At 36.1% G+C, this 288,358-nt stretch overlaps 1 protein-coding gene across 1 annotated transcript; it reads right to left on the bottom strand.

The window, feature by feature from the left end:
• Nucleotides 1-67,821: 67,821 nt before the first annotated feature.
• Nubpl (NUBP iron-sulfur cluster assembly factor, mitochondrial) lies at nt 67,822-285,331 on the bottom strand. The gene is made up of 11 exons (XM_027929568.2): nt 285,204-285,331; nt 284,490-284,637; nt 280,748-280,782; nt 236,660-236,750; nt 198,891-198,930; nt 198,710-198,800; nt 119,000-119,093; nt 104,511-104,596; nt 80,451-80,571; nt 78,156-78,238; nt 67,822-69,534 (listed from the first exon to the last, which is right to left on the bottom strand). The coding sequence occupies exons 1-11, from the start codon at nt 285,309-285,311 to the stop codon at nt 69,472-69,474; spliced, it is 960 nt and encodes a 319-aa protein (XP_027785369.1). The 5' UTR covers nt 285,312-285,331; the 3' UTR covers nt 67,822-69,471.
• Nucleotides 285,332-288,358: the final 3,027 nt, after the last annotated feature.

The raw sequence follows: 288,358 nt of genomic DNA, 5'->3' as shown, positions 1-288,358 counted from the left end.
CAGGGTGAACCAGGCTGAGTTGTTTGACCCTCCTAAGTGGCAGAGCACACCTCTAATAGGTAGGGTAACATGAGGTTAGTCTGAGTCTTAAGAAAGGGCTAAATATGGTGCCTGGGCCATTAGAACCCAGTAAATAATAGCTGCAGAGAAAAGAGAATAGCACAAATAGAATCTAAGTGAGTCGGGCTGACATATTATCTGTCACCATGGTTGTTCTCTTTTATATGTCCACAAAAAGGAAAAAAAGTGCAGTACACCTAAGCCCTCAGATTTCTGACTGCAAGAACAAGGCATAGAACCCATAGCCTTCTCTGGAATGGAAAATGAACTTTGTGGAAGGGAGTCATGTTCCAGATATAAATGAAGCCAGACCTGATACATGAGAGAAGGTGACCTGTGGAGTTGGTGAATCTCTTCTTATCACTTCTAAAGGTAAGAGCTGCCTCTAACAGGTCTTGATGCAAAGCTGTTCAAGGTTTAGAACTCTAGGCAAATTCCTGGCCCAAAGGGGTCAAAATGAGTGTCCACTGTGTTCTATTTTAGCCTGGAGGTAGAATCAGTGTCACACTAACAGTGACTGGGAAAAGTTAAGGTTAACAAATCAGACATAGCTCTAGTTTGTGTGCTTACATCTTGATATAAACCTAGCTTCACCTTATAATAACATTTACTAATTATGCTCAGGGAAGGAATGTGGAATAGCAGAAGAATATAGAATATAGGCTCTGGAATAGAACATATTCTGGAACTGTCCATTGCTCTTGTGAGATCTTTGGACAACCAACATAATCTCTTTGTCCTTCAGTTTTCTCATACGTTAAGATGCTATGAAGGGCCAGCACAATACCTGCCACCCAGTTGGTACCTAAGAAGCATTCATTTCTTCTTCCCATTGTGTCCACATTTGTCATATCAATAAACAGCTCTATTTTTTTTTTAGTGGAAAAGGAGGATTATTCTTGCTTGACTCAGTATCCAACACTGATAGGAAGTTGAGCTGCTCAGACCAACACCAAGAAATTGACAGCACTATCCATTCAGCATTGACACACCTGAATCACAGACACAGTGTCTGCAAGGAAATTACCTCTGGAACTCTAATTTCCCAAAACGGAACCTACAGTAACAGAAGAGACAGTTGTATTTAGAGCAAGAGACAAGGGCCTTATCCCATTTCTGCAACATACTAGTTTTTTAGCCTTAGGCAAGCCACTTCGCATTTAACCTAAGCCTTTGGTTCCAAATCTATAAAAGGAGGGCTTTGACTAGACAACATCCAAAGTTGTTTCTCAAAATCCCATGTTTCTATAGTTTGATTCCTGCTGTTTCTTAAAATGTGTGACTATGTTCTACTCCAAAGTCACAGGCCCCTGTTCCATGTCTTTCACCTTCGTTCAAGCCATGATTTGTTCCCTGCATTGGTGACTCCATATAAACAGCAATTACACAAACAGAACGTAAGTGAGCCAGGCTGCCAGCTGTCACTGCTGTGCCTTCTGCTCACTCTGGAGATCAGCTGAGGCTGCCTGAGCTGGGAATAAATGGATCTGCCATGAAGACAGGATTTTACTGTGAAAATGAGTTTTGTGATGAGTCTAAAGCAGCAAAAACACTCTGAAGACTGCTTCACACCTAAATGATGCCACATGAATTAAAAAAACACAAAGCACAACCTTTGATACCTCTTTGAGTTTTAGAATCCTGTGGCTGATAAAAATGTTACTAAATTCTCCAACTGAACCCTTCTACAGCCAGAAACATGTTTGGTCAGAATGCAAAATAAAATGGGGGCATGTGCCCATTGTAGCACCTATACTAAAATCAGTGAGGCCAGGGCTTTGTTTTTATAGAATGTTGATGTCACACAGAACTAAGCATTTGATTCATCATATTAGACACTAAGCAGACTGGAAAGCTCATGGAAGGCAGAGATGATATCTAGTACAGTGCCTGGTATACGACAGGTACCTGCTAGGGCTTTGAAAACCAAATATAACATGTTGGGTGGCTTAAACAGAAATTCATCTTATAGAAAAAGAGTTTGGAGACTTTAAGTCTGAGACCAAGATGGCAGACTGATTTCTTTGAGTTCTCTTTCCCTGTCTTGTAGATGACCATCTTCTCTTGTGTCTTCACATGGTCTTCTCTCTATATGCATCTGTCCATATCTCTTCTTCTTATAAGAATATCAGTTATCACAGAATTAGGGTCCATTCTAAGGATATCATTTTAACTAATTTCCCCTTTAAAGATCCTGTCTCCAAATATAGTCATCTCTTGAAATACTGTGGGGTAGGAGTTCAACATATTAATTGGGGAAGGGAGAACACAATTCAGCTTTTATTGAATAAGTGTTATATGAATAAGTGGAAGAAGTATGGGCAGATGAATAAATGGATGGATGGAGGAATGGATGGATGAACAACCAAGTAATCAGCAAAGGCTTGGTGAAATGAGTGAATTTACACAATCACTTGTGGAAACTGGGTTTTGCTGTTGTACCATTACACAGGTTTTAAATTATGTATAATAATCGAGCCTTATGAGACATTGAAAATTTTATTTAAAAATATTGCTCACCAAATATTATCACCAATTATTACTCACCAGCTTCTATCAGTTGACAAAAAACAGCCACACCTTGACTTACCAATGCCATTTCCCCTATCCTAATCATCCCCATCTTTAATGACTTCCTGTAGCTGTGAGGAGGTATTTTCCTACAACAAATAACTTTTAACTCTCCCATGAATACCAATACACTTAGAACCTCCACATTAAGAAAACAGAAAAAGAATAGTTAGATCTCTTGTCTGATACTGTTTGTTTGCTTTTAACGGAAACTGGTCAGTACTAGTTTCTAAGTTGTCTTTGCACTTTGATTCCATGCCACAAACTACAGAAATACTCCTATGCATTTGTAGAGAAGAGGGAAAGTATCCATGAGGGACCTCTTAAATCCCCCTTCTGATTCACCTGGTCACTGTAGGTGCTTATTGCATCTTTAATGACATAGAAGTTCACAAGCTAACTCTCTGTCACCAATGTTCTTTCTCTCTTTTCCTACATACCTACAGAATGAACTTGGTCATGCATAAAACTACCAAGCTGGGTGTGCTCAGAGAAGTGCCTGTGCTCCTTTGTCTTGCCCATGGTGTCCTGAGTCATGCTGCTGGCTGTGAGTCTGACTCAGAACTCCTCTAGGGCCCTTCCTATCCTGTCACAATAGGAAGAGATGCTTGAGATTCTGCCGAGCTCTAATGAGTGAACTGTCTGTGGCACCTCTAGAGTGAGACTGATTCGTTAGTGTCAGGACCATGAAGGCGCTCATTCATTCATTCCTCACTTATCCATTCCCTACTGGAAATATAACATAATAGATAAACCAGAGCAGAAGTGTCCCTTGAAGCAAGTGTGGAAATTTTAAAAGTTCCATTATGATTTATACTATTTCTGTGATTAAAAATAATAGCAGAGGGGCTGGGGATGTGGCTCAAGCGGTAGCGCGCTCGCCTGGCATGCGTGCGGCCCGGGTTCGATCCTCAGCACCACATACAAACGAAGATGTTGTGTCTACCTAAAACTAGAAAATAAATATTGAAAAAATTCTCTTAAAAAAAATAAAAAATAAAAAAATAATAGCAGAGAGATAAATGGATCGTGTGAGTTCTGTCTGTATAATAGGTGATTTAGATATTAATATTTAAAGACAATTTTATTGTGGTCCCTTGTCAATGACAATGATTAATTACACTGACTTTGACCTTTGGACAGACTGGCTACTGTAAACTTAGAATCAATCCCAGTGATTGTCTCTCTGCTGCCTTCCCCCGAGGCTCCGGTATGAGTATTTCCATGGATATCACTGGGAAAGATGTTATTTGATGTTATTTAAAGATATTATTTGTTATTTTAGAAACATTCTGAATAGGCCTGTGAATTCCAGGCCCTGCTCATCTGCAAAGTTATTTTCCTATTCCCATTCACCTAGACATTTGTGCCAGGAATTGATCAAGTACATTCATGTGCTATAAAACTTCTTGTCAGGATTTCAAACCAAGTGATTTCTGACCTCTGTCTGCTTCTCTTTTTAAAATGTGTTTTAACTGTCGTGTTTTTTAGACATATTTTATTGTGAACCTTTTTGCAAGTAGGTAGCATGCAAATCAGAGTTGAAGAAAAACCTTCAAACCGGCACAATATTCCCAGAGCATAAAAAGCCCAAGGAGGAGGAGATGAAGGGGAGGCTGAGTCCCCTCAGGCCCACCAGTCCAAGAGCACCTGTCACTCCCACCTTCAGGCACTGTTCTCTACAGGCTGGGATGATTGAAGAACCATCCAGGGTCGGTTAGCAGCCCCCATCTGTCAGAAGCAGAGCATCTAATTCACTCAAGCTTTGCTCTCCTGACAACTTCACATCACGGAAGGACAAGGATGCAGTGAAAAGAGCTGCTGCTTGAACTTGTTTTTGACCAATGAGGGAGAATTCGATGGATGACAGAGAGGAAGTGACTGGCACAGGAGTGAAATACAGACCTTGTCATCATATGATTTGTAAGAGCTAGGAAAGGGAATATGAGCAGTTTGTGTTTCTGAGGCTTAAGGAAAGCAGAACTCCACATGTGCAAAGAAAAGAAGGAGATTCTGTGAACTACGTCTCAGAGAGCAGCATATTATGGAGGTTAAAATCCACTCTCTGGAAGATAGACAGACCTGAGCCAGGCTTTAACTCTGCCCTTAAAGGTGCAAATGTCACCTCCTTGAATCTCAATTTCTTCATCTGTAATCATAAATAAGAACTATCTTACATATTGGTTGTGAGAATTAAATAAGATAATACATAACAAGCCCCTGCCACAGTGCTTGAATCATAGTAAATACTCAATAAAAGTTAACTGTTATTGTTATCATTATTGCATGATTCCTACATGTGAGGCACGAGGTTAGATGCTTTTTTGTTTCCAAAATCAGAGGCTTTCTTCTTTATTCAAGAAGAACTGAGGGCACACAATATTTAATTCTGACCATCCATTCATATAAAATTCTACAGAGGAAGAAGAGAGGGAACTATTCAAAGAAATTAGTTTAACTCCAATGAGTTTATATTTTATCAGGACACAAAAGACAGGAAGGAGGAATTTGCAGCCAAGAGCAGATAAAAAGGAGAGGCCTAAAAAGAAAATAAAAATAAGTTTGGGGCTTGGGATAATGCCCACGTAGAACAACAAGAGCCATCGGGGTATGTTCAGAACAAGGAAAAGGACAAAAGAAGCTCTAGCCTCTTGCTTGGGGCAGATGACACAGTTAAAACAGAATTACTCAGCTCCTACTCTGTTTTCATCTTCTCTATCAAGAATGAACTTGGAGCCAGAAAGAAGAGCAAAAACGGGGCCAATAGGAAATTACAGTCTGAGATAGTGCAGAGATAGGAGGGGAGCACCTGGCTGCTGCACTTGAGTCTCTAGGCTCAGATGAATGATATTTCAGCATGTCTGTACGTGGACCCAAATACTCACTGCAATAGAGATGGTAAAATAAAGCAAAACAAAATAAAAAGTCAGCGCTGGTATGCTAAAAACAAGAATCCATGAGTACAATATCTAATGTTATCTGGAAAAAAAATGGCAATATGATAATATATGAAAGTTTATGAAGCATGGTGGAACTTCCCGTAACTCACAGAGGAACAAATGTCTCAATTTTTATCAGTAGAGACTTTTTGCCAAATTCTAGCACAGATAAAACACCCTGTGTTGACCCAGAAAGATGAATGCTGGTCTGACAAATGTCTCTTCTCTAATGGGATTCCTCAGATGGTAACTTTATTCTGCAGACATAGTCTAGTTAGAAAATGGTAACAAATAAAGCTGCATAATCCCTTGGTGCAGATAGAAAAACACGTGCTCCATGGTAGTCCCATTAGGGGCACTCAGAGTGGCTCAGCTATAATGCTCAAAGAGGACTGGAGAACAGGTTAATAGTAGTCTGCAGAGGGATTTTAATTGCACTTGACTTAGTCTTTAATACCTCGTGATACAAGGGCAGTTGCGACTTGTATGACAAAAGAAGTTTGCTGACATCTGCTGGGAGAAAGATCAGGAGGCAGCTGGGAGGTGGTGGAGGGGCTAAGGCCCCAGGCTTCAGAAGCAGCCTGAATGAATCTTAGCTCTACCACTTACTAGTTGTGATGTTAAAGAAACTACTTAATCTCTCTGACTCAATTTTTCCACCAAGAAAATGGGGATGATAATCTACTTAGTGAGGTAGATCAAGTTAGTATTATAAAACATTTAGTATCTGATTACCAAAGTTGTTATAAATAGGATCCCAACCATCTCCGCACAGCTGAAATGATAGAATCTCATAAAATGAACACTGTAAAGATATTTATTGTAACTCATATTACCTGAAAGGAATACAACCTAAAATTCTGGCCAATAGGGGATGGAATATTATAATTACTCAAATTGTTACAGGCAACAAAAGCAAATATAAATAGGTGGGACTGTATCAAACTAAAAGGCTTCTGCGTAGCAGAGGAAACGATCACCAAAACAAAGAAGCTAACTAAAAATTGGGAGAAAATATTTCCAAACCATATGTTCTATAAGAGGCTGATATTCAAAATAAAGGAACTCATATAATTTAATAGCAAAACAAAACAAAATAAACAACAACACAGCAACCCAATTGAAAAATGAGGGAAGTTGCTAAAGAAGATATAAAAGTGGTCAATAGGTATTAGTGCTGAACACCAATAATCATCAGGGAAATGCAAATCAAAGCCACCATGAGATATCACCTGTTAGGATGACTTCTATTTAAAAAAAAAAAAAAGGCAAGAGATAACCGGTGCTGGTAAGGGGTGGAGGAACAGAACATTTGTGCAATCCTACATTGATGTAAATGGAGATTGGTACAGTTATTGGGAAACCAGTAGGTTCCTTAAGAAGTTTAAAATAGAACTAAATATGACCCAGGAATCCCTCTTTTAGGTATACACCCAGATGAAGTCACTAGCTCATAAAGATTTCTGCATTCTCAAATTCGTTAGGGTATTAGTCACTAGCCCAAATACGGAAACAACTGACGTGTCCATCAACAGATGAGTGGAAGAAGAACTTGTGGCGTGTATTAGCACAACCCAGTATTCTTCAACCTTAAAAAAAGAAACAGCTCTGCCATTTGTGACAACGTGGATTAAAACAATTATAAGTAAAATAAACCAGACACTGAAAAATACTACGTGACCTCACTTATATGTGGAATCTTTTAAAAAATAAAAATTATATATTTATATATACATACATACATAGAAATGGAGTCGAATGGTGCTTCCCAGGGGGCCTAGAGGAGGAAGAATGGGAAGATAAAGTTCAAAGCATACAAAAAGAAACTAAATAAATCAAAATAAAATCATGTTTCAGAAGACTATTTAATGTAGTGAAGAAAATGGATAAGAGTAAGGGAAAGGAGAATATGGAGGCGGAGGTACTATTTGGGGGAAGGTATTTTCCAAGGAAATGGTTATTTTATCAGACTGAAATGAGGGGCTGGGCCTTGGAGTGCTGGGAAGAGCAAAGGCCCATGAGGCTGGAGCAGGTGAACATGAGGGAGAGGGGCAGGCAGTGAGGCCTGACCAGCGGGCAGTGCAGGGCCCTGCAGGCCAGGGCAAGCTCTGGCTAGGGTTTTATTTTATGTGATATGGGAGGCCATGGAGGACTGTGAGCAGGAAAGAGTGATGATGTTAATTACGCTGGCCAATTTTTTTGGAGAATAGACCGTACAGAAGAATAGTCTGTAAGTATGGCAGCAGAGAAACTAATTTTAGGGAATAGTAGTCTAGCAGTTTTGCAATAGTCTAAGAAAGAGAAGATTGTGACTTAGGCAAAGCAGCAGACTCAATGTCTTTTGAATAGGATAATCTTAATTTTATTAAAAAATGAAATACACAAACATATTAGAAAAATAAAAATGAATAATAGTGGTTATCTCTGGATCATGCTATTCGTGGTGACTTTAATTTCCTTCTTTGCACTCTTCTACATTTAAAAAATTTTTCACAACAAACATGAAGTCAAAAGAAAAAAGGATATTTTTTTCAGAAAAGAAGAAATTAAGGACAGGCCAAGAAGTTGTGGAGCAGCAACAGCCTAAGTAAAGAGATGTCAAGGATTTGACTAATAGCAATTTCAACGTCTGTTGACATTGTAAATGAGTAACTGAAAAGTAATGCCTCCTAAGACTTCAGGTAATAGGACATAGCACCCAGTGCGAGGGAGGTGACTGTCTCCTTCTCTGTACTTTAACCTGAGCCCACCTTGTGGAGCATGGGCCATTCTGGGTGTCCCATTTTAAGATCTAACTGAGCTGGAGGAGAACAGTCAGGATTGGGAAGAGGCTTCAAACCACATATTGCAATCATAGGAACAGTCACCCCTTGCTGATTATGTGTCAGGCACTTTAAAAACATGGAGTGGTTAAGATGAGATGCTCATTTGAATAGGAGAACGGTGGCAAATGACCATTTTTCGGAGCACTTGCAGAACCAGCGATCATCGCTTTTTCATACTTTATTGCAACTAGTCCTTAACTATAGCACTCAGATAAGTATCATCTCTGTTCTTGAAAATCAAGTTAGAGAAGCAGCATTGCATCCATGTCATGGAGCCAGAGATCCTAGATTCAAATCCTAGCTGCTACATGACTTCGGGAATTCTCCTAAGCTTTCCCTACAAAAGATATGGTTGTTTTAAGATTAAATTAGATAATGCATTAGAGTTTCTAGAACAGTACTAGACATGTGGTAAGCTCAATAAGCATCAGCTATTATTGTTAAAAATGTGACTACTCATGGCAATGAGTAAGTGGAGGAGCCAGTGAAGAGGAAAAGAATCCAGGGCCCCAGGGCAGTTACTTGTCGAGGGAAGAAGGAAGAGGCTCCTACTGACCTGATGAAGTAGAACCTGATCCAGTAAACGTTAAGTGTAACAAGTGTCTGATAAGATGCAACCTGAAATTAGCTGGGTAATGTCAGTCACTTGTCTACCCATAAGGATACAGATCTTCTTCATTCAGGAGAGTCATTAAGTGGCCACTCTTACTTAAGATGATGTAAGATGTCTGTGCCCTATTGCCTGGAGGGGAGAGCTTAGCAGAACTCGGTGTGGCTTAAGGAAGCCTGACCCTCCAGGACAAGTGAGGTGTTATGCAGAGCTGGTCACTGGTGAATAGGAGGATTACAATCTCCCTGGTGGGTTAGGAAAGATCCCACAAAAATCCCTTTGGAGAAAAGGACACCAGGAATTCCCAAGGGGAAATTCACTAAAAGAAAAGAGATAGTCTGGCCGTTGATCTTGGGTAACTAACGGTGGTGGTGGTGGTGGTGGTGGTGGTGGTGAGAGTGACTGGTTCCAACACAGCCCGTGGCTGAGACAGGAAATCCTTCTGGATGTGGGTATGTTTGAGAACAATGATTGAGCACGAGGAACTGAAATCTTGTCAAAGAGCTGTAATCTTGGAGCCTAAGCACTCAGTACCATGAAGAGAGCCCAGGTCAATAAAAGAATCCCTGGAAAGTAGGGAAAGGCTGCCAGTCTGAGTAGAGCCTGTTTTCAGCATTATCCAGAGCGAGAAGCGGCAATACTGGCGGACCACTCTGACTCCTCTGTCCTTTTCTCTGTTTGAACTTGGTACTAAGACTGGCCCTCTGAACAAAAGAAAGATCAGGGTTTTGGCAATCTCAGCTGTTTAGAAAAGGTGAGAGGTGGTGGAGGCCTTAGGGGCATTTCACTTAAGTATTTCACATGCTACTAATGTGAGTAGGACAATGTTCTGCAACTGATGGGGTGGGGGGAGATACATCTATTATTTCCCCCTTCCCCCAAAGTGGTGGTTAAATGGGTTGTCTCAGTTGGATACGTTTTAATTCCTTGATTTAGCTCAATGCTAAGGATTTCATAAAAGTCAGAATTAATAATCACAGCAGCTAATATTTGTTCAGTGTTTACTATATGCCAGACTCTTTACATGCCTTACTTCATTTATTATCACAAAATCCCATGAATGTGAAAACAATTCAAGAGGCCATGGACAGACAGATACATGAGTAAACAAAATATGGTATGCACATACAATGGAATATTACTCAACCTTAAAAAGGAAGGGAATTCTGACATTGGCTGCAACATAGGTGGGGTTTTTTTTTTTTTTTTTTGTAATGATTTCTTTTTTTTTTTTTAATTGGTTGTTCAAAACATTACAAAGCTCATGACATATCATCTTTCGTACATTTGATGGGTGGGTTTTGAAGACATTATGCTAAGTGAAATAAGTAAATACTTTATGGTTCCATTTATGTGAGGTACACAGAATAGACAAAATAAGAGAGAAAGTAGAATGGTGGATGCCAGGGGCTGGGGGAGGTAGGAATGAGGAGTTAGTGTTTAATGGGTATAGAGTTTCAGTTCTGCAAGATAAAGAGTTGTGGAGAGAGATGCTGATAATGGTTGCACAATATTATGAAATGTATTTAATATCACTAAATTGTACATTTAAATTGATTAAGACAATACATTTTATGTTATATATTTTGCTACAATTTTTAAAAATTGAGGAGAGAAAAAATCCTCCTGAGGTAGGGACTATTTTATCACCATTTTCCAGGTAAGAAAACTGAGGCTGAGAGAAGCTAAAGTCTCTTGTTCAAGGTTGCATAATAGCCATACATGGAACAAGAACTGGATGATATGGCTACCTGGCCACAGAGCTTTTTCTTTCAACCTGTGCACACCTCTGACTCCCTGTACAGATGGAAAGGGAGATGCAATACCACTTGGGGATGCAGTCGATGGGATTAGTTTGATGGGCTGTCAAACCAGAACACCTAGAAAGTCCCTCTCCATGCCACCCCACTGAAATTATACCGTTCCTTCCAACCTGAAGAATTTTTGTGCTTCAGTTAGCTGTGCAGAATTGCTATCAAAATGAACTGTTTATCACACGTGGAAAGCAGGTTTAGCAACTATTACTAAGCCATATAAAGATAACCCACATATTGAGAGGCATTCTAAGGCTGCAGGTCAAATGTTACGACAGTTTTTAAAGGAGTAATATTTGCTCATTCAATAAATATTTGTTACGTGTCTTCTATATGTATGCATTGTTCTAGGTGCTTGGTATAGAGTAGGGCACTAAATGGACAAACATCCTCTACCTTGCCTCCCTATCCCTCTTGGAAGGGAGGCATGAAAATAAACAGTGAACCTAATAACTCAATAAATGATGTATAGGACCTCAGAAGGCAATAAGTACTTGATCACAGCTGTGATTTTAAATTAGATCAGCAGGGGAGACTTCATGGAGAAGGTGACATCTAAGTAAAGACCTGGAAGAGGTGAGGCAGCCAGATCTGTAGGAAGAAAAAGTCAGGTAGAGGAACCAGCCCTGTTGTGTGAAGGCCTGCGTCAAGAGCTGGCGTGGGAGGAGCTGCTGCAGGTAGGTGGGTGTGACTGGGGCAGGGTAAAGGTGCAGGTGAGGGGTAGGAAGTGAGATCCACAAAGTGAGGAAAGGGCCACTGGCTTTTCAGGCCACTGTGAAGACTTTGGCTTTACATGGAGTGAGATGGGAATCCAGGGTAGGATTTTTAAGCAGACAAGTGACACTATCTAACTTACATTGGATAAATTAAAATGCACTGTATATAATACTATCTTCACTTGAAAATCTGCTTTATCACTGAGATCATTGCTCATGAGGAACTGCAGCTTATTCCTAAGTGAACATCAGCTCGACGTGCATGCAGAGAGCCCTGCAGGTCTTGTGATTGGAGTGGAAGGAGGCGTTGGGGGAGTTGAATAAAAATAGTTGTGTCATTTAGTTCAAAGAGCCTCTGGGAGGAATAACTAATAACAATAGCTGTAAAGGTCACTGCAAATATTAAGAGCTATCAAATGCTAACTACTACTTTAAAATAAAAAGCCTGCCATTATTCTTTGGCCCAGGAGTCAGGACCTCTGGCAGCCTGCATGCCTCAGCCAGCCCAGCAAAGCTTTGGTGCCTTTAAAAGGCTTTTCCTTGAGTCTGTGATATCTGAAGGCTGTATCTTCCATCTACAGCTCTGGTGGAAGGAACTGTTTACCATATGTACTCAGCAACAAAACACAAACCTGAGGGCAGGGGTTGATGAGCATTTGTTTTCTGATTTTTGTTGTTGTTGTTGTTTTAATCATTAGTTATTAAGCTGTGTTTATAAGAGTCTCCAAAAAGTATTGAGTGTCCAAACCAACGACATGGATATACATGTAAAAAGCTCTTGCAATGAGTTGTTTACACCAAACCTTCAGGTCATGGAAATTTTGCTCCAGATTTGTTTGTGTGGGAATAGCACTGGAATACTGGCTTGCTGGTGCCAGCTTTGAAACTGACACAATGAATAGCTATTGTTCTGACAGAGTATCCGGCAGCTCGCGTCTGCATACACTGAAGACGACCTTCCTCTTTAGAAATAACTTCCAGTCATTTATATATAATTTTAATTGTTATTGGTGTACCCAGTGTTCTCAGTGGCTGGGGAGGAAGAAGCTGTACAAAGATATTTCAGTTCCTCTCCAAAAGGATTCTACAGCTTTTCTATTTTGGTAAGTCAGGTCACCAATATTACTGCATTGCTAGCATGAGATATGGTCAAAGAGATGCAAAATAAAGTGGGGAGAATGTACAAGGTGTTATTAACCAACCATTAAGTACCAGATTCTAAGCTTTGATATCATTTCATTTCACCATCTTAACCTAGTAAAAATAGATATTGTTCACCATTTTGCAGATGAGGAACTAAGATTTAGATATTAAGTATATTACTTAATATATATCAGACCTGGTATTTGAACCTAATTCTGTTGATTCTAAATCCATGCTTTCCCGCCACACAGACCTGCCCCGGAGAAGACTGACATCTAATGGGTCACAAGACTTATATAGAAAAATCAATTGGAGAAAAACACAAGCGAAACATAATCAAATCAAAAACATAATTAAATCCTTAATTCTTGTAATGAAGGCTCCCGAGTGCAATTCTACAAACAAGTACAGTGCCTACAAAGAGCAAGGCCCTCAGCAAAGTACTTGCAGGGACATTAATGGAATAGAAATGACTAGAGGAAGTAAGAGTTTTCTATCAATGACACATACACCTCAGATGATCTGAGATGACAAAGAGGATAGATATAAGGTGGTGGGTTCAGGATGGCACTGCCCACCTCTTGGCATGCCCTGGACCCAATTCTGTCATTTCCCTGAAGTTCTACTGTCTGAACAATAATAGACTTGGGGTGAGGGATATTGAAAAGTCCTAAGCAACGTCTTAAGACATTAAAGAAAGTGAGAATTAGAGGTCACAAAGACAGCTGTAGTACCCACAGATAACTATGAAAATAAATCTAAAAGATGATTTGTTACCTGCTGATGGAATCTTCGGCTTCTGGGATGGTGGCCCCACTTCTTCTCATCCACTGATATCCACCCTGGGAATGGCGATTGTGTACATAGTAAGCTATAATCTCTCAAATGCTATGCTCTGGCTTGTGGTTCTGAGCTGGACTCTGGCCCACTGGCTCCCTAGCAGGCTCTGCCAAGGAGTGCTAGACAGAGAAGGCAAGGCTGGAGAAGGAAGAAGGGACCTCCTTTTTCCTGTTTGCTTTATAGTTGCTTCTCACTTGTCAGCACCTCCTGAGTCTCACTTCTTCTTCATGGAAAGGGCAGTTCATTTCAGCAGCAGTGGTGGATTCTACTTTGCAGTTTTTCTAATACTCATAGAACCAACCTCATAGTCTGTAGGCCCCCCTGTCCCCCAAAGCTTTTAGGTTTTAATAATTCTGACTTCTTTCCATGTCCTTCTATCCTCAGGACTGGTAGCTGTTTCCCACAGTTACTACTAACTACCATGACATTTAAATGTACTCTTTGTCTTCTCAGTTCTTCAACATCGCGTTAACAACTCCTTATATTAAGTTCTCCCCACTGAAATAATTGATGTGACTTCTGTCTCCTGGTTGATGATCATTTCATTGTTAATTTAAATTAAAATAAATGAGAAAGCTATTTAGTAAATGCTGAAGTGCCATAAAAATGTTTGGAATAAGACTATTTAATTCAGGGCTGAGGTTGTAGCTCAGCACCACATAAAAATAAATAAATAAAATAAAGGCATTGGGTCCAACTACACCTAAAAAAATAAATATTAAAAAAAAAGAATATTTAATTCATTCTCCCAAACCTACATGAGGCTGATGGCCCTAACATGTTAAACTATGTCCCTGACTGCATACAATCCAACTTCCTAGCACCAGTTCCTCCATGACAGTCTCTGCTCGTTTTCCAGATCCACCCTCCTCAACCACGCCTTATCCAAACCCACCATGCTGCTTTTTACCCTCCATTCTTTTGCCTAGGTAGTTTCCACTGCTTAGAATTTATCTGTTAAAGTCCAGCTCAGTTGTCATCTCTTCTAAGAAGTCTTTCCCATACTACGAACAACTATACATACACTCCCTACTCTGTAACCCTTTTGCTGCTAAGTATAAATGTTCCTTCGTAGCTAAGCTAAGTGGCACACACTTGTAATCTCAGTGATTTGGGAGGAAGAGGCAGGAAGATGGCAAGTTCAAGGCCATCCTGGGCAACTTAGCAAGACCCAATCTTAAAATAAAATCTTTAAAAGATAGTGCTGGGGATGTAGCTGAGTGGTAGAAAATCCCCGGGCTCAATTCCTAGAACCATCATAATTAAGGAATTTAAAAAATAAATGAATAAATCAAATATATATATATATATATTCTGTCCTATCAGATCATAAGATTCCCAAGACCAAGGTAGACATCATAGCTATTATTGCTTTAGCATTTGGTGCACTGCTAGGTGCTCGGGAGGTCTTTAATACATGATTCATGACTTAGAATTACCTGGAATTTCTTCATTATCCAAATTTCTTGCTGCTCACTTGAGATATATAATTGAAAGGGAAATAAAACTTCAGAGTTCAGAGAATTTTAAGACTCATTTCTTTCCCTTTTCATTTGAATACACAAAGCTGTTTGTATGCCTTTGCATTAGATTATATTCTTAGGAAGCAAGGACATTATAATTTCCTTAGTGCAGTGCCAAGAAGGGCTGACATCATTCCGAATGCAAAAGCTTCAGATGACAAAGAAGTAAAAATGGCTCTCTAGGACCTTGGCTAAAAGGAAAGTGGTCCCTCTGGCTATGGCAGGCCACTAGAGTGCTGAACAGTCCTATCTCTTTTTCTCTTCTCTTTATTTTTTTAAGAGATGGGGGTCTCACTGTGTTAAGACTGCTCTGGGGCTGGGGATATAGCTCATTTGGTAGAGTGCTTGCTTCACATGCACAAGGCCCTGGGTTCAGTCCCCCTAGCACCACCACCAAAAAAACAAACAAACAAAAAAGACTGGTCCTGAACTCTGGGCTCAAGGGATGTTCCTGCCTCAGGCTCCCAAGTAGGTGGGACTTCAGGTGTGTACCATTGTGCCTAGTTCTGAACAGTATTCTTGAAAGTCCTCTGAAGTCAAATAAGATCTCCTTTTGCAAGAAGTTAAGCCATTTATTTAAGTGGAATCTAGAACTCGGCTCTTTCTTGTTACCAACTGTGGAGATAAACCTGTTACTCCTGGGAGTATAATCCAAGCCTCCGAGTGTGGCCAGGGTCCCCCATGGATGAAGGAATTGGCAACATTCCCAAGTCAACTACATCATCAAGGCAACAGGATTTTTGCTGTCCCACATCTCAGGAGTCATTCCTCCATCTGCTGGCTGGCCACACATATGCTTCCCACTTTGTTGTTCCCTCAAACTGAAGCTGCCAAGGGAATGCATGTGACCACAGGAAACTGTGGGAACCTGGAGGCAAGTAGCGGGCAGCACAAACCCAACTCTGACCAAGGCCACTGTGTACTCCTCATGGTGGAGGTGGGGCTGGAAAAGAACAAGGGCAAAAGAGAAGCACAGTTTCTTGTTGGCCTATAATCTCTCTCTCTTGATCTTTTAATATGTAGATAGTAAGCATCTGTTCTTTCATGAGGAAGGAACAAGAGTCAGTTTGGTCAGAAATAACTGTGACCTCTCTAAAACAGTGGGTTTTTTTTAAGCCACAGATATGTGTTTTCACACTGTAGACATCACAAGGACTAACTGAATCACATGGAGAATAAATGATTATTCTGTTTTACTTCGGAGTAATTACATCTAGTTTCTGTAACCTTATTTTCAGGAATCTCTGCTGAGCAATTGTTCACTTTTTTTGTTATCATTCTACTATTGAAATGGTATAAATGCAATTGATTGTGAAAAATCCACTTTAGAGATGTGGCTTTGTTTTGATATTAAGTCTAACATGGAGAAAGGAGATAGTTAACAGAACAAAACGAAGTATGTTTCCTACTCTGAAGTGATAGATTTAAAGAAACCAAATCTTTAATTGATTCCTTCTTGTAAAGTGTAGAGCATTTCATGTGGGACTTGAACAATTTTGAGAGATTCTAGATGAGAAGGACAATTAGATGGTAGGCCAGGTGTTTTGCTTCCAGATCATTCTCCACCCTCTCTACTTTGAACACTGCCCCAGGAGGCACAGGCCTATTGACTATCAATGGCTCTTGTTCTTTCAGGCTTCCCATTGGGTTCTACTAATGGAAAACTTGAAGAGCTGGCCTTCTGTGAGTTGTACAGGGTTTGTTGGAACCCCTGCCTTCAGAGTTCCTTAGGTTGACTGTCCTTGACTGCAGATCACTTCTATCAAGGCAGCCTTCTCTTTATTGGAGCCACCTTCCTCCATCCACTAGGGTGCAAAGTGAAGGCAGGTTTGCTGCTCCTAGCCCTAGGCTTTACTGCCTGCCCCTGTGATTTCACTCCACCCACACCCACACATGCACATTTGTAAATAGTTCCCTCATCAACAGACACTTATCAGATTATCTTAATTTCAGTGTGCCATCTCTTTCCTGTTAGGTCACTGGGTAATGCTAGACTGCTCCATATTAAGGGGTAGAAACATTCCAGTCTTTTATTGGAAGTCTGCTTTTCAGAAATTTGGTAATATGTTGAGGTGCTCTTCAAATGTTTAATGTAATGCTCTAGCAGTGTTTTGGAGCCCCTGTTTTATCAGGTCCTGTTTTTAGTTGTTGTATTATAGAAAGGTCTAGAGGATTGCAAGAGGTGGGCTAGGGCAGGCAGAGCAGAGAGCACTTGGAGGTGTCAGAATTGTAGCTATTTCCCAACTAACATGGAAGGGGTTAGTGTTTTCATAGCTGGTGCATCTTAGCTGAATGTTAGCCCAAATAATGTGCCTACCTATTTATGTGCACCTTTAGGTTACCACAGAGTTCATTTCTATGGTTACTTAACATATTCTGAAGACACAATTGCAAGCAAAACATTAGCAGGGAACAGATGTTGCCTTGTATGTATGATGAATGAGCAACAAATTTTGCATTCCCTTAACCCCACCCCAAATGAACCAAGAAAGAACCAATTTTAAGCCTCTGGCAGAATGGGTAGTGTATTGACAAGCTCGACATATGAACCAAATTTCAAAGGCTGCCCAGCACTACCAGGCGATTTTTAGAACTGTGACATTTGCATCAAAGATTGTGTCTGTGCTAAGCATTTTGCATCCCTTATGACAGTCCTTTTAATCCCGGACTTTGGTTTCTGAACTTATTTGTTTGAGCATATAAAATAAAGCACTCTTTGATCCTTAGCCACACACAACAAGTTTCTTGATTCTTTTAGAGCTTATCTTCTGTAATATAATTGGTTATTCCTCCTCTGAAACATGATTATTTCACATATTTTTATATTTCCTTCTGCTGCTTCTATGGTGACACCATTTACATATCTCAAGTGGTTAGTCATGAAAGGGGGGCCATATGTTTATAACACATACTATCTGGGTTTTTTAATCCTGTTAGTTTTAACATGGACAATTAAATAAATTCCTCTTTTATTCACTGTGTTGCAATTGCTGAATAAATAAACTATCTTGCTAATAAAGCATCAGATTTAAGAAAATAATATAACTAATGATTTTGCCAGAATTTGAAAAGTGATCTTTAGCTATTCCTATAATAATAAAATGGTTGAATGTGAAAAAATTCCCATCCCCAAAGCTTGCTTTTCAAGAGGAGGACACAACAGGATTAGGACACAGACATGGAAAGTCTGCATATATGTACAAGAAGCTAAGGGATATAGGACAGATTAAGCTACAGAAGAAATCACAAATTATGTGGTGTTGTATATGAGCCAGGCATTTAGTATGAATGACAATGTCAGCTAGAATCTATAATTCATAAATTATACTTCTGTTTAGTCTCCTAGTCACAAGCCTAATTGGTTAAGGAGGATATCCTATCTTGATATGAAGATATGTTCTTCAAAGTTTATTTGTAAAGTATGTTTTCTTGCTATAACATACAAGATTTATGAAATCAAACATTTATTCCTATTAAAGAAAAATACTATGTCATAAGCCTTTAATTAAATGACCACCTCTAGAAACAGAAAGGTAAAAAGAAATACAATTAACTAATTGTGCCAACCATTTCTTCCTGAGGGCATCAGCCAGGACTTCTAGAATTAATTAGAATAATATTAATAAAACAGAATTATCGAGCTCCATTTAATACTTTTCCATCTTATGAAACATTTCCAGAAAAGATGGGTATGTGGTCCAGTTAAGTGAGCAAACAAATTTTTTCCACAGTTCTAAGAATACTTTGTCAAAATTCTCTGATAATTTTAGCAACCCCAGGGTCATTATTAGTCTCCCCTGCCAATATGTTCCAAAACATACCACACAAAAGACCCGAAGGCATGGAAATAAGAAGCAATCTTGGTTTCTTGTTGAAAGTTAGTTGTTCTGGGAATAAAATGTACTATTACCCAAACTCTAAGTGGGAAAACTCAATCAAACTGCAGTAAAAGTATAATGTGAAGCAGGCATAAAGTAAACCCTCCACTTCCAATGCTGCTGACAAGTGGCTGCTAACCACCCACAGAGACAATTACAGAAGCCCCCGCAATTCATTACCCCACTCAAGCAAATTCCCACTTACTACTGAGCAGCAGAAGCTATAAATTTTTCTCTAAATGTGCTGCCATAGCAAATCTATGACCAGAGCTGCCAACATTGCCTCAGCAATAGCGTTGGCTTCCCCATCTGACAGCACTGCAGCCCTGGGGCTGCCTTTCTAAAATAGCCTCAGGAGACTTTAAGAAGCAGACAACAACCGATTCAATATAAAGGCATCAAACCAATTTGTTTTCCAAGTTAAAAAAAAAAAATACTACTGATCTCACAGTCTAAAAAAAAAAATGCAGAGACCGAGCCATCTGGAATCACAGTGTGGCCTGTTTATAATTACAACAGAAGATCTGGGAGGCGCAGAAGTCACAGGGACTTGTGAGGTCTTCTGTGGGATGGTCAACCCCACACTGGGATTGCTTCTGTGACATTTCTGGTAGATGACCCCACTGCCAGGGAGGCTTCCCTAAGATAGCCCATCACTGCTTAAATCAAAGTGACAATTGTTTATGTAAATCTAGAACCTCCATTCCTGTAACACACCTGTTATGATTTAGATATGAGGTATCCCCAAAAGCTCATATGTGATATTGTGCAGGAAAGTTCAGAGGTGAAATGATAGGGTAGGAGAGCCTTAACCTAATCAGCGCATTAATGGACTTGAATGGATTAGTTGGGTGGTAACTATAGGCAACTAGGGTGTGGTTGGAGGAGGTGGGTCGCTGGGGTGTGGCTTTGGGGTTTACATTTTGTCCCTGGCAAGTGGAGCCCTCTCTCTTTCTCTGCTTCCTGCTTCCTTGTTGCCATGCCCTGCACTGCTTTCCTCGTCTCTACACTCTTCCACCATGATGTTCTGCCTCTCCTTGGCCATGTGTAGGGCATGATGTAACGTGGGGCATGTTGTATCAGAAAATAGGAAACTTAACTTGCTGGCTGCTACCCGCTTCCCAGTGCTGGGGCCACATGTGGCTAAGAGAGCACCTAGTGATTAGCCAGAAGGCATTGCCGTGGGTTGTGATGAAGAATTGGACCACCTCTAGGATAGGCTCAGAATACTTCTGCCCTCACAGACAGCTCATGTCTTCCATTACTGCCTGTAGGATGGGTGTAGATGTAAATTCTCCCCACCCTGCTGACCTTTACCCTGTTTGGCTCCTGTACATTATATTAGCTGTGTATGTTTTCTCATAAACAAGATCCTGCTTTGACTGTTCTCCCTGGCGCATCTGATTGTCCTCCTGCAAGGGAGGGCTGGGTGCGGGCGGCGTGCTCCCCCAATCTCTCCCGCAGGTCAGGAGGGAAGGGGGGGGCTAAGAACCCCGACATCCATGGAGCTGGCTATCTATGAACTGAGACTTCTGAAGCCATGAACACTAATTAAACTTTTTGTCCTCTAAAATTGGTCACAGCAGCAAAATAGCTAAGACAACACCGATTCATACTCACTTTTTGTTGTTCTGAAGAAATAGATGAAGGCGAGCCTGCCTCTCTCATACAGCTCTGCATGAAGTTGATGTTCACCAGGTTTTCCTTAAATCTTCTCTCTTCAGTCCATGAACAAGTGCATATTAGCTTCCTGTATCTGGTTAAACACAGGGGATTAAAAAATGAGCATAGTGCAATAGCAGACACACTTCATATATGAGAATCATCATTACATCTATAGTACGAAGTCCCTCAGAAACTGCTTTTTGAAAGTATTTTTTTTTCCTTTTTCCCATAGCAATATAAACTTTTGTCTCAACAAAGTCTTACAAGAAACACAACTGAAAACTGCTCTGGTTAAGCGAGATGCGGAGCTCAGAACCTCATCTGTCAGCTTCCATCTTTTCCCTTTGGAGCCCCCAAAACACCCCATGGAGCCCAGAGCCTTGTGCAACTCAGTGTAAAACCTCATTTTAGAACTTCAGGGGAGGGTGAAAGTAATCTGCTGGTTAGAGGTGGAGTGTTGGGAGTGAAGGAATAAAGAGTAGGTAGTGGAAAACCTCCCTAAGGTAAGCGGCCTTTAAGCTGATCTTGAAGGATGCATAGAATTGGGAAATCAGAGCAAAGCTAAGAAGCTGGCATTTTCATTAGCCCAGAAATCATGGTGTGAACCAAAGCTGGAGAAGAAGACAGTGGATGGAAGGAGGAAGAACTTGAATGCCATGCTGAGGAATGTTGAGAGCCACAGCCAGTAGGAATGGCCCCTGGCATTTTGCCAGAAGTAATGGTTGAGAGGCGAGCCATTAAGATGATGCTGGATTGATTCAATTGTATATTAGACCTTTACTGTCCGGTAATAGGATGGCTCTTGCTGCGTTGGGCGCCCACTACTTTGGAGTTCCCGTTGAGTTCTCCCGGGGTTCAGACAGTGAGTGTGCGCGCAGCCCAGGGGAGGGAGTTCCGGTTGGTGTGTGGTGTTCCTGGAGGAGCCTTCGGGAGAGTTCCCGGGCAGCCTGTGTGGAATGTGCTGGTGGAGTTCAGAAATAAAGTTTGTTCCTGCTTGAGTGGCTCGTGATTTGTGCCCAGCCAGACTGCGGCAGAGGAATCTGAAGTAAAGGAAAATCCATAGGAAGATTTTTAGGCTGGGGAGTGAACACAGATTTATGTTTTAGAAAGATAAGTATGGTGGTGATATGGAGTTTATACCATAGAATGGAATGAAGTAATTGAAGTTAATAATGAAATGATGAGAGCTGCTGAAAGGATATTTTCCAACTTCCTTCTAGCACTCCTTTTTGTGCACGAGGGATGGGACCACTGAGGACTGTATTTCCTAATCTCCTTGCAGCTCCATTTCCCCCAAGGACCTTACCTCTGTCAAACAGAAGCAAAGACTGACCACCATAAGGGAGAGCCCACATGTGCCTGCAGCCATGTTCATACTGATGAACATGATTGTGGAGGCTTTTGGGTTTAGTGGCAATGGTGCCAATGTCTAGCCCCCAACTTCCTGGGTACCATGCTGATGTGGGTCTTGACAGAGGCAGTGTGAACCTCGAATAAAGGATTGCAGTGGCACCTTCCTCATTTTCTGACTTTCTGATCATGCAAAGGCAGCAATCTCTTGGTAGACCAGTTCTGCGTTGTTAATTTGGGAATCATTCCTGGAAACTCAGCCTACATTTCCTCTAACCCTTCCAATAATTTTATAGGAACCTAATCCTTTCCATTCCCAGCCTTTCTTAAAGCTAGCTGAACAGATTGTTAGCTGTAACTAATTCCTAACTGAATCAAAGGAATATTTAACACAGGCTGGAGGTAGTCAGGAAAGGCTTCCAGGAGAAGATAATGCTTGGATGAATCTTAAAGGGGCAGTATAATTCAGACAAGCAGACAACCAGGAAAATACTTTCCAGGCAAAGCCAGGAAGGTGTGGAAGAGAGAGAACTATGTGTTCAGAGAACTACACAGGATTTACAAATGGGGATGCTAGAAGGCGAACGTAGAAGGGCAGTCAGGGACATGTTCACAAGAGCCTTGTGTCAGTCTAAGCAATTTGAGTTTTATTCATAGGAGTAATTGGAAATTGTAAGCAAAGAAGTAATATAAGCATATTTTCATGCTAAAAAGACATCTCTGCAGAAATGTGAAGTATAGATTGGCACAGCTGGAGTGTAAACTTGGGAGACTTCATCAGAAGGGAATGCAATAATTCTGGCAAGAAATACTGAATATTATGAGATTAGCTAAGAGTCAGGAGGAGTGGAGTGGCAGGGGCAGATTTTAGAATAAAGAATAATCTTGAGATTTTAACACCATCTACATACACATCTCTTACAGTGAATGTGCAGCCCTGTGGTTTAGACAGTCAGCTTTGGAACAGTACTGACTGTATTCAATTCTGGCTCTGCCACTTGGTGTGTGATCTCTAGTAAGATATCTCACATGGTGAAGATTAGTAAGCCATTCACAAAATTCTTATTTTCTTCCGAGGTATACAACTAGACTCTCTTTCCTAGCCTCTCCAGAGTTTAGGTGTGACCCCAAGATTGAGTTCTAGCCACTGGAATGTGGGTGGAAATTAGGACTGGCTCATAAAAACTGTACAGGCCTCTGCTAACTCTGCCACCCTGGCTGCTGGCCTGGTATGAATACCCAGGGTAACCTGGGAAGCCACATATTGAAGCACAAAGGCCTCTATCAGTGCATGGAGTGAAAATCCCATCCCATGGTTGCTGCCAAAGCAATTTTACTTGATTAAGAAATAACCTTTACATGACTAAGGAATAATGTTTCTTTTTGTTAATCCAGTGAGATTAACCTAAAACCCTAATATTTTTAACTTCTCTAAACTTTAGTTACCTCTAGTACCTACCTTCATAATGCTGTTAAAAGAGGATTAGAAGAGAATCCATGACTGTAAAGTGTGTTAATGCATAGTGCCTGGCAAATGGTAAGTATGAAATAAAGGTTCGTCATTTATTATTCTATGAAACATTTTGTTAATTTCTCTTGTCTATTATGTTTGGCACAATAGAAAGCTCTTACCCACATTAAAATGCCTACTTCTTATGGTTTGAAATTCCACTCAACCTTTATGTAAATCAATGCTTTCTCTCTTTAGGAGTTCTTTTTCCATATTTAATTATAAAATCAACAAACTCATATGTTCATTACAAAAAAAAATCTATAACAACACGAAACTTATAAAGAACCAAATATTGATCATCTATAATCCTATCACCCAGAGGCAATCACTGCTAGCATTTTGGCATATGCCCTTCCAATTTTTTGATTATTGATATAGGTGTGCATATATGTATGTACATGTATATAACCAAAAAGGGAAAAATACAAAACATATAGTTGCTTTCCTCACCTAACATTTTACCTTGAACAGGTTTCTATGTATTCCGAGATACTTTGATTATTTGATGTGTACATATGGGGGTATAACAACTCATTTAACTATTATATGGGAATGTCAGAATTTATCTAATTATTCCTCTATTGTAGAATATCTATGTTACTTCTACCAGAATGTAAAATTCTAGTACCAAGCCCCTAGCATATAATAATTTGCCCTTTCTGCCTTCATTTTCCTCTACTTGGGCTTCTTGAAAATAGAATTTTTAAAAATAAATTTTGAGCTCTCTAGATTATAAAAGAACTGATATGTATTTCATCAGGATTTATGTTTTATGTGTTCCTTTACTATTTATTTTTTCTTATCATTTTAAAAACAAAAATGCCCCTTTTTGGTCCACAGACCTTATCTCTGAAGCCTTTGTGCTAATGCATTTGTCAGATTGTTTTATGTGCAGAAAGGGAAAACAGGCTATATTTAAATCCTAAAAGATAGAGATAAAAGGAATTCCGAGGGAAGAGAAGGTGGTGGAGAGGAACAGAATATGGAAGTGAAATTACAAATAAAATATCTGCATACCTCAAATTTCCACATTAAGAGGAAGTCTCTGTTTTATTATCCTAACCATCCTTAGTAGATGAGCTATCTATCACATTTCTTCCTTTTAAGATCCATTGGTACAAAAATAATGTGAATCATTAAAAAACTGAGATCTTGCTTGAGTTTTGCTGAGCATATAAGTGACACCAACAAAAGTAAACAATGGCATCAATGAAACATAATCCTTATATTGGTCTCCACTTACCACCGACTGGCGTGGGTCAGTGCCTGTAGATAACTTAATCATGGTTGCCTCTATATGTCTCAGGCACTGAATCAATGCCCACTTTTCAGAGTAAGGAGATACAGTGCCCCTCCACTACAGGTATCTTGGGGAAAGTGGTTGGAACTGCACCAGAATGCAGGTCACAGCCTTCTTTGACAAATTCTACACATTACAATTTTATATTTCCATGTCTGGAGTGGAGCACATGAGTCTGTGACTTGTGCGTACAGTGTCATTATCTAAATATAAATGCTCTTTCAGCTCATTTTCATTTACTTCTGAATTGTTACCTGGTCTCATGGGTGAAGATCTAGGCACAGATATTTATTCCCTTCAGGCTTTTATCAAAGTGTAACATGAAAATGATGGACACATGTTTGCCTTTCTAACTGTCCTGACACAATGGATGGTCACTTTCAATAATATTTTCTTCAAATAAAAAGAGTGACAATATGGGGTACAATTAAGGTCCCAGCAGGAAACAGATGGCATACTCAAATTAGGATAATTCATAGAGAGTTTAATGAAGGGACTGTTTACAGAGGTGTGAGCAGGGTGTAAGGAAATCACAAGCCATAGAATGATACCCCAAGGTTAGTAAACAGCAGGGCAGTGACCAGGTCTCAGCCTTACGGGGCATTACCAGACCCAGAAAAGAATCATATGGAGATGCTGTGTTGATCTACCTCCAAGAGAAGGGCACAGCCAGCCCTGGGACCACCCTAGGGAATAAACACCCTGACCTCACACTCCTGTCTCCCCCATTTCCTGCTGGGATCTACACTGATCTCCCAGCGGGGAGAGTGAGGGAGAGGAGGGGAGGTGGAGAGTGGCTATGGGGAAACACATGGAAGCGAGCTGGCAAAGGGGGAAAGAATAAAGTTCACTTTGGATGTGTCAGATCTGAGAGGCCAATTAGACATCAAAAGGAAGTGTCAGGTGGGCAGCTGAATCTGTGGCCTGAGCTGGAGATGTGTGCTTGGAACTCAGCAGGTTTTGTAAAGCCAAAGTCTGAAGATGATCACAAAGGGTGTGAAGGGGAGAGGTGAGGACAGGGGGCAGAGACCGGAGGATGTCTAAGCTACCAGGCTAGAGAGAAGGGAAAGCTCTGGAATGAGGAACCTAAAGGTCAGGCCAGTGAAGAACAGCACTGCACCAAAGGGAGGGAGGGGACACTGTGTCACTGGTGCACTCTGAGGAAAAATGCGACGTGATGTCACACTATGAAACATGTCACAGCACATTGGGGTGGCGTCATGGGGGCCAAGCTTGACTTCAGTTTAAGTTAGGGAGAATGAGAGCAGAGGAATGGAGACACCATGAGCAACTCTTTTGAGGAGTTCTTGTTTCAAAGAAGAGAAAGCAAATGGGAAGGAACAGCTGGCAGGGGAAGTAGAGTCAGAAAAAGGTTGACTTTCTTTTAGGAAGGGGCAAATAACAGTAGGGTTGTATGAGGTGGAAATAATCCAGGGGAAGAGCAAAAGTGATACTGGAGTCAGTGTCCAGTATAGAGGGGTTAAAAAAAAAAACATGGGAGAGGAGAGAGGGGAGATTATGGCAACGAGGAGCACAGTTCCCTAGATTAGGGGAGAGCTACCACTCAGCTCTAACCCACTGTTGCCAGGTCTTTGGTTTCTCAAGGGAAGCCAGAAATTGCCTTTTTTTTTTTTTAATCAAAAGCATAAAGCCTCCTGATATTTAAATGTTGGCAACTAAGTTAGGAAATTGTTTCTAACTATGAAATCCAAACAAAACTCCTCTGCAGGCTGTCCACTGGCAATCTCCTACATGGCAAAATCTGACCCCTCTCATAGTTAACAGGTGTGGCCTCCTATTGGGGGGATCTCCTGAAGGACGCTGGCTGTTTAATCTCTAAAATCTTTAAACTTGTAAGTGCCCTGTGGTGGTGCTTGGCTAGGGTGGTTAATGATACAGTCATTGTCCCTTTCATAAAGCGCAGCGGAACTGAGGTTGCCAGAGCAGGCCGCACATCCTATACTTAAGTCCTCACAGTTAATACTTAGGCTTCACATGTGCCCTTTACCTCCTCCTGCCTCCTCCTCACTAAGGAAACTGACTATTATCTGCAGGCCAATGCAAATAAAGGTCACCAAGAGACACTTGCAGGCCAAACACCAAATGCTGGCATGCAGTAGAAGGGTTGATTGTTTGAAGGCTTCCAGCTAATAAAGGAAATGCCAATCAAAGGGGGCCTTCGGGCCTGGTCCAAACTCAAATGGAGCCCTAGCTGTCAGCAGGGGCCCCAAACTGGACAGTGCTAGGATTTTCAAGGATGTCCACCACCTGCACAGAAAAACTGCAGAGCCTGTTGACTTGACAGTCCTTCACTGACCTGGGGAAAACACCACGCCGGCAGGCAGGGAGGAAGGAGTGCTGGCTGCCTTCCTCCTGAGGCAGGAGCAGGGAGGGAAGTCATCTTGGGGGGGAATCTTATGTATTTTTATACTTTTGAGACTGGTCTTTATAAAAGGGTTAATCCAGACCTCTCCAATTTTCCCCATGGAATGGTATAAGCATTACAAATGTTCCTCGGATCATAGTGCCGGTTTTCTCCAGTGATGTCTTGCCTTTGCCTGGAGTGTACTATTGTATGCTCAGAAAAGTGACACTTTAAATGATTTCCTCCCATTAAAGAATAAACAATTTAAGCTCTAGGTGGGGGCAGAAACAGCTTTTGATTCTGAAACTTTGTGCTCTCATTCACCCTTTGGTTCAGTTCTATGGAGAGTAATGTACCACATATTCATTCTTTTTTTTTTTAATATTTATTTTTTAGTTTTCGGCAGACACAACATCTTTCTTTGTATGTGGTGCTGAGGATCGAACCCAGCGAGAAAAGAGAAATCACATATTCATTCTTATTGCTAAACTCGAAGGCAGGTCTGTTCCCTTCCATCCTGCTAAAGGCTGTCTGGGGGAATAAGGGAGGGGGAACGGGTCTTAAGCAGACCACAGGGAAGAGAGAGAGTTCTCCCTCAAAAACACCTCAGACGCTGGGTTTGTAACAGAAGGGCAGAGCACATGCTTAGCATGGCTGAGGCATGGGGTTCAATCTCCACCATCAAACAAAGCAAAAATGCAAAAACAAAAATCCTAACAAACTCTTTTCAAAGGTCTCCACCACAAAGGCTAAATTAATTCTCCCTGCTCTAAGTGAGAAGGAAATGGGGTGCAGGGGACATTTCTTAAGAGCGCCTTCTAGAGGAAGACTCTGAGAAGACAGCAGTAGTGGCAAGTGTAGTTTTTCAATCTCTTCAAACACAAACAGAAAAACAGAACAAGACAGCAAAAAGAAAAGCAAATGAACATCTTTTCTAACAAAATTAGACAAATTCCCCTAATTATAAGTGAGGGGAAACAAACACCAATACACACAAGACCTGAATGGTAGTCCATCAGTACAGGAGGGAGAGAAAACAGTGGGGACTCTGATTTATGAACCTGAGAACAAAAAGTGTGCAACACAGTCGGCAGGTATTCACTGGAAAATATGAAGGACTGACTCGAGAACAGCAGTTTAAACTGGAGGTGTCGTGCTCTCAAGTAGCAAGTGAGCAGAGCAAAGGGCCTGCAGTAAGAAGAACTGGAAAGGTCCCGGTGTACTCCCCAATCCCACTTATCAGCACTCCCTTCTAGGACAGGGCCCTGCTGGGAAGAAGCTGCTCAGAGCACAATCAAAATGGAGCAGAACAAAGACAGAGGAAACAAAGTTCAGAACAAAGTGGGGGAGGGAAACAGGCCAAGATAGCTCAGAAAGCAACTGCTCGTATATTTGAACACTACACAAAAACAACAAAAGGGGGAGCTCAGTGAAGTAAGAGAAGCATTCTGAAGTTCAGAAAAGCTAATTTTGCTAAAAATGAGCTATAGAATTGTATCAAACTAAATACCAAATAATAGTATTTATCATAAGTTATAAGGAAAAAGAAAATAAGGACTTGAATAGCATTCCATAGGCAAAGAAAGTATGTTAGGAAGGTATGCCTCAAAAGAACAAATGTTAACTAATCCTTCAAAATGAGTTAAAAGACATTTAGAAAATGTGAAAAAGAAAAACAAATCAAGGGCCGGGGTTGTGGCTCATTGGTAGAGCACTTGCCTAGCATTTGTGAGACACTGGGTTCTATCCTCAGCACCACATAAAAATAAACAAATAAAATAAAGGTGTTGTGTCCATCTATAACTAAAAAAAAGAAAATTAAAAAAAATCAAAATTAGAAAAATTCAGAATGCAAAAGAAAAAAACCAGAAAAGCAAATATTTCAGGAATGATGAATGAACTAGAAGGAACATAAGAGTAAATATATACAATAAATAATGCCTTAACTGAAACAAAATGTGCAAAAGAAAAGCATTTTAAAACTATAAAAATAAATAAAAAGAATTCAAGAGAAATTGAGAAAGATTAAAATACACAAAGGAGTTTGAATAAATTGATAACAAGCATCATTTGTAGAAAAAAAGCCACCAAAGTGGGGGAATAGAACAAATTCTAAAAACTATAATTCACAAAATATTTTTCTAAATTTTAAAACAAAAAGATTTGAAACTACATATTGAAAAACAAATACACCATGTACCTGAACTTATCAACCCAGAATGATTAATACCAAACCTCACTGTAGTAAAAAAACTATGCTGTTAGCAAACAAACAAAATCAGGAAGGGAGGGGAGGGGAAGACAATAGAGGGGCACCTAAGAAAAAGAACAAGAGACTTAGAATAGAATAAATTAGATAGTTGTTAGTTTTTTTTCCACAGTTGCTTTCTGCCAGAAGGAAATGAAGTAATATATTTAAGATACTCAAAGAAAGAATGAGCCAATAATTTTAAATCCAGCAAAACTCACTTTCAGATATAAAAAGAATACACATTTTTAAAAATTTGTTATATATGACAGCAGAATACATTACAATTCATATTATACATATAGAGCACAATTTTTCATATTTCTGGTTGACACAGAGTCACACCATTTGTGTCTTCATACATGTATTTAAGGTAATGATGTCCATTTCATTCCACCGTCTTTCGTACTCCTATGCCCCCTCCTTTTCCCCTCCCTCCCCTTTACCCTATCTAGAGTTCATCTAAACCTCCCATGCCCCCCCACCACCACATTATGAATCAGCATCCTTAAATCAGAGAAAACATTCGGCATTTGGTGACAGGAGTAAAACATCAGGAATGAAGGGTCAGCATGGATCAGCAGAGAAACTTGTCTGGACTTGTTTGGACTTTGCAGTAACTCAGTGACTTTTTAGTGCTGGTCACAAGATGACCAGAGAGTGTGTCTATGTTAGATAAGTGGACGATGTAACCTTTTTGAGTGTGGATGATGTAACCTTCTAAGTTGTAGTCATAGGATGATAAAGTAGTCAGGCAGTATGCTTATGTTAGATAAGTTAGGTATGAACAACTTGTAAAGTATATAAGCGCGGGGGAAACTCCATGTAATTGCTCACAACTAACTCTCGTCGCCTGAGAGTAAGATCGTGCAGTTGTGTGCCAGCCACCTCGTGTATTGCTTTGTGTGGTGTGCGAATAAACCAGCATTTCAAAAGGCAATCGAGTTCGTGCTTGGTGTTCGCGTACGTCGCGGTCCGGGGTCCAGTGCAGATATCCGGAAGGGAACTCCTGGTAACCAGACAAGGCTGAGAAGCTGCTCGTGACATTTGGTTTTTTGGGATTGGCTAACTTCACTTAGTATTATAAGGAATAGACATATTTATCAACAGACTCAAGAGCCTCTCCTGAGGAATAAATAAGGAACAGACTGTTTTAGGGTGACACTGACATGAGCATTACGTGGGCATTAAAAACACACTTGACCTGTGAACTAAGACTCCGTGAGGGCTTGGCAACAGTATACATAAAGTATAGCTATTGAAAAATGGGGCAGAAAGAGTAGATTCAAAATATATGCATGTGTGCATGTATGTGTCTACACACATAAATATTTCACAGCTTTGTTCATGGAAGAGGTTTAGAAATAAACACTAATCTAGTAACAAAGAGCATCCCTATATCGATGTGGTATTAAAATACAAATTCTCATGAAAATACAAATTATATACATGGTAGATTCCAGGAGCGGCACAGGAAGTACACAAGACAAGTCTAGGACATCTTGTCATAAAACAGCAAGGAAGCTATGAACAACACTCAGATCATGTCTAAAGGACTTAGGAGTCACTTTGAAGAGGGTTTCTGCTAGTCATAGATATTAACAGTTTAAGCTACAGTGATGATAATAAATACAAAGTTTTGAAGCCTATTAAACACATTTAAATCCATGAATTCTTAAATGAGTTTTCAAAAAAGGAATTGGTCATCTTTGAGTATCAGAGGGGACTAGTTTATTATCTTAAGAATTATTAAGTAAAGGGAAAGAATCAAGCATTTACCCTTCTTTTTCTACATGAACCACTCCATCAATAAATCAGTAGTAAATTAAGTATCTCTTTATAAATATGTTCCAACTAATAAGTGGGAAAGAAGTGACAGAATAGTACCATTTGCAACCCCAATGAATTCATAGATATAGACATTAAACATCAAAGCTGTTACTGTCATAAAAAGAGAGAGAACCCATGTTCACGTGCCTCCTATGATCTTGACAAATACCACCTAGAGTCTTGCAAAGGGAGTAATCATGGGTCTGATGCACTGTTTGCATCTAGTTGCGAAATAGTCAGGAAATACAGAGGACAGGGAACATGCTGCACTGCACCAAGAGACTGCAATCAGCAAAACCCAGACTTTGAGAAATTCTGAAGGCCAATGGCCTGGATTCTTTTACATAAAGTTTAAAGAAAAGAAAGGGATGGAGAGAAAAATCTATAAAGTAAAAGAAACTTGGGGCTGAGGGTGTAGCTCAGTGATGGAGCACTTGCTACCATATGTAAAGCCCTGGGTTCAATCCCCAGAACCATCAGAGAGAGAGAGAGAGAGAGAGAGAGAGAGAAAGACAGAGACAGAGAAACTGAAAAGGCACAATAAATTTTAAATGTAAGACTAAACTATAATAGTGTTAATTCTGCACATAGAATAACACTGTAAGCAGGCACTAAAGTCATTGTGATAAAGTCAGGACCTGGTTTCTTTTGTTGAGAATAAGGGAATTGTGATTGGAATGGGGCGCATGGAATGGGTGAAAAAGTTCTATTCCTTGACTGCACTATATTTCAAAAATGCTCACATTAAAATAATTCATTGTGTCCTATAGTTGTTCTGTGTTGTTTTCTATACCTGTGCTTTATTTTTTTGATGATGAGGAGGAAGAGAAGGAGGAAGAAGAGGATAAAGCTCCCTAAAGCTTTAAAAAGTATCACATAGACTGCTACTTAATAAAGTAGTACTTTGGCCAGTGCTTGGTCAAATAGTCCTCTTGGAGGAGAGTTAACTTTTATTTATTTATTTATATATTTTTAAATTTTTATTGTTGGTTGTTCAAAACATTACATAGTTCTTGATACATCATATTTCACACTTTGATTCAAGTGGGTTATGAACTCCCATTTTTACCCCGTATACAGATTGCAGAATCACATCAGTTACACATCCATTGATTTACATATTGCCATACTAGTAAGTTTGACACCTAGCAAATAATCAGTCAGAGCTGAGGCACCTCGATTTCCTTTAAAGACAACTAAAACATATAAACAGCACTGTAGAGATGAGGAATACAAGAAACTGTTCTATTTACTCATCAATCATGGGGAAAAGTAAATAATACACTTCCTTGCACCATGGGTTAGGATTTAGTGATTTTAGTTAATTTTAGGATTAACAAAATGAAGGAAACCAGGTGTGGTGGTACATGCTTGTAATCCCAGCTACTTAGGACACTGAGGCAGGAGGATTGAAAGTTCGAGACCAGTGTTGATCAACTTAGCCTTTCTCAAAATAAAGTAAAAAGGGTTGGGGACGTACCTCAGAGGTAGAGCATTTGCCTAGATAATGTAAGGTCATCGGCTGGCTTAATCCCCAGTGCTGGGAGTGGGGAGAAGGAAAGAGGAGAGCAGAATCATCAAATTCAATAACAGGTTGGGCCTCTGAACTCCCACCTGAAAAGGACCTCCCACTTTTGTGGGTGGGAGCAGTCTCTGGTGCAGGCTCAGGAGATGAAAGCAATTCTGCACCAAAGACAATGTTGTCTAACCAGGCAGCATGATTGGCTTTCCCAGGATGCTGGGATGATGGACCAGCACATTCTTTGATTTTCCTCACCCTGTAGGGAAGGAAAATCATTGAACTCTCTTGAGAGAACTATTAATTAATATCCTGGATAATTGCTATTTTTATGTCAGAAGATATGCAAAAATAACTTTAACTGAGACAAGTCAGGAAAGCTCAAGCTAATTTTGCAGACACCTTTAAAAAGGGCTATAAGTGGATGAGGACTAGGGGGTATATGACCTCCTGGAAAAAAAATCAGACCTTGTTCCAGCCCTCATTGTCAAGTCCTCTTTCATCTAGAGCCGTGGTCAGCTCAACTGAGTGTACTGTGCTATGGTTATCTACTTCTTGACAATTTTAATGTCTTTAAAATCTGTAAAAGGAAAGCTTTCTATCCAACGAAACAGAGAATTTCTTATTACAAAAGTCTGTTAACCATCAGAATAGAGTACTAAGGAAAACTCTGCCACAAGAAACTAAAGATCCTTCTATGCAGAATCCCGAAGGTGTGGGAGCAGGGGAACACAGGTCAAGCACATGCCGTGGGTGTCTCCCAGGAGGTGATGATTGCACTGTCCCTTCACTGCCCAGGTGTGCTGGTCATCACAGGACGGCAGGAGAGTAAGATGGTGGGAGTATACATGATTTAAGTTCAAACCCTGATCTTTGTCCCTTTCTAATCTGTCCTTGAGCAATTTAATCCACCTTTCCTCATGTCCATGTCCTTTGTGGGGGCCACCCATGAGCTATATTAAGCATCCTTTCTCAGCCTTGAGCCAAGCGGATGTTGGTCTGGTACTGCACACTGTTTGAGCTGCATGATGCAGGTGGTCCCTACCTTCACTCGGCAAAGAAGTCTGCTTTCTCATAGCTCTGGACTTGGGCGTAACACAGTGGGGCTATGTCAGCCCACCCCCTGCCTTATTTGGTGAAGAACATTCTATGGAAACTCCTTTGTTAATTTCCCTATAAAAGGATTCCTGGTGCTCACTCTCTCTTTCCAGAGTGAAGCTGACCCTTAAGGTCGCAGAGCCATCTGCGGTTTAAAAAGTGCTCTCTGTGTTGTGTGGTTTTTCGCTGCTTTCTTAGCTTAATGTTGCAGCCAGCTCTTTTAAACCCAGTTCATCTCATCTGCACGGATCGTGGTCAAGATGTCCTCACATGTAGAATGAAGGTGTAATCACATCTATTCATTAGATTGTTGTGAAGGCTGAAGCTAATGAGGGATGCAATGGGCAATTTATCTGACATTCCACAAGAAGGCACTAAATGAGATCCATTTCCATCATCATTATTGACCTCACCGTTGCAATTGGAAGGAGTGTTTATTAAGCAACAAGATAACTAGACTAGTGGTTCTCAAAGTATAGTTCCCAAACCAGCAACATCTGCTTCACTTGTGGACTTGCTAGAAATACAAATCTAGCCCCACCCCCACCTTCTAGACCTACTGAATCAGAACCTCTGGAGTGGGACCTAGCAATCTGTGTTTTAAGGAGCCCTCCAGTGATTTCAGACATGTGAGTGTCTGAGACCACTGATACAGAACCATCCTATGTTGAAGCTTCTTGGAAGCTTTAGAAGCCAGAGGCAAGCTTTATTTTTCCAGGAAGCCTTACTAAAAATTTTACTTTTTTTATTGTCTGAGAATAATGAACTTGAAATCTAGCCTTGATTCTATCAGTCATTGATGCTGAAAAGAATTCCTGTCTGGTGCCTCACTACCTTTTAAGTACATTGAGGGCAGAGATTGTGATTTGTCATCTAGGTGTCCCCCAGCATCTCACACATTGTCTGACAGGTGTAGACACTTGATAAATATTCATTGCCTGAACAATGAGTCAAAGTTAGAAGAAAGTCTGCAGATGATTATAGCATTCAATCATCAGATAAATTCACATCGAAGGAAATCTAATTTAGAATTTTGTTTAAATAATACTTTCTGGAACTTAGAAGACACTCATTTCTTGGGTTTAGTAAGCAACTTAAACATATTTTATTAAAAATCTGACTTCCAATTGAAATAGGAAAAAAAGATTAAGAGTGATTTTAAAACCTCAATAACTAAATCCCCAATGAAATTGAATTTGGGACAGTACTCAGTTATCCCTGAGGTTAAAGAGGAAACCAAAAGAAAACAAATGGAAATAAAGGATTTTAGTTATTGTTTTAGCTCCAATTCTGAGGTTAGAACCTAAAAATAGAGTGAAATGGCTTTCTTCCTCAATATATGCAGATATATATTATAGCAGAAACATAAATAATTATATCCCAAAGCATGACAAAATCCAGATTAATCAAAGGAAGTTAAGTAGACTAGACTAAAGATAATTTAGTTAGGCAAGGATATATGAAATTTGTGTTTGTTTTAAGAAGGTTTCAATTAATCCCTATATCTCATTAAACATGCATCCCTGTTCATTAAAGTTTAAAATATTTAGAAAGTACAAAACATATTATTAATTTGAAGCACTACATCTTCATAAAAAATGTATTTTCCTTTAAGAATTAGTGTATAAAAGTAACAACTGTAATTCCAGGAGGTATAAAAAAATAAATGCAGGTTTGGCACTCATCCATACCTATAGATTTTATAGAAAAGAATTAAAAATAATAAAAAAGTTGAAGGCAGTAATGCCAGAATCAACCATATTTATTTTGCTTCTTTTATTTGACCATCTATCAGTGTAAACAGCCTTCCATGAAAACAATTTATTTCATCAATATTTTCAGGAAAACATATTTGGTTTCATTGTAAGATCTGTTGTCAACAACCTTGGAAGTTTGATCTCCTGGCCCTGGAATACCACCTCTCTTGGAAAGTTGAGTTGGAGAATGAATGAAGAGCAGCACCTATGTGGAGCAGCTCCCATACGTTAGAGAGAAAAACAAAACTGGGTGACTGGCAATGATTCCTTGGTACACTTGATGAAATAATGCAGAGTTAACTAATGAATTAATAAGGGTGTTAGATCCATCATTTTTACTTTTGGTTTAGGAATAACAAGAGACTCTCTGGCTCAGGAGCACCATGGCAATAATTTGTTAAGTAGGCTGAGGAAGATAAGGGACATCCCAAAGAGCTTAATTTACTCTCAACGAAAACTTACTGACTCATTTCTTCATTCATTTCTCTTTAATTTGCTCTCAGTTATACCTTTAGATGTTCTTTAGATTTTAAAAGTAGGACAATTGATTTATCCACTTTTCTATGCCTTCGGTTGACTCTTTTGATGACTGAAATCATCCTGTAAAACATTTAGAGGAATTCTGTTCACTTTCCAATCTTCCTGAAATTAATAAAAAATAGTTCAAAAATTTTCCTCATTTTAAATTTCACCATGTCCTCACCCTTTCTTTTTCCACTAAAATGGTTCTTGATACCATATAGCAGTGGTATTAACAACTCTGATAATAGAAAATATTGCAATATTTTTTGTTTTTAAAAAAGTCACCTTGTGCTGGGTGTGGTGACGCATGCCTGTAATCCCAGCAGCTTGGGAGGCTGAGGCAGGAGAATCATGAGTTCAACCTCAGCCTCAAAAGTGAGGCACTGGGCAACTCATTGAGACCCTGTCTCTAAATCAAATACAAAATAGGGCTGGTGATGTGGCTCAGTGGTTGAGTGCCCCTGAGTTCAATTGCCAGTACAAAAGAAAAAAAAAAGTTTTTACCTTATCTGCTGAACCTTTGAAACTAAGAAATTTTGTGTGTGCAAGAAAGAACAAAATGTCTCAGCCTCCACCAGCATGTCAATCACTCTGAAAGCTCTGCCTCCTGGCTGCACACAGAGCTATACACTATCACTCTGATAGGACAGAGGTTGTCAAGGCCTGTTTCAAATACTCAGCATTTAAATCACATGTGTATGCACACACATGCACACCTGGCATGTCCTATCATTAGTTGATAATAGAGCCTTTGTGTGTGTGTGTGTGTGTGTGTGTGTGTGCTGGGGATTGAGTCCAGGGGCACTTTACCACTGAGCTACATTCCCAGCCCTTTTGTGTGTGTGTGGCAGGGCGGGGGGTGCTGGGGATTTAATTCAGGGGCACTTGACCACTAAGCCATATCTCCAACCCTATTTTGTATTTGATTTAGAGACAGGGTCTCACCAAGTTGCTTAGCACCTCACTTTTGCTGAGGCTGGCTTTGAACTCGTGATCCTCCTGCCTCAGCCTCCAGAACCACTGGGATTACAAGTGTGTGCCACCGTGCCCACCTTTTTTGTTTGTTTGTTTTTCTTTTGAGACAGGGTCTCACTAAATTGCTGAGGCTTGCTGTGAACTTGGGATTTTCCTGCTTCAGTGTCCTGAGCTGGTGGGATTGCAGGCATGCACCACCACACCCAGCTCATAAAACAGCCTTTTAAGAGTGGGCCTTTGTGTGGCAAATGAGCCAGGTTTTCAGGATAGAGACACGCTCAGGAGACATCTCAGCTCATGTCTTCTTCCAAGCCTATTTCAGAGGCCAACCAATGTTGCAAATGGCAAATGATAATTCTAGGCCCTTTCAGATGCCTGTGGTATAGTTAGGTACTGTCCTTATTACTCTGTCTCCTCCTTGGCTCACATTTGATGGAGCGATGATTTTATATGCTTAGATTAACCAATGAATAAACAGGTTTTTTAGAAGAATGTTATTTGATAGTTCTGCAGAAAGTGTACACTTGACTATTATAACAATACTTGTTAGTTTGTGATATTAGAGGTATTTTTCCTTCATTATTAGCTCCCCAGCTTCTGAGTCCACTTGGTTTGTGATGAGCTTCTGACCATTAATGGTTAAGCAAAGAGAGCAAGATCTTATATAAAGAGGGTAATAGACTGCTGAAGCTGCCATGAGTTGGGACTTACCTCTGATGTATGTGCATGGTATCCCTGCTGGAACAAGGGTCTTTTCAGTTACATATAACAAATCCTTTCTTAGGGATTAGGTGATTAGCACTGTTCCTTTCATTTCTGTGACCCAGGAGATAAAAAATGAACACACATGATCTTAAGGGAAGGGAATAAGTCAGGCTGTATGTTCTAGGCATAATAATATCCATTCAAGCCAGGCGTGATGGCACATGCCAGCAGCCAGGGAGGCTGAGGCAGGAGGTTTGTGAGCTCAAAGCCAGCCTCAGCAAAAAAAAAAAAAAAAAAAAGCGAGGTGCTAACCAACTCAGTGAGACCCTGTCTCTAAATAAAATACAAAATAGGGCTGGAGATATGGCTCAGTGGTCAAGTACCCTTGAGTTCAATCCCTGGTAACACTGGTAACACTGTTTTTTAATAGGGCCCTGCAAAAAAACCATTCAAGTGGTGACAGTGGTTACATATGTTCCTCAGAGACCTGAGACTTAACATGGTCCAAACCACATAGCATCTTCTTAAAACACCCTGCTCCTCTTCCGATTTCCATTTTCTACATGACTGGTACCATTTGCCGAATCATATCTAGACACCATGTCCTAGGATCTCTAAATCTAATTTAGCTCCCTTATCCTGAGTTGGCGGGTCAGAGGTAGGAGTTGAAGGTGGACATTTAGGAGGTAAGGTGAGTTGAAAGATGAAATAGATGATTCTGGAGGGATCAGCTAGATTCAGGATTCAGGTAGTAATGGCCCCTGCCCTTCAAAGAGACCTCAGTAGTAATCATCAGAGGATGTCAAGAAGTCTACTTGGAGATTTGTAATTGCTACAGACAATGGCTGGCTGCTGAGAGGCTAGTAGTAAGACCTAAAGGGTGTTTGTTGTGTTAGATATGGAGTCCCTGAAGTCTATGGCAGTTCAGAACACTATGTTATCTAGCTGAGCCACAGATACAGAAACTGAATGAGGTCTCCATCCTTGCCACCCTCTACTTTCCTGAGGAAAACAGCCACTAGAACATATGATCTTGAGAAGTGTGAAGGTCAAAGCCAACATGTTGAGATCATACTAAGTCCCTGGTTGAAGAGTTAAGGTGGACAATGGGATATAGAGCTGGATGCAGTGGTGTGCACCTGAAATCCCAGCTACTTGGGAGGCTGAGATCAGGGGTTGCTTGAGCCCAGAATTTGAGAACAGCTTGGGTAACATAGTGAGACTCTGTCTCAAGAAAGAAAGAGAGAAACAAAGGCAGAAAATGGAAGGAAGTCACCAGGAAAGTCAAAACTGAGAAGAAGCTGAGTTACTTGGAAAGGATTTTGAAGACAAGTAGTGTAAATGCCTACTGGACTTTTTTTTTTTTTAAGTCATAGTTGAACACAATACCTTTATTTTATTTATTTATTTTTATGTTGTGCTGAGGATTGAACCCAGTAGGTGAGCCCCCTACTGCTAAGCCACAACCCCATCCCCTACGTACTGAACTTTTTATCAGCTCCCAACATTCTCTCATGTGGGCAAGCCAAGATCATTCAAATGATTAGCACAGGGGCGAAGAGCAGCAGGACAAGCTGGTTCATGCCCAAGACCTTGACTGTCACTGTGCAATAACAAGTAAATTGATCTGGTGAGAGGGAGAGAGACAGAACTCTGAAGAATTGTGTGGGTCTGAAATAACCTTTCTGGGAATGGAGAGGAAGTTGATCAGGGACACAAAAACACTCCCCAACAACCCTGTGATCCAGCTAAAACTGAAGACTATGCATTGGTCGTAGCACCATTACACTTTGACTTAAAGTTTTCTTTAGTATTGAATGGTTTCAGGAAAAGAGGAAACTAATTGCAGTGTTAACAAGGAGAAACCTAAATAAACCTTCTAGCTTCACTTGTTCTGAATTGATCTAAAAACCATGAATTTGGGAATTCATGTGCATAGCTGGGCAATGCATTACTAGTCTCCCACTAGCTTTGCTGTGGGTGACACCTCTGACACATGGTTATGATGATAATTGTTGACTAATTTACTCTTCAGTGATCCTAAGCCTGCTTTTACTGAAAACATTGACTCTTCACTAGGGCCTACAGATGTCTGATGGGCGACTGGAATGGGATGAAAAAGTTTGACGTCTGTTTCCATGTTTTTATTGTTCTCCTTTGTTGCCTTGACTTTGGGGTTAGATTCTACTCAGTTCTATATGTAGACCTGTTGAACATTGGAGATGTGTTTAGTCCAAGGTGATAATATAGGGTTAAGTTGATCTAGACTTGCCTAGTCTTCCTCCCCACCAACCCTTAAGGCTAAAGACACCTACCAGCTACCATGACCAGAAACCATGAAAGGAATAACAACAGGTGGTACCCAAGTTCCTGGAAGATCCCTGTCTATTCCCAGAAAAGACACTGTTAGCCTATCCCTCTACCTTATTATTTCCATCCTATATCTGCAACTCCTCAACCCCATGGAGTCAAGAAGCTGATTTGTGACCAAAACTCCCTCTTCTCCATTCTTTGTCCACCAAATACAGACTTTCTTTCTTGATAACATTTGTCTGTTGAATGTCTCTTGGATTGATTTTTCAAGGGATTAAACCCCCCACCTGGGGTCAGTAATAGTAGGGGTGACACAAGCTTTGGTGTTCACAAAGCAGAGGCAGTGGTTATACAATAAGCTAAGAGAGTGAGAGGGAAGCAAATGAAACCATCCACTGTGTAGGTCTAGGTTGAAAAGGAAGATGCAATGGTTAATCTTATGCATCAATGTGGCTGAAAACATTGCCCAGATACTTTTGGTAAACAAAATTCTTTAAGTTTTTGTGAGAATGATTTTGGAGGAGATTAAATCAGTATATTTTGAGAAAAGTAGATGGCCTGCAATCATGTGGGTGGGCCTTATTCAACCTATTGAAAGGTATAAATAGAAGAGAAGATTGAATTCCCCCAACCAAGAAGGAATTCTGCCAACAGACCGCTTTCACACCTGAACCACAATAGGGGATCCTCCTTGAGTCTCTAACCTTGTCGCCCCCAACTCCCTGCAGATCATAGACTGGCAGCCTCTGTAATCATTTGAGCCAATTCCTTAAAATAAAGCTCTTTTTAGATAGACACACAAGCTATTTATTGTGTTCTCAGGAGAACTCTGACTAATATAGAAGGTAAATCAGGACAGAGGGAAAGAACTGGGTGAAGGGACGTCAAGGTATCAGAGCCCTAAACAGTAAGTTCAGTGAAGGAAACTCTGTTTGGGACTAAGAACGATGGTAAGTCACTGCCTTCAGAGTGAGGAGAGTTTCAGGTTTTGTGCAGAGTGCTTCTGAATAAGAACAGTCAAAGAATAAATGTAAACAATGTGGAACTGAGAGAACTTTGAGGCTTGGGAGCTGGATGGGCTTCATGTGCACAATGAAGGGGTGCCTTCCACTTGAGTATGGGGCCTGGAATGGACAGAGGAGGTGGTGAGCCAGCTTGTCCGTAGACAGGAACCACTGCCTGCTAAAATTCTCCAGTGCCCTTGAGCTCCTTTGTGTAGCAGGAAGGCTCTTCCTGACTCAGCACTTTGCACCTTCCCTGTTCGATGACTCTGCTCAGCCCCAGCCCAGCCTGGCTTCAGCCACACTGACCTTTTCTCAAGAGATCTGGAAGCATACTATGCTCCCGGCCAGCAAGTCTTTGCATATCCCATTCTTCCTGGCTGGCATTCTGCTCCTGGCCCTACCCCTCTCTTTCCATACTGGAGATTTAAAATGAGGTCAAAAAGAATCCTCATTTTGACTACCACTCCTAATAAACCAATGGCTATCTGAGCAATAGTCTCTTAAGGGGGTCAGGAAAATTTCTTCGTATATTCAGTGATGAGTTGAACTTTCAATGGAGCAAATTGTACTTTCCTATGGAACTGCAGATTCTACAAATAGTTTTAAAAGTTTCAGACTGCTCAATCTCAATCACATCCTAGGGTTTGAGCTATCTTGGTTCAGTTCAGGTAGCATCAGATAATTGTATTAATTACTTGCAAAGACTGAGCCCACAGCAGGTAGCAAGGTATGGGTTTGCCTCCAAGTTCTTCATTTTTTGCATATCAAAAATGGCATTTTTTGCATTGCCATCTCTCTGCCAGACTTCCAATTGCAATGTTTAGTGCAAATATATGCTTTTTTGCATTGATTTATCTTACTGTTCTTGATATTCTCCCTACAGCCTCTCTTGAACTTAGTGCTTTATTTAAAAAGTGCTAAATAAAACATGAGTTGGTTTTACCATTTAAAGCATGAGGTAGTGCGATAAATAGATAAGTGGACAGATGGTAATCAATTACACTTGATTCATGGCTTTCCAACTGATACCTGGACCAGAGACTCTGGCAATAAACTTTATGGAATCAAGTTCCTGATTTCTTTTTTGGCCTGAGTAAATTCACCCCTGTGACTCATTTTTTCCCTCCATAAAAATTGTATGGAGGCGAGGAGTCGAGTTAGGAACAATTCCATTACAAGTGGTTACCTTGCGTGTTACTCTTCTTCCCAACCATGGCCCTCAAGTTCTCCCTAGTGATACAGATGACATGACAGTACAGCTCCATCTACGACCAGTCTTTCACAAGTGACCCTTCTCTTTATAATTAAGCAAGCTGAAGCATACAGTGGAAGAAATAAAGTATGATTCCCTTCCTTCTTAAACTAACTACTCTCTTTCTTTAATAAACTTCTTTTTCACTGTGAAATTGAAAACACAGCTTTTTCCTGATGACCAGATGGCCCAGCAAATTTAATCACTTCAAGTACTCCACACTTCCTCTCCACTGCCCTCCATGGTGGGGAAATCAAGAGGCAAACTCCTCATTTCTCCCAGATGCCAACCTCCTTGAAAACTTTCCCCAACACTATTATAAAAACCAGACATGCATGAGCAATGAAGTTGGAGAAAGCAAATGTTACTTTAAGCTATAAAACAAGACCAAAAATCTTTCAGAAGAGGGTCATAGTAAATAAATAACAGAAATAAGTCAGAATTATATTCCTGATTAATATTTAATTCAACAAGAATGGCAATAGCTATGTGAATTAAGTTTCCTTCAAGTTCTTAATTACTCCTCCAGAAAGTAAAGCAAGGAAATTTGGATATAGATATTGTTGGACAAAATCTCAGCCACATCAATTAATATCCACTTAATACTGTGGACTTCACGATTCCTTAGTATATCCTTCTTAGACAGTCTAAGGCATATTGATTGAACTTTCCAAACTTGTTTCTTCCACCTTAAAAAACAATGGATATCGTACGCTTAGCAATATATGTAAAAACACAAGGAAAGAAATTTGTGTTGGTAAGGTATTTTCAAGCCCAGATAAATTAACTACACAAAGAGGAAATTATTCCCATAATTGGATCTCCTGTATCATCAGGAAATCAATCCCCTCCTCCTTCCTCAAACCAATTTTGAAGTTAGTGACTAATGCTCTTGCTTACATGGGAAACAATAACTCCATTATTGCTTAAAATAATAGCCTGCAAGGATTGCTAGGAATTGTCAAGGAAAATTAGTTTGCTACAAGGATTTTTATTAACAGAGTTGTGAAGTGAAACCAGAACTGAAGGAGCAGCACCTATTCTGCATTAGAAAATCATGTTCTAGGAAAATGTTCAAGCAAGCCAAACAGTGGTGTAGTGTATGCCTGTAATCCCAGCAATTTGGAGGGCCGAGGCAGGAGGGTTGTAAGTTCAAGGCAGGCCTGGACAATTTAGCAAGATCCTGTCTCAAAATAAAAACCAAAAAATGACTAGAGATGTAGCTCAGGGGTAGAGTATGGCAATAAAACCATCATCCATAAATAAAGAAGGTTATACAGGTGGTGGCCTCAGGTCTTAGATGGTACACTTTCCCACCCTTGAGATGTTTCATTTTATAACATGCAACTTGACTGGACTCCTGCACTCTATTCTTTCCCCAAAAGAACTGGTTACCACAAACCTTCACTTTTGATAATCTGTTGTAAACTTTAATGAATCAGAAGCCTTAGATGGATACAACAATATTGTTTATATGGCAATTCCTCCCTAGGAAAGAACAGAAATCTTCCTGAGTCAACAGGAAAAAAAAAAAAAAAAAAAACCACTTGCTAATTCAAGACAGTAAAAAAGTTCCTCATCGTAAAGACATATAAACCAAGAAGGGGTTTTGATAGTTTTGTTTATTGGTGATTTCATGCACACTATTTATATACCTGGTTCCTGCAGAGGTAGACTAAAGAACACTATCATTTCAAGCAACATTCTGAATGCTAATGATACCAGGAAGAGCAAGTCAGAAACACGTCTTGTCCCTCCTCCATAAGACACTGCAACCTGGACTTTGAACTAGAGGGTCACAGAATATTTATATTTTCTAATCAGTTAGAGAAACATTTCCTTTGGTGCAAAGGAGTGATCATCACACAGTATTTCATAGTAATTGTTCAGCAAGGAAAATAGTGTGCAATAGAAAAAAATAAAAAGACTGCAGATCTTAGTTCCTAAAATAAACTTTATGCAATCACAGGAAGCATTTAGATCCTTTTTTTCCCCCTCCTGCAGGAAAATGGAACTATCTCTGGGCCACAGGAAATAACTCAAGTTTTAGAAAATCCCTGTGGTATGAGAGAAAAAACTTCAAGTGGATTTCTGAGTCCCATAAATGATGACATAAAGGACAACAGATGTTTGGAGACCAAGGTACTCCAATAAGAAGTAATTGATTTGTAGTGGTGAGAGTGACAACTCCAACTAAGGTGCATGAAAATAGGGCACAGAGTCACCCATACAGCACTACATCAATACGTCTGCACACGGCTAGCTCCTGGCTTCTTATTGGCAAAAAGAGCAAGAAGAGTAATGATGGCAAGAAAAGCTGAAGAAAGGGGGATGGCAGGTGGGAAGGGAGAAAAACTGGACAGGACTCTGATATTGGAATACAGGCAGTTCACACAGAAATTAGTGGAAATATGGGCATGTCAATATTTATGGGACAACTTAAGAAAAACCAACAACCCAATTCTATAAATATGCAAAAATTCATTCTACAAAATACAGTAATTAGGTAGAAAAAGCAGTTTATAGCATGCCACTGTCTGACTGCAGCCCTCAAATTCTTATGGTGAACCTAATCTCAAATGTGAGAGTTGGGGCCTTAAGATCTCCACAGCTCTGCATTCAAGAGTGGGATTAGCGCCATCAGAAGAGGCTTCAAGGAGCTTGGTCTCATCTTCCTCTTTTGCCATGTGAAGATGGAGACAGAAGACACCATCTTAAAAGCAAAAAGTAAGTCCTTACCAAGGACACATTTGCTAGTGTCTTGATCTGGGATATCCTAACTCCAGAACTTTAAGAAATTAATTTCTATTATTTTTAAATGTAAACCGGGCACAGTGGTGTGCACCTGTAGCCCAGCTACTGGAGAGGCTGAAGTGAGTGGATCACTTGAGCCCAGGTGTTAAAGTCCAGCCTGGGCAACATAGCAGCATAGAAATCTAAACAACATGTTTACAACATAAACAAATAACCCAATCTATCTTTCTTTCATCTTTCTTTCCCTCCCTTCCTTCCTTCCTTCCTTCCTTCCTTCCTTCCTTCCTTCCTCTCTTTTTTTTACAGTAATCGCAAAGGACTGACATAGCAGTTTTATCAAATTTAATTATAGATGTCAAGAGAATAAATCCTTTAAAATCTAAGATACCCACAGCTCTGGCATTGCTTTGTAGGGCATAGTAGGAGGCAAACATTTTTATAATCCCCCAAAGACTTATCAGTAGTTTATATAGAGCGAATCAGGAAGAATTTCAGTTTTTGTAGAGATTTGTCCCTTGTGGTATTAGTGCAAAAGGAGATTCCACAAGACCTTCTGGAGACCATCTATTCTGTGACAGTATTCGACTACACTTTGAATTTAATAGGCCATTAATAATAAGTTAAGTTGCATTTAATAGATTGGAAATGTAGTTTTATATGACTTTTTAGACTCTTGGATTTTGGCAACAGTAATTAAGCAGACTGGACCACTTAATCATTTACATCATCAAAATATATATTTCCCTATGTTCTACTGTCTATAGCCACTGCCATCATCCTTATCCAGGTCCTGCTCCCTCCTGGCTATATTCCTGTGATGGCATCCAACCGTTTTCACTGCTTTTGTTACTGAATGACCTTCCCTTGCCCTGCCACCACCACCACCACCACCAACAACAACAACAACACCTAACTTCCTGCATAGGGCTGAACCAATCTTTCTAAAAATATAGCTTCTATAAGTTATGTCCAGAGTCAAGAACTTCACCATAAGAATTTTGAGGGATGCAGTCAGACAGTAGAATGCTATCAACTGTTTTTTCTACCTATCTTAACTTGTAAAGATAATGACGCATGCAATGTAAATTGTAGCATTCCTCACACATTGCCTTATAACAATATAATCCAGTGATCATTCCATTTCAGAACACTCGTGCTGTTTCATGCTTTTTTAGTAGCTGTATTGTACTCCATGGTATGTATGCATGTTCCATAATTTCTCTAACAAGCCTCTGTTGAAGGGAATGGGCTTGAGTGAGAAGGAGGATGTATGTAATTCTCCACATCATATTACAAGGTTTTATTCTGTACAAATACACAAATGTAAAAATAAGTTAAATAGAACAATACCCATGATTCCCACTCAACCTCCTAACTTAAAAAAAAAAAAACTTAACATTTACCAATATTCCTGCTCATTATGCTCCTTTCCTGCCTCATGTTCCCGTCTCATACCCTAGAAGGAACCCTAAACCTGATTTTAATGTTTATCACCCTTTATATTCTCTTTTTAATATTTTTAGTTGTAGATGGACACAATACCTTTATTTTATTTGTTTAATTTTTTATGTGGTGCTGAGTATGCAACCAAGTGCCTCACAAGTGCTTGGCAAGTGCTCTACCACTGAGCCCCAACCCCAGCCCCAATCCCATATGTTTTTGAGAAAATTTTAATCCCATGTATATATAGAAAAACCAGACATGTGTTGTCATTTACTAAACAGATATTTTAATGATACGCTGTAAATTATCTTCTGTAATGTGCACTTTTCTCACATTATATTTCTAAGATTCATCTGTTTTATAAAGTAGAACTGATGCATGATATTCTATTGTGTGACTGCAACAATGAATTTATTTATTCTTCTATAACCAGATGTCTTGGTCTGGTGAAGCTGTCATATAGACTGGGTAACTTATAAACAACAGAAATTAATTTCTCACAGTTCTGGAGGATGAGAAGTCCAAGAAAAAGGTGTCTCATATAGGTTTACTTCTGGTTCAGAGATGGCTGTCTTTTCACTATAACCTCACATGGGGGGAGGGAGAGACTAGGTAGCTCTCTGGGGTCTCTTTTGTAAAGGTATTAAAAGCCATGAAATATGTGGATATGTAACTGATGTGATTCTGCAATCTGTATTTGGGGTAAAAATGGGAGTTCATAACCCACTTGAATCTAATGTATGAAATATGATATGTCAAGAGCTTTGTAATGTTTTGAACAACTAATAATAAAAAAAGATAAGCCCTTAGTGAATAAACTAGTACCTTATTTAAAAGATGCTTATACATCAATAAAAAATTATTATTAAAAAAAAAAAAAAGCCATGAAATACTCATGACCGCGTCACCTCCTCAAAGCCCCACCCTCCTGGCACTATCACCTTGGGGGTTAAGATTTCAACTTAGAAATTTGGGGACCTGTATTATAATTTTTTCAGTATAATGAAATATCTAATGCCATACATATAAAGAACAAAAAGTTCATGTAACTCAGTTTGAGAAGTTCAAGGGCATGGCACCTCCATTGGCTCAGTTCTCAGCAGCATGAGGTCTTGGCGGATAACAATGGCAGGAGTATGCAAGGGATTACATCTTGAAACAGGACACAGGTGGTGTGGGGGGTGGCTTTTATAACAGCCCTCTTTTGAGACAAACCAAGGATCTCTGGAGAACCACATTTGGAAGGCACATCTTCAATGACCTCCTATCAGGACCCACCACCTCCCAGTAGGGCTCCCCTGTGACCAAAACTTCAATCACAATGGACTCTTGGGGAACATTCAATCCACACCCAAAGATAGCAGGAGAGCACATTCAAACTGGTAGCAGACAACTGGATTATTTGCAGATTTTTGCTACTTTGAGCAGTGCTGCTCTGAACATTCTTATACATGTCTCCTGGTGACATGTACAAGGAATTCTCTGGAAATACCAAGAAGCAGAGTAGTAAGCTGTATGACTACAATATCACAATAGTGTTCCTAAAAATGGTTGTGCCACTTTACTACCCCTGCCAGCATTGTCCAAGACCCATCTCTCCTAACACTTTATCAGGTCTCTCAACTTTTACAATCTAGTAGGTGTCAAACAGCATCTCATTGGTTTTAATTTGCCTTTTCCTGATCAGTACTGGGATTGAGCTTGTTCTGTTTATTGGTGACTCATGTTCTCTCTTCTGTGAAATGCCTGTTTGTCTCCACTGCTCAGTTTCCAATAACATACCCTTATTGACTTGTAAGAGTTCTTGAATTATTCCCAACAACTAGTTCTCTGCTGGTTTTACGTGCTTCAAGCATCTTCCCTGTTGGTGGCTTATCTCACTTTCTACATTGCTGGGAGCCATTAGCCAAGTAGGTATGACAATTTCCTTGCCAGCGTACCCCATGTTGCTTAGTGGAAGGACTCGTGGAAATAGGACATTTTGCAGTGACATTGCAGTTAGGTGACCTTGCTCAAGGACCAGGGCGGATCCGGGATTAGGGTGTTCCTGGTTTAGGATAATTGGGTTTAGGGCGTTCCAGGTTTAAGATTATTCCTGCTGGGAATAGGGCGTATCCTGCTGCCTGAGTTCCCCTTGAGTTCTCACGGGATTCAGACAGTATTTTTTGGGAGATAGAAGCCCAGTGGAGGGGGATTTGGGCAGAGAACGTGGATTTCCCCAGAACGTGATTGTAGACGGCTGGTGTGAGTTTGGGAATAAAGAGTTGCTGTTTGAATCTACAAGCTGTGTGGTGGCTCGTGATTGTGTGCCCAGCCAGACTGCGGCATTTGTGCCCAGCCAGACTGCGGCACTACATGATGTCATTTACTAAACAGATATTTGAAACTGTAATATAGAGAAATTTATTCTTTTATGATTAGTGCCTTTTGTATCTTGTTTAAGAGCTTCTTCCCATGGTCATAAAAATCCAAAAATTTCCTCTAAGTTTTAAAAGTTATCCTTAAAAGTTGATTTTTTACATTGCACAAGGTAGGAATCTATTTTTTCTTATCTGGATAATCAATTGTCTCATCCCAATTTTTCCAGTGATCTGGAATGCCTTATTTTTTTTAAAGAGAGAGAGAGAGAGAGAGAGAGAGAGAGAGAGAGAGAGAGAATTTTTTAATATATATATATTTTTTTTCAGTTTTTCAGCGGACACAATATCTTTGTTTGTATGTGGTGCTGAGGATCGAACCCGGGCCGCACGCATGCCAGGCGAGCGTGCTACCGCTTGAGCCACATCCCCAGCCCTGGAATGCCCTATTTTTAAAAAATCATATATCAGTGCTCAAATGTTTAATGGATTATCTCAAGTCTATTTTTCCAATTTTCTATTCTTGTATCAAACCCAACTGTATTAATTACTATAGATTTATATAAGTCTTGATAGAGTGAGTTGCCCTATCTTGGAGCTCCTCAGCTATTCCTAGACCTTTGTTCTTCATGTAAATTTAAAAATCAGTTCGTGGGGCTCTTTAAAAAGGTAGAATTATGTTTCATGGGATGCCTTTTTGTATTTTTAAGTTTTTGTCTGGAAGACATGCATCATATATGTGTGTGTATGTAACTATTATATATATATATATATATATGTAAATTATATATATGTATAATTTTTTGGGGCTATTCTGGGGTTGAACCCAGGGCCTCACACATGCTAGGCAACTGTACTATCACTGAGTTAAATCTCCAGCCCTATGAAAAACATTTTTTTCAGAACTGCTTATTGTATCAAGGTCAAACAATATTTTATGTCACTCAAGGCTCTCTGTATTCTGATCCGTCTTCCACCCTGTTACCTGTTTTACACATATGAAGCTACATCTCCAGTAGGCTGGTTTCTTCCTGGCTTTCTGCATGTATAATTTTCTCACCCTCATCATTTCTTGAACAAATTGTTCCTCATATTCAACCACTTATTTATTTATTTTTAGTTGTCAATGGATCTTTTTATTTATTTATATGCGGTGCTGAGAATCAAACCCTGTGCTTCACACATGCTAGGCAAGTGCTCTACCACTGAGCTACGATCCCAGCCCTTAACCACTTATTCTTTATTCTTCAAGCCTGATTCCAGGTCTTCTTTCCCTAATCCACTCCTTAAAAGAGCAAATGTACCATTAGTCAGGTATAGACTCTTTTATTTTAAAATCCACTTAATTTGTGGTAGCTTAGTATCCTCAGTTAAAGCATGACTCCCCAACAGCAAGTGCAGGCTGAAAAAGAGTTGAAGGAATATTCTTGATTGGCTCTTCTCGTGTTCAATTTTAGATTGCCAACCTTTGGATCCAGTCACAATAAGGCCTTTTAGTTTTCCTATGCTGGCTTTTTGTCGTACTTGATCTGGGTGAGCAACTATGCTTCGTGAGTTACGAGAGAAAGCCAACATCTAATGGAATTTATTTGCAAGTGGCTTTTACAACATAATTTGAAAATACCTTCATCAGCACAGACAGCTTAATAACATGATCTTATGGTGGTTTACAATGTATCTGTATAGTTCTCCATTTGAAGAGATGATAAAGAAACAACTGTGTGAACCATAATTAAATCTATTAGGCACAGTGTGAAAGACAATGTTTAAACAACAGTTTAGCAGCTGCGACACCCATACCCTTCAGTGGATTTTCATGGCTTGAAACATATGTAGTTGAAAAGGATTTATTATTCCTTATTTTTCAATTTTTTAAAAACGAAAATCTTCATTGCTTGACATGTTTTTCTAAAAGAAAGCTGGTGTTACTCTAAAGGTCCAAACTAACCTGCAGTATAAAATTACCAAAGGCACAAGGTATAAGTGAGATGAAACAAAAACTCCCAGCTATGGAACTTTAAATACCTAAAAGATTAAAAGGGATAAACAGCAGTAAAGTAGACACTGAAATATACAGACACTTTTTGTCTTCTTTTAATTAAAGAACTTTTTTTTTGGTATTAAAATCCTTCTTCTATTAACCAACTCTGTTGCTAATAACCTAACATTCAAGGGGAATTACCAAATTAATACTTGGCAATTAATAAGTTGGAAGTGTGGCACATCTCTGTTTTATATAGGCCATCCAATTTCAGAGTTTCACATTTTCAGAGTTCTTTTAGGAACTTAAAACTGAAGATTGGATTTAAATGTTCGTTAAGTAAGAGTTTCTGATTAGGAAAGTGGTCAACAACTAAGTTCTAGTGTTATTATGCTCTTTGGAAACTTCAAGCCAAATTGTTTCAAAATAGTTTAAAATGTGATTAACAATTTGCTGCTCCAGATCACACAATAGGATGTGGCAAAGAAAGAAAAGAGAACAATCAAACTGATTATTATTCAATTTTCAACCTGAACTCCAAATGTCAGTAGTTATACAAACTTACAAGCGAAAGGAAGAGAATGCTCATCTAGTTTTTCAATATGGTGTCTTAAGAGAGAGAGACTTTGAAAAAGTAATTTTAAAATAATCTTATATGGCAATTGTGACATTTTAGGCATTTAAAAAAGGTTAGTGTCTTATAAAAATACTATTCTAAGATGGGTGCAGTGGCACATGCTTGTAATCCCAGTGGCTCTGGAGGCTGAGGCAAGAGTATAGCAAGTTCAAAGCCAGCCTCAGCAAAGGTGAGGTGCTAAGCAACTCAGTGAGACCCTGTCTCTAAATAAAATACAAAATAGATCTGGGGATGTGGCTCAGTGGTCAAATGCCCCTGAGTTCAATCCCTGGTACCCGCCCCCCCCCCAAAAAAAAAAAAAGAATAGACAAAATATTGTCCTGAAAAGCATAATCCACTATCAGAAAGCAAATCATTAATGTGTCATTTTTACAGATTTGTTGAAGTATAACTGATGCATAATAAACTGCACATATTTAAAATGTACACTGACCAATGTATATACCTGTGGAACCATTGCTAGGATCAAGTTAACAAACATTTCTGTAACTTCCAAAAGTTTCTTCATTTCCGTTTTAATCCATCCCTCTTTCCACAACCCTTCTCTCCCAGTACTCACCTCCTGGTGGTACTAATCACTTTGTCACATAATTGAATTCACATTCTGGAGAACTGTATGTAACTGCAATTATGCTGGTTGTGTTATTTTTTGTCTTTTTATTTAGCATTATTATTTTAATACTCAATTGTTACATCAATAATGCTTTCCATTTTATCACCAAGGAGTATTCTATTGTTTAGATATAACAAACTTTAGCCATTCACCTTTTGTTGCATATCTGAGTTATTTCCTGTTTTTGTATATTATAAACAAAGCTGCTAGGAACATGTACATGTAAGTCTTCATGGAGATGTATGTCTTGTTTCTCTTGGGTAAATATTGAGAAGGAGAATAGATTTTATGGAGAGTGAACCTTTAACTTTTAAGAATGTGCCAGATAGTACTCCAAAGTGGGACTCTCACCATCACTGTGTAAGAGTTCCGGTAGATCCACATGGCCATAAACACTTGGTGTGGTCGATCTTTTTTTCTTTTGAAACGGGTCTTGCAAAGTTGCCTAGGTTGGCCTCAAATTTGCAGTCCTCCTACCTTAGCCTCCCAAGTACCTGGGATTATAGACACATGCACTACTGCTCCTGGCCTGGTCAATCTTTTACTGTAGCCATTTTAGTGATTTAAATTTGCATTTCCCTACTAATTAAAAATGTTGAGCATTTTTTTAATGTTATTTTTTAATGATATAATTTCTTTTGGTGAAATGTCTGTTCAAATCTTTTGCTCATTTTAAAATTGTGTTATCTTATTAATGGGTGATAAGAGCTCCTTCTATATTTTAGATATAAATTCTTTGCTAGACATATGTTTTACAAATGTTTTCTGTCTATAAATTGCCTTTTAATTTTTTCTTAACTGTGCCTTTCAAACTGTTAACTTATCAGCTATTAGTGTTCTAGTTTTAGAGTGATTTTTGTGTTTTATTTAGGAATTTTTGCATAATTCAAGATCATTAAGATATTCCCCTATATTTTTCCTTCTAGGATATTTACAGTTTTCATTTTTACATTTTAGGTACATAGGATTTTGTGTGTGTGTGTGTAAAGTGTTGCTGGGGATTGAACCAGGGCCTCTTATATGCTAAGCAGGCATTCCACCACTGAGCTACATCCCCCACCCCCGCCTTTTGGGGGAGGGGTACCGAGGATTGAACTCAGTGGCACTCAACCAATGAGCCACATCCCCAGCCCCATTTTGTATTTTATTTAGAGACAGGGTCTCACTGAGTTGCTTAGTGCCTTGCCATTGCTGAGGCTGGCTTTGAACTCGCAATACTCCTGCCTCAGCCTCCATAGCCACTGGGATTACAAGAGTGTGCCACCGTCCCCAGCCTACATCTCCTCCTTTGACTCATACAAGTGCAAGTAGCAAGGTATAGGGAGAGGTTCACTTCTTTGCAAAAAGATGTCTAACTGTTCAAGCACAATTGTGAAAAGATTCCATTCTCCACTGAGTTGCCTTGACACCAATGATCTAAATAATGTCACCAAACTATGTAGTCTATGTCTTCATTCTCTAATCTATCTCACTATTCTATATTTCTATATTTGCACCAAGACCACATTGTATTAATTGCTCTACTCAAGCTTTATAATAAGTCTTGAAATCAGGTGATATAAGTCCCCAACTTTAAATTTTTTTCTTCAAAAACTGTCTGGCTATTCAGGGTCCTTTTTATTTACATATAATTTTTAGAGTCATCCATTTCAATAAAAATGTCTCCTATGATTTTGGTGAGACTGCATTGGATATAGTTCAATTTAGGCAGAACAGTTATCTTAACAATACTGAGTCTTTCAGATCATGAGCACGGTACCTCTCATCACTTACATGTTTTCTCTCATTATTGTTTTCTAGTTGTTTGCATATCAGATTTTTTATATCTTATTACATTTATATGTCAATATCTCATGGGTTGTTTTGGGAGGGTACTATTGTAAATTATACTTTTTAAAATTCAATTTCTAATTGTTCATCAGTATATAGAAATAAAATTGATTTTTGTACGTTGACCTTGAGTACTTCAATCCCAATAAATTCACTTCTTAGTTCTAGTTGCCTTTTTGTATATTCTTTGCAATTTTTTCCATAGATAATGGAATCATCGGTGAACAGTTTTATTTCTTCCATTCTAATCTGTTTGCATGTGTTTCATTCTCTATTACACTGTGTAAGAACTTCAGTCTGATATTGAATAAAAGTGATGAGTTTGGAGAGCTGTGTAATGAGTCTTCACCATTAGCTATGAGTGAAATGTAGTTCATTTCTTTCTTTTTTTGGGGATGGGGGTGGGGTGGGTAGGTACCATTTATTAGGTTGAAAATGAACAATAAATTTTGTACATGCTTTGTGTATATCTAATGAGAGAGATGTGGTTTTCCTTCTTTAGTCTTTTCTGCTTAGTCAGTTCCTTCTTTAATCTGCTTTTTTTGGGGGGTGGGGGGTGGGGGGAGGGTATCGGGAATTGAACTCAGGGGCACTCAACCACTGAGCCACATCCCCAGCCCTTTTTTGTATTTTTTTTTAGAGACAGGGTCTCATTGATTTGCTTCAGATCCTTGCTTTTGTTGAGGGTGGCTTTAACTGTGATCCTCGGATTCAGCCTCCTGAGCTGCTGGGATTAGAGGAATGTGTCACCACACCCAGCTAATCTGCTGTTGATTTGGATTGGTTTTCAAATATTACATCAATCTTGAATTTGCAAAACAACAAAAAAATGGTCATAACATTTTTGTATTTTAAACTTAATGCTGGATTTAATTAATTAAGATGTTGCTGAGAATTTTTGTCCCTGTTAATGAGAAATATTTGTAGTCTTCTTTTCCTTTCCTGTCTGGGTCATGTTTTGAGTACCAGGTCGATGCCAGCTTCATCCAATGAGTTGGGAAGTGCTTCTTCCTCTTCTGTTTTCTGGGAAAGTTTGCATATAACGGGCATTATTTCTCCCTTTAGTGTTGGGTAGATGTTATCACTGAATGCATACATGGCTGGAGTTTTCTTTGTTAGTTCTTAATTACAAATTACATTTCTTTAAGTGATTCATGACTATTCAGGTGATCTATTTCTTGAGTGAGGTTTGATAGTTTCCTTCAAGGCACTTATTTCATCTAAGTTGTCAGTTTTATGCACATAAAGTTGTTGGTAATAGTTCCTATTGTCCTTTTAATTGTACAATTAAATTGTAGTGATATTTCCTCTTTCATGTGGTGATTTATGTCTTCCTTCTTTTTCTCTTTTCTTAATGAGACTAGCTAGAGTTTGTCAGTTTTGTTCACCTTTACAAAATGCCAACTTTTGATTTCACTATTTCCCCCATTGATTTCTTCTCAACTTCATTGATTTTTTTTTCTTCCCTTCTCTTGCTTTGGGTTTAATTTTCTCTTCTCTCTCTAAGTTCTAATGTGGAACATCACTTCACTGACACGTGATCTTTCTTCCTTTCTAAGGTATGTATTTAATGCTATAAATTTCCCTTTAAGATGCATTGCTTTAGCTACATCCCATAAATTTTGATATGGTTTGTTTTCATTTCTATATAATTCCAAATATTCTATGATTTTCCTCCCTTCATTCTTGAACCATGGATAATTTAGAATTGTTTCCTTTTTTCAATTTTTTAAAAATTCTTTTTTTTTTTAATATTTATTTTTCAGTTCTCAGCAGACACAACATCTTTGTTTGTATGTGGTGCTGAGGATCGAACCCGGGCTGCACGCATGCCAGGCGAGCGCGCTACCGCTTGAGCCACATCCCCAGCCCTAAAATTCTAATTTGCTATATATGACAGCAGAATGTATTACAATTCATATTACACATATAGAGCACAATTTTTCATATCTCTTATATACAAAGTATATTCACACCATTCGTGTCTTCACACATGAACTTAGGGTAATGATGTCCATCTCATTCCACCATTTTTTTACACCCCTTGCACTCTCCCTTGCTCTCCCTCCTTTCTGCCCTATCTAGAGTTCGTCTTATCTTCCCATGCTCCCTCTCCCAACCCCACTATGAATCAGCCTCCTTATATCAGTGAACACATTTGGCCTTTGGTTTTTTGGCTAACTTCGCTTAGCATTATGTTCTCCAACTCCATCCATTTACCTGCAAATGCCATGATTTTATTCTCTTTTATTGCTGAGTAATATTCCATTGTTATATATACCACATTTTCTTTATCCAATAATCTACTGAAGGGCATCTAGGTTGGTTCCATAGTTAGCTACTGTGAATTGTGCTGCAATAAATATTGATGTGGTTTGTGTCTCCATAGTATGCTGTTTTTAAGCCTTTTGGGTATAGACCAAGGAGATGACTAGCTGGGTCAAATGGGGTTTCCATTCCAAGTTTTCGAAGGAATCTCCATACTGCAATCCCACATCCTGGCAATACTTATTGTTGTTTGTATTCTTAATAGCTGCCATTCTGACTGGAGTAAGATGAAATCTTAGAGTAGTTTTGATTTGCATTTCTCTAATTGCTAGAGATGTTGAACATTTTTTTATATATTTGTTGACTGATTGTATATCACCTTCTGGGAAGTGTCTGTTCAGGTCTTTGGCCCACTTATTGATTGGGTTATTTTTTGTGTGTGTGTGTTTAGCTTTTTGAGTTCTTTATATACCCTAGAGATCAGTGCTCTATCTGATGTACAAGTGGTAAAAAATTGCTCCCAAGCTGTAGGCTTAGAGAGCCTGCACTGGTCGCTCGCCTCACTGATTGTTTCTTTTACTGAGAAGAAGATTTTTAGTTTGAATCCATCAGTTTATTAATTCTTGATTTTAATTCTTGCTCTGTAAGAGTCTTATTAAGGAAGTTGGGGCCTAATCCCACATGACGGAGATTAGGGTCTACTTTTTCTTCTATTTGACACAAGGTCTCTGGCTTAATTCCTAGGTCCTTGATCTTGATTCCTAAGTCCTTGAGTTTTGTGCATGGTGAAATATAGTGGTTTGATTTCATTTTGTTACAAATGGATTTCCAGTTTTCCTGGTACCATTTGTTGAAGAGGCTATCTTTCTCCAATGTATGTTTTTGGTGCCTTTGTCTAATATAAGATAACTGTAATTATGTGGGTTAGTCTCTGTGTCCTCTATTCTGTACCATTGATCTACCTGTCTATTTTAGTGCCAATACCATGCTGTTTTTGTTACTATTGCTCTGTAGTAGAGTTTAAGCTCTGGTATAGTGATACCACCTGCTTCACTCTTCTTGCTAAGGATTGCTTTAGCTATTCTGGGTCTCTTATTTTTCCAGATGAATTTCATGACTGCTTTTTCTATTTCTATGAGGAATGTCATTGGGATTTTGATTGGAATTGCATTAAATCTGTATAGTGCTTTTGGTAGTATGGTCATTTTGACAATATTAATCCTGCCTAAGCAAGAACAAGGGAAATCTTTCCATCCTCTAAGGTCTTATTTAATTTCTTTCTTCAGCATTTTGTAGTTTTCATTGTAGAGTTCTTTCACCTCTTTCATTAGGTTGATTCCCAAGTACTTTTTTGAGGCTACTGGAAATGGGATAGTTTTCCTCATTTCCCCTTCAGAAGATTTTTCATTGATATATAGAAATGCCTTTATGGGTGTTGATTTTGTATCCTGCTACTTTGCTGAATTCATTTACTAATTCTAGAAGTTTTCTGGTGGAATTTTTTGGGTTTTCTAGGTATAGGATCATATCATTGGCAAATAGTGCTAATTTGAATTCTTCTTTTCCTATTTGTATCCCTTTAACTTCTTTTGTCTGTCTAATTGCTCTAGCCAGTGTTTCAAGAACTATGTTAAATAGAAGTGGTAAAGGTGGGCATCCCTGTCTTGTTCCAGTTTTAGAGGGAATGCTTTCAATTTTCTCCCTTTAGAATGATGTTGGCCTGGGGCTTAGCATAGATAGTTTTACATTATTGAGATATGTTCCTGTTATCCCTAGTTTTTCTAGTGTTTTGAACATGAAGGGGTGCTGTGTTTTGTCAAATGCTTTTTCTGCATCTATTGGGATGATCATATGGTTCTTATCATTAAGTCTACTGATGTGATGAAGTACATTTATTGGTTTCTGTATGTTGAGCCAATCTTGCATCCCTGGGATGAGCCCCACTTGATCGTGGTATACTATCTTTTTGATATATTTTTGTATTCAATTTGCCAGAATTTTATTGAGAATTTTGGCATCTATGTTCATTAGAGATATTGGTCTGAAGTTTTCTTTCTTTGATGTGTCTTTGCGTGGTTTTGGAATCAGGGTGATATTGGCCTCATAGAATGAGTTTGGAAGTGCTCCCTCTTTTTCTACTTCCTGAAATAAATTGGACAGTATTGGTATTACTTCTTCTTTAAAGGTCTTGTAGAACTCAAATTGTATCCATCTGGTCCTGGGCTTTTCTTGGTTGGTAGGCTTCTGATGGCATTTTCTATTTCATTGCTTGAAATTGATCTGTTTAAATTGTGTATATCATCCTGATTCAATTTGGGCAAATTATATGACTCTAGAAATTTGTCAAAGCCTTTGATATTTTCTATTTTATTGGAGTACAAGTTTTTTCAAAATAATTTCTAATTATCCTCTGTATTTCTGTAGTGTCTGTTGTGATATTTCCTTTTTCATCACGTATGTTAATAATTTGAGTTTTCTCCCTCCTTCTCTTCATTAGCATGGCTGTTTGTCAATTTTATTTATTTTTTCAAAGAACCCAACTTTTTGTTTTGTCAATTGTTTGAATTTCCTTGATTTTAGCTCTGATTTTAATTATTTCCTGTCTTCTACTGCTTTTGGTGTTGACTTGTTCTTCTTTTTCTAGAGCTTTGAGTTGTAATGTTAAGTCATTTATTTGTTGGCTTTTTCTTCTTTCAAGGAATGAACTCCATACAATGAACTTTCCTCTTATTACTGCCTTCATAGTGTTCCAAAGATTTTGCTACATTGTGTCTGTGTTCTCATTTACTTCTAAGAATTTTTTCCTCCTTGATATCTTTGGCAACCCATTCAATAGCATATTATTTAGTCTCCAGGTGTTGGAGTACCTTTTTTTTTATCATTGATTTCTAATTTTATTCCATTATGATCTGATAGAATGCAGGGTAGTATCTATGCTTTTTTAAATATTTGCTAACAGTTGCTTTGTGGCATGATACATAGTCTATTTTAGAGAAGGATCCATGCTGCTGAGAAGAAAGTATATTTGTTCATTTAAGGATGAAATATTCTATATATGTCAGTTAAGTCTAAGTTACCGATTATATTATTGAGTTTTATAGTTTTGTTCAGCTTTTGTTTGGATGATCTATCCAGTGGTGAAAGAGGTGTGGTAAAGTCATCCAGAATTATTTTGTTGTGGTCGATTTGGCTCTTGAACCTGAGAAGAGTTTGTTTGATGAACATAGATGCTCCATTGTTTGGAACTTATAAATTTATCATTGTTATGTCTAGTTGATGAATGGCTCCCTTAAGCAGTATGAAATATCCTTCTTTATCCCTTTTGATTAACTTTGGCTTGAAGTCTACTTTATTTGATATGAGGATGGAAACCCCTGCTTGCCTCTGCATTCCATGTGAGTGGTATGATTTGTCCCAAACTGTCACTTTCAGTCTGTGGATGTCTTTTCCTATGAGTTTCTTGGAAGCAGAATATTATTGGGTCTTTTTTAATCCAATCTGCCAGTCTATGTCTTTTGATTGGTGAATTTAGACCATTAACATTCAGGGTTATTATTGAGACATGATTTTTATTGTCAGCCATTTTTGTTTATTTTTGGTATTTAACTTGATTTTGTTTCTCCTTTGATTATTTTTTCCTTTAGTGTAATACCTCCCTTTGCTAATTTTCATTGTTCCTTTTCAATTTCTCTTCATGGAATATTTTGCTGACAATGTTCTGTAGTGCAGGCTTTCTAGTTGTAAATTCTTTTAACTTGTTTATCATGGAAGGTTTTTATTTCATCATCAAATCTAAAGCTTAATTTTGCTGGACATAAGATTCTTGGTTGGTATCCATTTTCTTTCAGAGCTTGATATATGTTCCAGGATCATATAGGTTTCAGGGTCTGGGTTGAAAAATCTGCACATAATCTAATTGGTCTCCCCTATATGTAATCTGACTCTTTTTACCTTGGCTTTTAATATTCTCTCCTTATTCTGTATGTTAGGCATATTCATTATAATGTTCCTTGGTGTGGCTGTTGTGATTTTGTATATTTGGCATCCTGTAAGCCTCCTGAATTTGGTTTTCCAATTCATTCTTCATGTTTTGAAAATTTTCAAATATTATTTTATTGAATAGATTGCTCATTACTTTGGTTTGGAACTCTATACCTTTCTCTATCTCAATCTTAAATTTGGTCTTTTTATGCTATCCCATATTTCTTTAATGTTCTGCACATGGTTTCTTACCATTTTCAATGTATGGTCTACATTCTTTTCAAGATTATATATTTTGTCTTCATTGTCTGAGGTCCAGTCTTCTAAGTGGTCTAGTCTGTTGGTGATGCTTTCAATTGAACTTTAAATTTGGTTTATTGTTTCTTTCATTTCAAGGATTTCTGTTTGGCTTTTTAAAGAATCTCTATCTCCCTATTGAAGTCATCTTTTGCTTCTTGATTTGTTCATGTGGCTCTTTGTCAAAATGATCTTTTGCTGCCTGTATTTTCTCTCCTATATCATCCTTTAATTCGCAGAACACTTTAATTATGTACATCCTGATCTCCTTCTATGTCATTTCTTCTGCTGTGCTGGCCATGGATTTTGATAATGTGGTATCTTGATTTGTTTGGGGCACTTTCTTCTCTTGTCTTTTCAAATTGCTTGTGTGTCTTCTGTTTCAGCACTGTGAATCCGAGGTGTAACCATTTTTACCCTATAGGCTTATAATGCCCCTGTAAGGATCCAATACCTCTCCTTTGAGGTGAAGAACAATGTTATCAGATCCCAATATAAACAACATACACCCTAAAAACAAATGTTTGCTAATAAGATGTTTACAGTTTGGTCACAATGTACAGAAATCGTGAATTCAATTATTATCTACAATATACTCAGTAGGTTTGTAAAAGGGGTTACACTTTCTGATGGTGAACAAAACCAGGGGTGAGGAGTAGGATGATATGCTGAGGAGGTAGGAGGTGAGGATATAGAGTTGTTATATCTTAGGAAGTGTGAAAGAGAAATCTAAAGAAGATGATTAATAGCAAAAGAAAAGAGAGGAAGTAATTTTGGGTAGACAAGTAAGTGGGAAGACAGAATACATAAAACAAATACACATATAAAGAAAAATAAAAAATGTTAAAATAGTAAAAATTGGTGGGGGAAAAAAAGAATATACAACACAAATGGAATATACTATTCAGATGCCCCAGTCCTCAAAATCCTAATTCATGCAAAGTACTTGGTTTCACATCACATATATTGGGGATGTGAGAATGGAGAGAGGGAAAAAAAAATCTTGAAGGAAGACACAGGGATTGTTTTGGTTGGAAATCAGTATCTTTCCTGCTTCCCTTCTCATCCAATAGGTGGGGTTGTCTGTTGTTAGCTTTTATCTCCACCCTCGCGATGGTGAAGGTAACCAGGATGTCACTGTGCCAGGGTAGTGGCTTCTAGGGAGAGGGGGGAGTTAGAAACTGGGTACCTGGCCAGCCGGAGTTCCAAACTGGGAGTTGCCCCCTACTGAGGGTGATGAAGGTGACCCAAGATGGAGGCGCCTGCTTTCAGCAGTGAGCTGTCAGGTCAGGTGCAGGGAGCCGAGTGATGGCATTGGACGATGAGTTCAGAGAGGAGCTCTGTGCCTTGCAGTGAGTGGCTGTCGGCTGACTTCAGAGCCTGTGTGAAGTTCTCGCGTGCAGGCAGGCTACTGCCATAGGGGTCTATGTCCGCTGCTGTAGAGCCCCAAGATGGCAGCAACCGGCTGAGCCCTATGCTGATAGATGGGGGTTCATACAGGAGTGCGGCAGGAATTCCTGTGTGTGAGAAGCTGCTGGGTGTCTTGTGTGGGAGTGGGGTTGGTGATTTCTGCTCGGGTGGGTGGCCAAAAGTTCTGCGCCGCTGATGATGGTCCCTCTTGGGTACCAGGTAGAACTGTGTGGGCGAGCAGTTGGGAGACCTACTCTGACGCTGAGACCTGGAGCCCTGGACAGGCACGTTGGCCATGATTCTTGCATGGAAGCAGGAATATTGCTCACAGAGAAGCAGTATTCTCACTACTTAAGTCTCAGGTCACGGAGAGACACAGAATGCTGCCTCTCTCTGGCCTGCCATCTTGGATTCCCCAAATTGTTTTCACATATTTGGGAATTTTTGGATACCCTTTTGTTATTATATTCTATAATTCTTTTATAAATATTTTACATGATTTGTTATGTTAAATGTGCTTAAGTATGTTTATGGCCTGGAATATGGTCTAACTTGTTAAATATCCCACATGCATGGGAAAATAATATGTATTCTGCTTGTTTTGGGGTGGAGTGGCCTATAAGTGTTTGGTTTTGTTTAGGTCTTATAATCCTTACTAATTGTCTGTTCTGGTCCCATTGATTACTGAGAGATACATATTGAAGTCTCCAACTATAATTGCAAATTTATTTACTTTTAGTTCTATTGTTTTTTCCTTATATTTCAAGCCTGTTTTGTTAGGTGGATATTTAGTATTGCTACATCTTCTTGCTTATCTTTATCAATCATTATGTAATGTCTTTCTACATCCCTGGTAATACTTTTTGCTCTTTAGTATCTGATGTTATAGTCACTCCACCTTTGTTTTTTGTAGTTGTAGATGGACACAACACTTTTATTTGTTTATTTTTATGTGGTGTTGGGGATTAAACCCAGTGCCTCACACATGCTAGGCAAGTGCTCTGCCACTGAGCTACAGCCCCAGCCCTCTACCTTTCACTATTTATAGTGCATTTGTTTCCATCTTTTTTTATCTTGGTATTTAAGATGTTTTTCTTATCCAGGTGTGGTGGATCATGACTTAATCCCAGCCCCTCCAGAGTCTAAGGCAGGAGGACCACTTGAGCCCAGGAGTTGGAGACCAGCCTAAGGCAACAAAAAACATAATGATTCTCAAAAGAAGGAAAGGAAAAAAAATTGCTTTCTTTTAGACAGTATATAATTGGGTCTTTCTTTTTTTATCCAAACTGACAGTCTCTTTTAATTAATATGTTTGGGACATTTTTATTTATTGAAATTATGAATATATTTGGATTAAAATCTGCCATCTTGGTATTTTTTATTTGTTCTAGTATTTCTTTTGTACCTCTAATTCTGCTTGCTTTTGGACTATGTATTTTTATTACTCTGTTTTCTCTCTACTGCTGGTCAGTTACTTAACTTTATTTTAAAACTGTTAGTAGCTGTTTTTAAATTTACAATGTTTAGCTTTCATTACTCACAATCTACCTTCAAATAATATACCATTTCTTGTATAGTGTCAGAATTTTATAATGGTATACTCTTAGTATATGCTCCTCATCTCCTGTGTTATTGTTGCCACTTGCTATAAACTTATAATACATTGTTACTATTTATATTTAGTCAATTGTCTTTTAGAACATTTACAAATAAGAAATTCCTATTACATTTATGGCAGTGTAGTGCACTGTAAATGGACTGTCTCAGCTTTTGTTTTCTGAAATGAATCTTACCTTTTGAATGTTTTCATTGGCATAGAATTCTGGATTGACAGTTGTGTTTGTCAATTTAGTACTTTCAACATACCTCTTATGTCTTACAGCAAATCTGCTGTAATTATTTTTGTTTATATGTAACATTTTTACTGCTTCACCATTTTCTCGTTCTCTGTTTTTCTACAGTTTCAATACAAAGTGTCTAGATTTAAAAAAAAAAAAAAACTTGTTTAGACCTTTCTGAATTTGCAGTTTCATACCTTCTAGAAATCTATTAGTTTTCTTTAAATATTTCGTTTGTTCAGTGTCCCTCTCCTCTTCTTATGAGGTACCAATTATCCCCCACTCTTGCATGCTGTGTGTGCTTTTAACTTTTTATTCTTTGTATCCCAATTTGGGTGTTTCTTGTTCATCTACCTTCAAATTCATATTTCTTTCTTTATCATGTTTACTGATGAGCCCAAAGGGATTCTTCAACTGTTGCTGTTTTTTTCATTTCTAGCATTTTAATTTTTTTTTTTTTTTTAGTTTCCATCACTTTTCTAAAATCCCTTGTTTCCTCAAGCATGTTGTCAAACTTTTCTGTTAGACTCCAACATCACTCATAGTCAGGAGATGCTGGGAGGCATCATAAGACCTGATTTCAAAATATATTACTGAGCCATAATAATAAAACCAGCATGGTACTGGCATGGAGACAGACACACAGGGTAAGGAGATGGAATAGAGGACCCAGAAATAAATGCACACACCTACAGCCACCTGTGTTTTTGACAAAAGTGCCAAGAACATACGCTAGAGAAAAGATATCCTCTTCAACAAATGATTCTGGGAAAACTGGATATCCACATGTGGAAGATAGAAAGTAGACCCACATTTCTCACCCTGTACAAAAATCAACTCATGATGGATCAAAGACCTGAATGATAGTTCTTGAAACTTTAAAAACTACTAGAGAAAAAACATAGGGAAAACACTTCAAGGTATTAGCACAGGCAATGATTTCCTGAATAAGATTCCAATAGCTTAGGAAATAAAAGCAAGGACTGACGACTGGGATTACATCAAATTCAAAAGCTTCTGTACAGCAAAGGAAACAATCAACACAGTGGAGAGAAAACCCACAGAATAGTAGAAAACCCTTGCCAGCTATTCATCTGACAGAGCAGTAATATCCAGAATATACACAGAACTCAAAAAAATTAATGACAAAAGAAGTAATCCAGTCAATAACTGGGCAAATGATTCTCAAAAGTAGCAAATATGGGGCTGGGGTTGTGGTTCAGTGGTAGAGTGCTTGCCTAGCATGTGTGAGGCATTGGGTTTGATCCTCAGCACCACATAAAAATAAATAAATAAATAAAATAAAGGCATTGTGCCCATCTACATTTAAATTTTTTTTTAAAAAAAGAAATATATGAAATAAAGATGTTCAACATCTTGAGCCATCAGGAAACTGCACATCAAAACTTCACTGAGATTCTTTCTCACCCTCTTCAGAGTTTCTATTATTAAAAAAAATAAAATACTGGTAAGGATGTGGAAAAAAAGAAACCCTTATACATTGTTAGTGGAAATGTAAATTTTACAGCCACAATGGAAAACAGTATCAAGGTTCCTCAGAAGACTAAATACACAGCTACCATATAATCCAGGTATACCACTTTTGGGTACATATACCTAAAGGAGATGAAGTCAGCATACCTATGCTTATTGCAGCACTAGTCACAATGGCCAAAATATGGAATAAGCCTAGATGCCCCTCAACAGATGAATGGATTAAAAAATATGGGATATATACATAATGGAATATTATTCAGCCATAAAGAATGAAATCTTGTCAGTTGTAGGAAAATAGATGGAACTGGAGGTCATCACATTAAGCAAAACAAGCAAGAACAGAAAGATAAGTATTGCATATTTTCTCTCATGTGAAAAGTAAAAGAACCAAAAAAACCAGAATCACCAAAGTAGAAAAGGGAATATTAGGGAAGGGGAATAAGACCAGGGCAAGAGAGGAGAGATGGGAGGACAAAGGCAGTGGGGAGGTAAAGATAATCAAAGCATGAAATGCACACGTATGGAAATGACACTCTTGAAATTCATTACATTTGTAGAATTAAAATGTATTAATAATTATTATTTTTAAAAGACAAGTTGTAATTCTGCAGTTCATTCAGATTTTTTGGTGGGGGACATACTGGGAATTGAACCCAAGGGTGCTTTACCACTGAGCTACATCCCCAGTCTTTATTATTTTTTGAGACAGACTCTTACTAAGTTTTTTAGGGCCTCACTAAATTTCCGGAGCTGCCTTCAAAATTGTGATCCTCCCGCCTCAGCCTCCCCAATTGCAGGGATTACAGTTATGTGCCACCACACCTGGATCAGTTTTTTTTCTTGTTGCAAATGTGGGTATGATGCTTTTTCTGATTTTCTCCTATCTAAGAAAAACTTAAATTCTCCTCAGTAGTTTGTCATTGTTGCTTTTGGACTTTGTTAGCTACCCCTGAATTTTAAATGAAAATGCAAAAAATCATGCATTGCCAAAACATTCTTTTTTAAAAGATTTTTTTTTAGTTGTAGATGGATACAGTATATCTATCTATCTATCTACCTACCTACCTACCTACCTACCTATTTATGTGGTGCTGAGGATCAAACCCAGTGCCTCATACATGTGAGGCAAGCTCTCTGCCACTGAGCCACAACCCCAGCCCCAAACATTTTTTAAAAAATTAAATTTTTATGAAAGCTTTATATATGATTCTACTTAATATAAATTTCAAAGAATAGGCCAACTCTAATGTTTAAGGCACAGATTAAGTGTTAAGACCTCAGCCGTGGGTTAGCTCTGCATGGGAAGAGGGGTAGTGACTGAAGGAAACCCCTGGGCTTCTGGATGCTGGCAGAATCACCATCCAGGTTCTACTTTTTAACCTGGCTGGTAGTCATGTGAATGTTCACTTTGTGAATAATCACTGAAGCTGTATATTTATGTCTTCAGTATTTTCCAGCATATATATTGTACTATGTGAGAATCTCCGCTAACCCCCTAAAAAAGTTTTTGCCTAGTGGTAAGCTTTCTTTTTACTATATGTGCTTCAAATGGAGGAGTGGGACTGGTTAACCTCTAACACACTCTTGAGTTCTGTCTAGGAGTCTATAAAGATATTCTGCATTTTCTTGAAGTAAGGCAGGGGTTGGGGGTTCTTTCCTTATGTGGAACTGAGAGATGCAGACTTCAGATAAAGGCATATGTAAATGTTGGCTTTACTATGCACAAAAGCTGGATTCAAAGATAAGTGACCACAGTAGGCTATGAAATACCCAAACACTACTTAAGTCCAAAGCAGAGAAGGGAGACTTCAGTTTTCCCTGTAGCCTGCCTTAGGAATCTTAGAATTTGGCTGAAGTCAAAGAACATAAAGGGTTTTGGGAAGAGATTTTCCTTTAGGATGAGTCACAGCGAGTAAGGAAGTCTACTTTCTCCCTTGGATAGCAGAATAGTCATTCTCTAACACTCTATATAGACACATGAAAAGAAAGAAAGAAACGTTCCTCCTTAACAGGCAGACAAGAAGACTAGCTATGTTCGAGTCTTATCTTTGAAAAGAGCTCTTAAAATCTTTTTTTTTTTTTTTTTTTTGGTGGTACTGGGGATTGACCTCAAGGCTTCTTACTTCTTGCTTTTATGGCTTATTTCCCTCCTTCCACTTCTAAATCTGTATGTATAATCCATCTCCATGTTTTTCCCAATAACTTTCTCTGAAGCACCTGTAGACACTAATTAAGTGAAGGAGAAGAGGGGACAGTCATATGTAGAGACTACTTTTCCCATTTCTACACTAAATGTTCCAGATTATGGCATATAAAGCTCTTCTAAATCTTGCTAAAATCCTGTTTTTCAGAGTTAAGTTTGGTTTAAGTACTTGCTTTTTAGTATGCAGAAGTGCTCAATGGTCTTCTATATCGTTTCCTTCCTAAATTAGCAATAAAAATAACCATCTGCAACTTTAAGTCATTATTTCCTTCTCAGTGATGAATGATGATTACTGTGTCCACAAAGGTTTTTACTCGTGATATAAATTAGTATGGATAAGAGGTCCCCAAATTTCAGTTCACATACAGCAGCACATGTTCCTTTTAACTGGACTTTTATTTTTATTTAGACATATTGTAATTTATATACAGTTGCAAGAAACAATATAGATTCCATTTGTCCTTAATCTGATTTCGCCCAATAGTAACATCTTGTAAAACTGTAGTTCAATATCACAAGCAAGGTACTGACATCAAAGAATCACAATAGAGAATATCTCCATCATCACACAGATCTCTCCTATTGCCCTTTTATAGCCACATTCAATTCCCTCTGTCCCCTTCCCTCTATAACATGGTTGCCAGTAATCTGTTTTCCATTTCTATAATCTTGTTGTTTTAAGAATGTTGAAAGGGATTGAGTTTTTCACCATGCATAATTATCTGGAATTCACCCAAGATATTGCACATATCCATAGTTTGTTCATTTTTAACTGTGGAGTCGTATTTTAAGGTATACATGTACCACTGTTTGCTTATCCATTCACCCATTCAAGAAATTTTGGGTTATTTTTGGCTCTTACACATAAAGCGGCTATAAATAGCAATACAGGGTGTTGCCTGAAAATGTGTTTATAATGATATGCAACTCTTTTCCTAACTTTCTGGCTGATAACCACAGAACAAAGGACATCAAAGCATTTGCCAAATATCCTAGACCACTTCCTTATAACTGACAATTAAATAATGACTCATTCTTATCCTTACTTGCAGTTTTACAACTATCTCTTACCTGACCTTGCAAAGTCCTTGACTGAGCCTTAACTAGATAAGATAAATGTTTTTCAAAGCATATTATTTGAAACATGAACTCCTGAAAAGTTCCTAAAAGGTAGTGGTGGAGGGGGGTTCATGGCCACATTGAAGAATATATTACTCTTGAAATTAACAAATGCACACTGGTGTACAAAAGGAGGAATTCAGTAGCCAGCTACCCAAGTTCACATCCCAGCTTCATCACTAGCTAGAAATAGTAACCCTTGGCAAGACACTTAACCTTCCTATACCTAAGTGTCTTCATTTGTAAAATGAATAGTATTCCACTCATATGAATGGAAGAATGTGAGGACACATAGAAAGCACTTGATAAATATTATTTATTTATTTCTATTACTGCCATGACAAATTCAAATTTTCATAATACATAGGCCCTATTCCTGGAGATGCAGATTCGTTAAGAATGGGGTAAGAGTCTGGTCTTGATGGAAGCAGAGGCTCAACTTTATTAAAAATATGTCCAAGATAAATACTATATAGACAGTATTTAAATGCAGACCAAATTTCTTGGAGGGGAGGCATTACATTTGTGTCCATGTACAAATTTAGTACATCCTTTAAATGATTAACTCTGCTATCCTGAAGAGTGTAGTTCTCTCTCATGTTGGGATTATAACATCATAAACCCATGATTCCTCAAGAGGTAGTTCAATAAAACAAAAAGCAGTTTGGTGCAGTTGACACCAAAAAAAAAAAAAAAAAATCCTAAATATATAGCAATTAGCATTGATACATGAAAATTTTAGCTGTGGGTCATAGCTTAGCAAATCAAATGTACAATAAGATATTATTTCCTTAGAAATAAAACAATCATGATTGCTATTATTTCTTAAGGTTCTACCACCACAGTGCTTGTTTCCAAAGGTCTCTTTCTGATCAAATACGAGGACAATTTCCAGGGCACACAGGGAATCATTCTGGAGGCGGTGGCAATCTTCTGACCACTTCTACAGCAATCCTCAGGTAGGCTTTAGCCTGGAAAAAAAACAGATTCATTTGTTCCACATTTCTCCCAGTAGACACTGAATGACTCATGAACTGTTTGTCATAGATGCCCACTGTATTTGATGGTAAAAAGGTTGGCTGAGAGGAAGAAATTCAGTAGGGAGGAGATAATGCTGTGTATATTACAGGTGGGGCAGGGGAGAAAGGATTTTAGATTATGGTAATTATTTGGAAGGTAACTTTCTGAAAAAATTTGTAGAGCCAGCAATTACTGTTTTTCAAACTCTAATCCTAGTGTCAACACACTAGAAACCCAGTGCAGTTGTAGAAAAATTATACCTTCCTCCTCTGATAAGTTGATAATCCTGAGTTAGATACTACCAGAACTGCTTTGGCATAGAGGTCTTAGTCATTTTAAGGAGGATTATTTATCACGACCCTATGGTTTATCTTTAGAAAGCATTTTCTTCATTCTAAATGGTTTGTAACACCAGCACTGAGTACCTGTGGGCTCTTTTATTTTATTTTATTTTTATTTTTTTAATTTTTTATTGTTGGTTGTTCAAAACATTACAAATTTCTTGACATATCATATTCCACACTTTGATTCAAGTGGGTTATGAACTCCCACCTTCACCCCATACACAGATTGCAGAATCACATCAGTTACACATCCATTGATTTACATATTGCCATACTAGTGTCTGTTGTGCTCCGCTGCCTTTCCCATCCTCTCCCCTCCCCCCTCCCCACCTCTCCCCTCCCCTCCCCTCCTCTCTCTCTACCCCCTCCACTGTATAACCCTGAGGGTCTCCTTCCATTTCCATGCAATTTCCCTTCTCTCTCCCTTTCCCTCCCACCTCTCATCCCTGTTTAATGTTAATCTTCTTCTCGTGCTCTTCGTCCCTACTCTGATCTTAGTTACTCTCCTTATATCAAAGAAGACATTTGGCATTTGTTTTTTAGGGATTGGCTAGCTTCACTTAGCATAATCTGCTCTAATGCCATCCATTTCCCTGCAAATTCTATGATTTTGTCATTTTTTAATGCAGAGTAATACTCCATTGTGTATAAATGCCACATTTTTTTTATCCATTCGTCTATTGAAGGGCATCTAGGTTGGTTCCACAGTCTTGCTATTGTGAATTGTGCTGCTATGAACATCGATGTAGCAGTGTCCCTGTATGTGGGCTCTTTTACCTAGCAAATTTTGGGTGTCATCCAAGAATTTCTGGTTCAGTGTTACACTCTTCATCACTGGGATCTGCAGTGCAATGAATTACTAAGAGAAGCTTCTAAACCACAGAGTGGGCCACAAATTAAACCAAAGCCCATGTGTCCTAGTTAGAACAATGATCATAGTATTTGAATTTTATAAATTTTAAAAACTAATTGTCATGCAAATATTACTTTCTTGACTTATCCTACTCATAAAACACAACTACAAAACAAACAGTAAGATTTTCTAAAACTATTGATGTCTACATTGATATATTTAAAGTCATGCACCTTATACTATGTATCAGTGATAACAGCTAAAATTTACTGAGTACTTAATATTTGGCAAGTATTTCATTTATCTACATAGTTACCATAGTGGGTAAATTCTGTCATTATTCTCACTTTACAGATGAGAAATCAAGACCCAGAAAAGCAAAGAGTCTGTCCAGAGCATTAATGCTAGTAGATACTGAGCTGGGCTTTGAACCTAGCTGACCAACCTCTCAGCTCCGCACGGTAAAAAGATATATTTGAGGTGTGTTTGCTGACTTGATGAAATGCGTTAAGGATGCTTCACATATCTTCATTTTTAGAGACTGCCTGAACCCTAAGAATTATATTTTAATTTTACAAGAAAACTGTTAAAATTTCATCTTAAAAAGTTCTTTAAAAAAAAAAAAGAAGCTTTCTAAACATGGATAAGTTAAATGTTTTTTACAGCATACCTACTATATCAAGTACTTCACACTTAGTCATGTAAAAAAAGCATCATGGGTTCAACTTATATGAAGAAACTGGAAGTTGTTTGTTCAAGGTCCTAATATGTGCAGACTGGAAAACATTTACAGTAGGTCCAACTCACTCTAATGCCCAGCTCTTTCTACTATATCATATATTAAGCAGTTATTCACAACACAAGTAATTATAATCATAATGAATAGTCTAAAAATGGTTTAACTCTGTTATATTTTATAGAATCAATCATTTTTGTTTAAAATGGAAATAACTTGTACTTAAAAATAAATATTTTTCTCAAACTTAATGTGTTAATTTTCACTCATCATCCTTACAAATACTCCTTTTTCCCCATACTGTGGGATGTAATGATATAAAGGGAAGCAGAAGAGCTTGAGGGTGAAGAATTGGGGCCTTAAAGCAGATAGGCCAGGTTTGGAATCTCAGCGTCAGTACTTATGAGCTGAGGGGACACTGGTAGGTTACTTGACCCTTCTAGTCTTAATTTTCACATCTGTAAAGTGGTTATAAAATATATTTACCTAAAAGGGCTTGGGGGAATATTAAGTGAGAATAAGGCATGTGGAGTGCTGGCACAGAGGAAGCAGATAGGATTTATGAGGAGCTGCTGCTATTATCATCATACACTTGAGAAATTTGCAATCTCATTTAAGAGCTCATATTAACATGCCCTTTGAGCACTTTTCCCACCTGAGGAATAATTAAACTAAACTTTTCCTTTTTGTTTAATACGTATCTGGCAAAAGGTCACACATACATCAGATGTAAAAGATTTGACTGAGATTTCCCAAACACTCTCTTCTTCCATCACCTCAACTCAACACAACTGATCATTCCTTTTTACTCTAGGTCTCTTTATTAGACCGCCTAGAAGCACAAATATACATATAGAACCTATTTGTCTGCAACAGTGGAGAACCAATATGCAAGAAGTTTATGGAAGTTTCCTTTGTCTTTAGATGTTGAAGTTTTAATTTGTCATGCATGGTCATTTCATATTAAGAATGTGAGGTGATACTTTGGAAAATAAGAGACAATAAATTTTCCACTTACATTTGTAAATCTTTACCACAAGTTTCTTATAGCACATTTTTCTGCACCTAACATTTGTACTTGATAGAAAGGATAAAGCCACAAAATTATCAGTCAATCATGGGCCCATTTCTTGTATCCTGGTCTCAGTCAAGGGCAAAGACAGTTTTAGTTGAATTAACAATTACATTCTGACCTGCATTAGGCCATGCTATTGCGTTTCTACCTTCTAAGTAACCACCTTCCCCACCACCCCCACCTTCCTCTATTGCTTTCCCTGGCTGTTAATGCCACTCACATTTGGAGTTTTCCTCCTTTTCCCTAAGTGATGTGTGTATGTATAGGGTTTGGCCATTTGCTGGGTCCATAGCAGCCTGTCAGTGCTTTTAATTGGTGCTACAAGTCCTTCCAACTTTTCCAATGATATCTCAAATTCACTAAAATTCACACCTTTAAATTAATCACTGCCTTTAGTGTTTGCCCCTTCTGAAAGCTAAATGTTGTCGGGAATGTTAACTCCTTAGTGCCTTTAAAGTATTCTGTGGGTAGAGAACTGAGAGTTCTGACAGTTGGTGCTAGAGGAGGGAGTGATGGAATAGAAGGGAATGTGGATTAAGAAGGAAGTCAAAAACAAAAGATGAAACTTTGCTGATTAGTAATTTTGCTTGTGGATCAACCTCTAAAAGCAAACAAAAAAGTGTAGGGCTAAGGGGCTAATGAGCAACTGCAGGGAGCCACTCATGAATTACATCAAGCCATGTAGATTTAGGTTTTTCCTTGGGATCCATCCACTGCTCCCCTGCATGCATTAGACTGACCAAGGCACACGACCTCTATCTCCGCTCTATGAGGAAGACCCCTCCTCATACCTCCGAAGTTGGGTGTAACCCGTTGGCAACTGGACAGCCCACCTCTTACCTTATTTGGCAAAGAACATTCCATGAAAAACTTTCGATGTTCCCTGCTATAAATAAAGCAAGCGGGAGCTCCATTTTGTTCTTTTCGGTGTGCAAGCTCCATCCTAAGATCGGCTAGCTTGTCCTTTCTAGAAACATTTCCTGTGTTCTTTTTTTTTTTTTTTTTTGGTCACACAACCTTTCTTTCTTAGTCTTTATTTCTCAGCCAGCCTATTCCACCAAGAGGAACCCCATTCCCACCGCCTGCATGGTAGGACATGGGCATGAAGCAACAACTAATTTTACAGTTTCCATCCTATTAACTTTTGTGGAAGTTTATGTTGGCAAGTAAATTCTCCCTTTATTCTTTAAATGAAGGTGTATAGGTAGAATTGGCACTGAGCTTCTGCCAATACCACAGGATCTATTGAAAGTGTTGTGATTACTTTCTGGGACTGAATTTCCATTTCAGTTTGTAGGGGAAAAGGAAAAGAGTTTTATGAGCAGGCAAAACTCATTATGAGACTAACTAGAAGGATGCAGATTCCAAGACTCAATTACAACTTCCTAACCTTCAGGAGTTAACTTCTTTAACACTGAAGCTGGGAACTCTACTCTCATTTCAAAATTCAAATTCTGCCACTGTGAATTTCAAATGCCAAGGGAGAGTGACATTTATCTAGTGTTATGTAAGGGAATGGGCATAAGTGGGCTCAGCCCTTTAATAAAGGGAAGAGAAAAGACATTTTGTGTCATGACATCTTAGATGCAAGTTTCAGAAGTTAATAAGTACAGTTGTATTCTATTTGGCATTTTCAAAGTATTTTCACATTATTATTTCATTTCATCCTCATTATGACATAAATTTATAGATGTAGAGAAAGGTTCAAGAGGTTAGGGAAATTGCTTCAGGTTACACTTAGAAACTGGCAAACTTGGTGATGAATCCCTGCGCTGACTCAGCTTTAGTCTTTTCCTTCCATGCAGAGATCCCCTTTGAGAATTTAACAAAACTTCTTGTTCAGTTCCCCAGAAAAACGTTTCTTCACACATTCTGGATTTAATTTCAGGGGATTCTCAGACCCATGTGAAGATCATGTTAGGCCCTGCAGCTGTGCATGCCAGGGCAATCCAAGAGATAGAGTCTGCTTATCCTCTTCTCTAAGCTCTGTGATATTATGAACAGAGTTGAACTGAAACTCAGCTTATATACACAACAGACACTGAACTAACCTTGCAGTTATTAGAAAGTGAAGCAGACAATGCGTTGGGAAGAGAATGCATGGGCTGTACATCAGAGGTGAGCGTGGAATTGGCTTTCAGTACTATCTTAGACAAGCTTCCTTAATGTAAATGAACCCCTGCTATTCATCTAAAATAATGTAGATTATTATACCTATATTATTATACCTATATGCTATGAGAATCAAATAAAATAATGTATTCAATATACTGAAGCACTATAGAAGAAACTGAAGAAATAATAGCTATAATATAGGACCCAGAAGTTGATATACTGGAAAGAAGCTAACATTTGAAAGGAATAGACTTGTCTTTTAATCACACCTTACAATTTAATACCTCTGTAACCTTGGAAAAAATATTTAAATTCGATAAGCCTCAGGTTCCTCATCTGCAATAACGGGGCTATTTACATATTAATTTTTTGTGAGGATTTGTGAGGATTAAAATAATGTAAATAAAATGCCTGACAGTGTCTAGCACACTATAATTAACATTATTATTAAGAAGATGACTAGTAATAACAAATATCTGCAAACCATGAGTAGGAAGTAATATCTTCCATGGAAAGAGAACTAAATACAACATATTATTATTTTTTCCTTCTTATGGCCATGTCTAAATCTTAAAATTGATCAGATATCTTCATATTCTTACATGAAATTCTCATCATTTTTACAATAACCTCACCAAATCAAAGTTAGCCTAAACTATAAAGGTTTAGGCTGTCCTACAACTCTAGAAATGTTACCCAGAAACAGTAAAATAATGGGTCTAATATTTATGCAAATATAGATAATATTGTAAAAATATGTAACTCCAAAAAACTCCACAAACACAGTTGTTTAGACTTTCAAATCATCTTAACTATCTTTGGATGACTGTTTCATGTTCTCTTATATTATGTTCCTCTAACATCACAGTGATGTGTCTTGCTTTTGGAGAATTTCAAAGAAAAAAAATAATGAATAGGTGGAAAAATATATAAAAATCAAAACCCATAATTGAAATAAACTAGTAAGTAACTTTTCTTATTTATAAGGAATCACTGTGGGATGTCTAAATATTCAGTTCTTGGGAGGCATTTGAATGTGTGTAATTAAAAAAAAAATCCTTCAATTTTGGTATTTTTCATATACTACATTTATAAAATACACCTATAGTAGTTGGGATTGTCATATTTTAATTATGAAAGCAATTAAGAATTATAGTTTTACACTACTCTAAGATTTCAACTCACTCCAGGCAGAATGACAGCTATTAAGAATACAAACAATAAGTGTTGGCTAGGATGTGGGGAAAAAGGCACAATCATACATTGCTGGTGGGATTGCAAATTAGTGCAGCCAATATGGAAAGCAGTATGGAGATTTCTTGGAAAACTTGGAATGGAACCACCATTTGACCCAGCTATCCCACTCCTCTGTTCATACCCAAAGGACTTAAAAGCAGCATACTATAGTAATGCAGCCACATCAATGTTTGTAGCAGCACAAGTCACAATAGCTAAATTGTGAACCAAACTAGATGCCTTTATTCATAAGTGGATAAAGAAACTGTGGTATATATACACAATGGAATTTTACTCGCCATTAAAAGAGAATAAAATCATGGCATTTGCAGGTAAATAGATGAAGTTGGAGAATATCATGCTAAGTGAAGTAAGCCAATCCCAAAAAACCAAAGGCTGAATGTTTTCTATCATAAGTGGATGCTGAACCATAATGGGGGTGGGGAGGGGAGCATGGGAGGAATGAAGAAACTTTAGATAGGGCAAAGGGAAGGAAGAGGAAGGGAGGGCATGGGGGTAGGAAAGATGGTAGAATAAGGTGGATATCATTACTCTAAGTACATGTATGAAGACACAAATGATGTGACTACTTTGTGTACAACTAGAGAAATGAAAAATTGTGCTCTATATGTGTACTATGAATTGAAATGCATTCTGCTGTCATGTATAATAAATTAGAGTAAATAAATTTTAAAAAAGAATTAAAGTTTTGCTATCTGAAAGCTATCTATACAAGACTAAAAAAGGAAACAACATTTTTTTTAGTCTTTGAAGAATCGTTTTTATTGTGGAATATAAAAAGAACATAAAGCATAAATATATTACTTTTCTAGTGGAAACATATGTAATCACGACCCAGACCAAGAAGCATACTTGCTGATACCCCTGAAATCCTCTATTCACTCCTTTCTAGTCATCTTACAAAGTAGCCACTGCCCTGACTTAATGGTGATCACATCTTTGGGTCTTGGTCTTAATTTTTTTTTAATTTGTTCCAATTAGTTATACATGACAGTAGAATGTACTTTGACACATCATACATAAATGGAGAATAATTTAACATTTAATCCTAAAAGGTGGAGAAAAGTAAAACAATGATAACTGCTATGCTGGATTTACTCGAAGATCATATTACCAGCAACTCAATCACCTGTGCCGTAGCTATTGACCCTTAAGAAAGGGAAAAGGCCCCTGGGCCTCTGAAAGAGATAACTCAAAATGAATCAACTTTACTCATCCAAAATTCTTGGTGTAATTTATTCTTTATTTATAGCTCTAGCCAAGCTGGTATCTTTTATTTTTTCAGTTCACAGAAGATTTGACAAAGCAAATTAGAATGAAAAGGGTAGAGATTATGGAAAGACAAAATAATATAGTACTATAAGGTTACACCCATTAGCTAAGGGGTTAAAAAAAAGACAAACTATTAGAATAAGATTGACTGGGGATATTCAGGAAAGGGACACAAAAACTACACCAAAATTGATCTACTAGTTGACAACTCAATTTCTAAAGTTAAATAGCAAGTACTACTTAGGACAGAAAAGATACATTTTACTTCCACTTTGAAAAGATTAAAATAAAAGATTTTATGCTTAAACATTTTATATTTTGGCAATTTTTAAAATCTATTAACTGTATCCCCAATGATATTAGTTAATGAAACATTACTAGTCTTTGCATTCCACTTCTCTGATGTTGCACACTCTTTATCTATCCAAGGTAACACTTTATTACATTAGCTTCCCTTCTCCCAACAATCAACTGGACTTGGAATACTGAAATATAATTATCTCATTATGTTTCACATATTTTTAATAGGTTTTTAGTTGTCAACAGACCTTTGTTTTATTTATTTATATGCAGTGCTAAGGACTGAACCCAGTGCCTCACACATGCCAGGCAAGTGCTCTGTCACTGAGCCACAACCCCTAGCCCCTTTACAGACTCTTATTTGTGTTTCTCATGAGAAAACTGGTTGGGTGATGATTCTCTATAAGTGAATTTATTGAGCTGGTAGTTTAGAGTCAACACTGGCAGCCTGCCATATAAAACAGTGATTAATTTAAATATATTTTGAACAAGTTAACTAAACCTTGTTTATATATATGCCCTCTGAACATGAACAGATAAGCTTGATCATCCCAATGTTATTTTTCAAAAAGTGTATATCCTGTAAAAAGTAATAAAACATATTTAAAATCATAACTTACCTCATCACTTTCAGGCTGTGAAAACACAACTGGCTGGCCTGTATCTGAAGTCTCCCTTATACTGGGGTATAAGGGGATCTCTCCTGAAAGAGCCCACAAGATATTTGTTAGTACCAGAGAGGTCTTTTACAGGCATTTGGAATTCCACTATTTAAATTTTGGGGAAAAAATAAATAAAATCTGAACAGAACTCATTTGAATTAAACTGTATTATGACTATCCTTGAATTAAGCTGAGTCATGACATTCTCAATTTGTTAAATCTCGGACAAAGGAATTTCAAACAAAAATTTAGAGGCAAGAACTGCATGTGAGCACATGAAGTCTATGTGGCAATCAACCAATACATGAAGCCTCAATTTGCTTTTCACTGGAGGTCTTTTAGCAAGGAATAGCTTAGGAGACATTTGTAAATTATTTTCCCCTGTAATATCCAGTATAGATATATCATGCCACACAGCAAGAGGAGAAGATGCCCAGTAGTCCAAACAAACTACAACAAAATAACCTTCCAATGCTCGCAGATGAGTGAGCCAAGAGAAAGTAGGCCAACCTGTTGCTTCACCTGTCTGCCCCTCTATCAAGTAGAATCATCTTTCTTTTGCAATTTACTCATCTATGTACCATTATATGTAACTTATAAGTTTGAAGAGTTCTCAGGAAGTATATAATAAAAACCTCCACTATATAGATAGTAGTTGGAGATGTTACCTGATTTCAGTCTCAATCTCTTCATAATTGAATCTGCTGCTCTAGTTCAAGGGGTAACCCTCTGGATTCTGTGACTGAATTAAAAGGCGGGAGATGGGTCCTGAGTTGGAACTCTAAATTATTTTCCCATAATAATGTTAGACATGGCAGTCTGCAGAACTATCCAATTTTTGTGACCTGAAATCACTGTTTCTGTATCATTGTATCAATGTTTCTGATAACATTTTTAGGCTACTGTACACTTGTGAGCCATTGGTTAAAATGTAACTTCCCAATAAGAGATTGCTTCTTTATGAGATGTTTCAAATTCTAAGTAAATGACTTACAAAATTGCACCACTCATAAGTTAGGGAATTACAATATTGTCAACATAATTCAATAATGCCATTATAATTACACATTTACTTTATGATATAAGTGAATGTCAATCTGTTATGTCATTATGCAGATTTGGAAAATTGAACTTTCTAGGTTAGTTAATGAAAACATTGCAGAATATAATTAGTGGCTATGATTATAGCAATGTATCAAAATATATCATTAGTATTCACCTAGCATTATAGTTGCTCTAATAGTGCAAATGTTTAATAACAGTAACACATTTATCATTAACTTTTAGAAATTTAATTATAATAGAGAATGTTTTGAAATTCTTTGATCTCTAAGGGATCTTAATTTTTAACTACCTAAAACTAATAATTCATATTCTGTCTCCCTTATTCAGAATGTAATATCTGCTATTTCCCAGAACAGAAACTCACTCACAGTAACAATATCAAAACATTTTCTAAAAAATCCATTAAGTTGTGGATTTTTTAAAAATCTCGTTTTAACCCAAATCTGGGTTTTGCTCACTTAAGATGATTGTAGTTCTTCTCACTAATTTAAATTGATTCTTTAATTCAGTGCTATGAACAGTGTACATAATATAAATTTCAGGTGTCATATTTTATAGACATTAGCAAATACATAAAAAAGCTTATAGATAGAGTAGAGGAAGATGGCAGTGAGGGAGAGGAAGAAAGAAGGGGGAAGTACTGAGGACTGAAATAGACCCAATTGTGTTAATTGCATTTATTAATATGTCCAAGTGAATCCCACAACTATATACAACTATAATGTACTAATAAAAAATATTGTAGAAAGCAGTAAATACTGTCATTTTAAAGCTGGAAAAATGACAAATACAGAAGTGATCAGGAAGGCATTTTCATTTATTCTCTAAGAACTGACACAGAAATTGCATTTATCTGTTTATACTGAAATATTTGTGCCCACTTAGCAAACAAATTGATAACCATTATTTAAAATATTGCTTCAAGATCACTGTACTTGGACCACAAAACTTTCTTCTCAAATTTAACTTATAGGCAGTTTTTATCTAGTAGAAATTATTTTCATAGTTCGTAGAACAAATCTACTAAAAAAGCTAAAGAAAGGTTAACACATAGAATGGCACTGTACTAACATAATTAAAACACAAAGCCAAAAGCCACTGATCATTTTCTGTGACACTATCACAAAGCTTCAGACCTATCTCCCCTTCTGCAATTTCCATTGCAGAACTTAACCTAGAACAACTTACCCAGAACATCAAGATCAAGGGTCTGTGCTAGCTTCTTTGCACCATCAGCACCAAAAATATGAGTTTTGTGTTTACACTTTGGACACTGGAAAACACTCATGTTTTGGACAAGACCAAGAACCTAGAATAAAAAAAAAAACACACATTGAAATTAAAATAAAATTACATCATATTTTAATACATCATTTCAGCACTGAGTACCTACTAGGTGGTGATACAATGAGTTATAGACTCTGCTCTCAAGGAAGTCACAAGCTAGTGAGACATAGAGACATAGGTAATTAATATAGTGATAAGTACTAAAAGTCACTGAGTAAACAGGAGCCACGAAAAACTGCCTGGGAAGAATAAGAGGAGTTTTTGAGTCGCTCACAGACATTTGTTTCTTCAGGTTGCAAGTGGCAAGAGTGGGCAAGGCCTACAAAAGGAAATACAGGCAGAAGAAAGGGCACAAACCGAGGCAGCCAAATGTAACTATTTGGGCCCACATAATTTGTAACCTAGTGTGTGGTCAAGACAGAAGATGGTTTATTAAGGAAGGCCAGGGTCAGAAGGTAAGGTGCCAAATGCCATCCATATATCTGAGACTTAGACACAGGAAACCACAAAGGTTTTTAAAAACAAAAAAAGGTGATATCAAAGAGGTAGTGTTACACAATCAGATTAGTCCTGATAACAATATGGAGAAAACAAGAGGGGAGAAAATAGAGGAAAATAAATAGTTAAGAGCTTACCTGTGGGCAAAGTCTCATGGTCAATAATAGCTAACATATAACAACAACCAACAAACAGGCCCAAACAGTGCTTCTTACAGATCACGTACTAGAATAAATGCTTTAAAGGGACTATCTTATTTTCTCCTCACAAAAAATTCATAAGTATTTTATCACCCCCATTCTATCCTTGTGAAAACTGAGCCTGTCAGCTCTTATTAGAATGTTATTGCTTGAAACAAAGTTTTGTAGTAATATAGAAAATTCCCATCTCTTTCTGGGGTTCCCTAGCTTCTGGCACAAAATAGATCCTTAACAGACATTCATTGGATAAATACACAGGCTCTGAAAATATAATCTGTATTCATGATCCTTTTAATCTCGCTTTCTTATTGATGAAAAACAGTGACTCCCTTCCAGAATAAAAATGCAGAACACTACCATCAGAAGCTTAGAGATAACAATGTCTGGATCATCCTATCAATTCCACCATAAGATTATCACTGCAGAAGATTAGAACATTTACATATAAAATGAAGAATAGCATTGATAGTCCATAATGAAACAGACAAGAAAGTGATAAAATTTGTTATTCTTTTGGAAAGAGGAACAGAAAAGACTAAGGTTGCCCACAACACATATAAATGAAGACAAACAGTGAAAGACATTAATTCGGAGCAAAGCATGTTCCAAGCATCTAATATATACCCTTTTGCTGATGCAAAGTATCACAAAAATAAATTACACTGGGTTTTGGTAATTCAGCACCAACTCCAGAAAGCTAGAAGAAAACACAGCTTCATAGCAGAGCACTTTTTTTTTTTTTTTATTCACTATGTCCATATGAATATACTTATTGCTTGGGCAGTTTTTCTGCCATTTATGTTAAATGTTTTATATACCCTGACTGCAGGGCTTTCAACTTAAACATAAGAAATATCATTAAATAAATAAGATTAGGATATTTATAGACAGTGAAAAATCTAGGCAAGGCATATTTCAATTCATAGAGAACAGGAAAAGCCTTATTACCTTGGAATTTCTTAGACTTCCCAAGACATAAGAGACAAGAATATACCTGCAGTTTGCATGATTTACTTCTCATTATCAAATTATTCTCCATGGATTGTATAACTATCTCATATTCCCTATAGACTACATAAATGTCACAGACATAAAATATGAAACGACAACCAAACAATATTTAATGCACTCTTATTATATACCAGTAACCAGGCTAAACACAAATGCTAATATACTGTGGTGAGCCAAACAGACTTGATGCTGGCCCCCTTGAAGCTTGAGCTCTAATTGCAGAAATGGATTAAACAAGAAACACATTTCTGTGGAAGCAAAGCACAAAGTATATGAAAGAGCAGATCAGAGAAGACTCCATTGACTCTAGAAGTCAGAGAGGGTTTCTTTAAGGAAACTTTTAACCTAAAAGATACAGGATAACCAGGCAAAAACTAGGAAAAGGGAAGAAAAATATTCAAGACAGGGAGCATATGTCTACCTTCAAGAAATTGAAAGGCCAGTCTTGAGGCCTCGGGGATGTGATGAGAGTGACATGCAATCAGGATGGCAAGGCAGGGCATATGGGCCACATTCAGGTGTCTGGGTTCTCTAATGAGCACAGAGAAGCTGCTAACGGTTTCAAGTAACAGAGGCCAAAGTGGCCAGCAGTCGTAGTGGACTTACTACTTGGGGTTCCTATCTCAGATTTAAAAAACATCACAAAATATCAGAAAAAAAAACTAAAAAAATTTGTCTTTGTGTATTTACTAAACAAACACAAATTCAGGTCTGTGTGCTCCAAAATCAATCATGGAGAGGTGATCATTTTTAGTGCTATCTAAAATATGTTTAGTTCTCCTGGGCACAAAGTTAGGATTTTTCTCCTCTGCAATTAGGTAATGACATGTAACTTGTTTTGGCCAATAAAAAGTGAGCAGAAATGCCACGTGTCCCTTCCAGGCTGAATTCAGCTTTAAGTGTTGGTTTTTCATTATCTTTCTTTATCCTGGTGCCTGCAAGCTTTCAGATGGGAGCTGCTCTGTCAGTCTGGGTGCCAGAGTTAGAACAATACAGAGGAAATGTTGAAGCCAAACCACAATGGATATGTAGCAAAAGAAAGGAAACTGGTGTGGTTTTAAACCACTGGAATTTAAGGATTGTTAACACACATGGCCTATCCCATTTTTGGCTGATACAGAAGTATATAAAGAAAATATTAGAATTCCTATTTTATGATCACCTTTTTAATTTCAATTATTGTGCTTTATAATACAAATAGAATTAATTCAGTAATATATGCATACTATATACTATATATATGTATATATAACAAATATTCATATATTGGGTATATGTTCAAGCATCATTTACTGATAAGGATTCATAATCAAAAAAGTTAGGAAATAAAGAACCCTCTGTAAGTTTGAGAGCCAGGGTTTAGACAACATTTGGCTCTATTACTGCTAATATCTAACTTCTTTCAGTTCAAGGATAAATGCCCCAGTAATGCTTCCTAGGTCATCTTAAATAAACTAATTCCACTTAACTTTAGAATTTCTTATCTTAAGAACTTCTCATATGTATATACCTTTGCTTGATTAAAAAATTGGTTGTAATGAAACACTAATTTATAGAGGAGATGATATAGCACTGCATGTTAATTGCATATTTCACATGGAAAATAATGAATCTCAACCCACTACTCACCACATACACAAAAGTTAATTCTAGATAGATGTAGAATCAAATGTAAAAAGGTAAAACAATAATACTTATAGAAGAAAATAGGTAGAGGCAGGCAGAGTTTTTTCTAGAACTATACAAAGAGGCATTAAACATCAACTTGACATTTTATTAACTAGAACTTCATCAACAGAGTGAAAAGGCAGACCACAGAGCAGGAGATGGTTTTACCTGAAATATATAAATATATAAAGAACTCCTGTAAATCAATAAGGAAAAGTCAGACAACATAATAAAAACAGACACAAGACTTAATAAGCACTTCACAAAAGAGGATGTCCAATCCAAAGTACATTCATGCTTAAGACTAGTTTAGGAAAGATGAAAATCAGTACAACAAAAACAAACACAAATACCAAATGTTGATGAGGATGTGCTCATTTTTCAGCTGGGTTATTTGTTTCTAGCCCTTGAGCTGAGTTACTTAGGTATTTTGGATATTAATACCTTATCAAATGTATGGTTTGCAAATACCTTTACCCACAGATGGTCTGTTTACTCTGCTAATTGTTTCCTTGCTTGTGCAGACAAATCACATTTGTCTGTTTTTACATTTGGTGCCTGTGCTTTTGGGTTCATCTCCAAAAGATCACTGATCAGAACAATGTCAGAGAACTTTTCCCTCATAGTTTCTTCTAACAGTTTTAGAGTTTCAAGTCTTACATTTAAGTCTTTAAGCCATTTTGAGTTACTTTTGTATACAACATGAGATAAGGGACTAATTTTATTCTTCTGCATGTGAATATCCAGTTATCTTAGCACCATTTACTGAAGGGACTATCCTTTTCCCATGTGTATTCATGGCACTTTTGTCAAAAAACAACTGGCCACAAATGTGTAAATTTATTTCTGGGTTCTCCATTGTTCTATTTCTTGAATACAAACAGTGTGTACGTTCACTTTGTAAAAATTCATTGTGGATACACTTCCAGTTTGTGCCTTTTAGGCAGGTAAGTCATAGTCCAATAAAAATTTGCTTAAATAAAGAGGTAGTCATGAGAAGACTAGTAATAAAGCAATAGGACAAGTAACTAAAACAATGGTATATTACTCATCTTGTATACCTGCACACAAAAATAACCATCTGATTTAAATAGGAAATACTATATAAAAACAAGAAAGTAACAGTAAAATTAAAATGAGCTGCTTGGGAGAAACAACCTCCTGTTCTTCTTAATACTACAATGAAAGATCTGAAACAAAAGTCTAACCCCAAAGAAGCTGTGAAATGATGAAGTTATAGATCTGCAATGTCCAATCAGATAATCATTTGTCACATGGGGCTACTGACCACTTGAACTGTGGCTGGTTAGAACTGTGATGTGCTGTAAGTGTAAAATACACACTGAATATCAATGACAGTATGAGTAAAAACAGGTAAAACATATCAATACTTTTTTAAGTTTATGTTTAATTTTCAATTTTTTTGTCAAAGTATATCACAGATGCACACAAAAACATGCTCAAATCTTAAGTGTATGGCTGAATGAACTTAATAAAGTACAACCATGTTACTAAATCCTGCTAAGCACTGCCAGCACCCTGGAAGTTTCCTTGTTACCCTCCAAAACACTTCCCCAAAGGTATATATTTCTTTTTTTGTAAATTTATTTATTCTAATTTGTTATACATGATGGAATAATGCAATTCATTTCATATTACACATATAAAACACAATTTTTCAAGTCACTGATTGTACTCAAAGTTTTTTCACACCATTCATGTCTTTATACATATACCTAGGGTAATGATGTCTAACTCATTGCACCATCTTTCCTGTCTCCTTGCCCCCTCCCTTCCTCTCCCTACCCTTTGCCCTGTCTAAAGTTCCTCCATTCCTCCCATGCTCCCCACCCATTGCCATTATGAGTTAGCATCCTCACTCAGCCTTTGTTTTTTTGGGATTGGCTTGCTTCAATTAGCATTATATTCTCCAACTCCATCCATTTACCTGCAAATGCCATGATTTTATTCTCTTTTAATGCTGAATAATGTTCCATTGTGTGTGTATGTATGTATGTGTGTGTGTGTGTGTATGTCTATGTGTGTGTGTATATATATATATATAAATAAAACAAAGTTTCCCTAACTATTCATCTACTGAAGGACATCTGGGTTGGTTCCACAATTTAGCTATTGTGAATTGTGCTGCTATAAACATTGATATGGCTGTGTCCCTGTAGTATGCTGTTTTAAGTCCTTTGAGTATAAACTGAGGAGTGGGATAGTTGGGTCAAATGGTGGTTCCATTCCAAGTTTTCCAAGGAATCTCCATACTGCTTTCTATATTGGCTGCACCAATTTGTAGTCCCACCAGCAACGTATGAGTGTACCTTTTCCCCATATCCTTGCCAACATTTATTGTTGTTTGTATTCTTGATAGCTGCCATTCTGACTGGAGTGAGATGAAATCTTGATTTGCATTTCTCTAATTGACAGAGATGTTGAACATTTTTTCATGTCTGTTGATTGATTGTATATCCTCTTCTGAGAAGTGTCTGTTCAGTTCCTTGGCCCATTTATTGATTGGCTTATTTGGTTTTGTTTTGTTTTTGTTTTGGGTGTTAAAGTTTTTGAATGCTTTATATATCCTAGAGATTAGTGCTCTATCTGATGTGCTTGTGGTAAAGATTTGCTTCCATTCTGTAGGCTCTCTATTCACCTCACTGATTGTTTCTTTGCCGGGAAGAAGCTTTTTAGTTTGAATCCATCCCATTTATTGATTCTTGGCTTTAATTCTTGTGCTACAGGAGTCTTATTAAGAAAGTCGGGGCCTAATCTGACATGATGAAGATTTGGGCCTACTTTTTCTTCCATTAGGTGCAAGGTTTCTGGTGTAATTTCTAGGTCCTTGATCCACTTTGAATTGAGTTTTGTGCATGGTGAGAGAAAAGAGGTTTCATTTCATTTTGTTACATGTAGATTTCCAGTTTTCCCACCACCATTTATTGAAGAGGCTATCTTTTCTCCAATGTACGTTTTTGGTGCCTTTGTCTAATATAAGATAACTATAGTCATGTGGGTTAGACTCTGTGTCCTCTATTCTGTACCACTAATCTACCAAAAGCACTATATAGATTCAATGCAATCCCGATCAAAATCCCAATGACATTCCTTATAGAAACAGAAAAGCAGTTATGAAATTCATCTGGAAAAATAAGAGATTCAGAATAGCCAAAGCAATCCTTAGCAAGAAGAGTAAAGCTGGTGGTATTACTATACCCGACCTTAAACTATACTACAGAGCAACAGTAACAAAAACAGCATGGTATTAGCACCAAAATAGACTGCTAACCTGATTTCTAACACCATAAATTAATTTTATCTGGTCTTGAACTTGATATGAATGAAATCATGCAACACATTCTTCTGTGTATATGTGATTCTTCCAGCTAAACTATTTCTGTGTGGTTCATTTTCATTAGGTCCCCAAATTTCATATCCATTCTCCTATAGGATCACTTGGGTTATTTTCAATCTTTGGATACTATAAATAATGCTTCTATTAATGTTTTTATATGTCCTTTTGTGGGGGATTGGGTATTAGGTTATACCCCAGCTATCCTTTCCACTTGCATTACCATAATTATTAATTAAATTGAATATATTTAAAAATTTATTGGTCATTTTCATGTCATTTCCTATAAAATGCCTGATCAGGTGTCTGGCCTATTTTCATCTGTTCACAGGTGCCTAATTTCACCCATTTTCTTGTTTTTTATTTTTACTTTTAAAAATATGGGTACTAAAAATTTATAAGTTACATTTATATACAATATATTTTGGTATTTATCCTATTTAAAGTTTCAAAGTCCTAATGATGTCCAAAAACATTTTATCAGGTTCTGTGATTTATTATAAATATTTTAAAATATTGAACAGAAAAGAAACATTTACTTTCAAGAATACTCAAGACAGATTAAACTATCAAGTTTCTTTGCTTTTAGCTGGAATCACATCAACAAAGAGTGATAGCACTCTTATGTGGTTATCTTGTTCTGTGCAGAAGCTCATACAACAGTTTTATACATATAAAACCCCATGTATGGATAGACACACATATACATATATTATGTATCCTCTCTTTAGTTAATTAAATATATTAGTTATTAAATAACACATGCAGACTGTGTGGCAAACAGCTCTTTCAAAACATAGGGTGAGCTGGAGAAAAACATAAAAGAAAGGTGTGAGCATTAAAAAGTTAGAAATCACTGATCATATTCATTTAAGAGCAATCCTCTATAATCACTGGGGCTTTGAATGGGGAAAACTAATAAACTAAGGAAGAACATTAGAATATCCATATTCCAATTTTGTTCATAAAATTTTTTCTTTCTTAAATAGGAAAGAATTCATTTCCACATGGCCCCCACCAAAAAAGCCTTACATTTTACGAATACTTTATGTATTGTTAAGCTGTTTGTTTATTGTAGAGCTATTGTGTATTTCCTGTGATAGCAGAAACATTATAGAACAGACGTTTGTTATAGCTTAATTTACATAATGCCATTGAGATGCAGCTGTAAGCATGCTCAATCATTTTTTAATGCCTCATCAAAGTATAAGCTCCTTTTCTTTTTAACCTCAGCTTGTTTTACTGAAAGAAAGCTAACATCAGCCACCACAAACATTTTATATGTTATTTCAATCCATCATTGGCTCAGAAGGGTACTTCCTTTATTAACTTTTAAAAAATTGACTCTCTTGAAATATCAACATTGCTCTGAATATTGGATTTTTGTGTCTAAAGGTACTGAATTAAGCAGGCTCAAAAGGCCCCAATTTTAATTTCTTCTTGACATTTTAAACCCAGATTCAGGTAAGTAACAAGCAAGATTTTCAGGCTACTATATAATTCAATTTCTCAAGGTTACAATCAGGTTAAATGCTTGCTGGTTGGAGACTGTCATATGGATTAAAAGCTATGTTTCAAGAAAAATTAAGGAGGAAAAACTCATTGTTAAATAGAGAATGAATTATAATAAATGAAATAGATTAGATTCATAAGTGCTTTTCAGTTCTCCATTAGCCTCAAACCAGTTTTTGGTAGACATCTGAAGCATGTCTATAGATATTATAATTTTAAAAAATGAGATGAGTGTTCTTTTTCTTTTTCAGAAGAAGTAGTCTGACATGGAAAGAACAATAAGTAGGGAGGCCTGCATCCATGTTGCTCTCAGAGACCAACTAAGTAGCTGTGGGACCATGATGTATAACTAAACTTTTCTATTCCTTGAATTCTTAATCTCTAAAATGAGGATTATAATGATGTCTAAAGTCTACCACTATAGAAACAACATTCAGAGCTACCATTTATAATACTAGGTACTGAGGTTGTACTACATACTGCATATATGTGCCACAGTGACTGATAGATATTGCCATCTCTATTTCATGGAAGAGAACAGTAAAGCTAAATTATTTGTTCAAGATTACACTGTAAATAACAAAGCCACAATCCAAACTATTTAAGTTACTGGTATGTATTTACCAAAAAAAAAAAAAGTAAATGGATGAGGATTTGGTGTATGGAATTAGGTAGCCTGAGATAATGAATATCCACATGGTTTATTTTTATTTATTTATTATTATTTTTTTTTAGAGAGAGAGAGAGAGAGAGAGAATTTTTTAATATTTATTTTTTAGTTTTACGGTGGACACAACATCTTTGTTTGTATGTGGTGCTGAGGATCGAACCCGGGCCGCACGCATGCCAGGCAAGCGCGCTACCGCTTGAGCCACCTCCCCAGCCCTATCCACATGGTTTAGTAGAGCAATTTAACATAATAATTAAGAGCACAGTTGCAAGGAAGGCCTGATTAGAACCAACTTCTTGCCACTTGGTGCCACAGTCAAGCTTCAGACTTCATTCTCTTCTCCAAGATCCTGAGCATGAAACTCCCTTTCCCTTAATCCTTATTCGACTTTATATCAACAAAATTTATAGATTTTTAATTCCTCTCTATTTTTTAATCCATCATTTTCTTCTGGTTTCATTTGTTTACCTGAATAATCGGAATCCCAATGAGAAGCAAATTATAATGAAGACTCCTATATCCTACAGTTATCTCACCCTGAGATATTCCCTGATGATGACAGTACTCAACTCGAACTCTGGATCATCCACAGAAATTGCAGATAAGAATGTGGGGTCTAGGGGATGGGGTAATATCTCAGTGGTTCAGTAATTGCCCAGCAAGTGAGTTCAATTCCCAGCACGGGGGGAAGGGGGAAGAGAGAGAGAGAGAGAGAGAGAGAGAGAGAGAGAGAGAGAGAGAGAGGGAGGGAGGGAGGGAGGGAGGGAGGGAGGGAGGGAGGGAGGGAGGGAGGGAGGGAGGGAGAGGGAGGCGGGGGAGCGCTTTATAAAACAGCAGGCTACTACTTGGTTAAATAATGTCCTCTATTTCACAGGCTTGTTTGCAAGGATGAGTTTAATTAATCCAAATCACAAAGAAGAGCATCCTAATTTAAAACACATATGAATTGAGAGATCCTGTGGCAAGACACAGATGAACATACACTTTCAGTCTCTAAGAAGTAATTATGGCTAAGATGCAGAATGCTGTCTGGTCTTGTAAAGGTTATCACTAGAGAAAAGTCATTTTTCTAAAACTAAAATTACCCAATTGTGAAGAAGGAAGCCACATGTGATATATCATATGCAAACCAGTTAACATACATTCCTAAAAAGAATTTAAATAGTACATTGTAAGGTTTCCACAGGCAATACTGAGAGATTCTTTAAATATATCTGCAGTAGTCTGTTTTTCATTACTATAACAACATACCTAAGGTAAGCTAACATTTTAAAGGAAAGAGGTTTATTTAGCTCATGGTCTTGGAGATTAAAGGGCATGGCCCTGACATCAGTTTGGCTTTGGTGAGGACATCATGGCAGATGGCAGGAGCTTGGGAGAGCAAGAGATTGTACTGCCAAACAGAAAGCTAGATACTGATTCAGGGGTCAGTCTTACTTTTGTAACTCATTCTCAAGAAAGCTCAAGGTCCCCATCATCCCTTCCAAGAGCATGCCTCCAATGACTGAAGGACTTCCACTAGTCCCCACCTCTTGAAGATACCACCACCACACTAAAGATAGAAATCTCCAACACATGAGCCTTTGGAAGACAAACCACATCCAAACCATAGAACATCAAAGGTAGTAAACACACTAGAGAGTTAAGTAGAACCTCTTGATGATCACATAGGAAAAATTATGCTCAAGGATAAAAAAGAATAAATATATCACTTGCCTCCACTTCCACAAAAGAGTACCTATTTTTTAATTTTAGTGCTGGTAGGCAAGAAAATTAGGTAAAATAGGACTAACTAGATGCTAAAAATGCTATGGTTGACATTACAAACACAGGAGTTCTGAAGGCATTCAAGGATGTAGATGTGGCACTCAGTTCAAATGAATAACTTTTTGCCATAAATAATTACTTTTTTTTTTTTTTGTATTAGGGATTGAATTCAGGGGCACTCGACCACTGAGCCACATCCCCAGCCCTATTTTGTATTTTATTTAGAGTCAGGGTCTCACTGAGTTGCTTGCTTAGCACCTTGCTTTTTCTGAGGCTGGCTTTGAACTTGTGATCCTCCTGCCTCAGCCTCCCAATCTGCTGGGATTATAGGCATTCGCCACCACACCTGGCCCATAAATGATTACTTTGCCAGAAAAATAATAAACCACAATTCTGATCTTTATTGTCAAGAAGGTGTTTCACATTTGTAGGATATTTGGTTATGAAAGTGGGAAATGGAAAGAAAACAGTGATAAGAAGTGTCTATTCGAGGTTGTAATATCATCTAGTTTTTCTTAGAAGACAATATAACCATTTACCTTTACAAATTACTAAAAAGTTCCAGAACAAAACAGGATTTTTCTTTCTTTGTTTTTAGTAGACAAAGTAAACCAATCTCTCTCTTATAAAATGAATAACTATTTGCAAGGCTGCTATAGAACTTTCAGAGTTATTTATTAGGAAAAAATAAAGTAAATGACCAACATTAGGCTTTAATCTTCATATTTATTGCCTGGCCAATTATATGGTATAGACTGTTGGCTTCTCACCAAAATCAATGGTCTCATCTTCCTTGGCACATAGCTCAACTACACATGGGGGTCTCCTTGTGCTAATGTGACTAGCTGACTTTCACCTAGTGGAATGTAAGTACAAGTTTCTGTACTGCATTTAGGCTTGGTCAATAAAAATTTCCATGAACATGCTTCTGTACTGTGTCTTTCCCTCCAGGATGACTAGAATAAAGATGGTCCCAAGGAAGACCTTAAAAGTCAAATGTGAGGGGCTGAGGCTATAGCTCAGTGGTAGAGTACCTGCTTTGCACATGTGAGGCACTGGGTTCAATCTTCAGCACCACATAAAAATAAATAAAGATATGTGTCCTTCTACAACTATAACATACGTCTATGAAAAATGACAGAGGCAACAACAGCCTAAATGATCACATGGAAGAAGACTACCCTGACTGCCTGTTAATCTACTAGCAATGTTAATGTGAACAAAAAATAAACTTGTATTTGCATCATTATATATTTTGAGGTGTGTTTGTGACAGCAATTAGCTCAACTTATTTCAAAGTTTAAATAATGCAGATTTTTAGAATCTTAATGACTTTAGCAACCTAAGAACTCTTTATGAAAAAGGATGGTTTAGGTTCAACTAAAATACTCAAAATTAAGGAAATCTCATACAGTATTTATCTAAATGTTTAAAAACTTCTTGTCAAAATTCTTATTAACAAATAATGCATTAGTCAAAAATGCCTAAGCCAAATACATAAACATCTATGAATTACAAAGTCATCTGCTTCAATGACAACATCATGAAAAGTTATTATAATAAGGGACATTAATTATATGACATTATATCAACATTGAGTGTTCAGATTGTGCCAAACACTGTAATGAGTCATTTAGCATTACATTATCCCCTTTATTTCTCATCTCAACTCCCTGAGGGAAATTCTACTATAATCCCCACTTTATGAATGAGAAAATTGAGGTATAGAATAACTTATTCATATCATAAGAGTTACAAAATGACACAGCTGGAATTTGAACTCTACAGTTCAAATTCCTGAGCTCCTGCTCTTCACTACTAGGTAACAATGGCTCTGCAAGTAAAACGTCTTATCACCCCAAAATTATAAAATTTGGAGAGTAATTTAATTTGAAACTAAATGAAATAAAAATGAACATTAAATAAAGAATCCTCTAAATAGTTACAAAATATGAATAATAAGTGGTTCTATCTGATGCAAATGATATTAAAAAAGCCAGGACCAAATTGCTTTCTCTTTCAGTCTCTTCCTTGACAAACAGTATTAAATCATAACCTTCACAATGAATAAGGGCAGAGATTCATGAGTAAGCATCTAACCTCTTATTTCTAGTTTGTTGTCACCCTGATCAGAAAATCAGTCCCTGATAGATTTATTAATGGCAACATAACTCTCAACATTTCTTTGATTTCTGACTTTTTGGTTCAACCCCTGACCTCATGAAGTCAATTGCCAAGCTTTCTAATTCTTCCTTGAAAATGTCAGGTACATTCAATTCCCCTTACTATGTTCACTGCCATTGTTTTAAATCAGATTCTTACTACCTATCACCTACTCCAGTGTTTTTCTAACATTTTTTTTTCTCCTAGTACTGGGGACTGAACCCAGGGGTGCTTTACCACTGAGTCACACCCGAGCCTTTTAAATTTTACTTTATTTTTAAATTAAAAAAATGTTAGTTGTAGGTGGACACAATACCTTTATTTTATTTTTTTAATGTGGTGCTGAGGATTGAACCCATTGCCTCACACATGCTAGGCAAGCACTCTACAACTGAGCCACAATTGCAGCCCTGTTTTTAAATTTTAAGACAAGGTTTCACTAAGTTGCTGAGGCTGGCCTTGAACTTGCAATCCTCCTGCCTTAGTCCCTTGAGTTGCTAGGATTACAAGCATGTGCCACTGCACCTGTTTTTTTTCTAACTTTTTAGATTGTCTTCCTGTTAATAAAAATATTTTACATCTTGACCCAGTATAAACACATATATATGTGCATTTATAACTGACATCAAATCTTTATGAAATAAGATTTTCTCTTCCTAAGAGCAATGTACTCTAATATTGCTTAATATTTGGTTACATCTCTCACTATCGATTTCATGATCACTGGTGGGTCACAGCTAGTAGTGTGAATAACTTTAACTGTTGCAAATGCTTCCTTAGTGCCATCATGGTCTCCTGGCTCCTTTCTTTTCACCTCCACCAAATTAAACTTTTTAAAGGGCCATACTAACTATGTCTACTTTTTATCCTGTCTACTTCATGTCCTAAATGGATCCTTCCTATAATCTAAAGAATAAAGTCCAAATCCCTTGGTCTACCAGACCTACGTCAATACATTACCCCAACTACAAAGTGAATAATCCTGATCATAACTTGAGCTTTTCTGATTCTTCTCAGATCACATTCTTTTCCCAAGTCCTTAGATATGCTTGTGAAAATTCTACTCAATCATTCAGTATATATTTATTTAGTGAGCAGTTACATGTCCTATCCATAGAGTGAAGCAGGTGGTCCCTGTACTCATAGAGCTTATAGTAGAGTACTGTAAATGAGAAATTACTGACAAAAGGAGAAATAGAGTACAGCTGGACTACAGAGAGAAAGATATCACCTAGTGAATGGCAATGTGGCACCAAGTCTCCCAGAGAAAAGCCATTTGCTTAATCTAAGTACCAAAGGATTTCCCAGATAAAAAGTAGGAAAACAGGATGCCAAGGGTTCTGAAGAAAAAAATGGTACATAGAAATCCAAAGAAGTAGAAGACCAGCTTGCTACAGCAGAGAAAATTCAAGGCAGAGCAGTCCATCAGCCTGGGGAAAATGGAACAGTATGCCGTAGATGATGTTATATCCTAGATTGAAGTATTTACCATGACAACCTATGCTAGGTATCTTAGCATCTACAAAGGTTTAAGGCATGTTTTCTTGCCATCCAGGAACTCACATTCTTCTGTGAAAACTGATAGGTAAGCCTGTAGTGGAGCCAAAGTAGATATATGTACAAATAGTTCAGAGAAAGGATTTAACTTTTCCTGACATATTGGGAAAAGCTTCCTAGGGGAGGTAATACCTGAACAGAAATTTGAAAAATGATATGAGTTCCCTAGCTGACAATGACTTATAAAGCAAAGGACCAGCATATATAAAATTATAGTACCAAGAAAAAATTTTTAAAAAGCATGACTTTTCCATGATGGCCCACAGGAGAATTGTGTTATCTTTTTTTTTTAATATATATATATATATATATGACAGCAGGATGCATTACAATTCTTATTACACATATAGAGCACAATTTTTCATATCTCTGGTCATATACAAAATACTTTCACACCAATTCATGTCTTCATACATGTACTTCGGATAATAATTATCATCACATTTCACCATCATTTCTAACCCATGCCCTCTCCCCTCCCTTCCCCTCCAACCCCTCTGCCCTATCTAGAGTTCATCTATTCCTCCCATGCTCTCGCTCCCTATCCCACTATGAATCAGCCTCCTTATATCAAAGAAAACATTTGGCATTTGTTTTTTTGGGATTGGCTAACTTCACTTAGCATCATCTTCTCTAACTCCATTTTGAAGACAAACAATAATAAATGTTGGCAAGGATGTGGGGAAAAAGGCACACTCATACACTGTTGGCGGGACTGAAAATTGGTGCAGCCAAAATGGAAAGCAGTTTGGAGATTTCTTGGAAAATTGAGAATGGAACCACCATTTGACCCACCTATCCCTCTCCTCAGTCTATACTCAAAGGACCTAAAAACAGCACACTACAGGGACACAGCCATATCATTGTTTATAGCAGCACAATTCACAATAGCTAAACTGTGGAACCAACCTAGATGACTTTCAATAGATGAATGGATAAAAAAAAAATGTGGCAGATATACACAATGGAATATTACTCAGCAATAAAAGAGAATAAAATCATGGCATTTGCAGGAGGATTGTGTTTTCATGCTCCTCAGAATTTAGAGACCCTGTACCACCATGGAGTTAGTTGGCAGATTGAAGAAACAGGCTTCATCTCCTTTTTTCTTTTTTAAGTCATACAAGGAAGCTTATCATAGTACTGTACTTACAGAAAGCACTCAATATCAGTAAATATGTATTTACTAAGTGATCCCTTATTTGAGGAAGGAATAAGAGAGTAAACATATTCTAAGATAATTTTCATGGGCTGGGAAGGATATTACCAAAGAAGGAAGTGAAATATCTGTGACTCAAAAATTCAAATGGTAGGGGAAGAACTCCAAATCAATGGGCCTGGGACTCCCTTGTAAATGAAGGTAATAAAAATAGGTTAGTACCAGTACCATGCTGTTTTTGTTACTATTGCTCTGTAGTATAGTTTGAAGTCTGGTATCGCTATACCGCCTGATTCACACTTCCTGCTTAGAGTTCTTTTTGCTATTCTGGGTCGTTTATTTTTCCATATGAATTTCATGATTGCTTTCTCTATTTCTACAAGAAATGCCGTTGGGATTTTGATTGGCATTGCATTAAACCTATAGAGAACTTTTGGTAATATCACCATTTTGATGATATTAGTTCTGCCTATCCATGAACAGGGTATATTTTTCCATCTTCTAAGATCTTCTTCTATTTCTCTCTTTAGGGTTCTGTAGTTTTCATTGTATAGGTCTTTCACCTCTTTTGTTAGGTTGATTCCCAAGTATTTTATTTTTTTGGAAGATATTGTGAATGGAGTGGTTGTCCTCATTTCCATTTCAGAGGATTTGTCGCTGATATACAGGAATGCCTTTGATTTATGTGTGTTGATTTTATATCCTGCCACTTTGCTGAATTCATTTATTAGCTCTAATAGTTTCTTTGTAGACCCTTTTGGGTCTGCTAGGTATAGAATCATGTCACCTGCAAATAGTGATAATTTAAGTTCTTCTTTTCCTATTTTGATGCCTTTAATTTATTTCGTCTGTCTAATTGCTCTGGCCAGTGTTTCGAGAACTATGTTGAACAGAAGTGGTGAGAGAGGGCATCCCTGTCTTGTTCCAGATTTTAGATGGAATGCCTTCAGTTTTTCTCCATTCAGAATGATGCTAGCCTGAGGCTTAGCATAGATTGCTTTTACAATATTGAGGTATGTTCCTGTTATCCCTAGTTTTTCTAGAGTTTTGAACATAAAGGGATGCTGTACTTTGTCGAATGCTTTTTCTGCATCTATCGAGATGATCATATGGTTCTTATTTTTAAGTCTATTGATGTGGTGAATAACATTTATTGATTTCCGTATATTGAACCAGCCTTGCATCCCAGGGATGAATCCTACTTGATCATGGTGCACATTTTTTTTGATATGTTTTTGTATCCGATTCGCCAGAATTTTATTGAGGATTTTTGCATCTAGGTTCATTAGAGATATTGGTCTGTAGTTTTCTTTCTTTGAAGTGTCTTTGTCTGGTTTAGGTATCAGGGTGATGTTGGCCTCGTAGAATGAATTTGGAAGTTCTCCCTCTTTTTCTATTTCCCGAAGTAGCTTGAAAAGTATTGGTATTAGTTCCTCTTTAAAGGTTTTGTAAAACTCTGCTGTATACCCATCCGGTCCTGGGCTTTTCTTAGTTGGTAGTCTTTTGATGGTTTCTTCTATTTCCTCAATTGATATTGGTCTGTTTAGGTTGTCTATATCCTCCTGACTCAATCTGGGCAGATCATATGACTTAAGAAATTTATCGATGCCTTCACTATCTTCTAATTTATTGGAGTATAAGGATTCAAAATAATTTTTGATTATCTTCTGTATATCTGAAGTGTCTGTTGTGATATTGCCTTTTTCATCCCGTATGCTAGTAATTTGAGTTCTCTCTCTTCTTCTCTTTGCTAGCATGGCTAAGGGTCTGTCGATTTTGTTTATTTTTTCAAATAACCAACTTTTAGTTTTGTCAATTTTTTCAATTGTTTCTTTTGTTTCGATTTCATTAATTTCAGCTCTGATTTTAATTATTTCTTGCCTTCTACTTCTTTTGCTGTTGTTTTGCTCTTCTTTTTCTAGGATTTTGAGATGAAGTATGAGATCATTTATTTGTTGGTTTTTTCTTTTTTTAAGGAATGAACTCCAAGCAATGAATTTTCCTCTTAGAACTGCTTTCAATGTGTCCCATAGATTCCGATATGTTGTGTCAGTGTTTTCATTAATCTCTAAGAATTTTTTAATTTCCTCCTTGATGTCTTCTATAACCCATTGATCATTCAGTAACCTATTGTTCATTCTCCAAGTGATGTATTCTTTTTCCTTCCTTCTTTTATCGTTGATTTTCAGTTCCATTCCATTATGATCAGATAGGATGCATGGTATTATCTCTACTCCTTTGTATTGTCTAAGAGTTTCCCTGTGACATAATATATGATCTATTTTTGAGAAGGATCCATGTGCTGCTGAGAAAAAAGTGTAACTGCTTGATGTTGGGTGGTATATTCTATATATGTCAATTAAGTCTAGGTTATTAATTGTGTTATTGAGTTCTATAGTTTCCTTATTCAACTTTTGTTTGGAAGATCTGTCCAGTGGCGAGAGAGGTGTGTTGAAGTCTCCCATGATTATTGTATGGTGGTCTATTAGACTCTTGAACTTGAGAAGAGTTTGTTTGATGAACATAGCTGCACCATTGTTTGGGGCATATATATTTATGATTCTTATGTCTTGTTGGTGTATGGTTCCCTTAAGCAGTATGTAGTGTCCCTCTTTATCCCTTTTGATTAACTTTGGCTTGAAATCTATTTTATTTGATATGAGTATGGACACTCCTGCTTGTTTCCGAAGTCCATATGAGTGATATGATTTTTCCCAACCTTTCACCTTCAGCCTATGTATGTCTTTTCCTATCAAATGCGTCTCCTGTAGGCAGCATATTGTTGGGTCTTGTTTTGTGATCCATTCTACTAGCCTATGTCTCTTGATTGGTGAGTTTAAGGCATTAACATTTAGGGTTATTATTGAGATATGGGTTGTTCTTCCAGCCATATTTGTTTATTTATGTTACTAAACATGGTTTGTTTTCCTCTTTGATTATTTTTCCCCCTTTACTGTCCTACCTCCCATTGTTGGTTTTCATTGTTATTTTCCATTTCCTCTTCCTGTAATGTTTTGCCAAGGATGGTGGACCAATGGTACAGAATAGAGGACACAGAAACCAATCCACAAAACTACAACTACCTTATATTTGATAAAGGGGCTAAAAGCATGCAATGGAGGAAGGATAGCATCTTCAACAAATGGTGCTGGGAAAACTGGAAATCCATATGCAACAAAATGAAACTGAATCCCTTTCTCTCGCCATGCACAAAAGTTAATTCAAAATGGGTCAAGGAGCTTGATATCAAATCAGAGACACGCCGTCTGATAGAAGAAAAAGTTGGCTACGATCTACATACTGTGGGGTCGGGCTCCAAATTCCTCAATAGGACACCCATAGCACAAAAGTTAATAACTAGAATCAACAAATGGGACTTACTCAAACTAAAAAGTTTTTTCTCAGCAAAAGAAACAATAAGAGAGGTAAATAGAGAGCCTACATCCTGGGAACAAATCTTTACTCCTCACACTTCAGATAGAGCCCTAATATCCAGAGTATACAAAGAACTCAAAAAATTAGACAATAAGAGAACAAACAACCCAATCAACAAATGGGCCAAGGACCTGAACAGACACTTCTCAGAGGAGGACATACAATCAATCAACAAGTACATGAAAAAATGCTCACCATCTCTAGCAGTCAGAGAAATGCAAATCAAAACCACCCTAAGATACCATCTCACTCCAGTTAGATTGGCAGCCATTATGAAGTCAAACAACAACAAGTGCTGGCGAGGATGCGGGGAAAAGGGTACACTTGTACACTGCTGGTGGGACTGCAAATTGGTGCAGCCAATTTGGAAAGCAGTATGGAGATTTCTTGGAAAGCTGGGAATGGAGCCACCATTTGACCCAGCTATTCCCCTTCTCGGTCTATTCCCTAAAGACCTAAAAAGAGCATGCTACAGGGACACTGCTACATCGATGTTCATAGCAGCACAATTCACAATAGCAAGACTGTGGAACCAACCTAGATGCCCTTCAATAGATGAATGGATAAAAAAAAATGTGGCATTTATACACAATGGAGTATTACTCTGCATTAAAAAATGACAAAATCATAGAATTTACAGGGAAATGGATGGCACTAGAGCAGATTATGCTAAGTGAAGCTAGCCAATCCCTAAAAAACAAATGCCAAATGTCTTCTTTGATATAAGGAGAGTAACTAAGAACAGAGTAGGATCGAAGAGCACGAGAAGAAGATTAACATTAAACAGGGATGAGAGGTGGGAGGGAAAGGGAGAGAGAAGGGAAATTGCATGGAAATGGAAGGTCCCTCAGAGTTATACAAAAGTACATACAAGAGGAAGTGAGGGGAAAGGGAAAAATAATACAAGGGGGACAAATGAATGTCAGTAGAGGGGGCAGAGAGAGAAGAGGGGAGGGGAGGGGAGGGGAGGGGGGATAGTAGAGGATAGGAAAGGCAGCAGAACACAACAGACACTAGTATGGCAATATGTAAATCAATGGATGTGTAACTGATGTAATTCTGCAATCTGTATATGGGGTAAAAATGGGAGCTCATAACCCACTTGAATCAAAGTGTGAAATATGATATATCAAGAACTATGTAATGTTTTGAACAGCCAACAATAAAAAATTAAAGAGTTTCAACACACACACACAAAAAATAGGTTAGGTGAGAAATTACATAAATTACTTATTAAAAATGTGTAAAACTGAATGTTCTTAATTTAAAAAAATTGTGAGCCTACAAGTACTGGCATAGTTGATATCATTTCAAGCACAGAATAGAGAATTTAATAGTTCATTTCTTCTCCACCTTTCGATATCTATGCATTGAGTTTTAAGAAAATCATTTAAATTATCTTCAGCAGACATTACTAACTCAGTCCATACCAATGAATTCCAATGACATCATTGTTTCCATGGTAACTAATGCACTTCAAAAGGGGGAAAACAGAGAACAAGACTAAAAACCAGGGGAAAAAATGGAATAAAGTGGAATAAATAAAGCATAACATCTCCTTTGCATTTATGGAACACTTTCTAATTTCAAACACTTTACCATTATTTAGACTCTGAGGCTTTTAAGAGCCAGGGGATCTTAGAAGTGATCAAATCCACTTCTCACTTTCAGCCCAGATTCCCTTCTCAAGGTAGCTGCACTATGGTTGTCAAATCACAGATAGAGCTCATTGTCAAAATAGTTCTCACTCATTTACTTGTAAACGTTGTTGAACATCTTTTTTGGTCTGAAAGTTTAAGAAATCATTAAGACAGTCTACCTCCTTAAAAAATTTCACAGTTGAAAGGGCAAATAATTTTAAAATATGGGTGAAAAAATAGGGCTATAATAAAGATATTGGAAGGCATAAAAAAAAAAACAAAGGAAGGAACCATTAATTCCATCTTGGAATCAATCTTAGATTACACAGCTTCAGTGACTTATTTCTACTCTCCTTCAGTCCCACACACCCACAACCACATCCTGGACCTTACCATGACCCAGATCTGCTCCAGTTCTGTAAATCTGAACTCCAACATTAACTGTTCGATCCCAAACAGTTCTCTTATTCTCTAAATAATGCCTGAAATACTCCTATGTGCCTTATACAGCCCATCATCCTTCACTTGAGATACTTCTTCCCGCATTCCCTAATATCCTCAACTTTTACCTTTCAATGGCATCCACCTAATAGTAGCCTAACCTGGATTTTGTGACCATCCCTTTCCCCCTTTGTTATGTTCTAGAAGGAGTAACTTTCTACTTTCTGTCTTAAAACCTAGAGAAAATTTTGTTAGAACAGTATGAGGCTGTTTACCTTTTTATTTATTAACAGGTAGTAAGTGCCACGGGCTGCCAGTAAGTGCAAGTTAACTCCTGAACTAAAAGGAGTTAGACATGCTGAATTTGGCAACTATGGTTATCAGACTCTCAACTAGCAAAGTCTAGTAGTCTAGTAGGAAATTCCCCATAGCTGCTGCCACCTCAAATGACAGTGTCAGCTGAAATGGTCTATTGACAAGGGGATAAAATAGGAAAAAGTTCTTATTCCCACCCTTTTAAGTTTATTTTCCTCACAGACTTCATGATGTTTCGAATGAGCTAGACAAGTTTCTCTACCTCCACCTTACAGAATGAGAAGTTAAGCATTTACTTACACACAGAAAGAAGGCCATTATCCTAATCTTAAGGCGATCTTAACAGACCATGGGCCCTGTTACCTCATTTCTGCCAGAAAGAATGACAGATTACTTGTAAATTCAGAGTCATCATTTTTAGTAGAAAGCCCTCTCTCTTAATTTTATAATTTAAAATATCATATAATAAGCAAACCTATTTAGCTATCTGGGTGGGCATTATTCATTTCTAGTTTTTCTTGGAGGACATAAAGTCACTCTGTTCAAACTAGGTGTTTTAGAGACAAAGTTTTATGAGATGACCATTTGGATATCATTGCTTTAAAATTTTTCTAAGCTAAAATTCACAACATAGAACACTGGCCCTACACTACTTATCAATCACAATTTTACCCTTGCTAGTGAAAAATAGCCTTAGATTACTTGGAAGGTAAGAGTTAAGGTGTCTTCCTTATTAGGCTTAATTTTCTCTTCTTTTTCTTTTTTTTGCCCTGTGGTGCTGTGTGCATGTAAGGTAAGTAATCCACCACTGAGCCACAACCCCCACTTCCCAGGCTCCTCTATTTTCACCAGAGCATGTTGATCCAACCCAGAGCTCCACATCTTGTCAATGCACACAGCTCTGCATTAACTGGCAAGAGAGAAGAGGTACTTGTCAAGGAGGGTCACCTGAATCCCACTATTGTACAATTTTATACTTTTCAAATCTCCCCTGATAAATATTTATGAAAGCTTTTCTGAGAGTCCATTCATTCTAATACATTATTGGGTCTTATCCTGTGTCATGGTCTCATTGAAGTATCTGAAGATAGTTATGAATTCTTTCTATGCCAAAATGAACATAATTGAGCATACAACTTGTTATGGGAAACAGGAGATAGAGAGAATTATGAGATCTCTGAAGCTAATCCAAGAGCTAAAAAAGCTCTGTTGTATAAACTTTAAAATCTATCCTTGAAGTTAGCAAGTCCACTAGAGAGCTGCATAGACAGAAGTATCACCTTGACCTTGTACTTGTACACCTTGTACACCTTGTCACCTTAGCTTACTCTAATTGTCCCCTGGCACAGTTTCTCTTGTTGAGGCATACTTGAAGGAGAAAACTTTTTTTATTGTAAAGAAGTAATGAGAACATGTTCAATATATATAGTTCCTTCTTTCTGAGAACACAGAAAAGTTCTCTTCTGGTCTCAGCTGTTTCTCTGGAGCACCCAGACTTTTTTCACCTTGTGGTAGTTGAGGGTGTTTTAATGGTGCCCTTGGCTGGTAGAAAACTCAGGGCATGCCTCCAGCAGGTATTGAAGTTCTAATGGCATGCATTTATACTGACTTTCTATTCATTCTATCTGATTTAAATTATTCTTTGTCTGTTTTATTATATTTTTACCTTGTTCAATTTTATCATACTGTGCAGAAAATCCTGAAGTATCTCTTAGAAGAAGGTAGGCTAATAGTGAGTTAAAATGTAGGTGTTTTAGTCAGCTATTTTGCTGCTGTGACTAAAGTACCCAACCAGCACAATTGTAGGGAAGGAAAAGTTTATTTGCAGGCTCATGGTTTTAGAGGTCTTAGTCCATAGAAAGCCGGCTCTATTCCTTGAGGAGGCTGGAGGTGCTCGAGGTGAAGCAGAACATCATGGCAGAAGAGTGTGACAGAGGTAAGCAGTTCACATGATGATCAGAAAGCAGAGCCACTCCACTGGCCAGACACAAAATATATACCCACAAACCACATCCCCAATGTCCCACCTCTTCCAGCCACTTGCCTCTAGTCACCACTCAGTTAATCCCATCAGGAAATTAATACACTGATTGGGTTAAGGCTCTCACAATCCAATAATTTTTACTCTGAACCTTCTTGCATTGTCTCACATGAAGGGGGACAACTCACATCAAACCATAATAGCAGGAGACAACAAAAGAAAAAAGTATTCTTTTTTCACTTGTTCTCCCATAAATGATCTCTTCAAGTCTGTCTACCTAGTTTTCTAAAATGCTCGTCATTGTCATTTTTTTTTTTTTTTTTTTAGTGAAGAAGGCTACAAGTATTTGAGAGGAATAGTACTTTTTCAGAAAACTTGTATCAGAAGGATATTTCAGAATTTTTCTTAATTAATAATGTATAGACAGGTACCTATAAGAGCTTTTAAAGTGACCATAAATATGAACTAGGAATTTCATAAAAATTTCTGTACTGGACTAAATTAAAACTCAGACTATATTCTTCAATTACTTGCTTCTTCAGTTAGAAGAGTTTCATTTTTTTTCAATAATGTAGCTGTCGATGCTTACCGGCACATGGACTTTTCGAAACATCTCAGCACCTTTGTGTGCATCCATCAATGCAATGTCTTGGGGTGTGGAGACAATCACAGCACCTAACCAAAAGAGAAACAAAACTGTTGGGAGTCTGCCGGGCTCCAAAGACTAACTTCCCCATCCCCCAAGAAGAGTCATCCAATGGTGAGCCCTGCTGGCTCACATGATCCTTACCCACCAATCAGACTAGCTCTGCTGACTCACATGATCCTTACCCACCAATCAGAAAGCACCCCATGCCAACTGTCAAACCGTTCAACCACTAAACTGTCATAACTGTCAAACTGCCCCCGGCTCTATAAATATGCAGAGCTGTTCCTCAATAAACGGGCATTTTCTCTGACCACGGGCCTTGTTCATTCTTTCATTGGTACCAAAACCTGGGATGGGGAATGCCTTGGTGCTCGAGGGCCCCCCCTCTCAAGGCTTGCCGTCATCGTCCACTCTTTCGAGCACTGCTGCTACTCACACAACACTGGCTCTTCAGTAGGTGAGTTCCCCTATGGGGTATCCAACTTCAGACGGGCTACACAGGGGCTTTGACCGTGATCATCCGGAAAACCTCTGACGCCCAATCTGGAGGAGAGAACGCACCCCACCACGACCTTCACAGTCACGGTGGACTCTCTGGAACCCGGTTCATGAGTGGGAGGTACTGAGGGGTGGAAGAACAGGCACTCCTCTCTCTCTCTTAACCACTCTTGTCCCTCTCCTGAACTATGGGGGCCTCTTGTTCCCTTCATGCAGATTCCCACTTATTAAACTCTGCACACAAGATTGGCCTTACTATCAATTAGACAATCAAAGTCAATGGCCCCTAGGAGGATCCCTAGATCCCACAATTCTCAGAGATCTGTTTAACTTCTGCGAGTGCTCAAAAAAGTGGAAGGAGATCCCCTATGTTGAGGCTTTTTTTCTCTTCTTCATTTTCACCCCAGCCTATCCAGCAGATGAACCCCATCCCTACCGACCTCCCCCGTTGGCTCCGTCCAGCCCCTCAGGTGCTCCCCCTGACTCGGCCGACAACTTTAATCCTCCCAAACTAGTCCCACAAACCATGACCCCCTTAAGAGAGGTTGCTGGACCTGAGGGCATTATCCAGGTACATGTCCCATTCTTTATGAATGACCTCACGCAACTTGAGCGAAGGTTGGGCTCATTCACCACAGAAGAGAGTTTCAATGGGTCCTCCAGGCTTATAGCTTCACTTATATGTTATTGGCTAATACTCTCCTTCTTGAGGAACGTACCAGAGTCTGGGAACTTGCCAGAGCCCATGCGGATGAAACTCACCGAGTTAATCCCAGTCACCCTCCGGGGCCACTTGCTGCCCCAGATAATATACAAGTTGGCACACAGAGTAGGGACTGATTCTTTGAATGTATTATTGCTGGGCTCAAAAAAGCGGCACGTAAGGCCGTCAATTTCCAAAAATTACAAGAGACCCCATCGGAATTTCTGGATCAGCTTACGAAAGCCCTTCAGCAGTAACCTAGATCCCGAAACCACAGATGGCCGTCATGTCCTTATGACATATTTCCTCTCGCAGAACTATCCCGACATCCGGGCCAAACTAAAAAAGCTCAAACAAAGCCCTGCCAGACTGAGAAATTTCAGATGCTAGCCCAGGCCCTGCAGGGTGCTTCCTCGGGTCATCACCCATCACCGCGGGTCAACCCCCCCCCCCCCCCCGCCCCGCCGCCGCACCTACTTCAAGTGTGGCAAGGAGGGACATTGGGTCAGGGCATGCCCCACACTACGTACTCCACGTACCCCATGCCCTAAATATCAACAACAAGGTCATTGGGGCTCTGACTGTCCTAGATCCCATAGGAGGCCTATGGCCAGGGAATCCTCCGACCTTCTGGGCATGGCAATCAATTGACGGAGTCTTGGGTCCTTGTCCCCAGCCATAATGATCAATAGACAGGGACCCAGGGTGCAGATTCAGGTGGATAGGCGCAAGGTTGACTTTCTCCTTGACACCGGGGCTACCTTCTTAGGCCTGACAGAATTCTGGGGTTAAATAGTGCTGTCCACCTCTCCTATTGTTGGGGTAGGAGGAAAGACCATCTATCCAAGAAAGACTCCCCTATTACTCTGTTCCATAGACAACTTCCCATTCTCTCAGACATTCCTAATTATGCCTCAATGTCTAGTTCCTTTTCTGGGCTGAGATATTCTCTCTAAATTCAATACAACAATCAACATCCGGGCTCCTGGCATCAGTCAGGCCCCAGAATCGGCCTGTTCATCTTTTCTGGCCCTTTTGGCAGAAGACCGGCCATTCTGCTCCACTTGTGAGGCTGACATGAAACACCATACTAAAAAATACCCCTTACCTATGAACCTGGTTGACCTGATTGTATGGGATACCCACACCCCCTCCACTGTTTCCTGCCCACCAGTTAACATTCATCTCATGCTATCTTTTTGTATATATTTATTTTTTAGCTGTAGTTGGACATAATACTTTTATTTATTTTAGCGTGGTGCTGAGGATGGAACCCAGGGCCTCGTATGTGCTAGGCAAGTATTCTATTGCTGAGCCACAACCCTAGCCCCAAAACAATGCTATCTTTTAATTCTTCATGAAAACATGACTTCTCTAACATTATGTTCCTTACAGATTCAAAGAGTCTACTCCATGAGTTAGGTAATTCATACAGATTTTATATAAATAAGAAAGATGAGGAAATGTGTACTTTGCTCTTGCCTTAGACTCCTCACTTCTAAAATCACAACTGATCAGTGATTAAGAATCATAACTACATCACTGAATCCTCTTCCCATTCACATAATGTGCTAGTGAGACATGCATAAAGCAGGCATTACGTCAAGAAGCTAATAATCTATCTGGGAGACCTTCCCGCCAAAAAAAAAAAATAAAAGATTACAACACAAAGTGCTAAGTATTAAACCAGAGATGTGCATCTGAAGTTATAAAGGAAGGACAGGAAGGATCAGAGGATGATGCACTATGGGGTGGGAGGTGAAAGGTTAGAAGCATTGAGGAAAAGTTCCAGGAAAGGTTATTCCTAAGTAGAGACCCAAAAGTTTATTTTTTATTTTTATTTTTTAAGAGAGAGAGAGAGAGAGAGAGAGAGAGAGAGAGAGAGAGAGAGAGAGAGAGAGAATTTTTTAATATTTACTTTTTAGTTTTTGGCGGACACAACATCTTTGTTTGTATGTAGGCTGAGGATTGAACCCGGGCCGCACGCATGCCAGGCGAGCGTGCTACTACTTGAGCCACATCCCCAGCCCCAAAAAGTTTATTTTTTTAAAAAAAATTTTTAAAGACAAGGACTCTTTTTTTATATATTTATTTTTTTAGTTTTAAGTGGACACAATATCTTTATCATATATTTATGTGGTGCTGAGGATCAAACTCCATGTCTCAAGCATTCTAGGAGAATGCTCTACCACTGAGCCACAACCCCAACTCCCTAAAGTTTATATTCTAGAAAACTCACATTGTAGAGATGGTTTGGTGGGGGATAAACTGAGAGCCATGGCATGAATTCAGATTCAAAATAGTGGTGACTTGAATTAAGGCAGTACTTAAGTGACAGAGATGGAAGCTTCCCTAGATTTCCACTTTTAGCCTTACAGAAACCAGATAGCTATTGGGATGGATACAGAGTTTTGAGAAAAACTGAAGTATGATTTTTTCATTAAGTGAGAATAACAAAGGCCTATTTATGATTGACAGAGGCTATAAATTTCTTAAATTTTATGGTTTCTTCTACATTGGAATTTTTTGCAGTACAAAGATGTGGTTTCTTTTAGATAATAACCCCAAAATAATTAACATGAACATGTTATAAATCACATGATTGGCCAAAACCTTTTAACTAAATACACAGTGCTAGGACATTTCAGAACCCCAAACCATTAAATTGGTACCAAATTGTAAGGTTTATCATAGTTAACGAAAATAGAGAAAGAATTAACAATAACTGATTATACCAAGTGGAGGACAAATGACACTACAAAGTACTGTCCGAAGGGATATTCTGAAGAAATTAGAATAGAGAAAATTTGTGGGTGAAACTAGTTTTCACCAAGTACATGGTAGGTAATATAAGCATAACAAACTTAAAAAAAGTCTGTGCAACAGTAAGCTATAAATTCATCTTGCAATCAGCATTTTCATTTCTGCAAAACTTTATCTTTCACATTAAATGTCACTAATTTGAATTTCATTGATTTTGTAAGTTTTCTTATATTTTTATGTTTTTAGTATTTTTAATTATATAAGAGCTATAAACAAAAGGAATTTGTGTTTACATCTATTTAAGTAACTAGTTTTATAATAAAAATGAATCAATATGGGATAAGGGGAGGAAATTACTTTCCCTTTAGAAGGAGGGTTTATATTCATTATTCAAGTTTGAGATATACCAGCTTTAGAATTCAAACACACAAGGATTTGAAGTTTGATTCTATAACTGATTACCTTGTGATTCAGGGATTACTTAACCTGAGTTTCAGTTTCTTCATTTACAAAATGACACAGTGATATTTAGATTTCAAGATCTGTTATGATTTAGATACTAGGTGTCTCCCAAAAGCTCATGTGTGAGATAATATAAGAAGGTTTAAAGGAGAAATTATTGGGTTATGAGAGCCTTAACCCAATCAGTAAATTAATTCCCTGACAGGAATTAACCGAGTGGTAACTGCAGGATGGTAGGGTGTGACTGACGGAGGTGGGTCACTGGGGGTATACATTGGTGAGCTAAGCTTAGTGTGTCTGTATGGCTCTCTCTTTCTCTCCCTCCCCCACCTCCACCTTGGTGTGATGTCTTGAGCTGCTTCTCTCCACAACACTCTTCTAACAAAATGCTCTGCCTCACCTCCAGTCCCTAGGATGGAGTCACTATCTATGGACTGAGACCTCTGAAACTGTGAGCCCCCAGAAAAACTTCTCCTCTAATTGTTCTTGTCAGGTCTTTTGGTCATAACAGTGAAAAAGCTGACTAAATCAGGACTGAAATAATACAATAAACCACTGTACACAGAAGCTTAATATGGTGCCTCACATTCAGTAATGATAGATATTGTTAATAATATCATCACCATTATTATGTTTTTTATTGCTATTATTAAAATGTCTTAGAAGTTTCTGAGAAGATCAATTTTCCTATATGCCGTCAGACAACTGCATCTTACTTTCAAACTGTTCCATGGACAGCCATCTTCCTATTTTAATTTATTCTGCCTAACAAACTATGGTTCTTTTTCCTCTATTTTAAGGATGGATGGAAATCATATTTCTGCAAAAATTATACTCTACAAATCTGATATATTTCTATGGTTTGCTACCTTTTAGATTCTGTTGTCAATGTTTCACCATATTTTCATTTTCAGCCATTCTGAAGGGATGAATTCTAGCTCTGGCCCCATCTAGCTATGTGACTAATCTTGTACAAATAACTCAGAATCACTCTGGGTATCAGTTTTCATAGCTGTAAAATTACTACATGTACTGGTCTCCAAGGTCTCATTTATCTCTGATTATATAATATAGCATTCCCACTTAACTCTAAATATTTTCAAAACCACCCTTGCTCAACCTGACTGCCCTAAAATAATCTCATTTATGTCAATGTGAAATGCCCTCTCCTTCAAGAAGTATTGCCTCTCAATCTCAGAGCCATTCTCTTTATACATATGGAAACTCCTTAGTTATTCCCTCTAAATCTTCTCCTTAAATATATACTACTATACACTCTTGTCTACTATTTGCACTATCATTACAAAATATAGCTTTATGATTGTTATGATTTGGATGTGATTTGTCCCCCAAGGGTTCATTTGGTAGAGGTTTGGTCCTCCCTGTGATGACTCTGACGTGACAGAACTTTTAAGAGGTGGGACCAGAACGTTTAAGAGATGGGTCCTTTAGGGAAATAATCAGGCTTTCATTAGGGATGCTGTCTTTAGAAAAAAATAAGGTAATTTTCATAGGACCCCAGTTAGTTCCTGCAAAAGAGAGTTGTTATAAAAGAGAGCCTGACTGACCCTTTCAATTTCTCAGACTTCCTGTCTTATTATGTGATTCCTACTCCCACATGCCATTATGCCATCTACCGTGATGTGATATAGTCAAGGAGGTGTTTACCAGAGACCAAATGGATGGGGCTACCTGATTTTAGGTTTTCAGCCTCTAAAACTGTGAGCTAAATAAACCTATTTTCTTTATAATAACTATCCTTATTTATTTTGTTTAAGTGGAAAACAAGTTAACACAATGGGAAGTCATGTTTATTTTCATCTTTTTAGTCAAACAAAAATAATGATGTAATATCTTACACAAAATAGGCACTTAACAAAAGATCAGTGACTTAACAACTTTCTTTTACTTTCAGACTTATCCATCCTAGATTACTGCAGCTTGAATTCTTAGTTGGTAACTCCTTAAATTAAGAGTCAAGAGCTCTGCATTATGTACTATACAACCTCAAAAAATTCAGTAAATCTCAATACATCTCAATTAACTCCTCTATAAAATGAATTTATTTCCATTGGTCTATTTAAAGTGTTATTTCATTATTTTATAAAAAATAATATGAAAAATAATAATTATGTTCATTGACATTATTTTTATTAGCTATAAGACACTAGAGAGAGGGATTAAAGTGATTTGAATTTCTCTATACTTAACCCTAACAAAATCACAAATAAGCATTCATTTTAGCTGAGATTCTTTGCTGTCTGAATAGCACATAAATTAATAACTTTTTGACAAGGACAACCAGTATGTCCCATTTAATATTCACAAAATATGTGAACATTTCATTGGAACTACCAACCACATTAATAGAAATTAGTGACTAAGTCTTTGATCACAATATAATCAGCTTTTGGCATACTGTCCTGGTCCAACATAAATCACTATCTCTTCATGTTGCACTAAAATGTAGTGCATCATGTAAATAACCATTTCAAACAGCCCAACAATGGCATTTAGAATTTATGAGAAGAAATAAATAAACAATAAACAAAACCTCCAATAAAATTAAATTTAATCCTTAATCAATTTATATATCTTAATTCCAAATTTTTAACTTTAAAAGAACTATGTCAATTTTTTCTTATTAGTATCTCTTAGTTTAAAAAATGGTATCCAAACCCTGGTGTTACATTTTATCTTTATGATTCTTGGCTTTTCTTCCTATTAAATTTTAATTTTGTTCATGGCTCATGAAATGTGAACCATTATGAACACGCCTAGAAATTTCTTCCTTTATAACTTCACTAATGATGTCACTGTAGTTTCATGATGTTGGAAAACTTGTGCTCCCTGTACTGACCATAAGGAAATGTCAGCAAAAGCAAAAAATGTCAGCAGTAGCATAAAAAAAAAAAAAAAAAAAGAATGCTCAGTTTGCAATAAATGGGATTATCTGGGAGACTGATTGCCCATCTCAAGAATCCCATTGAGAAATCTCTATCCATTTTCTAAGGTAAATGTCTAAGTCCTAGCAAATAATATTATTTAAATATATTTCCCAACTTGTAATCTGCTTTTTATCAGCTGTCAAATTCTGAGAAAGGTCATCTTGGTAGATTCTGAAAAATATGAAAACATCTTACAAAATAATTTAGAGTACTATCTTAATTGTTAATTCTCTTTACTATTAAGAGGAAAATCTACAACTGTATATCTGGATTTGGGTCAGAGTTCAGAGTAATTAAACACTTAAAACTAATTATTCCAGATGTTAGGCTGATCATAATTACACCACTGTTGGAACTACTCAACTATGCATTCTAGTCTCCAGGGCATAGATGGAATCTAATTCCCAAGTTTGATTGAGAACTTCAGGGTTGGAACCTCATAAACATGTACAACAAAATCTGCTCAGAAGTATACCTGGAGGAATAATTCTATATCTTACAACTACTGAGCCCATCAATGCAAAACCAACTAAGACTAAAAACAAACATTAACTATTATTCTTAATGCTCACAGTGCTTTTAATATTTAGTGCTACTGATTCTCCTTAATTTTTTTTTAGAGATAGACTTGCAGCAAAAGACAATAATCAGAGGCTAGGGATATAGCTCAGTGGTTGAGTGCATGCTTAGCATGTGTGAGGCCCTGGGTTTGATTCCAGTAGCATAAAAATAGAAGAAGAAAAGAATCATTCAACTTCTTCTGACTTTAACACAAAAAAATAACAAACACTTTATGATTTTTAAGTTAACCATAATGTAGATTGGCTTTGGTAGTTTTTAGCTCTCCTCTTTCTCTTTGAACTTTCTGAATTATAAATATTATGTGCTGTAAGATCAAGGAAGTCTACTAATATTAGTATCAGCTTAAGCAATATATGATTTAAAAGTCAATTTACCTCAATTGTATTCACAGACTACACTTCAACAGCAATAATTCTCGGAAGAATCACTGTTGTAGACTCCATGCTACCTTCCAACAGAGTTAAGAATTGACTACAGTCACAAAGGGGATGTGTCCTATTAATTTAGGGTCACAAGTTCAATGCCAATTTCAGCAACTTAGCAAGGCTCTAAGCAACTTAGCAAGACCCCATCTCAAAATAAAAAATAAAAAGGGTTAGGGATGTGGCTCAGCAGATAAGTGTCCCATGGTTAAATCCCCAGTATTCAGAAAAAAAAAAAAAAAAGAATCAATCATTTTGCTCACCTCAGAAACAAATTACATTTAAAAAATTACATTAATTGCTGCCAAAACAGATTTATCAAACACAGTAATTAAAGAAACCACAGTATTTGAGAGCTACTGATGAATACGAACATGTTGTACTTTAGAATTTTCATTAAGAATTCAAGTTCATCAAGGAATCTGGATACATATCTATTGTTTAGAAATAAAGACTGGTTCTTCAATATAATAGATTCAACAAGTAAAGGGCTTCCAGCCAATTTACATTAATGATACTACAAAGATTTAACCAGGGTTACTCAGGTTGCAATCAATAAGGAGACACTGGGGCTCAATGAGGCTTCCACAGATTTTCAGGAGTATAGGATGGAATGAGATAGATCTTATCACAAATAAAATGTTCTCTCCCTCTCTCCCTCTTTGTCTTTCTCCCCCTTCCTCCCTCCATCTCTCTCTCTCTTTCTCTCCCTCCCCATTCTCATTCTCATCTCCCTTCTCTATTCTGATGCCTCCAATAAAGTTAAGATAAAATCCTGGCTTCTTTCTAGTCTTGTATCCATGCTTATGCTGATCAGAAAACACCTCGGGAAATCTACACATTGTACAAATGTGTCTCTACAACTCACAAAGATCTTTTCTTCTTCTGAAGGTCTGTTCATGTTGAACTCTAAGATTTACTATTCTGCATTTCAAATTCTGTTAGAAGCACATGTAGCTCAGCTTGCCTGCAACTACAGCAAGCCACTACTAAAGGATGCTTGTTTAATAATGGAACACATTCCTTTTGAGACATGCTAGCCAAATTGCCCAGGCTGGCTTCGAACTTGTATCCTCCTGCAACAGCCTCCCTTGTAGCTGGGATTACAGGCATGCACCATCATGCCCGGCTCAACATATTCCTTTTTATAACCATTTTTTTTTTTTTTTTTGCTAAAAGATCCAGAGAGAACTGCTACTTCATTTACACTGGGCTTTATATAACCAGGTACATTTCATAAAAGAGAGGAAAAGAGACTGAGACTCTATATGGGAAGATCTTAGTCAATATCCAAATATGTTATACTTAAGATGTGAAGACATTCTTCAAGCTATGCTTCAGATCCTGATAAATTTCTAACATCTACATTTGGGACTTTACTTTTTCCAATATTTGATGGATTTAAAAGTAGCTTTTAAAATGAACCCAATGACACATTGGCCATTATATTATTCACTGAACTTTAAGACCTTTAAGGAATTTTAGCTATCTAGCTTGTCATGAAGGAAATGCTCAGAAATTCAGCAAAACTGAATGATCTCAGACACTATCTAAACACAGGATAGAGGACCACCTGGTAGGAATTCAAGGAATTCAAATGATGGTTGGCTAAGACAAGAAATTCTCAAAGCTAAATATAGAAATCGGGAGGGGATGCTTATAAAGTCTGGGCCTTTTTGTGTCATAGTTCAGAAATTATTAATTCTCAGGCTACTTCTTTGAATTGCACTGTAATTTCTACTTGTAAAGAATGTTCAGCCAAATATAGGAGCCCTGAAGAGTTTATTTCTTTTTAACTGCAGATTAGAAATATATTATTTATTAGCCAATGATGTTATATTTAATTTTATAAAGTTTATTCCAATTCTAACAAGGACTAAAGTTTCAGAATGAAATACCAGGAATGACCTAAAAGATAAAATTGTGGAATACAGTTGCTAGTCTTTCTAACAGTTGGTATAATTGTGTAACAACAAAGCAAATTTATTTTGAAAAGAATTTTTAAAATTTGATAAATAAAACAATAACTCTGTCTACATCATGAAGTTCTTGCCAAGTATCCATTAATTATAATTGCATCCAACATTTGCAATGGAAAGACAGTGTGCCTGAAAGAAGTCCAAAAGACTATCTCCTTTAATGTTCCAATCTGGGAACTGAAAACATAAATGAAGATTTACTATCCCAAAACACTAGGAAAATCTATAATTAAAGTCTTCTACTTTAAAAAAAATATTTTTTTAATTATAGATGTACACAATACTTTTATTTTACTTATGTATTTTTAATGTGGTGCTGAAGATCAAACCCAGTGCTTCCCATGTGCTAGGTGAGCACTCTACTGCTGTGCCACAACCTCAGCCCCTTAAGTCTTCTACTTTTAAGATTCAAGCATATTTCTAGCTTTATAGTATGGGTTCATTATAAATTGTAAAATTGTAAGGAAAATATAGCAATAAAATTCAATGCAAACAGTATTGTTCCTTTTGCTTTGAAAGAGTAAATTACAATCAAGGAACTATTTCAAGCAGAGGCCTTTGGCCATTCACGTATTTATCACATCACCAATAAGTTTCTGATCTCTCAATCCCTCATGAGGGTAGGTTTTCACATCACAAAACCACTGTCCAAATTCACAAAGAGTGTCATCATAGAACAGACAATTGTTTAAGCCAGGTAAATTACTGATGGAGAGCAAAATACCAGGGTGAACATGTGTGGGTTTTTTCCTCAAGAATTTTTGATGAGTAGTTCAATCAGTGTGGCAATAGGTCCAACACTTTTCACAAGCCAGAAAAGTCTTTCATTTTAAGCAATGACTGAAATATTACAGTAGCTTAATTTAAAATTCCTATCCCATCTCATTTAAATGAGAAAGTAGAAAAAGGGCCTCTGGCTTTCCTTCTATCAACAGGACCTAGACAAGAAAGGTCTTAGGGAAGAAAGGACATCACCTCATTATCATAATATAACACCAGATGTTAGGGCAGCTTTTCTGGAGCCCATAGATATTCAGCGTATTAATTAGCTGAATACTTTGCTATACACAGCAGCTTTTCCCTCTCCAGGAGATAAGAAATCAAAATAGGACCCACACTGTGGACTATTAGAACATTAAGAACTGCCTGGCTGTTTTCTATATCACTTTTGCCATTTGCTGGAAGAAAAAGAAAGAACAAACCAGGGACCATAATGGCTCCCCTCTTGGCTGCTCAGTCTCTGTCCCTTCTCTTATAAGAAAAATTTCCAAATGTTTCATTTCTGTATCAGTCTTTACTTATAAAGAACATTTTCCCCCTAATTTTATCCTATCAAAAACAACTATTTCATCTATTACTTCTCACTACACAAAATATATTTGCATCACTGCTCACCTACAGTGTATATATTCTCTTTATGTTTAATGACAGTATAATATTGTCTCATGATAATATCGATTTTCTACCAATTTGAGTGTATTATTGTGCAGTACTGTCTATATTAGCTTGCAAACTTCTAGAGGGCAGGAATCTTGTCCCCTGGCTTTGTATTTCATCTGTCACAGTCACTAATTTATAATGAAATGATGACCATGAAGATGAGAAGCTATGTTAGTAATTCCACTGGATGTACTCTTCCTTCTTTTCCGTCTTCAGGCTCTGCCCAGGTTCATTTTTCCATCCCTCTGTCTCTTGACCAGTGAGTGCCCTGGTAGCTGACCTCTGTGGATTGTATCACCGAGTTTCCTTGTCTTCTGGCTCCAAATGGGGATCTGCCACCAAGAGGTACCAGTAGCAGAAAAAAGAGAATGCGGGAGGGAAAAAAGGTGAAGTATTATTACCTACCTTGCATGCTACTTTCTCCAACCTTGCTGTAGTTCTGAGAATGGCCATAGCTTCCATCAGACAGCCCTTTTCCAGGGTTCCAAGAAATCTCCAGCTTCCACTAACACAGTTCACTCCTTTGCCTCTTTAGGTGTGTGTGTGTGTGGGGGGGGGGCAGTAACAACTTCCTACTGTCACTAGTCCCTGGGTACTTCACCATCTCTTGATGGTTTTCTTAATGCTGCCCACACCTCTGCAACTAATCCCTTCATTAAATGAATTCTTTTTTCCTGCTAGGACCTTGACTAATATGTACTTTAATATAAGTAAATTACTGAAACTTCAATTCTTAGTAAAATTAATCTTCACTTAATTCCAATAGTTAAAATGAAACTAAGACAGTCTTTAGACAGTAATTCAGAGGACTTCAGTTGAATAAAGAAAAAAAATATTTTAGGTAATATCTATTAGAATTTGAATACTAAAATAGTCCATGTATTTTCAAGGAAATTATAATACTTCTTGAAGAATATTAATCATTTTTATTATGGAAAAGCAACTGAGTGATCAATGATTCCTAAGAGTATATAAGCATGCATTTAAGACATACTTCCAGAAGTCAGTCTTGGAATCTGTCCAATATAAAATAGGCAACAACTAATAAACAAACAAATAAGCAAAAAGCTAGTAAACTGTGTAATTAAACAAAAAAGAAAAAAAAGTAGAAAAATAATAAAGCCAGCCATAAAAAAAACAAAAACAAAACGCTGCCTTCTCCTCTTGGCAAGTTCAATAAGATAAGAGCAAATCTAAAGACTATAATTATAATTGGTCATTTCTCATCCTTTAACCTAATTCCTTTCCCTTCAGCAATTACTGCAACCACTAGGTATCATTCTGGTCTATACTTGTAATATGTAACGATTCAATAGTCTATGTAAACTCAAACTTAAATCTATTAGCCACTAATATTGCTGTCAACACATTTACCTTTATTGTTGTGATACAATATTTTTAACACAAGTAAGGAATTATTATATTTTCTTCAAAATTTCTTCTTATAATGAGCCTGTCATCCAACCCATGGAACAAAATAGAACACATATAAAGAGCTGCTAATTAGCATTCACAAAGAGGATCTTTTTGCTTATACAGGTCTGCCTGTATACATTTTCTAAAAGAATGTCTTTTTCCAAATATAAAAAATTTCATTCTCATCATGGCTTCTAGAAATGCAATGACACCAAGACTCCTAACTGATGACATTTCGCTACCCCTCCCTGAAAAGCTGTTTTAAAGTGTTCAAGTAGTTTCTAAAAAATGATACATTTAGATAGAGCTTTTGCACCATCCAGTGATTACAAAAAGGATGAATTATTTTCACATCAGTTTACTCCCATCTCATACTTAATAACCTGTCTCACTAAAGAAAACATCTCAGATTCCATTAAGGTTACCAAAGTATTAAAACATTCAAAATATCCATATTAATGAGGTTATACTGATATTTTAAAATAAAAGTGTATCTTGTCAAAAACTTAAATTACATGCTTTTAGTAATTAAATGTCAATGAAATGACTTCGAGAATCAGTAAATAACTGGTGAAGACATTTTAACTATTTTTCCGTGAGTTCATTTATATATGCAACTACATCTTTGTGAAATTTGGGGAAATCTTTAGAAACAGGTTCGATACAAAAGGTAACTAGTAACTAATACTTCAATTCCACATAATAAAAAATCCACTACAATATATAAATAATTTGTATTTGATAAATTACTTTGTTAATTGCTCTTTTGACTTTAAATAAGTAGCAGAATATAAAATTTTCTTATAGTTGTATTTACAAAACAGACAAATTTCCTAATATTTTCTCTCATTCCATACTTGCTCAATAAATATTTACCAAGTGCCTACCATGTACACCAGTGCTGTAAGTTATTAGACTGCTGTCAACCAGTGAAGTTTGTACATTTTATACTTTAATATACTTAAGTGCCTACATTTCTGGAACATAGAATTATATCACCACCTTTCAAAGTGTCTTTATGTTTTTTTTTTTAAATATGCTTATTCTGATAATCTGGAAAACTCAATTTATGCTTTAGATCTCTAAGGGAAAATTTATAAGTTCTTTTTTAAGACATAAAAATGTTTGGCTGTCTCACAGTTTGTTTTTCTCTATGGCAACATCAACACATCAAAGAAAGCATAAATTACTTTAACCTTTTAAGATTTAGATTTACCTGAAATGGGAATATTCTGTGAAACTGATAACTGTACATCTCCCGTTCCTGGTGGCATGTCAACAACTAAATAGTCCAGTTGACCCCAATCTACCTAAAAATCAAAATGACATAAATAACATCATTGTATGTCCATTCTAGTGAAAATAATGAGTATAAACAAAATGAATGTGCTAATAACAAATCTAAAATAACAGCTGTCACTTGAGACCTTACTAGGTGCCAGGCACCAAGGGATAAGGTCAAAGATGCATACATGACAGCCACTGCCTCTGGTAGATCCTTGAATGACACGCTTAAATTTCCAGATACTAATGGCAACCCCATTTTACAATTATCTCCTAATCAGGACAAATCATTTAATTTCACTGGGTATAATCCAACATTTTATCTAAAAGGTCTTAGCTTTTTGCCCTTGGGGTTTTACTGTTGTTGTTTGCTGGCATAGCACTTCCTATGCAAACATAAATTTTCTAAATTTATTATTTTTCCTTCACAAAATAAGACATACTAATAATGAAAACCAAAATTTAATAATAAGAAAAAAATTAAATATAACTACCATCCCAATACTATTAACATTGATTCTTTCTTTCCAAACATTTTTTAAAAAGAAATTTAGCAATTATATAAGTCTATAATGCTCAGACTCAAATCTAGTTAGTTCTCAAGGATATCTTGTGCTCTTTTCTTTTCAGATAGTTCTTCCCTGAGTTTCCAGTCTTCTGAAAGGTCCTAGGATCCTCTCAGTTGCCTCAAGTAGTATCTTGGAATCATACTTAATGCTTCCTTTTCCTTCTTTACCCCAGTCAGTTATTCTGCCTGCTAAAATCTCTCAAATGAATTTCTCTTCCTCCACCGCCAAGGAGCCAAGGGAGGTCACTACCACCTATTATTATTAAAGCCTCCCAGCCATTGTCTTTGCTCCAGTATTGCCCTTCCAGTCTGTCCCTAGTAACATTGAAAAACAGACCACATAAAAGATGCAAGACTAGTTGTGCTTTTTTGCTTAAAATTCTTTTCCAGCTTTTAGGATAAAGTCTGAGTTTAAGCTCTAAAACACTCTGTCTTGTGTTTTTGAGTAATTCCTCCTCATTCTTCAGATCCTAGTTTAAAATTCACTTCCTTAGGGAAATCTCCCACTAGATTAGATACAGCGTTCCTACTGTATACTTTACCTAGCCACTCATTTATTTGTCAAAGAAATGGTTAAGTACCTTGTATATATTGAGTTAAGTATTCATAATTAAATGGTATCATAGTACCTACTTTTCAGAACTTGAAAGATTTTGTATCTTCCTATAAAACTAAACTGAGTTAGAATACTTTAGAAAGGAATGGACACATAGGAGATAATTACTAAGTTTTTTCTCCCTACGGAATGAATGAACAAATAAACACATACAAAGGTTTGAGATTTGTTTTTTTTTCTTTAATCTAAATGGTAACTATGTAGGTAATTCCATATTCTGTTTCGTAAAATTCAATGTGTAACATGCCTTTCCCACATAATAATTTTTTTGATAAAAAGCTTGAATGAGATTAGATCAATAGATTCATTCATATATTAATATACCTATTCAACACATATTTATTGAGAATCCATTAGGTGCCAGCCATTGTTCCAGGTGATGGGGATAGAGCAATGAATAAAACAACATTCTAGCTACTGATATTTTATTAAGGGAGACCTGAAGACAGACAAATCAGAGCAATATGTGTTATGAAGAAAACTACAAGCATCTCTCACTATATAGTTATTTGGCTCCTGTTTTGGATATCCAGATCAAATAAGAAAAGTTCTAAAAAGCTCTTCAATTCTTGAATTTCAGATATAAAGTGATAAGAGTTCAGATAGCAAAGAATTTATCAAAAAATTTCTTTGACTCTCTTTGATTCCCAAGGTCAGATGATTAAGAAAACTTGTACAGTAGGGAGAAAGAATAGATGGTGGCGGGTGCTACTGTAGAAAGGGTGGCCAGAGCTACAAATGAAGTGATAAAGCAAGTGATGCAGACAGCTAAAGAAAAGTATTCCAGCCAGGAGCCCCAGCAAGTGATAGGCACATACAAGGAATAATGAGAAAACCAGCTCAGTCTTTCTAAAATAGCACCCCCATTATCACTGATTTCTCTCCTTCCCTGACATTGCTTTTCTTCATATATTTACCAGTATCTGACACTACATATTGATTTGTCTTTTAGTAATCCTATGCTATTTCACAAATGTATGCACTTGATACTAATAAAATGCCATATTTTAAGAGAATGATGATGCGATGAACATCATTTGGCTAATATTCAATATAGGGTTCTTTGGTTTGAAAAACAATTACCCCAAGGTTACCTATAAGCACCATCTATAAAACTATCTCCAAGAAAAAATAAAGGATGGGCTGGGGTGAGGCCCTAGGTTGTATCCCCAGCACTGAAAAAAAAAAAAAAAAGGATAAAAAACACTTTTAATTTTTTATTCTCAGTAAGCAGACTAACAGGTTTGTTTCAGAGAATACCAGATAACTGGTGCCAACAATTTATCACTGTTTTTCCTTGGCATTTAACCATATTTATCATGTTATCTTCAAGTTCTTATTTCAGAGACCTATTAAAAAATTGTTAAGGCAATTCATTTCCAATTACTCTTAAAATGAATTTAATCTATTTGAGAAAAGAACCTAGTCCAACACCTTTGTCACACATAGTGAGCTTTCCATAAAGGCTTGTTGATTGGAATTGGACCTAACTAAAGTTGATATGTGAGTTTCAGTTTTATGGTACTCACTAATACTAATATTGAAATATATTAACTACCAAGAAGTTCCAGTTATCTTATAAAAGAGCCACCAAAAGCATTGATTTTAGAATGATTTGGGGCTTTTCCAGATTCTACGTAAGAGTTTGTTACTTGTAGAAATTATGTTTTACTAAATGTAAAGAAATATACCAGAATCTCATTTATTAATAAAAATCCAGTGGTAGAACCAGATTTTGTGTGGCTTGAAGCATATACATTTTGAACGGTTCTCTATTCAAATAGAAACTCAAAATTGTGAATGCAAAATTAAATATAGTCATCAATATAGATACTTCTTGACTATAATCAGATTACAACTCCAGAAAATTGAAAATATCATCAGTGAAAAATGTGTTTCACATACCTAACCTACCAACCACAATAGCTTAGCAATTCTCTAGGGTAGTGGTTGTCTTCATAATGCATGGTTAACTGGGAACAGGGGCTTGCTGTGGCTGCCCAACATAACAAGAGACCATAGACAACTAGTCAGGGAAAAGATGAAATTCCAAAATCCGAAGTCGTTTCTATGGATTGTGTATTGCTTTCCCATCACTATAAAGTGGAACTACTTTAAGTCTCTTAAGAAGGGAACACCTGTATTTATTTAGAATATGAAAAAAAATCACCATTAAGTGCCAGAACTTTAAAGATTCAAGTTCTCTAAGATCTCTTGAATAACAGGAATGCTTCCTAAATGCAACCTGGTTTCCACTCTCCATCTAGAATAGAACATTGTACAATTCCCAAGATCTCATAAGGTCTCATGTGAACATGTAACACTAAGCTGAAGTTTCATTAGCTCCATGGAATCCCACTCTAGTAAAACCTCCTCAGTTTCCTCCCATGCTCCAATCACAAAGGATCCCAGTAGGAAAGTCTCAAGTCAGTCTAGAACTGAAGATACCAAGGTAGTCCAGATGCCCTATGAATACAGAAATAGCACTACTGCAGAGAATTCAGCATGTAGCTACCAAGTCAAATACATGTAAAACTGAGGGGGACAAAACAACAAAAAGGGAGAATCAAAAAAAGAAAAAAAGAAGTCAGAACTTAGTTCTCCTAATTGACACACAGTAGGGAGGCCAAAGTTACCAATAATATATTGACTATATATTTCAAAATAACTAGAAGAGAGGATTTTGAATGTTTTTGCCACAAAGCAATGATAAATGTTTAAAAAGGCAATAAATACGCTTATTATCCTGACTTGATTATTAGACAATATATACCAATATTGAAACATTACATCGTGCCCTATAAATATGTACAATTATGTACATATTTATGTAATAAAAAACTTAGGAAAACAAAAACACAAAGCTAGTGTCCAGGGCAACTGAGGAAAATGGGATGAGACAAGCAATTAGGACTTGAATCTGTAAAAAGAAGCTTTCCACTAGATGCCTCTTTTACACAGTAACTCAGGACTCTTATGTCCCTTGGAAGTGTTTGACATGCAACACTTCCAGATCCAAATATAATGCAGTCCCAGAACTTGTACAAAGCCATATCTATCTTAACTATCTATCTATTTATATATCTGTGTTATGGTTTAGATGTGGTGTCCCCCAAAACCTCACAAGTGAGACAATGCAAGGAGGTCTGGAGGAGAAACGATTGGGTTATATCTTTAACTTAATCAGTGAATTAATTCCTGATGGGATTAACTGAGTGGTGGCTAGGCTGTGGGTAGATGGGCTGTGGCTGGAGGAAGTGGTTCATGTAGGGCATGGCTTTGGGGATATATATATTTGTGTGTGAGTGTGTGTGTGTGTATCTGATCATCATGTGAACCAGCTTCCCTCTGCCACACTTTTCCTCCATGATGTTCTGCTTCATCTCGAGCCCTGAGGAATGGAGCTGGCCTTCTATAGACTAAAACCTCTGAAACCACAATCCCTCAAATAAACTTTTCCTCCTTTACAGTTGTTCTGGTTGGGTCATTTTAGTCACAGCAGTGAATAAAGCTGACTACACAGTCTGTACCCCATTCCTGACTTGAAAGTCCTAAAATCCTTGGAAACTCCAGAATGGGAAGAGTGTCTTTTGTGTGCTAATGAGTTGACAGGAGGCTGGAAACTCTTAGCCTCAGTGTGGGACCAACCACGTGATCAGAGAATTGGAACTTTTAGTCCTACACCTGACTCAATCAGCATGAAAAGGGAGAAGGGCTGAAGGCTGAGTTGACAAAGCAATGGCCAATGATGTAATCAATCATGATATAATAAAGCTTCTTATAAAAACCTAAAGGACAGAGTTCTGAGGGTTTCTGAATAGCTGAATATGTGAAAGTTCCCGGAGGGTGGCCTTTCAGGAGAGGGGATAGAAGCTCAGTGCCCTTCTCCCATATATATTGCCCTACGCATCTCCTCTTCCATCTTAGTGTTCATTTGTATTCCAAATCTCTGGCTTCTTGTCCACCAAGTGATTTCTCCTACCATGATGCTATCCACAATGCTGTGATGCAGCCAAGGGGGCCCTCATCAGAGGCCAAACAGATGGAACCACCTGATCTTTGACTTTTAGCTTCCAAATTAAGCTCTTTTCCCTCCCTCCCTCCCTCCTTCCCTCCCTTCCTTCCTTCCTTTTTTTGGTACTGGGGATTAAATCCAGCGGTGCTTTATCACTGAGCTGTATCCACAGCCCTTTTATTTTCAGGTAGGATCTCAATAAGTTGCTGAGGCTGGCCTCAAACTTGTGATTCTCTTGCCTCAGCCTCCTGAGCTGCTGGGATTATAGGCATATGCTTCTACACCCAGCTAAATGTCTTTTCTTTATAATTTACCGAAGCCTTAGATATTGTTAAAGAAGATAGACTAATAAAACTGGTATGGAAGACGCATTTAGCCTGGTCTCAAGCCCCATGGCCAAATTTTACAGGCAATAATTACCAAACTCCTAGGACCTTAGATTTAACTAATTTCTAGGATTTGACATTGTTCTTCCAACTCTAATAATTCTTAGTTATTTTTATACATAATTATCTCCCTAATTTCAATGTATGCTTCCTAACAGAAAAGAACATTTATATGCATTTCTGTACTTTCCTTCTACATCCAGCCCTCTCCACAATGTCTAACAATATTTAATCAACAGCTACTGAATGATTCTGTGAATCAAGTTGCTGCTTACAATTTTATTATACAACTAAAATTAAAATCTTTGCCATAGGTAACTTTTACATATAATATAAATGTAAAATGGAACATGAAGTGTTTTTCTTTATATCTGAACCATGAGTTTTGCTCTGCCCTGTGGCCTATTTATAAAATCATGCAACATTTTATTTTAGTTATGAGAAGAAAATTGCTATGAAAGAAAAATTATTTAAATATAAATTCCACAGCAAATGTCTGAATAATACAAAAAACATCCTACTACAGTTGATGGCCTACTGGCTTGTGGAAATAAATGATACAACACAATAAACTTATCCTTGAGATATTCTAAGAGTTGACCCAATTATACAAGAACACACTATTCAAGTTACAATGATATAAGTATTCTCCCCCGAATCTTTTCATCCTCCCCACCATGATAAAGTTCTCCATTCTTTTTAAAATATCTTCTTTTCTAAGGAGAGGCTACTTGGGTAAATCCCTCCAAAATTACTATAAACCCAAACAGACAGCATATTGAGAAAAAGATGAAAACTTTATTCCTCTCCTTTCCCTTTACCATCATCATTTCCTTAGTTGTCCTCTTAGTAGAGATGTAAAGCAAGCTGGCCCTGACAGCTTGGAGAAAGATAACTATTTCTATAAGCTAATACATGGATCCATCTTTGGAAACTCTCTGAACCTACTTACTTAAATAATATTTAAAACATGTTGTCCCAAGGATAACTATGTAAACACATACAGTTGAAACAGTAAAACTTCAAAACCAAAAATAATGACACTACCACAAAAGTAAAAGTATTTCAATTACTTATAGAAACTCTTAAGTTCTCTCAAGTCCTGCTTTGGGTCAACTGCTTATATGTATAGATTTTCATAACCTAGGAAATAGATGTTAGTGCGGGATAGGACTGGTACCAAAAAAGTCTGAAATACTACAAACCTGTTTGAAATATCAAACTATTTTAAAGAAATTCCTAGGGGCTGGGGATATAGCTCAGTGGTAGAGCATGTGCCTAGTATGTGTGAGGTCCTGGGTTCAATCCCCAGCACCAAAATAAATAAATGAATTAAATTACCAAAATAATTTTTAAAATTTATTTATTTTTGGTATATTATGGTTATACACACCAGTGGGGTTTGTTTTGACATATTCATAAATGTACAGAACACAGTTTTCTCCATTTCAATTCTCAGTAGTAGCCCTTTCCCCCCCTCCTTTCTCCCCTGATTATGTTTCTCTACTGATCTTTCTTCTATATTTATTTATTTAAATTGGTGCATTATAGTTATATATAAAATTGGAATACATTGTGATATATTCACATAGCACAATTTGATCAACATCTTTCTCCAGTTTTTCTCCCTTCCCTTTCTTCCTTCTTCTCCTTTGCTCCTCTGCTTCTATTCTACTGATCTCCTTTCTGTTTTCAAGAGAACCTCCCTTTTTATTCTTCTTTTCTCTCTCATTTCCACATACGAGAGTAAACATTCAACCTATGACTTTCTGAGTCTTAGCTTATTTCACTTAGGATAATGTTCTTCAGTTCCATCCATTCACCAATGTTATGGTTTGAATATGAGGTATTCTCCAAAAGCTCACATGTGAGACAATGCAAGAAGGTACAGAGAAGAAATGATTGGGTTACATGAGCCTTAACCCAATCAGTGAATTAATCCCCTGATAGGGTTAATTGAGTGGCAACTGAAGGCAGGTGGAGTGTGGCTAGAAGAGGTGAGGCATTGGGGTGTGGCTTTATGGTATAAATTTTTTGTCTGGCAAGTGAAGTATCTGCTTTCTGATCATCATGTGAGCTGCTTAACTCTGCCACACTCTGAAAGAAAATGGATGCTAACCAAGAATACTATACCCAGCAAAATTAAGCTTCAGATTTGAGGATGGAATAAAAACCTTCCATGATAAACAAATGTTGAGAGAATTCACAACTAGAAGCCTGCTCTACAGAACACTCTCAGCAAAATATTCCATGAAGTTGAAGTGGAGGGAAAAAAGTAGAAACCAGCAAAGGGAGAAACTACATTAAAGGAATAATCAATCAAAGAAGAAACTAATTCAACTTAAAAACCAGAAATAATCCAAAATTACTTGGAATAAAATCATACCTCAATAATAACCTTAAATGTAAATGGCCTAAACTTATCAAACAAAAGACATGGACTGGCAGATTGGATTAAAAAACAGGACTCAACAATATGCTAAGCAAAAACATCCACAGACCAAAGGTGAAAGGATGAAAAATATATATCACTCACATGGATTGTGTAAACAAGAGGGGTTTCTATCCATATATCACATAAAGTGAACTTCAAGCCAAAGTTAATCAGAAGGGGAAAAGAAGGACATTTCATACTGCTTAAAGGAATTATACATCAATAAGATATAACAATCATAAATATCAATGCCCCAAACAATAGAGCATCTATGTACATCAAACAAACCCTTCTCAGTTTCAAGAATCAAGTAGACCACAACACAATATTACTGGGTTACTTTAACACACCTCTCTCACCAGTGGATAAATCCTGCAAATAAACTATAAAACTAAATAATTCAATCAATAATTCTGACTTAACAGACATATATGGAGTATTTCATCCATCAATGATCGAATATACTTTTTTTCTCAGCAGTACATGGATCCTTCTCTAAAAGAGACCATATCTTATGCCACAAAGGAACTTTTAGCAAATAAAAAAATAGAGATAATACCTTGCATTCTATCAGATCATAATGGAATAAAACTAGAAATTAATACTAAAATAAAAGTAGAAGTTACTCTAACACATGGAGACTAAATAATATTCTACTGAATGACTAATGGATAGCAGAAAAAGTCAGGGATGAAATTAAAAAAAAATACTTAGAAGTAAATGAGAATAGCAAAACAACATATCGAAATCTCTGGGACACTATGAAGGCAGTTCTAAGAGGAAAGTTCATTGCATTGAGCTCATTTATTAAAAGAATATAAAATAGCCAAATAAATAACCCAACATTATATCTCAAAGCCCTAGAAAAAGAAGTACAAATCAACATGAAAAGCAGAAGACAGAAAATAATTAAAATCAGAGCTGAAATCAATGAAATTGAAAGAAAAAAATTGAAAAATTGACAAAACAAAAAGTTGGTTCTTTGAAAAAATAAATAAAATTGAAAAACCCTTAGGCATCCTAGTGAAGAAAGAGAGAAAACTCAAATTACTAGAATTTGTGCTGAAAAAGGAAATATCACAACAGACACTACTGAAATACAGACAATAATTATAAACTATTTTGAAAATTTATATACCAATAAAATAGAAAATATTAAAGATATCTGTTGAGAGCCACAGCCGAAGGGGCCCCAGCAAACTTCCAGCTGCCAGCAAACTTCCAGCTGCCAGCTGATGATTGGCTCACAGCGGCCCCAGCAAACTTCTAGCTGCCAACTGATTGGCTCCTCTGCGGTGATGCTCATTGGGCTGTTCCCCCGCCCTTTCAGACCAGGGAGCTGCTCACTGGGGGACTTTTTTTGGCTCCGCCCACACGACCCAGCCAATCAGCCTCAAGAGCAGGAGGAGTGGGGGAGGTTGAGAGGCTTGTGGGAAGCTGGTGGCAGTTGGGCTCTGAGGGAATTCCTGAAGAGCTGTGTGGTTGGGTGTGTGTGTTCTAAAAATAAAGTTCATTTCTTTTGACAAGTGGCTCCTGAATTGTGCCCAGCCAGACTGTGGCAGATATCAACAAATTTCTAGAGATACATGGCCTACTCAAACTGAATCAGGAGGACATACACAATTTAAACAAATCAATTTCAAACAATGAAATAGAAGATGCCATCAAAAGCCCACCAACTAAGAAAAGCCCAGAACCAGATGGATTCTGAGCAGAGTTCTATAAGACCTTCAAAGAAGAGCTAACACCAATTCTTGTTAAATTATTCCATGAAATAGAAAATGATGAACCCTTCAAAATTCATTCTATGAGGCCAATATCACCTGGATCCCAAAACCAGGCAAAGACACATCAAAGAAACAAAAGTTCAGACCAATATCTCTAATGAGCATAGATGCAAAAATTCTCAATAAAATTCTGGCCAATCACATACAAAACATATTAAAAAGATAGTGCATCATGAGCAAGTGGGGTTCATCCCATGGATGCAAGATTGGTTCAACATACTGAAATCAATAAAAATAATTCATCCATCAATAGACTTAAATACAAGAATCATATGATTATCTCAATAGGTGTGGAAAAAGCACTCTTTCTTTTTCAAACACTAGAAAACCGAGGGATAGTAGGAACATACCTCAACATTGTAAAACCTATATTAAACCCAAGACCAGCAGCATTCTAAATGTAGAAAAATTGAAAGGATTCCCCCTAAGAACTGGAACAAGACAACGATGCCCTCTTTCACCACACTTTTTATTCAACACTGTCCCTGAAACTCTAGCCAGAGCAATTAGACAAAAGAAAGAAATTAAAGTGATACGAATAGGAAAAGAAGAACTAAAACTATCACTATTTACTGACAACATGATTCTATATTCAGAAGACACAAAAACTTCCACCAGAAAACTTCTAGAACTCATAAAAGAATCCAGCAAATTAGCAGGATATATAAAAAAATTAACACCCATAAATCAATTGCATGTCTATATATATCACTGAAAGAGAAATTAGGAAAACTACCCCATTCACAATAGCCTCAAAAAATAACATATTTGGGAATAAATGTAACAAAAGAGGTGAACTATTTCTCAATGAAAACTACACAAGACTCAAGAATGAAATTGAAGAAGACCTTAGAATATGGAAAGGACTCTGATTGCTCTTAGAGAGACAGAATTAAGATTGTCAAAATGGCCATACTACCAAAAGTGCTATACAGATTTAATGCAATTCCTATTAAAATCCCAATGACATTCTTCATAGAAATAAAAAAATCAATCATGAAATTCATTTGGAAAAATAAGAGACCCAGAATTGCCAAAGCATTCTGTAGCAAGAAAAGTGAAGCATCACAATAACAGTGCTGTAGTAACAAAAATGGCATGGTACTGGCACCAAATCAGACATATAGACCAATAGTACAGAGTGGAAGACACAGAGACAAACCCACATAAATACAGTTATCTCATACTAGATAAAGGTGCCAAAAATGTCCATCGGAGAAAAAAATAGCCTCTTCAACAAACTGGTGCTAGGAAAAGTAGAAATCCGTATGTAACAAAATGAAATTAAACCCCTATCTCTCACCCTGCACAAAACTCAACTGAAAGTGAATCAAGTTTGGCATTAGAACAGAGACCCTGCACCTACTAGAAAAAAAAGTAGGCCCAAATCTCCATCAATGTTGATTTAGGAACTGACTTCTTTAACAAGACTCTTAACACACAAGAAGTAAAATCAAGAATCAATAAATGGGATGGAATCAAACTAAAAAGCTTTCTACAGCAAAGGAAACAACCAAGAACATAAAGAGAGAGCTTACAGAATGGGAGAAAATCTTTACCATCTGCACCTCAGACAAAGCATTAATCTCCAGGATATATAAATAACTCAAAAATCTTAACACCAAAAATCAAATAACCCAATGAGTAAATGGGTTAAAGAACTGAACAGACACTTCACAGAAGAAGAAATACAATTGGTCAACAAATATATGAAAAACGTCCATGGGCTGGGGATGTGGCTCAGTGGTAGAGTGCTTGCCTAGCATGTGTGAGGCACTGGGTTTGATTCTCAGCACTAGCATATAAATAGTCTATTAACAACTAAAAAAAAATATTTTTAAAAAATGTTCAAAATCTCCAGCAATTAGAGAAATTAAAACTAAAACTAGACTGAGATTTCATCTCACTCCTGTCAGAATAGCAATTATCAAGAATACAAGCAACAATAAATGTTGGCAAGGAAGTGGGGGAAAACATACATTCATACATTGCTGGTAGAACTGAAAATTGGTGCAACCACTCTGGAAAGCAATAAAGAGATTCCTCAGAAAACTTGAAATGGAAACACCATTTAACCCAGCTGTCCCATTCCTCAGTCTATGCCCAAATGACTTAAAAACAGTGACTCAGTTGCATCAATATTTACAGCAGCTCAATTCACAATAGCTAAACTATAGAACCAACCTAAGTGCCATTCAACAGATGAATGGATAAAGAAAATGCTGTACATACACACATTACTCAGCCATAAAGAAGAATGAAATTATGGTATTTTCTGGCAAATGGATGGAACTGGAAACTATGTGAAATAAGTGAAATAAGCCAGTCCTCCAAACCAAAGGCCAAATGTTTTCTCTGATATGCAGATGCATGTTCACAATAAGTGGGGGGTGAGTTTTGGAAGAAGAGAAGTTCTTTGTATTAGACAAAGGGGAATAAAGGAAGGGAGTGGGAATGGTTATAGGAAAGATAGTAGAATGAAGCGGACATTACTATCCTATATGCATATATGATTAAATGACTAATGCAATTCTACATCGTGTACAGCCAGAAGAATGAGATGTTATACTCCACGTATGTATAATTAGTCAAAATACATTCTGCTATCATGTACAACTAATTAGAACAAATGAAAAAAAAATGTAAAAAAAAATGAAGTAACATTCTACTCTTGAACCTTAGGGTAGAGGGACTAGTGAATGGGAAAGAGGTGAGATGGTAGGTTTATGGATAACGGGTGAACAAGAGCAGAAGAAATTAAGTAGTCACTGAGAGCCTAGTATAAGGTCAGTATTAGATACTTTGGAAATATATAATGCTACAAAATAGATATCTCTATTTTACAGATAAGAATACTGCAGATTAAAAGAAGTTACGGAAGTTTCCAAAGGTCATGCTGTTGATAAATGACAGAGCTGGGATTTGGATCCTTGACTGTGTGACTTGCCTCATGTTCCCATTCTCCCAGTGTGGGTTATAGCATTACTGTTCTTCAAGCTCATTAAGAGTTCTGCTAATAGGGCGGGGGTTGTGGCTCAGTGGTAGAGCGCTTGTCTAGCATGTGTGAGGCACTGGGTTCAATTCTCAGCACCACATACAAAAAAGCAAATAAAATAAAGGTCCATGAACAATTAATAAAAATATTTTTTTAAAAAAGAGTTCTGCTAGCAAAATCTCATGACTACAAGAACATAAGAACTTTATTATATTACTTTTTCATATGGTAAAATAGGAATATAAAATAGAACATGCAGAATGGCAGAAAATTATTTACACAATATAAAAATGGAAAAATTATTCATTTATTTCCCATTTTTTCCTCTTTCTGGTTCAGTACAATGATGTTTATTTCTGTGTGTGTGTGAATGAATGGTTATGTCTGTACTCTTTACATCATTCTGAGTCTTTTGTATCATAAAGTAAAGGGTTCCAGTAACCATGGCAATTTGAGGTATAAATTTCCTGATTTTGTGCTACAGAAGAATGCTAAGTAAAGTTAGCCAATCCCAAAACACTAAATGCCAAATGTTTTCTTTGATATAAGAGGCTGATTTATGGTGGGATAAGGAGAGAGAAGATGGGAGGAATAGACAAACTCTAGATAGGGCAGAGGGGTTGGAGGGGAAGGGAGGAGGCATGGGGTTATTAATGATGGTGGAATGTGAGGATCATTATCATCCAAAGTACAGGTATGAAGACATGAATTGGTGTGAATATACTTTGTATACAACCAGGGATATGAAAAATTGTGCTCTATATATGTAATAAGAATTGTAATGCATTCCACTGTCATATATAAATTTAAAAAAATACTGAAAAAAAAGCCTCAACAAAAAAACATTAAAACAGTCCAAAGGGGTGGGGGATATTTTAACTTTCAATAATCTACCATTAAATCCAGGTTTTATATTAAATCAATAATTACAAACATCTACACAAGGAACTTATGTGGAGCAATCATTTAAATCATAGTAAAAAAAAAACTATAAAGACTAAGAACAGATAAAATACTTTAAAGATGTTCTTAAAATACCTGTAGCTTTTTAAACATAACATTTTTAAAACTGGGTCAGTAGATTTCATTTAAAAAATTGAAAAATCTAAATCATATCAAATAAGAAACTGATCACAAGAAATTTTAGCTCCATATGCAGTTAAATTTTAAATATAAGCTATTATACTGAAATTTTGTATTTTAAATTCTGATTCAGACATTACTTGCTATGATCTTAAGAAAAAAAAATCAGCACTGAAAGGGAAGTTTGACAAAAACTGAGACTATGAACCTAGCTTGGGCCAGATAAGAATCCAAACATCTACTCATCAGATAGAGAACTGGGAAACACGCATATATAAATTATAATAATCTTTGTGACAAATTAGCTGTGAGATGATGGGCCAGCTAAGTAAGTGCTCTGCCTTTGTTTTCTCCTTTGTAAAATAAAGTATTTTTAGGATATCACTAAGTTTCCTTCAAATTACTTAAAAGGGAAAAAAGGCTGACAACAATCTGTGTAAACTGAAAAATATTTGGGGAAATTGCCTGCAGAAAAAGTAAACAAAAGATATTTTACTCCAAAATACCAAAATACCAAACTTTTTTAAAAAGGAGAAAGAAGAGGAAAAAAGAAATAACAGTAGTAATAGTATACCTCCTGTTAGAACAAAAAAGCTCTAAGTAACTTGGTATAATTCACAAATTTATTTTATGTAATGACCTTATTTCCTTTGGAAAATTTAGCTGAATTTTATAAAGAATCCTAAAATATCTCATTGTACCCATCTATGAACTAATAATTAATAATTATATTGATACAAAATGAATTTACAAAATAGATTGTAAAAGTAGACCCACAGTTGTTGAGTGGATGTCCCCCCAGGTGAGGAGCAGGGAGGGATACAAACCTCCTTTCTTTGACCACTCATGACCATTTATATCATAAGCCAACAAAACCAAGCTCTGCTCATTCTGGTACTTCCCACACATCTATTATTGTGGATCAATAAAAGAATAGAAGAAAACATCACTTAAGAAACTTGTCCTAGGGGCTGGGGCTGTAACTCAGTGATAGAACACTTGCCTTCCACGTGTGAGGCACTGGGTTTGATCCTCAGCACCACATAAAAATAAAGATTTTTTTTAAAAAAGAAACTTGTCCTATTTGTTTTCTTGCTATACATGAGATTTGTTTACTTTTGATTTACTCTATTTCTGATACCATCTAACTTTAGGTATGGTTTGTTTTCTCATTTGTCTTTAGTTACTAGAGGAACTGCTATTTATGTGACCTCTCTCCAGTTCTTAATATGATAATCAATTAAAGAATTTTTTCCTTTGGATTACCCAAATATATTCATGCTTTTTAAAAAATTTTAAAATAGAGCTACAGAATAATTTTTTTTTTTTAAAAATAACCTTTCAGTAGGTAAAGAAATTAGCAAAACGTTCAGTATAAAATAGAAGGGTTATGTGAATGGTCAATGGATATGCTAATCACAAAGTTAGGTGTCAAAGTCTTATTAGTAATTCACTGAACTTCCACAAGATGTTATACATTTTCTTTCTTCATATTACAGTGGTATGAACAGACAATTTTAGAGCTAGAAAGGACCCAAGAGATTATCTTGTCCAAGGTTTTTATTTTACAAATAAAGAAAATGAAACTCGGAAGTTAAATGATTGTCTGAAAGTTACCCTGGAAAGTAGGGACTATTAAAACATTCTTTGTCTGCTTTACAGTTTTGTTTTTAGAAGGGTAAATGAGATTGTGATTGTTTTAATACTTATTTTTTGTAGTTGTTGTTGGACACAATACCTTTATTTTATTTACTTATTTTTATGTGGTGCTGAGGACTGAACCCAAGGCTTTGCACGCACGAGGCAAGCGCTCTACCGCTGAGCCACAACTCCAGCCCTGAGATTGTAATTTAAAAAAAAAAGTACTAGATAATTACATAGTAGTAGTATTACGATGAAAAAGTTAAAAGAGAAGTTTATCATATAATGTAAGAAAAAAGTTAAAATATCTCAATGAGCATAAAATGTTTAGCCTTACCAACAAACACTACGAAAAAAGTTGTCCATTTATGAGGTCAACACATTCCAAAATGATCTAAACAAGTAATTTTAAAAATCTTTTCGATTTGCCTTGATAATTTAATCAGAGTGAATTGCCTTTTTGAAGGCTAAAGGAAAAATTCTCAAGAGTAAAACTAAGCATGAGAATATTTGGTCAAAATATAATTTTAAAAATATGTAAATTGACTAAAACTAGGGACTAGTGAGAAGTCACATCTGTTGTTTGGATAAATTAAATTAGTACATTTTAGAGACCTATACCAGGTGTCTACTGTTAAGCAGACTTTCATCTACAAAGCCAAAGAGAAGGCTGTACCTAAGTAGTGACCTCACAGTGAAAACTAAATAATGCAGCAGCCTTTAATTGTAACTAGTTTTACCACAAAAGATATTTAAAAGGTTAATGAATATATGAGAATTGAGATGGAGATGATAAGATATGGAGGGAAATAACAATGAGGATGGAGGAATAATAAACACATAAAACAACCTAATTCCCATGTCACTAATTTCAACATTTTCTAACTTCCTAAACTACATAATTACTCCAGAACCATGCAAAAGACATCTAAAAAAACCTAAAATCATGAAATTGCAAAGAAGTAAGATAACGGATGATTTTATTTATCTCATTAAAAGACCATTAAATGAGCAATCCTTCATTCTCATTTAAGTACACTAGTCATTTCATCTAAGCTTACTCAAAATAATTTTGTATCCTGATGAGCAAGTGAATGTGGCAATGTAGCTAGAAGTTATTCCTGCCTCAATAGGTAACTAGTATCTTCATATTTATCTAATATTTTGTGCTTAATGCCAGAGTACAAAGTAAGCCAGTATAGAGGATAATTTAATACCAACATTTACAAGTACTAAGTATTGTTCTAGACATCAGGTTTACAGCAGTGAACAAGATCTTTGAAGTCGTTGCCCCCAGGAAAGGGGGATAGGAAAACAAAAAAGCAAACCAATTAGTAGATCACTTCTAATCTTGGTGAAATTTATCTCAGTGTGTTATCTGTAAAACTGGAAAACTAACATTACTTTTTATAAATATCATTATATCCTTCCCAAACAAAAAACATGACAAACGTTTACAAGTCAGAAATTACCTCTGGACTTGTATGCCAATTATCCCTGCTCTATCCCCACCTCCAGTACTGCATACATAACAGAGTGCCCACCAGAGTTTGAGGTGAGGGCACACTGTGAAAATAGAAGAAAACTGTTTCATGGTAGGATTCAATCCAAGACTTTGTTCTATATAGATGTGCTCTCAAATAAAATCATAATGATAAATACGTAGCATTTGAAGCATATTTTATCTGCCTTAGTTTCAATGTGAGTGTCCATTTAAGGCATTTTTATTTAAAAAATATGACTATCAGTTTACAAACCTTTGTTACTAACTAAACTAATGCAAATCAGATTATGAATTATAACTTATATTTTGATATGAGAATTCTTTTTTTCTCCTAGTAGAAGAAATAAATTTTATTTGACAGGATGAATATATACTTTTGAAAAATTGCATCAAAACAGGCCTATAGCTTGGTGTTTGGTTCTTGTATTTAAGACAACTAGATAAAAATGAGAAAATAAAATTAAGGGTTAAAGTTCTTACTAAGCTACCTTTGCATCAGAAAACAAGACCATTTGGATATAAGGAATTAAAAGTCTTTGAATCAAGTATTTTCTTGGTAATTCTGAAACATTAATGTAAAGAAAATAAATCAGAGAAGAGCTATACATGCAGATTCCCTGTGTAAGTTAGTAATGGCCTGAATCAATCAATCTCTATGTGTCACATGTATCACACACACACACCACAATCCTCCCCAATCAACAACACATGAAAACATAGGGCAATAAAGACCTACATTGAGAAAACTAAGGCTAAAACTGAGCAAAAAAAAAAAAATTGAAGAAATGTTTACTAACAATACAGCAGTGAACTTACTCGTTTAAGGACAGGGGACAAGCTTTATTCACTCTTCTTTGTTCATGCCATGCACTGTTCAGGCACACTGAACAATAAATGTCTAATTTTTCTGAGAACCACAGAGGCAATTAAGAGACCTTTCACACCTGCCCACCACCAAAACTAGTGACCTCTGGCACCAAAGCCCACATTCTTACTATGTAATGTACTGCCTTTCAATAATGGTTACCTCTATCCCCATTATTCTCATTCCTCTCCTATTATCCTCAAAAGATCTTACATAGATCCTTGATGAAAGTTTTGAATGTAACTAAATAACATTTTGAAGGTTTTACAAAGACCATTCAACACACTTCACAACTAATTTATGAAGAAACCCAGGAATGATAAGCTAAGACCAAAAATGGGTGTGTGTGTGTGTGTGTGTGTGTGTGTGAGAGAGAGAGAGAGAGAGAGAGAGAGAGAGAGAGAGAGAGAGAGAGAGAAACTTATACTAGCAATAGAGCCATACCACTGCCTTCCTGTTAGGCAGTGAACTCACTCATTTAAGGACAGAGGACAAGATTGGCTAATTTCTCTATACCAGCAATTGTTTTAGTATTGGGATATAAATTATTGGCTAAACATTATAATATAAGCTCAGAAGTAAGTACCTATGAATCAAAAAGCCATGAGTTCCAAAATCCAATATGCGGATGAAAAATGTTTTGCTACAAAAATAAAAGCCTTATTGGCATTCATACTTTCTTGAAGGACTACTTCACATATTACCAATGTGAGGCACAGGAGTCCCTATATGTGGAACCAATACTTCCCTCAAAAACTGAATATGGATCCATTTAAACTGCATACATACACACACTCATAATACATGTTTTATCAGATGTTTTAATAAATACAGAAATTATATAGTCAACATGGGTGCTATCCCATACACAGGATAGTTTATTAGCTTTTCATCATTGACCAAAATATCTGACAAGAACAGCTTTGAGGTAAGACAGAACATCATGGTGGAAGGGAATAATGAAGGAAAACCATTCAACTCATGGCAGCTAGGAAGCAGAGAGTCAGAGGGAGGAGCCAGGGACAGACTATATATTCCTCCAGGCATGCCCCCAGTGACCCATTTCCTTTAGCCATGCCTCTCCTGCCTAGAGTTATACTACCCAGTAATCTGTTCAAATTATTAATTCATCAAGTGGATTATTAATCTACTGATTAGGTTACAGCTTTCATACTCTGATTGCTTTACCTCCTTTTGGGGTATGACTTATATCCAGAAAATATATTTTCTTTATAACTAGAAAATTTTAAAATTGTTTATCTCTTCATAGTTGTAAGCATGAAAAACTATATGCATAATTCAATGGCTTTTTGACTGCTTAAATATTTTTCACACTTCTTTTCTGGAATTATTTTCAAATTCTGTAAAATTTAAAATGTTTCAGTTAAGTCTAAAGGCAATTCTATAATAGTAGTTCCAAAAATGAAATTATCAAAGACAACATCCCTGAAATAAGTTCATTTTTCATAGAGTATGATTTCCTAAACCTTAAAGATGTTTTCCATATAACAAGCCACAATAAACCTACATTAAATATGGGGAAAAAATGAAATAAACAGGGCTGGGGTTATAGTGGTAGAATGCTTGCCTAGCATGTGTGAGCCACTGGGCTTGATCCTCAGCACTGCATATAAATAAAAGTAAAGGTTCATCATTGACTAAAAAAAAATTTAAAAAAAAAGCAAATCTCCTTAGAAGAAAATTTATATTGGCAAACACCCAAATCTGAGGAAGTTGCCAGATCTGTAGCACTAGTAGCTAGTAAAAACAGAAGCAGATAGTGGTGTGTTTCTGGTGAAAAAGTCATGATCTAAGATCATACCGGCCATACACAGGATGGTGAGAGGAGCCACCTTGGCCATGGCAAAATAAGTCCAATTCTGCAGCTCCTGATGTGCTGTGGAATAAAAGCTTTTCTAAGACACAAGGATACAAAAATTCACCAGTCTTCATACTGTATTTGTATCTCCAGTAATAAAGGATAGGATAAAAAGTTATTTCACGAGTGAAATACATCATTTTACTCAATAACCATTATGAACAATTTCCCTAGTTATTTTGAATGACAACACTTACTTGAATATAAATATAGTCACATACCTCATGATAATGGTCATGATAATGGTCAATGATGGGCCACATGTATAATGGGGTCCAAAAAAGATTATAATAGAGATAAAAAAATTACCATTCCAAAGTGACATCTTAGCAGTCATAATGTGGTAGCACAGTGCATTACTCACATGTTTGTAGTGATGTTGGTGTGTAAAAATCAACTGTACTGCCAATCATAAAAGTATAGCACATTAATGTAAACTGCATAATAATTGACAACAATAATAAAGGACTGTTACTGGTTTATGTATTTACCATAATATACTTCATATTACTCTTTTAGAGGATACTCCTCCTTATAAAAGTAAAGCTTACTATAGAAAGGGTGCAGCATTATGCCAACAGCAGTCTCATAGCTCATATTTATCCTGTCTCCTGAGTGCATTAAGAGACCATAGAGAGTGACTTACCTACACCATATAAGTTGTGTAAGGACACATCCTATGTTTGTGCAAGGAGGAAACTAGCAGAAAACGCATTTTTTCAGAAAGTATCCTTGTTGCTGACTCCTAACTATATAGTGTTTGTGTGTGTGTGTGTGTGTGTGTGTGTGTGTGTTTAAAAGAGAAGTCTTCATCTCCCTATGCATTTATTATAATTGTATGTGTTTCATTTTTATTTACATCAGCCAAGAACTATTTGCCAATTTATCAGATCACATATAAATACAAATCACAAAAATTAACCTCTCCTTATCTAGAAATAAAAAACAAATTTTAGATAAGATATGACATTACCCAAAACACAAATATTTTTAAATAAATACTAAGAGAAAATTTGATATTTTGTGAGTTTTCTAAATTCTTCTGACATTATGCTAATAGAGTGAATTTTCTCACACATAAACCTTTGAAAGCATTAATAATGAGAATGCCAAATTGTGGTATATATGTGTAATAAGAATTGTAATGCAAAAAAATAAAACAAAGTACATGTATAAAGACATGAATTGTGTGAACATACTTTATATACAAAGATATGAAAAATTGTGCTTTCTTTTTTTTAAAAGAGAGAGAGAGAGAGAGAGAGAGAGAGATTTTTTTTATATTTATTTTTCACTTTTCGGCGGACATAACATCTTTGTTTGTATGTGGTGCTGAGGATCGAACTCGGGCTGCACGCATGCCAGGTAAGCGCGCTACCTCTTGAGCCACATCCCCAGCCCCCCCCCAAAAAAATTGTGCTTTCTATGTGTAATAAGAATTGTAATGCATTCCGCTGTCATGTATTTAAAAAATAAAATTATTTAAAAAATAAAGAGAATGCCAACTGTAAAAATAAAGAGAATGCCAACTGAATTTTAAATACTTTTGCTAGGCAACAATAGTAGATATTATTGATATTTATACATTAAAAGATGAATAAAGGGTTAACAGTTCTATATACTTTTAACTGATTTACTCAAAAAAACACTTACTGAACACCAACCATATTTGCCAAGCATTTGAAGTAGTGGCAATTTAATGATGAACAAGATAGTCAGGAACTCAGCACCACACCTGTGGAACTTATACTCTACAAGGTGGGAATGGTGAATAAACACATACAAAAGAAAATGTAAAATCATAATAAGTGATCTCATGAAACAAAAGAAAATAATACTTATTGTGACAGTCGCTTTTCTGAGATGAGAAGCTTAAGACAAGACATAAATAACAAGCAGGGATAGACCATAAAGATTGCAGAAAGTTCCAGACAGAACAGACCTAAGTTCAAAGTGGAAATGAAGTTGGGGTATTTGACGAAGAGAGAAAAAAAAAAAAAAAAAAAAAAAACTCTGGTCAAGGGCAAGTTTGGTAGAGATGGAGTAAGTAAGTAGAAATCAAACTAGGCAGAACCTTGAGGCTAATATAGAGACTTTGAGTTACGGTCTAAGGACACCAGATTTTTGCTTTGTTTTATATTTAATTGTAGTAATTTTAAACATGCATGAAAAAAAAGAGCAAAATTAACCCCTATGTATTATTTATCATTTGTTTTTAGTGATTATCAATTCCTGGCTAGTCTTATTTAACTTATACCCTTACACATTCCCTATTTACCCCTCAGGCATCATACCGCTTCACATATATAGATTTTAGGATCTATCTCTAAAAGACATGGACTCCTCTTGCAAATACTACCACAATCTCTATAGATTATCCTATATCCTATAGGTTATAATCTATAGGTTATTCTAAATAAGAAATGTCAATGGATTGTACTAGAATAGTAGAAAAGACAAAGAGAAACAGAAAGATTTTGGATATATTTGGAAAGTAAAATCAACAGGGCTTGCTGAAAGATTATATATATGGAGCGAGGGGAAGAAAGAAATTAATAATGGGTCCTAAGTACTTGGCCTGAGCAAACTGGTTTATGGGAAACACAAGGAGAAACAGATTTAGGAAACAAAATCATCTACTTATGATGTAGATGAAATTAAAACAATATTTATCACATTGCTGTTTGCATCCTGCCAAAAAGTAATAAAACTTTCAGAGTAAAAATAAAATATAATTTAAGGATATTTTTCTATCAACAATACTTTTTGTTGAAATATAAATATGAGATAGGATAAATTTTGCCCTTTTTATATCAGATAAATATATTTTCTAACCCCCCACACTGAGTATATATTAAAAAAAAAGACATGCCAGGCTAAAACAAATTTTAAAGGATAGTAATAAATATTACTTTAATTCAGATTGACTATCAATCTCTCATAGGAGCTAAGAGATCACCACAAATAGAAGCGCTGGACAGACGGCCAGAATATAGAACAATGGAGAAGCAGGGCTCGAAAACAATAACCAGTTGATTAATATTAACCAACTAATCTTGGGAGAAGATGGGAACACCATGGCTGGGTGAGGTGGTGCACTCCTGTAATCCCAAGAGCTGGAGGGGCTGAGGCCTCAGAAACTTATCAAGGTGCTAAGCAACTCAGTGAGACCCCGTCTCTAAATAAAATACAAAAAATAAAATACAAAAAAATGTGGCTCAGTGATTCAGTGATTGAGTGTGCCTGAGTTCAATCCCCAGTACCAAAAAAAAAAAAGGGAATACCAATTCATTTTTTAGCAGCTCATGTTCCATTCTAACATTTCTAAGTGAGTACCATTAATTCAAATTGTCCTGTTGGATTTTCTCTTACCTCTCTCTAGGAAGTAAGAAGAAGAATATGGAAAGTTTGAGAAGCCCAACCTCAACATGTTGACAACAAAAGTAATTAATGTTAACTTATAAATGACCACATTTATAAGATATATTATCTAAATTTTCATACAGAAAAAGAGTATCAGATTTGTCACAAATAATTAAAACATATAAAAATTTTAGAATATTACACAGTTGGGTAATCTATATTTACAGAATATCTAATTCGTGAGAAAAAAATGATATGAAATCACTCCATATTCATATATGAATCATTCATACCAGATTATGAATGTAAAGAATCATTCACATATAAATTAAAATATGAATAACAGTTGAACAAATTATATGGATTTGCATTAGAACATATTTATGTGTAAATTTAGCTTATTTAATAGTAACTGGGCTCCAGGATAGACCTTTCTTTTTTATATGGAAATGATGAGTCTAGTTACATTTCCCATTGTCAATACTGTCCTATTAATTGGACTCTACTGATTTAAGGAGTAAAAGAAATAACTGCCACTTACAATCAAGCTACAAAATAAGAAAAAGGATAAGCACAAATATAATTTCAAACACCACAAATGCAGATCAAATATTTCAATAATTAGCAAGACATATCTTAGACTTAAGGGAACTATTGAAAGACAGGAGGGTGGATTCATTTACAAAGACTTTAAAAGTAAGGATGATATTTAAGCTATGTCTGAAGACAAAAAAATATTTTATAATATCTTTCAATATAATGTACACATTAAAATATATAAAGTAATTCTACTATGTTGTGTAGAATTATAAAATATTTTGAATTCTGAGATATAATTGCTTTTTAAGTACTACATTTTATCTTATTTTTAAATGCTTTTCTTGACACTTATTTTAAAAGAAACATAATTAAGTACTTTGTGCTTCTGTATATTTTTCTTACAGAATCATCATGAATGTTTAAATGCAAATTAGTTCCATCAAACATCTTCAGAGATGATAAATTGTATTCTGAATATCAAGTATTCAAAAATGCATAGTCAGACTTCCAAACTGCTGTTTAAACAAAAAAAAAAAAAATGTACAAACCCAGATGATATATCTATTGACATTATTTGTAATGCAAATAGATTCTTTATATTTATGTATATGACATAAGATCTCAAATGAGACCTCTTAGCCTTAAATTTTTTTTGCTAATCTACTAAGAGATCCCCACCCCAATGCCCTGCCCCTCCGGGTAATTTCCATATTTTTCTAACTCACTCCCACTCCCACTTCACTATATTTCTTCTACCTCATTATCTCCCTATCTAAATTCTAACCCTTCTCCAAAATAAGTAATTGACAATTTCTTCAACATCCATCTCATGTATCATCCTTAACATGGGTAAAGCGAGAAACATAGTTATGGTTTGGCCTAACAACAGCAATGCACATATTTTCATTCCCTTGGTCTTTCCAATTGCTATTTCTTTGACCTCCTCTGAAAGCTACTCTGCTTACCCTACTCTTAGCTATAGAAATTAGTGTAATGTAACTTTTAAGAAGTGGGATGAAATGTAAATCTAATGACTTTAATGTGTAGACACAGACACAGAATGTCAGGGGTTATCTGATCCTGGGGAAATTTTTCTCAAGTTTAAGGTATATATGGTATAATCAAGCCAGAATTTCTGTAAACAAGTGAGTGAAGATATTTACTCATCAGAAGCATTTTAAGAATCTTACATTTTTTATTCAAAACAGAAAGAAGGAGGAGGAGGAGGGGGAGGAGGAAATGATGATTATGACAAAGAAAAAAGCTGCCTAGTAGAGGATATCACCATAACCTGTAGTAAGGAACATATAGAGTTAAATCAGCTTGTAAGAGTTAAATAGATGGGAAGTGACATTAGCCAAATTATATTGTTATATTGTGCATATGTATGAATATGTAACAACAAATTTCATCAATTAGTAAACTATAATGCACCAAATAAAACTGTGGAAAAAAAACTGTGGAAAGAGGGAAAAAAAAGAATTTCATAAAATATCCACCCATGGTCACCTCTAAAGAATCACTGAAAATATCACTCTACAAATCTTTTATCAAATCATTAATTCTTTCTGTTTTTACTCTATTCAATACATCTTTGCAATAGCTTACAGTTTTCAAATACATAAATTATATCATTTATATCTTAAAGTAACAATTTCTTGATAACATGTATGAAAATGATAATCACTAAAATATGTGCAAATTAAATATTAGAATGGGAAGGCATTCTTTAGAGATTCTCATGTAAAGAAAGGAACACTCATACATTGTGGTGGGACTGGAAATTGATGCGATCATTGTGGAAAGTGGTGTGGAGATTCCTCAGAAAACTTGGAATGCAACTACCATTTGACCCAGCTATCCCACTCTTTGGTTTATACTCAAAGAACTTAAAAATCAGCATACTACAGTGACTGAGCCACATCAATGTTTATAGCAGCTCAACTTACAATAGCTAAACAATGAAACCAACCTAGATGTCCTTCAACAGATGAATGGATAAAGAAAATGTGGTATAAATAACAATGTAATATTACTGTGCCATAAAGAAGAATGAAATTATGGCATTTGCTGGTAAATGGATGGAACTGGAGAATATCATGCTAAGCAAAATAAGCCAATCCCCCCAAAAAATCAAAGGCTGAATGTTTTCTTCTGATATGCAGATGCTGATTCACAGATACTCTCGATTAGGTAGAGGGGAGTGAAGGAAGGGGAGAAGGTATGTGGGTAGGAAGGACAGTAGAATGAATCAGACATTATTATCCTATGTACATATATGACTACACAACTGATGTAATTCTACATCATGTATACTCAAAGAATGAGAATGTGTCAAAGTGTATTCTACTGTCATGTATAACTAATTAGAACAAATTTTTAAAACTGGGGAAAAAAAAGAATGTAGAGTCTTCTTGAACTAAAGACACTATTTTTTTTTTTTTTTTAACTTTTGCTCCTTGTACTTTAACCCTTTTCACAGAACAATGAAGAGAGGTTATCATCAATGATGGAAAGATTTTGGAGAAGTCAGGAAGAAATGGAATCATGAAAATAAAGAACACTAGAGCTTTGAGTAGGAGAAAGAATAAGGCATTGAGATATGCAGACGTGTGATAAAAGTGGGTGTAGGAACTGTACGCCATTCTAAATCTTGAGGTTCTGAGCAGCCTGAGGAATGGTATCACAGAGACATCTGAAGAATTGGTTTCTTTCATTTGTTAACTGCTATGTCGCACTTCAGTTATCAACATTTTCTATTTTCAGGAACACACTTTGTTGTTATTTTTATATGGACCTTCACATTAAAAAAGTCTTTTTCTATACCCAAGCAAAAGGATGCCTTCTTTGAGAATCTTTGAGTTATACAGTAGCATCTGAGAATGGGCACCACACTCTGAAATGGATAAAAGACACCAATCTGGACAGTATGAGATTTCTACCAGATATGTTCAGCAACCTGGCTATAGAAATAGAGAGGCTGAACTGGAATTCTGATACAAGAATGAGCAATTGAGAAACAAGGAGGACAATGGTGAGAAAGTCATCTAAAGGATGGAGATGAACTTAAGATTCAGAAAAGAAGGATATATTGTAAGGTACTGTTAGGGTCAGAGAAAGTAAAAATATCAGAATGAGGTTAAACTGACAGTGTGCTATATAAAGTGAAGGAATAAGTTCGGAGTCTGGAGTAAGAGTAGGATTCTGAAAGGTAAGACTTAGAGGTAGGAGAGTTCTACTCATAATAAAATCTAAGTGAGATCATGGTAATGGATTGCTGAAAGAGAATATGGTAACAACAAAATTTGGAAGAATACAGAATAACCACTACCTCCAAAACTGGAGAGGCAGATAGGTAGATATGCAATTTGATATAGAAACCCACAAGCAGAAATCTTGCTCAGAATAAGTTCAGGAAAACCTAAACTGTAATTAACAATTTCTGAAGGCTCAGTGCTCACAGTCAAAAACTCCAAGGAGATTCAAATATAAGAGGATCCCTACACTTTGTGAGTTTTACATACAGGAGCTCAACCAGGTTCTCACAATGAATATCTGAGAAAAATCTATAGAGCTTTAGGCATAAGTGGTAAAGCAGCCATTCTGCTATATACCAGAGAATTCAGTTATTCTCAAGAAGGTCTAACCCTCAGAAGAAACTATTTTACCAAAGCCTCACCTACTGGGTTTATATCAGAGCCTAACTCATCCCAGTTAAATTCTGCCCTTCCTGGAGGAAAGTGGGGGAGGCTGGCAAGCATGGGTCTGAGAAACACCTCTGAACTTCACATGCCAGGGGCACAGATTCATTAAGAGACTAGGACCTACCCATTCACTGGGCTACAGAATACTTCCCCTCTATTCACATCTCAAAAACACATTGAAAAACCTATTTACAGCTACTCCTTTTACAGAATACATAGTGTCTGACTATCAAAAAAAAAGTACATTGGAGCAAATTATACTCCATGCTTATATAATTATGCCCAAATAAACTCCAATATTATGAACAAACTACAATTCACTAATAGAAAAATTATCAAGAGAAAAAAGTACAATGCACTCTAAGAGGCAAATAACAATAAAAAATCCACCACCACCAAAACACAGTTTGAAAAGACAAAGAAAGTATGAGAACCAGACTCAATATGGCAAACATGTTAGAATTATCAGACCAGAAATTTTTTTTTTTTTAATTTTTTATTGTGGGTTGTTCAAAACATTACAAATTAATATGCTAAGGGTGCTAATGAATAAAATAGGCAGCATGCAAAACAAATGGCAATTTAAGCAGAGAGAAGGGAATTCTAAGAAAGAATCAAAAAGCAATGCTGGAGAACAAAAAAAGCTGTAATATAAGTGCAGAATGGTCTTGATGGGCATATTCAGAGACTAGAAACAGCTGAGAAAAGAATCTCGGAGCTTAAGGACATCTCAATAGAAACTCACAAAACTGAAAACATGGATTTACAAAAGACAGGAAGAACATAAGAGAAGAAATAAGAAAGGTAAAATAAAACTTATTTTTCTTACAGATCTAACAGATAACAGTGTTCAAGATAATTGTGATAATGTTTCCAAATGGATATTTTTAATACACATTCATATATTTAGATATATGCTGATGTAAAAGTGAAATGAATGGCAGTAATGACATATTGGATAGGATGGAGAATTGGGATTTTTGTTTGTTTATTTGTTTGGACTGGGGATTGAACCTAGGGGCACTTTATCACAGAGCTACATCCTCATTCCTTATATATTTATTTTTTGAGACAGTCTTAGCAAATGTTCAAAAATAAAAATATAAAAGTTTTTCTGTTTATTTTTTCCTATGGATAGAGCCGAGAACCTCAGATATGCTAGGCAAGTGCTCTACCACCCAAAACTGAACCCTGGTACTCAAAAAAAAAAAAAAAAAAAAGGATTTTGGATTTCTAGACTAAGAATGATCAACTGGTAAATCTATGCAAACATTCTAAAATCTGAAAAACGCTGACATCTGAAACATTCCTAGTCCCTAGCTTTCAAGTAAAATACACTCAATCTGTATGTACAAGGTTATTTTAAGATATCACTAAACGACTATTAGAATGGCAAAATGATATTGATTGTGATATCTATTCTACAAAAATGTACTTTTAAAGAGTAGCTACCTAAAAATCACTACTAAGCAGGGCATGGTGAGGGTGCCTATAATCCCAGTCACTCAGGAGGCTCAGGCAGGAGTATCTAAGTTTGATACTCCTAGACAATATATCATCTCAAAAATTTAAAAAAAAAAAGAGACATTTCTAATTACTAAGAAATGCTTCAGGTACAACCATAGATGTAAAAACTTATTGTTTTATATTGATATTTAAAGCTAATTCCTCTCCTCAGAGGTTAGATGACATATTTCTCTGTTGGGCTGTCCAGATTATCATTTTCTTCTGGGAGTAAGAAAACATACACAGAGATAAATTAAGTCTATTCTTCAAAGTACTTGAAAGTATATCAAAAAACAGAGTATAAAATAAACACAGAGGGAAGAAAGGAATCATCAAGGGTCCCCCAACCATTTAAATCTCAGATTCAGGCTTACAGAGTTTCATCTGCAAAAAACGTAAAACTCACACAACAAAAGTCACTCATCACAGCTCTGTAAGGCTATAGCTTCTGACGAAGAGAATTCCAGTAGAACCCACGTAACTGGCAATCTTTTAACTCTACCCTCCAAATAGCTCAACTTTCCAATTACTTTCTTTCCTGAGTAATTGCCACAGCTCCCCCTTGCATTTGTGATATGGCCTCGGGTAAAACAAGTGAAAGTAATGTTAGTGAATGTGAACATATCAACTACTTTGTTCAGAACATGAACCATGACACAAGTAGTGACAACAACTATGTTTCAAGTTGGGTACTGAAAGCTTAAAAGCTCTCAAATTCTTAAATATTATATTAAAACACAAAGGTAATAATGTAAAATGTATACATATCCATCAATGAACTTATTTCTATAGTAAAAACTATACTTGCAAATAAATACTAAATTAAAAGCATTTCCAAAGAACAAATAAATGAAACATCAAAAAAGTTAGAGCTTGGAGGATTATGGTTTTAAATTTTCTATATTCTTCTGTAAGATAAAGGAGAGATTCAACTGTTAAGTGCAACTAGTATGAACAGAATTATTTATTACTGTAGGAAGCACAAAGATACAAATAAGATGCTTACGGAGATAGTTATCAAGGGTTAGGTTTTGATCACATACAGGATCACTTGATTTACAATCAAGAGGCCACAGTAATTATTTATTGGGATAGCTAAATACCCATATGGAAAATAAAATTAACTTTGACCCTATTTAACCCTCATCAAAAAATTAATTTGAGAACAATCATAGACCTAAATGTGAAAGTTGAAATGATTAAGCTTGTAGAAGAAAACACTGTGAGGATGTAAAAGAAATATTTCTTAAATAATACATACACATAAAAAGAAAATTTGATGAACTAGGCTTAATTAAAAGAAAGAATATTTGGATCAAAATATACCATCAAGAGAGTGAAAATACAAACAACTATTAAGAAAAGATATTTCCAATGCATCTGCAAAGGGCCCCATACACAAAATATATATCAAACACCTATAAATCAACAAGAAAAAGACCAGTAATGTGACTGAGAAATGGACAAAAAGCCTGAACAGGCACTTCACTACAAAAGAATATCCAATTAGCCAAGAAGCATGACTCAATACACATATGCATTTTTAAACCAATATATACCAAAACATACCCACAGAATTTAAAAGAGACAAACATACCAAGGGTTGATAACTGGAACTCTCATATATTAAAGTTTGGAGAATAATGATACAACCACTTTGGAAAACTGCTTAGTATCTGGTAAACATATACAAGCCAAAATCCAGAAATCCACTTTTAGGTATATATCCCAAAGAAATGAGTACATTTCTATGCTGTCAAGTATGTACAAGAATATTTATAGCAGCTTTTAAAGTAATATCCCAAACTAGAAACAAATTCTACTTCGGATATGTTACAATATATATACTAATTATAGAATAATACAATGAAATACTATATAGCAACAAAAAGAATAGACTCAAGATTCATGTAAAAACACGGACAGGTCATAGCATTATATTGAGAAAAAAGTAAGGGTTAAAATATTCTACTAATATGAAGTTTAAAGACAGACAAAGCTAATAAATATTTAAAAGCACCCTAGTACACAAGTATAATCTAGTGACTTAGGAGGATGAGGCAAGAGGATTGCAAGTTTGAGGCCAGCCTCAACAATTTAGTTTTAATTTTAATTACTTAATTTTGACCCTGTCTCAAAATTAAATAAATAAATGGGGATGTAGTTCAGTGGTAGAGTGGCCCTGGGTGCACTCCTCACTGTTGTTAAGTAAGTAAATAAATTTTTTTAAAATTAAATATATATTTAAAGAAGTCATATACTGGTTATTTGTGGGTGTGAATAATGAGTGTGAAGGCACAAGAAAGAAACTCCTGGGTATTAAAAATGTTCTAGATCTTGCTATGGGTAGCAGTTATATAGAGGCATATAATATATTAAGATTAATATACCTTACACAATTTATTGTTAAATAGTTCTTTTAAAGTTTTTTTTTATTATTATTACTTTTAAGTTAGAGTGGTGGGGAAAAAAGACAAAAACAATGTTAAGAAAAATCTGAACAGAAAAGCAACATCATGGGCTGGGGTTTAGCTCAATGGTAGAGAGCTTGCCTAGCATGCACAAGGCCCTGGGTTGATCTCCAGCACTGCAAAGAAAAGATTATATATTTAAAAGAATTTTATGCACAAAATAAGTTTCAGACAAATATTTATTGATAATGATAAGGAGAAAAAGCAACAAAAGAAAACAAAACCCACTGCATTTCAAATAACTATAAGACTAAGTAATATATATTCACTCTGAAATGTATATAAGCTACTGTAACAAGTTACCATTTACTGAGAATGCTTTATGTGTGCCTGTATAGCTTGTGAAGCATGTGTCAGACATATATCACACCAGTGATAGGTAAACAAGTAATGTGGCTTTCTGCCTGTCCATGATTATAAATGTATATTCATCCTGATTTTTAAGACCAGGGAAGCAGTTCTGCTTCTCAGGTAAAAGAATTAATGGGAGGAATAGGGTTGTGGCTCAAGAGTAGAGTGCTTGCCTAGCACATGTGAGGCACTGGGTTCGATCCTCAATACCACATTAAAAAAATAAATTACAAATAATATAAAGTTATATAAGAAAAGAATTAATGAAAGACATCTAAAAAACAGACACAGAAGAAAAGCAGGTGCTCTTCCCTTATACTTTTCAGTTTTTTCAACCATACATTTAAGTGTCTTTACTCCCTTGATTAGATACTATTATAATACCAAACAAGGTAGGAGTGATTATATTACTCAATATTCTATGGTTTAAAGTAACGAAGAGCTGACTTTGTCATTTTCTTACTGACTTGCTATCACTTGAAAAAGCAATTTAATTACTTATGTGGGAATCTATTAGCACCACAGAAAGCACCAAAAGAAATTGACATTGAGTGGTAGATGTATCCTAGAAACAATTTGGGCCTCACTTCTAAAACGAGAGATTTGGTAATGTCTACAGACATTTTTAATTATCAGAAGCTCTGAACACCTAGTGGACAGAAACTAGAGATTCTACTAAACATCTTCTAGTACAAAAGACAACATTCTTTGCCTCCCAACAAAGGATAAACCAGTACAAAATGTCAATGGTAAAGTTAATAAAACTTAGAGTGGGTATGAAAGGGACTAAAAAATGTTATGTCATCTGATCATCCCTGACTTTTCTTCCTGGTTATAATCCAGAGATCAAAGGCCAGATTAAAAGACTACATAGGATTCACAGAAGAGGGACAGCTAAGAGAAGCCCTCTGCAGTACCACTGAATTTCTATGGCAACATTATCTTTGATTATAAATAATAAATAACATTTATGGTCATGCAAAGCATATGGTATCTAAGATTATAGTGAAGCTGAAAATTTTCTATTGCCTAATGACAATAGAAAAATGAATAGAAATGACACTAGACTGTAGTCAACTGAATGTCACAGTGTTATGCATTACTAGTGTATTTATAGTGATTCTAGGGTAAATAAACTTATTAGTATTATAAAAGTATGGCATATACAATTGTGTATGGTACATAATACTTGATACTAAGTGAATACTTTACTGGCTTATGTTTTTACTACAGTATATCTTCACCATTATTTTAGAGTCTCTTTCTTTTACTTATAAATTTTTAAAAGTTTATTGTAAAGTAGTATGCCATACTATCCCAGCAGCAGCCTCATACATCTCCTATGTACTGTGTTTCTTGATTGCATCATTTCCTCTTGTGTTTGACCTATACCTGTGTTGCATTGTACATTACAGCCCTAAGAAAAACAGGCAATACCATATATGTATTATATGGTCTAGGTGTAGAATAAACTATACCATTTAGGTTTATTCTATGATGTTTGCACAATGACAAAATCAATTATTAATGCATTTCTCAGAACATACCCCATATTAAGTGACACATGATTACATTTAAAATGAGGCAGTCAAAGTAATACTCAGGAACATCTATAGACTTAAGGGTGTTTATGATTCAAAAGATAAATAAACTACAAAATTAGAAAATTAAAATACATCCTGAGAAAGCAGAAGAAACTTAAAAATAAAATTTATGAAATAATACAATATAATTAGCTATTATAAAGATATCATGAGAAAATTAAAGATCAATAACCCTTATGAACATAGATAGAAAAAAATAAGCAGGTAAAGCAGAGACAAAAGCCCCCTCTCCTCCTTCTTCCCTCTCTCTCCCCCTCCCTCCCTCCCTCCCTCTCTCTCTCTTTCCCCCTCTTCTACACAAAAGATAAATAACAAAGGACACATATGTAGCATATAAAGAACTTCTACAAATTAATAAATTTAAAAATTTGTTTAAAAATGAGCAAAAGCCTGAACTTATCTCACTCAAAGAAGATATTCAAATAGCTGTTAACCACATGAAAAGGTGCTCATCTCCACTGCTCATATCTTATCTATATCACAATAAGATATGAGGCTTGGGCTGTAGCTCAGTGGTAGGGCACTTGTCTAGCATATGTGAGGCACTGGGTTCGATTCTCAGCACCACATAAAGATAAACAAGTAAAGGCATTATGTCCATCTACAACTAAAAAGACATTTAAAAAACACAATAAGGTAAACATTATACTTCCACTAAAATGACTAAAGTCAAAAAGAATGACAATTCCCACATATGGCTAGTGGGAATGGAAAATGGTGCAGTCACTCTGAGAATCTTTAAGTAGTTTCTTATAAAATTAAGTGTATATATAACCTGTGATTCAACAATCCCATTTCTAGGAATTAACTCAAAGAAATAAAAAGTATATATTCACATGGGAGTCTGAGGCAGGAGGATCGTGAGTTCAAAGCCAGAGTCAGCAAAAGCAAGGTGCTAAGAAACTCAGTGAGACCCTGTCTCCAAATAAAATACAAAATAGGGCTGGGGATGTGGCTCAGTAGTTGAGTGCCCCTGAGTTCAATCTCCGTATGCCCCTCCTGAGAGCATATATTCACAAATATATATCAAAAGTATATAGTAGTGGCTACATTCATACTAGCCCAAAGAAGTTTAAACAACCCAACTGTCCAACAACCAGAGAGCGGATGAATAAATTACGGCATATTAAGATGAAATACTGTGGCTGGGATTGTGGCTCAGGGGTGGAGCACTTGCCTAGCATGTGTGAGGCACTGTATTCGATCCTCAACACCACATAAAAATAAACAAAATAAAGGCATTGTGTCCATCTACAACTAAAAAAAAAGATAAAATACTATTCAGCAATAAAAAGATCAAGCTACTAATGTACAGAACATGGGTGGATCTCAAATTATTCTGAGCAAAGGTAAAATTACTCTACGACAAAAATATTCAGAGAGTGGTTGTCTCTGGGAAAACAGAGGAGAACTGACTGCAAAGGGGCCCAAGAGAACATCCTGTAATAACAGAAATGCTGTTTGTCTTGTTTTGGATATTGGTTTTTATGGACATGCACAATATTCAAAATTCACCAAAATGTTCACTCATCATCCTCACATTTTATTCCATGTAAGACGTACTTTAGTAAAACCAACAAAATAACTTGTATATTCAATCAACAAAGTTCAAAAGATTTCTTTTCTTAAAAAATAATAAAATAAGACACCATTTTGACAAATCATTTAAAAAAAATTAGAGGGGCTGGGATTGTGGCTCAGTGGTAGAGCAATTGCCTAGCACATGTAAGGCACTGGGTTAGATCCTCAGCACCACATAACAAACAAACAAACAAATAAATAAATGTATTGTGTCCATCTATAACTAAAAATTATTTTTTAAAAAAGAAAAAAATAGAACTAGAAATGAGAAAGAAAGTTTAACAGAAAATAAAGGAGTTTAACCAAAAAAAGGAGTTTTAAAAAAGAAAGGAGTTTAACAGCAATGTAATTTTTATATTAGAACAGAATACTAAATATACTATCATACCAATAAAATTTTCAAACTAGGTAAAATGGATCATTTCCTAAGAAAACAGAAATTAACTAATGCAAGATGAGAAAGAAAACCTAAATAAAAATATAAGATGATGGGTGTGTGGCACATGCCTATAATCCCAGCTATTCAGGAGACTGAGACAGAAGGAACACAAATTCAAGACCATCCTCACCAACTTAGTAAGACCCTGGCTCAAAATAAAAAATCAAAAGAAGTGTGAATGTAACTCAGTGTTAGAGCACCCCTAGGTTTGATATTCAGTATCACAACAATTCCCACCACCACCAAACAGGCATACATGATATGGAGTTAAGGATCCTAATTGAAACAAGTTATACTTATTCTATGTATGCATAATATGTTAAAATATACTTTACTGTCATGTATATCTAGAAAGAACAAATAAATTTTAAAAAACACACATAACACACACTCACTAAATTGAAAAATAATCAAAAAACAGCTGAAACCTTGAAAGTAATTAGGTCCAGACACATTTTTAAAATTTTTTATTTTGTATTTCTTTTGGTACTGGGGATTGAACCCAGGGGCACTTAACCAATGAGCCACATCCCCAGCCGTTTTTTGCATTTTCTTTAGAGGCAGGGTCGTGCTTAAGGCCTTGATAATTTGCTGCTATTGGCTTTGAACTCACAATTCCCTTGTCTCAGCCCCAGCCCCTGCCCCCCCTCATCTCCTTCACCACCCCTGGAATTACAGGAATTCATCACTGTGCCCAGCTGGCCCAGATATTTTTAAAGAATCCTTCCACTTTGGAGACTGTGAATGCACAAAACTAGAAAACTAATGTAATTCTAATTTTTTAAAATGGTGCACTGAATCAGTAGTGTTTTAAAAGAATATGCCCTAGAAATGTAAAATAAATGACTTGCCCAGAGTCTGAATTGTAGGAAAAGTAACTGGTCCAGAGTCTAGTCTAACTACTTTCAAAACTGCAAAGTTAAAGAAAGAACAGTGAGGTTGGTATAAGTGGTAGCATAGCTAGAACTTAGGTCTTCCAGCTTACTTTCTCAAGAAAATAACTGGAAATCTGGAGAGCCAACATGAAATCCAAATTCTGTCCTTAGCTTATATTACATATTTGATCAAGTTTTGAGAATAATACTCAAGAGTATCTTCTGGTGATGTTCTCTTCTGAGGAAGGTTACAAAAGGAGTTAGTAGTATTTCTGAATGTAATTGACAAAAATAGATTGTTGTTAAAATTTAACTCTGGGTTTTCAGAATACTAGGCATTTCCAAGAATTCAGCCTCTTAGCTCTCCAGGTACCGACAACTGACAGTTGACAGCATAGAGTTTCTCATAAGAAAACTGTTCCTTGTATTCATTCTGGGCACCTACCTGAGGGTCTAAGAAATATTAGATACTTCAATGTTTTCCTGAATGAAAGAAGGGTGAAGTTACAACAAAAACTTAAGCAATGTTAGGACAGAGCTAAGTAAATTTGCATTATCACAACAGTACCCATTTCAGAAGAGATGATGAAATCCAGGGGCACAAAAATGTACTGCCTTAGTCAAATTTATTACATAAGCGAAGTATGGAATTTGGAACTCACATTGGCTCTCTGGGCTTTCTGATTCTCTGCACTGAATATCTATATCTCTGTCCTTTGTTGAATTTCCCACTTTTTACTATTCCTCATTGCATTGAAGATGATTTATTCTAATCTACCTCAATGTTCACTAATTCTCTTTACATTTGCATCTAATCTGATATAAAATCTAATAACTAAACTTTTTTTTTTGGAGGGGTGGGTACCAGGGATTAAACTCAGGAGCACTCAACCACTGAGCCTCATCCCCAGTCTTATTTTGTATTTTATTTAGAGACAGAGACAGGGTCTCACTAAGTTTCTTAGTGCCATGATTTTGAGACATCATTCATAAATGAAGTATAATTTCTTATTCTTCTGGTTGTACATAATGTAGAATCACACCAGTTGTGTAATCATACATGTTCACAGGGTAATAGTATATGATCCATTCTACTATGCTTCCTACCCTATATTTTCTCCCCTTCCTTATTCTTGACTTTATTTCTTTGAACATAGTAAGTTGTTTTATAGTCTATGTCTAATAATGCCAATATTTCATCTTCATTGAGTCTATTTCTACTGCCTGTTACATCCACTAATGATTATTCAAAGTGTGCTTTGTTTTGTTTTGTCTTTCTGTGCCTGGTTATCTTTGCCAGTATTCTGGACAAGATACTTGAAAAAAAATTATTTGAAAAAATAAACTGATATATTAGATGATGATCCTCTTCCATAGAGAACTTTTGTTTATTTCTGCCAGGGTTTGGAAAAGTAAACAATCCAAGAACATCTTAATCCAAATTTTAAACTTAAGGTTCCCTGATCCAGCACATGATGAAAAGTTGGGCTACAAGTTCTTGGAAGGACTGAGTAAACATAGGTCACTCTTACTCTGAGAGTTCAGCTTTTTGTGGTTTCTCACTCCCCACCCTTGGCAGAATCCATATTTTGACATATACCCTTCAGCCCTGTGAGTCACATGTAGGACTCATTTTAGAAGCTAGTAAGCTATGATCAACAACCATGCTTAAAACAAAAGTGGGGTTGTAAATGTAGCTCTGTGGTAGAGCACTTGCCTAGCAAGTATAAGACCCTGGTTTGAATCCTTAGAACCACCATCAAAAAAAGAAAAAAAAAAGTAGATTTGAAAGAATAGGCTTATTACAATGGAGTCTCAATTTCTCCCAGATGCTGGTTAAGAATCTGTTTTTCATATTTTATACAATTTCTTTAGTTGTCCTTAGGAGAATTCTTGGTCCAAATTACCTAGCCTCCCATTCTATAAGCAGAATCTTATTTTTTCTAAATAATTAAATGTTTATAAACTGACAGCAAAAGGAAATATCCTAAACTTGCTAAAAGGACCTTCTATAAACCTACCGTAAATATCATACTTTATAGTGAAAGAGGAGAAGCACTGCCATCAATATTATATAAGATGCAAGGATCACTGTTGCTAGTCAAAATTCAACTGATGATGCTAGACAAGCACAACAAGAAAAGTAAAACCATTAAGAGGCATACACTGCAAAAGATAAGACCATTTGCCTAGGAAGTCTACTGAAAAACTATTAGAATAAACAATAATAAACTAAAAAAACTGTCCTTCTTTGAACTTCCCATTTTGTACTGTTCCTACTGTTAGGGTAACCAAAAATGAATAAAATACACAAAAAATCAAATTCCAAACAAACAATTAACTACAAATTAAAATACACAGAAAAGTAAAAAAATAAATCCATATATGTGGAAATAACAAAAGTTTAGGTATAACCAAAGTAATATGTTTTAATATTTACATCCCAATAAACATAGAAAACTTGTATATTTAAATGTTTCTGTATTGTAGATCATTTCTTTTTTTAATTGCTTTTATTTTTTAAATACATGACATCAGAATGCATCACAATTCTTATTACAGATATAGAATATAATTTTTCATATCTCTGTTTGTATATAAAGTATGTTCACACCAATTCATGTCTTCATACATGTACTTTGGATAATAATGTCCATCACATTGCACCATCATTGCTAACCCCCTGCCCACTACCTTTCCCTCCTACCCCTCTTCCCTATCTAGAGTTCATCTATTACTCCCATGCTCCTTCTCTCCCTACCCCACTATGAGTCAGTCATCTTATAACAGAGAAAACATTCAACATTTGTTTTTTGGGATTGGCTAACTTCACTTAGCATTATCTTCTCTAATTCCAACCATTTACCTGCAAATGCCATGATTTTACTCTCTTTTATTGCTGAGTAATATTTCATTATGTATATATGCCACATTTTTTAATCCATTCATCTACTGAAGGGCATCTAGGTTGGTTCCACAGTTTAGCTGTTGTGAATTGTGCTGCTATAAACATTGATGTGGCTGTGTCCCTGTAGAATACTGTTTTTAAGTCCTTTGGGTATAGACCGAGGAATGGGATAGCTAGGTCAAATGATGGTTCCATTACAAGTTTTCCAAGAGATCTCCATATTGCTTTCCATATTAGCTGCACCAATTTGCAGTCCCACCAGCAAGTATGAGTGTGCCTTTTTCCCCACATCTTCGCCAACATTTATTGTTGTTTGTCTTCATAATAGCTGCCATTCTGACTAGAGTGAAATGGTATCTTAGAGTAGTTTTGATTTGCATTTCTCTAATTGCTAGAGATGATGAACACTTTTTCATATATTTGTTGATTGAATATCCTCATCTGAGAAGTGTCTGCTCATGTCCTTGGTTCATTTATTGATTGAGTTATTTGTGGTTTTTTTGTTGTTTAGCTTTTTGAATTCTTTATATACTCTAGAGATTAGTGCTCTATCTGAAGTGTGAGGGGTAAAAATTTTCTCCCAAGATGTAGGCTTTCTATTCACCTCACAGACTGTTTCTTTTGCTGAGAAGAAGCTTTTTAGTTTGAGTCCATCCCATTTATTGATTCTTGGTTTTAATTCTTGTGCTATAGGAGTCTGATTAAGGAAGCTGGGGCCTAATCCCACATGATAAAGATTAGGGCCTACTTTTTCTTCTATTAGACGCAGAGTCTCTGGTTTAATTCCTAGTTCCTTGATCCACTTTGAGTTGAGTTTTTTGCATAGTGAGAGATAGGGGTTTAATTTCATTTTGTTGCATATGGATTTCCAGTTTTCCCAGCACCATTTGTTGAAAAGGCTATCTTTTCTCCAATGCATATTTTTGGCGCCTTTGTCTAATATAAGATAGTTGTAATTTTGTGGTTTAGTCTCTGTGTCCTCTATTCTGTACCATTGGTCTACCAATCTGTTTTGGTGTCAATACCATGCTAATTTCTGTTACTATTGCTCTGTAGTACAGCCTAAGGTCTGGTATTGTGATGCCACCTGCTTCACTCTTCCTGTTAAGGATTGCTTTAGCTATTTGGGGTCTCTTATTTTTTCAGATGAATTTCATGATTGCTTTTTCCATTTCTATGAGTAATGAATGCCATTGGGATTTTGATCGGAATTGCATTAAATGTGTATAGTGCTTTTGATAGTATGGTCATTTTGATAATATTAATTCTGCCTATCCAAGAGCAAGGTAGATCTTTCCATCTTCTAAGGTCTTCTTTGATTTCTTTCTTTAGGGTTCTGTAGTTTTCATTGTATAGATCTTTCACCCCTTTCATTAAGTTGATTCCCAAGTGTTTTTTTGTTTGTTTGTTTTTGTTTTTGAGGCTATTGTAAATGGAGTAGTTTTCCTCATTTCCCTCTCAAAGGACTTGTCACTGATATACAGAAATGCCTTTGATTTATGGGCATTGATTTTATTACCTGCTACTTAGCTGAATTCATATACTAGTTCTAGAAGTTTTCTGGTGGAGCTTTTTGGGTTTTCTATGTATAGAATCATATCATCAGCAAATAGTGCTAATTTAAGTTCTTCTTTTCCTATACGTATCCCTTTAATTTCTTTCGTCTGCCTAATTGCTCTGGCCGGTGTTTCAAGGACTATGTTAAATAGAAGTGGTGAAAGAGGCATCCCTGTCTTGTTCCAGTTTTTAGAGGTAATGCCTTCAATTTTTCTCCATTTAGAATGACGTTGGCCTGGGGCTTAGTGTAGGTAGCCTTTACAATGTTGAGATATGTTCCTGTTATTCCTAGTTTTTCTAGTGTTTTGAACATGAAGGGGTGCTGTATTTTGTCAAATGTTTTTTCTGCATCTACTGAGATGATCATATGAATCTTATCTTTGAGTCTACTGATGTGAATTATGTTTGTTGATTTCCTTATGTTGAACCAACCTTGCATACCTGGGATGAATCCCACTTGATCATGATGCACAATCTTTATGATATGTTTTTGTATTCAATTTGCCAGAATTTTATTGAGATTTTTTGCATCTATGTTCGGTCTAAAGTTTTCTTTCTTAGATGTGTCTTTGCCTGGTTTTGAAATCAGGGTAATATTGGCCTCATAGAATGAGTTTGTAAGAGCTGCCTCTTTTTCTATTTCTTGAAATAAATTGAAGAGTACTGGTATTAGTTCTTCTTTAAAGGTCTTGTAGAACTCAGCTGTGTAACCATCCGGTCCTGGGCTTTTCTTGGATGGTAGGCTTCTGTTGGCGTCTTCAATTTCATCACTTGATATTGGTCTGTTTAAATTGTGTATATCTTCTTGATTCAATCTGGGCAAGTCATATGACTTAAGAAATTTGTCGATGCCTTCAATATTCCAAATCTGTATAGTGCTTTTGATAGTATGGTCATTTTGATAATATTTTGATTAGTTTTCAAAACAATTTCTAATTATCCTCTGTATTTCTGTAGTGTCTATTGTGATATTACCTTTTTCATCACGTATGCTGGTAATTCAAGTTCTCTCTCCTTCTCTTCATTAGCGTAGCTAAGGGTCTGCCAATTTTATTTATTTTTTAAAAGAACCAACTTTTTGTTTTGTCAATTTTTTCAATTGCTTCTTTTGTTTCAATTTCATTGATTTCAGCTCTAATTTTAATTTTTTCTTGCCCTCTCCTGCTTTTTCCGTTGATTTGTTCTTTTTTATCTAGGGCTTTGATATAAAGTGAGGTCATTTATTTGTTGACTTTTTCTTCTTTTAAGGAATAAACTCCATGCAATGAACTTTCCTCTTAGAACTGCTTTCATAGTGTCCCAGAGATTTCAATATGTTGTGTCTATATTCTCATTTACCTGTAAGAATTTTTTAACCTCCTCTTTGATGTCTTCTGCAACCCATTGTTCTTTCAGTAGCATATTGTTTAGTCTCCAGGTGCTGGAGTAATTTTTATTTTTTATTTTATCATTAATTTCCAATTTCATTCCATCATAATCTGATAAAATGCATGGTAGTGTCTCTACTATTTTGTATTTGCTAAGAGTTGCTTTGTGACATAGTATATGGTGTATTTTAGAGAAGGATTAATGTGCTGCTGAGAAGAAAGTGTATCCACTTGATGCAGGTTGAAATATTCTATATATGTCAGTTAAGTCTAAGGTATTGATTGTATTATTGAGTTCTATAGTTTCTTTATTCAACTTTTGTTTCAAAGATTTATCGAGTGGCAAGAGAGGTGTGTTAAAGTCACCCAAGATTATTGTTTTGTAATCAATTTGATTCTTGAACTTGAGAATAATTTGTTTAATGAACAAAGCTGCACCATTGTTTGGGGCATATATGTTTATGACTGTTATGTCTTGTTGGTGTATGCTTCCCTTGAGCAGTATGTAATGTCAATCTTTACCCCTTTTGATTAACTCTGGCTTGAAGTCTACTTTATTTGATACGAGGATGGGAATCCCTGCTTGCTTCGCAGTCCACGTGAGTGGTATGATTTGTCAAAATCTTTCACCTTCAGTCTGTGTATGTCTTTTCCTATCAGATGAGTCTCCTGGAGGCAACATATTGTTGGGTCTTTTTTTAAAATCCAATCTGCTAACCTATGTCTTTTATTGGTGAGTTTAAGCCATTAACATTCAGTGTTACTATTGAGACATGGTTTGTATTCCCAGCCATATTTGTTTATTTTTGTTATTTAATTTGACTTGATTTTCTTCTTTGATTAGTTTTTCCTTTAGGGTACTACATCCCTCTGCTGATTTTCATTGTTGTTTCTTGTTTCCTCTTCATGGAATATTTTTCCAAGGATGTTTTGTAGTGTCGGTTTTCTAGCTATAAATTATTTTAACTTTTCTTTATCATAGAAGGTTTTTATTTCATCTTCAAATCTAAAGCTTAATTTTGCTGGATAGAAGATTCTTGGTTGGCATCCACTTTCTTTCAGAGCTTGATATATGTTGTTCCAGGATCTTCTAGCTTTCAGGGTCTATGTTGAAAAATTTGCTGTTATCCTAATTGGTTTTCCCCTATATGTAATCTGATTCCTTTCTTTTGTGGCTTTTAAAATTCTCTCCTTATTCTGTATGTTGGGCATTTTCATTATAATGTGCCTTGGTGTGGATCTGTTGTGATTTTGTACATTCAGCGTCCTGTAGGCTTCTTGAATTTGGATTTCCAATTCATTTTTCATGTTTGGAAAGCTTTCTGATATTATTTCATTAAATAGATTGTTCATTTCTTTGGTTTGGACCTCTATGCCTTCCTCTATCCCAGTAACTCTTAATTTTGTTCTTTTTATGCTATCCCATAATTCTTGAATGTTCTGCTCGTGGATTCTTACCATTATCACTGTGTGATCTATGTTCTTTTCAAGATTATATATTTTGTCTTCATTGATGTCCTATCTTCCAAGTGGTCTACTCTGTTGGTGATGCTTTCATTTGAGCTTTTAATTTGATTTATTATTTCTTTCATTTCAAGGATTTCTGTTTGGTTTTTTTTAGAACCTCTATCTCCCTGTTGAGGTGATCTTTTGCTTCCTGTATTTGTTTATGTAGATTCTTGTCAAAGTGATTTTTCACTGCCTGTATTTGCTCTCTTATATTTTCCTTGAGTTCACTGAACATTTTAACCATGTACATCCTAAACTCCTTCTCTGTGATTTCTTCTCCTGTGGCTGCCAATGATTCTAATGCAGTGGTGTCTTCATTTGTTTGGGGCACTTTCTTCCCTTGTCATTTCATGTTGCTTGGGTATCTTCCTTTCCAGCTCTGTGGGTCTAGATTATTACTATTGTTACCCTATAGGTTTGTAGTGCTTTTGTAGGGTTCCAAGACCTCTCCTTTGTGAAGAAAAACAATGTTAACAGATCCCAATATCAACAATATACCACCTATGAACAATTTGTTTACAGTTTAGTCTCAATGTACAGAAATGTTGGATTCAATTATTATCTAAAATATAATCATTAGTTTTGTAAAAAGGTTTGCAGTTTCTGATGGTGGATAATAAACTGAGGGTGAGGCATAGGACAATATGCTGAGGAGGTAGGATGTGAGGATATAGAGTTAATATATCTTAGGAAGTGTGAAGGAGAAATCTAATGAAGAGGGTTAGTAGCAAGAGAATAGACAGGAAGTAATTTCAGGTAGGCAAGTATGTGGGATTACAGTAGAGTACATAAAACAAACACACATATGTATTTAGAAAAATACAGATGTTAAAACATTAAAATTTGGAGGGAGAAAGAAAAATGAAAGAATAAAAAGAAAAAGAAAAAAAGGGCATACACAACACCTCTATTCAGATGACTCAGTCCTAAGAGTCCCTATTTCATGCAAAGTTCTTGGTTTCACATATTTTGGGGATGTGAGGGCTGGAGGATAGAGGGGTAGAAGAGAAAAAACAAACAAACAAACAAACAAAAAACTCGAAGGAAGACACCAAGGTTGTAACTAGCTTTAGAGGTCCGCATCTTTCTTGCTTCTCTTCTCATCCAATAGGTGGGGTCATCTGTTGTAAGCTTGTGTCTCTGCCCTCCGGATGGTGGAGGTAACCAGGGTGGGAAGACTCGTCCTGGTGCAGGGTGCCTGGATGTGGGAAATGGCAACCGCCAGTCCCTGCAGAAAGACTGCACCTCACATGTCTCTTTTTGGGACTGCTTATATGACTTGAGCGTCAGGTTCTAGGATGGTAGGATGTGAGGATATATATATCCTATATATATATATAGGATATATAAATCTCCTCTCTTGTTTGGAGATTTCCCAGTTCCTGGTCTCTCTGTTAGGCTCCAAACTATAGCCCTATCTCCCTCTCCCCTAGCAGTTCCCAATCTAGAATCTCTCACAGGGGCTCCCATGGGCAGCTCCCTGGTCCCAATGAACACCTGTGTTGGGCAGCTACTGTGTTGGATTACCACCACTGGGGGGTTGGGGAAGGTAGGAAACCTGGTACCTGGCTGCTGGAAATCCGATCTGGGAACTGCCCCCACCTAATATGGCGAGAATGTTGAGCCAAGATGGTGTCGGGATGCTTTTAGTGCTGGGATGTCTACTGAGGTAGGGGGAAGCCTGATGAGGTGGGGGGAGCTGGGCAACTACATTGTGCTGCAGGTAGGTAGCAGCTGAGTGACTTGCGTGGGAGTGGAGGGGAGTCTTGGCAATCTGTAGATGTGTTAATAGGTGATTCTGCTAAGGTGCTCACTGAGTCTTGCATGGGCTAGAACTTCGGGCTTTGGATCCTGCTCCTACACCGAGTGTTCTACTCCAAGGCTGAGGCCCCGGAGTCCCGCGCTGGTGATTTCTGTGGAGAGCAGCTGTATATGGGTCCTCTAACACTCTCAGAGATGGAATATTTCGACTAGGTGAGATCTGTGGGCAGGGCGGCGCAGGGCAGGGGGTGGCTCACTCCCTTCCTGTGACAATGTTTTTCTAATCTGTATTGTGGATCATTTCTAAAAGGGTAATCCTTTGGAATATTTTTATACTTGATCAAAATAAATAAGTACTCTTTATTCTATGTTTGCTTGCATATCATGTAACTCCTTACTGCATGACACAAGAGGGTAAGGTGTGCCTTTTTTGTTCCTCAATTGTTGAATAATAATAAGTGAAGAAACTCATTGAATTTCTGATTCTTTAGCTTCTTAATGCTTTTAATTTTGTATGAAATTCTACAGTAACAATGTTTATTTTCTACAAAGGTTCACTCTCATAACAGGATCCCAAAATCTCATGTTCAAATTTAGATAATAATAAATAATAACTTTGGTTTTCAAGTGGTTTAAAAACAATTTTAAAATAATCACAGAAGCACTTACTTTAATAGCAACATATCACAAAGGGGAAGAGCAGCAATCAGCTAGGTTAGAGACTACAAAGTAATGCCACTCAAGAAAGGACAAAGGGAATAAGAATGACAACTATTGATCATTTGACTACTAATGACTTCCTCAACCACAGAGCTGTCTCCAGAATCTCATTATAGCTGATATTTTTTCAAGTTTCTATGTTTGCAGTAAACCTAGATCTAGTTACCCACAGGCTTTATACAGACACTTTCGGGTTATAAGGTGATTCAAACAACATACCTAATGCATCTATACTCGGTAAATACTTTCAAATAAGTCCATCAAAAATGTTATAGCACAACACAGAAGAAGAAAAAAGTCCATTTAAGTGGCTGTCAGTTTCTATTTCCTTACTTGAGTTTATAGGAAATAAATATCAAGTTAAAAGCACCTGAATCCACTAAAAATAAAGTGTTTTAAATGCTTTAACACAAAGTAGTTGAAAACATGAGCTTCAATTTTTTCCTTCTATAATATAACAAAACTCGGATTTCAGCTGACAACTTCTATACTAGGTTTTGACTCAAAGCAATTTAGAAATAGCAAGTCAAAAACTCCTTAAAAATAAATTAGAGTTTATAATAGAAATGTTGACAGATGCTTCTTTAAAATAATGTCTGATAAGACCACTATATTTTAGAAATGACTTCATCACAGTATGCACGCAAGTTCTGTATATTAAAATGTAAGAATGCCTAGTCTATAATTAAATCAGGATCATGAATAGTTCAATATAATACATTGTAAAGAAAGTATAATGTGACAAGAAAATATACTGAGTTAAAATATAATGCAAGCAGGGATTTATTAAAGCTTGTCATTTAGATTTAAACAACAGGAAATATCAACATAAATACCAGGGAGAGAAGTCAACAAGTACAAACTTAGTGCAGCCTAAAAATGATTGATTTCCAGTGAGACTAGTGTATACCATAATTACTTATGAAGCCACATTCATCATGAGATGATCAAACCTCTAGACTGAGATGAAAAATATGAAACTTTAAAAATACATAATTTTTAAAAAGCTTAGTTCTTCTGCTTCTGGAATCCTTGGTCTGCTTACTGCTTACAGCATACTCTGCTTCTACTCCTTCTGCTATTACTCCTGCTTTCTTCTGTCTTTGATAGTCATAGAATACTATTTCTACCAAGCCCTGCTTGTGAACTCTTCACATCTCTATTGTAACATAATGATTTGCAAAGCAAGCAGGGGCCAAAAATATGACCTAAATCAATTCTACCACCCTGAAAGAAAACTGGTAAGTGTTCATTTACTAAGCTGTTAAAGCTAAATGATGTACTTGAATTCATCATATTTAAAAAGAAGGAATACAAAAACAATTTTCCTAAAGTAACATGTATGTCTCAACATACAAATTATATCAATGCAGAGTTTTATTAAATAATTTACAATGAGCTTTATCAAATAACACTATTGTCTCTAATCTTATCTAATGAAAATATTGGATTTGTTTTTTTGCATGAGTATGTGTTCTAGTGATTATTCATAATTTAGTGGTTTCAACAAGGTGCAATTTGCCCACAAAGGTACATTTGCAATGTCTGGAGACATTTTTTAATGCCATAACTGGTATGTATGTATGGGAGTGGAGGGTTACTGGTATTTGATGAGTATATAGAAGGCAGAGATGCTGCTAAAAATCCAACTCTGTATAGAACAGATCCCCCAAAACAAAGCATCATCATCCCATAATATTCCTAGTGCCACTGTTAAGTAACACTGCACTAACTCCTTTGTTTACTTATTAAATAGTAACTCCACATAGTTTCTCCTGTCTTTATCCCAAGTAAACACTCAAACCACCAAACAAAAATCAGTACTGAACTTAAAGCAAAGAGGAGGGAAGTATGTATATTGACTTTCAAGAACAATTGAATCATTCATTCATTCAACAGATATAGGGCATTAAGTTATGCATTGAGATATTGTAGCCCCACAGACAGACAAAATCTCTGCTTTCGTGTAGCTTGGGTGTTAGTGAAACTCAGAGGCTGAACAAATTTTCAACTGAATCAAAAACCCTCAATGCCTGACACAGTCTGAAAAATTGATGTATCTATGAATAAGCTGTTATATTGATATAGCATTCATTCTATTTTTGGAAATGTCTTTATTTTAATGAGCCAAAATAACCTTCTCCATAGTTTTCACCCTTGAATCATAGTTCTGCTCTCTTGAATCATAAAGAACAAAATCCCTGTTCCACATGACAGCCCTTTACACATTTAAAGACAGCTATCATACATCTCTAAATTTTGTCTCCTAAAGGCTAATACAATTCTACCAGTGCTTCAGACAGCTTTTTATAAGACATGATACTTAAGAACAGAAGGAAATGAGTAAAAAACACTACGGTTCTGCAATAATTTAGGCTATTAATCAGTATTTTCTATATAATTTTTCTTCAATGATCCATCTCAAACCTATAATATTGCTTTTTGTAAGAAAGAATATAACATTTAGTAATCCCTATGTACAAAGAAATATGCTGCAAACTTTAGATGCATTATCACATTGGATAACCATAACAATCCTGTGAAGTAAACTGAAGTGTCTTTAGTTTAGCTCTAAAAATAATAGGCTCAGAAAAATTAACAGAATTTTCCCAAGATCCCATCCTTTACCTAAGCCCATGTTGCCTAAATAAAATATGCTGACTTTCATATTTTAATTCAGTTATTCAGACTACATTATTTCTATTTTACAATGAAGGCAACCTCAAAGTAGTTCATGCTCACATAAAGAAGAATCTTCTGCTAGTAAAAAAAAATATACATATATTCTGACATCGAATGCCACTTTCGAATACCAAGAATATATGTTCTTTTCCTACCTATTCTGTATAGTTATAGTGAATTCTGGTTAATAAATTCTACATAGCAAATATTTTAACAAATTTGCTTTTCTATTAAGGAAATAATTTAAGACAATATCCACTTGAAATTTATGTACTAATTAGATATACTGTAATAATATACAATGCCAAAAATTCTTAAATTCATTCATGGTAGTCAAGCACTGTTCGAACAGGAATTAATAAAGCAGACTGTATTTGTAGCACTGGACAGGCCTTTTAACCTCTCTCTGTCTCTGTATTCTAACTTAAAAATGGAGGAAAAAATAGAATCTATCCCATAGACTTGTTGAAATCAGAACAGGCTTTGAGTTGGCATCATCCTACTTCTGTTTTTCTCATCCTTTCCTGCATTTAATTCATTCCCTCTACACAATCCACCAAAGTAATTCTTCCAAAAATAAAATCTGACCATGTCACTCCATTGCTCAAAAAACCCCAATGGCTTTACCACACTTGAAATAAAACCCAAAGCCTATACAATTCTACATGATCTAGTCCTTGGCTTCCTTGCTCACTTGGGACCACTGCACTTGGTCCCTCCATATTAATGCTCTGACAAATACTTTAATGGCTCACTCCCTTTCCTTCAACCAAGTCTCTAGTTAATTCTCACCTACTCAGATAAGCCTTCCCTCATCATTCTCATATCTTGCTTTTTCTTCCATAACATTGATCACTATTATTTTAATTATTTGTTTCTTTCTCTCCCATAAAACATATGATTTATGAGAATAGGATTTTTATTTCTAGAGCCCCTATCATGGTATTTAGCACATCGTAGATACTAAATAAATGGTCAATCAACTGGCAAGGTGGTCAAATACAGTTGTCCAGCAGTGGCCTCTCCTCCACAAACAACTAGAATAACAAACAAACTGTTGCATTTTAAGGAAAGTGGCCAAGCAACAACTGTCAAACCCAGCAAGGAAGAGGTAGAAACCCTGTAAGATGTGGAGACCTGGGATGACAGCATAGAGTAGAATAAAACACACCTGACAACTACAACCCTAGCTCCTTTGGCAGGAGACTCCCCTTTGCAAGAGAAGGGTAAATAAGAGAACCCAACATCAAAACAGATGGTGCTGCAGTAGAGTTGTCATATGGGAGGTAGATTTACCCTGCAGGCTATGCCACTGTTAGGCCTGACAACACACATTCCATCAGCACTGGCCTGCCCTGCAGCACTGCTTGGTTCAAGCACAAGCAAACCATGCCTTGTGCTGCCACTGCTACTGAATAAATATCCACCATATTCCACCACTCCCAATGCAGACTGACTACTCTGTAGGTATTATGATTTGGATATAAGGTGCCCCAAAAAAACTGTTAATGCAGAAATACTAAAAGGTAAAATTATTACCTGTAACCTGATCCATACATCTTAGTTTGAATGGACTGACTAGGTGATAAGCATAAGCAGGTGGGGTGTAGCTACAGCAGATGGGTCGCTGGGTGTGTACTGAAAGGGTACATCTTTCCTATGAACTCTTCACCCCCTCTTTCTCTGCTTCTTTGCTGACATGAGGGGAACAGCTTCCCTCTGCAACACCTTTCACCCATGATGTGCTGCCTCACTTTGGGTCCAGAGCAATGGAGTTAGCTGTGTATGGACTGAGACCTCTGAAACCATGATCCCCAAATAAACTTTTCCTCTTCTTAAGTTGTTCCTGTTGCTTATTTTGGTCACAGCAACAAAAAGCTAACTAAAATAGTAGGTATCCCATTGCTATGTGTACCACACACACATGGGGCAATGGAGTACCCTCTCCTCTAAGTGGTCTCCAGAGACAAAAGGGCTCACTGACCATTCAACCACATATACCATGCCTAAAGCAATCAATTAAGGCTGAAAAATAAAAGGAAACTACACTATGGAACCCAGCTGGAATCAAAGCCAATATAGATTATCAAACTGACATCCTAAAACAAATTTTCAAGAGAAAATAATTTACTATGAAAGTCAACTTATGAAAGTGATAGAGACAACTGATCCACCAGATGCATAAATCTTAACGTAGGGACACAAGAAGTATGAAAAAACAAGGTAGCACAATGTCTTCAAAGGAACTCAATAACTCTTTAGAAACAGATCCAAAAGAAAAGGATGTTGACAAAAAACCTGATAAAGGTTAAAGAAAATACAAAAAGATAAAATTAGGAAGACAATTCATGATAAGAATGAGAAATACAGCAAAGAGATAGAGATCATGAAAAAGAAACAAACAGAAATCTTGGAAATGAACAACTCAATATATAAGAAGGGAAACAGAAGCCTTATCAATACAGTAAACCAGCAAATCAACAAAGATAAATAAGAGAAAAAGAAAAGAACAAGCCTATTTAAAACAAACAGAAAAAAGTTAACAAAATGATATAAGCAAGGATTTACTATGAATTATAATATTTTATGTAAATAAGCTATGTTTTTCCAAGTAAAAGATACAGAATAGCTGAATAAATAATCTTATTTAATAATAAGATTAAACAGGATGTGGCCTATAGGAAACTCATTTCACCAACAAAGAAAGTGAAAGGACAGAAAAAGATATTCTACACAAATGGAAACTGAAAGCAAGTAGGAGTAACCATACTCATATCAGACAAAATAGACCTTAAGACAAAGGATATAAAAAAGAGACAATTAAGAGCAATGATCAAGAGATAGATTCGACAAGATATCATGATTGTAAAAGTACATACATTTAATGTTAGAGCGTTCAACTTTACTTTAAAAAAACACAACACATTATTAGATCTAAAGAGAGAATTTCCAATACAACAACAATAGTGGGAAGCTACAACACTCCACCTTCATCAATGTACAGATAATCCAGACTCAAAGAAAAAAAAAAATCAACAGATAAACAGTTGATTTATACTCTAAACAAGCAGATCTAACAGATATTTACATAATATTTCATCCAAACACTGCAGAATACATATTCTTTTCATCAGCACATGGAACATTCTCTAGAATAGACCTTGATTTAGACTATTAAGGAAGTGTCAACAAATTCAAAGAAATTGAAATCATACCCTATATCTTTTCTGGACACAATGGCATAAAGTTAGAAACTAACAACTTTCACAGGCCTGTAATCCTAGCAACTGGGAGGCTGAGGGAAGAGAATTGCAAGTTCAAGGTTATTCTCACCGCTTTAGGGAGACCCTCAGCAATTTAGTGAGATTTTGTTCCAAAACCAAAACTAAAAAAAGGACAGAGGATGTAGCTCAGTGGTAAAGTGCCCTGGGTTCAATCCATTTAAAGAAAAAAAGAAAGAAGAAAAGGAAAGGAAACAAGCTAGGTAGCTTTGGAATGATACAAATACATGAAAACTAAGCAATATAGTACTGAATGAGTCATGATGGGTCATTGAAGAAATCAAGATGTATATTACAAAATTTCTTGAAACAAATGAAAATGAAAACACGACATCCCCAACTTACTGGCTACAGCTAAAACAGTACGAGGAAGGTAGTTTATAGCAATAAGCATCTACACAAAAAAGAAAAAGAAAGATTCCAAATCTGCATCTGATTTATTAAATGCATCTGAAAGTCACAGAAAAGCAAGAACAAACCAAACCCAAAATTAGTAGAAGGAAAGAAATAACAAGGACCAGAAAGTATTTGAATAAGTAAACAAAATCAACAAAACTTTAGCTAGATTAGTGAAGAAAAAAAAAAGAGAGAAAACCAAAATAAATAGAATCAGAGGTGAAAAAAGAGACATTGCGATCAATACTTCAGAAACAATAAGAAATAATTAGGAACTACTATAAACTACTGGAAAAACTAGAAGAAACAGATACATTTCTAGACAAATATTAGCTACCAAAATTGAACCATGAGAACAAAGTAATCAAAACAGACCAATAATGACCAATGAGATTCCGTCAGAAATAAAGAAAACTCCCAACAAAGAAAAGCTCAAAACTGGATGGCTTCCTTAATACATTATATCAAAATTTAAGGAAGAACTAACATTAATTTTTCTCAAACTACTCAAGAAAATTGAAAGGAGGGGAATCCAGGCCGAAGTACCCTGATATCAAAATCAGGCAAGAATACAACAAAGAAAACTATAGACCAATATCCCTGCTGAACATACAAAAATTCTTAACAAAATGCTGGCAAACTGAATTCAATAGCACATCAAAAAGATTATTCACTGTGATCAAATGGGGTTTACCCTAGAGAAGCAAGGATTCAACCATATGTAAATAAATAAATGTAAATATATCTCATCAACACAATGTAAGATAAAAATTATATGAGCATCTCAATAGATAAAGAAAAAATTCAGTAATATTCAGCATTCTCTCATGATAAAAACCAAAAAAAAAAAAATTAGCTATAGAAGGCTCATACATCAGCATAATAAACATTTACAGGACAAATCCACAACCAATATCATACTAAATGGGGGAAAGCTGGAAGCATTTCCTCTATGACCTGGAACAAGACTTAGATGTCTACTCCCACTACTCTTATTGAATAATATAAAACTGAAAGTTTTAGCCTGAGCATTTAGGCAAGTGAAAGAAAGAAAAGGCATACAAATAGGAAAGAGTCAAATTAACTCTGTTTGCAAATGATATGATTCTATACATAGAAAAACCTAAATACTCTACCAGAGGGCTATGAGAATGGATAAATTCAGTAAAGTTAAAGGATAAAAAAAAAAATCAATGTACAAAAATCAGTAGCATTTACATACACCAATAACAAATCTGCTGAGCAAGAAATCAAGAAAACATAAAAGACCCCAAAAAGCCAAAGCAATCCTCAACAAAAAGAATAAAGCTGGTTGCACCACCATACCTGATTTCAAGACATACTACAGAGCCACAGTAATCAAATAACATTGATACTGGCATAAAAAAAAGACACACAGTCCAATGGAGCAGAGGAGAGATCCCAGAAATAAACCCATGTGTCTACAACCAACTGATGCATGATAAAGGTGCCACAAACTTACATGGAAGAAAGTACACCCTCTTTAATACATAGTGTTAGGAAAACTGGATATCCATATGCAAAAGATTGACTCATTCCTTTCACCCTATACAAAAATCAATTCAAAATTGACCAAAGACCTTAATGTAAGACCTAAAACTATGAAACTACTAGAAGAAAACATATGGGAAACACTTTAGGACACAGGAATCAGGGGTAAGACCTCAGAAGCATGGGTAACAAATGGGATTATAACAAACGAAGATACTGCTGCACAGAAAACAAAACAATCAATAAAGATACAACCTATGGAATGCAAACCATTCACCTGACAAAGGGTTATTATCCAGAATATATAAGGAACTTAAAAAAAACCTGAACAACAAAAAACAAATAATGCAATTTAAAAATGGATAACATTTCTCAAAAGAAGAAATACAAATGGCCACCAAATATGAGAAAAAGGTGCTAAATATCATTAGCCATCAGAGAAACGCAAATCAAAGCCACAATAAGATATGATCTCACCCTAATTACAATGGCATTAATGAAAAGGAAAACTAATAACAAATGCTGGTGAGAATACAAATAAAAGGAAACTCATATACTATTTATACTTACCTTTCCACTGTTAGTGGAAAGGCACATTATTACAGCTGTTATACAGAACAATATGGAAGCCTCTCAAAAAAACTAAAATAGATCTACCCTATGATCCAGTTATCCCATATCTAGGTACATATTCAAAGGAAATGATATTGGCATATCAAAGAGATATGTGCATGCCTATGTTTACTGCAGCATTATTCACAACATCCAAGATAGGGAATCAACCTAGGTGTACATGGACGGATGGTGTGTATGTGTTTGAGTATATATATATATATATATATATATATATATATATATACTAACACACAGTGATAAATATATATATATATATATATATATATATATACACACATACATATATATATACATATGTGTGTATATATATATACATATATGTGTATACACATACACACACACATATATATATGTATATGTATATAGTGATGAAATATTGGACTATTATCCATAAAGAAGAATGAAATCCTGTCATTTGCAGCAAAATGGATAGAAGTGGAAGACTTTAAATAAGCCAGACACAGAAAGCCAAATATTACATGTTCTCTTTCATATGTAAAAGTTTAAAAAAAGTTGATTTGAATGTAAAATAGTGACTATGAGAGCAGGAAGGGAAGAGAGAGAGGGATGTTGGATAATGGTATCAAAACATAGGCAGATAGGGCTGTGATTGTGGCTCAGTGGTAGAGCGCTCACCTAGCATGCATGAGGCACTGGATTCGATACTCAGCACCACATAAAAATAAAATGAAGATACTGTGTCCACCTAAAACTAAAATAAATAAGTATTTTTTAAAATAAATATTTTTTATTTTAAATATTTTTTAAAAACATAAGTTCTGATGTTCCACAGCACAGTGAAGTGTTTATAGTTCACAATAACTTAGACATTTTATGAAGAGCTAGAAAGTTGAGTTTGAGGGCTCCAAACATAAAGAAACATTAAGATGATGAAAATATTAATTACCTTGATTTGATCAGTACACGTTGTATACATGTGTTGAAATTTCACACTGTACTTCATAAGTATGTACAACTATCACATGTTCATCAAAATGGAACAAAAAATTCAAATGAAGTTACTTAAGAGGCAGCTGAGATGTAAAAGAATCCTTTCCCAGGTATATATGATCTTATGAAAGCTACTGAGCTTTCTTATACTTCTGTTTTCTTATCCAAAATAGAAAAAAAAATGTACCCTACCTCATAAAAATTATGAAAGTGAAATAAAATAAGAGGTGAAGATTCTAGGCATATTCTACTATGCTAAATGTTTGCTCTCTCAGTTCATGGACTATAAACTCAAGCATGTGGAGTCTACTAGAAATACTTTATATTTCATGGATCATGGACTATAAACTCAAGCATGTGGAATCTACTAGAAAAATACTTTATATTTCGTGGAATGTTGGCAGCGTCTGTCCCAGACTCAGTAAATGTTGGCATTGAGTTCAATTCTATAGGGCAAACATACCTAACTCCCCAATATCTAAATTGCAGAAGAACCAAAGAGAGCAACTTGCCAAAGACTTTTTTAGTCACTAATGAGGTAAAACTGATAATCATGCACTCTACTAAAGGGGATCCACATTTCTTTAGACTGGAAAGACTCCAACATTGTCATTATTCCATGTGACTCCCCAAAATTCATATCATTTTTTACTCATTTGTTCATTCAGCCAACAAACACACAGTAAAATTCAGCTACATGCCATGTACTATGTGTTCAAGATAAAAAGAACAAGGGTTGGTCCCTCACCCACCAAGAAGGAATTCAGGGGTTTGAAAATGGCTAATATTAAGGATTATGGAAACTCTATGAAGAATCTCAATTCTTTTATGAAAGGCTTTACTGTAGCATTGTCCAACAGAAATTTCTACAGTAATGAAAATATTCTTTAATCTGTGTTATCCAATACAATAGCCATTATCCATATGTGGCTACTGAGTTCTTGAAATATGCTTATGATGGACAAATTAAATTTTAAGATTTATTTTAATAAATTTAATTAAGTAGACACATGTCTAGCAATTACTATATTGGATAACAAAGATCAACAGGATAGGTAATATTTGAGCAGAAGTCATCAGAGATAGGAGTTAGTGTATTCTGTGTAATGGGAAGGACAGGAACTACACAAAAGTCTCTGAGAACACCTTGGTATGTTCAGGGAAGACTGCAAACAAAGATCAACAGGATAGGTAATATTTGAGCAGAAGTCATCAGAGATAGGAGTTAGTGTATTCTGTGTAATGGGAAGGACAGGAACTACACAAAAGTCTCTGAGAACACCTTGGTATGTTCAGGGAAGACTGCCTAGGAAATATGGAATGTGTAGAGCAGAGAATAATAGGTTAAAAGGGTTAGACAGGACCAAAATATGAATGTCTTTAAAAACCAGCTAAGGCTTCAATATAATATTGAAGACAATAAAAAAAATCAAAGACTGTAAAGCCAAGGACTATATGACTATATCCATGGTTTACAAAGGTAATTTTTAACTACAGGATGAGTAATATTTTGAAAAATAAAAAGGCCAAAGGTGGGAAGACCAGTTATGTAGCAAATACTGCAGTAATTCAAGTTAGATGATGAAGGCCTGAACTACTATAAAAACAGTGAGAATAGAGATGAAGGAACATATTCCAGATAAAATTAATGAGACCTAAAGAACTCTGAGATGTGGCAGACAAGAATAAATTAAAGTAAGAACTACTGAAGTACCAGCCTTGAAAAAAACAAAAATAATATCTAGGTATTTTTACATCAAATAAAGGAATTAAAGAAAGTTTATAGACTCCTGTTCAATGTTGTATTTAAGAAAACAATCTAAATAAGACAATAAGCTCTTAAAAGTCAAATCAATTATGTAATCATTCACGATGGTATACAGTAGAGTTACTAAAATTATTTTTAAAGAATACACACAGGATAGTGGAAAATGAAGTAAGTAGGCTATAAAGCATCATATATAGCATTATTATGAATTCATTTTATGCATTAGATTTTTTAAATTAAAGGAATATGCCAAAAAATCAATAGTGATTTACTTATTAGTGGGTCATTTTAGGTTTTTTTGGTGACTATTTTTTTATTTTTTAATGATACTATAAGTATTGAATATTTTTTTTTCTTTTTTTATTGTGGGTTGTTCAAAACATTACAAATTTCTTGACATATCATATTCCACACTTTGATGCAAGTGGGTTATGAACTCCCACCTTCACCCCATACACAGATTGCAGAATCACATCAGTTACACATCCATTGATTTACATATTGCCATACTAGTGTCTGTTGTGCTCTGCTGCCTTTCCCATCCTCCCCCCTCCCCCCTCCCCACCTCTCCCCTCCCTTCCCCTCCTCTCTCTCTACCCCCTCCACTGTATAACCCTGAGGGTCTCCTTCCATTTCCATGCAATTTCCCTTCTCTCTCCCTTTCCCTCCCACCTCTCATCCCTGTTAAATGTTAATCTTCTTCTCCTGCTCTTCGTCCCTACTCTGATCTTAGTTACTCTCCTTATATCAAAGAAGACATTTGGCATTTGTTTTTTAGGATTGATTTTTAGGGATTGGCTAGCTTATTTACAGAAATAAACTTTTGCTTTTAAGCATTGTACCTAAAAGCACTAGGCCGTAAGGTGGATCTACTAAAGTCCACAGCTATGTCACAAATGGAGGATTTGACATGCATGGCCAGATCTCAAGTCTACTATAGGCTCCATATAGGAAACTAAACTTGCTAGCAAATTGAATATAAGGCAGATTTTTTTTCTTTTAGAAAAATCTACTCAGAATATGAAGTATAAAATGAATTATTTCCCATTTAATTTACTTATAATGTCTTAACATTTGTAACAGGAATGACTCAGCAAAAGTTGCTGCCTAGGTATTAAAAGTAGGATAACACACCTCATAGCTTAAGCCAATGGTCAGCAAGAACTCAGGCAGTTTCCCACAAACTTAAAGTAACTCCCACCCTCATTCCTTATATATACTGCTAGTTATCACATTCTTGGGTATGTACTCTCCTCTCCTTCTCTCTCTCTCTCTCTGCCTGATCTGCTGACAGAGGGCTATCCTCCACACTCAGGATCTGTAAGTAATAAATCTTGGAATTTATTTCCTATTGTGATGGTATACTGACCCCAGCATGGGCCAGGTTAAAGTATCCTTTGAAAGATGCACTGTAAACAACCACGTCTACCAACACTTTCTTTACTGTTTGGGCAAGGCCCCTAGCTACATTGATGGTAGAACCCCAATTTAACTAGGGGCCCTCAGAATACATGTATAGCTTACATCTGTATATTTGCAACTACAGTTGGGAATGTTGTATAAACCTGCATTTTATTCTGCCACCCAAAATAAGAGATTCATTCTATTCATATCAATTACAATTACTCAAGTTCATTTGAAATAGAGGAGACACTGTATGCTGAAGAAGTGGTTCAGTAAATGCTAACCTTTTTTATACATGCATGCCAGTCCTTTCTTACACTTAACAAAACCCAGCTTTCCAAGTTCTAAATTTAGATTTAAAAGAAATTCTGACCTGGCATAGATAAGCCTACTACAGAGATACATGGCTATGACAAATTCTTATACATACTGTATGTGAACAAAAGACAAATTAGATAAAGGATATAATAAATCCCCTCATTAAATAAAAAATGAAAGAAATTTTCCAACCATAATTTTAATCACTGTACTTTGCTATAAGATAAGGGTTGTACTTGTTTCAGGAAACCACACATATAATAAAAAGATAACGTTAGACTAACATTTCTAGCTATAATGCCAAGGCTTATTCTGATCATTCTACAGAAGAAGTAAACAAAAGGCTGAGAATAAAATCACTTTTCCATTTTAGATTTCTACAAACATGGTTTGATTTCCTTAACTAAAATTAGTTATATAGTTTATTTCTATGCTTTCTATTAAAACACACTGGCAGAAGGACCATCTTTACACTGGGTCACTTGTAAAGAAGCTGTACAGCTAAGTAGCAGCCATTGGCTCATTCAATAAATATAACGAAATTGACCAAGGTTATACAGTGAGGTAGTAGCAGATCTGGGACTATGGCCACGTTTCCTGGCTTGAAAACTAGTGCCTCTTTCTGACAAGATTACAGTTCTTAAATTAAAATATATTTTCCCAGAGAGATGAAACAAAGGATACATTTTAGGATACCAGTTAGCAGCACTTGGGAAACCTTATATAGCTCCCAAACCCAGAAACAGCCTTACATATTTTGGCTAACTACCATATATGACATAGTGGGCAAGAGTCACTAAAATAATCACTCCACAAACAAAGAGAATTCAGAAATCTGCAATAGCAATTAGCCACCAGTATCTTACTATGTTTCTGTGATCTGATGTCCATTTCCATGGAAACAGGAAAAGAAGTGAGAGGCAGCCAAGAGAAGAGATGTCAGAACTTGTCAGGTTCAGTGGCTGGGGCTGAAAGCTGAAAATACCATTTTTTTTTTTAAACAAACAGTATCAGCTGACTTCTGGCATATAATCGATTCCCAAGTTAGGCAATGTCAGCTTGCTTAGAGAAGCATAAAGCTAAAGAACAGGCTTGGGGTTTTGTTTTGTTTTTAAAAGCTTAGATTAAGGGGCAAAAAGACATTAAAAATCAAAATGTACAATATTCTAAATTTCTAAAATTTAAGAAAACAACAGAATTATTTCAAATTTCAAAAGTAAAAGGAAGAATTTCTTGCTATGATGAAGAGCACTGCTACTGAGTGGAATGAGTAGTAACAGGGTGGAGGTATGGAAGAGTCCTCAGACAGAGGAAGCAGCTCATAGAAAGGCCGGAGACAAGAGAGTGGGTGGCCCTTTTAAGGTACTGCAAACACGCTAGGGCACTCAGTGTGGGATGAGGGGTTATCACAGGAAGCTTTCCCAAAAGAGGTGACATCTAAGCAGAGAGGTGAAGGGTGAGATGGAGTTTCAGAAGAATATTTCAGTAAGAGGAAAAAGCAAAAGTGAAAGCCTTGCTAAAGCAAGAGAAAGCAAACTGAATTCAGGAATAGTAAATGGCTTAGGTCAGTTGGAACAGAGTAGGAATAGGGGAATGCACCATGATTAGATCAAGTAGGCCTGATTTCCTGAGTTAGATTTTGAACTTTTGTCCTGAAAACAAGGTACAACTAAAAGTCTAAATCAGGAAAGTGACATGATGGGGGTGTGGGGGGTGTGGGTAACCTATACCTTGGAATGGCTTGTCAGACTAGTTCAGATTACACAGAACTTGGTATGAAGTCTGTTATAGCTTTCCCTGGGAATGGAAGTGAGAAACTACATTGGGGAAGGGACAGCAGACAGATGGGAAAAATAGGACACAGTGAATATGAGCAGTGAGAAGGATGAGTCAAGGATGGCACTCAGGATTTTGGCCTGAATATCTGGGTAGGTGGTAGTTCCTATCACTGAATCTCTGTCATAAGCAAAGAAGGAGGAATTTCAGGTGAATGGTGATAAGTTCTCATCTGGACTTTATGACTTTGAGGGATCCATGAGACAATGAAGCAGAACTATCCAAAAGGCAGTTATGATGAGTAGGTGGATCTACAATTCAGGAGAGATAGTTGGGCTGAACTTTAAGTATCTGGACTTCAGAATTAGATAAAATTGCCCAGGGAGAGCATAAAATCAGAGGAGAGTCCTCAAGATAAATTTTAGAGGCTTTAAACTATGTTCAAATGCTGGCTGCATCATTTACCAAGTACATGACCTTGAGTTATTTAATTTCTAAACCTATAAAATTAGAATAATTATACCTATGCTGAAGATTGATAAGGAATAAGTAGAGAAATGAGAAACTATAAAGTAGAATAATAAAAGATAAAAGGTAGATACCACAAGAGAATGCAGTATTAGAAAAACTAGTGGAAAAGAGTAGCTCATGATTAATGATCATATGCTGCAGAGATCAATTAAAATAAGGAATGAAGGGGCTGAGGTTGTGGCTCAGTGGTAGAGCACTTGCCTAGTTTGTGTGAGGCACTGGGTTCAATTCTCAGCATCACATATAACTAAATGGATAAAATAAAGGTCCATCAATATCTAAAAAATATATTTAAAAAAATAAGGATTGAAAAGTATACATAGGATTTTTTTTAAAGGTATCTTTGGTTACCCCGGCAAAAGTATGGTGGAGGAAAAAATATAGACAGAAAAAAAAAGTGGTAGGCAAGGGAGTGGCAGACAGATACAGGAAATTCTTTTAAGAAGCTTGGCAAAAGAAAGAGCAAAGATTAGGTAGTTATCTAGTGTAAATCATGAAGTCAAGATAGAATTGCTTAGTTTTGTTTGTTTGTTTGTTTGTTTTGACTGGAACAAACTTGATAGGTTAAGATGTCTTTAGCTGCAAATATGAGAAAACCTAATTATCAATGGCTAAACAATTAAGGCATTTATTGCTTACTTTTAAAAAGTCAGAAAAGTACATGACTCTGGGGTTGTGTTTTGGTGGGGTTTTTTTCCCCCAAAATTTCAGTGATATCATCTGACCAAGTCTCTATCAAAGTGACTACACAAGACAGGCATCATGTCCTTAAAACACATTCCCCACAGAAACAAATGGTGAGAACAATGCTTACCCTCTGTTAGGAAGCAAAACGTCTTCCCTTGAGGTCCCCCCATTAGACTTCCTTACAGCTCATTGGCTAGAACTGGGTCACATGGCCACTGTTAGTGATAAGAGTAGGAAGAAGATGACCAAACTTTCCAGTTCTATTTTGAAAAAGTAAGAAAGATGGGAGTAAAAATTACTTTTACATAGCCAGCCAATGCTGTCTGCCATGGTAATTTTAAATGTTGATGAGAAGTTGGTATAAAAAAGAGAAAAGTCAGGGGCTGGGATTGTGGCTCAGTGGTAGAGTGCTCACCTAGCATGCACGAGGCACTGGGTTCAATCCTCAGCACCACATAAATGTAAAATAAAGATATCGTGTCCACCTAAAACTAAAGAATAAATATTAAAAGAGAGAGAGAGAGAGAGAGAGAAGTCAAAGACACAGAAGGGAAGGGGCAAAAGTGAATTCAGATCCAGATAAATCTATAAGAGGCTGGTTGGGAATTGAGAGAGTTTGTGCCACATAAATTTAATTTCAGCAGAAAATAGAATTACTCATTTAAAAGTCTCAGATGAGGTTGAAGGCTAGAAGTCTTCAGAATAACAAAGTTGATTTTAGAGTAGTTCATATTTAGAACATAAGAGAGGGCTGCCTAGGATAATAGGTTTCTGGGCAAGAGAGAAAGAAAGAAAAGAATGAAAGAATCATTTCCTAGAGATTGTTGGCAGTGTAGATATCATTTATTCATAATGCTACCCATACCACTTACAAGGATTTCCTTGAAATTGTACAGCAGTCTGAGATTAAGAATAGAGAAAGCAGATTGTCGAATCCACCATAAACTGTAGCTTATGGTTTAGAGGAAAAGTAATATAGCAATGAGTAGCAAGTACAATACAAAACCAAGGAGACAAACGAGTTGAAGTTATCATCAGCAAGCCAGTGAAGGAAATAATGGGCCATATATAATTGTGTTAGGAAAGAAATGAAAGTTTTGAAAAAAGCAGACAGAGTAGGACAATCAAGGAACCCAAGGTATACTGGCCATAATAAAAGGGCTGAAAATGTAAAAAACTATGGTCAGATGAATAAGATAAGTACCTCCAGTGGACATGTTGGATGCCCTGAGAATAAGCAGCTGAAGTAAAACAGACATATAGGGTACTCAAGCAGGTGAGGAAATTGAAAGATTAGGATGTTAAATGAATTGTCTACACAGACACTGAAGTCAATGAGAATTGTGCATAGGACTAGAGTAAAAAGGAACAACCAATACCTTTATTTACAAAAGAAAAAAGATAACCAAAGGAGAAAGGGAGAGGGTGATTATACTTTTAATAGCAATGATTATCAAAAAGAATGTAAGTGTGGAGGAGAAGGTGTCTGAGGAAACAAGGAATATGCCAAATCTTATTCTAAATCTATAGGTAGACAGTGAAAGAATGAGCTGTATCCACTAAAGAAGACTCCATGAAAAGTCATGTCTGCAGGGAGTCAGTTTTCAGTTTCAGATATTAAGAAAAACTTTATTTAATATAAAACTGGAGCTCCAGAAGTACAAAACAAAAATTTGGGAAGAAGGGAGGAATATTTGAGTTTAGAAAAGAAGTCCTATACAGTATAAAGATGACCAGAGAGGCTTATATTTCAGAGATTACCAAGAATGACAGGAACACGGTACATAATGGGATTAGGCCTACAGGTATTCCAAAGAACTAGTCCTAGTAATCTCTCTGGCTGGAAAACAATATGGCCCAGAACAATTACACTTTCAAGGAATTACTATTCTGAATTATGTCGCCTAATTTTTTCAGTAACAATGTTTCATACAGGCTAGGTTAATATTCTAATTTAGCTTTAGACACACATACATTTTGGAAACCAATATTATTCACTTCACAGGCTATCCCAAGAGCTTGGGATAAAAGGGGATTTGGTTGGGGATTTTTTCAAATTTGGTAATATTTGAAAATACTCAAGAAGATATCTTGGGGTTGGAACACAAGTCTAACCATGAAATTCATTAACTTTTCATACACACTTTAAATATACATAGCCTGGGAATAATTTTTTTGGGGGGAGGTGATAATCGGGAATTAAACTCAGGGGCACTCAACCACTGAGCCACATCTCCAGCCCTATTTTGTATTTTATTTAGAGACAGGGTCTCACTGAGTTGCCTAGTACCTCGCCACAGCTGAGGCCAGCTTTGAACTTGTGATCCTCCTGCCTCAGCCTCCAAAGCCACTGGGATTACAGGTGTGTGCCACTGCGCCCAGCACCTGGGAATAATTTTATGCAATATTTTTACTGCATCTGCATTTTGACTACAACTGTCACACGAAGCCAGATGTGAAATTTTCCTCTTGTGCCATCAGGTCAGCACTCAAAAGATTTTGGATTTGGGAACATTGTGGATTTTGGATGTTAAGATTAAGGATCCAGTTAAAAAATAAATATTGAAGAAAAAAAAAAAGATTAAGGATCCTCAAACCTTATTTCTATGTAGTGAAGAATTTAACCTTGTACAAAAAAATGACTCAACATAACTGGCTTCTGACTTTAGCTTTTAGAAATAATCTCTAAGGTCTCTGCTGGACTACAGGTCTTGAGCAATGGAGTAGGAATTTGCATCACGCCTAGAGGGACAGAAGAATAGAGACTAAGATCGGACACCTGCATAATGAATTATGCCCATGTCACAGATCCCTCAATAAAGTTCAGAATATCATGACTCAGATGCTCTTACTCAGTTGACAATATTGACACACATTCTCAAACATTAATGCCAGAAGACTGGCACATCTTAACTCTGCAGAGAAGAGAGTAGAAGTTCTGTTTTATTGGAATATAGGTTTTCATAATAATTCCTAATTATCTTCTGTATTTCTGTAGTATCTGTTGTGATGTTGCCTTTTTCATCCCGTATGTTAGTAATTTGAGTTCTCTCTCTTCTTCTCTTCGTTAGCATGGCTAAGGGTCTGTCGATCGTATTTATTTTTTCGAAGAACCAACTTTTAGTTTTGTCAATTTTTTCAATAGTTTCTTTTGTTTCCATTTCATTGATTTCTGCTCTGATTTTAATTATTTCTTGCCTTCTGCTACATTTGCTGTTGTTTTGCTCTTCCTTTTCTAGGGCTTGGAGATGAAATGTGAGCTTATTTATGTGTTGGTTTTTTCTTTTTTTGAGGAATGACCTCCAGGCGATGAATTTCCCTCTCATATTGTGGGGTCGGGCTCCAAATTCCTTAATAGGACACCCATAGCACAAGAGTTAATAACAAGAATCAACAAATGGGACTTACTTAAACTAAAAAGTTTTTTCTCAGCAAGAGAAACAATAAGAGAGGTAAATAGGGAGCCTACATCATGGGAACAAATTTTTACTCCTCACACTTCAGATAGAGCCCTAATATCCAGAGTATATAAAGAACTCAAAAAACTAAACAATAAGATAACAAATAACCCAATCAACAAATGGGCCAAGGACCTGAACAGACACTTCTCAGAGGAGGACATACAATCAATCAACAAGTACATGAAAAAATGCTCACCATCTCTAGCAGTCAGAGAAATGCAAATCAAAACCACCCTAAGATACCATCTCACTCCAGTAAGATTGGCAGCCATTATGAAGTCAAACAACAACAAGTGCTGGCGAGGATGTGGGGAAAAGGGTACACTTGTACATTGCTGGTGGGACTGCAAATTGGTGCGGCCAATTTGGAAAGCAGTATGGAGATTCCTGGGAAAGCTGGGAATAGAACCACCATTTGACCCAGCTATTGCCCTTCTCGGACTATTCCCTGAAGACCTTAAAAGAGCGTACTACAGGGTACTGCCACATCGATGTTCATAGCAGCACAATTCACAATAGCTAGACTGTGGAACCAACCCAGATGCCCTTCAATAGATGAATGGATAAAAAAAAAAAAGTGGCATTTATACACAATGGAGTATTACGCAGCACTAAAAAATGACAAAATCATGGAATTTGCAGGGAAATGGATGGCACTAGAGCAGATTATGCTAAGTGAAGCTAGCCAATCCCTAAAAAACAAATGCCAAATGTCTTCTCTGATATAATGAGAGCAACTAAGAACAGAGCAGGGAGGAAGAGCAAGAGGAAAAGATTAACATTAAACAGAGACATGAGGTGGGAGGGAAAGGCACAGAAAAGGGAAATTGCATGGAAATGGAAGGAGACCCTCATTGTTATACAAAATTACATATAAGAGGTTGTGAGGGGAATGGGAAAAAAACAAGGAGAGAAATGAATTACAGTAGATGGGGTAGACAGAGAAGATGGGAGGGGAGGGGAGTGGGGGATAGTAGAGGATAGGAAAGGTAGTAGAATACAACAGTTACTAATATGGCATTATGTAAAAATGTGGATGTGTAACCGATGTGATTCTGTAATCTGTATTTGGGGTAAAAATGGGAGTTCATAACCCACTTGAATCTAATGTATGAAATATGATATGTCAAGAGTTTTGTAATGTTTTGAACAACCAATAAAAAAAGAGAGTAGAAGTTCTGAATTTAATAATTTCTTGAACTCTAACCAACTTCTTCTGTTGACTGATTTTAATCTGTATCCTTTTCCTGTAATAAACCATAATGTGAATATAAAAGCTTTCAGTGAGTTCTATGAGTCCTAGCAAATGATTGGGAACCCCTGAACTTGCAATCAGTGTTGTAAACAAGGGCAATAATGCCCTCTAACTTCATTATTTGGCCTAATTTTTTCACAATATATGTTCTCCCTAAATCTATTTGTTCATGGGGGTGGGGGATAATGATTTGAAAAGAAGACCTGAGATTAGCTGAAACTGTCACTGAATGGCAACTAGTTTACTAAACTGCTAATGACCACCTGCTTCCATAAATCCCTCCGAGCACTGTACAAGTCTCAACAATTAACACCAAGTACTGCTGAGTTTTAATCTGTATAAAGCAGACATTGTATCACTGAGATGGAAAAGTCTCCCTTTACTGTACACCTTGTTCTAGGTAACTGTGAAATGCTATTGTACCTTGGTGTGATGTGATCATGTCCAAAGAGTAAATCTTGTGAAATAATTTGAATTCAATTTTATATTTTGTTCTTAATTGATAAAATAATAGTAATATTTATGGGTTACAATGTGATGTTTAATAATACAATTACATTATGAAATAATCTAAATTAAACTAACAAACATACCCATCATCTCACATTCTTATTTTGGGGATAATATTTAATATTTCATCTATAGCTATTACATTAATAAATGAATTCTATTACTGTAATTACTGACACCATAATATAGAAGGATTTATCAAACTTCTCATTGCCATATTATTTAAAAATACTTTAATAACTCACCTCCATATAAAAATTGCCCCCAAATAACATATTATCAAAAATGTAAAAATGCAATTGACATGGGATAAAAAAGGGGCATTTAAATAATGAACAGAGTAAAGAGAGTCACAGTTTCTCAGAAATGCCTTCTAAATCATAATGAACAGAACACAAAATCTGTAGCCAATTTAATTTATTAATATCAAATGATCATTTCAAGGATGATATAAAAGAGTATTTTCATTCTTTTAAGTAAAAACTTAGAACTTTGAAAAACTTCCAATTGTATAGTTTAGTTGCTCAGCCTAGAGAATCAGCAAGATAAACTGTAGGACACTGGCCAAGTTATTTAATTTCTTTGGGCCAGTTTCTTCATTTTCAAAGTAAAAATAATAACAGTACCGGGCTGGGGATGTGGCTCAAGTGGTAACGCACTCACCTGGCATGCGCGGGGGCGCTGGGTTCAATCCTCAGCACCACATAAGATAAAACAAAGATGTTGTGTCCACCAAAAACTGAAAAATAAATATTTTTTAAAAATTCTCTCTCTCTCTCCCTCTTTTCTCTCTCTCTTAAAAAAATAAAAAAAATAATAACAGTACCTATTATATAGAATTGTGTGGGTTAAATGAGATAACACTGTAGGCAAACAGCATAAGACTTATACGGCTTAGCACATGGTAAATAGGGATAATATATTAATCTGACCTATCTAATTTGATGCTTCCTACATCCAGCTAACTAATTCACACTAAAATTCTATCAAAATAAACTAACTGTAACAGTCTAACATTTGTTTCTGTAACATAAAGTCTTGGCATAAACACACACACACACACACATACATATCGCTAATTAAAAAACAAAAGTAGAAGGAAGGAACAATAAATAGAATAGAAGAATAGAATAATAATAGAACAATAATAGAATAGAAGGAACAATAAATAGAAGGAAGATCATAGAGTATAGAAAGGGAAATGGCAGGAGGGAGAAAGGGAAGAAAAAGGAAAAGAAGCAGTACTGGGGACTGAAATGAAGCAAATTATATTTCTTGCATATTATCATTGCATCAAAATGAACCACACTATTTTTTATATCCACAATACACTAAAAATGTTTTTTTAAAAAAATCAATGAGTAAAGGTTGATAAATAATGCATGGATTTTTTTCTTACTTAATATTCCTAAAATTATTCCTATGAATTTATGAATAAAGTCAGAGGGCAGGTTGTTTTAAAAAGTAACACTGATGGTGTATAAAATGACTGATATCATGAGAGTCATACTTTGGGAAGAAAAATCTCTGAGTAAGTGAGAGGGGGAAATAAATTTAGTGATGGGTGGATGAAAGAAGATAAAAAGATTACCAAAACAGTCACCAGAAGTTTAAAATAGTCTTTCAACAATGAAAAAAAAAAATTCACCAAAATGAATGACATGGAATTACTCTGCAGCAATTATAATAGAAAAGGGAATACAAATCACTCACCATTAAAAGAATCACTAGAAAAATAGTTATCTCATTATTAAAAAAAATGTAGACTATAAGTTATACCATTATTTTATATACCACCAAGAAAGAAAAAAATTCTAAAATTAAACTATAAGAAAGTGCTAAATGTTAAACTGATGACACAATACCACAAAGTTGTTGATTATAAAATACACTCCCATTTCAGAGACATTAAAATTTGAAAAACATGTATCTTAAAATTAATGAAATATAGTATCTGCCTAAATAGTAAAAAGAGGTCACAATCCTATGAAATCCCCAGTTGTATTCATAACCCTCCTCAGAGCCTGCTTGGGATCTGTTGAAGTCTCCTTGAAGCTCGAACAGCTCCAGCAGGCTTATGACATCTGCCTCTGACCCCATGATCCCACATCTGCACCTGAAGAGACAGGGTAAGCCCTTGCCCATCCAACAGGGGCCACAGCTCCAAGAAGCTCTCCTAAAGACACAGCAAGTAATTTTATATAACCTTTACTAAGGCGCTTTAATTATCACTGCAGAAGACACGATTCTTTTATAATTACCTCATCTAAGACTTAGTTCAAATTGTTGTAGATCATTCTTCAAGGTCTACATCAACTACAGAATTGTGTGAAAAAGTTAGAAATTCCTCTGGATGTGTTCAAGGTAGAAATGGTCTATTGTTAAGGGTTTGGCAATCAGCCTCCTTTTTAATTTACTCATTTTCAAAAGCAAATTACTTTAGCCTCACTGGTTTTTGCTGCTAATGAATTGTGTCTGACATCTTTCATCCTCCTTTGATCAATATATTCTTCTGGCTTAGCACAGTTTTTCCTAATAGTGCTTCCTTTTGCACTAATTTTGATTGCTGGTTTTCAATTAAACGGTAGAGTACCATTTTATCAATTCTCTCAGAAACAAGCCAGTTTTCTGCATGCTGCCCACTTAAGTCAGATATACAATTAAAGCCTGTCCTTAACATGAAATGACCGTCTCAAGACCTCTACTGCATCACTTTACTCTGGCACATACGCAAAGAATGAAATGAGAAATGTTCTCTGTTGTCAGACAAAAGAATATCTAAGTGTTTTTGCTTTATCAAAGAAACACTGGCCCAGTTTAAATCACAACAATAGCTTTGATTCCTAGCACTTTTAAGTTCTTTCTCTTGTTACTTTCTGTTTGCTCTTTTTTCAGTTAGGCCTAGATTTAGGCTAGATACTCTCTTTTTCTCTAATTTTCCTTTCTTCTTTATTTAGATGCCAGAAAAATACATTAATGATATCTGTTGTTATACTTTTATGTTTGGAATAAAGAGGCAAATCATATGTTTTGAAATTCTACGTATTCTGATTCTCTATATTCACTTGCTGAGAATGAGAATATGAAGAAATAAAATCAAAGTAAAGTCTACCTCTCCTTATGAAGCACCTGAGTCAATGACAGAGAAGTAAAACTGGTGACCTAAGTCCACAGTCTCAACCATTCCTAGATGTTTGGTTAGCCCACAAATGGGCTTAGAACATGGTTATCATTCAGGCAAAAAGATATATTCAAAGTAAACAAAGGTTTGGAACTCTGAAGGGGAAGATCTGAAGGGTGAGAAAATTAATACTGTATTGAAAAGTTCCAGGGAAGAAGGTGATGCAACTGGGTAAGGAAGCCATTTTACCTTATCAAAGAGAGAAACAGCTAGTGATAAAACAAATGGGACATGGGGAGATGACATGGTAGTTCCTGCATCCAGGACAATGCGAGATATGTCTGAAAGCCCTAAAATTTAAGGAAGACAATTTATAGCCAAGAATAGTGAAGTACTTTCATCTTTCAAAGGTACCAGAACAAGGGCTAATCCAAGAAGGTCAATCATCAATACAGAACAAAAGATAATCTAGCTCAGCTAGATTAGCAGAAAACAAAGGGTATTTTAAGTAGAAGGAAATAACCAGCAATTAAAATTCATAGGCTGTTTCTAACTCCTTCTAACAACTTGTTCTTTTTCAATGCTGTTGCAGAGGGCTACAACAGAAGGCCTTCACTGGGTAATGGGTTAGGAAAAATGCTCACAGAGCCACGGCACTCTCCTTAACCTCACAAACAGCTCCAACTCAAAACTAGAAGCAAGAAGTGAGAGTATGTATGAGTGACTGACACTGTAAATACTAACTCCCTGTTCTTAATACTTTGGTTGCTTTGTTTTATTTCTGTTGCCATCTTGATAAAATTACCCATGTAAAGCTTTAGATCACTAAGTAGTTCTACTAGGTGAAAAGTGTCTCTATACCTGTATTAATAGGGAAGAGAGGAAACAAAAGTAAATTGGTGAAGACAGATCTACTCCAGTGCTTAAACAATTCGCTGTAAATGACTTGTGTGGGAAACTGGGAACAGTTAGTTGGTGCCAGTCTAAAAAAAATTGCAATACTTTTGGTCTTAGAAATCTATAATAGCAACATGTAAAAAAGAATATTACATTATAATATTCAAAACTGCATGGATAAGTACTCAGTCATCACAGTGAGTTGAAGGTAAGTCATGTAAGTCATCCCTGACAATTAGCAGAAAATGAAGGGCATTTTAAATAGGAGGAAATAATCAGCAATTAATATTCATAGGCTGTTTCTAATTCCTTTTGACAACTTGTTCTCTTTCAATGCTGACCGCAGGGTTTCTTCTATGACATGGATCCTAAATGAGATTGCAAAATCTGGTATCCTATAATGATAACACAACCTAAATGGTCAAACCATATACTACTCAGCCTTGTTCTCTAAATTCCAACTTCAATTGCCTTAAATAAAACACTATACAATGATATATGAAAAATCACCAACATTTCCAGCATATCTGAATGTCAAAGGTAAGTCTAAAACTAAAAGCTTTTTCTTGTCTTTATTTCTTTTTGGTGGTGCTGGGGGTTGAACCCAGTTGTGCATGCAAGGCAAGCACCCTACCAACTGAGCTATATCTCCAGCCCCCCTAAAAACTTCTTTTTAACAATTTGAAATCTGGAACTTTTTCTCACACATTGTTTTATCTTCAGCATCTAACCAACGTCCCAAACATAGTAAGTAATAAGTAGCCAACAAATGTCTACTGCTGAAATGACAGTCTAATGACATTTTTTTAAAGTACAAAAATAACTGATGCAAGTTCAATAGATAATTATTAAATGAATGAATAAATGCATGGTGTTTAAAAGAAATTTATGCTAGATTAATCAAACAAAGCCACTTATGAAATAATATCACCTTATAAAAAACATTTCAAAGAACTTGGCACTAAAGCCAAGTTATAATTCTTTTTCCTTGTTGACTAATCTATACTCTTAAACGGGAAAGGGGAACTCAAAACTAACTAGGTTTAGCATAATTGACTCTTGGGCCTCAGATTAAAGTTCCAAATAAATCTAAGTATAATAATTGAGATATATTGTATAGAAAATCTGCTTCATGTTTAAAGGGCTAAAAAATAAAAATATTAAAAACAAACATGTCTTAGGTGCTTGAAAGACTACTTACTCTCTACCCTCTAACTGAATTAATTGGTGTTCTTCATTCTTAATGTTTCATGAAGACCTAATAAAGTATTTTAAAGTATGAGCTCAGATAAAGTACCTGATGATGCAAAAATCATAAAGAGGACTGAATAAGGTCAAATATCCAAAACTGACAATGAAGACATTCAATGACTTCACCAATACTTAATGCAGTCTGTGAACCTAATCCCTGCAAGGTAATAAATTTCTTTGTTATATTTAAACAGGGCTAACTTAATTATCTTAAGAACATCATTTAATATTTTATCTCTTTGCCTAAGTGTCTGAGAACCTTTGAAACTTAATATATCATACTATAAATCTAGATGAGAAAGGTACTTTGTTATTAGTTATATAATGTCAAAAGAAGAAAAATGAGTAATTTCCCTAGAAACTGTTTAAACTATAAGTGACTACAAAGAAGGTTGTCTGCAGTAATTTTTTCATGCCTCCATATATCTTAACAGTCAGATGATTTCCAAAGCTATTGCTACTGTCAAATAAGGATTTAAAAATATAATTTGGTTAAGTGCAGATGCCTTACAACTGCTATTTAAAGATAAACACTGAATTGTTTAATGACTCATCTTAATGACAACTATAAGGGCCTGTTTAAAATTTTTGGGAATAATTATTATTTGATATAAATATTACTTAAAATCAATGGGTTATATAAAAATGCTTTTATTATATAGACTTTATATTGAAATAGTACTGGTAATAAAATTTTACGCATATTTATTTCCACAACACATTAGTCATAACCTAATAAACTTCTATTTGCTGCAAACATTAAATACAGGAAAGAATTTGGTTGTTAATTATCCTATTAAACACTGGGAAAAGTACTGCCTATTATAGCTTCTTGTATAATCATTTGCCCTTTGAGAAACTATGTATCAAACTCCTTTGGCTTTTCCCATGAGAGGTACTTAGGGGGTTCAAACTTTTTTTTTTTTTTTCATTTTATACAGGATTAAGCAGAGCTTAGCCCAACTCAAAAGCAAAATTCTTTAGGAAACCAAAGGCTGAGAACATTCCTTATTCAAACGTGAAATTCCATTGTCAGGGAAATCACTAATACCAAGTATCAAGGGAAAATGTCTCATTCCTATTGTAGGATCAGCTAAAGTGAAACTGCTTCTTTAGTTGCTAGGAAACAACGAACTCATTATATGCCATTATCAGAACCCTAGAGAAGAAAACTGGCATCTGCTTCACATTTGGGGATACTAGAGATTGAACTAAAAGCACTGAAACTGCTGCCAAAATCCCGGGTCTCCAGGGTTTACACTGTGACCACAGCAGGTGCTCATATCAGAGTAGCCTTTGAAGTTTCCCTTTCTGTAGCTATTTTTCTAATAACTAAAATTATTTTTCTAATATCCCACATTTTCAACTCAGGATTCTAAGAAAAGATTTGCTCAGGAGTTAAACTAATTAAGTTTATGTTGACCACAATTTAAGAGTCAAAAATGCTACTCAGGAATCTTCCAAATTACTGAAAAGTTAAAAACTATTAGTTATTCATTGAGTGAAATATATTACATATGTCTTTGATATTTAAAGTCAAGATGAGAAATAAAAAGAAATTATTTCAAATATCTAGAGAAAGAAAAGAAACACATAAAGATAAATCCAGTACTTAAAACGACATTCTAGCATTTAAGTACCTAGTTTTCCTAACTGATCCTAAAGTTTAACTTCTGTTTTTATGTCTCAACAAACTTTTTTGAAATACAACACAAAATATATTCATGAACACATACCCACATAACCATATCTATTCATCAATCTTTTCCTTTCCATTAACAAGTCAGATAGAAGGAAGCAGGGTGAAAGTATAGAGATAAATTACTAAACATTGGCAAGTTGAAACCAAAAGATTTCTATACTACAGCTTCAATATTCTTTAAAAAAAAAAAAACTTACAAACCATCTTCCTTCATTAAATTAAATCATGTAAAGCTCCATGCCATATTATAATTCTTCTCTCCACCTCCCACCCTAATGTTCACCTCATTTCGGTTACTTACATTTGCCATTCTGGGCTCAAAAACATGCCCTGCTCAATAACTAACCCCAAACTCTTATCTCAAGCTACTGTGCTGGACTTCACTAGCAGGCCTACCTTCTCTCAAACTGACTCTTGCTCATCTTCTTTGTTTTATAAATATTATTTCCACTGAGGATTGCCAGATTTAGCAAATAAAAATACAGAAAACTCAGTTAAACTTGAATATCAGAAACATTTTTTTTTCATTTGAGTATGCCCCAAATTATTCATTGTATATCTGATACTCAAATTTAGCTGAGTATCCCACATGTTATTTGGTAACCCTATTGTAAGATACTTTGATCCCTGATACTTTCTCACTTTATTAGAGACCTGACTTTTTTCACATATAACCTTATTTTAAAATTCTGTTTATTAAAAAAAAATGCCTAACTTCTTAAATGTTTTTCCTTTTATGAAGACAACCATTTCTTAACTTCACTTCTCACATGGCTTCTCTCATAGCCACTGAATCACTTCTTCCCCATCACAGGAGATTTTCAATTAGTTGATGCCTTCAATTTTTCCCAGTCTCCTGATCCCTCCTGACTACATATCTTCCTGGAAAACAGGATTTCATTTCAATGTTTCCCTCAATTTATTCCCTGGATACGTTCCCCTTTTGAACTTTCTGCCATGCCAGTTACTAATCCTAGATCTAACAGTAGGTTTGCCCACGTTAACTTTCAGGCTTTAGAGAGTTACTGAAGACAGTCATAAAAACTTGGTAAAACTAAAAGCTTTGATATTCAGCACCCAGTGGGCTTTTTCTACTGCACAGAAATCCTATCATTCATCTTTTAATTTATTCCTCTGAAAGAATTATAAAGCATGTATCATTGTATCCCTAAACGTAATTTCAGAACTGGGTTAGTCACCTGGGATAACTGAAATAAAGCTGCAAATTCCTTGGCCATACCTTGGATTTACCAAATGAAAATCTTCAAGTGGAAGAATTAAATAGGGAAACTGTAAATCTGAATTCTCCACCAGCTCCTAGCTCTCCAGGTATTTTATGAACACTGAAATTTGTGAATCATTTTTATTGAGTAAATTCAACGTCCTTTTCCTTCCAACTGAGAAGACCAAGGAAAGAATAACTTTTATTAACCTTTTTTTAGCAACAAATATGATAGGGTTACCTCATCTACTCTCCTTTCCATTTGAAGTTTGAACTTGAAACTATAGATTTCCTTCTCAAAAATAATTCATATGACATCTAACTTCATTGCCTTTTGTCTCTTTCATAATATTCCTTTTTTCAATAATCCAATTATTTCCTACAATCTTCAGTCCCTGCTCAATGAATCCTAGTACCTTGGAAAAGATATGACTGTCCCCTTTTGTGAATGGGGGAGGCTTTCTTTTCATACCATTCCCCCATAAGCTATTTCCCCAAATCCCCATAATGGCTGTTTACCTAATAAGCAGAAGATACCACCCCCTTTATTGTCTTGCTTTAATTTTATTCTTAAACTCTCATAATCCAATTTCTTTTTCATTCTCTCTCCTACCCAAAGTTAAGAAATGGTCACATAATAGCTATTATCTCCATGTCCTACCTCAAGCCACATTCTCACTGAATTTTCATTCGTAAAACTCTCCAAACTAGAGATTCCCACACTTATTTACAGATTAGAATCAGATGGAGACTCCAAAAATGCTGATACAATACTCTGGTTTCTCTTCAGATCGTATAAATCTTTCGCCTTTTACAAAAATGCTGATACCTGGGTCATACTACAAGAGCATATGATTTAATTGGACTGGAGTGTGACCTGAAGTTTTTCAAGATCACTAGATGATTCTTTTGTACAGATATGTTGGAAAAACATTGCTTCAAACACAAACCTAATACTCCACTGAATGTAAGATGTATCATTATTGTATATAGCACAGTTAAAGAACAATAAAACACCTAAAATGAGTTGGAATCTATCAGGAGATCCCAAAGGACTACATTCTTTTAAACTAAAGTAAATGAAAAATCCAAAATTTAGAAAGAAATTAGAGGGAATAAACATCAATAAACCTTGGCCTTGGCAGGAGAGTAGGACAGGGCACCTCCTTAGGAACATGAACCCTAAGTTGGTACCCACAATGCTTTCCAATCTGAATTCATACCACTGAAGTGGACCCAAAAACCTCTAACAGAATTTAGTTGAAAGGTGCCTCAGATTGAAAGTATTCCCAGATGACTGCACTTAGATCCAAGCATAAAGCAATCCTAAAACAGCCAAAAGTTACAAGATATATCCTGATTAAAGAAATAAAAATATTAAAAGAAAATTATATTGTGATTGATAAAATACAATAATAACAGCACATTTATATGATACAGGTTTTCTAAGGACATTACATGTTTTAACTCATTTAACCTTGAAGACAAAGATGCTACCATTAATCCCATTTTACAGGTGAGGAAACAAGCTCAGAGAAGTTTTTGCTCAAAATCACAGTGCGATGAGGACTTAAAACTCTTAGGCCTGCAAATAAATATCCAATAGACAACTAAAAGCAGGATAATAAAAAACTTGACATTTCTGCCCACATTTTGCATCTGTCTCATTTGCTGTGAGTCACATTGGATTTCAGGAATAACAAGTCTGATCACAAACATCTATGATGAATTGATACTATCCCCCAGACAACAGCAACTTTCTTATTACACAAAACCCCCACCTGACCAATACTGATATCAAAATCAACCAGACTACACAGTTTAACCAAGAATGCTTGACTATGTATATTTCTGGCCTCCCTTGTCTATATAATCTGGAAGCTTATGTCAGTACCCTCAAAGATAAGACTAAGATGCTTGTCTCACCTTTCCTTTTCATTATGACCACATGGATTAAAGTTTCTTTCCTGCTCTTCGCCATTACTTTTTCTGCTTTGTTTTTGAGGCAAGTGGCCAGATCTCATTTGTTGGGACCCCCAGAGTTAGGCCTCTTGTCTAGAACTCTAGAGACAACAAAACTATTAGATATGGAAAATGGAATGAACTCAGGCAGATGTGGCTCCAGAATCCATACCCTTAGCTACCAAGCTATGACAACATCCATATTAAAGGGATAGGCAAGAATATAATGACCTTAAGCTATAAAGGAAATTATGAAAGTTACCAGAGAAAAAACACAGTACTCACAGTGGAACAACTATAGAAATTATGGCAGATTTCTTATCAGAAATAATGAGGCCAGAAAATGAGGCCAAAAAACAAAAGAATATCTTTAAATTGTTGAAGAAAAAAATGTCAACTCAATTCTATATACAGTGAAAATATATAGGGAAAAATAAAGATGTTTCCAGTACATTGAAGTTGAGAAAATTTATCACCAGTAAACCCACACCACAAAAGAACACTAAGGGAAGTTCTTAGGTTAAAGAAAAAAAATATATCAAATACAATTCAGATCTACAGTGAAAAAATAAAAAGCATTAAAACAATAAATATGCTATTGTTTTCTTATTTAATTAATTTTCAGTAATACAGACTGAACCCAGGGTCACTCTGTCACGGAATTATACTTCCAGCCCTTTTTATTTTTTATTTTGAAGCAGGGTCTTGCTAAATTGTTCAGGCTGGCTTTGAACTTATGATCATCCTGCATCAGCCTCCCAAGCTGCTAGGATTACAGGTATGAGCCACCCCATCCAGCCATTGGCCTGCTTTCTAAAGCAAAAATTTTTCTAAATAAAAAGGAAAAACACCCTTAATTAGAAGCTTATATGATGGACATTAGCCTGAACGTAGTCCTAAAATATAGCTTTCCAGCTCCCATTAATATGCACAGATGAAAATGACTTTACAAAAGATTGTAAGGTAGATATACAATAATTCACTATTCCAGGTAACCCCTAGGCATCCCGATAAAATAATAAAATAAATTCATTTTCTCAATCTCAACTTTTATCCTGATATTTCTGTGGTATGTTTGCTAAAAATGTAACTTCGGTGCTTATAAGAATAAACTGACTTTCATATAATTTGTCAGAAAGCTCATTTTCACCAAATCTCCACTTGATCCTAAGCCAGGTTACCAAATTTTCTATTATTTTTTTAAATGGAACTTTTGATAAATGTTAAGAACAATGAGTAAAATTAGATAACCAAAGTGTTGAGAGTAGACAAATTTTGATATAAAAAATGTATAATGATCTGTACAATTAGAAAAATGAGAAATTATACCCCAATGATTCAAATGTATGAATTGCCAAGATCATTGTAATGTCATGTGTAGCTATTAAAAAAAAAATGTATAATGCAGCTGGGTGCTATGGCACATGCCTGTGATTCCAGTGACTCTGGAGGTTGAGGCAGGAGAATGGCAAGTTCAAGACCAGACTCAGCAACTTAGCAAGACCCTAAGCAACTTAGAGAGATCCTATGTCAAAATAAAACAAATAAAAAGGGGCTGGGGATATAGCTCAGTAGTTAAATGTGCCTGGGTTCAATTCCCAGTACCAATGGGAAAAAATGCATAATAGGCAATTAACAAAATTATTCTATATTCTCTGACAGTATTCAGCAGTAGAGAAAAGAAAGGCTGGCTTAATCTAGACAAAGCTCCCCTTATATACTTAGATTATTCAATCCAACTTTCTCTTCATTTATTACCAATAAATTAAAGTTGATTGGACAGACAGTATTGGACAGATTTATATAACTACATATACTCAAAGTAAAGCAAAATTACATTTTTATGAAGCAATTTAAAATCACAAATACCATAATTTATATAATTTTTCTACATCTCAGAAATTTCTATACTGCCCCTGTAACTCAATAGTGACCACAATAAGATTAACCATAAATCTAAAGGAGGCAGATTACTTATAAAACAAACAAACAAAAAAAAAGATTTGTTCTTCATACCACAGACTCAACAATCAACAAAACAATCTAAAATAAGACACAGGGTTTTAGTACTCACAAGCAATGAGAAAGACTAAATCATGTAACACTGAAATTTGGTCTTGGTGCCACATAACTCATTATGTACATTATTCATTGTACATTCAGCATATCAACTAGATTCCTTTGAAAAAAATCTCAAACTTGATTGAGGATTTTAACAACTCTCCAATCAGCAAATGTGTTAACTACAGCCTTTCCAATAATAAAAAGATATTTAATACAACTTTCTTACCTGTCTCAACAGTTTCTCAATGGCTGACATTACCATAAGGCCTCTCCAAACTACTGGTGCAGTTTCTTCAACCAGGAAGCCCATAGACATACTGCAACAGTAATATAAAAACAAAAGTCATTTCTATAAATTAATGGATATTAGTCTGCAAAGTAATACAAAATTAAAAAGATATGCTCACCATGCAATACCGTAATTCAAAAGAGGCCTCATAAGGTTGTCTGAAATAAGAAAATAAATGTCTCTTTTAGAAAGGTAAACCATTATACATAAACATACTGCTATGGTTTGAATCTGGAATGTCCCTGGAAAAGCTCGTGTGTGAGGCAATACAGCAATATCCAAAAGTGAAAAGACTGGATTATGAGGGGTCTGACCTCACTGGTGGATTGATTAATCCATTTGATGGATTAATAATTTGAATGGACTTACTGGAATATGTGAAAACAATAGGCAGGTAGGGCACAGCTAGAAGTAGGTCACTGGTCTTGAGGGGCATGGCCTTCAGAATATATCTGTCCCTAGCTCCTTTCTCCCCTCCCCCATCATTCCCACTTGTTATGAGTCAAGCAGCTTTCCTCTGCCATGCCCTTCTAGCATCATGTTTCTACCTTGGAGTCAGCCAACTATGTACTAAATCTTCTGAAATCATGAGCCAAAATACATCTTTCTTCCTCTTTGTCCTTGTCAGGCATTTTCGTCCCAGCAAAGTAAAGCTGACTAACACACACTGACTTTTATTCATCTTTCTAAAACATTTTATTATTTTTAATTGATAAATAATTACATATGCATGTATGCATTGTATAATAGTTATATCAACATAACTAACATATCCATTACTCTCTCTCTCTCTCTCTCTCTCTCTCTCTCTCTCTCTCTATATATATATATATATATATATATATATATATCCTTCCTTTATGGCAAGAACATTGAAATTCACTCCTTTAGCAATTTTGAAATATATAATAATGTATTATTAACAATAGTCACCATGATCATTAGAACTTATCCCTCCTGTCTAAATGAAACTTGTACCCTCTGATTAACATTTCCCCTCTTCCAATGCACCCTTGTGGACACACAGGCTGCTTATACTGCTGTAATTTAACTTACAATTAATTAACCTCAATTTGTAACCATTTAAACATTAGAACAATTATACTATTTATATTCTTTTTTTATAAGCTTCTTTTTAAAAAATATTTATTTTTTTAGTTTTAGGTGGACATAATATCTTTATTTTACATTTATGTGGTGCTGAGGATCAAACCCAATGCCTCATGCATGCTAGGTGAGCACTCTGCCACAGAGCCACAATCCCAGCCCCATAATTTATATTCTTGATAAATGCAACATCTAAAAATAGTTGGAATATAGTTAGCTACATTAAGAAACAATTTATCTACAATTTCAACATGATTCTTAAAAAATAGCCTCAATAAGTAATTTTTCACCAATTATATTCATGTATATGGATATACAAATTCATAAATTATATATATATATATATATATATATATATATATATATATATATACTTATCCAGTATGCATATTCTTGTATGTGTATATTTGCATATACACACATATAAACACACACATCTAATCAATTCTCCCAACACTCCACAGGGTTGGGATTGAACCCAGTACCACAAAAGAAAATATATATTTTACATAGTCAGCAAATGGTTATTATAAAATAGTTTCTTTCAGCACATTTTCTATGTAACCACATCTTCAATGACCACCAGTGTTGGGAAGATTTCATCCACAGATCACTTACTAAGGATGCCATCCTTTGGGGGTTAGCAGGTTTCATGTAGTGATACTCCATTGAATATTTTTCCCTCCTGACGCACCAAACACTGTCTCCATTCCTTCATACATGGACCTATAACATCTAAACCTAAGTCACCATTATGTTTTGGATTTGGAATGTCCCTTAAAGGTCCATGTGGTGAAAGATTTAGTCCCCAGCTTGGTGTTATTGGGAGGTGCAAACTTTAAGAGGTAGGCCAAGAGATCTTTAGGTCATTTGCCCTTGAAGAGGACTGTGGGACCCCATTCTCTTCCTCTCGTCTTCTTTCTCTTACTATTGAGCAGCTTTGCTCCTCCACATGCTCCCCCACATGTGATATTCAGCCTTGCCACAGGCCCAAAAGCAATGGAGCCAACTGACCATGGACTGAATCTTCTGAAATCATAAGTCTTTTTAATTCTTTTTAAGTTGATTATCTCAGAAATAGCCAGAAACTTCTACAAGTGACATTGGAGAAAACATCATATCTATACCAGTGAACTCCTATTTTCTTGTTATTTCTGAGAAATCTACTTCCTTTCCTAATACTTTGTTCATATTTCATCCAATATTTTAAGGTACATTATCACAGGAAGAGTTTCTCCAAACACCTAGCCTGCCAGATTGCCAGAAATACACATGGAAAGTTACTTATTTTTATGTAGTGGTCTTATATCTCACTTAAAGCCCCCAAGGTATCTTTTAGAACTCTCCTTTTTTGTTGTTGTTGTTGGGGTTTTTTGTTTGTTTGTTTGTTTTTGGTACCCGGGATTGAATTCAGGGGCACTCAACCAATGGGCCACATCCCTAGCCCTAGTTTGTATTTTATTTAGAGATAGGGTCTCACTGACTTGCTTAGTGCCTCGCTTCTGCTGAGGCTGGTTTTTTAACTCACATCCTCCTGCCTCAGCCTCCTAAGCCACTGAGATTACAGAAATGCACCACTGTGCCTAGCACTAGAACTCTCCTTTTTTTTTCCCCCCCATTCGTGTTACGTTCTGGCTGAGAAGCTGTCTGCATTTTGCCTGTGTCACGAGACTTTCTGTGAAACTGATTTTTATTTTTTATTTTTTAATTGATTTTTTAAAAATATATGACAGAAGAATGCATTACAATTCTTATTACACATATACAGCACAATTTTTCATATCTCTTGTTGTATATAAAATATGTTCACACCAATTCATGACTTCATACATGTACTTTGGATAATGATGTCTATCACATTCCACCATCCTTGCTAATCCCCTGCCCCCTCCCCCTTTCCTTCCCTCCCCTCTTCCATATCTAGAATTCATCTAATCCTCCCGTGCTCCCCCTTCCTACTCCACTATGAATCAGCCTCCTTATATCAGAGAAAACATTCGGCATTTGTTTTTTTGATATTGGGATAACCTCACTTATCATTATCTTCTCCAACACCAACCATTTACCTGCAAATGCCATGATTTTATTCTTTTATTGCTGAGTAATATTCCATTATGTATATAAGTTTTATCTTATTATTCTGTTTGAATCTTCTACATAAGCAAATATATTAAATGGAATTAATAATAATTTTGTCTTCTCCTTCACTATATATGTCCCCTCCTTTTATTTTAGGACATTGGCTAAAAACTGCAGCAGTAATAGCATCCTCATCTTGATCTTAATGGAACATAATACAACATACCAAAATAAAATCGGAGAATAAATTGAGAACCTGTCTCAAAATACAAACAAAAATGGCTAGAAATGTAGCTCAATGGTAAAGCATCTCTGGTTCTACCCCTGCAAAAAATCTAAGTAGTTTAAACCCTGTTCAAAACATGGCCTGAAATTCTAACTAGGATTGGGATAGTCAAAAACATTCTCACAAAATTGAAACATAAAATCTCTGAATACTACATAAAGAATAGTCTTTTGGGGCTGGGGTGGTGACTCAGTGGTACAGCACTTACCTAGCATGTGTGAGGCAAAGGGTTGTATTCTCAACACCATATATAAATAAATTAAATAAAGGTCCATTGACAACTAAAAATTATTTTCTTAAAAAATGGTCTTTCACTTACTTTATCAGTATGTTATGTCATAAACCACAGAAATGTGAACTTCAAATTTCTTGATGTTAATGAATGATATTATAAATTGAAAGCTCAGCAATATCAGAAAATTCATCACCAAGTTAAATGTGTATCTTGAAACTTCAATAGGTACTCATTTCCACAGCCCATACAGTAATGTAATGCTTAACAACAGGGATGTTCTGAAAACTGCACTGTCAGATGATTTTTGTCATGTGCACATCATAAAGTGCACAAAGTATACAAACCCAGATGATATAGCCCACTACACACCTAGACTACATGGTATGTGTATAAATGAGTGTGTGTGCACGTGTGTGTGTGTGTGTGTGTTATAATCTAATGTTCCTAGGGTCACAATAAACAAAACAACATGAGAGAAAATCAGGCACAAGAGAAAATGACACAACAAAGGGACACAATAAGCATGAACTGTATGTACTACATGAAGCTGCTGCCAGAAATAACATGGAACATTGTTTTACAATAAAATTTTTTATGAGTATAAAGAGTATACTCTAAAATAACATTAGAAGCATATTAAATATATAAATTAGTAATATAGTTACTTATCAACTATTATGTACTGTACATAAAACAAATACTTAAACCAGTAATACAGTCATTTACTATTATTCTTACAATTATTCTATTATGTATAATTGTAGGCACTATACTTTCTTACAATTGGCAGTAGTAGGTTTATTTACACAAGCATCTCCACAAGCATGCAAATAATGCATTATACTATACATTATGTTAAGATGGCTATAATGTCACTAGTGAGAGTTTTTTTCAGCTTCTTTATAATCATATGGGACCACTGTTGTATATGCAATTGGTCATTGATCAAAATATTAGTATAGTGTCAATGACAAATTGGAATGATACAGAGAAGATGAGAAAAGTAAATCAAAACTACAGTGAGATACCATGTTACTCCAGTAAGAATTGCTATCATCAAAAAGACAAAAGATGTCACGTGTTTTTTTTTTCGAGGATGTAGGAGACAAGGTACACTCATACATTGCTGGTGGGACTGCAAATTGATGCAGCCAATATGGAAAGCAGCATGGAGATTCCTTAGAAAATTTGGAATAAAACCACCATTTGACCCAGCTATCCCACTCCTTGGTCTAAACCCAAAGGACTTAAAATCAATATACTACAGTGACGCAGCCACATCAATGTTCATAGCAGCAAAATTCACAACAGCCAAACTGTGGAAGCAACCTAAATATTTATAATAGATGAATGGATAAAGAAACTGTAGTATATATACACAATAGAATGTTCCTTAGCAATAAAAGAGAATAAAATTATGGTATTTGCAGGTAAATGGATGGAGTTGGAGAATGTCATACTAAGCGAAGTAAGCCAATCCCAAAGAACCAAAGGCCTAATGTTCTCTCTGATAAGTGGATGCTGATCCATAATGGAGAGGGAGGCATGGGATGAATGGAGGAACTTTGGATGGGAAAAAGGGGAGTTGGGGAGTGGGCATAGGGGTAAGAAAGATGATGGAATAAGACGAACATCATTACCCTAGGTACATGTATGATAGCCCGAATAGTGAGACCTTACTTTGGGTGCAACCAAAGAAGTCAAAAATTGTGCTCCATTTGTATACAATGAATCCAAGAGCATTCTGCTGTCATGTATAACTGATTAGAATGAATTAATTAATTAATTTTAAAAAGTTTAATAAAAGACAAAAGATAATAAGTGTTGGTAAGCATATAGAGAAAGGGGAAACCTAGTACACTGCTGGTGGGAATACTGGTACAGTCATTATGGAAAACAGTGCAGAGGTTTCTAAAGAAATTAAAAATAGAATGACCATATAACCCAACAATCTTTCTTCTGGGTATAGATCCAAAGGAAATATAATCACTACCTCATAAAGGAATCTGTACTTCCATGTTCATTACAGCATACAACAGCCAAAAAATGAAAACGATCTAGGTATCTATCAATGGACAAATGGTAAAGAAACTGTGGTATGTACATACAATGGAATATTATTCAGCCTTAAAAAGTAAGATCCTGTCATTTGCTACAACCTACATGGACCTGAAAGACATTATGCTAAATGAAATAAGCCAGACACATAAAAAAAAATTACATGACTTCACTTATGTGAGGACTCTAAAAATACAAAATTTAAAGTTAAATATATAGAGATAGAAAATAGTGATGACCAAGTTGGGGCATGGGTAGGAATTGGGGAGAAATAGGTTTAAAAAAAAATACAAAGTACCAAACAAGTAAGATAAACAAGTTGCAAGATTTCATGAACAACATGAGAACCTGAGTTGAGAATACTGTATTGTATTAAGGGTTTCTTCTAAATGAGTAGATTTTAGATACTATTGTCATGCAGGTGGGAGAAACGGGTATCTCTGTGAGATGATGGCTATTAATCTGCTTTACTACAGTAGCCGTATTACTACATATATCTGTCTTATGAAATCTGTCGTATACCTTAAACACAAAAAAATAAAATTAGGAAAAAAAATTAACATGGCCCCTGTACAAGGATGATATGCTAAATTGAACATGGAAAAAATGTATACTGAACCCCTAAAAATACATAGTATATACATTAAAAAGAAAGTTATAGGAATATTCTTCATTGTCTTTCACTATGAGTCAGTAAACAAAATTAATACCGCCTAAAAACATTTTACTTTCACTGATTAATAAAATTATCACAAATGCAATGTTGGCATAGCTTGAAGTCATATTTTTAAGTTAATAGAGAAAGGCTCTGAAAAAAACCCCATGATTACAAACACAAATTAGTTTCTCTGTCTTAGTATTTCATCCTGTAAAAAAATATACATACCAATTTCTCCACATAAACATAATAGAAAAATTATTATTACTGGTTGAAAGTTCATATAAAAACTTTGGAATCCAGTGCCCTGTGAACAATAACTTTTTGAACATAATTAGCTGAGGTTACCATGACACAGATCATTATTTCCCTCCTCTTCATATCTTCACGATAGCTCATGCACTTAAGCACAAAAGATTCTTACCATAAGTCAAACAATTTCAATTGCCATAATGCCGCTCTTAGAATCAATGACATTCTGCTGCATCCACCTCACTCTACTGCAACAAAGTTCCCTCATTTCTAACAGGTGTGAATTTAATTAATTTATTTTATGTCACTAGTGCATTTTGAACAGATTTAGGGACTGCTTTTATATTACAAATTGTTAAGCCAGAATGAATGGCACTGTGGTCATGTAAAACTGAAGAGCTGGATAAAAAGGAAATAGGTATAAGAAAGGTCGCTTTAAATCTTCAAAGTTGACATCATTAAATGTTCCAAGCATAACTCTGATCTAGAATCAGATCTTCTTTCTGTAGAGGTCCCATTGTTCATGACTCAACTAAGGAGTAGACATTACCATTTACATGGTATTAGCAATAAACCTGAGAAACCTCTGTACTTTCCATTATACTCCCTGGATTTAAAAATAATGGAAGTATTTTGAATATAGATGAACATCGAGGTTGAGGGATGACAAAAAAAAAGTTATAACTTGAAACCATATAACTTGAAGCATTTTTTAAAAAATGAGGACTGGGAGTAAAACCAAGAATATATAGCCTCCTTCATGAATTTTAAGGACTTTTAAAATTATAAAAAAAAATTTAAAAATAATTATCCATATTAAACAGAAAATAAGCAAAGGTACAAGAATGATCAGAGAGGATAGGGCATCTAGTACAAAGTGTACAATTTCACTTTCTCCCATCTATTTCACTATTCCTTCTTTTCTTTCTGAAACCACAGCCCTTTCTTATCAAAGTTCAAATGCAAGAAAGGAATTACATCCATTATTGTTTTCTCAGTAGAACTTCATGTGATTGGGTGAGACAAAATAGTTCCACCAATAATGGTCCCCAGGAGATGTTTGCCTAGGAAAAAAGAAGAGAAATTAGAGAAGGTGAGTAAAGGTGGGTCAAAACTCAAAACTTGACTGGCAACCTGGACAGCCAAAAGACAATACAGTAATACTGCATCTAGAAATAGGAAGAAGAGAGATCTAGAAAATTAGAAAAGGAAGCAGAAGGACTATTTTTAAATAGTTTTGTTTTTTTTTTAAGCCTTCTAACACTCTTAATATGAAAATTTCCCTTGTATTCGGGATACTTTCATATGTCTTTTAATATACTATTTTTGTACCATCTTGCAACTCTGCCATCCCATACCATGCACCCTACCATCTAACAACTGAAAGCTATTCAGACACCTAACCTCTTTCTCATTAAAAGAAAAAAAAGAACAACAACAAAAATATGCCTTTTTTTCCCAATCCATCTCTTCCTCAATCAAAAGGTACATTTTCTCACAGGTATAGGAGAAAAACAATCTGACTCAAGTAAATCACAATAGAAACTTAAGCTTTGCAGAAGATAGAACAATGTTTTAAATGAAAACTATTTTCACTAAAATATAAATAAGAGAACGCATAAGGGATATTTTGGAGCTGGGATGACATCTCAGATTCTTGTCTACTCTGGGACTAATTCACTGAGTAACTCCAAAAACAGATATAAACTTGATGTTCTACTTCTAAAACGATATTTTATACTGAGAGCTTAACAAGAAAACATAAAAGGATAGAAACAGAGAATAGGATTTAAGGCAAGCTTGATAAACACTAGATAAATATTTGGTTTACTGTTACTCCAATACCCATACTGGCCTCTAACCTACTTCACACCTGTCTTAGCATCACTAATTGATCAAAATGTGATTTCCTGTTGAAACTAGAGATCGTGTCAGGTATGCCAACTATGCTCCAGGTAACCAGTTGATATTTAAGATGAAAACTATGTATCATTAAAGGAATAGTCAGGCATCTGGGAAGGGAAAATTGAGAAGATGAAAGAAAGAATAATAACAACAATCATTTATATTCAGCCCAGAATAATAACAACAATCATAGTATTCCTACATGTCACAAAGCTCCACAGACATTTTAGACATTTAAGATATTTTATTTTATTAAATCCTTTCAACAATCCTATGAGGCTAGCAATATCTTCATTTTGCAGTTGGGGAAATTAGAAGGTATTCCTCAGATTCTTCTCTGCTTATCTAAAACCCCTTCTTCCAAGAAATAAAATCAATCAATAAATACAACTGAAAAACTCTTCAACATTTCTAGCAATTAGAGAAATGCAAATCATAACTACTCTATTTCATCTCACCCTAGTCACAATGGCAATTATCAAGAATACAAGCAACAGTAAATGCTGGTGAGGATGTGGGGAAAAGGTACATTCACACATTGCTGGTAGAACTGCAAACTGATGCAGCCACTATGGAAAGCAGTATGGAGATTCCTCAGAAAGTTTGAAATAGAACCACCATTTGACCCAGCTATCCTACTCCTTGGTCTATACCCAAAGGACTTAAAATTAACATACTACAGTGGCACAACCACATCAATGTTTATAGCAGCTCAATGCACAATAGCTAAACTATGGAACCAACCTAGGTGTCCTTCAACAGATGAATGGATAAAGAAACTGGTATATATAAACAATGTAATATTTCTCATACTTAAAGAAGAATGAAATTAGTGCTCTATCCAACAACATGCATGTGACAAAAATTTGCTCCCAAAATGTAGGCTCTCTCTTCACCTCACTGATTGTTTCTTTTGCTGAGAAGAAGCTTTTTAGTTTGAGTCCATCCCATTTATTAATTCTTGATTTTATTTCTTGAGCTTTAGGAGTCTTGTTAAGGAAGTCAGGGCCTAATCTGACGTGGTGAAGATTTGGGCCTACTTTTTTCTCTATTAGGTGCAGGGTCTCTGGTCTAATTCCTAGGTCCTTGATCCACTTTGACTTGAATTTTGTGAATGGTGAGAAATAGGGGTTTATTTTCATTTTGCTACACATGGATTTCCAGTTCTCCCAGCACCATTTCTTGAAGAGACTATCTTTTCTCCAATGTATGTTTTTGGTGCCTTTGTCCAGTATGAGATAACTATATTTATGTGGTTTTGTCTTCTATTCTGTACCATTGGTCTACATATCTATTTTGGTGCCAATACCCTGTCGTTTTTGTTACTATAGCTCTGTAGTATAGTTTAAGGTCTGGTATTGTGATGCCTCCTGATTCATTCTTCTTGCTAAGGATTGCTTTGGCTATTCTGCATTTCTTATTTATAGAAATGAATTTCATGATTGCTTTTTCTATTTCTACAAGGTATATGATGGGATTTTAATTGGAATCACACTGAATATGTATAGTGCTTTAGGGAGTATGGCCATCTTGACAATATTTTGCCTATCCAAGAGCTTAGGAGATTTTTCCATCTTCTAAAGTCTTCTTCAATTTCTTTCTTTAGTGTTCTATAGTTTTTATTGTAGAGGTCTTTCACCTCTTTTGTTGATTACCAAATATTTTATTTATTTATTTATTTTATCCTATTGTGAATGGAGTAGTTTTTCAATGTTCATAGCAGCAAAATTCACAATAGCTAAACTATGGAAGCAACCTAGATGCCCTTCAGTAGATAAATGGATAAAGAAACTGTGGCATATATACACAATGGAATGTTACTCAAAAATAAAAGAGAATAAAATTATGGCATTTGCAGGTAAATGGTTGGAGGTAGAGAATATCATGCTAAGTGAAGCAAGCCAATCCCAAAGAACCAAAGGCCGAATGTTCTCTCTGATAAGGAGATGCTGATCCATAATGGGGGCGGAGGCCATGGGGGAAAAATGGAGGAACTTTGACTGGGCAAAGGGGAGAGAAAGGTGGGGAGGGGGTATGTATGGGTACAGAAAATATGGCGAAATGACATGGACATCATTACCCTAGGTACATGTATGACTGCACAGGATGCTATATTGTGCATAACCAGAGAAATGAAAAGTTGTGCTGCAATTGTGTACAATGATTCAAAGTGCATTCTGCTATCATATAATGCCTAATTAAAATTAACTAATTAATTAATGAAAAAGAATGAAATTATGGCATTTGCAGGTAAATGGATCTGTAGAATATCATGCTAAGCAAATTCATCAATTAATTCTAACAATTAATTCTAAAGAACCAAAGACTAAATGTTTTCTCTGATGTGCAGATGCTGATTCACAGTAAGGGGAAGGGGGCATTAGGAAATAATAGAAGTACTCTGGATTGGGCAGAGGGTAATGTAGGGAAAGGAGGGGTTAATGGGACAGGAAGAATAGTAGAATGAATCAGACATTATTACCCTATGCATATATATGATTGATTACACAACTGGTGTAATTCTACATCACATACAACCAGAAGAATGAGAAGTTACACTCCATTTATGTATGATGTGTCAAAATGCATGCATTCTACTGACATGTATAAATATTTAGAACAAAAATTTTTAAAAGTAAATCTCCTTCTTCAATAGCATCCTGCAAATTATCTCTCCGTGATCCCTCTTCTGATCTTCTCCAGCATCTGACACTTAACAAAACGTTCTATTCTTATGCCCCTTCCTGCCTCACTAAATACTATATTCCCCTGCTTACTACAGCAAATTACCATAAACTTACATTTACACAAAGGCCAAAGTAATTTTGTAAATAGCTAACAGTCAAACGTGAACAGATATTAAAGGAAAGCTTGATCCTTAGGCATTTTTAAAAATATTTTTAGTTGTTTATGTACCTTTATTTTTTATTTATTTACATGTGGTGCTGAGGATCAAACCCAGTGCCTCACACATACTAGGCAAGTACTCTGTCACAAAGCCACAACCCCAGCCTCAATCCTTAGGCATTTTTAATGAAGTAAAAAATTGTTATTAGAAATTAGCCACTTACTAGCTGTGATATTGGACAAGTTATCTTCATATGATATATATATGAAACCCTCACATGACATAGAGTAGTTGAACATCAGAAAATGAAATTAATGTGCCCAAAGTTAAACAGCAACAAAAGTAGTAAGGATTTGAATTGAGGGAGGCCTGCTTTCCTCCTGTCTGCTATGTTCTCCAAAGGTTAATGTGTTGAAAGTTTGGTCTCCAATGCAGCAATGTTCAGAAGTGGGGGTTTTAAGAAGTGATTAGACCATGAGGGCTGCATCAATGGATTAATGCAATGATGAGTTCATAACTGATAACATTATTGGGAGGTGGTAGAAACTCTGGAAGATGGTGGAAAATTTAGGAGGTAGGGCCTAGTTGGAGAAAGTAGGCCACTGGGGGTGTGCTCTAGAAGGGTATATCTTGTCCCCAGCCTATCTCTCTCTTTCTGGCCACCATGAGGTAAGCAACTCTGCTCTGCCAGACCCTCTCTGTCATGACACTCTGCCTCCTCTCAGGACTATAGCAATGGGGCCTGAAGATGATGGACTGAAAATTCTGAAACCATGAGCCAAACTAAATATTTCCTCCTTTAAGTTGTTTCTCTCAGGCATTTTATCATAGTAACAGAAAGCTGACAAACACACGTCCTGAGTCCCATATACTCTCAATACACATATCCAACAGAAGGTTTGTGGTTATTCCAACATATAATACTTGGATGGTTAGCTAATATAGAAACAGGTTTCCTTGTATTGCTTGATGATGCCCAGACAAGTTCCCTGAAACGACTGAGCAGTGCTCTAACAAACAATGATATTCTATAATATGATTTTGTTTTATTAAATGATTGTTTTACTTATTTATTTTTATGCAGTGCTAAGGATTGAACCCAATGTCACATATATGCTAGGTAAGCATCCTTTCGCTGCGTCACAGCCCCAGCTCCTGATTTTGCTTTCTTCCTATACAATCAGAAGAATGAGAAATTATACCCCATTTGATTCAAATGTATGAAATGTCAAGATCATTGTACTGTCATGTGTAACTAATAAAAAAAAAAAAAAAGATAAAGTCTCACTATGTTGACTTGTCTAGCCTCAAACTCCTGGATTCCTGCTATCCTCCTACCTCAACCTCTAGAATACAAGACTATAGTGCACACCACTGCTGATCATGTTTTAAGTCAAAGAAAAAGGTCTTAGCTGGGGTTAGGAGCTATAAAAACTGCAGCTGACACTTCTGTTTGTTTGCTTTGGAACATTTTTAAACTGGATTTCTGTTATCCCCAATCTTTCTATCTATATGATGACATTTCCCACCTTCATTAAACTGGTTATCTTCTATTAGTGCACCTGGCTTCCAAAAACCTGTAATTCATTTTTAAGCAGAAATAGTGAGCTCCAGGGACTGGAATTTGAAACTTGCTGGCAATACATGGCCACGAGCAGTGACAAAATAAGGGTACACAGCAGCAGGAGCAAAACAGGATGACATACTATGATGAGAAAAAGATATTTAAGCCCCGTAACAAGAACTTAACACAAAACCGCATTTTTCATAAGTAACTAAAATGCCTATTAATATGTATGATATGAAGCAACAACAACAACAAAAATTCAAACAGGGCTATGAATGTAGCTCAGTGGCAGAGCACTTGCCTAGCATGCACAGGCCCCTGGTTTCTATCTCTCAGAACCAAAAAGGAAAAAAAAAAAAAAGTTTAAGCATTTAAAATATTAAGACAAAATTACGACTGCCAGCATAAAAGGAACCAATTAAGTACATAAATAGAATATAATAGGAAAAAAACAGACATAGAACCAAAGATAAAACACTGGTGTCAGTATGGCCCTTACAGCACTGTGGCTACTAGAATTACATAAACTCAATTTGTTTTTTTGAGAGGAAAGAAAAAGGTACAAAACATAAAAGTGAAAAAATATTTTAAGAAAACTGCTGAAAAAATTTTCTAGCCTAATAAAAATGGTATAATAAAAAGATATAGCTGCAAAATAAATAAACATTAACTATAATAAAAAATGAAACTATAAAAGATAATACATTTACAAATGCTAAGAGGCCAACTCCTTTCCATAAATGTTTCGTATAGACAATAAAAGCCTTACTATACTACCCATTTAGTTATATTCAAGGTTTGAGAGTTTATATGAATGGCTCATGTATCAGATAAGAAGTCAGAGAAAGGAAGGAATAGGAAATAGTCCCCAAAATCTGCACCACAAGTAAAATGGAGGCTGTCCAGAAGGCTAATGAAACTTTGGAATGTTGGGGTATTTTGCAATTTTGGTTACAAAGCTTTCATTTCAGCATTTCTAGGGAACCATTTTTAAGACTCTATCCTGTACTGTGTAAGATTACAGGCAGTTATCAACTTATAAAATATCAACCCCTACAACAAAAACTACACACAAATTGTATTTTCACAAAAAAGGAATTTTATTTCAAAGGCTTGAGGAACACTCACTACATAAGAGAATTCTTTCCATTCACTAACATATTTATTGAATGCAAATTATATACCAAGCAGGATGTCTGGTGCCGGGATATAATGAAAAAGACAAACAGACACAATATCTTTCCTCAAGAAACATAAAATCTAGGGGAAAGATCAAGACTTGCCATGAAATCATTGCACAAATGTAAACTTGCAACCAAAATGAGTCCTGCAGGAAAGCACAGGACTTGTTCTAGTCACACTCATTTTGGGAATAAAGGGAAATTTCATAACTCAAAAAAGCACCCTTTACACTTGACAATTTTCTAAAGTTTTAATTTCACATACTGATGTCATTAAAATCAGGGTACACATTTTGGAAATATTACTGGAGAGAAAAATGCCATCATGTATCTAAAGAAAAGGCAATTTTATTTGTTATATATATTTTTTTAACTGGGGATTGAACCCAAGGGCCTGAGCCACATGTCCCCAGCCCTTTTTATATTTTTTATTTTGAGCCAGGGTCTCACTAAGTTGCTTAGGTTCTTGCTAAGTTGCTTAAGCTGGCTTTGAACTTTTAATCCTCTTGCCTCAGGCTCCCAAGATGCTGGAGAATAGGCATGCAATAAAATTATATATTTGTGGTGTAAAACATGATGTTTTGATATTTGTATACACTGGAAGATAATTTAATAAAGCTAACTAACATATCCACTATTTTACACACTTATTTTCTTCCAGCAGTTTTCTTTAAGCAGTTTTCAAGGAGTTCAATCCCCAGTTTTAAATGATATAATGAACATTAGAGGGCAGATGAAATCACATTTTATTTGGATACTCAGATGTGGGGCTACTAGAGCATATGATAGTTCTATTTAATTTGTGAGGAGCCTCCATACTGTTTTCCACAATGGTTGTACAATTTACATTCCCAAACACATCTTCACTATCACTTACCTTTTGTCTTTTTGATCATAACCATTCTATCAAATATGAGGTGACATCAAATTGCAGTGTTAACTTGCATTTCCTTGATGATTACTGATGTTGTACATTTTTTATAAATGGACATTTGCATGTCTTTTTTTTTTTTTTTTTGAGAAATGTCTATTCAAGATCCCTGCTCATTTTTCAATTGTTATGTGTTTTCATACTACTGAGTTGTTTGAGTTCCTTATACATTTTGGATATTAACTCCTTATATCACATATATGGTTTACAAATATCTTCTCCCATTCTATAGGTTGCCAAAAATCTTTTAAAAATTAAATGTTTTTTTAAATGTTGGTTAAAAAAACTTAGATTAAAATATGAGATACAACTTAGCTGTTTAAACAAATATCCAAAGATCTAGAATTTTTGATATTTTGATATTTTAGAACAGTTTTTAAAATAGCATTTTAATATCTGGCTCTCAAAGAAGTAGTCAATAGACATGGACATTAAGCAAGAAGAGAACATTTTTAAATGAAAAGCCCAAAATGCTTTAAGTTAGGTTTTATCTTTACACACATATACAATTATTTGGACTTACACCAATGTTTACTAATTCAACTAATTAACAACTTCCTCTGTATATAGCTAACATTTTTTTACAACATGATCAACACAAAAGTGAATCTTTAATTTGAATTTCCTAAAAGCAAAGAGCTAAACTTATCCAAGTCTAATGAAAAATATTATGTAAATATTATTTGTGCTCCTCCTTGACAACATAAAATGTAACTTAAAAGTTAAAAAAATAATAATTTTAGCAGTCTCAATTGCATGTGCATAATATCTTATCACCTCATACTTTTACTCTATTGCAATGTCAACTTAGGTGAGTCTTTATTATGCAAAAATAGGTACCTACAGTTATTTATGTTTAATCTCTAATTAAAATTATTTTAAAATGTTTTATAGGCCTTTAAGTTCATCATGTCTTATTTTTGTATATAATTTATAATGTTCTTTTATTCATGTTTAACTAATTCATTACAGATTAAATTCCCCTACACAATTATCTTGATTACAAAGCTAGCTATATTAAGTTGTCTAAAACATTTAAAAATATGTACAGAATGTTGCTTCTGGCCATAAAAAAGTAACAGGAGCAGGATTTAATCCCTGAGTTCTCTTCTACACACATACACACATGCATACAAAGACACACTTTAAAATATTAGAAAACTGGTCATATAAAACTACATTTTCAGACACAGGAAAATAAGCAGGGCTGACTATAATCCCTAAAAAAAGAAAAACTGAGATGAGACCTATGACTGGCCCAGTTTATTACCCTGGAGGTAGTTTCCAGGCTATTGCAAAGGAGGAAAATCCAAACAGCTTGAAACCTTGCTAAGTTTGGGGGGTGGGGGGGATCAGAAGCATCATATGGAAAGGGAGGGAACTAAACAGAGAGAAAACTCTCCCAAAATGTAACAGAGACCTGTTGAATCCTTCATGTCAGAGGAAATTGCCTGAGACTTAGAAAAGAATCACTGGAAAGTATAAATTTCATAATTCCCAGATACAGCACACAACTAGGAATAATTTATGTTCCCATCACCCAGAAAGCAAAAGTAGAGTCCTCAGAAAGATATGACCCTAGGAAAGAGGTAAATAAACCTTCAACTAAAGGTTGCTCTTTAAATGTATTTTTCTAAATGTACTACCAGAATTAGGGTCTGGGTCAGTCAGATTCCAAAACCCAAGATCTTTGTATCACACAACATTGTATTAAATAGAGCAGATATCACAGACCTTAGAGAGAAAAGAAGTACAAGAAAAAGCTATGTTCTAAACCACAGAATGACAGTGAAACTCTGAATGGGTATTTTTTTGGAAAGGAGAAAGATTAATCAGTATGACATGTTATTTTTGCACTATGGCACATATAATTTCCCCATTTCTATTAAAATATAATTTAGTTCTATCATCTTCATGGAGCCATTCTTCATCTACCAGGCCTTGATCTTTCTCTCCTCTGATCTATTATATGATATAATATTTAAAGCAATTATGAGATAGCATAAAACATATTATACTGCTATATTTGTATGTATATTAATAAGATTACAAGCAGCATGAGAACAAATTTTATATCTTATACTCTATATTCCACATGATTTAAATGTCTCTATGAGGAAGGAGGAGATATTTATGAGGACATAAGAGAGAAGACAGAAGTAAAAAATTATAGGAAGAGTAAAAAAAGGATTAATGGAGGTTGGCTGTTTGCAAGAAAAAAGAGAGAAAGAGAATCCAAAGAAACACATAAGTGAGAGGAAAAATATATAATGCAAAAAAATTTTTTTTAAAAAATTTTAAAGAAAAAAAAGAATAAACAATAAAACTATAATATAGTATTCAGACATCCCAGTCCTCAATAAACTGATACATGAAAAATTCTTGGTTTCAAAAATGGTAGAAATGTGAGAGAAAAAAAAGAAAAAGCAAACAAGAGAAAAAAATCTTGATGAAAAATTGAACAATTGTTTCCATTGGAGTTCAAAAGTTTCTCAGCTTCCCTTTCAGCAGGTAGGTAGAGTTGTCTTGTATATGATGCTAGCTCCACCCTCAGGATGGGTGGAGTTGCTAGGGTAAGAGACAGTCCTGGAGGTAGAATTCCTGGAGGCAGGGTGTAGGCTTAGGTATGCTCCAGTCTCTTTGCTGGGTGCAATTAGTCTGGAGATTTTAAGTTAGCACAGCTCCAGGACCCAGCAATTGCGGATCCACACTAGAAGCCTGCACCCCAGGAATCTCCTTGGGCTCCACTTATGTGGTATAAGAGCTTGTTCTGAGCCCACTACTTCACCTGAAGACCCCACAATTCCTTTTCTGATTTGGTCTCTGAACTCAAACTCTCTTGCCCCTGCCCTTTCAAATTCCCAGTCAGACACGTCACTGCCAGATTGAAGGAGGTGGGGAAAGCCATGTGGGTTTCCCATGACCAGTATTCCCCTATGTAAACCTCCTCCATGCTTGATTTTCTCCTAGTCACTTAGGTATACTCTCTGACACACCATGTGGGTTTGCCTGGCTTCTTTTTTGAGCCAGATTGGGGCTGAGTCTGCCAGTAATCGGCTCCCCTAGTTGTCAGCCCCTGTGCTGTGGCTCAAAATGATTCCTTCCACTGTCATCTATGTACATCACCAGGAGAGAGATGGTGGCTTCTTTCCCATACAAAGATACTGTGCAGCACAGATTACTGTTTTTTTCAGGGAGTGACTGTGATCTCTAAACTCTCCATACCCCAACATATCTCAGTCTTCCAGAGAATGTTCCTTTAGTTCCTTTATTGCTTTACTGAATTCAGAGGGACTATTCTGGTTTGTGCCTCCAGCCGCTGCTGCTGCTGTGGGGTTAGGGATCTTGACCACTTATTTTATTATATAAGCTCTCCTGAGTCCCTGATCTCTTTTGAGTGTCCAGTATTAAATTCTAGTAAAATTCCCCCAATTCTTGATCATTCACCCCTCTTGCTGAAAAAAGCTCCCTATCTGCTTTTCTTGGTTCATGCCAGAGAGACACAAGGGAAGCAATCCCTCTATTCCAACATCTTGTCACAGATCTCAATAATTTTTAAAATCATAATAGGCTCTAGAGAACAAAAAGTTTGAGTACCATTACATTATATTATGTTATAAAGAAATACTCAATAGAAGTTGATGACAAGCAAAAGTGAGCACAATGCACCATATTTCTTTGTTGAAAAGCTTTTACTTTCATTCAAATTTCTCCTAAGCAAACAAAAATCATTCTACAACACTCTTTATACCTACATGCCTTCTCCTGAACTTACTCTATCTTGGTACTTATTTTTCCCTTATAAGAAGGGTTTTTTTTTTAAAAAAAAAAAAAAAAAGGCAGAAGCATTAGGAAGGAAAAATATAATTCCAATTTCCTTTTTCTATACATATTTCTGATTGTACAGAATGATGACAAAATACTAACTACTGTAACAACTATTAAAATGCTAATAAAAAATGTACTGAATGCTTACTACGTACTAGACACTGTTCTCCATGCTTTGTATGTAATACATTCTAAATTACCTACTAATCATATAAAGAAACCAGCAGATCCTAACCAGATTTTTCATTCAGTGGGTCCAGCCTGAAAACCTGTATATTTAACAAGCACTGTGGATGATTCCAATATAATTCCTTCACAATATTTGAGACTCTAATTCACAAATAATGAGACTCTAATTCTGGGCCTACAATTCTGAAATTAAGAGTAATGCAACTCCAGACAAATAATTCATCTCTAGCAATCATATCTAGAATAGATGATTTTTCTAAAGGGCCTTTCATCTCTATCATTTCATGTCACTAATCTCAATTTATAATCCAAATTAGGAATTCTAGAGATATACAAATTTGTGAGAAAAACTCTCACCAACCCTGGGTCAAACCTGGGATTAGGTGGTAGATGGATATAGTTTGTTTGGGAATGAAGGGATAAGCAAAGAAAGAGGCAACTCTCAGTTGAATTTACAAATTCTCAAGACTGCAGTAGCATTCAATTACTTACTACCACTTCCAATATTTGGTGGGAATCCCTCTATGGGATAACAAAATAATATAAGAAGGCTGAGAGGAAGGAGGCAGATTACAAAGGAGAAGATGCAAGCCTCAGGCATATTATAAAGGTACAAGGCTATTTGGGGGTAGAGATGGTAGAAGGTAACTTATAAATAAAACATCCTACACATATTTTGCTCATGATAGAAGGAATAATCCATAGTGTAACTGTCAGTTTTTTGTTTAATATCAAAATTTAAAACAAGTATTTTTTCATTACATTTTTTAAAATGTGCCCAAGTCTCTTATTCCTTTTTATGCCCTATGATTGGAAGTCAGGATCCAGGTCTGGTGGGACTACATCATGGGAAGAGTGTAAGTTCTTCTCTGTTTTCACAGCCCTCCATTCATATACCTCAATACTTACTATGATACTTAATGTGCTGATATCTCTCTCTCCCTATGGACTGTGAACTCCTCAAAAATAGAATTTATAGGGGCTGGGGTTGTGCTCAGCGGTAGAGTACGCACATAGCAGGGTAAGGTCCTGGGTTCTATCCTCAGCACTACATAAAAATAAATAAAATAAAGATATTGTGTCCAACTACAACTAAAAAAAATTTAAAAAATAGAATTTATGTTTTACTCAGCCATTTTCCCTAGAGCATGGCACTATACAATGATAGAGATGCTCAATAAGTGATTTCCAAATGAATGACCTTCCAAGGGTCAGACATAATATCTTCCTTCAAGAAATACAACTTGTACTCAGATTTCTTCAAAATAGTAGTTACGTAAATTGAAAATATATGAACATACTGTCAAGTCTAAAATGAGACTTTCAATTCTTACCTTAATTAGCCACTCTAAAAACGTTGGCCATTTCCTTTCACAACTGTCTCCTTCCTTGGCTTCTACAGTATAGTTAGTTCCTTGTCTTCTTTATTCTTCTATGGTAACCCTTTCTAGTCTTCCTCAGATCTCCTCAGAGTGATAGCACCTAAAATTCTATCCTTAGTCCTATATTTGACTTCCTCTAAAACTCTTAGGATTGCCTTGTTTAAATCAGTTTCTCAACCTCAGCACAACTAACATTTTAGACCAGTTAATAATTTGTTGTAGGAGGATATCTTGAGCATTAATAGGATGTTTAGCAGCATTCCTAACCTCCATCCACTAGATGCCAGACGTGATACCAATTATGACAACTAAAAATCTCTAATCATTGCCAAATGTTTCCTGGGAGTCAAAATCACCTCTGACTGAGGACCACTTATCTAAACTAACAACTTCAAAATACACACACACACACACACACACACACACACACACATACACAACTCCCAAATCTGTATCTTTAAATTAATCCTCTCTCTTGAACTCTAAACTCATATCCAGTCACCTGTTGACATTCTTTGGATGCTGAATTCAACAAATCTAAATTTTAATTCATCATTGTTTTCCTTAAATTTGTTCCTTTTTCCTATTCATTCTATCTTGATAAATAATACAACCAACACATAATCATCTAACTCAGAAATCCAAAAGCTGTCCTAGGTACATTTTCTCAGTTAGTTCAATGAATTAACAAGCCTCATTTATTCAATCTCTTTAACAGATCTCAATTAGGTCCCTTCTTTTCCATTTCTACTATCACAGACTTAAATCAGGTCTCATCTGGATCACTGCAATAGATTTCTAACTGGCCCCCACTTTCCATCTCATTCTATTACCTTTCCTCCACAATGATGCCAAAATGATCCTCCTAGAATACAAAAGGGATAGTATCAGTGTGACTTTTAATCCATGATAGTTTCTTATAACCTTTGACACAAGACAGCATTTATGAAAGGACCTCTGACTATCTCTCTGCCTTCCCCTCACTTGTGCAACTCACCCACAAACTTCTACCTTGACCATGCAGAACAGTTTGCATTCTGCAGCTTTTAACATCTGCTATTCCCACTGCTTGGGATGCCATCCTCACTTTTCATCCTCACTTCTTTCAACCGACTCCTACCTTACCAACTTTTCAAAGTTTAGCTCAAGAGACACCTCCTCCCAAAAGTCTTCTCAAAGTTCCAGAGAGTTACCATCTCTGGGTTTACAAAGAACCATTCTTATCTTCTATGACAGCTGTTGATGACACTTAAGATCACCCACTGTCTAGTGTGTGTATTATAAGCTCATGAGAACAGGGACCAAATCTTATTTGATCTGATAGCCAAAGAACAAAGAATTTCTCATGCCTACTATCTAGAAGATACTCAATAAATGTTTGTTTAATGAACAAAAATAATGCCTCCTTCATTTTTTATCAAACTGTATATTTTAAAGCTAGATTTAAAATATGCATAGTTTATACTTTTAAAGGCAACCATTTTTATTTAAGCCATTGCTGATTAAGTTGCAAGTTAAAAGATTTTTTAAAATGCTTTACTTAAAAATGTGTGAGAGAGTATACTTTTTTGCCACTGAATCCAAAATTTTTTTTAGTTGTTGATGGGCCTTTATTTTATTAATTTGTTTGTTTGATTATTTATTTATTTATTTATTTATATATGTGGTGCTGAGAATCAAACCCAGTGCCTCCCACATGCTAGGCAAGCCCTCTACCACTGAGCTACAACTCTAGCCCCATGTGATAAACATTTAAATGAAAATAGCCCTAAAGGTTCTTCCAATGCCTATGGTGCCTACTAATATACCCAAAAAGAACCATCAGGTTTTCCTGATTACTAAGAGCTAAAGTACCTCAATTTTTCATTATAATTCATACCCAGATGTGACAGAGTACACTTGCTATTTGAGGCTTCTGGATTTAATGTACAATACATACTATCATACTCTACAAACATTTGCTTGAAATAAGAAACCAGATTACAGAAAGATCAAATGACCATCAGTTCAAACTTAGCCACTATTATTAAAGTCCCAATCCCCACAATACTACTATACTTAAAACTGACCAGTATCACCTATGCAGCATTACTTGCTACCAAAGAGCACCATTCTTAAAGAAGTAAGGTTTCCAGTTCTAGACTCTGTTGTTACCAAATTTTATATATTAAAAATCAAAAATTATCAGATTGAAAGAATAAAATCAATAAAAACATATACATATATATTTATACATATCTTACTGAAAACAACTATGAAACTAAATATTTCTAAATATTGCTCAAGTATCCCTCTTAAGTATATACTCCCTTGACAAACAAAATTTTGAAATGTATTGGTTTAATAGATTTGGGGATCATTCCATATTCTCCTAAAAATTCAAGATATCAAAATATAGATAGAATCCTCTATCTTCTTAAGTGCCTGCTGTTGTGTCATAGCATTAATCAATAAAGAAGGTATTCACTGAAATAGCTGTTTGGATTATAGAAGAGTTCAACTTGTCAGCCCCATGTATCAGAGGTGCCACATGTGCCATCCAGACCTTCTTAGACTCACTTGCCTGTCATTGCAGCTGCCACTGTAGCAATCAGCTCTGCATAGGCTATGACCACCTCACAGAGAGGGCTACAAGGCGGCAGCTCACTCAGGCCTATACATTGTGCACTCCTCACCTCCCATTCAGAAACTTCCATGTTAACACAGGGAGGGGACACCATGAAACACAGGTCCCTGGTGGGCACTCACATATACACAACTTGGAAATACAGTTATTAACTCCCAAGGTAAGCCTTTGGGCAATGGGAGATGGACACCACTAGATAAATTTTTACTCCTTTCTCCCCAACAGATTGTCTTAGGTATAGTACAAGATTATATAGTCCCAGGCAGTCAAGCAATCTGTCCTATTTAGCAATAGCTAGTTTGAAAACACATTTTCATATTGGCTCTCCCTCCTTTCCTTCTTTTCTCCACTTTTCCACTACCTAAAAAATTAAAGTGCATGAGCTCTGCTTTCTGGGGAAACCAGTTTAAGATACCTATTACCTCAGAAAAGTTTGTGGTTTGTAAACTACAAGGGAGATCCCTATCCCATTAAACTTCAAGCTGCTATTTCTGCTTTCATTTCCTCAACTGAAAACCCTCAGAGGCAGCAGAATAAAACTGAAATCTTATTGTCACTGATTTCTCACTCACTACTTCTCCTAACCTATTACAATACTAATCTCAACAATAAATACTCTCAAAGAGGACTTAATATTAGTTTCCTTGTACTATTTTAGCCTACCAATAAGGATGGTCTGAGGAAAGAATAATGAGGTATACTGGCCTTTTAGTTCCTTCTCTTTTTCACAGTTGTTCACAGTCCCAGACCTGGAATTCTCAACAATACAGTTTTTCATCATGGTGAAAATTCAGGCCGCAAAGGACCCTATCTATAAGTGGGCAGAACAATACTAAACAATTCAAAACTAAAATATAAAATAAGACTACCATTACCTTAGCATATGGAAACAGCCTGAAAAATTATTTTATTCCATATAATATAATGCTCAACAGTCAAATTAGTAACCATACAGATTTTTTTCCTTTTTCTTTTTTTAAAGCATCAGGGTAAGTGGAGCAATATAAGATAGCTTCTCAAGTATATCACAACAATTAACTACTGAGCTAAGATTAGCTCAGTGATAGAACATGGCGTACTGTACACAAGGCCCAGGGTCCAATCTCAGCACACACACACACACACACAAAAAAAAAAACCACTACGAAGATAATATATTTAAACTGCCTTATTCAGAAAAAAATCAAATTAAGTTATTTAACACATACAAAGCAGAAAATTATGCAGCAACACACATAAAATGAAGCAGAAGTAGTGATTTTATTCATTTATTCAAGTAAGATTTATTGCACACATGTATATTATATACCAAGCATTAGAGAAACAAACCAAACAAAAAGCCTCCACTCTGTGGATGTTGCATCCCTCAGTAGTTTAAAAATATATAAACAGATAATATCAAAAAAGTCTATCCTTGCAATTGAGATAAGGAAGTAGAAGAATCAGAAAGACTCCATGGAATAAGAAATGTCAAAACTAAATTCACATCTTCATACATGATTTGGTGTCAACATATCTTATATACAGAGATATGATAAAATGTGGCATAAAGGTGTATTAAGAATTATAATGCAAAAAAAAATAATAATAAGAGAGCTCATGTATAATGGCATAATTTGGCGTGAACATACTTTATATACAGAGTTATGAAAAACTATGCTGTGAATGGATAATTATGATTGTAATGCACCCCATTATTGTCATGTATGTAAGAAATTTTAAAAAATTAAATTTAAAAAAAAGAAAAGAAATGTTAAAACTAAGTCCTGGCCGGGTGTAGTGGCGCACACCTATAATCCCAGAGGCTTGGGAGGCTGAGGCATGAGGATCACAAGTTCAAAGCCAGCTTCAGCAAAGGTGAGGTGCTAAGCAACTTAGTGAGACCCTGTCTCTAAATAAAATACGAAATAGGGCTAGGGATGTGCTCAGTGGCAGAGTGCCCCTGAGTTCAATCCCCAGTACCAAAAAAAAAAAAAAAGAAAGAAAGAAAAAGGAAACTAAGACCTGATGAGTGGAATGATTACAGTGGGAGCAGAAGAAGTAGAAGGCATTCAAAACAAAGAGAATAAAGCATGTGAGGTCTCTGAAATAGCAGAGAGATGGGTATGTTACAGAAGAAGAGTCCCTGTGACTGGTGGTCACTGAGTAACAAAATAAGCTTGAAATACAGACTTTAGAGTTTAGATGACAGCTAGGACCAGATTATGAAGGACTTTATAATACTGGTGGTATTGGTAACTATTAGTAAAATCGGTAATGATAACATTAAAGATTTTTAATTCTGTCACTTTTCATGAAATGAAAAAGGATAATATAATTTTATGCTACAATTCATAACAACTAGTAGGCTAATAGTTTCCAAAATGAAAATTAGAGAAGGCTAGTAGCTAAACTAAGTCTCCCAATAAAACATCACTATTCTATTTTATCCAGTTCTGTAACAATTGCCCTTTGAAAGAACAGATTGACTCACTGGGTCAATACCACAGATACTACTGAAGAAACCCTGTACTTTTATGCCTTAATAGATAGATCTATCCAATCTATCTATTGGATAGATATTATCTATCCAATCTTGATGAGCAATATTTCATTTCAATCTAATACCCTGTGTGGATACATATTATATACATAAAATCAGAGAAGGAATCTAAAGGAAAGGGGGAAAGATGTTCTCTTTCATCGATATTTTTTAATTTTTAAAATGCTTTGTAGTATATATAATTTCTCTTCTCTCTAGTTAGCCTCACCAAAAATGAGAAAAATTAAAAGAACTTATAATTGTTAGGTAAACAAAGAATGAGCTTGTGATTCTCTTTATACTCTATTTGTATATATGTGCTTTATTCAAATCTGGGCCATCAAAACTTCTCATGGCTCTTGGTAGAGTATTATTACTTATGTTCTTAGTAGAGTATCATTACTATGCAGTTTCTAATTCATGAATGAATACTCCCTACATCTTACACCTTCAAAATTTATTTTATATCCTACTTTCACCACACTAATTTCCTTCATAAATGCTTTGCTTTCTGTTAACCAAAAAAGAAAACAAAGAAAGCAAGCACTATAGGTTTTGTTAAATACCACTAAAAGTACCCAGTAAATTATTAAAGTAACTAAAGATTAACAATATATGACATTATAAAAAACAAAAGCATCATAAGGCAAATAAATAGAAATAGAGTATAAATAAAATCATGAGCTAATCCTCCCAATACCTAACAATTATAAGTTATTTTAATATTTCTCATTGAGGGAAGATATTGGAAATTTGGTAACTTTAAGATTTTGAGGAACAAAGAGTTAGGAAATAAGAAATAAAGATGTTTTGTGAGAACAGGCCCAGCGGCCTGCTGAGGGGCAGAGCCGCCCCCTCCCCCCGCGCCTGCAAGGTAGACGGAACTGTGACCACCCACAGAACAGGCTCAGCGGCCTGCAGAGGGGCAGAGCCGCCCGCTCCCCCCCCCCCGCGCCTGCAAGGTAGGCGGAACTGTGACCACCGACGGAAAAGGCCCAGTGGCCCGCGGAGAGGCAGAGCTGCCAACCACGCCTGCAAGGTAGGCGGGCCTGCGACCCACCGTGGCCTGCTGAGGGGCAGAGCCGCCCCTTCCGCCCGTGCCTGCAAGGTAGGCAGAACTGTGACCACCGGCAGAACAGGCGCAGCGGCCTGCTGAGGGGCAGAGCCGCCCCCTCCCCCCCTGCAAGGTAGGCGGACCTGTGACCCACCGGCAGAACAGACCCAGCATTCCGCGGAGGGGCAGAGCTGCCCCACGCGCCTGCAAGGTAGGCGGACCTGCAACCACCAACAGAACAGGCCAAACCTGTAACCGATAGACAGAAGAGGCCCAGCGGCCTGCGGAAGGGTAGAGCCGCCCGCCCCAGACGCCTGCAAGGTAGGCGGACCTGCGACCCACCGGCAGAACAGGCCCAGAGGCCTGCAGAGGGGCAGTGCCGCTGCCTGCGCCTGCAAAGTAGGCAGAACTGCGACCACCGACAGAACAAACCTAGCGGCCCGCAGAGGGGCAGAGCCACTGCCCGCGCCTGCGAGGGAGACTTTGCAACTATACAAGACCAATATAAACATATAGGGGGAAAATTCAATAGCACAAGAGTTTGACCAAGAAGAAAGGAACGTGAACAGTATGAAGAGACAAGGAAAGAAATGACCACAAGCAATGCAGGTCAACTCAACGTTAGAAGAGGTAATAGCTGTAGCAGATGGAATGTCAGATAAAGAATTCAGGATATACATGCTTCAGATGATCTGGAGTCTCAAGGAAGACATCAGACAGCAAAATCAGACAATGAAAGATCACTTCAACAATGAATTACATAAACAAATCCAAGAAGCAAAAGATCAACTATACAGGGAGATAGAGGTTATAAAAAACAAACAAACAGAAATCCTAGAAATGCAGGAAGCAATAAACCAACTTAAAAACTCAATTGAGAATACTACCAGCAGAGTAGAACACTTAGAAGATAGAACATCAGACAATGAAGATGAAGTATTTCAACTTGAAAAGAACATAGACAGCTCAGCAAGACTGTTAAGAAACCATGAGCAGAACATCCAAGAAATATGGGATAACATCAAGAGACCAAATTTAAGAGTCATTGGGATACAGGAAGGGACAGAGTTTCAAACCAAAGGAATGAGCAATCTATTCAATGAAATAATACGAGAAAACTTCCCAGACTTGAAGAATGAGACAGAATCCCATATCCTAGAAGCCTACAGGACGCCGAATGTGCAAAATCATAAGAGACCCACACCTAGACACATTATAATGAAGATGCCCAACATACAGAATAAGGAGAGAATTTTAAAAGCTACAAGAGAAAGGAAGCAGATCACATTTAGGGGTAAGCCAATCAGGATAACAGCTGATCTTTCAACACAGACTCTGAAAGCTAGAAGATCCTGGAATAACATATTTGAAACACTGAAAGAAAATGGGTTCCAACCAAGAATTGTGTATCCAGCGAAATTAAGCTTCAGGATGGAAGATGAAATTAAAACCTTCCACGATAAACAAAAGTTAAAAGAATTTGCAGCTAGAAAACCATCTCTTCAAAACATCCTCAGCAAAACATTACAGGAAGAGGAAATGGAAAATAACAATGAAAACCAACAGTGGGAGCTAGGACAGTAAAGGGGGGAAAATAATCAAAGAGGAAAACAAACCATGTTTAGTAACATAAATAAACAAATATGGCTGGAAGAACAACCCATATCTCAATAATAACCCTAAATGTTAATGGCTTAAACTCACCAATCAAGAGACACAGGCTAGTAGAATGGATCACAAAACAAGACCCAACAATATGCTGCCTACAGGAGACGCATTTGATAGGAAAAGACATACATAGGATGAAGGTGAAAGGTTGGGAAAAATCATCACTCATATGGACTTCGGAAACAAGCAGGAGTGTCCATACTCATATCAAATAAAATAGATTTCAAGCCAAAGTTAATCAAAAGGGATAAAGAGGGACACTACATACTGCTCAAGGGAACCATACACCAACAAGACATAACAATCATAAATATATATGCCCCAAACAATGGTGCAGCTATGTTCATCAAACAAACTCTTCTCAAGTTCAAGAGTCTAATAGACCACCATACAATAATCATGGGAGACTTCAACACACCTCTCTCACCAATGGACAGATCTTCCAAACAAAAGTTGAATAAGGAAACTATAGAACTCAATAACACAATTAATAACCTAGACTTAATTGACATATATAGAATATACTACCCAACATCAAGCAGTTATACTTTTTTCTCAGCAGCACATGGATCCTTCTCAAAAATAGATCATATATTATGTCACAGGGCAACTCTTAGACAATATAAAGGAGTAGAGATAATACCATGCATCTTATCTGATCATAATGGAATGAAACTGAAAATCAATGATAAAAGAAGGAAGGAAAAAGCATACATCACTTGGAGAATGAACAATAGGTTACTGAATGATCAATGGGTTATAGAAGACATCAAGGAGGAAATTAAAAAATTCTTAGAGATAAATGAAAACACAGACACAACATATCGGAATCTATGGGACACATTGAAAGCAGTTCTAAGAGAAAAATTCATTGCGTGGAGTTCATTCCTTAAAAAAAGAAAAAACCAACAAATAAATGATCTCATACTTCATCTCAAAATCCTAGAAAAAGAAGAGCAAAACAACAGCAAAAGAAGTAGAAGGCAAGAAATAATTAAAATCAGAGCTGAAATTAATGAAATCGAAACAAAAGAAACAATTGAAAAAACTGACAAAACTAAAAGTTGGTTCTTTGAAAAAATAAACAAAATCGACAGACCCTTAGCCATGCTAGCAAAGAGAAGAAGAGAGAGAACTCAAATTACTAGCATACGGGATGAAAAAGGCAGTATCACAACAGACACTTCAGATATACAGAAGATAATCAAAAATTATTTTGAATCCTTATACTCCAATAAATTAGAAGATAGTGAAGGCATAGATAAATTTCTTAAGTCATATGATCTGCCCAGATTGAGTCAGGAAGATATAGACAACCTAAACAGACCACTATCAATTGAGGAAATAGAAGAAACCATCAAAAGACTACCAACTAAGAAAAGCCCAGGACCGGATGGGTATACAGCAGAGTTTTACAAAACCTTTAAAGAGGAAAAATACCAATATTTTTCAAGCTACTTTAGGAAATAGAAAAAGAGGGAGAACTTCCAAATTCATTCTACGAGGCCAACATCACCCTGATACCTAAACCAGACAAAGACACTTCAAAGAAAGAAAACTACAGACCAATATCTCTAATGAACCTAGATGCAAAAATCCTCAAAAAAATTCTGGCGAATCGGATACAAAAACATATCAAAAAAATTGTGCACCATGATCAAGTAGGATTCATCCCTGGGATGCAAGGCTGGTTCAATATACGGAAATCAATAAATGTTATTCACCACATCAATAGACTTAAAAATAAGAACCATATGATCATCTCGATAGATGCGGAAAAAGCATTCGACAAAGTACAGCATCCCTTTATGTTCAAAACTCTAGAAAAACTAGGGATAACAGGAACATACCTCAATATTGTAAAAGCAATCTATGCTAAGCCTCAGGCTAGCATCATTCTGAATGGAGAAAAATTGAAGGCACTCCCTCTAAAATCTGGAACAAGACAGGGATGCCCTCTCTCACCACTTCTGTTCAACATAGTTCTCGAAACACTGGCCAGAGCAATTAGACAGACGAAAGAAATTAAAGGCATAAAAATAGGAAAAGAAGAACTTAAATTATCACTATTTGCAGGTGACATGAATCTATACCTAGCAGACCCAAAAGGGTCTACAAAGAAACTATTAGAGCTAATAAATGAATTCAGCAAAGTGGCAGGATATAAAATCAACACGCATAAATCAAAGGCATTCCTGTATATCAGTGACAAATCCTCTGAAATGGAAATGAGGACAACCACTCCATTCACAATATCTTAAAAAAAAAATAAAATACTTGGGAATCAACCTAACAAAAGAGGTGAAAGACTTATACAATGAAAACTACAGAACCCTAAAGAGAAAAATAGAAGAAGATCTTAGCAGATGGAAAAATATACCCTGTTCATGGATAGGCAGAACTAACATCATCAAAATGGCAATATTACCAAAAGTTCTCTATAGGTTTAATGCAATGCCAATCAAAATCCCAACGGCATTTCTTGTAGAAATAGAGAAAGCAATCATGAAATTCATATGGAAAAATGAACGACCCAAAATAGCAAAAAGAACTCTAAGCAGGAAGTGTGAATCAGGCGGTATAGCAATACCAGACTTCAAACTATACTACAGAGCAATAGTAACAAAAACAGCATGGTACTGGTACCAAAACAGGCGGGTGGACCAATGGTACAGAATAGAGGACACAGAAACCAATCCACAAAACTACAACTACCTTATATTTGATAAAGGGGCTAAAAGCATGCAATGGAGGAAGGATAGCATCTTCAACAAATGGTGCTGGGAAAACTGGAAATCCATATGCAACAAAATGAAACTGAATCCCTTTCTCTCGCCATGCACAAAAGTTAATTCAAAATGGATCAAGGAGCTTGATATCAAATCAGAGACACGCCGTCTGATAGAAGAAAAAGTTGGCTACGATCTACATACTGTGGGATTGGGCTCCAAATTCCTCAATAGGACACCCATAGCACAAAAGTTAATAACTAGAATCAACAAATGGGACTTACTCAAACTAAAAAGTTTTTTCTCAGCAAAAGAAACAATAAGAGAGGTAAATAGGGAGCCTACATCCTGGGAACAAATCTTTACTCCTCACACTTCAGATAGAGCCCTAATATCCAGAGTATACAAAGAACTCAAAAAATTAGACAATAAGAGAACAAACAACCCAATCAACAAATGGGCCAAGGACCTGAACAGACACTTCTCAGAGGAGGACATACAATCAATCAACAAGTACATGAAAAAATGCTCACCATCTCTAGCAGTCAGAGAAATGCAAATCAAAACCACCCTAAGATACCATCTCACTCCAGTTAGATTGGCAGCCATTATGAAGTCCAACAACAACAAGTGCTGGCGAGGATGTGGGGAAAAGGGTACACTTGTACATTGCTGGTGGGACTGCAAATTGGTGCGGCCAATTTGGAAAGCAGTATGGAGATTTCTTGGAAAGCTGGGAATGGAGCCACCATTTGACCCAGCTATTCCCCTTCTCGGTCTATTCCCTAAAGACCTAAAAAGAGCATGCTACAGGGACACTGCTACATCGATGTTCATAGCAGCACAATTCACAATAGCAAGACTGTGGAACCAACCTAGTTGCCCTTCAATAGACGAATGGATAAAAAAAATGTGGCATTTATACACAATGGAGTATTACTCTGCATTAAAAAATGACAAAATCATAGAATATGCAGGGAAATGGATGGCATTAGAGCAGATTATGCTAAGTGAAGCTAGCCAATCCCTAAAAAACAAATGCCAAATGTCTTCTTTGATATAAGGAGAGTAACTAAGAACAGAGTAGGGTCGAAGAGCATGAGAAGAAGATTAACATTAAACAGGGATGAGAGGTGGGAGGGAAAGGGAGAGAGAAGGGAAATTGCATGGAAATGGAAGGAGACCCTCAGGGTTATACAAAAGTACATACAAGAGGTAGTGAGGGGAAAGGGAAAAATAATACAAGGGGGACAAATGAATGCCAGTAGAGGGGGTAGAGAGAGAAGAGGGGAGGGGAGGGGAGGGGAGGGGGGATAGTGGAGGATAGGAAAGGCAGCAGAACACAACAGACACTAGTATGGCAATATGTAAATCAATGGATGTGTAACTGATGTGATTCTGCAATCTGTATATGGGGTAAAAATGGGAGTTCATAACCCACCTGAATCAAAGTGTGAAATATGTTATATCAAGAACTATGTAATGTTTTGAACAACCAACAATAAAAAATTAAAAAAAAAAAGACTACTGGAGGGCAGCAGAATTCAACAGACACTAGTATCGCTGTATGTATATACGTGGCTGTATAACCAATGTGATCCTGCAATCTGTACATGTGGAAAAATGAGAATTCATACACCATTTGAATCAAATGTATAATATGTCAAGATCATTGTATTGTCTTGAGCAACTAATAAAAAAAGACTACTGATGTGAAAAAAAATAAATAAATAAATAAATAAAGATGTTTTGTTTTGTTTTGTTTTGAACCCAAGTCCAGACTGAAAAAGAAAAATGTAAAATACAAACAGCCTTAACAGGCCATGTTACAAATGTGCTTTCTATTAATCTTTATATCTAAAGGAAAACCCTCAGATCTAACTCAAAAAATTAAGACACATGGGAGAACACCCCTATACTTTTCTGGTGGCAGGTGCTAACCATAAACACAAAAATGTATGATCTTTTTAACATATACATAGATGTATATATCAACCTTATTTGCTGCCAACCCATGAAAAAAAAATGAACAGTTGAACAGGCAATGGCTACCAACATATAAGTTGAACAAGGCATTCTTTCACTGACTTCACTTGCTACAGTCCTGAGCTAAGACAGTCTGTAATAGAGCAATAAAAATCTAAAGAGGCTGGCTATTCTTCATCTCAGGAAGGTCAGAGGAAAAAGGGAAAGGGTCTTACCACACATTAGGTAAGGTATTTAGTTCAAGCATATTCAATGAACTATACAAGAAATGACAAAATAGAGAGATGCATGGACTTTTGCTTTGATAAACTAAACTGAGGAGACTCTCCAAAGAATATAAACCTTGTTTCAGATATTGCAAAGGTTAAAGTGTCGAAAGCCTGAGCAAAATAACTTTTTAAGATTTCTTTAACCCCTGATTATGTTAACATCACCTTGACTTAATATTCCAGGTATAACAGGATGAAAAGAGAATCCAGAAAAGCAAAGTCATTTTGTAACATTATGATTATGGAATATATCTCAGAATCTTCCCCCAAAATTTTGATGATTTACTAATGTATTTCTTTTCTAATGATCCTTTCTACCTCATTCTCTTCTTACTTTTTCTACAGTCTTCTGGTTTCTATGCTCATTATTTTATTCGGCATTGCTATCTCAAAGACATTTAAAAATGTACTGTTTCCAAATTTAGTGATATCTTCTTAGAACTTAATGTTTCTGGCCACGTTTAGCATTGACTATTATTCATTGAAGCAATATCACAGTTTCAATTTAGTTCTAGAGTTTAGTAGTCTTTTAGGGGAGCAGCTTCCAAATATCTTATTTCCAGGTATGTTCGTATCCCAGGTTATAAGCCTACATTTGCAGCTGTCTGCCAGATACCTCTATGTACCACTAGTATTTCAGTCAATATGTCTAAAAGAACATCAGCTGTCTGTTTATGCATTGTGGATTTATATTAATGGCATTAGTATTCTGGTCCCTGGAGCTTAAAACCTCTTTGACTCTTTGGTTTTATTTTGTATTTAATAGCCAGTCATCTTTCCCCCCTTCCTTGTGTTACTCATAGTCTCTTATATATCTATCCCATCACTTCTTACCATCACCACTGTACATCAGTACATCAGGTAAAATAGCATCAGATAAAATCAAAGTGTCCATAGGACAATGACCAAAAGAAGCAAATCCTAAATCAGAAGCTTTAGAAGCTCCAAACACTGGATTAAAATGTGCCCAAGCATACCAAAAACTTCACCAACATCCCTAAATCTCTTCTCTGACAGGAAATAATGTTGTAAATTCAGGAATAACTAGAGTTGATTCTCATCCTGTACACACTAAAATTACCTTTAAGAACTCTTAGTCCCTTCCTCATAAACTCCAGAGACGGATGCTATTATACTAGGTCATTTGCTGATGCTGATTTTCTACAAATTCTCACAAGGCCACATACTATGCATTCCTAAATCTGAAAAAAAAAAAAAAAAAAAAAAAGCTAAATTCCTTAAAGCATAAAACTGTAATATGAGTGCAAAATTACTATCTCACAACAATAGAAAGGACATGTGGATCCCACTCAAAAAAGTCTCACATTTCATCATTAATAATCACTGTGTCATCCCCAATAAAACTGCTTGACATCCCTATTTTAGTAAGCTCTCTTACAAGGTCTCAAAATTTTCCTACTTTATTAGCTCCGTACTTCAAAAGACACTCTTCAGTAAAACTTAGTAACAAATTCACAAGTATACTTAAAGGGACATTATCACAAAACTATGAAAGAAAGCAGAGATTTCTACCAGTAAATCATTTTAGAAAGCTTAATGTTATGGTTTGGATGTGAGGTGTCTCCCAAAAGCTCACGTGTGAGACAATGCAAGAAGGTTCAGAGGAGAAATGACTGGGTTGTGAGATCTTAACCCAATTAGTAAACTAATACCTGACAGGGATTAACTGAGTGGTAACTGAAGTGGTAGGGTGTGGCTTGAAGAGGTGGGAATTGGGGGCATGCCTTTGGGGTATATATTTGTATCCAGCAAGTGGAGATCTCTCTCTGCTTTCTGATCATCATGTGAACTGCTTCCCTCTGCCACACTCTTCTGCCATGATATTCAGCCTCATCTTGAGCCCCGAGGAATGGAGTCTGCTGTCCATGGATTGAGACCTCTGAAACATGAGACCCCAAATAAAATCTTCCTCCTCTACAATTGTGCTGGTCAGAACTTTTAGTTGCAGCAGTGAAAAAGCTGACTAAAACACTTAGTGAAAGCCCTCAACCTGGTCATAATAAAGACTATTACATTGGTGGAATGAAGCAATACATCTGAGTATAACTATTATTTAATATTCATTTGCCACTTCAACTGAAAACTTTCTAGTCAATTAATTATAAGGATTATAGTTCAGTTACAAGATAACACAAAATTTGAATATTATATGACTTTGAAATTTTAAATAGAAAGAACTGGCAATTGTTCTTTTGTTTTCAAAAGGAGAAGGGGATTATATTCAGGTTTAGATGCTAGTTTCTCCAACCACACATAGATTTTATTTTAAATTCTATTAGGTTCCCAAAGCAACTGGTGGTGTGCAGTTAATACAATGTCAAATAGTTTATGTTTTTCTATAATAATATCCTTTCTACAAACTGCTGGACCTCCCATTACCAAAATTTTGTATGCTAACAGAAAAATCACTACTGTCATTTTAAAGCTGATAGAAACATTCTCCGGCTAAGGAATGCAAAAGTAGTATAAACTTAAATTTCTTCTCCAATCACTAAATTCATTTTGCTAAAATCAGATATAAAATCTCTCTTGATAATCAAGGCTAAAATGTCATAATCGTAAAATATATGTTCTCCAAAATTTTCTAATTGTTCTACAACTTCCTCAAATAGAGAAAAGAATGTGAATAAACGTAAGAGCCATCAACCCTACCATGGAGTTTTAAAATAAACAAATTGATGAAAACTGCATTACCATAATCTATTTAAATAATGAAGAGAAACAGACAATGCTGAAGTCCTACTCCCTCTAAGGTTGTCCAGCTCAGTCCAAGAACAGAAGAATGCCTAAAAGCTGGTCTATCTCCCTAAAACCTGAACTGCTGAAAACAAGTCATTCACAGATTTTCTTTATTGTAAATTAGGTAATTTTTACATTGCATTGTGTTTTCTGGAATAGAGAGTGTAACAGGATAAATTAACATGATAAAATGAAAAATGTCAAAATGATGCCAATTAGTATAATGGCAGCAGGTTTTCTTAAGGTTCAAAAATAATTCATAAGTTGAGTTTTCAAAAATCCACATTCTTTTGAGTGAATGCCTAAATCATTCAATTTATTTCCTGAGGAACTTAAGATCAGCTTGTCAGCACAAAAAAGGTTCCCCCCCCCCCAATGCTTTCCAAGATTTCCAGTATCTCATTTTTACCAGAAAGCCTACTTAATGGCAGCCAATTTGCAAACATCAAATTTAAGATTAAAGCTTCAGTAAAACAAGAAGAAAGAAATTAAAGTTCACTTCAAGTATTTACGTTGGCATAGACTGAACAGACTACTTAAGAAAAGGCTGACACTGAGGCTCTGTTCTGCCATCACTCATGGCTGCATGCACCAGTTCTCACATCACTTTAATCAAGAGCCAGGCATAAGGACTCTATCATTTATAGTACACAAATTCATTACTCCTTTGTGAAAGTTTGTCAACTTGGCTCATGTCATGTATTTGCAAACTAAGTATGTGTTGCACTAAAAGCCAAGGACAAAGAAACTAGAATAACAGCTTTTTAAATATATATTTTCATGAAACAAGAAAACAACTGCTAAAGTTAATTTTAGTCACTAGATTTTTAAGCTTTCTTCAGAATGTTACAGAGAACTTTACTTTCTCATACTGAATTATCCACATTTTAACATTATAATTTACTCCACAAATAAACCACAAACAAATGCACCGAAAATAGCAGACAATGTCTAAATAACTTTTAATAACAACAAAAATAATACTTCCCATAAATATCCATAAGTAAACGTGATCATTTTGTCCCTGACTCATGGAAAATAAGAAGCCCAATATGAAACCAAAAAAAATTATTCAACTGTATCCTCTTATTATGATTACAAATCAATTTTATTAAACCAATTTGACATAAAATAATTTTTCAAGAAAAATTAACAGCTTTTCCAATTTTTCATTTTTTTTGATCATAGAATTTTCTTATTCTTAAAATTTATATTTGATAGCCTTACAAGAAAATGTAATAACAAAAACAGTAAATATAAAAGATTTGTTCAAAAAATTACTTCTTCCTCTTGATGGCACCAGTGTTTAGGGCTTCTGTGAAAATGCTTTAGGAAAAATCTGATAAAAATCTGTTTGAAGAAAATAATTTTCATCTGTCCTAACCCAAATATATTTTCTATTCAATTATTTCCAATACATCCACACATTTAATGGAAAGAGACTGATGAAAATCTATCATGTTTGATCATTTACTATGTGCCAGAACTTACCAAATACATTACATTTATATTAATTCTCATAGCAATTGTTAGCCTATTTTATACATAGGGAGTCAAGGTACTAAAAGGCTAAACAATTTACTTATAGATACACAGTCAGTGCCAGAGCTGAGATGCAAACCCAGATAGTGTGGTAGCATATCTGATTTCTAAATCACTATACTATATGATGTATAATGTACACTTGGTATCTGGCACAGTTATGACACTTAGAAGATACTATATAAAAGTCCAAGTCTTATCATAATATTTATCTCTTCTTACTTACTTTGTGATAATTCTGGATTTCCTTTCAGATTCATCATTTTTGGAATTGAAGGACCATACACATCTACATCTAACAAACCAATGGCCTTTGACTGTAAGAAAAAAGAATTTACCATAAGATTATTCCCATTCTTCATCAAAGATAAAGCACACAGTAATAAGTCAGACTACGGAAAAGAAAATTTGTAAAATATTTCAAAATCATAACCTAAACATTCAAAGCAACATTAAGTGAAAGCATAAATTGCTAAGGGTATACATTTTGATTTACTAATATCTTCTGGATAACTGTCTAGAAAAATCCAGTCCACATGTTTATGTTTTGTAGTTTAGGTCTCCCATCTACTCCATAAGCTTTACGTTTTGTAGTAAGTCTCCCATACAGCTGCAAGACAATTAAGACTTTTTGATCTAAGCATGACTTTGAGAACTAAGAAGTAACATGCAAACAAAGCTAAAATAATGATTTACTATGGCAACAAAATCCCAAGAAGATGGAGCTTTAACTTTTGGAAAATCCATCTAACACATCAAAGAATATAAAATGAAAAAAAGATCATGGAAACAAGACCTTCACAAAGTAAGTGAGAAATTTCTAATGCAGATCTGGCATAAAAGAAATACAGTGCTAACAAGGATATTAGCCAACATAACAGAGATAACCTCTTATATATAAGAAACAGTCAAACATGACTGTTTATGAATCTGGAGGATTCATAAACAACTAAAAACTGTTTTGTTTGATAACCTATCCAGGTGCCAAAGGGAAGAATATCTTTACTTGTCTCTGCTAGCTGCCAGTTAATCAGCAGCTTAATCAAGAAACAGAAAACAAAATTCATTATTCCAAAATAAGTATTTCTTGTTTTCCCTCTCCCCAAAATCAATCTAGTATCAGTCTTTCTCATCCACAAGAAACCATATGCTAATACTAACTATATATTTCACCAAGTCTCACAATTCTCCTCCTACTCTCTACATATCCTGCCAAGATAAAACTCTGAACCTCTTAGCAAAAACAATTTTTTAATTTTATTGTGCATATCAATTATACATAATAGGGGATTTAATTGTGGCATATTCATACAAACATATAACATAATTTGATAATCAATTTCATGCCCCAGTACCTCCCCTGGCTCACTTTTCCTCTCCCTAGCCCCCTCCTTCCCTTCCTCTACCCTAATGGTCTCCCTCCTATTTTCATGATATCTCCCACCCTCTTTTTTCTTTTTTTCTCTCTAGTTTCCACATGAGAGAAACATATGGCACTTTTCTGAGTCTGGATTATTTCACTTAATGTAATGCTCCCCAGTTCCATCCATTTTCCTGCAAATGACATAATTTCGTTCTTTTTTGGCTAAATAAAACTCCACTGTGTATATATACCACATTTTTTATTCATTCATCTGCTGACACTTAGGCTGTCTATAACTTAGCTATTTTGAATTGTGCTACAATAAATGTATCATGCATTTAGAGATACACAGGTTATCTCTAAAGTATGCTGTCTTTAGTTCTTACGGATAGATACTGAGGAGTGGTATACAGCTAGATCATATGTGAGTTTCATTTTTAGTTGTCTGAAGAACCTCCATTCTCATGTCCATAATAGCTATACCAATTTACATTCCCACCAACAGTGTACAGGGGTTCCCTTTTCCTGCATCCTTTGCCATCTTTATTGCTATTTGTGTTCTTGATGACTGTCACTCTGACTGGAATGAGAAGAAATCTCAATGTAGTTTTTGATTAGCATTTTCCTGATGGTTGGAGATGTTGAATTTTTTTTTTTTTTTTTAGATAATTGGGCATGTAGGGTTTGTCAGGATGAACCCAACTACTATGTGTAACCATTAAGCTCTAATTTTAAAAAATAATAAGTTTTGGTCATTTGTACTTCTTGTTTTGAGAAGTATGTTTAATTCATTTCTCAGCAAATTTTTAAAAAAACTGAAACAATCCCTTGTCTTTCATGTTATCTAACTATTTAAAGGCACAAAATTATTTTTTAAACTTTGTTGTCTGTTCCTATAAATACATAAGGTAAATTCAACATTTACCTTTCTAACTTTACACCGATACAACTTGCAATTCTAATAAAAAAAAAATAGTTTCTCTGTGTGACTCAGTGTCCTCATAGGAAAAAAATGGTACTGATACTTGTCTATATCAAAATCTTGGTTCACTATAAAATAATGAGTAAATAGGAAATATACTAAATATGGATGGTAGTTTATAAAATTTAGGTCTAATGCCTTTAGATACTTGCTTTTAAAAGGTTGGAACATTCTATGAGAAATGCTGACATATTTACTAAACAAGATAATTTAATTGGATTAAAACAGAATTAAATTTACTATGAATTATAAGATTTCAAATGAGGAACCTAAAACTTTTTAAAATATGGCAAATTGTTAACACTATTACCTAAAGGTCTACTGATACTGTATCAACCTAGAATTTTGTATCTTTTCTGTGATATCTACAACTAAAAACTACCACAAAATAATAATAAATAGTAATAGAAACAAAAGTATTTTAAGATAATTTTTCCTTCTTCTCTTATTTATATCAATGTTGATTTTACAGTTACTCGAAGGGATTAAGTCCAAAGTTTCAAATTGCTCTTCTAACAAGACCTATCAAGTAAAATAACTTAGCTTTTTTTTCTTTTTTTTTTTTTATAGATGGACACAATACCTTTATTTTATTTATTTACCTTTATGTGGTGCTGAGGATCGAACCCAGTGCCTTACACATAGCAGGCAGGCACTCTGCCACTGAGCCACAACCCCAACCCTAACTTAGCATTTTAAGTTCATTTTTTCATAAAATAATAACCAAGAGTTCTAACTAATATGACTGTTAGTTTCATCATCACTAGATCTTCAAGTTGCCATTAAAATCTTAGGGATAATCTATCATCTATCCTGCCTTCTAGAAGAAAATCAGACATGCCTAAAGGTGAATCCTTAGTTCCATGGTCTAAGAAAAAAACTAAAGATCTGCCCTAATATTTGCTATAAAAGGAATGAATTTTATATATATTACCCGGACGGCTGCCAATATACATTATCATACAAAAATTAAGGAGGAGAGGGAGACCCCAAGATTTTAGGGTTCCTCTGCTTCCTAGAAAATGGAGCTAATAATAATAGAGAATATTCTGTTTGAGGCTCTCTGCAAATTCTCTCTAGGAATAATTTCCCAAATTTAGTTCCAATGCTTATATATATCAAAAAGGAAACAGAGGAGAAGAAAATATGAAGACGGGGAGAAGGAGAGGAGAGGAAAGAAAGGAGGAAGAGAGTATGAAGAGAAATTGATCAGCAATGTTATATCGAGACCCTGGATAAACTGGGTCCGCAGCTAGTTCAGACAAATCAGAAACTAAAAACATACCACTTTAAATCACCCAAACATCAAGACTTTCCCTGATTATATCTCCCCATTGCCTAAATTCTTTCTGGTTGCCAAACACTAATCTAAGCATTCTATTTACATTTCCTATTTACTCCTTACAGCAACACTGCAAGGTGGTATCATACCTACTTATGGATGAGCAAGCTAGAAATTAATATTAACACTCATAATAACTATGCTTGTTTTATGTATTCTTTCTTAGCATGAGGCAGAATAGGGAATTATTAAACATGAAAATATTAAACTTTTTAACCTCCACCAGAACTTTAATGCAATCTGACTACAAAAGACCTAAATATAGAGCAAAATGTTTCTTAAAGGATCAACTAATAAATATTTCAAGCCTTGAAGATCATATGATACCTACAACAACTACTCAATGCCACCACTGTAGCATCAAAGCAGCTGTAAACAATACATAAATGAATCAGCATGGCTGTGTTCCAAAAAACTTTACAAAAACAGGCAAGTTACTCAATTACCCAAATAGCCATCTCTTTTAGTGTGAGAGGAGCTATCTCAGTAAAAATTTACTTCTTCATCCTTAACTGGATAATTTTTTTAAATAAGCAATGGTATACTTTTCAGACTGTTTCCCAGGAACTAAGTATGTCTTACTCAGATTTTATATATAATGAATAAAATCATCACCCAACACCTATGGTATTAAGTAATATTGTACTTATAATTGGCACAGCTGGATGTGAGGGTGATCTGGCTGCAACATCTGTCACCCCATTGATTGCCAGAGTTGATTCAGCTGGCCTGGCTGGCTAGGCAGGTGTCTCCGTCCTCCCTTGCCACTCCCTGTGTGTCCACCCTGAAGTAGTGCCCTAGGTCTAAAAGGATGAAGACCTTCCCTGTTAAGGGAGGACCATTCTTTAGTCCACGTAGCTGCACTCTCCTGCTAGAACCTCCACACAAGCTCTCAAGAATTGGCACAGCAACTGGACCAATACAATCACATTGCTATAAAAATAATCTTAAACAGATTTTCAAGTCTAGAATCCAATCATGTTCAGAAGCTGCCAAATGCACTTCATTTGTTCGTCATAATTTACCCCATTATTTTTAAATAAGTGCCTATTTTAAGTGTATAAATAGTCTTCCAATTTAAACTTCCAAACAGTTTTACACTATAGGAAAATAAATGTACACGGTAGAAGACTATAAATAAATATATGCAGCTGGATATTTAACTAGCTTAGTTTTATGAATTCTTTCCACCTCACTTTTCCCATAGTAATTATATTTAGCCAAGAAAGTTTCAATTAGAAATTTTTATCTTTAATTTCATCCAGGCTCAAAAGAATAATCACCACAAAAGCCTTACAAATACACAACAAATAAAAGAAAATTTTTATTAGCAAAAATAACTATAAACTTACTATTACAAAATGTGACTGTCATCTTTAATGACAGCAATGTTATATCATAAACTTAGCCTAATATGTTGGTGTCTAACAATATGCTCTTTTTCTGACTCCCAAGCGGTACTCAAAACCCAACAGGTTACATAAAACAAGACAGATCAAACTCCAAGACACCATTTAGAGTTTTAGATTTGTTGCTTTATAATTTATAACACCCTGTGAAAGCTGTAAAAGGTGGCAGAATTATTCAGAATGATTATACTGTTTCATTACTACTGCATGAAAGCTGCAATTTGAGAGCCTACAAGTCTTCTTTTTTTGTGTTGGATTTCAAAGAAACCAACAACAGTTTTGATACTGCTTTGTTCTTCCAACAGAATTTATCCTAAAGAAGACTGTAAAGCTTCATGACATGTTCCTTTTATCCCTGTCATCTGCTAATAGAACCCATCAAAACAACATCTTAGAGCACTCCCACCCAATTATTTCTAAATAAATATTCTTTGAGACCTACCTAAAGGTTGTCCTTTCCATAGAAATACCCACCTAAGATTCCCATGAGTCCTCAAATGTTATATTCTATTTAATCTTGGACTGGCAATTGGTATTTATTCAATTTAGAGTTGATTCAAGACTTTCTTCTCTTTATGCCTTTCTTCACATCAAGCTGTCATTCATAAGAATTTCACTCTCTTAGTAGAGGAAAAACATGTTTCCTAATTCTATTAGCTAGGATTAAATAAGGATCTGATTGTCAGAAGAACTAATGGTTGAACAAATTGATAAGAGAACAATCTCCTACTGTTTATCAAAGGACTGTCTAAATCTTCAAGTTCACTCCGGAAAGAAAGAAGAATGAGGGCAGCATAAAGGGAAAAGTTCACCAGCCTGGTTAGAACACAACTACAGATAAGCCCATGAAAAGTACTCAAAAAGAATAAATGGAAGAAAAATAATAGATATTAAGTTAAAATTTTATTTTAGAGAAGAAAGAAGTCGAAGAGGTCACCTTAATCTTCTGTTCACTTTTTAGTGATAAAGAAACTGAGGCCAAGAGATACAGCCACAGCTGAGCCCAGGACCCAATTCTTTCTCCAACTTACCATAAACCCTGAACACTAACAATCATCAGCCACTTGTCTTTATCTCTTATATCATCTCCTATCCTCCACCATTCATTCCAATCCAGACACAGTGCTTTTCTACAGTTTCTTAAACATGCCAGGCACACTTCTACCTTAGGATCATGCAGTTGCTATTGCTTTCCCCTGGAATCTAAAACCCACCTACCCAACCCTCCCACCTTCCATTTCATTGCCATATCCACAGGTGTTTCACTCACTTCCTTCAAGAACTAAACATAATCATGTAAGAAGGCTTCACTGGCCGCTCTAAAATTGCAATCCCCTCCAGCCATATTAAGACATCTCCTATTCTCCTCGCCAGTTTTTCTTTCTTCTTAGTATCTGTATCAGTATTCAACATACTATACATTTATTTATTTGTTTGTTTAGTGTTTCTCCCACTAAAATGTAAATTCCAGGAAGGTAGGGGGTTTTGTGTGTTTTGTTCATATACACAGAACTAGAAAAGTAAGCACTTATGAATCCTTATTCCATCCTAAAAATTCTGATTCATTAGGTTTGAGCCGGGGTCCAACAAACTGCATGTGCAAAACTCTAGGATATAAGGTGACCAGAATGTGAAAAACAGAAATGCAGATAATAGAAGAAAGATATGACAATGTGCTCTACGAGCCTAAGTCTTGGGACCAGCAGAATCACAGCAATAATAATATATAGTTATCAAAAATAACTTTGATGAGATTCTATTTTAAATGTTTTTTAAAAAGGCAGTGAGCATTCTGCCATATGATTGAAAGAATAGTCAAGAAACCTATGTATACAAAATATTACTCATTGTTTATCTACAATTCAAATTTAAAAGGCATCCTATATTTTCATTTGCTAAATCTAGAAATGCTACCCCAGCATCTCTTCTGAACAGAGCAGCCAGAATGATTCAGTTAAAACATAAGTCATATTATGTTGTTCTACTTAACACCCTTCATTGCCACCACTCCCTCATCTCATTCATGTGAAAGCCAAAGTCCTCACAACACTTATCCACTAGACCCCAGATCATCTAGCCAGTTTCCCACCAACTTCCTGCCTCCTCATTGTATTAATTTTCATCATCTATTACTCCATTCTACTTCTCCCTTCAGAAGTCACATTGCTCTTCTTCCTAATAAATAGTAAGCTAGGCATCTTCATACTTATTGGACTTTGTACTGGCTATGCCCTCTCCCCAACACACTCTTCCCCTAGATAGTCACACTGCATATTCTCATCTCCTTCAAGTCTCTGCTCAAATGTCATCTTTTCAATAGTTTACCCTATTTTAAATTACAAACCCACACTCATTCTCAAGTACTCCCTCTTCCCCTAATCCCAGGCTATCACCTTTGACATACTATTTAACTTAATTATGACAGAAATTATCTATTTGCTATAAGCTTCATAAGGACAGGGATAGTACCAAGCACCTAGAATAGTAAGAAGTAAATAAATATTTGCTGAATGAGTGAATGAATGAACAAACTACCATTTGTTCCTCTGAAGAATATCAGGATTGGCTACTATACAATCCCTAAGGCCCCAGTTAAGCTTTAACATTCTATGCTTTCAGGAAATTGACTCTCCTAATTACTTCCATACTAATATGCAAAGTTATAGGACTCAGATAATATATATAAGCTTAAACATGTTCTGGTATTAAAGAAGAAGGTCATAAGATTTTGCAGAAAATCTTACACAATAAATCTCCAATTTTCTTTTGATTGCAACTCCAGAAAAATGGAACTTCATGGAAGAAAATCTAGTGCAAACAATGGTTATGGTAGGCTAGTACATGAAATATGATAAAATAGATACATTGTTTAAAACTTTTAAAACTAAAGCCATATCATTGCATGAAAACTGTTAATCAAACCACTGGAGATGTAGTTCAGTGGTAGAGAGCTTAATCCAGTGTGCAAGGCTCTGCTGAGCTCAATCCACAGTATCACAAAGGGTTTCATATATGAAAGGGATACACAGAAGTTTTATTGTTTAATTTGTGTGTGTGTGTGTATGTGTGTGTGTGTTTGTGTTTTCCTTTCAAGGGCAGGATCAGCAACAATCATCTACAATAAGAAGAAATCTAATTTTGTACTTGGAATGGAACCACCACTTGACCCACTTATCCTACTCCTCAGGTATATACCCAAAGGATTTAAAATCAGCATACTACAGTGATGCAGTCACATCAACATTTACAGCAGCTCAATTCACAGTAGCTAAGCTATGGAACCAACGAAGGTGCCCTTCAACAGAGGAATGATAAAGAAAAAGTGATATATACAAAGAATGGAATACAACTCAGCCATAAAGAAGAATGAAATTATGGCATTTGCCCATACATAGATGGATCTAGACACTATTATGCTAAGTGAAATAAGTCAATCTCAAAAAAAACAAAGGCCGAATGTTCTCTTTGATATGCAGAGATACAATAAGGAGAGGGGGAAGGAAGAATAGAAGTTTGTAGGGCATGATGTAACATGTGGGTCATGTTGCATCAGAAAAGAGGAAACCTAACTTGCTGGCTACTACCCGCTTCCCGGTCCTGGGGCCGCACATGGCTAGGATGGCGCCTGGCGATCAGCCAGAAGGCATTACCGTGGGTTGTGACGAAAAATCGGACCACCTCTAGGAGAGGCACAGAACCCTTCCGCCCTCGTGCACAGCTCGTGTCACCCATTACTGCCTGTAGGATGGGTGTACATGTGAACTCTCTCCACTCTGCTGACCTTTATCCTGATTGGCTCCTGTACATTATATTAGCTGTGTGTGTTTTCTCAGTAAACAAGCTCCTGCTTTGACTGGTCTCCCTGAAGCATCTGATTATCCTCCAGCGAGGGAGGGCTGGGTACGGGCGGTCAGACGGCCCTCTCCTTTCTTGGCTCGTCCTGGTTGTGCATGCCCTCCCCATCTCTCCCACAGGTCGGGAGGGAACAAAGGCTAAAAACCCTGACATCTGGTGCCCGAACAGGGACATGAAGAAGTCAGTTCACCAAAAGTAAAAGTATCGGCAAGCCCAGCCAAGCGAGTTCTGAGGTAAGGGTCTCCCTGAAGAGATGGAGCAATCTCACACTAGGCATAACGACCCAGCTCTTAAAGTGCTGAGATTCATGCTCAAAAGCCAAGGTTTAGAGATCTCGGATGCCCAGGCCAAAAAGGTCTGGGAAACCTTGACACGGGCTGCGCCCTGTTTGGTGGCTGCCAATCTTTTTGATTGGGCCACCTGGGACTGCGCAGAACAATTGGTAAGGAAGAGGGAGATTAACCTGGGAGAGGACCCCCCCCTCTGGGGGTCTACCCGACCCTATCTGCCCTTGAAGCCTGTTTCTCCCCTGGCCCCTCAAAAGGAACATCTAAGGGCGGCAAAGACCTTTTTAAGACACCTACTCCTCCTACCACTACCTCAAAGGGCGACCTGGCTTGGGAAACCCTTATTGAGGAGCGACTTGGGTCACAGCGAGTCAGTCCTCTCGCTGCCCAGGAGGAGAAAGGCTTAAAGCCTCACTCTGACCAAGGCCTCCTAGACCCTTTTGATCCTTGGCCTGGTCCTCTGAATTCCGCACCAAGTGCTCCTGTCCTGGAACACATGGTAGACAGCCGGGATGGGGAGCAGCCTCCACCATGTCACCCCTCCCCTGAAGAAATTCTCTACCATCTTGTGCAAAGCCGGAAAAGCCAGTTAAGCCGCCATCTTGTAAGACCAGCAATGACTTATCCCCATCGTGTATGGCTTTCCCGGTAAATACTAACCCTGGGGGTAATAGTCTGGACTTTTGGTATTCCTGGGAGGCCCACAATTTGAAAGAACTCAAAAAGGCCATCTCCGAGGATGGACCTAATTCACCATGGGCCGAAACCATCCTCCAGGGTCTGGCCCACCAACAGTGTACCACCCAAGACTGGAAAAACTTAACCAAGACTGTGCTTCCTGGTCCCATGTACCTGAAATGGTGTGTTTTTTAATGAGGAGTGCCATGCTCAGGCTGAGAGGAATCAGGCTGTTAATCCCCCAGTTCCTGTAACTTATGGGATGCTGTCGGGGTCCAGTGATCAATTTTCCACAGGCCTTCAGCAGGCTGCTCTCCCTGCCCCCTACCAGGAGCAGGTATGGGCTTTAGGATTGGCGGCATGGAAAAAGTTGAAGGAAGACCCCTCAAAGCCCCCAGTAGCAGAAATTACTCAGAGGGCTACTGAGGATCTTGCCACCTTCATCGAGAGGGTGGAAAAGAGCCTCCAAAGGAAATTCCCCCCAGGGCCCCTTCAGGACCAGTTTGTCAAGATGCTGGTTTGGGAGGGGATGACGGCAGACCACAAACTAGCCTGTGTGGGGATGAAAGACAGATCTATGGGGAGGTGGATAGTGGCCCCTAAGGATGTCAGTACTCAGGCCCACCAACCAGTCTTTGGTCGCAGCCTTGTAGGCCCAAAGGGCTTCGCTTGCTGAGGCCCTTACTACCGCCCTCGCGTCTTCCAGTGGCGCTGGGAAAGGGGTTTGTTATGGGTGTGGCCAACAGGGCCACTTCAAGAGAGTGCCCTACAGGCTGAATAAGACCTGGTGCCCCACAGAGACATCCCTCAGGCCAGACTAAGGGGCAAACTCCGCCTAAGATGACTTGCCCCCGGTGTAGAAAGGGATTCCATTGGCGGAGGGATTGTAAATCCAAATTTGATATTGAGGGGAAGCCTTTAAATTAATAACAGGGCACCCTCCAGCCCTGTCGCCCAAAGGAGGTACCCGCCTAGGGCCCACTGGACAGTCCCAATAATCCTGGGAATTAGGCCAAAAATGGATATCGTCATAGCAGGGAAAAAGTTCCGCTGCTTGATTGACATTGGAGTGGATGTGACAGTATTAAGGAAAGAGGAGGTTCCCCCACAATGGAAACTGATTCCCGGACCTCAGTTATTAGGGTGAGGGTTGATACAAGGTCTGAAGAAACCAAAAATTGGCTTACTTGGAAGGATGTAGATGGTAGTCAGGGAGAGGTACGCCCTCTGGTGGCATCTGGCCTGACAGCTAATCTGCTGGGACAGGATATTTTGGGGGTAGCTGAGGTGTTCATCACCACAGATCACAAAGGGATATATGACGATATCCTAGAGGAAGAGGAATACCAGCAACAGTTTGGCCTATCAGGTCCCCTTAGCAATTACCAGGGGGATCCACTTTTTGAGACATCAAGGCGGAATGCTCCTGTACTCTGTGTGAGGCCTCACCCCCAAACCTAGAGGCCACTGTTCCTACCGTCCCTGCCATTCAATGGCTTCCGGGCCCTCCAGTGTGGGTAGAACAGTGGCCGCTTCTCCTAGATAAACTACAAACGCTAAAGGAGATAATATCAGAACAACTGACCCCAGGGCATATTAGGCCCTCCCTGAGCCCTTGGAATAGTCCTGTATTCCTCATACAAAAGGCCACAGGGAAATGGAGAATGTTACAGGACCTAAGAAAGATTAATGAGCGGATGATTCCCGTTGGTCCCCCTTGCGAGGGCTACCCTGGATCCCCTCCATCCCTCGGGATTTGACTTTCATTGTGATTGATATCAAGGATTGCTTCTTTTCTATTCCCCTTGATCCCCAGGACTGTGAGAAGTTTGCCTTCTCCATTCCCTCTGTTAACTTCCAGGGGCCAGACCAAAGATATGTGGGTGGTGTTACCCCAGGGCATGGCTAACAGTCCAGCTTTTTGTCGACATTATGTTTCACAAGTCCTGTAACCCCTTTGGAGGCAATCGGACATAATTCTATATGTTTACATGGATGATATCATTATTGGGGCAGCAGACGCCAAAGCATTAGGCTCCGCCTATAAGGAACTCCAGACTCTCTTACAGAAAGGAGGATTACATATATCTAGTGATAAGGTCCAGACCTTACCCCCTTTTAACTTAGGTTGGACTCTGTCCCCTTAAGCCTCAACTATTTATGTCTATAGATACCTATTCACATGCTTGTTGGGCAACTGCTCATCCGGGCGAAAAAGCTCTACACGCTGAAAGCCATTTCCTACAATGTTTTGCCATTTTGGGATTACCCCTACAGGTTAAGACAGACAATGGGCCCCTGCTTTGTGAGCAAATCATTACAAGAATTCGTCCAAACTTGGAATATTAAACACACCACTGGAATACCATACAATCCAAAAGGTCAACCTATAATTGAGAGGCATAATAAGACTTTAAAGGACCAACTAATCAAACAAAAAGGGGGAAACAACCCCCATGACCAATTAAGGACAGCCATGCTTACATTAAATATTTTAAATTTTTCCAAAGACCAACCTCTAACTGCTTTCCAGAGACATTGGTGTAATCAGACACCTTATTTGAAGGTAGAGGTCCGATGGAGGGACCCCCTTACTGGATCATGGTGCAGTCCTAATCCCCTCATTAGTGTAGGGAGGGGATTGGGTGTGTATTCCCGATTGGGGAGCCAAGTCCAATTTGGGTATCCGCTAGAGATCTAAAATACTGTTCACCAGAACAAAAATGATTACCCAAAAGCACCCCCTCTTGAGGTATGATTCTTTATTTTCTCATTTGCAGGAATGAAAGACCATTCTGGACGCTTTGCCTGGTTGTGACCGGACTCTTCATTGTCTCCCTCGTGGCATTCATCGTGGCCACGGGGATGGGAACTGGACTTGCTGGCCTTGGTACTTCTTTACAGATGTACAATAAGCTTTCTCAGCAGATGACAGATGATATGCACCATGTTGCCAGCACTATCTTGGACCTGCAATCTCAACTCGATTCCTTGGCTGCGGTAGTCCTCCAAAATCATGGAGGCTTAGAACTGATTACCGCCCGAGAAGGAGAACTATGTCTGTTACTACAGGAGGAATGCTGTTTCTATACTAACCACTCTGGTATTGTCCAAGACAAGATCAAAAGACTACATACAAGAAGACCTTGAAAATTGATGAAATGAGCTGCAATCGAGCTTCCTATGGACTGGGTTAAATGGGTGGCTTCCTTACCTTATCCCCTTTATAGGCCCCTTGGTTACTATAAGTCTTGTATTTACATTTGGACCTTGTGTAATCAACAGGCTCCTCCAGTTTCTTAAGGATCGAGCCAGAGCTGTTCAACTGATGGTGGTCCAGCAGTAATACGCTGTCTTACAAGATACTGACTGGGAACCCTATGAGGTTGGCCACGGCCCCTACCAGGATGTGCAGGTGTAAGCCGGGAGCAGAAAGGTTTCCTTCATAGGCGATAGCCATCTCTCTTCCTTGAGGCTTCCCATTGGGCCTGCAGGCCCTGCAGGTAGGATTGCCCGAAGAGCTAGAGTGGTAGTCAATGACGGGTAAGATCCCCAGAGGGGGACAACCTAAGACAGGCACACTCTCGAGTAAGGCAAACACCTGCTAATAAAACAAAAAGGGAAAGATGTAGGGTATGATGTAACATGTGGGGCATGTTGCATCAGAAAAGAGGAAACCTAACTTGCTGGCTACTACTACCCGCTTCCCGGTCCTGGGGCCCGCACACGGCTAGGATGGCGCCTGGCGATCAGCCAGAAGGCATTACCGTGGGTTGTGACGAAAAATCGGACCACCTCTAGGAGAGGCTCAGAACCCTTCCGCCCTTGTGGACAGCTCGTGTCACCCATTACTGCCTGTAGGATGGGTGTACATGTGAACTCTCTCCACCTTGTTGACCTTTATCCTGATTGGCTCCTGTACATTATATTAGCTGTGTGTGTTTTTCTCAGTAAAGGAGCTCCTGCTTTGACTGGTCTCCTTGACGCGTCTGATTGTCCTCCAGCGAGGGAGGGCTGGGTGTGGGCAGTCAGACAGCCCTCTCCTTTCTTGGCTCGTCCTGGTGGGGTGTTCTCTCCCCATCTCTCCCACAGGCTAAAAACCCCAACAGAAATTTACTGGATTAGACAAAAGGGAATGAAGGGAAGGGAAATGGGATGGGAAAGAAAAGTAGATGAATCAGACATAACTTTCCTATGTTCGTATATGAATACATGATCAGTATAACTGCACATCATGTTCAATCACAAGAATGGGATCCTAATTAGAATAAGTTATACTCCATGTATGTATAATATATCAAAATACACTCCACTGTCATGTATATCTAAAAAGAACAAACAAAAAGAAGAAGAAATTTGCCTTAAGTCCCACATTTTCATTTAGGAAGTAAAAGACAAAAATAAAATAGAACTAAAATACCAAGATTTAGAAAGAAGAGCCTTAAATCCTTGCCCTATATACCTTAAAAAAAAGTCTTAACGTCCTTAGTAAATTTTTTACACACAGAGAAAATTAGAAAACTTTTCATCACTATGAAATGTTACAAAAATGCAGAAAATAATGCTTATAAACACTAAGCCCTAAAAATAACAATAATCATATTTATAACATCAGCTGGTCTTTTTGTTGCCAGAATATAAGCCTGGAAACCTAGACCCCTAACTAAACAAGAACCTTCCCCAAACCACAAAGTACTATAGCAAAGGCATTGGAGAACCAACATTAATTCCCTAACAATGTCCTTAACTAAACTGCAATGTAAAAGAATAGCATTTACTATGCTGATACCAAATCATGTGCAGAAAACAAAAATCAGCTCTTAACAGAGCAATTGATCTGAACTTCAGCATCCAAGGAGAAACCCATGGCCCCAAATGCTCTACTCTTGTCCTCTCAGTGACTCTTCCAACAACCCTGCTGAGGATTAAGACCTTTCTTATTCCTGAAGATCAGATGGGGGGAAATAATTTACTGAGGGGAAAAAAGCCAGGTGCAGTGATGCATGCCTATAATCCCAGTGGCTCAGGAGGCTGAGGCAGGAGGATCACACGTTTGCAGGCAGCCTCAGCAACTTAGCAAAGCCCTAAGCAACTTAGTGAGACCCTGTTTCAAAAAATAATAAGGGCTGGAGATGTAACTTGTGACGATAAAAAACACCCTATACACACACACACTCTGAGAAAGAAAAAAAATGAGTTGGTAAGTGCCAAGTTAGTGAAGAAAAAGGATAATTATTTTAAGAAAAGAAACTGTTTTGTAGAAAAGATCTGGATAAATTCTTATTAATTAATGAAATTCAAATGATGCATAGTACTTTTGCTACCTATGTGTAATTAATGAAAGGAAACTAAGAAAGAATATATTAAATGTAAAATTAGGGTAACTGTTCTCTTTCTGACTCAGAAACAAATACTTCTTTGAACAAAGTGACAGAATGAATTACTGGCAGCATGCTGCACTTTACCAAAAGAAATTTAAAAGATAGGCCAAAGGGTCCTGAGGAGGAAAAAACCCTATTCAATAGGTTCTTTAGAGCTATTCAAAACAAAATTCACTGCTTCTAACTGTAAATCTCAAAGTGTGTTGTGCATAATGCTTTCTACCTAAAACCATACAGAAAACATAGGGAGAAAGACTTGTGATGCTTTTTACCTACAAGATTATCTCAACACAGTATTTTATTGTATTATATTAAGTAAGTGTGGTGTGTGAATCTATGTCCTTGGTAAGAAGGAAGAAAAATTCCTAATATAAGATTGGCTTTAGGATCTAGTTTAACACTTTTTCATGTCTCTATTATATATTTAATTTTTTTTTAATTGTCTTGTTTTAATATTTGATGTTAAGTTCCTTATTCAGAACAGTGAATCATTCTTATAAGAGATACACATCTCAAGTCAATACTACAACATGTTAGTGGTTTTCAATTAGCAAACGTAAATGCTTTTATTTTTTACAAAATTTAAGAACCTTCAAGATTTTGATTATCTACTTAATCACAGATCACATTAAATCATGAGTGAATTTAAAAATTGTACTATATTCAAATATAAACATAACCATACAGTTATATCAAATTAAAAACAAAGTTGAAAAAGTATGAAAATTCCCAAGATACTAATGTAATTACTACTTACAAAATGATGCTCTAAAAATATCATTACCTAAGCCCAGGTAAATTATAATTATGTAATTAATTTAATTTATTCTTATAATATACAATGTATATTTAAATATTGCTGCAATATTTTAAATTAAGGGACAATTATAGAACTTTCAAAAATATTAACAACTAACTCAAGGTTAAAAAAGTTAACCCATTAATTATTTTGCCAAGTAGTAAAAATGTGGTGTTTTTTTTTTTTTTTGGGTTAAAAGAAAATCAAGTCAACTTAATACCATATAAATAACTAAGTGATTTTATGGACAAATTATTACTAAGCCTCAGTTTTCTTATCTGTAAAATAAAGCTTAAGAACATATCCTAGGGCTGTGGTTGTAGCTCAGGGTATGTGTGAGGTACTGGGTTCGATCTGCAGCACAACAAAAAAATAAATAAATAAAATAAAGGGATTTTGTCCATCTACAACTAAAAAATTAATTAATTAATTAGTTATTAATTTTTAAAAAGAACATATCATACTTAAAAATAATAATAAGGACATTTACAGACCAAAAAATAGATAACTAAAAGAAAGAAAGAGAGAGAGTTCTTACGGGATTTTTTGTAAAGATTATAAAGCAATGTAAATTTGTAAAACTCAAAAAATAGCTGTTATATAATACTATGTGCTAGGAGCTTTCTAAACCCTTTGCTTATGTTAATTTATTTAATCTTCACAAGAATCTTTTGGGGTGGGTGTACAGTAACACTCAATGAAGAAACCAAGGCACACAAGATAGAAATCTCCCAAGGTTGGACAACTGTAAGTGCAAGAAACCCAGGCAGCATGCCTTCAGAGACTGCAGGTAACAACTACAACATACTACTCCAATAAGCCGAATTAAGTTAAATTTCTAGCACAAAGTAAGGACTTAATGTTAGTGACTTTCTTCTTTCCACCAGTATCTCTGTATTCACTGAAAGAGGAAAAATAAACATTCATTCTTACCAAGTGGTTTTTTACTACACAAAACCACCATCCAAAGCTACATTCCAATTAACAACCCAGGCAACTACATAACATAAACTTTGAGAATAACAAAATGATCCTTAATGTGCACTTAATACTTTTATCTGAATTCATATTGCCTTATGGTTTAAGAACAAAAATCATGTTCAGTTTAAGGTTTAATATGAGATCACTATGAAAAATAGCCTCTATTAAATAAGTAACATATTTCATAGAAATTGGGTTTAGAGATTTTGGTATTTATAAAATAAATTTATAAGTTATATAAACTACACAAAACAGACACAGCCAAAAAAGCAGTTAAGAAAATATGATCAAGACTAGAAGATATTTGACGGGGTTTAAAGGGAGTCAGCTATTGATTATAATGAATACTATGCAGCAAAAGAAGCAATTTATTATATTCTGTTTCTTTTTTGTTGTTGTAGTTGTACAAAAATCTGTGTTTCTGAAATAAATCAAATGCTTGCTACTTATTATAGGCTATCACACATAATGATATGAACTGAACTATAACCACTAGTGCCACACATCCTTACAGTGTTACATGTATAATATCTCTATAGTTCACAAAAGCTCTGAAATGTAGTTGTTATTTTTACTATTACACATTTCCACAGATGAGGAACCTGAGCTCTGAGAGGTCAAATGCCTTGCCCAAGTTCCTACAGCTAAGTGACAAGTTAGGATGCAAATTCAGGTTTGCCTGAATCCAAAGCCCACACTTTTCCTAGTAAAAGTGCTAAAACTTAGCTAGTTGTGCATCAGAATCACCTGGGGAGCTTGTTAGCAAAACTGATGGTCAAATCCCATACCTAAAAATACCAATTCCCAGAGTCTGATTTATTTAACAAGCTCCCAAGTGATTCTTAAGCAGCAAGGTGGCACTGGTCCTAGGAGTGGCATTTAAAAACCACTGTACTACTTCCAAATGCTCCTCCATTTTCATGATTTGAAACTGGGAATATAAGGTACCAGGCACAGAGCTTTAGATAAAAGTGAGTAAGTGATTCAAGTAAGAGAGTAAGGACGCAATTCAATTTCAGATTGGAAAATATATTTTGGTAAATGTGTTCATTCACCACCTAAACCTGGAGTCATTTTTAATGCCTCTTCCCTTCCAATCTATCCTTTAAATTGATCTCTTCCTTGACCTTTTTACTACTAACCACATTGCCATCTGTGGTTACTGTTGGTTGCTACCCAACAGTAATTTCTATCCCCATCTGCTCCTTTCCATACACAGCACACACCACTATAAAGTTGAAAACCTCAGATTCTACACTTGCCCAGCTTCCTTGCAGTTAAACATAGTCATAAGATCCAATCCTGGTCAGTGACATTAGAGAGGGCCCGTAAAACAAGTTTTCTTCCCTAACAACAACAACAACAAAATCCTAAGGGAATACACCCTTTTTCTTCCTCTTTGCAACTGAGGCAGCCATCTTGTAACTATAAGGATTAAGCCAAGAGAGATGCAGAAATGCCACCTCAGAGCCCTGATATAGTTGAGCTGCTTTTTAACCAACTCCATAACTTCCAAACTTCTTGTTAAGTGAAATAGTAAACACCTATTTTTAAAATTGATTTAGTTGATAATTTAATTCTCACTCTGGCTATTGCAACAGCCCCTAGTGCTTCCAAACTGTCTAATACTTCAATATCACTATAAGTCTTACTTTTGAAAAGCACACTTTTATCATGAACCGAAAACTAGTAGAAAGCTTTCTAAGGTTTCACACTGATCACAGGAAAAAATGCAAACTCCTTTATGCATCATATGCATCCATTCGATCTTCAGATGGATTCTCCACTAACCCTCTTGTCCTAATGTATCATACTAAAACCATACAAACCATTTCTCATCCAAACACCTTGTAATTTCCTGCTGCTATGACTCTGCTCCTATAGTTCCTTCAATCTAGAATTCTAATTTTCCCCTATTTTTCTACCAGCCAAAATTCAACCCAGCCTTCAAGAGACTGGAACTAGTTTCTCAGGTAAAACATATATATATATAATGTTGTTGTTGTTATAGGGATTGAACCCGGGGAGCTTTACCACTGCACTACATTCCCAGCCCTTTTAATATTTTATTTCAAGACAGGAGAGACTCGCTAAATTGTTCAAGCAGGCCTTGAACTTGCAATTCTCCTGCCTCAGCTTCCAGAGGTGCTAGGATTACAGGCAGGTGCTACCACACCTAACAGGTAAAACATACTTACACACCAACTGCCATATCTGCTACATTCTTTCTTTTATATAAATAAATACATAGATCTGTTTCCCCACAAGGCTTTTTACCCATCCATGGGTAAACACAGTCTCTAATACAAGATGATCCATGTATTATTTAACAGAATTTGTCCATAATCTCTCAGACATTCTCAATTATGTTATTTAGGGCTAAAAGAATGGCAGCTGTACTTTAAAGGGAAAGAAAAAATATAACAAAAATATTTGGGGGCTTTGGGATAATTATTTTTGAGGTATCTCAAACTGGAACTTTAGGTACAAAATAAAATATTTTAACCATTTGTTGCTAAATGAGAATCATACCATGTAAATAAAGCCTTACAAAATGCTTAAAATACATGTATATGGCAGTTCAACTCTCTTCTACTCTCTTATGATTAAAATGACTTCTTAATTTCTACCTTAGTTAGTAAACTTCTCAGCTTCAATTCAATTTCATTTTAATCCAATAAAAACACTGTTGGAGGGCTAGGGCTGGGGCTCAATGGCAGAACGCTTGCCTAGCATGTGTGAGGCACTGGGTTCGATCCTTAGCATCACATAAAAATAAACAAATAAAATAAAGGCATTCTGTCTATATACAACTACAAAATATATTTTTTAAAAAACACTGTTGGAAAATGCAAATAAAATCATGACATACCACTACATACCCACATGATTATGACAAGATGATTATCACAAGATGACCATAATCAAAAAGACAGAAAATAAAGATTGGTAATGATATGGAAAAACTGAAATTCTCATATACTGCTATTGATAATATAAAATCATATAACCACTTTGGAGAAGTCCAGTAGTTTCTCAAACAATTAAAGAGAGTTTTCAAATGACCCAACAATACCATTTCTAGGTATATACCCAAGAGAACTGAAACATATATCCACACAAAAAGTTGTATACAACTATTCATAGCATCACTATACACAATAGCCAAAAAGTGGAAACCCAAATGTCCATCAACTGATATAATGGATAGATTGTATGAAGTATATCCATATAATAGAATATTACTCAGAACTTAAAAGAAATTAAGTACTGAAACACATAGTAGTCTCCCTGTATCCACAGTTTTATATTCTGTAGTTCCAACTACCCATCAACTATAGTCCAAAAATATTACATGGAAAATTCCAGAAATAAACAATAAGTTTTAAATTGCACACTATTTAAATAACATGATTAAATCTCACATAATCTCACTCCAACCCACTCTGACCCCCACTCCAGGTATGAATCATCCCTTTGTCCAGAGTATTCATGTTACCCATCCATAATCACTTAGTAACAGGCTTGACTATCAGATCCACTGTAGAAGTATTGCAGTTCTTATGTTCAAGTAACCCTTGTTTTAATAATGGCCTCAAAACACAAAAGTAGTAATACTGGCAATTCATATATGCCAAAGAGGAGCTATAAAGTGCTTCCTTTAAGTGAAAAGGTGAAGTTCTTAACTCAAGGTCCTTGACTGAGTTTGTTAAACTATACAGTAAGAATGAGTCATTTATCCCTGAAATTTGAAGAAGAAAGTCAAGCCAGTTTTGCAGTCACACATCAAGCTACAAACATTACAGCCACAGTGTGTGACAAGTGCTTAATTAAGATGGAAATGTCATTAAATTATAGATTTTGGTACTATCCACAATTTTAGGATCCATTGGGGGTCTCAGAACATATCCTCAGACAATAAAGAAAGAATATTGTACTAATAACATGGATGAACCTTGAAAACATCATGCTTAGTCAAAGAAATCAATCACAGAATATTACATTTGATGGACTGAATGCTTATGTCCCTCCCCCCAAATCCATGTGTTGAAATCCTAACTCCTGATGTGAAGGTATTAGGAGGTAGAGACTTATAAATAATTAGGCTATGAGAGTGGCCATATCATGATTGCAATTAGGGCCTTTATAAAAGGAACTGCACAGAGCTCTCTCACTCACTTTCCATCATATTATGATATGATGAGAAAGTACTGACAAACCAGGAAGCTGCACCTCAATCAGACATTAGATCTGCTAGCATCTTGATCTTGGATTTTTCCAGCCTTCAAATCGTGAGAAACAAATGTTTGTTATTTAAGCCATCTAGTCTAAGGTAATTTGCTAAATAGCCCAACCTAAGACAATTCCATTTATATGAAATATAAATCTAAAATAAGCAAATCTGTAAAGACTAAAAGTACCTTAGTAGTTGCCTAGGGCTGGGGTCCAAGGCGAAATTGAGGGATGATACCTAGGAGATGTGGGGATTCTTTGGGGGACAATGAAAATGTTCTAAAATTGATGGTGAAATGCAAAACTCTGAGAATACACTAAAGTCAATGAATTATACACTTTATATGGGTGAATTATATGATACACAAATTATATCTCGATAAAGTTCTTTAAAAAAAACTTCTAGGATTCCAGTCAATCATGACAATTGCAAGCCTTAGACAAAAATATTGATTATTTAGTAGATAAAACAATATAGACTGAAAAGTATCTTCCTTTTTTATTTTGATCAGAAAGATAACTGGAAAAGCTCAAAACATTTGTGAATTTTTGTAAGCAGGAGAAATTCTATATACTGAACTTGAAAACATGAATATTATTTTTCAAATGCACTGGGAAAAATCTGTCTTACTGACTTCAATTCAGTTTCATGGGCAAGAAACTTTGAATGGAGGTCATCCTTGACCCTTTCCTCTCACCTTTCATATCTAATCCATAAACAAGACCTATCAATTTTACCTCCTTCTCCATCTCCAGTGCCAACTCCCTGTCCAAGATAATTACCACACTCTCCTGCTTATGTTATTAGAGTAACCTAAACTGATCTCCAGTATCTACTCTAACACTTGCCCCTCCCCACCCTCCATGCAACAGCAAAGTAATTTTTAAGCAAATCTGATCCCATTACTAAAATTCCTGACATAGCCTCCAAGGCTGATATCCTCTCTCTCACACTGATTGTTACTTCTCTGGCCTTCCCTGGGTAGGTTCACATCCCCATCCTCCTTTAAAATCAGGGTTTTCTGGCATAAAGGTCCTCCCTCTCCAAGAGCTTTCATTTTAATGACAGGGTGAGAGAGCATGGAAGGAGACGAACAGTAAACAAATAAAAAGAAATGGAGGCAACAGTCATTATGACCAAGGAAACAAAATTAAAACAGATTTGATATGATGCAGCGTAATAATGGTAGTTGTAGAAAAGCAGATGTCATTACTATTATTCCCTGGGGAAGACTTGTCTCAGCCCTCAGATTAGGATGAGTTGCTATATGTTCTCCTCACAACAGACCTTCTCCTTTGTGGCACTTATCACAGATGTAAATAACTAATTTGAAATGTCTATCTTCTTTACCTTTGTATCCAAAATTCCTGACATATAGAAGGTAGTTAACAAACATTCCTTTAAAGGAATGCCTTAACTTCTCCAGTTTCATAAACTAAATCATAAAACCACAGGCTGTGTGATGTAATCAGCTAACCTCTCAGAGCCAAAACCAACAATCATCAAGAGAAACATGAGAGATTATCCACAGTTATCCTGCTCTGTGAGCATCAGCAACACCCTCTCTGCCACCTTTGATTTACTCTGGCCTATGTCATATTTCCTTCAGTGCTTCATAAGACACACACTTAAGTAACAGCTGGCTTCCATCATCCCTATCTAATCATGTATAAAAATAAAACATCACTTATATTGTCACAAGCATTTCCATAGCAAATATGAAAATGTCAGAGTCCTAACTCAAGGACTACAAGGAAAAGTAACAGCCTTGCAAGGGATTTTGTGAAAGGCAGATGTTAGCTACTCAAGTTCCATTTATAGGACTTGTTTCCAAGCAAGTCTGTTCTTCCATGACTTCAATTTCCTCCTTCAAAAAATGACATTTGGTGGACTCTTTAGATTCTCAAGTTTTCCTTTTTCTTTGATTTGTTATAATACACATTAGTAACATGAAACCAAACTCCTTTTTCTCCATTATAAAAGCAACTTCTACCAGACTACTTTTGCAAAAATGTGATACTCAAGGGCACAGCCCAGGACCACTTCGGCCCACCAGTAGACCCCCGCCAGACCACAGGCTGGGCCCAGATGCGCCTCGATGACCTGCGCAGGAGTTTAGGCCCAGGGTAGGCCCAAGTCCATCCCTCTACCAGTAGATATCTACCAGAGCTCAGGCCCAGCCCAGATCCACCTACTGACCTCATGGGAGCCAGGGCCTAGGGTAGGCCTGAGTCTGACCCCAACTTCCATCTTGAGACACAGCAGTCATCTCCATAGCCTTCCCCACACAGTAGCCTCTATCTTGGGACAACAGACAGGGCCTAGAAACAGCTGCATCTTGGAGCAGGCATCCCAATGCCAGTGTAAGGCCCACCCTTTCAGCTCCATCTCTGAAAGATGTGGCATCCATCTTGGGGCACCTCCACTACTACCTCAAGTTACCTCCTGCTATTGCCGTAGCTATAACCTATAGTTGCAGTAGCATCCATCCTGGGACACTTCAAGGGTCTGGAAGCACAACACCAAGGTGAGATACAGATAACCTGCACAGATATAACAAGATTATAGGGTAGACACTATAATATCTCAGATCCACACTGCAAGAAAGAAAATCACATAAGCAACATGAAAAAACAAGGGAGGAAAGTACCTCAAACAAACCAGGATACTACAATAACAGAACCCAGGGACAGTGAAGTTGATGAAATGTCAGAGAAGGAGTTCAGAATGTTCATAATTAAAATGATCTGTGAATTAAAGAATGATCTAAATGAGAAATTACAGGCAAAAATTGACCACTCCAACAAAGAGATAAGGGACAAATACAGGTAGAAAAGGATTACTTCAAGAAACAGAGATTCAGGGGGGAAAAAAATCATAAATCCTTGAAATGAAGGAAACAATAAACCAAATAAAAACTCAATAGAAAGCATCACCAACAGACTAGATCACTTGGAAGACAAAACGTCAGATAATGAAGACAAAGTATATATTCTAGAAAATAAAGTTGATCACACCCTGAAAATGGTAAGAAACCATAAGTTATTGGGATAAAGGAAGGCACAGAGTTTCAAACCAAAGGAATGTACAATCTCTTCAATGAAATAATATCAGAAAATTTTGCAAACATGAAGAATAAATTTGAAAATCAAATACAAGAGGCTTACAGGACACCAAATGCACAAAAATACAACAGATCTACACCAAGGCATATTATAATGAAAATGCTTAGGATACAGAATAAGGATAAAATCTTAAAGGCCACAAGAGAGAGGAATCAGATCACAAAAGGGGGAGACCAATTCATATCTCAGCAGATTTTTCAACCAAGACCCTCAAAGCCAGAGATCCTGGAACAACATATACCAATCTCTGAAAGAAAATGCATGCCAACCAAGAATCTTATATTCAGGAAAATTAAGCTTTAGATTTGATGATGAAACAAAAACTTCCATGATAAATAAAAGTTAAAAAGAATTTATAACTAGAAAGCCTGCATGACAGAACATCCTCAGCAAAATATTCCATGAAGAAAAATTGAAAAACAACAATGAAAATCAGCAAAGGGAGGTATTACACTAAAGGAAAAATTAATCAAAGGAGAAACCAAGTCAAGTTAAATACCAAAAATAAACAAAAATGGCTAGGAATACAAATCATGTCTCAATAATAACCCTGAATGTTAATGGCCTAAACTCACCAGTCAAAAGACATAGACTGGCAGATTGAATTTAAAAACACACACACACACACACACACACACAATATGCTGCCTCCAAGAGACTCATCTCATAGGAAAAGACATCCACAGACTGAAGGTGAAAGGTTGGGACAAATCATACCACTCACATGGACTGCAGAAGCAAGCAGGGGTTTCCATTCTCATATCAAATAAAGTAGACTTCAAGCCAAAATTAATCAAAAGGGATAAAGAAGGATATTTCATACCACTTAAGGGAAACATTCATCAACAAGACATAACAATAATAAATATATATGCCCCCAAACAATGGAGTATCTACGTTCATCAAACAAACTCTTCTCAAGTTCAAGAGTCAAATAGACCACAACACAGTAATTCTGGGTGACTTTAACATACCTCTTTTATCACTGGATAGGTCTTCCAAACAAAAGCTGAACAAAGAAACTATGGAACTCAATAATACAATCAATAACTTAGACCTAACTGACATATACAGAATATTTCATCCTTCAATGAACGAATACACTTTCTTCTCAGCAGCACATGGATCCTTCTCTAAAATAGACCATATATTATGCCACAAAGCAACTCTTGGCAAATATGTAAAAGTAGAGCGACTACACTGCCTTCTGTCAGATTACAATGGAATGAAATTAGAAATCAATGATAAAATTTAAAAAAAAAGTTACTCTAACACCTGGAGACTAAATAATATGCTACTGAATAAACAATGGGTTGCAAAAGACATCAAGGAGGAGATTAAAAAATTCTTAGAGGGTAAATGAGAACATAGATACAATGTATCAAAATCTCTGGTACACTATGAAGGCAGTAGTAACAATAGCTCATTGCATGGAGTTCATTCCTTAAAAGAAGAAAAAGTCAACAAATAAATGACTTAACATTACATCTCAAAGCCCTAAGAAAAGAAGAACAAATCAACACCAAAAGCAATAGAAGACAGGAAATAACTAAAATCACAGTTGAAATCAATGAAATTGAAAAAATTGACAAAACAAAAACTATATATTACAAATATATATATATATATATATATATATATATATATATATATATATATATATATGAATGAAATTAGAACTAATACCAATAGTCTTCAGGAAATATTATTTCAGGAAATAGAAAAAGAGGGAGGACTTCCAAACTCATTCTATGAAGACAATATCACCCTAATTCCAAAACCAGGCAAAGACACATCCAAGAAAGAAAATTTCAGACCAATATCTCTAATGAACATAGATGCAAAAATTCTTTGAAAAACTAAATAAAACTGACAAACCTTTAGCCATGCTAATGAAGAGAAAGAGAGAGAAAACTCAAATTACTAACATACATGATGAAAAAGAAAATATCACAACAGACACTAAAAAATACAGAAGATAATTAGATATTTTGAAAACTGTACTCCAATAAAAGAAAATATCGAAGGCACTCACAAATTTATAGAGTCATATGATTTGCCCAAATTGAATCAGGTTGATACGCACAATTTAAACAGATCAATTTCAAGCGATGAAACAGAACTTGCCATCAGAAGCCTACTAACCAAGAGAAGCCCAGGACCGGATGGATACACTGCTGAGTTCTTCTTTAAAGAAGAACTAGGGGCTGGGGTTGTGGCTCAGTGGTAGAGCACTTGTCTACCACATGTGAGGTGCTGGTTTTGATCCTCAGAATCACATAATCACATAAAAACAAATAAATAAAATAAAGGTATTGTGTCTAGCTACAACTAAAATATATATATTTTAAAGAAAGAAAAACTAATATCAATACTCTTCAATTTATTTCAGGAAGTAGAAAAAGAGGGAGGACTTCCGAACTCATTCTATGAGGCCAATATCACCCTGATCCCAAAACCAGGCAAAGACACATCAAAGAAAAAAAAAACTTCAGACCAATATCTCTAATGAACATAGATGCAAAAATTCTCAACAAAATTCTGGCAAGTCAAATACAAAAGCATATCAAAAAGATAGTACACCACAATCAAGTGGGGTTCATCCAAGGGATGCAAGGTTGGTTCAACATACAAAAATCAATAAATGTATTTCATCACATCAACAGACGTAAAGACAAGAACCATATATATGATCATCTAAATAGATGCAGAAAAAGCATTCAACAAAATACACCACCCCTACATGTTCAAAACACTAGAAAAACTAGGGATAACAAGAACATACCTCAATATCATAAAAGATGTCTATCCTAAGCCCCAGGCCAACATCATTCTAAATGGAGAAAAATTGAAAGCATTCCCTCTAAAAACTGGAACAAGCTAGGGATACTCTCTTTCACCACTTCTATTTAACATAGTTCTTGAAACATTGGCTAGAGTAATTAGACAAAAGAAAGAAATTAAAGGGATACAGATAGGAAAAGAACTCAAATTAACACTATTTGCCAGTGACACAATTTTATACCTAGAAGACGCAAAAAATTCCACCAGCAAACTTCTAGAATTAGTGAATGAATTCAGCAAAATAGCAAGATATAAAATCAACACCCATAAATCAAAGGCATTTCTGTATATCAGTGACATATCTTCTGAAAGGGGAACAAGGAAAACTATCCCATTTACAATAGTCTCAAAAAAAAAATGAAATACTTGGGAATCAACAAAAGAGGTGAAAGGCCTCTACAATGAAAATTACAGAATGCTAAAGAAAGAAATTAAAGAAGACCTTAGAGGATAGAAATATCTCCCTTGTTCTTGGATACACAGAATTAGTATTGTCAAAATGACTATACTACCAAAAGCACTATAAAGATATAATGCAATTCCAATCAAAATCCCAATGACATTCCTCATAGAAATAGAAAAAAGCAGTCATGAAATTCATCTGGAAAAATAAGAGACCCAGAATAGCTAAAGCAATCCTTAGCAAGAAGATGAAGCAGATAGAATCACTATACCAGACCTTAAACTATACTACAGAGCTATAGTAACAAAGACAGCATGGTATTGGCACCAAAATAGACTGGTAGACCAATGGTACAGAATAAAGGACACAGAGACAAACCCACATAATTAGTTATCTTATAATGGACAAAGGCACCAAAAACATACATTGGAGAAAAAAATAGCCTTTTCAACAAATGGTACTGGAAAAACTGGAAATCTATATGCAACAAAATGAAATTAAGCCCCCTCTCTTACCATGCACAAAACTCAACTCAAAGTGGATCAAGGACCTAGGAATTAAACCAGAGACACTACATCTATTAGAAGAAAAAATAGGCCCAAATCTCCATCTTGTCAGATTAGGCCCCAACTTCCTTAATAAGACTTCTATATCACAAAAATTTAAATCAAGAATCAATAAATGGGATGGATTCAAACTAAAAAGCTGCTTCTCAGCAAAAGAAACAACCAGTGAGGTGAACAGAGAGCCTACATTTTGGGAGCAAATTTTTACTACTTGCACATCAGATAGAGCATTAATCTCTAGGATATATAAAGAACTCAAAAATCTTAAAATCAAAATAACAAATACCCAGTCAATAAATGGGCCAACGAAATGAACAGACACTTCTCAGAAGATGATATACAATCAATCAAAAAATATATGAAAAAATGTTCAACATCTCTAGAAATTAGAGAAATACAAATCAAAACTGCTCTAAGATTTCATCTCACTCCAGTCAGAATGGTAGCTATTAAGAATGCAAACAACAATAAGTATTGCCAAGGATGTGGGAGAAAAGGCACACTCATGCATTGCTGGTGGGACTGCAAATTGGTGCAGCCAATACGGAAAGCAGTATGGAGAATCCTTAGGAAACTGGGAATGGAATCACCATTTGACCCAGCTATCCCACTCCTCAGTCTATACCCAAAGTACTTAAAAATCGCATATTTCAGGGACACAGCCACTTCAATGTTTATAGCAGCACAATGCACAATAGCTAAACTGTGGAACCAACATAGATGCCCTTCAGTAGATGAATGGATAAAGAAAATGTGGTATATATACACAATGGAATATTATTCAGCATTAAAAGAGAATAAAACCATGGCATTTGCAGGTAAATGGATGGAGTTGTAAAATATAATGCTAAGTGAAGTTAGCCATCCCAAAAGAAAACAAATGCCAAATGTATTCTCTGATTTAAAGATACTGATTTATAATGTGGTTAGGGTGTGGTGTGTGCATGGGAGGATTAGATGAACTGTAGACAGGGCAAAGGAGTGGGAGGGGAAGGGAGGGGGCATAGGGTTAGGAAAGACCGTATAATGATATAGACATCATTACCCAAAGTACATGTATAAAGAAACAAATGGTGTGACTCTACTTTGTGTACAGAGATATAAAAAATTGTGCTCTATGTGTGTAATATGAATTGTAATGCATTCTGCTATCATATATAACAAATCAAAATTTTTAAAAAGTCTAAAAAATGTGATACTCAAAACATAAAAGTATTACTTATAATGGTTAAAGTTCTTCTAAAAGAATTGAGATTCACAAACTTCATGGAGTGATTATTGTTAAGACAAAACTGGGAACTAACTAAGCTGAGTAAATCTCATTAAAAGGAGGGAAAAACCCCAAGTAATAATAAGAAGTGACTCTTAAGTACTTAGTCAAATGTCTATGAAACAGAATCTAGGGAAAATTCTACCCCAGTATTACTTCAAATATACCTCTTATTCTAAATATTTCCTCCATTCCCACCTTACTCTACCAGAGTAATCTGATCATTCTTTTGAAATTTAATTTTCTAGAGGGAAAAAAAAAAAAAAAAAAAGACCAATAGCCTCTAAGGAACCTCTCTGATGTTAAGAAAACAAATACACAGATTTTTCCAAAATGTCCTTCTACTGGATAGGTGCCACCCGTACTCATACCAGCTGGAATCCTCACTAAATACTCCATTCATAAACAAGCCCTCTCTATGCTATTTTCACTGGCATCTATAATTTTCAAATTGTCCCTATCGTGATTCAATTTCTGTTCTGTGTAGCTTTTATAAATAACCATACTAGTCAATACCCAGTTCATTCTGACACAAATTTTTTAATTATTCAGAGAAGTTCTAAAAGAACAAAGATTACCCTGATTATAAGTCAGCAAAAGTAAGGTAACTGGCTAACAAAAAAACAAGCAAACAATTGCTTAACACCAATGTGCTATACCAATAAAAACATTTAAAACCAATGTCATTTTTTTGTAGTTGTAGATGGACAGAATGCCTTTATTTATTTGTTTATTTTTATGTGGTGCTGAGGATTGAACCCAGTGCCTCACACGTGCTGGGCAAGCACTCTACCACTGAGCTACAGCCCCAACCCCCAATGTCATTTTTTAACTCTATAGATTTAGCAATTTAGATTAGTATTGAAATACATGTACTCTTTACTACAACCTTAAAATGCACAAATATTTAAAAGATCATTTTCTCAAATATATTCTTCCTTATAAGGTGATCTTTTTCAGTTCCATTGCCTTAAATGCCACCAATGCTGTGATAACACCCAAATTTAAATCCCCAACCCCAACCTCTCCTCTGAGCTCTGGGCTTACTCAACATATTTACTCTAGGTGTCTGTTGGGCATTTGAAACTTAACATGCCTACAAGAAAACTGCTTTTTAATCCTCATTCTTTCCCACAGACGTCTTCCATCTCAGGAAACACTACTGCCATTCACACATTACTAAGACCAAAACCAAAGAACCTAAATTCTGATACATGCTATAACATGGATAAACTTTGAAAATACTTTGCTAAATAAGCCAAACACAAAAGCACAAATATTGTATGTTCCAATTACATAGGTACCTAGAATTGTAAAATTCACAGAAAATGAAAGTAGATTGGTGGGACAAATTGTTTAATAAATACTGAGTTTCAATTTCGGATGGTGAAAGTGGTGATTATTGTACAACCATATAAATATACTTAATGCCAACAAATTAACATTTAAAAATAGTGCTTGGTGTTATGGCTCACACCTGTAATTCCAGTTTTTCTAGAGGCTGAGGCAGGAGGGCCCAAGTTCAAGACCAGTCTCAGCAACTTAGCGAGACTCTAAGTGACTTAGTAAGACCCTGCCTCAAAATAAAAAGGGATGAGGATGTAGCTCAGTGGTAAATTGCCCTTGGGTTAAATCTCCAGTACCGAAATAAATAAATAATAAAAATGGCTAAAATGGTCAACTTCATGTTACATATATTTTATTATATAAAACAAAAAAAAACAGGAAACTATCTCTTTCCTTCACCAACCACACCCAATTCATCAACAAGTTCTCCTAGTTCTATTTTCAAAATGATTTGGGAACTTAAGAACTTATCATACCTCTACCACCACAGTCCAAGCTATCAACATTAACCTAGATTCATTCCTACAGAGCCACTATCTAGTCTCCCTGTTTCCATCCTAACATCCCTCCAGTCTATTCACAATATCCCAGCCAGAACCTTTTAAGAAGTAATCAGACCACTCTGGTCAAAAATTCACCACAGCATATTTAGAAAAAAATCCAAATTTCCACTATGGTCTACAAGAATCTGTATAACATGTACCTGTCCCTTCCACTATCCTTCGATCATCCAAGTTGACCCCACCTTAGGGATTTTGCTCTTCCTATCATCCAGTTTCTCAATTCATTCAGATCTCTGCTCAAATGTTATATCTTGAACAACCCTATCAAAAAGAGCATCTCTCATCACCTTTCCATTTCCTTACACTGCCTTATTATTTTTCATAACTCTTATTACTACCTAAAGTATGTTTGTTTATTATACCTCTTTCACTAGATTGTAAACTTCTTGAACATAGAAAACTTTAACTTTTACCACTACCTCTGCAGAATCCAGAAAGGCACCTAGCACACTGAGTAAACTCTTGAATAAATGAACATAATTATCCTTATTGGTAGAAGGGAATATTAGTCCCTTGAATTTAACTTCATACACATAGACTTTATTAGGACATTAAAGGAAAGCATGTTATTTGAAAAAAAAAAAAAAAAAACAGAAGGCAAGCTTCAATCATCCAAGCTCTTATTTTTCCTTTACAATCAGATCTGATCTCAAAAATGGAACAAACCTTTCATAATGCAATTGATGTGGACCACAATATCATACCTCTTCTATCACTGCAAATTTCACCTTAATTTTTTTAAATTAACTAATTAAAACACATTCTACTATCAGTACAGGTAACTACCCAGGTTTCTGCTCAACCAGTTCCCCACAAAGAATATGAGAGGGACTGTCATGGTTCACACTTCCAAGATAACCACAAACATAAAGCCTTCCCTATTTTACCTACAGACTGGTCATTTCAGAAGATGTGCTTGTTTCAAATAACAAGCTTTCCTTCAATGTCCAAATAAAGTCTATTTGTATGAAATGAAAATCAAGGAAATAATATTCAGTGCTTCTACCAAAAGGATAATTATGTTCATTCATTCAAGAGTTTACTAAGTACTTACTATGTTCTAGGTATCTTTCTGGATCCTACAAATGTCTATTATATCTGAATACTTAATTGCCTTAATTTCTTACACAAACTTTTAATTTTTATGTCTCTGACACCATTGTTTAAACCACATTTCACATTTCTAGTTGGCAATGATGTGATATAATAATAGCCATTCCTTAACTTCTATGACAAATCCCTCTCTATCACTAAACAGGTAAATAGAAATTAAGTATTTGTTATTCTATTGCATACATAAGCACTGAGGCCAACAGACAAAATCATAAACCAATGGAATTATGCCCATCCAGAATAATTTTCATTAATGTTCCTTGGCCAGGATGCTCTTCAGCTGCATATAATATTTTCAGTAGCCCAAAAGAAACATGACACAGATATCCCATTCTCCCTTAAGTAAATCATATTTTTAATCATTTTTAAAGAAAATATATATGTGAAAAATAGGATTAAACATATTGGTCATCATTTATTTAAGTTGCCTCAAAAGCACAAAGGACAAGACTACCACCTTAGTTAATTTTCATGGCAAAGAACCCCATCACACTCCAGGTAACATTCTAGTACAAATTTGAGGGCAAAGCTATTCCAGGGTTTGCAGTTGTCTTATGCTTCCTGCTGAGAGCAAACTTATCTCCATACAGAGGATGTAGACTGCCTTCAAAGACTACCAGAGTACTTTCCTCCCTTAATTCAAGAATGTTACATTGTTTAAGAGCCACAGGCAGTAATCCAACTTGTCATTTATTGCTTAGAAAATCCTAGTTTGTTATCTGTCCTGACAGTAATGAAATCATCTTTTAAAGCAACAGTAGGAAAGAGTTCTTTCTTCTAGCTTAGCTGAAAAATAGGTGGTTGTACTTTATCACCCAGCGTAGAACATGCTATCTGCTCTCTTTAAGTGGCCATCTAAGATTTTTACAGAAGTACAAAGAAGACTTATGTCCTTTTGGATGACAAGAGAGGGGAGAGATTTTCTGAAGAAGCATCTTAATAGTAGCTAAAAGAACTATTTAAAACAGCAATCCATTTTCTGTAAAATTGGTTGATGTGATTAATTTGGCAAAACATTTAAGAGATGAAGAAGGAAGCAGGAACATAGTGAGAAGTTCAAGCTTATAATTATTTTGTCTTATTTCACCAACAATAAATAAAGGCCCTTTAAAAGTGTTTTCCCTTTCATCTGAATGCCCATTGACCCATTTCTGCAGAGCAGTGCTGACCCCAGCAGCCCTTTCACACAGTACAACTGCCAAAAGTGAACTATCACACGTTCCTAACCAGAAAGAAACAGGCTGGAACACAATCCATCATGTGAAATATTTCACGGCCAAAATTAAAGCTTTAAAATGCCACAACCAAAAACAATACTCTTCTGATTTCAATTTTATTCTCATTGCCTTTAATTTTATCAAAGCTTGTTTTAAATGTAATACTTGCCCAATTCCCTAAATTTTCTGGCACATAAGAACAACATTTTAACATCAGTTTCTGGTTTTTGCTGTATATGTTTTAACCAAAATAAAAATGCTGAAGCACAGGATGTAAACTCCCTTTTTTAAAAGCTTCTCTAAGCATAATTCTCTCAAGGCAAAAATGACTCCTCAGTAATTTTATGGACATTTGAGAAAACCCAGTAACTCATTCAAAACTTTGGAAAATTCCACCAAAGTGTAATCTGTTTTCAATCACTTAGCAAGAGTTTACTAAGTATGCAACAATGGGCCAGACATTAGTGGCAGATGATTTAAGATGCAGCCCCAATCTAGACTGATCACATGGAAGTCATGATCACCCTTATGGCATGAAATCAACATCTGAATGAAGTGAGGAGAATGTGACATTATCTGAAGACACTAAGAAGGCTTCACAGAGGAACTAACACCCAACATGAGACCCAAAAGATAACAGGATTTGGCTAGGAAGGCAAGGAAGATAATCAATGCAAAGAAGCAGTATAGGCCTAGTCAAGTTCAAAGTGAAAAAGTAGATAGACCAGCCCTTAAGAACTAAGCTAAGCAATTTGGGCTAAGACTTGTATATGATAAGAACTTTTCTACACACAATATGAAGAATAGGTTAAGTCAAGGTGGAAGAGATTAAATTAGCCAATTATAAAATTATAGAAACTCTCAAGACAAAGACAAAGACATGACAATGGAGAAAAGATATTTCTGAAATAAAAAAGACTGATATTTAAAGGTGGAATAGAAGAGATGAAAGACAAGGATGATGTCAAGGTTTCAAGATTCTTGATACTCTTCCCTTCACAGGTGAGGTTTCTCATGTCCTCTCCTTAAATCTGGAAAGGCCATGACTACTTCAACCAAGATTCCAGCCTGATTACCAAGGATAGGTCACAAAAGACCAAACAGCTTCCTCCTTACTAAATGTGACATTAATTCTTGGAGCTCTCAGCCAACGACAAAGTTCAACCACACTGAGGTGGTCATACTGTGGGGAATCCAAAGCAATATGTAGTGGCCATATAATGGCCCTCTAAGCAACAATCCTAGCTGAATTCAGACTTCAAGTCATTCCAATCCAGGTACCAAGAATATGAGTGAATAGCCTCCAGATAATGCCAACTCCTCCCATTTAAATCTTCCCAGCTAAAACTCCAGTCATTGCAGAATAAGATAAGTCATTCCTGCTGCTCTTTACAAATTCCTGTAAAGATTTATATTCATATATATATATGATTTATATAAAATTTACATAACACATCAGTCAATAACTGAAAAGAGGTAATAGTAATATGTAAGTGAAATATTAAGGGACATATGAATAGGAGGTTTTAGAGATGAAGAAAATTATTCTGGATACATTTAGATCATTTAAATCTGACATATCTGTAGAACATCAAACGGAGATATTGTAAACTACTAAAAGAAGAATCTGAGCCAGGTGTGGTAGCTCACACCTGTAATCCCAGTAGCTCTGAAGGCTGAGACCGGAGGATCACAAGTTCAAAGCTCAGCTTCAGCAACATAGTGAGGCCTTAAGAAATTCAAGGAGACCCTGTCTCTAAATAAAATATTAAAAAGGGATGGGGATGTGGCTCAGTGGTTAAGTGCCCCTGGATTCAAATAAAAAAAAGGAGGATCCAGATTTCTAAAGAGGTAGAGGCTAAAGAAGCAATATTATAAGGGAGAAAAATAAGAAGGCCCAAAGTTCTGTAAATTCACTGGGTTCATCTAAGGGGTTGCAGTCAGAATTTGTCTGGGACTACATTCACCTCAAGTGTTGATAGGACTAAAGCACCAGTCTTATTATGCCTGGCAGTTGATTCTGGCTATCAGTTGGAAGCATAGCTGGAGCTTTCAACTGATGTGCCCAACAAGCAATCCCCGTATACAGCTTAAGGATCACATTGTATCATGGCTGGAATGTAAGAGGGAACATTCCAAGGAGTTGAAAACTGTAAGAAATCTTATGACCTATACCTGAAAAGTTAGATCATCACTTTAGCTCCACTATATTGTTCAAATGAGTCAATAAGCCCAGCTTAGATTCAAAGGAAGGAAAATGAGACTTCATCTCGTGGCAAGAAAGCATTTTGTGTGTATATAGAGGAAAGAAATTCATAGTAGTCATCTGTGGAGACACACTGAAGTATTGTTTCTGTCTTGAACATATTAAATACAAACTAAATGTAAATACTAAATATAAATCCTTCATGATGAGTATGGACTCTATGTACTACATGTACCTTTGAAATATCAATTGCAAAGATAATTGCAATGATATTATACTATCTTTTCAATTGAAACTAACCAATGTTTCCTTTATACTGAGAATAAAATGTAAATTCCTTTAAAAAAAGAAAAATAATAAAGTATAGAAATGGAATAATATGAAAAGTTAGAGAGGAAATTGAAAGGATCAGAGAAGAAGAATCAAGAAAGAATGAACTTGGGAAAGCCAAGAAAATAAAAATTCTCTAAGGTGGCAGCAACTACAGTCAACAGTATCAAATGCAGTAGGAAATCAAGAAGAATCAAAAGAGAAAGAGAACAAATATTTTTGACAGAATACTGGTAACTACATATTACTGTGAGACGATGCAAGAAGTTTAGAGGTGAAATGATTGGCTTATAGAGGCTTAACCTAATCAGTGTATTAATCCACTGATAGGGATTAGCTGGGCAATAACTAGGCAGGTAGGGTTTGGCTAGAGGAGGTAGATCACTGGGGGTGTGCCTTTGGGGTTCATATTTTGTCATGGTAAGGAGAGAGCGCTCTCATCTTCTTTTTCTCCTTTTTCTCTACCTCTTCACACACACACACACACACCTCTCCCTCCCTCCCTCTCTCTCTCTCTCTCTCTCCCCCTTCTCTCCCTCTCTCCCTCCCCCACCCTCTTTCTCTCTCCCCACCCCTTCTTTCTCTCTCTCCCTCTCACCTTCCTGGTGCTATTTCTGAGATGCTTTGCGGGGCTAATCACTTCCACCATAATGTCCTGCCTTACATCAGGCCCCAAGGAATGGATTCCGCTGTCTATGGACTAAGACCTCTGAAACCATGAGTCCCCTAGATAAACTTTTCCTCCTAAAATTGTTCTTGTCAGATCCTTTGGTCATAGAAGCAAATAAGCTGACTAAAACATTAGATGAGCAGAGACTCAGTAGTACAGTGTTAAGTCAAATTACAGAAGTTGAAAAATGAATGAGAATTGAATAAACTGACACAGCCAACGTAGACTACTCCCTCAAGCACGGCTATGATACAAAAATAACAGGGAGAACAAAATCTTGAGGGTAAGCAGGGGTTTAAAAAAGTCTACTGATTCATTCACTCACCCAATAAATACAATTTATGTTTCTCAGTGAATATGAGTAAGATGCATAAAGGTCTATAGACCCGGGGGAAGGAATCAATAGAGAAACTAAAAATAACAAAAAGAAATTAAGTCAAAGTTCCAGAAGAGGCAGGAAACAAAGAATCGAGAGCCCAAGTAGGAGATTAGGACTGACATCTTTTTCTCTGAAGCAGAAAGGAAAGAAGGTAATAATGACTATAGAAAGAGATACACTTAACAGAGGGAGAGAACATTAAAGAATCACCAATGAAAAGCCTTTTTTCATGTGGAATAGGAAGCAATACCTGTGCTGGAAATAAAGAAACTGAAGTGGGACAGAAGACATGAGGAGAGCAACAAAGATTGGGAAAAGCATCAGTGGTAAATGAGAAGTAGACTGGAGACAAGTCAAAGAATCATGTCATACACAGAGCCTGGTACAAACTAGAAGCTACCTTCTAAATAGTTACTTGAAAAATAAGTTAAATAAGATAAGGACAGGGGTATGACTCTTTCAACCTGTATCCTCCAGGTCGGGCAGAGCAGCTAGGGAACTACAAGCCCTCAATAAATGTTTGGTAAATGTACAAACAGCCTATATATGAAAAAAAACAAGAAAAAAAAAAATTTCATCAGAAATCTATTCAGTATGTATGGCTGCGTGTATGTGTGTGTGTGTGTGTGTGTGTGTGTGTGTGTGTGCATATATGTGTGCCTATCACAATGATCAAATATTTGCAGGAAAATTCATTGACTATAAAAGTATTTCCATTTCAAATCTTAAAAGAAAGCGTTAATTTTAGTAAAGACTTTTTCTCTAATTATAAAAATATGTTCTGAGTCTTTTTCTCCTTAGTAATTGTAAAAAAAAAAATAGTGAATTTGAATGCCTTTATAAATATAAAACACACTTCTTACCAAGAATTACCTTTGAACTAAAGAACAAAAAGCAAAAAAACAATGATTTTGCAAGTGTTCCTTCTGGATCTATCCTCTTGCCCCAAGTTTCCCCTCTTCCCCTCTAGCTTTAAAATAATTATATTTTAAGCACAAAGTATAGTTTTCCTCCAAAATGGCTGATCATAATACTGAAACAATATTTTTCATAAGGAATACATCTATTATATATATGTATATATTTCCTAGCTATAATAAAAACATTAAGAACAGGTTAATTTAGCATGGTGTAATTCCTTTACAAGTATTGGTATTAAAGAAAAGATAAGCTCCCAAACTTATAAACTTGAATTAAGTAGGTACATCAGAATTTCCCAACTGCAGTTGTGAGAAACATAGTGTCATCCATATTTAATTTTCATTCACATCACAACTAATACTCCAGATTATAATACCATGAATAGGCTGCATTTGCAGTACCATAACAGCTAATACAAGTAGCTCTTAATGGAATTATTCACTATGTGCCAGCACCATGTAAGTGCTTCATATGTGTTATATCCTTTAATATTCACAACAACTTTATAAGGTAGAAAGAGGCAAAAATCATGTAGTTTGCAAGACGCAGAGCCAAAATCATGCCCCAGTCTGAAAGAAACCAAAAACTTAAACTGATAACAGCTACACACATATTGTAATGAAGTAAATAACAGTGCTGTAAATGGTGACACAAAATATGTTCTGTTCCAAGACTGTTCAATATCTCAAAACCCAAAACTAAGCCTTGAACTAAAATTTCCTGGTTTGTTCTAATATGATGACAGAACTTCAGAGGCTTAAGATAATCCTAATTATGTTTAAAGAACCACTCCTAATAATTTGTGAGAAAAGCAGTACATCTAGAAAGAATACATGTAAAGACATTATGTGGTCATGAGGGAAAACAAATATTCTGAGACAAGCATAAATGGAAGAAGAATTAACCAAAGAAACAAACTCTTTAAAGATAATACTGCTTCCTTTTCCATTTTTAAATCCAATTAAAATTCTACTTAATGATAATTCTAGCAATGGAAAGAACTCAAAATAAATTTTGCTAAAATATTCAAGTAAGTAAAATACATGTTGACTTTTATTTTGAAGTTACTTACAAAAGGCATTTATCTGGCTATCTACACTAAAAATTTATTTAGAACTTACTATGGGTTAACCATTGTACTAAGCGAGAAGAAGGCCAAGTAGAATCAGAGAGGATACCATCTTTTAAAAAGCAGGGGGAAAATGTGTGCAGACTGACAATTTATCACAAATGTTCACATCCCACAACACTCCTCAAAAACAAAACATTATGAAATCTGCGTATGTGCTCTCATCTATGCAGCAAACATTTATTTTGCATTTCCTAAGTCATAGGCATTGTGCTAGCTGCTGAAGGTAGCAACGATGAAGACAATCAAGTTTTTTGTTTGGTTTGTGGTTTTGGTTTGAGACAGGGTCTCACTATATTGCTCAAGTTAGCCTCAAACTCATGGGCTCAAGCAATACCGCCTCAGCCTCCTGAGCAGATAGAACTACAGATGTACCACATCATGCACCTGACCTGTTTGGTTTTACAGGATCTTGCTATATTTCCTAGGCTACAACCCAGTTCTTAATTGTAAGAATCCAAACAAAATAGGAGAAGTAGGTTAAAAGCACAGGATCTGGGTTTTCATTCAACTATTAGCTCTGCCATTTACTTTCTTGGGTGAATAACTCAACTTTATGTGCTTTTACTTCCTCATCTACAGTGAAGATCTAATAGTATATATTCCTATCCAGTTGCTATGAAGAGAAAATGAGCTAAGAATCATGTCATTAGATTTAAATTAGTCTATGTAAAATACTTATTAAAAGTGCTTAAAATAATAAGTGCTCAATAAATGTTAATTATATTATTAGTACAAAAATTACTAGAATGGCTACATGAGTGCAATAATAATACAAATAAACAATGTTACTGGATTTCACAAAATAAGAAAAGACCCTCACTCTGGGAGAATTCAGGGAACACTTCACTAAACTGCTCCTCGGGGAAAGGATGGTTCATAAAATTCCCATGTAAGCATTAGAAACCAGCCCACAGGTGCACATCAAGAGGCTGGACTGGACTTCTGTCATCACTCAACCCCTCGCCCAGCACCCTTGTGCAGGATATAACCAGCACAGTCATATACATAGTCTGCAAGAGCAGACACAAAGCTGAAGAGAACATTCCAGTAGAAATGTAGAAGATAGACTACAAAGCTCTTGAGAATAGGGCATATCCAGCTCAGACCTGGTTCCACAAGTAATTCTCATTAGCTGAAGCACAGAACTAGTTAAAGAAGATAAACCCTGAAAAGTATACTGGAGCAGATGATGGAGAATCTTGAATACTGACATAAGGCATTCCTCTGTGACTCTGAGCAGTGAAATTATGTAATTCTAATACTTAAGAGTGATCTGAGTGGGAAGGATGGTGGATGAGATGGACATTATTACCCTTTTACATGTATGATTGCACAAATGATACGACTCTGCATGGTGTACAACCAGAGAAATGGAAAGTTGTGCTCTGTTTGTGTACAATGAAAAAAAAAAGAGTAATCTGGCATCATGTGCTACAAAGATTTGAGCACAGGCAGATAAGAGGTCACTGCAGTGGTGTACTAGTTTATATGTTCCTCAAAGGCAAGGACTCTGCAACTCATTCATTTCTGTATCCTCCAAACTAACACAGCACTTAGAACAGAGTAGGCACTCAATAATTGTTTGAGATATAAATGAATAAACAAGCCAAAAGAATAATATGAGCCTTAATTAAAGTGAGAATAGTTGAAATAGAAAAATAAGTATTGGAAAAATATTGCAGATATAGTCAAGGATTTTTGCTGGCTGATGAAATGTGGCAAGAACAGGGGAAAATCAATAAGGCTGTAAACTGATAAATACTACGTGGACAGGTTTCCGTGATAATCAAAATATAATTACACTCATGGAAATCTCTATAAAAAAAAAAAAAAAAAAAAAAAAGAGAGAGAATGCTTTTCCCTAGAATAAAAGGTACTTATTTGGGGCAGATTTACTATTACATTTGACCTTGAATACATATCATCATTGAAAGACATTTGTCTTCCTTTTGTCTTTGCTGGTTTATAAAACTTTAAGGGTATATAATGTGTCTACACTGTTATGAAGCACAAAAAAACGTAGATCCATGATTCTCAAACTTTAGCATCAAATCAGCTAAAAGGCTGATTACAACATGATTGCAGAGCTCCATGGCAGAATTTATGATTCTGAAGGTCTGGGGTAGGATTAGAAAATTTGTATATCTCCCAAATTCCCAAAAATACTGATTCTACATCAGGGTGGCACATTGTGAAAATGACCATATTAAACAAAGAAAGATTTTTAAGAAAAACATTTTTATTCATTGTGATTAATAAAATTAATCTCTCCTCAGAGAGATCCAAGAGAATGGTATGACTATTTTTATTGAGAGACAGTAAGTAGAAAATTGGAAAAAATAAAATTTCTGAATTAAATTTTTACAGAAGGGCTAACTAAAATCCTATATATCACTATGAAATATAGTCTAAGACATCTTTCTAAACACAGGCAAAAGACAAAGATAGAGAATATAAGAGAAAAATTAACAAGCATAAAGGATCTGTATGTATCTAATAGGTTTCTGGAGAAAAAAAAAAAACAAACACATCACAAAAAGTAATCAATGAATAAGAAAAAGTTTTCCCTAAGCTAAAAAAGACTTGATACTGCAAGGCCAATTTTTGAGCAGGTAAAAACTTTTAAAACCAACAACTAAAGACATATTTGTGACAATTTTTAAACTTTAAAGTCATAAAAAGAAGCTTTGAGGTAAAATAAAGAAACACATACATCATTACAAGAAATAGGAATCCAACTAGCATCAGACATTTTATTAACATGCTTGAAGAAATTGTTTTCAAAGTCAAGAGAGAAAATAATTTTGAACCTAGAATTCTACATTTGGTTAAACTATTAAATATGAAGGCAAGGGCTGGGGTTGTGGCTCAGTGGTAGAGCGCTTGCCTCGCACATGTGAGACCCTGGGTTCGATCCTTAGCACCACATACAAGTAAATAAACAAAATAAAGATATTGTGCCCATGTATAACTAAAACAAATATTTTTTTAAAAAATATGAAGGCAAAGACATCTTTGGAAATTAAAAAACTAAGAAATTTAACTTCCTATATTTATTAGTTTCCTACTTCTTTTGTAAGAAATTATCACACAATTTTAAGTGGATTTCAGTGAGCTAAGATTAAGGTGTTGGCAGAATCACATACCTTTTAAAGGCTTAAACAATCTATTTCCTAGCCTTTCCTAGTTCATAGAGGGTACCCATATTCCTGGACCAGTGATCCCCCTCCATCTTCAAAGTAAGCAGTGATGGAATCAGTCTTTCACACATGGAATCCCTCTGTCTTTGACTCTCTTTCAATTATAAAGACCCCTTGTGATTACACTGAACCTACCTAGATAATCTAGGATAATCTTACACCAGCAAGCCTTTTTTTTTTTCCATGAAAGGCAATATATTCACAGGCTCCAGAAATTAAAATGTGGACATCTCTGGTTGGCCATTATTCTGTCCACCAAAGCACAGAAGGACTCAAGGACGTCCTTCAAAAAAAACAAAAATTAAATTCAAGAAAGAAGACAACATCAGATATAAGAAAGTAATAAAAAGAAGAAAGTTGTAAGGCAATTTAAAAAGAAATTTCAATCTTGACATTAGAGTATAACTTCTCATTAGGGGAGCACAACTTTAGAAAATGTAATTATATTTTCTTTTCTAAAAAAATCCAATTATATTACTTGGTTCCACAGTGAATAAAATTTAGATGACCAAAATACCATACATGTTGTTCATTATTTTCCAAATTTCAGAAATAACTGAGTCAAACATCAGAAAACACAAATATATACATGCCTACCTCTGGGTTCTAGCAGACTATGGATTCCCTACATCAGTATCATACTTGTATAGATAACACACACTATTTTTCCACATATGCTATCTATTGAGAACTGAAATTGCATAGTAATAGTAGAAAGTACGTTAGAAGCACAGTCACAGCTAGACATGTCAAATAATTCTCGCCTATATTTTAAAATGTATAAAGGAGAAAATAAAATCAATTCTGAAATATGAATTCTAAAATTACATAATTTTACTACTCTTTGGTAATTTATGGAGTCACACAATATATCCAATGTTAATTTTTATTTTAAGTATCTAAAAAAAAAGCACCCAAAATTAACTAAGTACCTCCATAGACTATAGCAAAATAAAAAATGAAGCAAACAGTTAGGAGTACATAGGTACAATGTAATTTATGCATACTTTTTGATCTAGTAGTTTTATTTCTAGAATCTATCCTACAAAAATATCTTTTCTGTGTAAGAATGCTATATAATAATTCCACTATAGTATCATTAGAGTAAGTGGGGGAGAACCAACCTAAATATTTCATCAAAAGCTGACTGGTTAAAGATAATATAGTCAAGCAATAATGCAGCAGCCATTAAAAATATCATAGAGAGACATGCATTAACATACATACATGTATTTTTTAATTTTTATGTGGAAAGAGGAAGAGCAAAAAGGATATACATACAACTACTTCCTACAGTTAATTCTTAAGTATAAAGGAGGGAGTATGATCCTTCAGTTTTATGTTACATACATATTCTACTTGAATTTTGTTTCAATGGACATAAATTATTTTTATAGTATCTTGTACCTTAAAAAAAAAACTGAATTACTAACACTTAAAAATTGAATCCAGAATAATCCTTCTGCAGATTGTAAATTGTGAAAATTAGTTTAAGATATGATCTCCTTGCAGAAATGTGAAAGCCTTTTCTGGAATACATAGCAAATGATATATGGTCAACACTTAAATGTTATTTAAGTGTTATTATTAAATGCAACCAGTACTAATGGAAGCATTTTTAGTTCTTTAAAGACATGAAACTATATAAAGTAAAACTATATATATTTATTAAAATGATTATTTTAATAAATTAATATTTTTATTAATTAATACCTACCGAATCATTCGCTGATAGTGCAAGTGCAAGGTTCACTGAAAGAAACAAAAAGTAATTAAATTTAGTAACTTCTATTAAAATTCATGTGCCTTTAATATTTTCAGTGTAATAACCAAGTATAGAAATTTTTAATGTAGCTCCCTTATTTGCAAAGAAAAATGACATGGAGAGAATGTAGAAAGTAAACAAAAAAAGCAATTTAGCAACAACATAATTTAACAATAGATACTGGTCCTAAAATTAACATTTTAAATAGTTTATAAACTGTTACAATTTTGTTCAAATAATCCACTTGGCTTTTTAATTTTAAAACATAATTCAATTATTTTCAAAAGCATATTTTATAGAAATTTATCTTTTGATAAATAAAAATGGATATGATCCTATGTCTTTTAGAAATAAATGCTGATATTTTAGGAGTCCCAAGTATCTAAACTCATAAATACACATGTATACAAAAGATTGGGGGACTGTACAGAGGAAAGAGAAGAAGGTAAAAGGATAAAATGTGTTTCCCAAATTGCTTATGCCAGTGAATCAAAGAGACCTAAAGTAGGAAAGTAGTGATCCCAAAGCCTTCTTTAGTCCAGCAATGGAAGAATGCTACATCTAAGAAAAGAGGTCATCAATAACATACTTCCAAGACTGATAAATAAATAGACCCTCATACTGTGAATAACATTTCCTTATAGAAATACCATAAATTGTATCAAAGTGTTTCCTTTAAAGTAGTTACACTAGGAACAATGGAACATGCTGTAATCCCAGTGGCTCAGGAGGCTGAGGCAGAAGGACGGTAAAACTAAGGACAGCCTCAGCAACTTCATAAGGCCCTACACAACTTACCAAGATCCTGTCTCAAAATTTAAAAATTAAATTAAATTAAAAAGGCTGGGGATGTAGCTCAATGGTAAAGTACCCCTGGGTTCACTCCCCAGTAAAGAAGAAGGAGAAGGAGAAGAAGAAGGAAAAGGAGGAGGAGAAGGAGGCGGCAGACCTGATGCAAATCCCAGCTCTAGCACCTTCTATTGTATAACCCTGAGTACATTATTTTACCTGTAAATCTGCTTCCTCCTCTACAAAGATAATTCCTACTTTATAATTGTTGTGAGGATTAAATGAAATACTATATTTAAAGTGCTTAGGCTGAGGCAGGAGAATCATGAGATCAAAGCCAGCCTCAGCAACTTAGTGAGGCTCTATGCAACTTTGAGAGACCCCATTTCAAAGTAAAAAATAAAAAGGGCTACAGATATGGCTCAGTGGTTAAGTGCCCCTGGGTTCAATCCACATTACCATACATAGATAAATAAATAAAGTACATAGGGTATGGAACTTGATAAATATCTCTAGTGTACATATTCAAATGGTAAGTATTTTAAAATAGTTTGGAAAAGGAAAAAATACATCGGGGAAAGAAATATAATATCAACAGAGTTATAAAGAAATAACCTATTTCTAAGGCTTGGGTATGCTGACAGACTGTCATGAAAAAATACAGACTAGCTGTTTGGAACACATGGTACAATGTTAAAGGGGAAAAATAAGTAAAGGACATTTACTGAAGCACCTACTACGTGTCACACTCTATTCACTTTTTCGTACATTTTCCTATTTTAAAGTTGTCACATTCCATGACAACAGATCATCTTCCAACTAAAAACAATAAACAATCTGTTTTAAACAAGCAGCTAGCCTACAGACCCCAAAAAATGCACACACAAGTATAATCGGGAAAACACTTCCCATCTTTATCCAGTCTATGTAATCACAGTGTGTAAAAGAATTCACACTACTGAAAACAGGTTAATGTACTCCAAATTTTCCAAAACTAGAGAAGGTTCTAGAACCAAAGATTAAGAGCTTCTAAATTAAAAAAAAAAAAATCACCAAATGGGTCATAAGCCTTTAAGGAAAAAAAATGTGTAGGTATAGCCTGAATTCATTAAGAACAAATCACTAATCATTTTTAATAATAGTACAGTATCTAACAAATAGATATGGATAATAATCTCACAACACTTGATAAACCTTAATTTCTCTAAAACATCTGACAAACTCTTCCACAATTCCCTTCAGGTCAAAATGGAAAAACCAAAGCTAATAACACCCTATAGCTGGTTGCTGGTTGTACAACTATAAAACAATTATACCAAGAAGGTACAAAATATGGCTTCAAGTTTACACAGAAGACCTCTAATGAAATGCACAGAATTCGTACCCAGTCTTATTTCAAAAAGGCTTCAATAGAACTAAAGAATTTTAATGTAAATATATTCTTCTTAACCTTAGGCTAACAATCTGAAAAGAACACAAATTTTTAAAAAATTCTTGCCAGTCTAGAACTAGGTCAAAAATTTACAAAATGAAATATAATGAAGATAAAAATTTTTTTTAAAAAATCAACTGCAAGAAAAGATTGGGTAAGGCCTAAATTAGCAGCCATTCCTACTGAACTCACTGAAAATTCAATATGAGGTATTTATAAAACGTGAATACTTTATGGCTCCAAATTAATAAATTACAAGGGTCTAATACAAGTTAAAGTACAAAATTCCAGTTATACGTTCTACAGACCTGATATACAGCAGGTGATTATAGTTAATAATAACGTACACCTGAAATTCACTGATAGTAATCTTCAGTATTCTCACCACACACACACACACACACACACACACACACGCAAAAATTAACTAGGTGGGGTAATGGATGTGTTAATTACCTTGATTGTGGATATCATTTCACAATATGTATGTATATCAAAATACCAAATTCTATACCTTAAATATACACAAATTTATTTGTCAAAACACCTCAATAAAGCTGAAAAAAAAAAATTCAAGTCACCTCTAGTGAGAATTGGAAAAAACTTCCCTTTTATATTTACACTAACATAACTATTATTTTTATAAATAAAAGATTTCTTTTAAAATTTTTTTGGAATTATTAGTCTTGACTAATAATTAACTCTTTTATTTCTTTTTCCTTTGCTGGGGATCAGGCTCAGGACCATATACATGCCAGGCAAACTACAACCACAGCCAAATTCTGATTTTGGTGGCGCTTCTTTTTGGGGTTCTGAAAGTACGATTTTAGCAACAAATTTACAATAATAAAAAGACCACCAAAATACCTCTTTATTCGTAGCATGTTAACATAAAAGATATAAAGGGTAGATAACACTTTAAATAATTAAAACAATTTTAAACCTTTTCAAGCACTTTCAAATATTAGGCCAATGTTGACTTTATATATAGTGAAAATTATATTATGGTTACATAAAAAAAAAGGTCACAAAAACAAGCAATCTCGCTGCAGATATGTAGCTACATATTCATTGATAAAGACAGGAAAAGAGCATACATATTTTAAAGTTATTAGGTGTTTTAAAAATAAGAGTAACCAATTACTGAGCACTTACTAATGGAGTCTAACTAGTTAGCTTGTTTAATTTGCATAACCATCCTATGAAAGAGGGCACTTGTCCCCTTTTCATAGTTAAGAAAAGTGAAGATCTGCTGGGTAACCTAGCCACTTTTTCCTCAGTTATGGTATAGACAACCTGGTTCTATATTTAGTTCTGTCTAACTCCAAATCTAAGCTCCACTCAATATCACCTCCAGATACTAAGAAATCAAGTATTGGTAACTTCATAAACAATAAATTAAAGAATAATTTTTATAATGTGCATTTGCCAGCTGGTGTGAATTCTTAATCAGAATCAGAATGAATATTCTACCTGCTGTAGTAGATTTTCCAACTCCACCCTTCCCAGAAGCCACAACTATAACTTGTTTAACACCTTCTATTGGTTTCTGTTTTGGAAGTCCTCGCGACATGATTTGTGTTCTTCTTTGTTTTAGGTTCTCACTGTCAGCGCCAGACAACTTCAAGAAAAAAAAAAAAAAAGAAAGAAAGAAAGTGTTTTAAATAAACCATCTCCACTCTCACGCTGTAAAAGTAAAAACAATGCTGATTTTGCAATTAAGAGGGCTTTCTTTTCTAATTCTGCTTCTCTCCACTAGTTCTGCATTTAATGGTATTCACCTGTTACAGATCACAATTGTAAAGATACATTGTTTAAACTGAAATGTTTCTGCTAGGATATGCTTTTTAAAATGGAAATAAGTTGCCTCTTTACGGAGTTAAATCTTTCTCGTGTTTTCCTTCTCTTTAACCTATTTACTAAATAACCCAAAACCAAGAAAGCAATGTGCCACACACATCCGTGTTCTAACTATCTGTTTCATGCCCCGCCACGTCTCAGCCCGGTCCTACTGGAAAAGCGGGCAAGCCCAGCCAACTAACTGAAGTCTCACAGAGCCTGCAACTGGAAGGGACCCAAGAGGGACTGAGTGGAGTCCCTGGCAAGAGGCAATGCCGGGGGACCTGCACCCCGGGCGCCTCACATAGTCGTCCCGCCCGCCTCCCCCAGCTCTGCAGCACCACGGACCTGGCGCCGACACACCAATGATCGGCTTCTCCCAAGCGGGGCAGGGATCCTGCCACCACCTCGGAGCAACACCCCACCACAGAGCAACAGATGCTGCCAAGTCCCCATAGCGCGGAAAGCGGCCGAGACCTGCTGGGAAATGTCGCAGCCGGCGCGGAGTAATGACGTCACGTGGCAACCGCGGCTTCCTCTCCCTAGCGACTGGTCTTCACGTTTCTTCAGCCGGGGAAACCTGTTCTGGTCCTGTTTGTGGCCGGCTACAAGCATTTTTCAACATTTCACCAAATGTTTGCGAAGCGTTTTCACATAACAGCTCCTTTTATCCTTACCGGAGTTCCAGAGAAAGCAAAAGACTCTACTAGGATTCTATTTTATTAGTAACAAAACCGAGACTTGGTTCAAGAAGATATAACCCGACTTAAATTCGAAACGACAGAACTTGAAAATTACTTCAGGTTTTCTTACTGCACAGTACCATATGTGGTCACTTAAACACAGCCACGGTTAAAGATCTTACATTTTTAATTTTTTTTCTGCCCGATCTATTATGCTGTTCACTGCTTGTGTTGCTGACAATTCCCCTGAAGAGATGTCCGGTGCTTTACTTGATTCGAAAAATTTAGCTAAATCAGAAAACGGGTCCCTAGGAGGCAAGTTTCGCTCAAAAGGACTGAGGGTGTAGCTCAGCGGTAAGGCGCTGGCCTAGCGTGGGGGGAGGGGGAAACGCTGGACTCAATCTTCAGCCCACTGGGATGTGGGGAGAGCTTAAATAAGACAAATCTTGAGAAAAGAGGAGGAATTTATCCTGGAGGAAGAAAGGAGACCGAGCTTGAGGAAACAGGTGGAATTTATTCTGGAGGAAAAAAATGAAGCATCCCTATAACCCGAAATAGATAAGAAAGTGAGATAAATTGCTTTAGGAGAGCTCTGGGACTGATCCAGGAAACCAGGCCCAACAAGTGGATGATTGGGATGTGGTACAGTTTACCCTCAATCTCCATAATATTTTCTAGGACAGATTCTCATTTCGTTCATATGCTTCTAATTTGTAGGTCAAAGACACAAGTTCATTCATTTTATTTTATTCTAACCTGATTTTTAAGTTTCTTATGTTTAATACAGGCATAACAACCTCAAAGAATTATTATAAAGATTAAGTGAGAGGTTTTGTCAGGGGACAAATAGCTGAGAATGGTGGGAACACAAGGTTAAGAGAATAATTCTATAAAATGAGCCCACTGTACTGATTCCCCACAGGCTTTCTTTGCCAAAAAACTGCTTGCAGCCCCACCTGGCATTTGGGGATAGGAAATGTCACATTCCTCAACAAACTAAGGCAGAGGGCAGAAGGCCTGGCAGTCAGTGTAGACAATGAATGATGGGCGTCAAGAGAGAATGACAGTGTTTTATCCCTGGGTTGTTAACAGCTAACCTACAGGATCAAACTTTCCCAGCTCAACTGGGTTGCTAACACCTCTAGGGGATTGTATTTACCAACACAGGGGATTATGCCCTTGTGCTACTCCTTCCTGAGAATATGGGGAATTCTGGAGGTCTTAAAAAGAGCAAGACACACCTACTCCTGGGGGCACCCAGCTCTGGCCCCCTTCTTTTTGAAGAAGTCTACATCATCGTCTGTCCCTCTCTTAAATAAAACTTTCTAAGCTTGCCTCCACATTTCTCAGGTGTTTAATCTTCAACACTGGAGGAAAAGGACTCCTTCCTGATCTCCAAGACCAGTATCAATATTAGCATCAAAGTACATTCCATGTACTAAACTCTGAGAAAGACGTTCAATTCCTTGATTTTTATCCCCTAATCCCGCAAATTTATTGTTTCATCCAACTTTATTTACACTAGGTTTGACACTTTTTAACTTGCTTTATATCACTTTATTATCATTTGTGACATGTTTTCTCAACTAATTCTATTATTTTTTTAGATTTTTTTCTGCGTAATTTGTATAAATTGTGAGCCAAAAGTACAGTGATAAAGGAAACAACTATCAGAATAATCCATTCACTAAACAGGAAATGCCAAATATTTGTTTCTCTCCAGGTAGCCCTGTGAAACTTTTTCTTAAGATTCATTCATTCAACAGATATTTATTAAACTACTACATGTAAAGCATTTTACTATATTCATTTTACATATTCAATTTTGAACCAGACATAATCCCTCCACTGAAAGACTTTATAGTCCAGAGCAGAAGAACAAATAAATTAACAAGCAATTATAGTACAGTATGATAAATTCAGGAGAAAAGTGCTGAGTGCTACAGGAGAGCCAAGAAGAGGAACCCTATTCAATCAGGAAAGGCTTCTAAATAGGGTAACATCTGCCCAGAGCCCTGAGTGCAGGTAATGTGTAGGAGTTAGCTGGGAGAACTACTAAATGGTTATTGTACAGAGAGAAGAAATGAACTGTTACCCCATAAATATGTACAATCATTATATTAATTGAAAGTAAAATAAAGGACAAAATAACAAGCAAGTACTGCAGATAATTTGTATAGTTTGAGGATAGTTTGACTAAAAAGATGTAGATAGAGGTGGCTAAAGATGGCAGTTGCAGGCTGGGGATGTAGCTCTGTGGTAAAGCTCTTGCCTAGCATGCCCAAGGCAGATTGGCCAAATCGTGAAAGGATTTATAAAGGGATTTAGACTGAGGGAACCATCAAAGATTAATTTTAAACAGGAATGAAACATGATCAGATTTGTGTTCTAGAAATATCATGATTACTAGGTTTCAAAAAAATGGATTAGAAACCAGAGGCAAGAAGACATGCTGTTATTATGGTAATTCAAAGGAGATTTGGAGGCTTGACTTAACATCTCTAAATTTCACTGATTATTAATAAAATAGATAATACCTACTTGTAGAGTTGTAGTGAAGTCCAGCTTAAGATAATGCATGTAGAATGCCTATCACATAGTACATAGAAATTGTTTACTGTTAACAATTGCTTAGGATTACTAGTCATGTAGAAGTTTATGACATGGGCAAGCAGAATGGATTGACATTCCTTGAGAGAAAACATACAGGGAGGAACAAGTGACTGATTTTTCTATAATAAATGAATCATTAATTTGGTTTACTGATCAGCCTGTTAAAATTTCAGAAGAATAATAAGATGCCCATTGTTTCTTCTCCAA

Source organism: Marmota flaviventris, chromosome 2 (assembly GCF_047511675.1).
Source record: "Marmota flaviventris isolate mMarFla1 chromosome 2, mMarFla1.hap1, whole genome shotgun sequence".
Classification (NCBI taxonomy): Eukaryota; Metazoa; Chordata; class Mammalia; order Rodentia; family Sciuridae; genus Marmota; species Marmota flaviventris.
This window is presented reverse-complemented; position numbering and strand designations above follow the sequence as displayed.

Bases quoted from the DNA above. Each gene is read 5' to 3' on its own strand.
- Nubpl (XM_027929568.2), bottom strand. From the start codon at position 285,311: ATGGGGACTTGGCAGCATCTGTTGCTCTGTGGTGGGGTGTTGCTCCGA. The intron at 284,638-285,203 runs GTCCGTGGTGCT...TTTTTCTTGAAG, and splicing joins CATTGGTGTGTCGGCGCCAG to TTGTCTGGCGCTGACAGTGA. The intron at 69,535-78,155 runs GTAAGTTATGAT...TTTTTTTTCCAG, and splicing joins CACAGCCTGAAAGTGATGAG to GCTAAAGCCTACCTGAGGAT.